The sequence below is a fragment of the Oncorhynchus masou genome, chromosome 8, assembly GCF_036934945.1.
Source record: "Oncorhynchus masou masou isolate Uvic2021 chromosome 8, UVic_Omas_1.1, whole genome shotgun sequence".
In the NCBI taxonomy this organism is placed as follows: Eukaryota; Metazoa; Chordata; class Actinopteri; order Salmoniformes; family Salmonidae; genus Oncorhynchus; species Oncorhynchus masou.
Genome location: NC_088219.1, coordinates 24,620,257 through 24,869,381, shown reverse-complemented (window position 1 = coordinate 24,869,381; position 249,125 = coordinate 24,620,257). Strand labels below are relative to the sequence as shown.

Below are 249,125 nucleotides of genomic sequence, written 5' to 3'. Positions count from 1 at the left end.
TCACACTCGCCCCCCCCCCCCAAGATCGATACCCCCGGAGCATGATTTCCACATTATGGATTGGCAGCCTCCTTATTAATAGAATAGGTGTGTATGCGTGCGAGTGTGTGTGTCTTCGCGCATGTGTTTGCGCCCTTTACTTTGCTTCATATTCTGCATTCAATTATGCCTATTATCCTGTGCACATTCAGAAATGTGAATTCCAGAAATGGGTGGGGATCATTTCAAAACGTGACAAAAATAGTTCCACGCTCAGTTTATAAACCTACATTTCAGGACTGTGTTTGTGGGCCAGATGAGCTCTTATATTACCCTGTGTGGTGACTGTGGATCTGACTGAAGAGGCTATTGGATCTTCCAATCCAAGCAGCCATTCAAATATGAATTCCCCTGGGACACTTCCAAGTTCAAAAGGGCAGACGACCCAATGGGCGGTTCAGTGGACAGCATCAAACAGCAGCTTTATGTCAAACGCATGCCGGACCTTGGAGGGAGAGAGGGGGAGAAGGGGAGAGAGGTAGACAGGAAATTAGCTTTCAAACTGCAGCATTTTCTCTCAGCCTCATGGCAAAACGAGCTGACAAGGTAAAAACTGTTCCCCGGGCGCCGAAGACGTGGATGTCGTTTAAGGCAGCCCTCCGCACCTCTCTGATTCAGAGGGGTTGTGTTCAATGAGGAAGACACATTTCAGTTTAATGTGTTCAGTTGTACAACTGACTGGGTATCCCACTTTCCCATTACTTGTGGTGCAAGACCACTCATGGTCTGTAGAGTTCTCTACTTTTTTTTTAGAATTAAACCAACAATATTCGAATCACCATGGTCACAAGCATAAACTGTCAACTCCATCTGCCTGATAGAATGTACATTTTGGTTCAAATATGTTACATTTCATTAGGTTTTAGAATCATAAAGCAACTGAGGAAAAACTAAATTGCTACTCTGTATACCACTTGAATGAAGATTGAAAAATTAACATTTTTTCATTTTTTGTCAACTCTGTAAAACATCAACTCCGTCAGATTTTTGTCTAACATCAGTGTGCTGAAAAGATCTGATAGAAAGGTTGTTTTATTGGGGATTTTTTTATTAAAAATGTTCCATATTTTACAAATGTTTGTATTTAACTTTTATTTTTAGAGGTAAAAATATGTCTGTTTTGAATATCTGTTGTCAACTCTGTTAGTGGCTTTTTAACTATTTCTTTGTCAATATTGAGAAGAAAAAAAAACATTTTAATCACTGTTCTGCAACATATGCTTAAACAATTATACTATTTTCTGTGCTACACCTAAGGAATAAAGTTTGCTTTATAAATGTTGTTTTATATTCTAAATCTAGAAAAGCATGCCAAAATGTTAACAAAATTAGCCCTGGCACATTTAATAGTGCTATAAAACAAAACAAAAAGAAGTTTGGAGATTTGTATTATATAGTTGAATAATCTAATGTTAGAATTGAACAAAAACGCACTATGCCACTGCATACACACATGTTCAAAGGGACACACATATAAAACATATACACACTCACACATGGATACATACACGCACGTTGCTATACACACACATACTGTATACACACACCTTCATAGCGTAATTTATGGCTTTCAACCTTACATGGGGAATTCACATGACTGAGTACTGGGTATCAATAAGACATTGACAATTAGCAACAACTGTTTGCAGACATTAACATTTTCAGTATAGATGAACAAATAGATACACAAATCACATTTTTGGTTGTTGATAAAATAGATACAGTAGGTACAGCACACCCCACAACTAAATACAGAACATTATTATTAAGGCTGATTGAGGATCAGACCGAGGTCACTCAGTCCCCTTTCTGCTTTTTCTTAAAATATTATAATTATTGAAATTGTACTTTTTCATTTGGTTCTATATTCAGATTGCTCACCTGCATAAGTGCATGTTAAATCTAAGATGGGCCTCCCCATGCCAGGCTACTACCCATGCTTGGATTATTTGAATGTTGGTAAAAGGCTCTCCCCTTTATTTAATATGATGGTCCCCTCCTTACTTAAATCTCCACACACACACACACGCACACACGGATGCACGCACACACGCACGGATGCACGCATGCACACACACACTCACACGTGCGCACACACACACGCACACACACACTCACACGCGCGCACACACACACACACACACACACACACACACACACACACACACACACACACACACACACACACACACACACACACACACACACACACACACCTTGACTAATAAAGACCTCCACCCACACACAAACACACAACCCTTTTACGTAATGAAATTACAAGTAGTCATATGTTCCATCATTGGCTAGATTTATAGGAACGTTTTACATAAAATTCATATCGGGGGCATTGTTGGGGATGCATGTGTGCATACGGATTTACATTATAGAAGTTATTAAAGAAATGAGCGTGGCGCAGAAAAATAGAACGGTAAAAGGGAAAAGTGTCTGTTTCCAGTCCCATAATCTTAGATCCAGGCAGTAGGAAATAACGGTAAACTCTCTCTCTCTCTCTCTCTCTCTCTCTCTCTCTCTCTCTCTCTCACACACACACACACACACACACACACACACACACACACACACACACACACACACACACACACACACACACACACACACACACACACACACACACACACACACACACACACACACACACACAAACACACACACTGGAGGATTCCTGTTGTTTTCCCTCCATAAATGAAGCCCTGATGATAAGTATCAACACCTTATGGAGATCTGAGGTTGATATCAATCTAGAAAAGATCCTAAATGGCCACGACAGTTTTTCTTTCTTTAGCCTGTGTTTTCTGCAAAGGAAAATCTGTAGTTTGTAGTTTTGTGATAAGCCTTGTAGTTTTTTAATATTCCCTTTAAACGCTAAAGTAAATGATTCCCACCTAACACTTATTATGTGACTTCCAGTACATTCAGTCAGATATAAGGTTGAGAAGATCCTGATGGGGGATTATAAGAGGAGCTGGTAAGAGGAAATAGTAATACTACACTCAATAGCTTTCTTTCCCTCTTCCTTTTCTCACTCTTTTTCTCTCTCTCTCTCTCCTCTCTCTCTCCAATCTCTCCTCTCATTCTCTCCATCCCAAGCTGAGGGTTGAACACTGGGTTGAGGAGTCACCAGGGGGCATGAGCCACAGCCTCACCAGCCAGGCCAAACCAGGTCAAGGCCAGGTCAACCATAATCTAACATGCACCGCTGGATTCCAACAAGCAAATCTCTTATTTTTAAACACTGGATTATACATTTCTTTTATTACTGCTCAACAGAACGGAAGGGTGGGGGGCTGGTCTGACTGACAGGATTAGGAGAAAAGCTCTGGGACTTAATATTGAAGAGAGGAATAATAAAAAGTATCAAGACGAGCAGAGGACAAATATGACTGATGAAAAGCTATAAATAAAATAGGTAGAACTAGGTCTACTGTGGATGGAGTGCTATCCTCAGTTTAGCTTTAATGGTGGATGTTAGCTAAAACTAAGACAAAAGACAGGATATGACCAATCAGTGATTCACACACACATATACACACACACACACACACACACACACACACACACACACACACACACACACACACACACACACACACACACACACACACACACACACACACACACACACACACACACACACACACACACACACACATATACATACACACACACAAATACACACACACACAAATACACACACACACAAATACACACACACACCCGCTAACCAGTGGCTACCATGTGTCCAGTCAACACAGGACATCTGCGTCTCGTACTATAGATAATCTTGTCACGATACTGTCCTCATAGTTATTAATACGTCTGTATATTTTCTCCATGTTCATCTCTTTATGTGTATAATACCATAACAGTGTGATGTCACAGCATGCTCAGTATTGCCCATCACAGCAAGATGAGGAGGGGGGTTCGTTCGAGGAAGGGAGGGAGGAAGGGAGGGAGGAAAAATGACCTTGCTAGAAATAACAACAGCAACCTTAATGTGCTGCATTACAAGATATGTTATAAAACACTTTTATGGGATGGTAGTAAAAGGTATGGTGTCGTCCTGCACCGGGCCCACTCAGGGCCACATTTGAAGGCCACATCCACAAAATGGGTCAGGAACCAGGGACCGACGATCGCCGGGGTGAGTGCTGCCAATGACTAATGTTTTTGTTCTCACCTTGGCCCAAGTTCTGCTGCATAAACGGGTTGGGCATTCCTCGCCTTGTGCGTATACCTGTTATGGGCCTCTCCAATGGAGGATGTGTCATTGTGTCTTGAAGTGCATTACTTTTACGGGCGTCTCTTTTCTCTTAGTGATTTTGCCATAATGAAACATTCGTTTTACAGCGTGCAGCAGGCGTTATATAGGTTTGTACAGGTTGGCCCAAAAAGGTGTTTTTCTTTTTCCATTTGGAGAGATGGTTGCGCTATCTATCTTTACACAGAGGATGCTCTCTGGAGGAGTGCAGTGTGGTATTTGGATGGTGATACTGGTACCTAAATCCACTATTGCCCCCTGTTGGGGATGGCACAGAATAACACTGTCAGTAGGGGATGATGGCAGGTAAATCATGTAGAAGAACAATATGTATGGATACATCAACTATGCTAGCTTGTTAACATCTTCTTTGTATTTGGATTGAACACAAATGGTTCTCAGTCTATAAGAGTTGAACACAAGTAGTCATTGATTTTAGAGTGCCTTCAGATGTTTTTGCCAAGTCTACAAGCTCTGCAGTCACTTGCCTTTTTCCTTAATGGCACTTATCCCTCTCCCTGCTTCTCACACTATCCTTATGTACATAGCTCTTATTTTATCTCTCACTCTCTCCCTCCCTCCTTACCTTCCTCACACTTTCCTTATCCAAATCAAATCAGATCAAATGTATTTATATAGCCATTTTTACATCAGCTGATATATCTCAATCTGCTGTACAGAAACCCAGCCTAAAACCCCAAACAGAAAGCAATGCAGGTGTAGAAGCACAGTGGCTAGGAAAAACTCCATGGAAAGGCCAAAACCTAGGAAGAAACCTAGGGAGGAACCAGGCTATGAGGGGTGGTCAGTCCTTTTCTGGCTGTGTCGGGTGGAGATTATAACAGAACATGGCCAAGATGTTCAAATGTTCATAAATGACCAGCATGGTCAAATAATAATAATCACAGTAGTTGTCGAGGGTGCAGCAAGTCAGCACCTCAGGAGTAAATGTCAGTTGGCTTTTCATAGCCGATCATTAAGAGTATCTCTACCGCTCCTGCTGTCTCTAAAGAGCTGAAAACAGCAGGTCTGGGACAGGTCGCACGTCCGGTGAACAGGTCAGGTTCCATAGCCACAGGCAGAACAGTTGAAACTGGAGCAGCAGCATGGCCAGGTGGACTGCGGACAGCAAGGAGGCATCATGCCAGGTAGTCCTGAGGCATGGTCCTAGGGCTCAGGTCCTCCGAGAGAGAGAAAGAAATAGAGAAAGATAAAATTAGAGAGAGCATACTTAAATTCACACAGGACACCGGATAAGACAGGAGACGTACTCCAAATATAACAAACTGACCCTAGCCCCCCGACACATAAACTACTGCAGCATATATACTGGAGGCTGAGACAGGAAGGGTCAGGAGACACTGTGGCCCCATCCGATGATACCCCCAGACAGGGCCAAACAGGAAGGATATAACCCTACCCACTTTGCCAAAGCACAGCCCCCACACCACTAGAGGGATATCTTCAACCACCAACTTACCATCCTGAGACAAGGCTGAGTATAGCCCACAAAAAAACTCTGTCACGGCACAACCCAAGGGGGGGTGCCAACCCAGACAGGAAGATCACGTCAGTGACTCAACCCACTCAAGTGACGCACCCCTCCTAGGGACGGCATGAAAGAGCACCAGTAAGTCAGTGACTCAGCCCCTGTAATAGGGTTGGAGGCAGATAATCCCAGTGGAGAGAGGGGAACCGGCCAGGCAGAAACAGCAAGGGTGGTTCGTTGCTCCAGAGCCTTTCCGTTCACCTTCCCACTCCTGGGCCAGACTACACTCATTCATATGACCCACTGAAGAGATGAGTCTTCAGTAAAGACTTAAAGGTTGAGACCGAGTCTGCGTCTCTCACATGGGTAGGCAGACCATTCCATAAAAATGGAGCTCTATAGGAGAAAGCCCTGCCTCCAGCTGTTTGCTTAGAAATTCTAGGGACAATTAGGAGGCATGCGTCTTGTGACCGTAGCGTACGTGTAGGTATGTACGGCAGGACCAAATCAGAAAGATAGGTAGGAGCAAGCCCATGGAATGCTTTGTAGGTTTGCAGTAAAACCTTGAAATCAGCCCTTGCCTTGACAGGAAGCCAGTGTAGGGAGGCTAGCACTGGAGTAATATGATACATTTTTTTGGTTCTAGTCAGGATTCTAGCAGCCATATTTAGCACTAACTGAAGTTTATTTAGTGCTTTATCCGGTAGCCGGAAAGTAAAGCATTGCAGTAGTCTAACCTAGAAGTAACAAAAGCATGGATTAATTTTTCTGCATCATTTTTGGACAGAAAGTTTCTGATTTTTGCAATGTTGCGTAGATGGAAAAAAGCTGTCCTTGAAACAGTCTTGATATGTTCGTCAAAAGAGAGATTAGGGTCCAGAGTAACGCCGAGGTCCTTCACAGTTTTATTTGAGACGACTGTACAACCATCAAGATTAATTGTCAGATTCAACAGAAGATCTCTTTGTTTCTTGGGACCTAAAACAAGCATCTCTGTTTTGTCCGAGTCTAAAAGTAGAAAGTTTGCAGCCATCCTCTATTCACTTCCTCTATTCACTTCATCCTTTCTTCCAGCTGTCCTCTCTTCCTTAGTGAACCTTCTCTCCTTCCCTTTCTTCCTGTGTCCCTCTCTCCTTTCTCTCCTCTCCCTGTCCCATCTTAACATGCATTCCCTCCATAACTCCTTTTTTCTCCCTCTCAGTATCTCTCCATTCACACTCCCTTCAGTGTGTGGACCCTGACAGTCCTCCCTCTTATCCCAGCCCGTGGACGACTTATCGATCACACCATAAATTACGCTTGCATCTCTTCTCCTTCCCACCCCTACGATCAGAGACTAGGCGAATGACAGAGAAAGTGAAAGAAATAGAGAGAAAAAGAGAGAGAGAGAGCGAGAGAGGGAGAGTTTTCAAATGTCTCTGGAAAATTGTTAATTAAATACAAATCAATCTTTGGCCGTTTATCAGAGTGAGCATCCACCTCACTTTTAAAAAGGGTGTCAGGGAGGGGGTGGGAGGGAATTAATGAGGCAGATTCGAGGGAGGATTGTCATTTAATTTGCCAATCAAACTGTATCATCTGTATAATCCTTAGCCGGGTATTAGGTCCCTGTGAGTGACATGTCTCAAGTTGACTTCTGAGTACTCATATTGTACCTATAAAGAAGATATGCACAAGATAAGAAAAGCAATACACACAGCATATCAGTAGAGAACTTAATCTCAGCCACATAATCCCATCTATGAACATGTGTTCTGTAGAATCTTCTCCTCCCAAATACAAGAGCAGGGGAGAAGTATTGAGGGATCTCAGATAACCAGTACCAGGGTAATCCCTAACTCTACAACAGCATAGATTTCGGTGGCAGATGATTTCAAGATGGTGTTGGGACTCTCGTAGGTCACCTGGTTTTCTTTAGCTAGAAGCGGAGATTGGCCATTGTGAAGAGAGATAGGCCCTACAGGCACTGTCTGCCAGACTGTTGTGATTTTTATTTTACATTTTTTGAATGTTACCCCCTTTTTTCTCCCCAATTTCGTAAGTAGCTACTATCTTGTCTCATCGCTACAACTCCCGTACGGGCTCGGGAGAGACGAATGTCGAAAGTCATGCGTCCTCCGAAACACAACCCAACCAAGCCTCACTGCTTTTTTACACAGCGCGCATCCAACCCGGAAGCCAGCCGCACCAATGTGTCGGAGGAAACACCATGCACCTGGCGACCTTGGTTAGGGCGCACTGCGCCAGGCCCGCCACAGGGGTTGCTGGTGCGCGATGAGACAAGGATATCCCTACCGGCCAAGCCCTCCTTAACCCGGACGACGCATCGCCCCATGGACCTCCCGGTCGCGGCCGGTTGCGACAGAGCCTGGCCGCGAACCCAGAGTCTCTGGTGGCACAGCTAGCGCTGCAGTGCAGTGCCCTTAACCACTGTGCCACCTGGGAGGCCCCGACTGTTGTGATTTTGATAGATTTCTGATGTACAATATGTGAAAAGAGTGGCTCACAACATGTCACATTGTCACTTCCTGACCATAGAGAGCCTTTAATTTCTATGGTGGAGTAGGTTAGGGTGTGACTGGGGGGTCAGTCTAGTTTATCTTTTCTATGTGGGGTTCTAGGTTGTTTTTTCTATGTTGGGGTTTTGGTATGATTCCCAATTAGAGGCAGCTGGCTATCGTTGTCTCTAATTATACTTAAGTAGCATTTTTTCCACCTGTGGTATTGTTTATGTTTGGAGTTAGTGTACATAGCACCTCAGTAGTCACGGTTTGTTCATTTATTGTTTATTGTTTTGTTTTGTTAAGTTTCACTAATAATAAAGTATGTGGTACTCATATCGCACTGCGTCTTGGTCCGACCATTATTACGAACATCGTGACACACATGACATGCACAAGTACGGTGAAATTCCTTTCTTGCGAACTAAAAACCCTACAATGCAATAATCAATAACAATGTAATAGTAGATAAAAACACACGTAAAATAAGAATATGTAGAACACAATAAGTAAGTAAGTAAGCATACTATATACAGGGGTGTGTGTGTGTGTGTGTGTGTGTGTGTGTGTGTGTGTGTGTGTGTGAGTGTGAACGTGGGTGGTAGGGTCTGTGTCATGGTTCAGGAAGTATTTGAGCAACGATAAGCAGACCCCCTCCCAGCTATTGCTTTACCACCTGTTGAAAGTGTCTCCTTTCCTATTGAATAACACCTATCCATTTCCATAACATCTACAGTACAGTAGCCTCCATTACCTTTGTCTCATAACATGACCGACTACATAATAATGACGCTATCAAGCAGGCTAGTTTTCTATATCATGTAACATAAAGGCTATGCTTTAACAGGTGCTGTCCAGTGCTGAAATCAGGCAATACTGCATGACTTTCCCCAAATGTGTGTATTCCATGACAAAATGTTTTGATGTGATGTGAGATATTATAACCTTGACCTGTGTTAGTCCACTTTGTGTATAAAACACTTAATGAATTACTTCACATACAAAAAATAGATATTCATATTGCCACGCGCAGTGCTGCAATTTATAGCAATGAGCACCATAAACAATACAACATGGCCAAAATATATAAAAACAGCATCTGAATGTGTGCAGGTGTGTGTGTGCATGTGCGTGCGTGTTTCCGTGTGAGTGCATGCTTCCATATGTGTGTGCCCAAGATGGTTTTTATCTTTATTAATTACATAATCCAGATTTATGATCATAATTGCTGCCTCAGTTCAGATCAGCAAATCATCCCTTTAATTATTTCAGTGGTGGCCTACCAAATAGACTGGCCAAAACTCTATAAATCCACTGAGACTGGGAATAACAAGGGATTTGACCCCAACTGTAAATCTGGGAGAGGCTGTAAAAGTTGCTGAAAGGACAGATACTGAACTGATAAGACTTTAACCAATGTTTAAATGTTTGATTTTGGGGTAGGTTATTCTGTTGTGATTATGGTATCATGGCAAGGTGGAAGAGGTAATATTGAATAGGAACAGGTAGTTAGTTTCTGTGAAGTTAACTTATTAATGAGCTGTATGTAAAAACTATACTAGTAAGATGCCTAGCATGGCCGTTTTATACATGATAGGTTAATGTGTACTATGTACCAATACTATTTATGTGCAATACAAACACTATACATTCTGAAGTCAACCAATAGTATCCTTAAAATTTAAACAATGAAACCTAACCACTTTGAGCCACATTTACTTCTATGCCGGAAGCTAAGCTAGCTTTCAGACTGAAATCTGCTACATCTGTCTTAACCCTCCATATTAACACTAAACTACAACAGACGAAAAACACACAGACCTAGAACACATCGACCTACTTCCCATCCACATCTTTAAGGACACCCTTTATTTTATGTCACCCTTCATTTTAAATCCCTCCTGTGCCTTTTTGACCTTGACCCTATAGGTTTCCGTAGTGTAAACTTAATTGTAAACCTCAGTATATAATGGTAAGGTCTCTACATGCTCTAAGACACTGAGCTTAAAAGGCTGTGGCCAACATCTGTCTGGAGTCAGGAGGAAGTTTGATGTCAGGAAGAGTGGTCTTATAGGAGAAACATGGTGGCATCCTGTTCCTGCTTGGCATGGTCCTTGACTGGGCCGCCCAGTGGGTGAACTGGGATTACAGTTACAGCACATCCGGAAGCCGGCGCAATGATCTGGCACTGTCGGAACACGAGAGGGAAAAGCACAGGCCGGGAATGGATTGCTGTGTTGGATTCACTGTAGACAGGGAAAGCAAAAGAGGGAAGGAGGGAAGTAGGAAAGGAGAGGGGGAAGAGAAAGTAGTCAGAGAAGGAGGGAAGGGGGGTATTAGAGATGAGTGTTAAGGCAGCATTTTTCACAGCAGACAAAAACATTTGCCTGGATATCAATTTGGAGCCGGCGAAGCAGTCTTCCCCCTCTGCCCTGTCATCCATCATCTTTTTGCGAGCTCACCCCTCCACTACCCCCCCACCCTCCCCCTTACTCCTCATCCCCCTTCACCCGCATCATGTTCCACCTTTCCCCACCTACTCCCCGCACCCCTCCCTCCACAATACATCCAGATAGCACAAAGCTGAAAGAGAAAGAGCGGAGAGGACAACATGGGCTGGTGTGTGGGAAGAACCACAAACGGGTGAGTGAGCGTGTGGGTGGGAGGGGGTTAAGGAGTAGGGCAGAGTGGTTTCCACAGCAGTCGTGGCCCCAGTCTCATGGCATTAAGCTTGGCGGGGGAGGCCCCACCCCTTGAGGCCCCCTTATTGGCACCTTCCCCTGCACCCCATCACTCATCTCAGGCCCATCATCCATCACCCATCGCGATCAATAGGAGGCCGCGCATTCATCAGCCTTGGGTGCTGATGGGAAGAGGTAGGGGGAGGAGAGGGGGGAGTGAAGGGGGTGAGGAGGGGTGGGGGGATCACGTGGATTGGGCGGTGGTTTGGAGTCTGAGAGAATTACCAACGGGGGGAGTAAAAAGAGAAAAGGGAGAAAGGAAGAGTGATGTTCAGGAGAAAGGGCAGAACAAGAAGAGGCAAAAAAGCACAGAAAGATGCATCAGCAGCCAAAAGAGGTTCTTCTCTCTTCCCACTGGGGATGGCTGGAAAAACGTCTGTCAAAAAATGAACTCTACGTTAACCTGAAAACTAAACAAAATATGAGTTACAACATAGATACTTGCAGCACACCCAGCATCTGACACATGAATATTGAGGAGTTTGAGCCCAGAAATAGAGGTGCTGCTGCGTCCCTATAGCTCCAGGTCAGGGGGAGAGTTGCCTCCTTGCCTAGCCACAGTTCAGTTGGAGAGTTAAAACCCTGCCTTGCCCCAGCACAGTTGGAGCATTAATACCCTGCATCAGTAAAGATGGAGCGTCAATACCCTGTCTAGCCCCAGTTGAAGTTGGAGTGTTAATACCCTGCCAAGCCACAGTTCAGACGAAGCATTAATAACCTGCCTAGTCCCAGTTCAGTTGAAGTGTTAACACCCTACCTCAGTTCAGTTGGAGCGTCAATACCCTGCCTAGTCCCATTTCAGTTGGAGCATTAATACCCTGCCTAGACCCAGTTCAGGTGGAGCATTAATACCCTGCCTAGCCCCAGTTCAGTTGGAACATTAATACCCTGCCTAGACCCAGTTCAGGTGGAGCATTAATACCCTGCCTTGTCCCAGTTCAGTCGGAAATGTAAATAACCTGCCTAGCCCCAGTTCATTTGGAGCGTTAATTCCCTGCATAGCCCAAGTTCAGTTGGAGCATTTATACGCTGCCTAGTTCCAGTTCAGTTGGGGTGTTAACATCGTGCCTCAGTTCAGTTGGAGCGTCAATACCCTGCCTAGCCCCAGTTCAGTTGCATCGTTAACACCCTACCTCAGATCAGTTGGAGCATCAATGCAATGCCTAGTTCCAGTACAGATGGAGCATTAATACCCTGCCTAGTTCCAGTTCAGTTGGAGCATTAATACCCTGCCTAGTCCCAGTTCAGTCGTCAATGTTAATACCCCTCCTAGCCCCAGTTCAGTTGGAGCTTTAACACCCTAGCTCAGTTCAGTTGGAGCATCAATACCCTGCCTAGCCCCAGTTCAGTTGGACCGTTAATACCCTGCCAAGCCCCAGTTCAGTTGGAGCATTAACACCCTGCCTAGTCCCAGTTCAGTCAGTAATGTTTATACCCTGCCTAGCCATAGTTTAATTGGAGCATTCAGACTCTGCCTAGCCCCAGATCATTTGGTGTTAACACCCTACATCAGTTCAGTTTGAGCATCAATACCCTGCATTGCCCAAGTTCAGTTGGAGCATTAATACCCGGCCTAGTCCCAGTTCAGTTGGAGCATTAATACCCTGCATAGACCCAGCTCAGTTGGAGCGCTAACACCCTGTCTCTGTTCAGTTGGAGCATTAATATCCTGCCTAGTCCCAGTTCAGTCGTCAATGTTAATACCCCTCCTAGCCCCAGTTCAGTTGGAGCTTTAACACCCCAGCTCAGTTCAGTTGGAGCATCAATACACTGCCTAGCCCCAGTTCAGTTGGAACTTTAACACCCCAGCTCAGTTCAGTTGGAGCATCAATACCCTGCCTAGCCCCAGATCAGATGGAGAGTTAACACCCTACCTCAGTTCAGTTGGAGCATTAATACCTTGCCTTGTCTCAGTTCACTCGGTAATATAAATGCCCTGCCTAGCCCCAGTTCAGTTGGAGCTTTAACACCCTAGCTCAGTTCAGTTGGAGCTTTAACACCCTAGCTCAGTTCAGTTGGAGCATCAATACCCTGCCTAGCCCCAGATCAGATGGAGAGTTAACACCCTTCCTTAGGTTAGTTGGTGCATTAATACCCTGCCTAGTCCCAGTTCAGTTGGTACATTAATACCCTGCTTAGCCCCAGTTCAGTTGGAGCGTTATTACCCTGCCTAGTCCCAGTTCAGTTGGAACGTTGATTCCATGCTTAGTCCCAGGTCAGTTGTAAAGTTAATAACCTGTCTAGCCCCAGTTCAGTTGGAGCGTTAACACCCTGCCTAGCCCCAATTCATTTGGAGCGTTAATACTCTGCCAAGCCCCAGGACAGTTGGAGTGTTATTAGCATGCCTAGCCCAAGTTCAGATGGAGCGATAATACTCTGAAAAGCCCATGTTCAGGTGGAGCATTAGTACCCTACATCAGTTCAGTTGAAGCGTAAATACCGTGCAGAGTCCAATATCAGTTGGAGCATTAACACCCTGTCTGGTCCCAGTTCATTTGGATTGTTAATACCCTGCCTCTGGTCAGTTGGAGCATTAATACCGTGCCTAGCCTCAGTTCAGTTGGAGCATTGACACCTTAACTCAGTTCAGTTGGAGCATTAATACCCTTCCTAGACCCAGTTCATTTGGAGTGTTAATACCCTGCCTCAGGTCAGTTGAAGCATTAACACCCTGCCTAGCCAATGTCAGTTGGAGCATTAACACCCTACCTCAGTTCAGTTGGAGCATTAAAACCCTGCCTAGTCCCAGCTCAGTCGGTAATGTTAATACCCTGCCTTGCCCCAGTTCAGTTAGAGCATTAATACCCTGCAAAGCCCAAGTTCAGTTGGAACATTAATACCCTGCCTAGTTCCAGTTCAGTAGGAGTGTTAATACCCTAGCCCCAGTTCCGATATAGAGTTAATACCATACCTAGCCACAGTTCAGTTGGAGAGTAAATACCCTGCCTAGCCCCAGTTCAGATGGAGAATTAATACCTTGCCTAGTCCCAGTTCAGTTGGAGCGTTAATACCCTACCTCAGTTCAGTTGGAGCGTCAATACCCTGCCTAGCCCCAGTTCAGTTGGAGCGTTAATACCCTACCTCAGTTCAGATGGAGAATTAATACCTTGCCTAGTCCCAGTTCAGTTGGAGCGTTAACACCCTACCCCAGTTCAGATGGAGAATTAATACCCTTCATAGTCCCAGTTCAGTTGGTGCATTAATACCCTGCTTAGCCCCAGTTTAGTTGGAGTGTTAATAACCTGCCTAGCCCCAGTTCAGTTAGAGCGTTAATACACTGCCTAGCCACAGTTCAGTTGGAGTGTTAATACCCTGTATAGCCCCAGTTCAGTTGGAGAGTTAGTACCCTGCATCAGTTCAGCTGGAGCATTAATACCGTGCCTAGCCCCAGTTCAGTTGGAACGTTCATACCCTGTCTAGTCACAATTCAGTTGGAGCGTTAATACCCTGACTAACCCTAGGTCAGTTAGAGCATTAATACCCTGCATCAGTTCAGTTGGAGTGTGAATACCCTGCATAGCCCAAGTTCAGTTGGAGTGTTTATACCCTGACTAGCCCAAGTTCAGTTGAGGCGTTAATACCCTGCCTATCCCCAGTTCAGTTAGGGTGTTAATAACCTGCCAAGCCCCAGTTTTAGTTTGAGCGTTTATTTCCATGTCTAGCCCCATTTCATTTGGAGTGTTATACCCTGCCTATCCCCAGGTCAGGTGATGTTAATACCCTGCCTAGCCTCAGTTCAGTTGGAGTGTTAATACCCTGCCTAGCCTCAGTTCAGTTTGAGCATTAATACCCTGCTTAGTCCCATTTCAGTTGGAGCATTAATACCCTGCCTAGCCTCAGTTCAGTTGGAGTGTTATACCCTGCCTATCCCCAGGTCAGGTGATGTTAATACCCTGCCTAGCCTCAGTTCAGTTGGAGTGTTATACCCTGCCTAGCCTCAGTTCAGTTGGAGTGTTAATATCCCCAGGTCTGCCTATAGCCAGTTCAGTTGGAGTGTTAATACCCTGCCTAGCCTCAGTTCAGTTTGAGCATTAATACCCTGCTTAGTCCCATTTCAGTTGGAGCATTAATACCCAGTTCAGTTCAGTTGAGTTATACCCTGCCTATCCCCAGGTCAGGTGATGTTAATACCCTGCCTAGCCTCAGTTCAGTTGGAGTGTTAATACCCTGCCTAGCCTCAGTTCAGTTGGAGTGTTATACCCTGCCTAGCCTCAGTTCAGTTGGAGTGTTATACCCTGCCTAGCCTCAGTTCAGTTGGAGTGTTATACCCTGCCTAGCCTCAGTTCAGTTGGAGTGTTATACCCTGCCTAGCCTCAGTTCAGTTGGAGTGTTATACCCTGCCTATCCCCAGGTCAGGTGATGTTAATACCCTGCCTAGCCTCAGTTCAGTTGGAGTGTTATACCCTGCCTATCCCCAGGTCAGGTGATGTTAATACCCTGCTTAGTCCCATTTCAGTTGGAGTGTTATACCCTGCCTATCCCCAGGTCAGGTGATGTTAATACCCTGCCTAGCCTCAGTTCAGTTGGAGTGTTATACCCTGCCTATCCCCAGGTCAGGTGATGTTAATACCCTGCCTAGCCTCAGTTCAGTTGGAGTGTTAATACCCTGCCTAGCCCCATTTCATTTGGAGTGTTATACCCTGCCTAGCCCCAGTTCAGTTGGAGTGTTAATACCCTGCCTAGCCCCATTTCATTTGGAGTGTTATACCCTGCCTATCCCCAGGTCAGGTGATGTTAATACCCTGCCTAGCCCAGTTCAGTTGGAGTGTTAATACCCTGCCTAGCCCCAGTTTAGTTGGAGTGTTTATACCCTGCCTAGCCCCAGTTCATTTGGAGTGTTAATACCCTTCCTTGCCCCCGATCAGTGGGAGTTCAGGAGGTGACACTGATTAAGCATTCTCAGTGATAAGTGGGACTTTCGTGCACAGCATCACAAGGAGGAATTAGAAAGGAGGGGTGGGGGTAGAGGGAGGAGATGTAAAAGAGGAGAAAGAGAGAAAAGGAGAGGGAACAAATAAGAAATTAGCGAGAGTGTGAGCTAGCACTTGGCCTTCATACACATGCTCACACATTCTCACTGCAGTGTCAGTGTCAGTCATTCCCTAGTTGTCAGTTTCCGGCAAGGCTCTGCACTTTGTAGTGACAGCTCATAAGTTGTACCCACACACACGCTGGCTAAGGCCTTTCCACCGGCTGAAGTTGGGCTGGAATGGATCCCCACTTTGAGATGATGGATAACCGTCCTGCACAGAAAGGTTAGGTACAGGGGGATAAGTTACTGAGCAGCGTTTACCATGAATGGCGTCTCCGCTAACTCAGGAGCATAGCTTTAGCATTTATTTAGCGCTGTATCAGAGGACTTCAGAGCTGTGGATTGAATCCAACCCTAAATGTGATGGCTTGACAGCTTGTAACACACTTATACTTCCAGCGCCGACAGAGATGGCCGCCTCGATTCGTGTTCCTAGGAAACTATGCAGTATTTTGTTTTTTTACGTGTTATTTCTTACATTGGTACCCCAGGTAATCTTAGGTTTCATTACATACAGTCGGGGGAACTACTGAATATAAGAGCAATGTCAACTCACCATCATTACGACCAGGAATACGACTTTCCTGAAGCGGATCCTGTGTTTTGCCCAACACCCAGGACAATGGATCGGATCCCAGCCGGCGAACCTAAACAACGTCGCCGTAAAAGGGGCAAACGAAGCGGTCTTCTGGTCAAGCTCCGGAGATGGGCACATCACGCACCACTCCCTAGCATACTACTCTCCAATGTCCAGTCTCTTGACAACAAGGTTGATGAAATCCGAGCAAGGGTAGCATTCCAGAGAGACATCAGAGACTGTAACATTCTTTGCTTATCGGAAACATTGCTAACTCTCAAGATGCTATCGGAGTCTATGCAGCCAGCTGGTTTCCTCAGGCATCGCGCCGACAGAAACAAGCATCTTTCTGGTAAGAAGAAAGGCCAGGGGCCTTTCTGATTAACGAGACGTGGTGTGATCATAACAACATACAGGAACTCAAGTCCTTCTGTTCACCTGACTTAGAATTCCTCACAATCAAATGTCGACCGCATTATCTACCAAGACAATTCTCTTCGATTATAATCACAGCCGTATATATTCCCCCCCAAGCAGACACATTGATGGCCCTGAAACAAACTTTATTTGACTCTATGTAAACTGGAAACCACAAATCCTGAGGCTGCATTCATTGAAGCTGGGGATTTTAACAAGGCTAATCTGAAAACAAGACTCCCTAAATTCTATCAGCATATCGATTGCGCAACCAGGGCTGGTAAAACCCTGGATCATTGTTATTCCAACTTCCTCGACGCATATAAGGTCCTCCCCCACCCTCCTTTCGGAAAAGCTGACCACGACTCCATTTTGTTGCTTCCAGCCTACAGACAGAAACTAAAACAAGAAGCTCCCGCACTCAGGTCTGTTCAACGCTGGTCCGACCAATCTGATTCCACAGTTCAAGACTGCTTCTATCACGTGGATTGAGATATGTTCCGCATTGCGTCCAACAACAACATTGACGAATATGCTGATTCGGTGAGCGAGTTTATTAGAAAGTGCATCGGCGATGTCGTACCCACAGCAACTATTAAAAAATATCCAAACCAGAAACCATGGATTGATGGCAGCATCAGCGAACCTGAAAGCGCAAACCATTGCTTTTAACCAGGGCAAGGTGACTGGAAACATGACCGAATAGCTATTCCCTCCGCAATGCAATCAAACAAGCTAAGCGTCAGTATAGAGACAAAGTAGAGTTGCAATTCAACGGCTCAGACACAAGAGGTATGTGGCAGGGTCTACAGTCAATCACGGATTACAAAAAGAAAACCAGCCCAGTCGCAGACCAGGATGTCTTGCTCCCAGACAGACTAAATAACTTCTTTGCTCATTTTGAGGACAATACAGTGCCACTGACACGGGCCGCTACCAAAACCCGAGGACTCTCCTTCACTGCAGCCGATGTGAGTAAAACATTTAAACCCTCGCAGGCCCAGACGGCATCCCCAGCCACATCCTCAGAGCATGCGCAGACCAGCTGGCTGGATGTGTTTACGGACATATTCAATCAATCCTTATCCCATTCTGCTGTTCCCATATGCTTCAAGAGGGCCACCATTGTTCCTGTTCCCAAGAAAGCTAAGGTAACTGAGATAAATGACTACCGCCCCGTAGCACTCACTTCTGTCATCATGAAGTGCTTTGAGAGACTAGTCAAGGACTATATCACCTCCACCCTACCTGACACCCTCGACCCACTCCAATTTGCTTACCGCCCCAATAGGTCCACAGACGACGCAATTGTAATCACACTGCACACTGCCCTAACCCATCTGGACACGAGGAATACATCTATGTGAGAATGCTGTTCATCGACTACAGCTCAGCATTTAACACCATAGTACCCTCCAAACTCATCATCAAGACCCTGGGTCTCGACCCCGCCCTGTGCAACTGAAGAAATTTGGCTTGTCACCAAAAGCACTCACAAACTTCTACAGATGCACAATCGAGAGCATCGTGTCGGGCTGTATCACCGCCTGGTACAGCAACTGCTCCGCCCACAACCATAAGGCTCTCCAGAGGGTAGTGAGGTCTGCACAATGCATCACCGGGGGAAAACTACCTGCCCTCCAGGACACCCACGCCACCCGATGTCACAGGAAGGCCATAAAGATCATCAAGGACAACACCACCCGAGTCACTGCCTGTTCACCCCGCTTTCATCCAGAAGGCGAGGTCAGTACAGGTGCATCAAAGCAGGGACCGAGAGACTGAAAAACAGCTTCTATCTCAAGGCCATCAGACTGTTAAACAGCCACCACTAACATTGAGTGGCTGCTGCCAACATACTGACTCAACCCCAGCTCACTTTAATAATGAAAATTGGTGGAAATTGATGTAAAAAATGTATCACTAGCCACTTTAAACAATGCCACTTAATATAATGTTTACATACCTGACATTATATGTACATGTATATACTGTACCCTATATTATCTACTGCATCTTGCCATCTTTATGTAATACATGTATCACTAGCCACTTTAAACTATGCCACTTTTATGTTTACATACTCTACATTACTCATCTCATATGTATATACTGTACTCGATACCATCTACTGCATCTTGCCTATGCCGTTCTGTACCATCACTCATTCATATATCTTTATGTACATATTATTTATCCCTTTACACTTGTGTGTGTATAAGGTAGTAGTTGTGGAATTGTTAGGTTAGATTACTCGTTGGTTATTACTGCATTGTCGGAACTATAAGCACAAGCATTTCGCTACAATCTCATTAACATCTGCTAAACATGTGTATGTGACAAATAACATTTGATTTGATTTGATTTGAAGATGCCGAGTACAACCTTGAATTGTCCTGGAAAGCCCTCAACATTGTTTAATGGAAATAATGTACCTCGTGATAAGGTACAAACCACAATACACCATCTACCTGAGGCATTGAGACAACGTATCTACTTCCATTGTCAAACAAAAAACACCACCATTCCCTCCTACACAAATGCACACACACACACACACGTAAAAGACCACCACCACACTATTGGCGCAACAAGCATCCCATGACGATCTACCGAAACCAGACACTCCTCCCATAGCCAGGTGGAAGAGTACATTTAACCTAGCCACAACCCTCTCTGTCTCTGTCTTCTGTGACCACACCCATGGACCAGCCAGTCCCCAGGTCTCTCCCTTGCACCTCCTCAGGTGTCTCTCTCCTGTTTCAAACAACCCCAGGTCCCCATCTGCCAGCCGGCCGGTCACTCTGGTCGTCTGGATTATTCAGGAGTGTCTAAACGCTCTTTGTAGTAGCATGACTGGACAAACTACCAGCAGGCCTACTAAGCCACCAGGGCTCTGCTGCAAGCCCACAGCCTGAGCCACACCGTGAAGATGCAGTTTTAGCTTTACTGTGCTTTGGATAAACCAAAGAAATGCTTATTTGGACCGTGTTCAGCTATGCATTAGAGACTAGAGGTCTTCTGGGATCCACCTGTACCTGAATACCCGAGACCCAATCCAGCACCTGAGCGGTTGCGGATCCAGAATTATTTCATGGGTTTGGGTCGGATCTGATATAATTGTCACAGGTCTCGGGTATGTGTAATTTAAACTGACTTGTCTGGAAGGGCCCATACAGATCCAATCATGACTGCTGCAGTAGAGAGAGAGAGACATCTTTTTGCTTATGCTGCTGCTCTTGCTTTTCACGAGAGTTGAACACGGCGAGTGTAGCTTGTTGTTGGCCAATCATGAGTCATCAAAGCGGCAATAGGCTACAGTCATAGAGCCTCGCTCCTTGTGTGGCAAAAGTGAGGAGATCTCTAATCAATGGAAGATGGAATTAAAGTTAAAGGAGAAGGCTAGGTTACATTGACCAAGAGCCAACAGGTACTGTAGGCTGCTCCTTAGTATTCTGCATGGAGTTGTTGTTATTTGTAACTGTAGGATTAGAAAGCACATTCACTGCAGCGTCAGTTAGCCTAGCTAGCTAACGTTAGCTAGCTTTAACTATATAGTTTCTCTTGGTTTGATGCAGTCAAGACAGTTACTACATAATCATATTTGATGATAAATAACCTATCTATGGCAACTATTAGTCTGCTGTAAAGCGAATAGGTTTGGTTGATTGGTGTCTCTATATTCTCGCTCCCTCCTCCCTGTGTCACTCGCTCACAGCATGGTCCCTCTCCGCCTGCTAGAGCGGCACCTCTCTCCCTCCTCTCATGCTTTATTAGCTCCGGTTAATATCGTTGCTTAAAACATTTATTTTCTGCTGCTTCGCTCACTTGGATGGGACCTAGTCTAGATGCGACCAGGTCTATACGGAACGGGTCTAATGTTCCTCGGATCCGTTCAGAACGGGTCTCTAAATTTGAACAAGTTATTGGGTTCGTGTGGGAAAGCCCCAGGTCCATTTCAGAACGTGTCAGTTGGACCCGTGAAGACCTTTAGTAAAGACACTTTAAAAAGCAGAGCACACACCATCATGGAGTTTCACTGTACATGTCAGGGTATAACTCCCTCTTGTTTATCTTGCTCATTTTCTCTTTTGGTTACCCGACCTTTAGCACCTCACAGCCTATGTGCTGTGCTTTTATAAATATTGTATCCTGGGCCTGTCCGTCTTCCTCTGTGTATGTAAATGAGTGGTCGGTAAAGAGCACCACGTCCCTGCCTGTTTAAAGGGAACAGGAGGACATAATGGAGGGGTGTGATTAATATTGGAGGAGCTGAAGTAACCGCAAACCTCCCAACCTGGGGTCACCATGTGTGAAGCTTGAAAACAGACCGGCAGTCATATCTTTAACCTGATTATGGTTGTATTTTTGTACTCTTATTTGTTTTCTTAGATCGTGCTATACTGTATGTATTAGAAATCTTATCTTCAATTAATGTGAGAATAGGCTATGTACTGTATTGGCATAATCAGATTACAAGAGAGGTGGTTTACCTGTGATAAGCTATACCCTACTGTACGTTAACACAAAACATGTATAGCTTCAGCCTACAACTTCCAATTTCTTGAGGTCATGCCCCACACAAATTCCTGAAGAATATATAAATGTCTCCAATAAGCCAGTGATGAGACACACTCACAGGTGGTTCACCTGCAGAATGACCTATCCACACAGACTGTCCCTGTGGTGGGATTTTCCCTGCCCTTAACTCAGACAGAACCAATCCTCACATTTATGAGCCATATCTAGCTGCAGACTGGAATGACAGACAGGCAGGGACATATAGAGAAACAGAGAGAAAACTGGAGGGGAAAACGTCTCCTTCCCACCTCGCCGCCTGACCTTTCAATAAGAGGCCAGTTGTTAAGCGAATTTCGGGAATCCTATAAACACAAATTACCGTTTGTAATCTCCTGCCACAGAGCAGAGGAATATGACCACAGAGAGTGATCAATCAGATACTTAGAGCCCTGCACTGACATCTGGAAAGAGGGAGGGGGGAGGATGAGAGGAGGAGGTGGGAGCGTTGGCAAAGCCTCAGTCTAATGCATGAAAAGGAGTGAGGTAGAGGGAGGAAGGAAAATGGAGGGAAGGAGTTATACTGTAGGGAGAGGTAAAAGTGTTATAAGGAGTGAAGGAGAGAGAGAGAGGTGAGTAAAGCATACAATTAAAACAGAATGAGAGAATGAAGGAGGAAGAGAGAAATACCACAGTCCCCATTCCCCTCATCGTCCCCTCATCCATCCTCTCATCCCTCCATTCAGGGTGATGCAACCACAGAGTTAGGTCACCGGTTAGGCAATTTCCCCATCCTTAACCAACTGACTACTTACGTCATGTCCCTCGGTCAGTGTGGAGTATTGAGGTATTTCTTTCCAGCGGCTGTGGGAGAACCGGTTTGGTCGGGTTAAAAGAATAATCGTATCCGAGCCGCCATACTGTTATATTTACTGTAACATTAATACGCCCTGAGGAATATAGATTCCTAAGCATGGCAATGTATTACGTCGTTTGGTTCGGAAACTTCTTTTATCTCAATCTGTATTTAGCCAGGTCATGTTTTGGTTCATGTCACATGTGGGTTTGATTAGTTTATTATTCATGGATGAACTTTTGAGCTGGGTTAGAGCTAGGGCTTTAAACAACATTCATTGGGTTTATTCAATAAGAATATTCGATTTTAGGAGCTACCGGGATTATACATTCTTACCTGCCACTCAACAATTTCTTTCAAAGTCTTATTTTTAAAAGCAATCAACTAGCATCAAAAATGTACATTGTTCACGTATCAAAACACTCCCCCATTTCTAACTACAGTCAAGTACCTATGACCTAAATCTGCATGCATTTAAAACGTTCACTTCAGCTGGTCAAGAGGCTTGTGGGGCTCAGTAGCCCAGGCGTAAATCACAATATGTGACCTGATAGATTTTCTGTGTTAATGTTGCCAGGTCTTGGCATGGCAAATAACTCGGGCTATTAGAGCTAAAGGACCGGCCTTCCTTGCACTACTCCAATGGGGCTGATCATCCCATCGACAATGTGATTTACCCCTTGATTGACCCCTGTTGACCCCTTTGGCCAATCAGAGTAATGGCAGCGGTGGTCTGAGGGTCCTCAGTGACCCAACCTCACCACACACAAACACACACACAGACATACACACACCCTTCACACCGTGTAATCTCACACCCTGGGTGTCGAACCTGTCTCAACTTTAACTGGCCGTATTGATGCTTTTCTTCATTGAGGCAGTCTCGTTAAGTGCTGACCTCTCTCCTTTTCTGCAGGGCAGTTCAAATCAACAGCCCCTGCCCTCGATCACATAATAATGCAGCCAAAGAGACTAGCTAAACAAGAGGTCTTCATGGCTCCAAAAAGTTGGACCCGTTCTGAAATGGACCTGGAACTTTCCCACCCTGACCCGATATGCATAAATAAATAAAATAAAATAAAAATATATAGAAACCCGTTTTGAATTGACCCGAGGACAACTAGACCCACTCCATATTTTTTACAATGATGGAAAGACCTGGTCGGATCCGATCTGAGTAGGGGAAGCTGCAGTCCATTTTAAGCTACTTTATTGACCAGAGCTTATAAAACGCAAGAGGGAGAGAGGTGCCGTTCTAGCAGGTGCCATACGGTGAGCAAGTGACACAGGGAGGAGGGAGCAAAAGACTAGAGACAGCTACCAACCAAGCCGACCCGCGCTATACAAGACTAATAGTGAAGTCCGTGACTTGAAAGGCCTCCACCCCACACATCGTCTCTTCCAGTAGGATGTGGAGGGAGTTGGCGAGTGATGAAATAAGGCTGGTAGGGTGTACTGTAAATCCCATTGATTTGGTTTAGGGGAGGTTGTTGAGAAGCTGTGAGGCTGCAGGCCTGGGAGGAGGATTAGCTACTGTAAGCTCCACACACACACTCGCTCTTCTCTTCCTGAGCCCTCCGGCCTGGCAGGCGACGTGTCAGAGGGACTTAAGCTGGCCAGTGGGGGACAGCTGCACAAGTTTGTGTGCGTGTGTGTTCCAACATGTATGTGTATGTGAGTATGTGTGTGTGGATCATCAGCCCCACCACAGCTGCTTTTTCTGGTACTCTCTCTCTCTCTCTCACACACACACACACACACACACACACACACACACACACACACACACACACACACACACACACACACACACACAACACTCAACACTCCCACACAAATGTTTCTCCCCTCGTCGCCCCCATCCCTCTTCCCTGACATTCACCTAATGGTCTCAAAGTTGGCTTTTTTCATCATTACACGCACCAAAACAAACACCGTCTCTCTCTCTCTACACCAACTCTCCTTCCTCCTCAGCATTCCCTGTCTCCCTTGGCTTCTAAATCATCCTGCGATATTAATAGCTCTATGTATCCTATGTTACCTAGGAAATATGAACGCTTCACTAGCGCCTGCTGTGTGGTCTCATTGGGAGCCAGCAGTTTCTCTAATTATTAAATTGTGGATATTTATTTAACCTTTATTTAACTAGGCAAGTCAGTTAAGAACAAATTCTTATTTACAATGACGGCCTACTCCAGCCAAACCCGAACAACGCTGGGCCAATTGTGCGCCACCAGATGGGACTCCCAAACACTGCCAGTTGTGATACAGCCTGGAATCTAACCAGGGTCTGTCGTGATGCCTCTAGCAATGACATACAGTGCCTTAGACCGCTGCTACCCCTCAGGAGGTCCTCCTTCAAATTGTGTATTTTGTATGTAAGTTGTATAGTGTTCCAATGAGTGGAGGCTAGTGTTTATGTGCAGGTTGTTTTTGTGGAACGGAAGTAAGCGAACAAAAAGTCTGGACGTGTTTTAAATTGATTCTATATTTATTATCTTTTGAACTATTATTGTGAGGGACAATATTGTTTTATGGTCTCTATTAACTACTAATGATGTTGAATGAAGGTTACGATACCAGGTGAAATTAAGGTAAAAATAAAACAATTCTAAACGATGAGATTGTGAAGATACACCTCAATAACAATCCATAGGCATGTAACAGAGATCTTTCTCTAAACCAAGACTCACCAGGGTTCCATCATAATATAGAAATATGACTTGATTATTTAAATATTTAACATGCAAGGCAGTCATTTACTATTATCACTCTCATACCACTTTTGTTACTATTTTCAAAACAACAAAAAAATTAAACCTGCTTAAATACAACACATTGCACTCTCTATTTAATATTCAGAGATAAAATCTATTGATTATTGCATTACAATAACTCATATCATTAACATAGTGAATGTATTGACATGTCAAGCTCAAAGGGGTCAAATGTCAAAGAGCTCCTGCTGCCCCCCCCCCCCCCAAACACACACACACACACGTAAACACAAAATAGTACACAAGAATACACACACACACACAAAAACACACACTTTGACCATGTGAACTATTAAGCAGGTTGCTGCAGTGAATACTGAAATAGATCCTGGCTGTAATTCATGACCATAGACATCCCCCTACAGTATAATTATAGTTTCATACAATCACTAACATCCTTTTGTCCAATCTGTAGTCACATTTTCAAAACTCTAAACACAATTAGCACAACATCCATCTGTTGTGGACCATACCATTAACACAATTCATGTTGTTTCCACAGAATATGCACTCAATTAAAACGTTTCTAAAATACTTACATTTTCTTTAAATGCAAGCTTACACAATACCAAAATATGGATCTTCCTTGTCTTACTTACAAATGCTTGCACGCAGCATGCCAGAAATGAAGACCTAATGTTCAAAACCTTAAATATAGTATAAAGCTTCTACTTCTGCAACAACAGCAGCTCAAAAGCTATATTGAAACAGCTGATAAGCGTTTTTGAATGAACAGATCATTGACACATTGAGAAATAGCTGATTTACTGTAAGTTGTGTAAAATAGACCAACCACAGCTGATTCCAATCTCAATCGATAACATAGCCAGGTGTTGAAGTTATTTCAATTACATGGACATTGTAATGAATACGATGGGAAACAGAGTGCTGGTTTCAACCGCAGGGCAGGTGTTAATTAGCAAAGGACCACAGGAGGCGGCAGGTAGCTGGGTCCAGGGGCAGGCAGAAGGTCATACACAGGGACTCCAAAAAGGTAAGAATACAGGCAGGGAAAAAGATAATAACGTAGTCCAGGAGATCAAGCAAGAGGTTGACGACAGGAAATCTGATAGGCAAAAGTACAGGCAGGGAAGAGGCTAAAAGGCGTCGTTAGTGAGGATGGCCAAAAACTACGATACACGGGAGGACTAATATGGAAATAAACAGTGCTCCGACTAGAACTGTGTATCAAAACAAACAATACCTCACAATGATGGGGTGCAAAGAACTAAGTAGTGTGTGTAAATGACATACAGGTGTGTGATCAGAATTAAGTAGTGTGTGTAAATGACATACAGGTGTGTGATCAGAATTCAGGTGATTGGGATCTGGAGAATGAGCTGCATTTTGGGAATCTATGTGTTTGAGAGTGTGAGCTGGAAAGTGGGCTGGAAAGGGAGCTGCGTTCAGGGGATCTATATGTTTGAGAGTGTGAGTTGGAAGCAGACGTTACAGACATACACAGTAAAAAGGGGACTCTTTGGATTGATTTTGTTCAATGTGGCTACAGAACAACAAAGGAGGAGCAGAGAGAGAAAAAATAATGTCTGGACAAGGGAGAGGAGTAGTTGGACCAGGTAGAGGAGTAGTTGGACCAGGGAGAAGAGTAGCTGGACCAGGGAGGGGAGTAGCTGGACCAGGGAGAGGAGTAGCTGGACCAGGGAGAGGAGTAGCTGGACCAGGCAGAGGAGTAGCTGGACCAGGCAGAGGAGTAGCTGGACCAGGCAGAGGAGTAGCTGGACCAGGACAAGGGAGAAGGAGAGGTAGGGAGAGAGGAGTATGAATGCGTGGTGGTGTTCAAAGGAAAGTAAGAGCTGTTGTCGCTGATGAAATAAGAGCCACCATCATAGACCCTGTGATAAACCAGGGTCTATCACTGAGAGAGGCTGGTGAAAGGGGCGGCAGGGAAGCCTAGTGGTTAGAACGTTGGACTAGTAACCGGAAGGTTGTAAGCTCAAATCCCTGAGCTGACAAGGTACAAATCTGTCGTTCTGCCCCTGAACAGGCAGTTAACCCACTGTTCCTAGGCCGTCATTGAAAATAAGAATTTGTTCTTAACTGACTTGCCTAGTTAAATAAAGGTAAAAAAAAAATGTAAGAGTCCAGCCTATCTCAGACGGTCAACTGTGGCTTCCATTATCTGGGAATTTTCAACAAATCAACAGTTCAGTAATGCATTGCACAAGGGCTTCTTCTATCATTACTGTTGCTATGTCCCACAGTAACTGTAGGCCACCAGTCCCTATGCAAATACATATGTTGTATTTTTGTTCCTCTAAAGGACGCAACGTCATCCTCCCTCTGAGGGAAGAGGAAAGCTCCTCAGTGAAGACCAAGAGCATGTCGTTGTAGGATTGGTCATTGCTGACAAAGCAATAAAACTGAGATAAACTCAGACCAGAACCTGGTATTTCACAATTTGGAAAGCATCAGCCTGACCACCATTGGCTCGGACTCTGACCAAAGACAGAGTTTGAATGAAACAGTTGTACACAGTTCCTTTTCAAAGGAACAGTGAGCAGGTCAAGGAACTCCGGCACCAATACGACAAGGTATGGTCTATCCAATCTGTCTTGTTCTATAGTGAGTTTAACACTATGCTACTTTACATGTAAACATGGGTTACAGTACATACAGTAGGACATCCTGAAAAGCATTTACACATACTGTGTTTGATTTCTTTCAGAGAGTCATGGAGTTGGGGGCTAATCAGACCCCCCCATGAAATAATTTATGTAGATGAGGCAGGGTTTAACCTGGCAAAAACATGTCGGCAGGGAAGAAACGTCATCGGGAAAAGGGCCACTGTTGACGTGCCGGGCCAGAGAGGAGCAAATATCACAATGTGTGCTGCAATCTGGAGTGCTGGTTTGGTTCTGCAGAAATGCCAGATTGGTCCCTACAACACTGAGCGCCTTTTGTTTTTAGATGACCTCCACCAACAACTGGTGCCATAAGCAGAAAGGGAACAGGAGGAAGGAAACATTTGTGATTGCATGGGACAATGTAACATTCCACCATTCTTGTGCAATCCCAAACTGGTTTGCAGCCCATCCCAAAATCTCTTTTTTTTCTGCCTGGAGGTGGAAAGTGTATGTTCATCGGCCACTTGACCAAATGTCCTTCCTGGATGCAATGGATGCTGGCTGCAGAGACATCTCAGCTGAAGACTGCCAGGGGTGGATAAGGCAGGCCAAGCGTTTCTATCCAAGATGCAGAGACATCTCAGCTGAAGACTGCCAGGGGTGGATAAGGCAGAGACAAGATGCAGAGACATCAGCTGAAGACTGCCAGGGGTGGATAAGGCAGGCCAAGCGTTTCTATCCAAGATGCAGAGACATCTCAGCTTAAGACTGCCAGGGGTGGATAAGGCAGGCCAAGCGTTTCTATCCAAGATGCAGAGACATCTCAGCTGAAGACTGCCAGGGGTGGATGAGGCAGGCCAAGCGTTTCTATCCAAGATGCAGAGACATCTCAGCTGAAGACTGCCAGGGGTGGATGAGGCAGGCCAAGCGTTTCTATCCAAGATGCAGAGACATCTCAGCTGAAGACTGCCAGGGGTGGATGAGGGGGTGGATGAGACATCTCAGCTGAAGACTGCCAGGGGTGGATGAGGCAGGCAAGCGTTTCTATCCAAGATGCAGAGACATCTCAGCTGAAGACTGCCAGGGGTGGATGAGGCAGGCCAAGCGTTTCTATCCAAGATGCAGAGACATCTCAGCTGAAGACTGCCAGGGGTGGATAAGGCAGGCCAAGCGTTTCTATCCAAGATGCAGAGACATCTCAGCTGAAGACTGCCAGGGGTGGATAAGGCAGGCCAAGCGTTTCTATCCAAGATGCATAGCGAGAGACAACAATCGATGTGATGTGGACGAGAACATGTGGCCAAATGCTGAAGATTGTTTAGATTAGAACAGGACTGGGCATTTTTGTGTTTTATTTTTTACACATTTGGAACCAAAGGCCATGTATGTTGGATTTGTTGTTGATTTCATTTACATTTACATTTAAGTCATTTGGCAGACGCTCTTATCATGTTGCTAATAAAGATTTTACTGCAGCAATTCTGTCACTTACTATTTTTTCTACTGTGCATTCTATAAAGTAAAGACGACACATTCACTTTTAGATAGTATGTTGCCAAAAATCCACACATTTGACACTCAACCCAAAAAATGTAGTGGTTTACAGTAAAAGGAAACTGAATTATAAAAAACAATGGATTTCATATTGTCTATTGTCTGCAGGTAGAACTGAAACATGAAAAGTAATGCAGTTATTGCAATGCCATCAACTGTTAGCATTTTGAAAGTTGTTGTGCTATGATTGACTATATGATACAATAATTGTACATACAGTATTTGCCCCTAAGCACATATTACTTTTTTGGTGCTATAACAATGCGAGTGCATTGTGTGTGTGTGTGTGTGTGAGAGTGAGTGAGTGAGTGAATGTGTGAGTGCCGTAGCAGGCAATTTCTAAATGTCTTAAAAAAAAATCACTAGACAAGTAACTAGAAACATAGCTACTGTTAGGGACGAACGACTGCTTGCTAGTAAGAGGCAGATGTCAGCAGCAGAACAAACTCAAATCAACTGAAAATTAGTTTGTTTTGGCAGCATAGATAACTAGCTAGCCAGTTAGCATAGTTATATAATTCGCTCTGATCAGCTGATAGCCACTCTTTTCCTGATGTCAATTGTCTCTCGTGGCCTCTAGGCCTAGGAGTCACTGGCACTAGCTTGTTGCAATGTGTGATGATGCGAAAATAAATAGGCCTTTTTTATTTTGAGCACCTTGCCTCCCAAAGGTCTGTGTACTGCCCAGTGACCATGTGCTTTTTAAGAATAATATCAAGATATTCCTGATTGTGTCCCCAAGAAATCCAATATGTCATGGTTAGGCAGTACCACTCACAGAAAAGCAATTCAAATCCCTGCAAAAAGGATCAGTGTGTTTTTAACCTCTTCCCAGCTTCTAATTCCATGGAATACCATCAGCCACGATTGTGGGAAAGTAGAGGGAAAGAGAAGAGACATTCAATCTTTCAAAGGGATTTTTTTTTTTAACCCAAACTGAAATTGTCCCTCAGATGCAGACACACGCTTATGCAAGCTTACACACACACACGCACACGCACGCACGCACACACACACACACACACACACACACACACACACACACACACACACACACACACACACACACACACACACACACTCTTTGCATCTTCACACTATAGCAAACTAATGAAACAAAACTCAAAACAATAAAATCAAAACTGTGAAAACCAAAATACTTTAAAAACAAAATCCACTGAAGTCCGTACCCTGGTATGTAAGGAGCCGGCCATTACACCCAAACACAGAACAGACGTCTGGCATCTGGCGACAGCCCTCATGCATCTTTACAGGGAGATGCATTGAACTAGCTCATAACGCCACACCCCCAAGCACACTTTTAATTAAACTTCCTCTCTTCTTATTTGCTCCTCCTAATTGATTTAATGTGTCTTTCCTCAACTATTGGCTGTGACCTCTACTTAGTTAATTAATTAATTGATTTACCTCAAGTATATTTGGGCTTCTAAGAGTATTTTTTTTACATCTTCACCCTTTAATCTTATGCCGTGTGGTCACTCTGGGGCTGGACGGCGATGTATTGTGAAATGCTGCTGGGATTTTGCTGTAGATTTAGACCAACAGCATTCGACGTACAAGGTCATATTCTCAGGCCTTCACACAACTGCATTACTTCGCATCAGGCATTTTTCTTAATGAAATTAAACATAAAATATTGAGATGGTGAAGAAATAAAAAAGTCATCAACATAAATATAAAAGTACTGCCATTTATTTGCGGTTCGGGGTTGACGTCAGAGTTTATTCAGTGTTGAGAACAACTTTAATCCCACAGAAGAACTACACACAGTATTTGTGGCCATAGAAGTTTGGAAGGATGTACTTGTTCCAAATGCCCTCGAGATTTAAGGGAACAACATACGAGGTGCTAATATTGCCGTAATTAATGATTAGGACCAGTATACCTCCTTTACGAGGGGCTCGAATACAGAAATCACAGACACTGGTTTATGGAAGTCGTTTTTCTTAATAACTGTGTGGGCACTGGACTAGATGCATTCATTAAGGAGACGTAGGAGGAGAGGACATCAACTTTTGGCACCATTTTAGTGCTGTTTGCTTTAAGGAGGTAGAAACTGTAATGGCTGCTGAATCTGCCCATTTGTCAAAGGATATGTTGTTAATGTATGAGCTGGACATTCTTCAAATTTGCCCACTTCTTTGAAAAATAGGCAGTTTGCTGCCATGACCATGGAAGAGCTCTTTACCATTGACCCAAGTGTGTGTGTGGGTGCATTAGTTTGTTTGTGAGTGAGTGAGTGAGTGAGTGAGTGAGTGAGTGAGTGAGTGAGTGAGTGAGTGAGTGAGTGAGTGAGTGAGTGAGTGAGTGAGTGAGTGAGTGAGTGAGTGAGTGAGTGAGTGAGTGAGTGAGTGAGTGAGTGAGTGAGTGAGTGAGCATACATTTGTGCATCTTAAGTGTAAGTTGGTATAAGGAAAATGTTTCCTAATAAAACTTTTTATATTATATTATTCTAAGAACAGACCAGAAAGAAACATGTGAAATATGTTAGACAAAGAAGCTGTGAGTTATAATGTACATTGTTATCACAATAAGAGAGGTAAGCTTACCATACTCCTTCATGTGCATCATTGTCTCCTTACTGCGTTTGAGAATGCAGCATGCAGAGATGGACAAACAGCTCCATCTAGTGGTGAAAGTGCAGACTGACATGATGTTATTTATGTATCTTTTTCAAGCTTGTGCTCCTATATGAGGAAAATAGCAGAATATCAACAAACCACCATTGGGTACAATACACAACCTACGATGTACAGTTCTTTGCAAAAGTATTCAGACCCCTTGGATTTCTTCACATTTTATTGTGTTACAAAGTGGGATTCAAATGGATTTAACTGTCATTTTTTGTGAACAATCTGTACAAAATACTCTGAAATGTCAAAATGAAAGATTTTTATTTATTTAAGAAAAAAAAATAATAATAAAATATAGTCATTGCATAAGTATTCAGCCTCTTTGTTCAGGCAATCCTAAATTATTTCAGGAATACAATTTGGCTTAACAAATCACATGATAAGTTACATGGACTCACTCTGTCGAACTAACCCTTCCTCTGTGCCTCATACATACAACATCTGTAAGGTCCCACAGTCAAGTATTGGATTTCAAGCACAGATTCAACTACAAAGACCAGGGAGCTTTACGAAAGGATCATAAAGAAGAGCAGTGATTGGCAGATGGGTAACAATAACAAATCGTACATTGAATGTCTCTTTAAGCATGGCCAAGTTAATAATTATGCTGTGGTTTATGTATTAAACCACCCAGACACATCAAAGATACAGTCGTCCTTCTGAAATGAGCTGCAGGACAGGAATGAAACTGCTCATGGATGTGGCCATGAGGACATTGGTGATTTTAAAAAGCTACAGAGTTCAATAGCTGTGATGGGAGAAAACTGAGGATGGATCAATAACATTGTAGTGACTCCACAATAATGACCTAAATGACAGAGTGAAAAGAAAAATACAAATATACAAAATACAAATATTCCAAAACATACATAGGTACGCGACAAGGCACTACATTTATACTGGAAAAAAAACACAGCAAAGGGATACACTTTTTGGCCTGAATGCATAGCCTTATGTTTGGGCTAAATCCAACAAATCACATCACTGAGTTACTGCCTCCTTATTTTCAAGCATGGTGGTGGCTGCATCATGGTATGGGTATGCTTGACATAGGCAAACACTGGGGAGTTTTTCAGGAGTAAAAGAAATGGGATGGAGATATCCTAGAGAAAACCCTGCTTCAGTCTGCTTGACACCAGAGACTGGGAGAGGGATTTTTTCAATAGGACAATAACCTACAGCACAAGGCCACATCTACACTGGAGTTGCTTACCGAGAAAACAGTGAATGTTCCTGAGTGGCCAAGTTACAGTTTTGACTTAAATCTGCTAAAAAAATCTATGGCAAGACTTACATTGCTGTCTAGCCATGATCGCCAACATCTTGATAGAGCTTAAAGAATTTTGAAAAGAATAATGGGCAAATATTGCACAATCCAGGTGTGCAAAGCTCTTATAGACTAACACATGAAGACTCACATATGTAACCAGAGTGTGAATTACACCATGACATTTGGGTGTCTCTATTGAGTGCACAATTATTTATGGGCCTAATAATAAAGATGTCATTTAAACAGTAATAATGAATGACCTTTTACTCTGGCATGAACAAAACCAGTCATAATATTTTCCTCTGATTGTCATGTTCGTAAACTCCAAAATAATTTCAGCATCCAAACTACATGTCTAATCGTGCCATTTGATGAATGGAAATAGACATCTGTCACAAAACATCAAAAAGTGTTCCTAATGACATTCAGCTATGGTCATTGATTAGGCCTATATTAATTGATGCTCCTAGCTGACAAATTGACCTTTTTTTGTAGCCTGAAATGTCGGGACACGTGAAATGGGGGCCGGGGCTGAAACTATCCCAGGAAAAAGGGATACACACATGGTCAACTTACTTAAATGGGCTACAATGTGTGTTACCATGAACTTCAAATAGGACGTCTGGTAGCCAGTGATGAAGTGGTAAAAATAGGTGGGTAATCTCTGATTGCCAAAAATATGAATTAAAAAAAGGAACGCTCCATATACTTCAAAAGCATTTTTGGGAGAAAGTTGGTCCACACTAGGTCTACACCACTGCCGGTAGCCTACCCTCTCAGCCGAGGCAAGTTTACACACATGAACACAGGCAGAACAGGGAGCCTACATTCAATATAATACATGAGTTGAATCAAAACATATTTCAAATCAAATCAAATCAAATTTCATTTGTCACATACACATGGTTAGCAGATGTTAATGCGAGTGTAGCGAAATGTTTGTGCTTCTAGTTCCGACAATGCAGTAATAACCAACAAGTAATCTAACTAACAATTCCTAAACTACTGTCTTATACACAGTGTAAGGGGATGAAGAATATGTACATAAGGATATATGAATGAGTGATGGTACAGAGCAGCATAGGCAAGATACAGTAGATGGTATCGAGTACAGTATATACATATGAGATGAGTATGTAAACCAAGTGGCATAGTTAAAGTGGTTAGTGATACATGTATTACATAAGGATGCAGTCGATGATATAGAGTACAGTATATACGTATGCATATGAGATGAATAATGTAGGGTAAGTAACATTATATAAGGTAGCATTGTTTAAAGTGGCTAGTGATATATTTACATCATTTCCCATCAATTCTCATTATTAAAGTGGCTGGAGTTGAGTCAGTGTCAGTGTGTTGGCAGCAGCCACTCAATGTTAGTGGTGGCTGTTTAACAGTCTGATGGCCTTGAGATAGAAGCTGTTTTTCAGTCTCTCGGTCCCAGCTTTGATGCACCTGTACTGACCTCGCCTTCTGGATGATAGCGGGGTGAACAGGCAGTGGCTCGGGTGGTTGATGTCCTTGATGATCTTTATGGCCTTCCTGTAACATCGGGTGGTGTAGGTGTCCTGGAGGGCAGGTAGTTTGCCCCCGGTGATGCGTTGTGCAGACCTCACTACCCTCTGGAGAGCCTTACGGTTGAGGGCGGAGCAGTTGCCGTACCAGGCGGTGATACAGGCCGCAAGGATGCTCTCGATTGTGCATCTGTAGAAGTTTGTGAGTTCTTTTGGTGACAAGCCAAATTTCTTCAGCCTCCTGAGGTTGAAGAGGCGCTGCTGCGCCTTCTTCACGATGCTGTCTGTGTGAGTGGACCAATTCAGTTTGTCTGTGATGTGTATGCCGAGGAACTTAAAACTTGCTACTCTCTCCACTACTGTTCCATCGATGTGGATAGGGGGGTGTTCCCTCTGCTGTTTCCTGAAGTCCACAATCATCTCCTTAGTTTTGTTGAGTGTGAGGTTATTTTCCTGACACCACACTCCGAGGGCCCTCACTTCCTCCCTATAGGCCGTATCGTCGTTGTTGGTAATCAAGCCTACCACTGTTGTGTCGTCCGCAAACTTGATGATTGAGTTGGAGGCGTGCATGGCCACGCAGTCGTGGGTGAACAGGGAGTACAGGAGAGGGCTCAGAACGCACCCTTGTGGGGCCCCAGTGTTGAGGATCAGCGGGGAGGAGATGTTGTTACCTACCCTCACCACCTGGGGGCGGCCCGTCAGGAAGTCCAGTACACAGTTGCACAGGGTGGGGTCGAGACCCAGGGTCTCGAGCTTGATGACGAGCTTGGAGGGTACTATGGTGTTGAATGCCGAGCTGTAGTCGATGAACAGCATTCTCACATAGGTATTCCTCTTGTCCAGATGGGTTAGGGCAGTGTGCAGTGTGGTTGAGATTGCATCGTCTGTGGACCTATTTGAGCGGTAAGCAAATTGGAGTGGGTCTAGGGTGTCAGGTAGGGTGGAGGTGATATGGTCCTTGACTAGTCTCTCAAAGCACTTCATGATGACGGAAGTGAGTGCTACGGGGTGGTAGTCGTTTAGCTCAGTTACCTTAGCTTTCTTGGGAACAGGAACAATGGTGGCCCTCTTGAAGCATGTGGAAACAGCAGACTGGTATAGGGATTGATTGAATATGTCCGTAAACACACCAGCCAGCTGGTCTGCGCATGCTCTGAGGGCGCGGCTGGGGATGCCGTCTGGGCCTGCAGCCTTGTGAGGGTTAACACGTTTAAATGTTTTACTCACCTCGGCTGCAGTGAAGGAGAGACCGCATTTTTCCGTTGCAGGCAGTGTCAGTGGCACTGTATTGTCCTCAAAGCGGGCAAAAAAGTTATTTAGTCTGCCTGGGAGCAAGACATCCTGGTCTGTGACTGGGCTGGATTTCTTCCTGTAGTCCGTGATTGACTGTAGACCGTGCCACATGCCTCTTGTGTCTGAGCCGTTGAATTGGGATTCTACTTTGTCTCTGTACTGATGCTTAGTTTGTTTGATGGCCTTACGGAGGGAATAGCTGCATTGTTTGTATTCAGTCATGTTACCAGACACCTTGCCCTGATTGAAAGCAGTGGTTCGCGCTTTCAGTTTCACGCGAATGCTGCCATCAATCCACGGTTTCTGGTTAGGGAATGTTTTAATCGTTGCTATGGGAACGACATCTTCAACGCACGTTCTAATGAACTCGCACACCGAATCAGCATATTCGTCAATGTTGTTATCTGACGCAATACGAAACATGTCCCAGTCCACGTGATGGAAGCAGTCTTGGAGTGTGGAGTCAGCTTGGTCGGACCAGCGTTGGACAGACCTCAGCGCTGGAGCTTCTTTTTTTAGCTTTTGTCTGTAGGCAGGTATCAGCAAAATGGAGTCGTGGTCAGCTTTTCCGAAAGGGGGGCGGGGCAGGGCCTTATATGCATCGCGGAAGTTAGAGTAACAGTGATCCAAGGTTTTTCCGCCCCTGGTTGCGCAATCGATATGCTGATAAAATTTAGGGAGTCTTGTTTTCAGATTAGCCTTGTTAAAATCCCCAGCAACAAAGAATGCAGCCTCCGGATAAATGGTTTCCAGTTTGCAAAGAGTTAAATAAAGTTTGTTCAGAGCCATCGATGTGTCTGCTTGGGGGGGGATATATACGGCTGTGATTATAATCGAAGAGAATTCTCTTGGTAGATAATGCGGTCTACATTTGATTGTGAGGAATTCTAAATCAGGTGAACAGAAGGATTTGAGTTCCTGTATGTTTCTTTCATCGCACCATGCCTCGTTAGCCATAAGGCATACACCCCCACCCCTCTTCTTACCAGAAAGGTGTTTGTTTCTGTCGGCGTGATGCGTGGAGAAACCCGTTGGCTGCACCGCTTCGGATAGCGTCTCTCCAGTGAGCCATGTTTCCGTGAAGCACAGAAAGTTACAGTCTCTGATGTCCCTCTGGAATGCTACCCTTGCTCGGATTTCATCAACCTTGTTGTCAAGAGACTGGACATTGGCAAGAAGAATGCTAGGAAGTGGGGCACGATGTGCCCGTCTCCGTAGTCTGACCAGAAGACCGCCACGTTTCCCTCTTTTTCGGAGTCGTTTTTTTGGGTCGCTGCATGCGATCCATTCCGTTGTCCTGTTTGTAAGGCAGAACACAGGATCCGCGTCGCGATAAACATATTCTTGGTCGTACTGATGGTGAGTTGACGCTGATCTTATATACAGTAGTTCTTCTCGACTGTATGTAATGAAACCTAAGATGACCTGGGGTACTAATGTAAGAAATAACACGTAAAAAAAACAAAAAACTGCATAGTTTCATAGGAACGCGAAGCGAGGCGGCCATCTCTGTCGGCGCCGTTCATGAGTTGTCCAAAACGTATGCATTAATGTCTTCACATATCATGTGACATAAAACAATACCTTTCTTTCCTTACATTAATTAAATTTATGACAGTGTTATTTGTCATTGTTAAGCATTAAACATGTTTTATTTTATTTTTTATTTCACCTTTATTTAACCAGGTAGGCTAGTTCTCATTTACAACTGCGACCTGGCCAAGATAAAGGAAAGCAGTTCGACACATACAACAACACAGAGTTACACATGGAATAAACAAACAGTCAATAATACAGTAGAAAAAGTCTATATACAGTATGTGCAAATGACGTAGGATAAGGGAGGTAAGGCAATAAATAGGCCATGGTGGCGAAGTAATTACAATATAGCAATTAAACACTGGAATGGTAGATGTGCAGAATATATGTATATATGAATGTGCAAGTAGAGCAAATGGGGTGCAAAGGAGCAAGATAAATAAATAAATACTGTATGGGGATGAGGTAGTTGGATGGGATATTTACAGATGAGCTATGTACAGGTGCAGTGATCTGTGAGCTGCTCTGACAGCTGGTGCTTAAAGCTAGTGAGGGAGATATGAGTCTCCAGCTTCAGTGATTTTTGCAGTTTGTTCCAGTCATTGGCAGCAGAGAACTGGAAGGAAAGGCGGCCAAAGGAAGAATTGGCTTTGGGGGTGACCAGTGAGATATACCTGCTGGAGCGAATGCTACGGGTGGGTGCTGCTATGGTGACCAGTGAGCTGAGATTAGGCGGGGCTTTACCTAGCAGAGACTTGTAGATGACCTGGAGCAAGTGGGTTTGGCGACGAGTATGAAGCGATGGCCAGGGTTCACAATGGTTCACATTTTTTTTAAACTTTCAATTGTTAAATCGTTTAACTGTGCATTTGACAATGGGTCAATTACTTGAATCATCAATCCACCCAAAATGGACATATTAAAATTAATTAAACAGCTATGGTTAAAATTGTGAGATAGTCATTTGTGCTTGCCAAATTGTAAGCCTGACAACATCAACATCACAAAACCAATGTGTGTGCTTCAGTGGGGCAGAAGTTGGGGCAGAAGTTGTTGTTGTAATTCTGGATGGCCAGATTGCTAGCAAGAATGACAAGAAAATGCTATATGGGGAATAGTAAATGGCTCAATGTAACAATGTATTTGAGAGTCAACAAGTGCTCAGTGTGCAAATTGTGTTATGTTTTCCATAAACAGTGGAGACAAAATATAGCTGACATATTGTCAACAATCTAAGGCAAACCCTTCTGTTATGGCCCATAGTTGCGCACTCGTCGGTTTTGTTGCTAAACAACCAATCTGTCTATTAAGTTTGGTTGAATAATGGTTTATAAATGCAAGTAAAATGGTCAAAAGACAAACTCTTATTCCATTGTGTAACCTTGCAAGGGTTTCACCAAAGATTTCACAACTAACTCCAGATAGACCATAGCCTGTCGGTTCCAATGGGATCAAATGAATCATAGTGGGCAGAACAAGGAAAGAGGTGGGTAGAGCCAAGTGTGAGCTATTGAGATCCTATTGGCTCCTCCTACCTGTAACGGCTTTCTTCTACCTCCTTCTCTGACGAAGAGGTGGAATAAGGATCGGACCAAAATGCAACGTGGTTCGTTCGATACATCTTTAATTATGACGAAACACGAACAATACAAAACAACAAACGTCGAAAACCGAAACAGCTCTGACTGGTGCAACAAACACAGAGACAGGAACAATCACCCACAAACACACAGTGAAACACAGGCTACCTAAATATGGTTCCCAATCAGAGACAACGATAATCACCTGACTCTGATTGAGAACCGCCTCAGGCAGCCATGGACTAATCTATACACCCCACACAACCCCAAGACGAAACACACTACAAATAAACCCATGTCACACCCTGGCCTGACTCAATAAATGAAGATAACATAATAAATATAGACCAGGGCGTGACACTACCATTTATTTGCATTTTTCGGTTAAGAGAAGCCTACTCTGAACTCAATTCATCCTTTCACTCCTTCTAAACAATGACATTTTTGAAACTTTGGCAAAATTGTCTGTCTTTGTTACAGATTTTAGTTTTGGAAACTCTATGGAGTTGGCCAGAATACTGGCCAAAATCCATCTCGCTCCATGTTCTCCCATGACAGGCCACTTGGCTTCCTCACATCAGCATATTTGGTAGTGAATGGAAATGCAGACCGGATGCTTCTAATTTATATAGCCGGTGAAACATGTGGGTCATTGTTCTAGCTGTGGTTTCACTGTTGAGGAACATTCTCACTTTTGGAAAGGATGCATTGGTGCAATTATTTATCCCAGGAATTATAGTGTCATGTCAATATCTACCCATTTTCGCAACACGCTCAAATAACATGACCTTGAATGTGCCTACACGTGTTGACACTGACTTATGTAATAGTGCGAAAAGAACGTGGTCAAGAAGATGATCAATGTGCAAAATCCAGACACAAAAGATGCCACGAAAGAAACAAAGTGTTGTAGGTCAAAAGCATCAGCACCGGAGAGAGAAAGTATGTCTTCCATGCAATTTGTTTTGTTTTTTTGGACACATGAAGTCAGCTGGATGATTTAGCAAAGGTCGTTAGCTAGCAATGTTAGCTATAGTGGAGGCTGCTGAGGGGAAGACGGCTCATAATAATGTCTGGAACGGAGTGAATGGAATTGCATCAAACACATGGAAACCATGGTTAGCTAACTGTAGCTTTTGTTCGATAAAGTCCATAATTTATATCCAAATACCTCATTTTTGTTTGTGCATTTAACCCAGTAATCCAAATTCATGAGGCACAATCACTATGTCCAGACAAAAAGTCAAAACGTTCCGTTACAGTCTTTAGAAACATGTCAAACGATGTATAGAATCAATTTTTAGGATGTTTTTAACATAAATCTTCAATAATGTTCCAACCGGAGAATTCCTTTGTCTTCAGAAATGCATTGGAACGCAGGTCGATCTCACGTGAGTGCGCGTGATCAGCTCATTGCACTCTGGCAGGCCTCTGGTTGAATCATCTCTCATTCGCCCCAACCTCACAGTAGAAGCCTCAAACAAGGTTCTAAAGACTGTTGACATATAGTGGAAGCATTACATATAGTGGAAGCCTTAGGAAGTGCAATATGACCCCATAAACACTGTATATTCGATAGGCAATGACTTGAAAATCTACAAACCTCAGATTTTCCATTTCCTGGTTGGATTTTTTCTCAGGTTTTTGTGTTTTCTATCCAAATCTACTAATTATATGCATATTCTGGCTTTTAGGCCTGAGTAGCAGGCAGTTTACTCTGGGCACCTTTTTATCCAAGCTACTCAATACTGTCCCCCAGTCCCAAAGAAGTTAAATACTCAAGGTCCTTGACCTCCTGAGAATTACATTTACATTTAAGTCATTTGGCAGACGCTCTTATCCAGAGCGACTTACAAATTGGTGAATTCACCTTATGACATCCAGTGGAATCACACCACCAATCAGAAAGACATGCTTATACCCTGGCGATCTCAACAAGACTTTGTGATTCTGTCTTTTGTAATTTATGTCACTGTTGTCTGTATGTGTCTGGGACCAACACGTAAGCCTGAAGGATAGCAGCTTTAACATGGTCATAATCTGAACTCTGGTCAAGAGATAAAGCGGCGTACACATTCTGAGATTTTCCCACAAGAACACTTTGGAGGAGCAGTGACCAAATGTCCCGTGGCCATTTTAGGGATGTGGCAATCCCCTCAAACAGAGTAAAATAGTCATCCATCTCCTTTTTGTTGAAAGGCGGTACAAGCCGGCTGTTTCAAGCTTTTTTAATAGAGTAGCATGTGTACATTCTTCTTGTTCTTGTTCTCGTCTGGCTGCACGTTCTCTTTCCCTTTCCTTGTGCTCAAGCTCTAATTTCTGTTGTTCACTTTTTGCCTTTAGTTCTACCTCTCGCAATTGCACATCTGAAAAAACAAACATACACTGTGTATACCAAACATTAGGAACACCTCCTAATATTGAGTTGCACTATCTTTTCCCTTCAGAACAGCCTCAATTTGTTGGGGCATGGACGACAAGGTGTCGAAAGCGCTCCACAGGGATGCTGGCTCATGTTGACTCCAATGCTTCCCACAGTTGTGTCAAGTTGGCTGGATGTCCTTTGGGTGGTGGACCATTCTTGATACACAGGAAACTTTTGAGCATGAAAAACCCATCACCGTTGCAGTTCTTGACACAAAACGGTGCGCTTGACATCTACTACCATACTCTGTTCAGAGGCACTTAAATATTTTGTCTTTGCCCATTCAACCTCCGTTGGCACACATACACAATACGTGTCTCAATTGTCTCAAGGCTTAAAAAATATTATTTAACCGGTCTCCTCCCCTTCATCTACACTGATTGAAGAGGAATAAACAAGTCACATCAATAACGGATCATATCTTTCACCTGGATAGTTGGTGTCACCTTTGATTGTAAACGGTCATGGTCAAAATATACAGATTCAATGGTTCTGTCCAGTTGTCCAGTCATGGGGCCAAGTGCTGCAAAGAAAGACCTATTTAAGCTGCAGCTGGCCCAGAACAGAGTGGCACATTTTGCTCTTCCTTGTAATCAGGGGGCTTGTCACTTCTGCTCCCGCTCCCCCCCTCTGGTGCTCATGGTCGCCAGGCTGCTCATCATTACGCACACCTGTCACCATCGTTAAGCGCACCAGCGCTTCATCGGACTCACCTGGACTCCATCACGTCATTGATTGCCTCCCTTATATCTGTCACTTCCTCAGTTTCATCCCTGTGTCTGCATTGATATTGTTTTGTTTCTCTTGTCCAGATGCTGTTCTTGTTTAGTTTCATGTCTATTTATTATTAAATCCGCACCCTGCACTTGCTTCCCGTCTCCCAGCATCTGTGGTTAAGGAACCATTACAGAATGCAGACACCACAATTGGAAGGATCAGGAATAAAAAAAAAAATTGGGGTGACGTCGGGTCCGGGTGCCACTGCCGAAGCAACCGGGGATGCCTCAGCTGGCTCGTTAGGCTCCCATGCCTCAGCTGGCTCGAGAAGCTCACAAGCCATGGCTGGCTCCTTGGGCTCCCGTTTCATGTCTATTTATTATTAAATCCTCACCCTGTACTTGCTTCCCGTCTCCCAAACGTCTGTGGTTATGGAACCGTTACAGGGCTAATATAAATACTATGCATGCCAGTCTCTCATTGCTAAGAGTTGAGAAGAAACTGACTGCATCACTTCTTATTTTTATAAAAAACATGAATGGATTCCAAATTCCAAGATGTTTGCATAGTCAACTTACACACAGCTCTGACATATACACTTACCCCACCAAACATGCCTCGAGGGGTCTTTTCACAGTCTACAAATCCAGAACAAATTCAAGAAAGCTTACAGTATTACAGTATATAGAGCCATTATTGCATGAAACTCTCTTATATTGCTCAAATTAACAGTAAACCTGGTTTTAAAAAAACAGATAAAGCAACACCTCACGGCACAAAGCCTCTCTCCTATTTGACCTAGATATTTTGTGTGTATGTATTGATATTCAGGCGATGTGTGCCATTTTTAAATGTCTGTAGTTCTGTTCTTAAGCTGCACTTGTCTATTAATGTTCTTTATTATGTCATGTTTTATGTTTTGTGTGGACCGCAGGAAGAGTAGCTGCTGCATTTGCAATAGCTAATAGGGATCCTAATAAAATACCAAAAATACCAGTCTATGTCATGGAAAGAGCAGGTGATCTTAATGTTTTGTGTTCTCAGTGTATGTCTTTGTTCAATTAAATTATAAATCTAACAGATATTTAACTCGCTAAATCCTGTGTAACACCTAGTAATTACATTGTCCTTGTGAAGATATTATTAGTTATTATTATTATTATTATTATAAATAAATTTGATTTGATTCTGCCTCATTATTATTCGACCATGCTGGTCATTTATGAACATTTGAACATCTTGGCCATGTTCTGTTATAATCTCTATCCGGCACAGCCAGAAGAGGACTGGCCACCCCACATAGCCTGGTTCCTTTAGGTTTCTTCCTAGGTTTTGGCCTTTCTAGGGAGTTTTTCCTAACCACCGTGCTTCTACACCTGCATTGCTTGCGGTTTGGGGTTTTAGGCTGGGTTTCTGTACAGCACTTTGAGATATCAGCTGATGTACGAAGGGCTATATAAATAAATTTGATTTGATTTGATTTGATTAGTACTCTGTGGTGTACTAGTGTATATATTTTCACTTGGATGGTGCTTCCAAAAGCTTTAAAATGAAGGTCAGAATGTCTAACGTACTATATAAGTACACACTAATTACGAGAAAGTACCCCACCCCCCCAGATACATTTTACAAGTACACCTCAAGATACACTTCATTTTAACTAGCTAAATCTAGTGTAACACCTAGTACTTGCATTGTACCTATACAGAATTATCCAGTGTTTATCCTCTCACTTGGATGGCGCTTCCAGAAGCCTTAAAACGAGGCCCAGGTTGTCAGGAGGGGTAATGTCCTATATAAGTCCACATTAATTACAGGTAAGTATCCCTCAAGATACACTTCATTTTAAGTAGCTAAATCCTGTGTAACATCTAGTAATTACATTAAACTTGTGCAGATATTAGATGTACTCTGTGGTGTACTTGTGGGTTTGTCCTCTCGCAAGGAGGTTCAGGTTGGGTGACACTGGTATGGTAGACCCCAGTCATTGAGATTGACCTATATTGTACCCATATAGATCCAACTCTTTTAAGTAATTATAGGCCAATCTCAAAGCTGTCACTGCTGGTGAAAATACTTGAAACCCTTGTGAGTGAACAACTAAAATAATTTTTATGTAGTAACTATATTTTATAAATGCACCAATTGGGCTTCAGGAGGAAGCATAGCACAACTACAGCAGCCATGAAGGTTTTAAATGATATCACTGAAGCCCTTGACAAAAAACAGCACTGTGTCTCACTTTTTATTGATCTCTCTAAGTCTTTTGATACAGTTGATCATGCTATACTGTGGCAGAGATTGTCAAGTGTAGGTCTTTTGAAGCATGCCGTTGCATGGTTTGCTAACTATCTGTCTGATAGTCACTCAATTTGATGGGCTCATGTCTGTTAAATTGTCTGTCTGTAATGATGTGCCCCAGGGCTCTGTACTTGGTCCCTTCTAATTCACTATTTATATAAATAATTTAGACAAAAATGAGCAAAATGCGCAACTTCACTATTATGCTGATGATACTGTTATTTATAGTTGTGTCTCGTGTCTCACAAAAGCTTTCCAGAACTTGCAAACTGCTTTTTTCACTGTTCAACATACCTTCTGTCAATTGAAGTGTATCCTCAATTCTGACAAAACTAAACTAATGGTATTTTCTTAAGCATGAAATAGATCTCGGAACCTATTACTACCTGTCAGGGCAATGAGATTGAGACTGTAACCTCATGTAAATATCTTGGAATTTTAATTGATGAGGGCCTCTCTCTTAAATTGCATATTCAACCACTTTTGAAGATGAAGATTGAAAATTGAAGCTGAAGTTGGTATTTTATTTTAGGAGTAAGGCCTGTTTTTCTTTTGAAGCCAGAAGGATGCTAGTATCAGCTACATTTATGCCTTTAATATACTATATTTTATATATGAATGCTTCTACTCAGTGTTTGAGATCAATTGACACCCTTTACCTAGGCGCATTGAGATTTATTTTATTTTAAACAGCAAAACCCTTATGCACCACTCCACTTTATATACCAGGGTTGGCTGGCCTTCTCTAGTCACTCGAAGGTTCGGTCACTGGTATACTTTTATTTACAAAGTCATTTTGGGTTTACTACCATTTTATTTGGGCATTTTTATTGTTCAGAAATGTGGTGGGTACTCTCTTTTTATTTTTATTTCATTTAACCTTTATTTAACTAGGCAAGTCAGTTAAGAACAGATTCTTATTTTCTTTGTTTGCATGACTTTATCCGGCTAATGGTTGAATTTGGTAAAGGGGCTTTTATGTACTCTGCGCCATCGGCTTGGAACGCCTTACAAAATACTTTAAAACTGGAAGAACTTGTCCCGATTGGTGTTTTTAAATCACTGATGAAGGATTTTGAGGCTGATTCCCTGACTTGTCAATATTTTTAATTTGTTGTTTTATGATTTTGTTTTAGTCTTGTGAATTGTATGGTTTTTACTAGATTGCTTGTAGTTTTTCATGTTGTCTGTCTGTAATTGTGTAATGACTTGGTGTTGCCTATCTTGGCCAGGACACTCTTGAAAAAGAGATTTCAAATCTCAATGAGCCCTTCCTGGTTAAATAAATAAAATAATCTGTCCACAAGAGATTACAACTTTCTGAAAAGTTATTACTGAATCAACGTCTGCTGAGAAGAAACTAAACACTAAATGTATTAATTTAGTATAAACTTGCCCATTTATAACAATCATGGTAACAAGCATTTGTTGTTACACCTCTGTAATTACAGAACGCAATTACCACCAGATACATGAGTTATTACAATTAATTACAATATTTTTACAGTGTATTTACCCTTAAAACAAAGTGTTACCGGGGGGGGTTAAATTAGCATAACATTTCACTGTTGTTGCATTTAGGGCAACTAACGTCTCTTTCAGGGTCGTTGAGCAGGCATATTTGAGCTGTTCTTGCCATAATATGAACTTGGTATTTTACCAAATAGGGCTATCTTCTGTATACCACCCTTACCTTGCGTCAAACGCATTAAGAAGGAAAGAAATTCCACAAATTAACTTTTAACATGGCACACTGCCATATTTATCTGTTAATTGAAACACATTCCAGGTGAAACTGGTTGAGAGAATGCCAAGAGTGTGCAAAGCTGTCATCAAGGTAAAGGGCGGCTACTTTGAAGAATCTAAAATCTAAAATATATTTTGATTTGTTTAACACTTTTTTGGTTACTACATGATTCCATATGTGTTATTTCATAGTGTTGATGTCTTCACTATTATTCTACAATGTCAAAAATAGTAAAATTAAGAAAAACCCTTTAATGAGCAGCTGTGTCCAAACTTTGGACTGGTACTGTATGTAAAATGTAATCATGTGACAGAATGGTGTTCACACCCACGAAATAGGAGCAAACTAGTGGCAGGCTACGGCTAAACATAAGGTTCATCTTTTTGTGTTTGGCTGAAACTATGAGTTAGCTACAGTGCATTCAGGATGTATTCAGACCCCTTGATTCTTTCCAAATGTTGTTACGTTACAACCTTATTCTAAAATGGATTAAATTGTTTTTTTCCCCTCATCAATCTACACACAATACCCTATAATGACAAAGCAAAAACAGGTTTAGAAATGTATGCCGAAATATCACATTAACATAATTATTCCGACTCAGTACTTTGTTGAAGCACTTTTGGTAACGATTACAGCCTTGAGTCTTCTTGGGTATGATGCTACAAGCTTGGCACACCTGTATTTGGAGAGTTTCTTCCGTTCTTCTCTGCAGATCCTCTCAAGCTATGTCAGGTTGGGTGGGGAGCGTTACTACACAGCTGTTTTCATGTCTCTCCAGAGATGCTCGATCGGGTTCAAGTTTGGGCCCTGGCTGGGCCACTCAAGAACATTCAGAGACTTGTCCTAAAGCCACTCCTGAGTTTTCTGGGATGTGTGCTTATGGTTGTTGACTTGTTGGAAGGTAAACCTTCGCCCCAGTCTGCAGTAGCAAAGAGAACAGTCTATGACTTAGATGATTGGAGTCTGACCATTTTTTGGGCCTTCCTCTGACATGCCTAGTATATAGGTCGTGGATGGCAGGAAGGTTGGCCCCAGTGATGTACTGGGCCGTACTTACTACCCTCTGTAGCGCCTTACGATCGGATGCCGAGCAGTTGACATACCAGGCGGTGATGCAACAGGTCATGATGCTCTCGATGGTGCAGCTGTAGAACTTTTTGAGGATCTGGGGACCCATGCCAAATCTTTTCAGTCTCCTGAGGGGGAAAAGGTGTTGTCATGCCCTCTTCACGACTGTCTTGGTGTGTTTGGACCATTATAGTTTGTCGATGATGTTGACACCAAGGACTTTGAAACTCTCGACCCGCTCCACTACAGCTCCGTAATTGTGAATGGGGGCGTGATCGGCCCTCCTTTGCCTGTAGTCCACAACATTTAACCTTGATATTGTTCCCACATTCACCACAATCATGTTCCCCTCCACACTTGGCACATCTTTTCTTTCCTTTGCATAGAGCCGCTATATGTCCCATTCTTTGGCATTTAAAACACCTTAATGGAGGTGGGACAAACTCTCTAACAGTGAAAGCCAGGAAGCCCATCTGTACTTTCTTAGGTACAACCTTCTCAAACATGAATAATAATGACAGGCTTTCACTTCTCTGCCCCTCTTTCTTACTGAACAGCCTTTTGGCTTCTACCATTTTATTTAATATAATCTATGCATATGAATAGTGAAACTCCAGAAATGACCCCCCTCAGCTTAGCCGAAGTTCCAGACATGACTGTGATTTTCTTCCCATTGAGAGAATTCATTTTCAGAATCTTCCCTTGCTGAACATGGTCAGCACAGAATGTTAACGGTCTCCTATTACCAATGAACCGGGCTAACGTGACTTCCCCTATCTCTTTCTTAACGGCATTGTTTAATCGAATAGGGTCTAGATGAGACACATCATTGCTTTTGTTTTTCACTACCTTCACCCTCTTCACGTTCTCAACACTAGAACTGCTACTGCTGTCAGCAGCGCTTATAGCAGTGCCATTCTTTATCTATTCTTTATTTTAACTTTATCTTTTCACCACAGACCATCCAGGTCCATGACTTTCATCATACCACCCATACCATCAGAACTATCATCCATGTCAACCACAGTCTAGCGCTGCTGTTGCTAAAACCGCCTACAACAATATAGAACAATGGATTCTAGTGTTTCCTTGTTTGAAGTCGAACCTCGTGCGTCCAAGCTTATGAAGATTCTGTTGCAAAAACCTAGCACTCCTCTAGTGAGAATCGTCCAACCCTTCCTACCCGTTCCACCTCCTCTGACATGCACTGTCAACAGTGGGAACTTATATAGACAGGTGTGTGCCTTTCCAATCAAGTTGTTGAAACATCTCTAGGATGATCAATGGAAAAGGGATGCACCTGAGCTCAATTGCGCGTCTCATAGCAAAGGGTTTGAATAGTTATGAAAATAAGGTATTTCTGGTAGGGTTTGAATAGTTATGTAAATAAGGTATTTCTGTTTTTTATTTGTAATACATTTGCAAATAATTCAAAAAACTGTTTTTGCTAACTCATTATGGGTTATTGTGTGTAGAGTGATGAGGAATTTTAAAAATTTAATCCTTTAGAATAAGGCTGTAACGTAACAAAATGTGTAAAAAGTCAAGGGGTCTGAATACTTTCCGAATGCACTAGATGTGTCTAGTTATAAGTTGTGTTCCCCTGCTCAGACGTTGATGACACATGCCAGCTCTTACAACGCCTGAACAGGTATTTTACGTATCAGCTAACCACATTATATTGTAGCGAATTCGGAGGGTTCCCCCACCAGGACTCAAATCCGGACCCAGTGACACCTTAACCATTAGGTCAAGAGGTCCCCTTCTTCGGGTGTCTCCACCCTTCTCTATACCAGGTACACGTGCCTCTCCGATGTCCTACTCGGTTAATGCTCACTGCTCACCATGTGGAGAGGTAGCCTTTTTAGATGTACTGTAGGCCTACGCAGGGTTATTGTTGTCATTATTTAAACCAGCAGTTTACTTTTATTAAATGTAGTTATATTTTTGTACTAAAGTTCCTGTAATACTTTTCCCTTTTGCTCTTTGGATCCCTACAAGAAAATAACAAAATCTTAACTTGGTTCCTGGTGCAGAAAAAACTTGGTTCCCTCCTTTTACTCCAACAACACCCTTTAATCCCCAGTACCATCACTGCAAGACTTAGGCTCTAGGTCTCTTTCTTACAATCTTTCATAGCACTTTGCTGCATTTGTAGAGTTTGACAGGGCTTTGTTACTAATAGGCTGCATGACGTTATCACAACGTTGCAAATAAGTTGTGACATTACCATGTGACAATGCTGTGACAACCTAATTTGGTTAGTAGAGCTCTCCCTACAAAGCAGTTCAGTTGGTGGGCAACTGGGCATGTAGAGAAATAAAGCATTCTGTAATGGATGGAATAGATGCCCTCCCATTTTAATCATAATCCCCAGAGCTCTCTGCAAAAGTCATTATCTCTGTGTTCGCAAATCTGATATCAATCCTCAGCCACCACTCAAATTATTACACTGTTTATTTAATTAGTAAAAGCAATCACAATCTGGAAGTAAGGTAATTGGGATAATTTATTAAGCCCTGGCGACAGCTTTATGCATGTTTGATTAAGTATTATAAGGTTTGTTTTTCAGATTTTGCATAATATACCTTTAAATCCTGTGCAAAGTAATCTGGCGCACCATTAACGACTGTAATAAACTCTTTTTAAAAACGACTCTGTTTATGATTTATTTGCATGTGCCTTGTCTCTCCCCCGCCCGTCTGGCCGGCTGACAAATAGCCGGGCAGTAATCATTTGGCCACCTCGTAAATCTGCCTAATGAAGGTTGCTTGATCTGCTGGAAAGTTAGAGAAGGGTTAGAGACAGTTTACAGGGGTGACATGCGAACTGTCCAGGGGATGGCACGGCACCACAGCCAAAAGTGCATGACCTAGTGACGTCAGAAAGTGAAACGCTTCCCAAGTTTGGCTCAGTGCTTTGTAATACATTATAGTATTTGAGGATATTATGGCTATGTAAAGTTTATGGCTAGCCTACTGCTCGTACCACTGCCGCGTAACTAATTATGACTAAAGGAACTATGTTTCTTGAACGTATGAGTTAAAGCCCCAGTGCAGTCAAAAATGTGATTTTCCTGTGTTTTACACAGTTAAAGTCGGACGTTTACATACACTTAGGTTGGAGTCATTAAAACTCGTTTTTCAAACACTCACATTTCTTGACAACAAACCATAGTTTTGGCAAGTCGGTTAGGACATCTACTTTGTGCATGACACAAGTAATTTTAACAACAATTGTTTACAGACAGATTATTTCACTTATAATTCACTGTATCACAATTCCAGTGGGACAGAAGTTTACATACACTAAGATGACTGCGCCTATAAACAGCTTTTACAATTCCAGAAAATTATGTCATGGCTTTAGAAGCTTCTGATAGGCTAATTTACATCATTTGAGTCAATTGGAGGTGTACCTGTGGATGTATTTCAAGGCCTACCTTCAAACTCAGTGCCTCTTTGCTTGACATCATGTGAAAAACAAAAGAAATCAGCCAAGACTTCAGAAAAAAATGTAGACCTCCACAAGTCTGGTTCATCCTTGGGAGCAATTTCCAAACGCCTGAAGGTACCACATTCATCTCTACAAACAATAGTACGCAAGTATAAACACCAGGGGACCCCGCAGCCGTCATACAGCTCAGGAAAGAGATGCATTCTGTCTCCTAGAGATTAACGTACTTTGGTGCGAAAGTGCAAATCAATCCCAGAACAACAGCAAAGGACCTTGTAAAGATGATGGAGGAAACAGGTACAAAAGTATCTATATCCACATAAAACGAGTCCCATATCGACATAACCTGAAAGGCCGCTCAGCAAGGAAGAAGTCACTGCTCCAAAACCGTCATGAAAAAGCCAGACTACGGTTTGCAATTGCACATGGGGACAAAGATCATACTTTTTGGAGAAATGTCCTCTGGTCTGATGAAACAAAAATAGAACTGTTTGGCCATAATGACCATTTTTATGTTTGGAGGAAAAACGGGGAGGCTTGCAATCCGAAGAACACCATCCCAACCGTGAAGCACGGGGGTAGCAGCATCATGTTATAGGGGGGCTTTGCTGCAGGAGGGACTGGTGCACATAAAATATATGGCATCATGAGGGAGGAACATTTTGTGGATATATTGAAGCAACATCTCAAGACATCAGTCAGGAAGTTAAAGCTTGGTAGCAAATAGGTCTTCCAAATGGACAATGACCCCAAGCATACTTCATACAAAGTTGTGGCAAAATGGCTTAAGGACCACAAAGTCAAGGTTTTGGAGTGGCCATCACAAAGCCCTGACCTCAATCCCAAAGAAAATATATGGGCAGAACTGAAAAAGTGTGTGCGAGCAAGGAGGCCTATAAACCTGACTCAGTTACACCAGCTCTGTCAGGAGGAATGTGCCAAAATTCACCCAACTTATTGTGGGAAGCTTGTTTGACCCAAGTTTAACAATTTAAAGGCAATGCTACCAAATACTAATTGAGTGTATGTAAACTTCTAACCCACTGGGAATGTGATGAAAGAAATAAAAGCTGAAATAAATCATTCTGTCTACTATTATTCGGACATTTCACATTCTTAAAGTAAAGTGGTGATCCTAACTGACCTAAGACAGGGACTTTTTACTAGGATTAAATGTCAGGAATTGTGAACAACTGACTTTAAATGTATTTGGCTAAGGTGTATGTAAACTTCCGACTTCAACTGTATATATTTCCACACTATGAGATTGGACTAATACTGTGACATTTTGAAAATTATGAGTGTAAGAGCTGTTTGAAATTTCAGCCTGTTGTGGTGGGAGGGAGTTTTGACCTGCCTCTTTACATAACCAGGTGGTGCATTAGTTAATAGACCAAAAAGAAAGAGCATTCCAAACCTCAAATCAAATCAAATTGTATTGGTCACGTAGACATGGTTAGCAGATGTTAATGCTTGTGTAGAGAAATGCTTGTGCTTCTAGTTCCGACAGTGCAAAAATATCTAACAAGTAATCTAACAATTCCCCAACAACTACCTAATACACACAAATCTAAAGGGATGGAATAAGAATATGTACATATAGATATATCGATGAGCGATGGCTGAGCATCATAGGCAAGATGCAATAGTTGGTATAAGATGCAGTATATACATATGTGATGAATATTGTAAGATATGTAAACATTATTAAAGTGGCATTGTTTAAAGTGACTAGTGAGTCTCTACTTAAGTCAGCAGCCTCTCTGAGTTAGTGATTGCTGTTTAGCAGTCTGATGGCCTTGAGATAGAAGCTGTTTTTCAGTCTCTCGGTCCCAGCCTTGATGCACCTGTACTGACCTCGCCTTCTGGATTGTAGCGGGGTGAACAGGCCGTGGCTCGGGTGGTTGTTGTCCTTGATGATCTTTTTGGCCTTCCTGTGACATCGGGTGCTGTAGGTGTCCTGGATGGCAGGTAGTTTGCCCCCGGTGATGTGTTGTGTAGACCACACCACCCTCTGGAGAACCTTGCGGTTGAGGGCGGCGCAGTTGCCGTACCAGGAGGTGATACAGCCTGACAGAATACTCTCAATTTTGCATTTTTAATAGTTTGTCAGGGTTTTAGGTGACAAGCCAAATTTCTTCAGCCTCCTGAGGTTGAAGAGGCGCTGTTGCGCCTTCTTCACCACACTGTCTGTGTGGGTGGACCATTTCAGTTTGTCTGTGATGTGTACGCCGAGGAACTTAACACTTTCCAACTGATCCACACTGTCCCTTCGATGTGGATAGGGGGGGTGCTCCCTCTGCTGTTTCCTGAAGTCCACAATCATCTCCCTTGTTTTGTTGGCGTTGAGTGAGAGGTTGTTTTCCTCACCTCCTCCCCGTAGTTTCTTCATTGTTGGTAATCAAGCCCGCTACTGTTCTGTCTTCTGCAAACTTGATGATTGAGTTGGAGGCGTGCATGGCCATGCAGTCATGGGTGAACAGGGAATACAGGAGGGGGCTGAGAATGCACCCTTGTGGTGTTGAGGGTCAGCAAAGTGGAGATGTTGTTTCATCCTTCACCACCTGGGGGCGGCCCATCAGAAAGTCCAGGACTCAATTGCACAAGGCGGGGTTGAGACCCAGGGCCTCAAGCTTAATGATGAGCTTGGAGGGTGCTATGGTGTTGAATGCTGAGCAGGTATCAATGAACAGCATTCTTACCTAGGGATTCCTCTTGTCCAGATGGGATAGGGCAGTGTGCAGTGTGATGGCGATTGCATCGTCTGTTGACCTGTTGGGGCGGTAAGCAAACTGAAGTGGGACTAGGGTGGCAGGTAAGGTAGTGGTGATATGATCCTTGACTGGTCTCTCAAAGCACTTCATGATCACAGAAGTGAGTGCTACGGGCCAGAGTCATTCAGTTCAGTTATCTCTCTGCCAATAACAGATTGTTTTCAGTTTCCCCCTCCGATCTCAGAACACTCGCAGACAATTCTAGCAAAATTCTTGGTTTAGAAAATGCTTTTGCAATTTATCTTTGATTGGAAAACAATCACGGTAAGGTACTTAATTGTTACCCTGAAATTATTTGATATTGAGATTTAAAAAAGGTTGCATTGGACCTTCAAACTTTAAAGTATACTATATCAAACATATTTAGATGTACATTTGAATTCATTTACAGGTTTCAAACACACTCACTAGGTCAACATGCTTTAGGAATGACTGTTGTGGTCAGGCTATGGCTAAATCTTAGGTTAGGCCTTTTGTGTTAGGGTGAAACTATCAGTAAGCTGTCTCCCAATATTACAATGGCAGATTGGGGGTGATCTCTGTTCTCTGAGGCTTTAACATGATGTGGCCATGTATTCTCTCTCCGAACTCTCTCCAATCATTTTTAAATTCCTAAACCATATTGCAGTTTGGCTTGACTGACATTGACACTGAAGAGTTTTTCTCTGTCATCACACATTCACAGAAATAATTAACCTCTATGCAACATGGATTTGGGGAGGTAGCCTGGCAAGCCATTTTTCTCACAATAACAATCTCTATCACACCCAAGGCAAAAAAAAAGAGAACTAACCACGGTTTTAAACTGGACAAAAAAAACAATTGAACCCTTCTCCTTTAAATTTCAGATGTTGTCGTGAGAAGAATGACTGAAACATTTTACGACAGGATGTATTCACCAGTTGTCAGAGCAACACTACCGCCCCTGTTGAGTTACAGTGTAGCAAGCATAGCCATCTATGTCAATACAATGATGTATCAGAGGGCTGTAATTACTGTTTGTTGTTTTTGAAAGGTCTTCATGTGACGAGTTATAACATGATAACTTGCAGCAGTCGTTTCACAGCATACTACGACGAGTTTGAGGAACTCATGTATGAGCATCGAATCGAATGCTGATAATTCATTGCGCAAGACATCTTTCAATAACTCGAAATCATTTTTCTAAACGAACGGTATGTACAATTTCAGCTTGATAAATAAGATACATATTGTAATGTCAAGTGACGTTTCCAAGCAGTCAAGTCTATAGGCCCAGGCTACATCCATAATAGAGATTTTAAAATATTTGAGAATGAGCCATTTCAATAGACATAAGCAGCATAAACCATGATTTACTGCTTTTACTATCAAGGCTGTCCTAATGTCATACTGCTATCATAGTGTGTGAGGGAGAGGGATTGCTTCTTTCAATGTCTATATTTGGTTTGGTGTGTGTAACACAAAAATGTAACATACATGTGTTGTGCCCTCTTTACAGAGCCTTGTTGCCTTTTGGATGCCTGTAGCGACAGACTCCAAACAGACCTAATCAGAGGCCCACATTCCATGCCTGGGGTTCTGTTTTAAGCTCTAAGCCAGTCAATGATGCTAACCCCCACCACCCCCGAAGCAGAGGACAAGGCCTATTGCTGCGACTCCCCACAGAAGCTTGTGGCTCAATTCTCCCACTCATGCCTGTGATCCCCATCCCACGGCGTGTGCGTAGCTTCCATGGTCCCCACACCACCTGCATGCACTCAGCCTGTGGGTCTGCACACACCACCCAGCTTGTGCGCACCAAGTACAACAACTTTGACCTTTACCTGCGCTCACGCTGCATGTACGGCTTCCTGCGCTTCCTGCTCTACTTCGGCTGCAGCCTTCTGACCTCCCTCCTCTGGGTGGCGCTGTCGGCTCTATTCTGCCTGCAGTACATGAGCGCCCGTGTCTTCCTGCGGCTGCAGTACAAGCTGTCTGTCATCCTACTGTTGCTAGGACACCGGCGCCTTGACTTTGGGGTGCTCAACAACCTGTTTATCTACAGTATGCAGGTCACAATGTTCCTGGTGGGAGGCCTGGGCTGGTGCTTCATGGTGTTTGTGGACATGTAGCTTCTGGTGACAACAGTGACCATGGATTTTTTATTGTTTAAAAAAATGTAACCTTTATTTAACCAGGTAGGCCAGTTGAGACCTGGCCAAGATAAAGCAAAGCAGTGCGGCACAAACAACAACACAGAGTTACACATGGAATAAACCAACATACAGTCAATAACACAGTAGATGGGGAAAAGTCTATATACAGTGTGTGCACTGTTATATACCAATGTCAGACCTCTACCCAATGCACAGCAGCCATTTTGTACCAAAACATTACCACACAGCAGCAGTTGCGATGAAGGTGTAAGGATGACCAGGAATAGAAGGTGGACAGAATATATGGTTACACTCTGGTGCTATTTGCCTGAAAAAAAGCTGATGCATACTTACTCTAAGACTTCTGTAATAACAAGCCTTACTTTAGTTTGGACCATGAGGGGTGGGATGCCTCTCCAGACCCTAGAAAGGAAAACATGCTGTCTTCTGTTTGACTGGAGAAAACAAATCACGCAAAATGTTGAATTCTAAGCATAAAGGATACGTTCGTATTGGTGTTGGATTCAAATCCCTTGGTGACCAACATTCTTTTTGTAACGTTATTATTTTACACATCGTCTTTTCATTTTTAAAAAAGCAACAGTATCGTGCTGTAAAGTATATGAATAAGTGAGTATGTGTTAGTGTTTGCAGATTGTGTCTTATTGATGCCACTAATATCTGCCATGGGCATGGCCTGCTGCTTGAGCTGTGTCATCGAGTCTGTAACAGTGCGAGTTAGTTACAGTGGGTGGCTTTGGGTGAAGTGGTCATTTAGTCCCTCACATGGTCCCAGAATCCCTCTCGCAGAGAGAACACTCTGTTCGGCCTCCCTCAGAAAACAATAGCCAATCACAGCCAGACACCTCCGTCTCTGCCAACCAAAACAATGGCTGTGGCTGTGTCCCAATGGCCTCCTTTACTCAGCTTCTTCCCTACACCAGGACTGATCTGATACATATAGGAAAGGCTGTAATGATAGGATGAAAACCTATTCAGAATGTTTATCATTGTGGTCATGTGTAAAGCCTGTAGTTTTCACTGACCATGTGCCAATAACTTTCTCATTGTTCATTTTAACTACTGAAATCCTGATAAATTTCTCCTAAATTCTCCTCCTTTCCTTGTCCCCTTTTCCACAAGCCTAGGTCCTGGCCAGGAAAAGGTCTGGCCCTAGTTATAGTCACAGCCTCTGTTTCAGTACTTAAACAGTAAACAGTGTGCAAGCCAAGTTTCCACCATGCTACTTTCTATTCAGTCTGTTTCAGATCAGTGCTCAATACTAAGGGAAGAAAACCATTTAAAATATTTGGGACTCGGCCCCAGTCGTTGGATGGAGTTCAGAGATAGAGGACTCATCTTAATATCTGTGCCATTATAGTGTCTGTGATAGCCAGTGAGGCTACAACCCATAAGAATCCCTACCCAGTTGACTACTTTGACCAATTTAAAATGGCGACATGGCTGAGGACTGGCATTGGGCCAAAGTGGGTATGCAGCACAACCCTGTATTGTTCTAGGATCAACTCATCAAATGCCTCATACTCTGGGACACTAATATTTGTTAGCCTAGTTCGAATGTCCTGTTAAAACTGAATAGAAGGAAGAATTGCGTTTTTGACATACAGTTCCTAAAGGAAGTGTTCATACCTCTTGACTTATTCCGCATTTGGTTGTGTTACTGCCTGAATTCAAAATGGATTCCAATTTAAAAAATGATTTCACCCGTCAACACACCCATAATGACAAAGTGCAAACATGTTTTTAGAAATGTTCGCTAATTTATGGAAAATGAAATACAGAAATATCTAGTTTACATAAGTATTCACACCCCTAACTCAATACCTTGTAGAATAACCTTTGGCAGCAATTACAGCTATGAGTCTTTCTGGGAAAGTCTCTAAGTGAGTCTCTACTCTAAGATTTCCATACCTGGATTGTGCAACATTTGTGCATTATTCTTTTCAAAATTATTCATACTCTGTCAAATTGTTTGTTGAGCATTGCTAGACAACCATTTTCATGTCATGGATTTTCTAGTAGATTTAAGTCAAAACTACCTCGGACACTCAGGAACATTCACTCTTGGTATGCAACTGCCTTGGTATGCAACTGCAGTGTAGATTTGGCCTTGTGTTTAAGTTATTGTTCTGCTAAAAGGTTCATTAATATCCCAGTGTCTGGTGGAAAGCAGACTGAACTAGATTTTCCTCTAGGATTTTGCCTGTGCTTAGCTCCATTCTGTTTATTTTTTATCCTGAAAAACTCCTGTCCTTAACTATTACAAGCATACCCATAACATGATGCAGCCACCACTATGCTTGAAAATATGGAGAGTGGTACTCAGTAATGTGTTGTATTGGATTTGCCCCAAACATAACACTTTGTATTCAGGACAAAATGTTAATTGCTTTTCCACATTTTTTTGCAGTATTACTTTAGTGCCTTGTTGCAACCAGGATACATGATTTGGAATATTTGTATTATTTACAGGGTTCCTTCTTTTCACTCAGTCATTTAGGTTAGTATTGTAGAGTAACTACAATGCTGTTGCTCCATCCTCAGGGATCTCCTATCACAACCATTAAACTCTAACTATTTTTAAGTCACCATTGGCCACATGGTGAATTCCCTGAGCAGTTTCCTTCCTCTCTGGCAACTGAGTTAGAAAGGACACCTGTAGCTTTGTAGTGACTGTGTGTGTTGATACACCATCCAAGTGTAATAACTTCACCATGCTCAAAGGGATATTCAACGTCTACTTTTTTTAAATTTGTACCCATTTACCAATAGGTGCCCTTCTTTGTGAGGCATTGGAAAACCTTCCTGGACTTTGTGGTTGAATCTTTGTTTACAATTCACTGCTTGACTGAGGGACCTTGCAGGTAATTGTAATAATAATGTTAAACTGTATTATTGTACACAGACCATGCAAATTATTTTGTCCTGAACTTACACTGAATATACCATACCACTGAATATACCTTGCCCCAAGAACAGCCTCAATTCGTAAGGGCATGGACTCTACAAGGTGTCAAGCATTCCCATAGTTGTGTCAAGTTGGCTGATGGTCCTTTGGGTGGTGGGCCAATCTTGATACACAAAGGAAGCTGTTGAGAGTGAAAAACCCAGCAGCGTTGCAGTTCTTGACACAAACCAGTGTGCGTGGCACTTACTACCATACCCCGTTCAGAGGCACTTTAAATATTTTGTCTTGCCCATTCACTCTCTGAATGGCACACATACAGTACACAATCCATGTCTCAATTGTCTCAAGGCTTAAAAATTATTTAACCTGTCTCCTCCCCTTCATCTACACTGATTGAAGTGGATTTAACACATGACATCAATAAGGGATCATAGTTTTCACCTGGATTCTCCTGGTCAATCTGTCATGAAAAGAGCAGGTATTCTTAATGTTTTGTACACTCAGTGTATTTAGACTTGCCATAACAAAGGGGTTGAATACTTGAGTCAATAAGACATTTCAGCTTTTCATTTTTAATTCATAATTTGTAAAAAAAAAAAAAAAATCTGGCATTATGGAGTATTTTGTGTAGATCAGTGACAAAATTCAGAATTTAATACATTTTTGATTCAGGCTGTAACTCAACAAAATGTAGAAAAAGTCATGGGTGTGAATTCTTTCTGAAGCCACTGTAGCTGTACAATGCAATAGATATCCATGTATAGTAGGCCTATGGCAAGTAGGGTTGGGGTTAATTCCAAATCAATTCAGTTGAGGAATGTAAAGAATTCACATTTTATGAAATGAGAGTTGCAAGTTATTTTCACCAACATTTCAAGTCTATTCCCTGAGTTGATGGATGCCAGGTGAGTTGACCCTCCATTGAACCTGATCGTCACTAGTTACCACACCCACAAAGGCATAATTTTGTCTTGACCCTGCCTATATTTCTACAATTTATCTTCTAAAAAAACTGATTTGAAACCTAACCTTAACCCCGCTGATAACCTTTTGTCTAACCTTAAATTAAGCCCAAAAGGCAATGTTTTGTTTAAATGAATTTTTACAATATAGCCAATTTTGACTTTGTGGCGGTGGTAACTAGTGACAACCATTGGCCCTCATTAACAACATCTCAATATATCCCGAAGCTGTTCAGAATGCTTATGTGGAAAAGTATGTGTGAAATGGACATGGTATGTTATTGTTTCCTCCGTTGCTGCTGTTATACAGGGCATTGTACTGTACATTTTCATATTACCAAAGCTGCTTGGGAAGAGCATATGAATAAATGTATATATAAAATGTTAAAAATGTGTCTGCTCCTGGTGTTTTTATTTGTGTCATTCTTTACCATGCCAATGTATTCCCTGTTATATAATGAATACGGGGGCAAAGCTTGATGTGCTTTGGGTGTTTGCAATGTTTGTGGACTGATAGGTTATGGTTTCATAGAATTACAGAGACAAATTTTCATACTGTGTTGTATTTAGATTTTTCTCATACAATTGTGTAGTATATGGAAATACATTAGGATACATTATAAAATGTCTACAGTATTAATGATGGGGACCTTATGGTTATTAACCATTACCAATGACTATACATGTGTTTATTGACAGTGGGCATATTCTACATTGCACCCTCTGTCGAGATACACACACTGAAAGATATGTTTAATGATGTGTGGGAATATTTGGTCAGACATGGTTAAGGTCAGTTGCTTTTGGAGTCATGCAACTGCACAGTTGAGATTTAAGGGCATGGTCTACAAACAGTAAATATAATAGCATATTTTATGGAAATAGAGTCATGGATAGACGTATCAGTGAATGTAAATACATTTTGTTGTCTGGCAGTGGGTGGTATATGGATTCACTACAGTAAAACGGATACAGCAGTAAGGGGACAGTTGATTTGAGGTCATAATATGTAGCCCGCAGTTGGTCCCCAAAATTATGAGCTGCACACATGCGCAGCTTGCAACTAATAGGCCACGTGAGGTAACCATGCATGTAAATGCACTCCAGAGCTCACGCTCCATATGTTGCGTGCTTGAGTTTTAGCTAGATTTCGGTACAGTTGAACAATTAACTTTGTCGTGAATTCTGTCATTAGAATCGAGTGCATGTAAAGGTGTCATAAAGGTGTCATTTAGAGGTGCATAACGTAGAGCGATCAATGTTTTTTTTTTTGTATTTACAGTAAAGTGCATAACATCTGAAACACCGTACAGTAGCATCTCTAAACGCCGAGTCTGTGTCTTTAATGAAAGTGTATCGACTGTGGAATGATGTCAGTCTGCGGCTATGCGCACAGTTCATATAGCGTCCATGTGAGCGTCATTCACTTCCTGCACAAGGATACATTGGGGAGAGAGAGAGAGCAGCGAGAGAGAGAGAGAGAGCGCTGGGGGCGAGCAGGCAAGATAGGAGAGCGAGCAAGCAAACGAGGTGAACTCGGGGCCTGCCTATGCTACAGACGGAACCTGGAAACTTTACATCGCAAGAAATAAAGCTGTGCCCGCTACTGACAGCAACCTTTTATGGAGGAGCGACCATATCGGGTAAACATTTGTCATAATCGTGGTTTGATATGTAGGCTATAGTGTTTGTTTGTATAACGCATATGGTTTTGCCATGTTTTATTTCCTCGTATGTAGGCTAGATTTAATCTGCCCATCTTTCATATCCATCGCTTGATATATTAATTCACGAATGACATAGCGATATTGACATAAACTACAACAACGATTTAACTTTTTATAGTATTGTAGAATAGCCTAGAAATTTCGTAGATTTTGTGATTTTGTTAGAACCGTGACATTGATTTAATGCAACTGGATTCCTGAAAAAATATAACCCGCCAGTATTTTAGACTAAAGGAATTTGCGCAGATGTTTAGAAATGCTACTTTAACAATGAACTTTATGAAATGTAGGCCTAACATTTTGGGACCACTTTTTATCAGTCAACGAAATACAGTGTTTCTAACGGGATATGTGGAGCATATATCGGTCATTGCGTCGCTGTCAAGTCCACAACAAAAACGCCCCCCACTTCTTTGTAGGCTGTAGGCATTATAACACACATGTAGCCGACCAAACCACACCCCAAACATACAGAATGTTATATACAATGTAGCCTTTTCATAGCTGTTGATCTTAAAGTTATGGGATCCAAATGAGAGTGGTTACACTGTGAATTTAGGTCAACTCGACTCACCTCCATCAGACCAGAATATTTTGTGGCATAATATAGGCTTCAACCTTATATATCATAGTATTTTTATGTCCTCGGTGCTACCATAATTTGTGAATCATGGTGTACAGAAAATCATTCTAAGTCTGAAGCCTCAGGAGTAGACTATAAAGTAGGCTATGCAGCATGGAGAATAGCTTATAAACTTGGTATAATTTAACTATGATGTCCTCTTGTAATTCTGTGTAATATTTAAACAGGTCTGTAGTTGTTTAAATGTACCCTACATTCCTTAGCCTATGGAGTATACATTATACATTATTTTGTTTGTGAAGAGGTAATAGGCCATTATTGATTCAATGGAATCTCAATAGGCTACATCCTTGCTGTTTGTTGGCAAAAAAATGACAGTGACACACGAGATCAGTGCTTCTCCATGACCTGGGGTCTGACTGGCATGTTACTCACTTTCTGCTTCCCTTGAAGCCTCTGACATGTGATCAATGCCTACTGTACTGTTTGCGCCTTGCATGTGACTTGTGTCAATTTATTCATTTCCTGCACTCTTGCTCTCTCACTCTCTCTTCTCTCCTCTCTCTCTCTCACACACACACACACACACACACACACACACACACACACACACACACACACACACACACACACACACACACACACACACACACACACACACACACACACACACACACTTTCTCTCTAACTCTCTCTCTCTCCCACACACACACTTTATGTTGTTTAGTTATTGTTTGGAGATGATTTACAGCTGTTAGACCAGTACATTGCAAGATGTTCCCTCTATTTTCATCTATATGCGGTGGAATGGTGTCGGGTTGGAGGTTGGCCTCATTTGCCCCGTGTGTGTGTGTGTGTGTGTGTGTGGTGTGTGTGTAGCTTTAACTAACATGGCTGGCATCCAACACTCCAAGTCTACAGGTTTGCCTTTCACACACAGCTCTCAACACTGTGAAATCCATCTGAGCTGTCATACCAAACAAGCGAAAGATATACAGACAGAGTGACTCCCATCTCTCCGCTTATTGATTCAAACAAAATCTATAGGCACATTGTGTGTGTAGGCGTGTACTTGGCTGCCTGCCTTCCTATATACACTACATGACCAAAAGTATGTGGACTCTTGCTCGTCGAACGTCTCATTCCAAAATCATGGGCGTTAATATGGAGTCGGCCCCCCCTTTGCTGCTATAACAGCCTCCAATCTTCTGGGAAGGCTTTCCACTAGATGTTGGAACATTGCTGTGGAGACTTGCTTCCATTCAGCCACAAGAGCATTCGTGTGGTCAGGCACTGATGTTGGGTGATTAGGCCTGCCTCACAGTCGGCGTTCCAATTCATCCCAAAGGTGGTCAAAGGGGTTTGAGTTCAGGGCTCTGTGCAGGCCAGTCAAGTTCTTTCACACCAACCTCGACAAACCATTTCTGTATGGATGGTGCATGGGGTCGTTGTCATGCTGAAATAGGAAAGGGATTTCCCCAAACTGTTGCCACAAATCGTCTAGAATGTCATTTTATGCTGTAGCATAAATATTTCCTTTCACTGGAACTAAGGGGCCGAGCCCGAACCATGAAAACAGCCCCAGACTATTATTCCTCCTCCACCAAACTTTACAGTTGGCACTGTGCATTGGGGCTGGTTAGCATTCTCCTGGCATCCCCCAAACCCAGATTTGTCCATCAGACTGCCAGATGGTAACGCGTGATTCATCACTCCAGAGAAAGCGTTTCCATTGCTCCAGAGTCCAATGGCAGCAAGCTTTACACCACTCCAGCCGACGTTTGGCAATGGAAACCCATTTCATGAAGCTCCAGACAAACAGTGCTTTTGCTGACATTGATTCCAGAGGCAGTTTGTAACTTGGTAGTGAGTGTTGCAACCAAAGACAGACGATTTTTACACGCTATGTGCTTCAGCACTCGGCGGTCCCATTCTGTGAGCTTGTGTGGCCTACCACTTTGTGGCTGAGCCGTTGTTGCTCCTAGATGTTTCCACTTCACAATAACAGCACTTACAGTTGACCGGGGCAGCTTTAGCAGTGCATATATTTGACGAACTAACTTGTTGGAAATGTGCCATCCTATGACGGTACCACGTTGAAAGTCACAAAGCTCTTCAGTAAGGCCATTTTACTGCCAATGTTTGTATATGGAGATTGCATGGCTCTGTGCTCGATTTTATGCACCTGTCAGCAATGGGTGTAGCTGAAATAGCCGAATCCCCTAATTTGAAGGGGTGTCCGCATACTTTTGTATACATAGTGTGCTTCACACAATGACACCTTTTTTTCTTAGTAGTTGCTTTATTGCTGGGAAGTCAGTGAGGGCATCGAGGTGTACTGCCAAGTTCTTATCTTCAATGTTTAACACAACATACAGTACATGGAAGGAGTGTGCTCTTTGTTAACTTTTTTTTTCTTAACCAAGGCCTTCACTGCCACACGTCTTTGAGTTGGATGGCTGCCAAGCGCTGTGATGGCGCTCAACAGCTGTATTTGTGTGTGCCGTGTCCTCAGATGCCCTTCCTCCATAGGGCCCGCACTACAAAACATTCCACAGGGGGGCCAAGGGGGGAAGTGAGAAGAGAGACACACACACACACACATTTTGATAGACACGTACATGGGAAGAGAGAGAGGTTGTAGGGTTCACTCAACTGCATCATCAGATGCTTGACTGAACAGCATGGACTCATTATCATAAGGGGCGATCGACAGTAAAGGAAATGTTTAGGTTTATTTGTTACCTTCCTTAATGTTTATTCTCCAGCATTGTAGGATCCACCCACTCTGTTGCTCGACCAGTAGAACTATTTTCTCATATTTTTGTACTACCATAACTTGAGTCTGGTTTTGTAATATGAATATTCAACCTTATAGTAATGTCTAGAGAATATGTTTTATTTAACTTCCAGTATGTGGGAGTAAATGTTATTTATTTGACAACCAATATTTGAGATGAGATTTTCCCATTCTTTGTTTACAGTGCTCACTGAAAAATGCCTAGTGTTGATTTCTGTCTCTTTGGCTCCTTGGTTTAGCTAGTGCACTTGGTGAGAGGGAGGGAGTAACCATACTACAAAGGCTCTGTGTAAAAAAGGTCTAAACAGCATTCATCTGGCCTCTGTCTGTGAGGCCCTCTAGAGATGATGATGGAACAATGGGATGACAATGTGCATGGTACGTGATACAGAGCAGGCATACATTATTTTCTCATGCGTCATCTGTATGTACAGTATGTACAGTTGCTCTGGGCCAGTGGTGTTGTCGCAGATCCCATCACAAGGTCAACTGAGTCCACTACACAGATCCTGTCATTTAGATGTGGAGTGGGTTCCGTCATACATTATTGCATTGCCTTATTCTCTTTGACGTGTTTAGTTATGGGTATGGTTTCAAACCTTTTTCTCTTAGTTTTTCCTTCTTTTTTCCCATATAATATAGTGTTTAAAGATTCTTGTGTGAAATGGACTGAAATTTGAATCTGTATGGTGAGACAGATCTGTATTTCCATTTGCTTCTATCCTTCAAGCCTTTTAAGCATATGCAATCAATAAACAATAAACAGGCCTACCTATGGAGCCTAACTAGTGATGTCGACGTATGTTGACTTTATTTGAACTACTGTTGACATTTTGGGTGGCAGATTAAATCAAACTGTAGGTAGTGTAGCATGGCATGGTACTTGGTTGGTCAACAGTGTTTCCTTAACTGTTAACCCACTGTACATTCTAAATGAAGACAGACACACACCAATACAAACACACACCAATACAAACACACACAAATACAGAGAGACAGACAGAGAGAGACAGACAGAGAGAGACAGACAGAGAGAGACAGAGAGACAGAGAGAGACAGAGAGAGAGAGAGAGAGAGAGAGAGAGTTTCATGAAATCTAACTGATTTGGGTGCTTTGGCTCATTCTGTGATTTTCAGGAAGTCTTCCAAGAACTGAGACAATGGACAGTAAACATGCTCTCCAGAACAATTTAACATAAGAGCTCATGTGCTCCTTGTTACTTAGGGCCTACTGCCTCAAGAACATTGGAGAAAAAGAGAAAAGTCATAAAGCTTCATATGCTTTTTCAGTGTACGTTGTGGAGAGGATTGACAAAGAGCTCTTGCATAACTAAAGGCCCTTTACTCTCCCCTTACTTGCTCCTCTCCCTCTCTCGCTCGCTCTTGTGCACTCTCTCTTTCTCTCTGTATGAGATTTCTGGTAAGTGACATGGGTTGGCCTTTGGCATAACGCCTGGCAAGATCACATGGCATGGATGTCACGGCAGTTTTGTGTATGTGTGTGTGTGTGTGTGTGTGTGTGTGTGTGTGTGTGTGTGTGTGTGTGTGTGTGTGTGTGTGTGTGTGTGTGTGTGTGTGTGTGTGTGTGTGTGTGTGTGTCTGAGAGAGAGAGTGCGAAAGAGATTTTGTGTGCATTTTACTGTTCTAAGTGTTTCCCTATGAATGAGAGCACATAGCCATTGCAGCAAATTAATAGAAGTACTAAGGGGTGGGATGATTCTGGAATTTTAATGACATTTTGATAGCCTTACACTTGCAGTTTCCTCTGTTCCCACTGTATACAAAAATTCAAAAGTAGATTTGTCTTGGTTTGGCTGAAAAGAAGTCAATCTATTGCAACCTCCTGAAGGTTTGCTTGTAAATCACTTAAAATCACTAAAAACCATCAGTAAATAGTTTGTAGACCATTAATAGATGTTGTGTAAATCATTAAATCATTTGTTAATGTATCATTAGCATTTGTCTATACATACAAAACACTAAATGTTAATAATTTATTATGGGGACTTGTAATCATAGAATACATGAATTTACATTGATTTTTGAAAAAATATAGTAATGAGTATAAAAGGTATAGCAGTCCTTCAAAAGGGAGTGTTTTCTACAGTATCTATAAGATTATGCTATACAGAAGCTCTAGGTCAGTGGTATTACTAATGTGTATCCGTCCATGGACCTTGAGGTAAAATGTAAGTTAATTTGCTAAGGGGAAAACAATACCATTGGAGTTATCTCTCCAGTGAACACTAAATGGTTCTTGAGAGTGTGTGGGCTCAAAACAGTATTTTAATTTCCCTTATCTTTTTGAGGGTCCGGCTTTCTCTGATTACAGGCTTTATCTGATTACTTATTTAGCTCAATTATAGGCTAATATATCTCAATTACCTACAGTACATGTTATTCCCTCAGTCCCCGAGGCTTTTAAGTGACTTGACAATTTGGAATACTTACAGATGTAGGATCTTAATTTGAGCCAGTTTGCTACAGCAGGAAAATAATCTTGCAGCAACAGGACATGTGAATTATTATGTGGACTATAATTAATGGACATTTTTTGTAGGTGTTGATACATTTTTCTTTAGATCAAAGAAACAACAAACTTGTTTAAACCTCCAATACACTTCAACTTTGTATTACCTGATGCAAGTAAGATCCTACATCTGTATATATACACACCACACATAGATGCATGCACACACAGGCACACTCAACTTGACAGCCAAATATATAAAAAAGTAGTGTGGCTCGAGTTCAGTGTAACTTCTGCACAGTATCTTACCATGGTTTCACTTTAAACAAAATACAACTTATAAATGCTTTATATAGTATACATAACATCTCTATTTTACCTTGTCAGTTTACTGAGGGCATGTGTTATTGGCTTAGTTTAGCATAAACACATTAGGCCTCACCTGACGGTTACACCTGCCTTGCTCCAGGCCAGAACACGAGGTATCTGCCAAGTATGGCGGTTGTATATGCAGATTAAACTGTTTATAGGGCAACTAATGTTATGTGTAATCTATATCATCATCACAGAGTACACTTCCACTGCTATGCTGATGGTACCCAGCTCCACCTCTCCACCAAACCCAAACTCAACAGCAACAAGCGGAGGTCATGCTCATCGGTTCCAAATCCACTGTCTTCAATTGGCACAAACTCAGCATCACCATAGACGGTTTCCAGGTCCCTTTGTCAACAAAGTCAAATGCCTCAATGTCACCCATGACTGTGACCTGTCATTTGAACCCCACATAAAAACCATCACCTGGACACATCCACAATATCTCCAGGCTCCGCCCCTCACTGTCACACTCTATCACTGAAACCCTCATCCATGCTTTTGGCCCCTCCCGACTGGACTACTGCAACACTCCTTACTGGTATTCCCACCAAACTCACCAACAAACTTCAACTGGTCCAGAATGCTGCTGCACGAATCCTCACCTGCACCAGATCAATTGAACACATCACACAAATCCTCATCAAACTACATTGGATCACTGTCCAATTCTGTATTAACTTTAAGACACTCCTCACCTACATATCCCTCCAACACCCAGGCACTGCAATAGGCTTGGGCTGAATACCATATATACAGTTGAAGTCAGAAGTTTACATATGCTTAGGTTGGAGTCATTAAAACTAGTTTTTCAACCACTCCACACATTTCTTGTTAACAAACTATAGGTTTGGCAAGTCGGGTAGGACATCTACTTTGTGCATGACACAGGTAATTTTTCCAACAATTGTTCACAGACAGATTATTTCACTTATAGTTCACTGTATCACAATTCTAGTGGGTCAGAGGTTTACATACACTAAGTTGAATGTGCCTTTAAACAGCTTTGAAAATTCCTGAAAATGTCATGGCTTTAGAAGCTTCTGATAGTGTAATTGACATCATTTCAGTCAATTGGAGGTGTACCTGTGGATGTATTTCAAGAACTACCTTCAAACTCAGTGCCTCTGCTTGACATCATGGGAAAATCAAAAGAAATCAGCCAAGACCTCAGGAAAACAATTGTAGACCTCTACAAGTCTGGTTCATCCTTGGGAGCAATTTCCAAATGCCTGAAGTTACCACGTTCATCTGTACAAACAATAGTATGCAAGTATAAACACCATTGAGCCACGCAGCCGTCATACCGCTCAGGAAGGAGATGTGTTCTGTCTCCGAGAGATGAACGTACTTTGGTGGGAAAAATGCACTCAATCCCAGAACAACAGCAAAGGACCTTGTGAAGATGCTGGAGGAAACAGTTGCAAAAGTATCTATATCCACAGTAAAACAAGTCCTATATCGACCTGAAAGGCCGGTTAGCTGTAACGGCGTTCTTCGTTTGTCGAAAGAAAGTCGGACCGAAATGCAGCGTGTTGGTTACTCATGTTCTTTAATGGAACAAATGACGATACACAAAATAACTTATAAATACAAAAAACAACAAAACGGAACGTGAAACCTATTACAGCCTATCTGGTGAACACTACACAGAGACAGGAACAATCACCCACGAAATACAAAGTGAAACCCTGGCTACCTAAATACGGTTCCCAATCAGAGACAACGAGAATCACCTGACTCTGATTGAGAACCGCCTCAGGCAGCCAAACCTATGCAACACACACCCCTAATCAGCCACAATCCCAATAACTAAAAAGCCCCACTAAGAAATACAACAAACAATAAACCCATGTCACACCCTGGCCTGACCAACTAATTAACTAAAACACAAAATACTAAGACCAAGGCGTGACATTAGCAAGGAAGAAGCCATTGCTCCAAAACCGCCATAAAAAAGCCAGACTACGGTTAGCAACTGCACAAGGGGGCAAAGATCGTACTTTTTTGAGAAATGTTCTCTGGTCTGATGAAACAAAAATAGACTGTTTGGCCATAATGACCATCGTTATGTTTGGAGGAAAAAGGAGGATGCTGGCAAGCCAAAGAACACCATCCCAACCGTGAAGCACAGGGTTGGCAGCATCATGTTGTGGGGGTGCTTTGCTGCAGGAGGGACTGGTGCACTTCACAAAATAGATGGCATCATGAGGACGGAAAATTATATGGATATATTGAAGCAACATCTCAAGACATCAGTCAGGAAGTTAAAGCTTGGTAGCAAATGGGTCTTTCAAATGGACAATGACCACAAGCATACTTCCAATGTTGTGGCAATATGGCTTAAGGACAACATAGTCAAGGCATTAGAGTGGCCATCACAAAGCCCTGACCTCAATCCCATAGAAAATTTGTGGGCAGACCTGAAGAAGTGTGCGAGCAAGGAGGCCTACAAACATGACTCAGTTACACCAGCTCTTTCAGGAAGAATGGGCCAAAATTCACCCAACTTATTGTGGGAAGCTTGTGGAAGGCTACCCAAAACATTTGACCCAAGTTAAACTATTTAAAGGCAATGCTACCAAATACTAATTGAGTGTATGCAAACTTCTCACCCACTGGGAATGTGATGAAAGAACTAAAATCTGAAGTAAATCATTCTCTCTACTATTATTCTGACATTTCACATTCTTAAATTACAGTGGTGATCCTAACTGACCTAAGACAGGTAATTTTCACTAGGATTAAATGTCAGAAATTGTGAACAACTGAGTTTAAATGTATTTGGCTAAGGTGTATGTAAACTTCCGACTTCAACTGTACCATATACCGGGGAATTTTGAAATACAGACGGTATCATTTTCAATACCGTCCCCCCCAAAATTTATATACAGTATACACATTGACTTATGTAGTAACCAAAAAAAAGTGTTAAACAAATCAAAATATATTTTATATTTGAGATACTTCAAAGTAGCCACCCTTTGCCTTGATGACAGATTTGCACAATGTTGGCATTCTTTCAACCAGCTTCACCTGGAATGCTTTTCCAACAGTCTTGAAGGAGTTCCCACATATGCTTAGCACTTGTTGGCTGCTTTTCCTTCACTCTGTGGTCCAACTCATCCCAAATCATCTCAATTGGGTTGAGGTCGGGTGATTGTGGAGGCCAGGTCATCTGATGTAGCAGTCCATCACTCTCCTTCTTGGTCAAATTGCCCCTACACAGCTTGGTAGGTGAGTTCGATCATTGTCCTTTTGAAAACAAATGATAGTCCCACTACGCGTAAACCAGATGGGATGGCATATCGCTGCTCTGCATCTCACAAAGACACAGCGGTTGGAACAAAAAATCTCAAATTTGAACTCATCAGACCAAAGGACAGATTTCCATCGGTCTAATGTCCATGGCTCGTGTTTCTTGGCCAGAGCAAGTCTCTTCTTATTATTGGTGTCTTTTTGTAGTGGTTTCTTTGCAGCAATTCGACCATGAAGGCCTGATTCACTCAGTCTCCTCTGATCAGTTGATGTTAAGATGTGTCTGTTACTTGAACTCTGTGAAGCATTTATTTGTGCTGTAATTTCTGAGGTGGGAAACTCTAATGAACTTATCCTCTGCAGCAGACGTAATTCTGGGTCTTCCTTTCCTGTGGCTGTCCTCATGAGAGCCAGTTTCATCATAGCGCCTGATGGTTTTTGCGACCACAGTTGACCACAGTTTCAAAGTTCTTGACATTTTCTGGATTGGTTGTCCTTCATGTCTTAAAGTAATGAATGACTGTCATTTCTCTTTGCGTTTTTGAGCTGTACTTGCCATAATATGGACTTGGTCTTTTACCAAATAGGGCTACCTTCTGTATTCTACCCCTACCTTGTCACAACACAACTGATTGGCTCGAACGTATTATGATGGAAAGAAATTCCAAAAAATGACTTTTAACAAGGCACACCTGTTAATTGAAATGCATTCCAGGTGACTACCTCATGAAGCTGGTTGAGAGAATGCCAAGAGTGTGCAAAGCTGTCATCATGGCAAAGGATGGCTACTTTGAAGAATCTCAAATATAAAATATATTTAGATTTGTTTTAACTCTTTTTTGGTTACTACATGATTCCATATGTTTTATTTAATAGTTTTGATGTCTTCACTATTATTCTACAATGTCGAAAATATAAAAAATGGTTCTGTATAGAAGAAAGTATGTGGACACCCCTTCAAATTAGGGGATTTGGCTATTTCAGCCACACCCGTTGCTGACAGGTGTATAAAATTCGAGCACACAACCATGCAATTTCCATAGAAAAACATTGGCTGTAGAATGGCCTTATTGAAAACCTCAGTGACTTTCAACATGGTACCACCTTCCCAACAATAGTATGCCACCTTCCCAACAAGTCAGTTCGTAAGATTTCTGCCCTGCTAGAGCTTCCCCGATCAACTCTAAGGGCTCTTATTGTGAAGTGGAAACGTTTAGGAACAACAACGGCTCAGCCGCAAAGTGGTAGGCCACACAAGCTCACTGAACAGGACCGCCGAGTGCTGAAGCGCGTAGAGCCCAAAAATCGTATCTCCACAGTTGCAACACTCACTATCGAGTTCCGAACTGCCTCTGGAAGCAAGAACTGTTCGTCGGCAGCTTCATGAAATGGGTAGCCGCACACGAGCAGCCGCACACAAGCCTAAGATCACATTGCGCCAGCTGGACCTCTCTGCCATTAGACTCTGGAGCAGTGGAAACATGTTCTCTGCAGTGATTAAGAGCGAGAGAGGTGCTCATGAATCATGCTTCACCATCTGGCAGTCTGACGGATTAATCTGGGAGAATGCTACCTGCCCTAATGCATAGGGTCTGAAAAGTTTGGTGGAGGAGGAATAATGGTCTGGGGCTGTTTTTCATGGTTCGGTCTAGGCCCCTTAGTTCCAGTGGAGGGAAATCTTAAAGCTACAGCATACAATAGCATTTTAGACAATTCTGTGCTTAGTACTTTGTGGCAACAGTTTGGAGAAGGCCCTTTACTGTTTCAGTTTTATAATGCCCCCATGCACAAAGTGAGGTCCATACAGAAATGGTTTGTCAAGATCCATCTGGAAGAACTTGTCTGGCCTGCACAGTGCCCTGACCTCAACCCAATTGAACACCTTTGGGATGAATTGGAACGCCATCTGTGAGCCAGGTGTAATCGAACCAAATATCAGTGCCTGATCTCAATAATGCTCTTGTGGCTGAATGAAGCCACAAGTCCCTGCAGTCATTTTCCAAGATCTAGTGAAATGCCTTCCCAGAAGAGTGGAGGCTGTTAAAGCAGCAAAAGGGGACCAACTCCATATTAATGCCCATGACTTTGCAATGAGATGTTCGACAAGTAGGTCTCCGAATGCTTTTAGTCATGTAGTGTATATGTGACCGACTGCCTCGATTCGATCTTATGTAGCAAAATTTGAAATTGTGTTTTTTAAATATGAAAAATGTAGATATTTTATCCAATGTAATGATATACAATTTTCAGAGCTAGAAAACGGTATATCATACACTGCAATCGAGGAACAATGGGAAGGTAATTCTGCTTTGAAAGTTGATAAACTTGTAACCCCACTTTTGGGAAAATGGCCCTGGGATGTTATGGTACACCTACTGAAGAAGGTGTACCACTTCTTTGTCTATGCACACTCAGCATTGTTCACATCCTCTTAAGCCTTAGTCCCACCCATCTCTTTAATCATGTGCTAAACAGAGTGAGTAGTTTAGTAAACAACCTAAGATTTAAAGATTAAAAGTAGTAACCTACAATAAGGAAAAACTCTAGGTAGAATTACACTTTATCTAGTGCCTGGCCTATATCCTAATTTGACCTTGGTGCAGGTCATGCTGTTCTTCACATTACCTTCTCTGGTAAACACACCCTAATATCAAATAAAATCTATGTTTATGTTTTCACATGCACAGGAAACAGAAGGTGTAAACAGTACAGTGAAATGGTAACTTGCATACTAGCAATATCAAAAACAGAAAGTGTCCAGATAAAAATATTTTAGAAATATTTTATAATTATTAGATGACTCTTACCCGACACACTTGTCTAAATTGATGGGTCATGTGAAGGAAATGCTATGACCACCCCAAAACACATCTAGCTAAGTGGATGGGTCGCTATTGTCTAGACATGTACTCATGTTCATGAAATACAATAGATGGCCTTACTCACCCCCAGACACACCTGGCTAACATGATGGGTCATGTAATCATTTGGCGAGTCTTTTGTTTAGACATGTAGCTAGCTAGCTAAACAATGAACCGGCATAATCCCAACTCATACTACTACCAATACAAACATTGTCTTAGCTATGGTGAGTAAGTGAGTAGTACACATCGTTGCACAAGATCTTCAGTTTCTTGGCAATTTCTCGCATGGAATAGCCTTCATTTCTCAGAACAAGAATAGACTGACGAGTTTCAAAATAAGTTATTTGTTTCTTACCATTTTGAGCCTGTAATCAAACCCACAAATGCTGATGCTGCAGATACTCAAGTAGTCCATTTTATTGCTTATTTAATCAAAACAACAGTTTTCAGCTGTGCTAACATAATTGTAAAAGGGGTTTCTAATGATCAATTACCCTTTTAAAATGATAAACTTGGATTAGCTAACACAACATGCCATTGGAACACAGGAGTGATGGTTGCTGATAAATGAACCTCTGTATGCATATGTAGATATTCCACAAAAAAATCTGCCATTTCCAGCATCAATAGTAATTTACAACATTAACAATGTCTACACTATATTTCTGATCAATTTGATGTTATTTCAAAAATAAGGACATTTCTAAGTCACCCCAAACTTTTGAACCGTAGTGTATGTCTTGGTAATCTGCATGCGTCGCTAATTCACCAAAGTAGCCGAAAGTCTGCCTCTTCCTCTCTGGTTTTATTTAAATTACACAACTTTCCCCAGGGCTTTATAGCCTATCGTCTAGTTAGGCAATAACACATAAAATATTGTTTTGTGATAACTTTACTGCTATTTACATTTTGGACTATTTATACATGTTATTGTGTTACAGCCTGAATTCAAAATGTATTCAATTGAGTTGTTTACAACTGGCCTACACACAATGCCCCATAATGTCGAAGTGGAATTGTGTTTTTTGAAATGATTGGATTTCACCATTGAGGTCAATGGTGACCTTAAAACAGTTACGGAGTTTATTTTTGATTTATTTTTCCTTTATTTAACTAGGCAAGTCAGTTAAGAACAAATTTGTATTTTCAATGATGGCCTAGGAACAGTGGGTTAACTGCCTTGTTCAGGGGAAGAACCACAGTTTTGTTTTACCTTGTCAGCTCAGGAATTCCATCTTGCAACCTTTCGGTTACTAGTCCAACGCTCGAACCACTAGGCTACCCGGTTTAATGGCTGTGATAGGAGAAAACTGAAGATGGATCAACAACATTGTAGATACGCCACTGTCACGTTCTGACCTTTATTTCCTTTGTTTTGTGTTTATTTAGTATGGTCAGGGCGTGAGTTGGGCTGGGCAGTCTATGTTTGTTTTTCTATGATTTGGGGATTTGTATGTTTTGGCCTAGTATGGTTCTCAATCAGAGGCAGGTGTCATTAGTTGTCTCTGATTGAGAATCATACTTAGGTAGCCTGGGTTTCACTGTTTGTTTGTGGGTGATTGTCTATGTTAGTTGCTTGTGTCAGCACAGGTCTCATTTATAGCTTCACGGTCGTTATTTGTTTATTGTTTTTGTATAGTTTGTATTCAGTGTTCAGTGCTTTCTTTTATTAAATATTCATCATGAACACATACCACGCCGCATTTTGGTCCTCCGATCCTTCTCGCCTCTCCTCTTTAGATGAAGAGGAGGACGACCGTGACAGCCACACTACTAACCTAATTGACAGAGTACAAAGAAGGAAGCTTGTACAGAATACAAATATTCCAAAACATGCATACCATTTGCAAAAAGGTACTAAAGTACTACTGCAAATAAATGTGGCAAAGCAATACATTTCTTTCCTCAATAGAAAGTGCCATGTTTGGGGCAAATCCAATACAACACATTACTGAGTACCACTCTCCATATTTTTAAGCATAGTGGTGGCTGCATCATGTTATGGGTATTCTGTAATCATTAAAAGACTGGAGTTTTTCAGGAATTTAAGAAATGGAATGGAGGCAAAATAGGCAAAATCCTAGAGGAAAACCTGGTTCAGTATGCTTTCCACCAGACACTCAGAGATTAATTCACTTTCATCAGGCCAATAACCTTAAACACAAGGCCAAATCTACACTGGAGTTGCTTACCAAGAAGACAGTGAATGTTCCTGAGTGGTCGAGTTAAAGTTTTGGCAAGACCTGAAACTGGTTGTCGAGAATTAACAACAACCAATTTGACAGAGCTTGAAAAATTATTTTAAGAATATTGGGAAAATGTTGCACAATCCAGCTGTGGAAAGCTCTTAATAAGATATTTCTGTATTTCATTTTCAATACATTTACAAACATTTTAAGAATCATTTTTTCAATTTGTCATTATGAGGTATTGTGTGTAGATGGGTGAGAAAAAAATATTGAATTCAGGCTGTAACACATAAAAATGTGGAGTAAATCAAGGGGTATAAATACTTTCTGAAGGCACTGTTGTTCTTCAGTTTGGGAGTTCCTTGTGTGCCTTCCCAGTATCCCTTCGTGGCCTGTCCTGTTTTGTCTGGTCTTTTGATTTTAATTGCACTATTGATTCATGCACTTGATTTATGATTTGATGTACTGTCACTAGATTTTATGCAGGCATACTTTTATTGTAAGATGTCCTTGAGTTCCCTGAAAGGCATCTGCTAAATAAAATGTATTATTATAATCAACAATTGTAAATGAATTTGCATGTGTTATAAAGCACATTTTGGGAGGAATGTATATATTGAGTTATATCACATTAGGCAACACACCTTTGATGATTTGTGAAACATCTATGTTGTGCTCATAAAGCCTTTATAAGTAGTTGTTTCTTCAAAGGGTGATTCTAACTATCATGATATTATAATACATGACATTGTGACAAACAGGCTTCTATGCAGAGCGAAATCCAACCTAAATCGAACCTCTGTGTGTAAAGTCAGATTTCAGCAGGAGTTAGCACCATTACCCCTCTCTCCCTCTGCAGTCCTGCCCTGTATGTGCGCTGTTTGTTCAGTCTGTGCCAGAGAGTTTAGCTGACTTCCAGTGCTGGCCAATGGAAAAGGCCTGCCATCTGAGGCAGCTACAGTCTCTGCTACACAGCTCCCCTAGTCCACTGCAAAAACACATGAGCAATTAGCATAGCATTATCAGATGCTCATGCCTGTCATGGTAATTTTATGTTTAAGGGGGCTTTTGTCGTTTGTCAAATCCTGAAATTTCCTTCCCTAATTAAAACATTTTCCGACAAGATAGGACTGCCAAAGGGGGCGGAGTTGCAATCTACTGCAGAGATAGCCTGCAGAGTTCTGTCATGCTATCCAGGTCTGTGCCCAAACAATTCGAGCTTCTACTTTAAAAATCCACATTTCCAGAAACAAGTCACTCACCGTTGCCACTTGTTATAGACCCCCTTCAGCCCCCAGCTGTGCCCTGGACACCATATGTGAATTGATCGCCCCCCATCTATCTTCAGAGTTCGTACTGTTAGGTGACCTAAACTTGGGCATGCTTAACACCCCGGCCGTCCTACAATCCCAGGTGGTGAGGGTAGGTAACAACATCTCCACCCCGCTGATCCTCAACACTGGGACCCCACAAGGGTGCGTACAGAGCCCTCTCCTGTACTCCCTGTTCACCCACGACCGTGTGGCCATGCACGCCTCCAACTCAATCATCAAGTTTGCGGACGACACTACAGTGGTAGGCTTGATTACCAACAGCGATGAGACGGCCTACAGGGAGGAGATGAGGGTGCTTGGAGTGTGGTGTCAGGAAAATAACCTCACACTCAACGTCAACAAAACAAATGAGATGATTGTGGACTTCAGGAAACAGCAGGAGGGAGCACCCCCCTATCCACATCGACGGGACAGTAGTGGAGAGGGTAGTAAGTTTTAAGTTCCTCGGCGTACACATCACGGATAAACTGAATTGGTCCACTCACACAGACAGCGTTGTGAAGAAGGCGCAGCAGCGCCTCTTCAACTTCAGGAGGCTGAAGAAATTTGTCTTGTCACCAAAAGCACTCACAAACTTCTACAGATGCACAATCGAGAGCATCCTGTCGGGCTGTATCACCGCCTGGTACGCCAACTGCTCCGCCCACACCCTTAAGGCTCTCCAGAGGGGGAAATGCATCACCGGGGGAAAACTACCTGCCCTCCAAGACACCTACACCACCTGATGTCACAGGAAGGCCACAAAGATCATCAAGGACAACAACCACCCGAGCCACTGCCTGTTCACCCCGCTACCATCCAGAAGGCGATGTCAGTACAGGTGCATCAAAGCAGGGACCGAGAGACTGAAAAACAGCTTCTATCTCAAGGCCATCAGACTGTTAAACAGCCATCACTAACATTGAGTGGCTGCTGCCAACATACTGACTCAACTCCAGCCACGTTAATAATGGAAATTGATGTACATTTTTTTTTATCACTAGCCACTTTAAGCAATGACACTTAATATAATGTTTACATACCCTACATTACTCATCTCATATGTATATGTATATACTGTACTCTATATCATCTACTGCATCTTTATGGAGTACATGTATCACTAGCCACTTTAAACTATGTCACTTTGTTTACATACCCTACATTACTCATTACTTACTGCATTGTCGGAACTAGAAGCACAAGCATTTCGCTACACTCGCATTAACATCGGCTAACCATGTGTATGTGACAAATAAACATTTGATTTGATTTGAATCTCAACTAGATGCCCTCAATCTCACACAAATTATCAAGGAACCTACCAGCTACAACCCTAAATCTGTAACCATGGGCACCCTCTTAGATATCATCCTGACCAACTTGCCCTTTAAATACACCTCTGCTGTCTTCAACCAGGATCTCAGCGATCACTGCCTCATTGCCTGCGTACTGACCTCATCCTGTCAGTAGAGGATGCCTGGTTTCTCTTCAAAAGTGCTTTCCTCTCGATCTTAAATAAGCATGCCCCATTAAAAAAAAATCGAACTAAGAACAGATACAGCCCTTGGTTCACCCCAGACTTGACTGCACTTGACCAGCACAAAAACATCCTGTGGCATTCTGCATTAGCATCGAATAGCCCCTGCGATATGCAACTTTTCAGGGAAGTCAGGAACCAATATACTCAGTCAGTTAGGAAAGCAAAGGCTAGCTTCTTCAAACAGAAATTTGCTTCCTGTAGCACTAATTCCCAAAAGTTTTGGGACACTGTAAAGTCCATGGAGAATAAGAGCACATCCTCCCAGCTGCCCACTGCACTGAGGATAGGAAATACTGTCATCACCGATAGATCTACGATACTCGATCATTTCAATAAGCATTTTTCCATGACTGGCCATGCTTTCCACCTGGCTACCCCTACCCCTACCCCTGCCAACATCTCAGCACCCCCTGCCGAATCTTACTCCCCCCACTTCTCCTTCACACAAATGCAGACAGCTGATGTTCTGAAAGACCTGCAAAATCTGGACCTGTACAAATCAGCTGGGCTAGACAATCTGGAACCTCTATTTCTAAAATTATTTGCCAAAATTGTTGCAACCCCTATTACTAGCCTATTCAATCTCTCTTTCGTATCGTCTGAGATCCCCAAAGATTGGAAAGCTGCCGCGGTCATCCCCCTCTTCAAATGGGGAGACACTCTAGACCAAAACCGTTATAGCCCTATATCCATCCTGCCCTGCCCTAATAAAATATTAGAAAGCCAAGTTAATAAAAAGATCACCGACCATTTCGAATCCCACCGTACCTTCTCCACTATGCAATCTGGTTTCCGAGCTGGTCATGGGTGCACCTCAGCCACGCTCAAGGTTCTAAATGATATCATAACCGCCATCGATAAAAGACAGTACTGTGCAGCCGTCTTCATTGACCTGACCAAGGCTTTTGACTCTGTAGAAATCGGCAGACTCAATAACCTTGGCTTCTCAAATGACTGCCTTACCTGGTTCACCAGCTACTTCTCAGATCGAGTTCAGTGTGTCAAATCGGAGGGCCTGTTGTCCAGACCTCTGGCAGTCTCTATGGGGGTGCCACAGGGTTCAATTCTCGGGCCGACTCTCTTCTTTGTATATATCATTGATATCGCTCTTGCTGCTGGTGATTCTCTGATCCTACTCCACGCATACGACACCATTCTGTATACATCTGGCCCTTCTTTGGACACTGTGCTAACAAACCTCCAAACGAGCTTCAACGCCATACAACACTCCTTCCGTGGCCTCCAACTGCTTTTAAATGTTAGTAAAACTAAGTGCATGCTCTTCAACTGATTGCTGCCTGCACCCTCCCACCCTACTAGCATCACTACTCTGGACGGTTCGGATCAAGAATATATGGACAACTACAAATACCTAGGTGTCTGGTTAGACTGGAAACTCTCCTTCCAGACTCACATTAAGCATCTCCAATCCAAAATTAAATCTAGCATCGGCTACCCTATTTTGCAACAAAGCATCCTTCATCATGCCGATAAACATACCCTTGTAAAACTGACTATGCTACCGATCCTTGACTTTGGCGATGTCATTTACAAAATAGCCCCCAACACTCTACTCAGCAAACTGGATGTAGTCTATCACAGTGCCATCCGTTGTATCACCAAAGCCCCATATACTACCCACCACTGCGACCTGTATGCTCTCGTTGGCTGGTCCTCACTACATACCCATCCCCAAACCCACCGGCTCTAGGTCATCAATAAGTCTTTGCTTGGTAAAGCCCCGCCTTATCTCAGCTCACTGGTCACCATAGCAAGACCCACACTTAGCATGCGTTCCAGCATTTCACTGGTCATCCCCAAAGCCAACACTTGTACACAGCCAATCTGTAAATAGCACACCCAACTACCTCATCTACCTCATCCCCATATTATTCTATTATTATTATTATTACCTCCCTTATCCTACCCCATTTGCACACACTGTATATAGACTTTTTCTATTGTATTATTGACTGTACGTTTGTTAATCCCATGTGTAACTCTGTGCTGTTGTTTTTGTCGCACTGCTTTGCTTTAACTTGGTCAGGCCGCAGTTGTAAATGAGTACTTGTTCTCAACTAGCCTACCCGGTTGAATAAAGGTGAAATCAAATAAATGGTGTCTTGACTGTTAACTGTGTGTAGTCAGTAGGGTAGGAAATGTGCTATAGATATATCAATGAAAGACGTGGTAACACTTTACATTAAGTCAAAGAAGTAGTATAATTCTTACTACATCATTGTACTAACATGGATTTAATGAAGTTATCACTGTCACTTTAAATAAAGCCTCTTTAATAATGTATACATATCCTACATTTGTCACGTTCTGACCTTAGTTCTGTTATTATATCTTTGTTTTGGTATGGTCAGGGCGTGAGTTGGGTGGGTTGTCTATGTTCGTTTTTCTCTTTGGGATTTCTGTGATCGGCCTAGTATGGTTCTCAATCAGAGGCAGCTGTCAATCGTTGTCCCTGATTGAGAATCATACGGTAGGTAGCCTGGTTTCACTTTTGAGTGGTGGGTGTTTATTTTCTGTCTTTGTGTGTGTCGCCAGACAGGACTGTTTTGGTTTTCATTCGTTCACTTTATTGTTTTGTATTTTAGTGTTCATTTTTATCTATTAAAGTTTACATCATGAACACTTACCACGCTGCGCATTGGTCCTCCGATCCTTCTCGCTACTCCTCCTCAGAAGAGGAGGACGACATCCGTTTCAACATTACTCTTCTCATATGTAAACTCAGCAAAAAAAGAAACTGCCTCTCACTGCCAACTGCGTTTATTTTCAGCAAACTTGACATGTGTAAATATTTGTATGAACATAACAAGATTCAACAACTGATTCATAAACTGAACAAGTTCCACAGACATGTGACTAACATAAATGGAATAATGTGTCCCTGAACAAAGGGGGGGGTTCAAAATCAAAAGTAACAGTCAGTATCTGGTGTAGCCACCAGCTGCATTAAGTACTGCAGTGTATCTCCTCCTCATGGACTGCACCAGACTTGCCAGTTTTTGCAGTGAGATGTTACCCCACTCTTCTACCAAGACACCTGCAAGTTCCCAGACATTTCTGGGGGGAATGGCCCTAGCCCTCCGATCCAGACATGTTCACTGGGGTTGAGATCCGAGCTCTTCGCTGGCCATGGCAGAACACTGACATTCCTGTCTTGCAGGAAATCACACACAGAACGAGCAGTATGGCTGGTGGCATTGTCATGCTGGAGGGCCATGTCAGGATGAGCCTGCAGGAAGGGTACCACATGAGGGAGGAGGATGTCTTTCCTGTAATGCACAGCTTTGAGATTGCCTGCAATGATAACAAGCTCAGTCCGATGTTTCTGTGACACACCGCCCCAGGACATGACGGACCCTCCACCTCCAAATCGATTCCGCTCCAGAGTACAGGCCTCAGTGTAACGCTCATTCCTTCAACGATAAACGCGAATCCGACCATCACCCCTGGTGAGACAAAACTGCGACTTGTCAGTAAAGAGCACTTTTTGCCAGTCCTGTCTGGTCCAGGGACGGTGGGTTTGTGCCCATAGGCGACGTTGTTGCTGGTGATGTCTGGTGTGGACCTGCCTTTACAACAGGCCTACAAGCCCTCAGTTCAGCCTCTTTCAGCCTATTGCGGACAGTCTGAGCACTGATGGAGGGATTGTGTGTTCCTGGTGTAACTCGGGCAGTTGTTGTTGCCATCCTGCACATGTCATGCAGGTGTGATGTTCGGATGTACAATCCTGTGCAGGTGTTGTTACACGTGGTCTGCCACTGCGAGGACAATCAGTTGTCCATCCTGTCTCCCTGTAGCACTGTCTTAGGCGTCTCACAGTACGGACATTGCAATTTGTATCCCTGTCCACATCTACAGTCCTCATGCCTCCTTGCAGCATGCCTAAGGCATGTTCACGCAGATGAGCAGGGACCCTGGGCATCTTTCTTTTGGCGTTTTTCAGAGTCAGTAGAAAGGCCTGTTTAGTCCTGTTTTCATAACTGTGACCTCAATTGCCTTCCGTCTGTAAGCTGTTAGTGTCTTAACGACTGTTCCACAGGTGCATGTTCATTAATTGTTTTATAGGTTATTGAACAAGCATGGGAAACAGTGTTTAAACCCTTTACAATGAAGATCTGTGAAGTTATTTAGATTTTTACGAATTATCTTTGAAAGACAGTGTCTTGAAAAAGTGACGTTACTTTTTTTGCTGAGTTTATATACTGTATTCTGTACCATCTACTGCATCTTGCCTATGCCGCACGGCCATCCATAGATTTATATGTACATATTATTTTTCCATCCCTTTACACATGTGTGTGTATAAGGTAGTCATCGTGAATTTGTTAGATTACTTACTAATTTGATTTGATTTGACATACTACATAGTATTTTAGTGATTACAGCAATACACATTTAAAGAGATTTAAAAAGGGCTGCCACAATCAATTCACTTATTATGAATCCTATCATGCATGGAGACTAATCTCTCATGGATGGACAGGTCTCCATGTAATCTCGGTTAACATGTAATCTCGGTTAAAAATGTTGTATAATTTGGTCAGATGCTCAATGTTTACGTAAACATCAAGTATCTGACCAAAGGATGAGAGATTTTAGTTCTGGGTTAACCGAGATTACGTGGAGACCCACGACTCTCCCTCTTTTAAGTAAACTCACTGAAGGTCAATCACATGTAAATATAATATATAAAGTCTTTGTCTATGCTGTTTATTACTAGGTCTATAGGAAAAGACACCTCCTTTGAGAGGACTGCTCAGGGGCTTCCAGTAATTATTTAAGTTGACATGTTATTTGAGTTCACGTGTATGTGGAGTGTGGGGGGTGTAACTGCTATAATACCTAGCCAATTCTGGTAAACCACTAACGTGAGATTCTGTCTGTCTGTGTGTGTGTGTGTGTGTGTGTGTGTGTGTGTGTGTGTGTGTGTGTGTGTGTGTGTGTGTGTGTGTGTGTGTGTGTGTGTGTGTGTGCGTGCGTGCATTCTTGCCTGAGTGTCTAGCTGTGTGTTTATGGAAAGCGCCATAACTGCGTGTCTAGCTGTGTGTTTGTGTAAAGCGCCATAACTGAGTGTCTAGCTGTGTGTTTGTGGAAAGCGCCATACCTGCGTGTCTAGCTGTGTGTTTGTGGAAAGCGCCATAACTGAGTGTCGAGCTGTGTGTTTGTGGAAAGCGCCATACCTGCGTGTCTAGCTGTGTGTTTGTGGAAAGCGCCATACCTGCGTGTCTAGCTGTGTGTTTGTGGAAAGCGCCATAACTGCGTGTCTAGCTGTGTGTTTATGGAAAGCGCCATACCTGTGTGTCTAGCTGTGTGTTTGTGGAAAGCTGTGTGTTTATGGAAAGAGCCATAACGTGTCTAGCGTGTCTAGCTGTGTGTTTGTGGAAAGCGCCATACCTGAGTGTCATAGCTGCTGTGTTTGTGGAAAGTGCCATACCTGCGTGTCTAGCCTACCTGCGTGTCTAGCTGTGTGTGTCATACCTGCGTGTCTGTGTGTTTGTGGAAAGTGCGCTAGCATAATACCTGAGTGTCTAGCTGTGTGTGTGTTTGTGGAAAGTGCCATACCTGCGTGTCTAGCTGTGTGTTTGTGGAAAGCGCCATAACTGCGTGTCTAGCTGTGTGTTTATGGAAAGCGCCATACCTGTGTGTCTAGCTGTGTGTTTATGGAAAGAGCCATAACTGCGTGTCTAGCTGTGTGTTTGTGGAAAGTGCCATACCTGCGTGTCTAGCTGTGTGTTTGTGGAAAGTGCCATACCTGAGTGTCTAGCTGTGTGTTTATGGAAAGTGCCATACCTGAGTGTCTAGCTGTGTGTTTGTGGAAAGCGCCATACCTGAGTGTCTAGCTGTGTGTTTATGGAAAGAGCCATACCTGCGTGTCTAGCTGTGTGTTTATGGAAAGCGCCATACCTGAGTGTCTAGCTGTGTGTTTGTGGAAAGTGCCATACCTGCGTGTCTAGCTGTGTGTTTGTGGAAAGTGCCATACCTGCGTGTCTAGCTGTGTCTGTGGAAAGCAAGTGGAAACAATAAAATTACACTGAACCAAAATTTAAACGCAACATGCAACAATTTCATTGACTTTACTGAGTTACACTTCACATCAGGATATCAGTCTGTAACGGCTTTCTTCTGTTGAAGGAGGAGCGGACCAAAATGCAGCGTGGTGGTTACTCATGTTTATTGAATGAAAGTAGACTAGACGTGAAATAACTGAACATGAACAAAAACAGACGGAAACGTGAAAAAACTATACAGCCTGTCTGGTGAAACGAAACACAGAGACAGGAACAATCACCCACGAAACACTCAAAGAATATGGCTGCCTAAATATGGTTCCCAATCAGAGACAACGATAATCACCTGACTCTGATTGAGAACCGCCTCAGGCAGCCATAGACTAACGCTAGACCTCCCACAAAACCCCAAGACAAAAACACACCACAATAACCCATGTCACACCCTGGCCTGACAGAATAAATGAAGAATAAACATAATATATTTCGACCAGGGCGTGACAGAACCCCCCCACCCCCTAAGGTGCGGACTGTAAATGTAAATGTAATGTAATGACTCCCGGACGCACATCAAAACAATAGGGAGGGTCCGGGTGGGTGTCTGTCGATGGTGGCGGCTCCGGCTCCGGCGCGGGACGTGGAACCCACTCTATAAATGTCTTAGTCCCCCCTCCTCACTTCCTAGGCACATTCGCCGCCGACCATGGCCTAGTAGTCCTCACCCAGAACCCCACTGGACTGAGGGGCAGCTCGGGACTGAGGGGCAGCTCGGGACAGAGGGGCAGCTCGGGACAGAGGGGCAGCTCGGGACAGAGGGACAGCTCGGGACAGAGGGACAGCTCGGGACAGAGGAAGCTCGGTACTGAGAGGAAGCTCGGTACTGAGAGGAAGCTCGGTACTGAGAGGAAGCCCGGCACTGAGAGGAAGCCCAGCACTGAGAGGAAGCCCAGCACTGAGAGGAAGCCCAGCACTGAGAGGAAGCTCAGCCAGGTAGTTGGATCCGGCAGATCCTGGCTGGTTGACGGTTCTGGCAGATCCTGGCTGACTGGCACATCTGGAAGAGTCTGGTTGACTGGCAGATCTGGAAGAGTCTGGCTGACTGACAGATTTGGAAGAGTCTGGCTGACTGACAGATTTGGAAGAGTCTGGCTGACTGGCAGATCTGGATGAGTCTGGCTGACTGGCGGATCTGGAAGAGTCTGGCTGACTGGCAGATCTGGAAGAGTCTGGCTGACTGGCAGATCTGGAAGAGTCTGGCTGACTGGCAGATCTGGAAGAGTCTGGCTGACTGATGGATCTGGCTGCTCCATGCTGACTGGCAGCTCTGGCTGCTCCATGTAGACTGACAGCTCTGGCGGCTACTTGCAGACTGGCAGCTCTGGCTGCTCCATGCAGACTGACAGCTCCATGCAGACTGGCAGCTCCTTGCAGACTGACAGCTCCTTGCAGACTGACAGCTCCTTGCAGACTGACAGCTCCTTGCAGACTGGCAGCTCCTTGCAGACTGGCAGCTCCATGCAGACTGGCAGCTCCGGCTGCTCCATGCAGACTGACAGCTCTGGCTGTTCCATGAAGACTGACAGCTCTGGCTGCTCCATGCAGACTGACAGCTCTGGCTGCTCCATGCAGACTGACAGCTCTGGCTGCTCCATACAGACTGACAGCTTGGGCTGCGCTAAACAGGCGAGAGACTCCAACAGAGCTGTAGAGGAGAAAGGCTCCGACAGCGCTGAACAGGCGGGAGGCTCCGGCAGCGCAGGAGAGGAGGAAGGCTCTGGCTGCGCTAAACAGGCGGGAGACTCCGGCAGCGCAAGAGAGGAGGAAGGCTCGGGCTGCGCTGAACAGGCGGGAGACTCCGGCAGGGCTGGAGAGGCGAGCGGCTCCGACAGCGCAGGAGAGGAGGAAGGCTCCGGTAGCGCTGGAGAGGCGAGGCGCACTGTAGGCCTGATGCGTGGTGCTGGCACTGGTGGTACTGGGCCGAGGACACGCACAGGAAGCCTGGTGCGGGGAGCTGCCACCGGAGGACTAGTGTGTGGAGGTGGCACTGGATAGACCGGACCGTGCAGGCGCACTGGAGCTCTTGAGCACCGAGCCTGCCCAACTTTACCTGGCTCAATGCCCACTCTAGCCCGGCTAATACGAGGAGCTGGTATGTACCGCACCGGGCTATGCACCCGCACTGGAGACACCGTGCGCTCCACAGCATAACACGGTGTTTGCCCGGTCTCTTTTGCCCCCCGGTAAGCACAGGAAGTTTGCGCAGGTCTCCTACCTGGCGTAGCCATACTCCCTGCTTCGCCATTTCCATTCTTCTATAACCTTCTTCGCACTGCTCCAGTGAATCCCAGGCGGGCTCCGGCACTCTCCCTGGGTCGACCGCCCACCTGTCTATTTCCTCCCAAGTAGTGTAGTCCCGATATTGTTGCTCCTGCTGCCGCTGTTGCTTCTCCTCATACCAAAGCCTCTCATTTCTCGCCACCTCCAGTTCTTCTTTGGGACGGCGATATTCTCCAGGCTGATCCCAGGGTCCTTCTCCAAACAATTCGTCCTCCCATGTCCATTCCTCCTTTCGCTGCACCTGCTGCCTGTTACCACGCCGCTTGGTCCTGTTGTGGTGGGTGATTCTGTAACGGCTTTCTTCTGTTGAAGGAGGAGCGGACCAAAATGCAGCGTGATGGTTACTCATGTTTATTGAATGAAAGTAGACTAGACATGAAATAACTGAACATGAACAAAAACAACAGACGGAAACGTGAAAAAACTATACAGCCTGTCTGGTGAAACTAAACACAGAGACAGGAACAATCACCCACGAAACACTCAAAGAATATGGCTGCCTAAATATGGTTCCCAATCAGAGACAACGATAATCACCTGACTCTGATTGAGAACCGCCTCGGGTAGCCATAGACTAACGCTAGACCTCCCACAAAACCCCAAGACAAAAACACACCACAATAACCCATGTCACACCCTGGCCTGACCGAATAAATGAAGAATAAACATAATATATTTCGACCAGGGTGTGACACAGTCAATTGAAATAAATTACTTAGGCCCTAATCTATAGATTTAACGTGACTGAGCAGGGGCGCAGCCATGGGTGGGCCTGACAGGGTGTAGGCCCACCCACTGGAGAGCCAGGCCCAGTCAATCAGGATGAGTTTTTCCCCACAAAAGAGCTTTATTTCAGAAAAATACTACTCAGTTTCATCAGCTGTCTGGGTGGCTGGTCTCAGACGATCACTCAGGTAAAGAAGCTGGATGTGGAGGTCATGGTCTGGCGTGGTACACGTTGTCTACGTTTGTGAGGCCGGTTGGATGTACTGCCAAATTCTTTAAAACGACGTTAGAGGCGGCTTGTGGTAGAGAAATGAACATTACATTCTCTGACAACACCTCTGGTGGACATTCCTGTAGTCAGCATGCCAGTTGCATGCTCCCTCAAAACTTGAGACATCTGTAGCATTGTGTTATGTGACAAAACTGCACATTTTAGAGTGGCCTTTTGTCCCCAGCACAAGGTGCAACTTTGTAATGATCATGCTGTTTAATCCGCTTCTTGATATGCCACACCTGTCAGATGGATGGATTATCTTGGCAAAGAAGAAATGCTCACTTACAAGGATATAAACACATTTGTGGAAGTCTGAGAGAAATAAGAGAAATACGATTTTTGTGTGTATGGAACATTTCTGGGATATTTTATTTCTGCTCATGAAATAAGGGACCAACACTTTACATGATGTGTTTATATTTTTGTTCAGTATATTTTTAGAGGCATGGGTGGACCCACAGCAAAGTACAGCAGAAGTTTGCCAAGTCCTTATCATGGAAAATCTGTAGGTTATATAATAGAGCTTGCTGGATATGGAATTCAATACTTCCTGCAGGTTTACAGTAGTTTATCTGCAACCAATTCTCTGTGCTCCAGTTCAGAAGTATACTGAGGGTGTTGTGTATGTTTTGGTGTGCCGACAGTGACCGGTGATGCTGAATGATGTGTCCTCCTTTCACTTTGCGCATCAGCAGCCATGTTGCCCCACTCTAATGTCAGACGTGCATCACATGACGTACAGTAATTCACTCAGCTGAGAATGGAGGTTATGTATGTGCTCTGCTGACCTGACTAGCATGTTTTCTGTCTTTCACTCTCTCTCTCTCTCTCTCTCTCTCTTTTTCGCACCTCTCACTCAATCACTTTTCAATTTCGAGACTGCATTTAGCCTACTACAGTTTGAGTCTTTCTCATTCATCACTATGTGCCTCTTCCCTCTCTTTTTCTCTCTTTTTCCCTCTTTTCTCTCTCTCTCTCTCTCTCACTCACTCACTTTCCCTTCATATACCATGTATCTCTGTGTTTTGCTAATCTCATTTCTCTCTCCCTTTCTCTCTCCCCCTCTCTTCTGCTGACTCATATAGAATCAGGGCGTTCTGTCCTTAAAAACAGGTGACTCAATGGCACAGGAACACAGCAGAGTTTTTTTTTGTAGATTGAGTTATAGAGTCCTCTTACCTTGCAGAGGATGTACCCAATTCTGTCACACACACACACACACACACACACACACACACACACACACACACACACACACACACACACACACACACACACACACACACACACACACTCACACACACATACACACGCCTACACTTGTTCCTCTCTCTCTGTGTCATACTGTACACAAACAAGAGCACACTCAGGCACACGCCTACATTCTCTCTCGCTCTCTCTTTCAAACTCACACTAACTTACTATATTACACATGCATACATGCTACACTTTATCGCCACCTCTCTTACACACACACACACACACACACACACACACACACACACACACACACACACACACACACACACACACACACACACACACACACACACACACACACACACACACACACACACACACACACACACACACACACACCTCCCATTACCTCAGACCGAGTGGAAACTACATCCCTGTATGAGACAGTAACATTCTGCAGGCCCGAGTCTGTAGTGTTGACCCCACTGTCCTTAAAGGCCCAGTGCAGTCAAAATGATTTTCCTTGTGTTTTGTATCATGACGTACAACAGCTGATGAAACAAACACTGTCAAAGTGTGAAAACATTTCATCAGTGTTATTTCCTGATAGTTGCTTGTTGAAAATATAGTCACAGGACCTCCTAATCAGCAGGTTTGCTGATTAGAACAGCAAACGTTTGTGTCCCTGGCTAGATTGCTATTAGAGGATATTGACGCTAGTGTCGTGGAAATTCTACACAGGGACTCTCGAAGTCAATCTTAAATGAATCATTGTTTATTAACAGCAAGCTGGAGAGGGCACAGTCAAACTTAGATGCATAAAGTACCTGGTCTGAAGTGAGCTCCTTTGGGGCAGGCCTGTTAGATCTCTTATATACTGCTTACACAGACAAGTTACATGGGCATGATTCATAGGGTTAGTTCCTGCATGTGTCTGGCACTGTCTCCTATATTAACTTATAGAACATATTCTGGGAGTTCTGCCAGATGGTCCTAAGGAGGGGGTCATGTCGCCCCCTCTCATATCTTTACCAAGCACAGGCAGGAGCCAAGGATTATTTATGACACAAAAAAACTATTAACATTTTCAAGGCTCTCTTCACACAATAACATTTTCCATCACACTAGATTATATTGTTCCTGCAGTTTTACAATCACTAAGAATACATAAGCCTTCTTTGATAATGTATTAATATAGATCTTATAAAGATCATAATGCTAAAGGAATCTTTTGACGGTCTCCCCTTGAATGCCTTATATATTTGACCATGGAATAATTTACATACACTACGTCGCCAAAAGTATGTGGACACCTTTCAAATGAGTGAATTTGGCTATTTCAGCCACACCCATTGCTGACTGGTGTATAAAATCAAGCACACAGCCATGCAATCTCAATAGACAAACACTGGCACCGTCATAGGATGCCACCTTTCCAACAAGTCAGTTAGTCAAATGTCTGCCCTGTGGAAACGTCTAGAAGCAACAACGGCTCAGCTGCGAAGTGGTAGGCCACACAAGCTCACAGAATGCATAGTGCCAAATGTAACGTTTTTGTGTAGGAGAAATAATGGTCTGGGGCAGTTGATTTGGATTAGGCCTCTTAGTTCCAGTGAAGGGAAATCTTAACGCTACAACATAGATATTCTAGACGATTCTGTGCTTCCAACTTTGTGTCAACAGTTTGGGGAAGGGCCTTTTCCTGTTTATTCATGACAATTCCCCTGTGCACAAAGCGAGGTCCATACAGAAATGGTTTGTTGAGATCGGTGTGGAAGAACTTGACTGGCCTGCACAGAGACCTGACCTCAACCCCATCAAACACTTTTGGGATGAATTGGAACGCAGACTGCGAACCAGGCATAATCGCCCAATATCCGTGCCAGACCTCACTAATGCTCTTGTAGCTGAATGGAAGCAAGTCCCCACAGCAATGTTCCAACATCTAGTGGAAAGCCGTCCCACAAGAGTGGAGGCTGTTATACTTTTGGTCATGTAGTGTATTTGTGAGTTTATTCGAGCACCTGATTCGCACAAGGTCTATGACCCTCAAAGTCAACTTTGGACCTCGAAGCCAATTCCACTGCATTTTTTCATTGTTCCCCTCTAATCAGGGACTGATTTAAACATGGGACACCATGTGGGTGCAATTAACTATCAAGTCGATCAGAAAACCAGCAGGCCTCATAGGGTAATAGTTGAGCACCCCTGGTCTATAATATAGACTCAGTGACAATGACTGTTATCTTACTGTAGCTGTTATTAGATCACATGGGACTTATGCTGCCCTCGATACACATGCTCATGTTAGCACACACACACACACACACACACACACACACACACACACACACACACACACACACACACACACACACACACACACACACACACACACACACACACACACACACACACACACACACACACACACACACACACACACACACACACACACACACACACACACACTCACACACAATAACCTGCACAATTCTCTAATGTAATACTAAGTTCTCTACTGCAGTCTTCTTCAAGCACTCTAATGGCATTTTTTGTGTTATCTCTCTCTTCACCTAGGTCATTTTCTCTGTCTGTTTCTCTTTTTATGTCTCTGCCTCTGTCACTCTGTCCCCCTTTTTACCTACCTCTCGCTGTCTCCCCTGTCCCACCCCCTCTCTCTTTCTCTCTCTCCCTTTGTCATCCTCCATCCCCTCTCTCTCATGCTGTATTCATTGTCAGTGGGGCTGCTGTGAATGTTTGTTTGTTTAGCTCCTACGCCCACTTGGAGTCCATTAGCGCACTCACTGGCAGTCCCTCTACTGATTTTACTCCCTAGGAGTACACTGTCAGAAACCTGTGTTGAGAGACTCAAGTGGAGGGTGGTTGAGATGTGAGTGTAATGGTTGAGAGAAATAGTAGTTAGTTACTACAATAACTATAAGGCTATGCACCAGACTAGTTAGGGAATATATGGATGTTTTGTTGTATGAATATGATAAATGTGTTATGCTCTGTACGTTTACACTGTACGTTGTGCTGTATATGTAGCCATTGTGATGATAACGAGAGCTTAGAGACAGCTAAGAAAGCCTTGAACAAAAAAAACGAAACAATATCCACACCAACAACAAACAAATCACTGTATGCATATTACACAAGCCGTAGGTCACAAAACGATTCCAACGACAAAAATAAATGATCTGACATTGACTTTGCACAGACAACTTCTCCCTGGGGAGTAGTCAAGCAAAGCCTTACGTTGTATTGTAGGCAGCGATAAGCACTCAGACACCTCTCCCTTGTTCCTCCTTTCTATCTTTCTCTTTCACTCTCTCTATCTCTGTCTCTCTCTCTCACACTTCTCTCTCAATGCATACCATAATGCTCCTCTCAGACTGAGAGCTGAGGCTCTCTCCCCATTGGTAGAACTGTTGCCATGGAGCCGACCGTCTCAACAATGTCCATGGAATCTGTTGTCTGTTAAACTTTAGACATGAGAACAACTGCAGTATCTGAATATTTATAGAGAGGGATTGTTCATATTATCAGGATAAAGATAAGACTCAGATGCAGACCGAGTCGAAGTAACAATGTTTATTTCAGCAACAGGGGCAAAGGTACAGGACTGGCAGGCAGGCTCAGGGTCAGGTCAGGCAGAGGTCGGTAATCCAGAGGCGGAGCAAAAGTACAGGACGGCGGGCAGGCAGAGGGTCAGGGGCAAGCAGAATGGTCAAGTGGGCGGGTTTAGGGTCAGGTCAGGCAGAGGTCGGTAATCCAGAGGCGGAGCAAAAGTACAGGACGGCGGGCAGGCAGAGGGTCAGGGGCAAGCAGAATGGTCAAGTGGGCGGGTTTAGGGTCAGGACAGGCAAGGGTCAAAACCAGGAGGACAAGAAAAGAGAGACTGGGGAAAAGCAGGTGCTGATGCAAAAAACGCTGGTTGACTTGACAAACAAGACGAACTGGCAACAGACAAACAGAGGACACCGGTATAAATACACAGGGGATAGTGGGGAAGATGAGCTACATCTGGAGGGGGGTGGAGACAATCCCAAAGACAGGTGAAACAGATCAGGGTGTGACACATATTGAGAATGTATAGCTTCACTATTATAGCAGTGACTAGACTTTGTGCTGGAAAGCTGTTTAGTCTATGTTTGCCTCTGTTTAACATTGTATAGAATTTGAATTGACTTGTATCTATCCTCGAAGGGATATAGAATAACACACATTATAAACATTGAAAGGTGCTGCTGCACTATATGCATTAAAACATATATTGTGTTAAGCCTACATATGTAGGATCTTAATTTGAGCCAGTTTGCTACAGCAGGAAAATAATCCTGCAGCAACAAATGTTTAATTATTATGTGGATTATAATTAATGGACATTTTTGTAGGGGTTGATACATTTTTCGTGAGGGCAAATCAAGCCTGAAATTTCATAGTGGAAATAACAAACTTTAGATCATTTTTGAAACTCGAATACACTGCAAGTTTGCATTTCTTGCTGGGACGTTGCTGGCAGGAATTGTGTGGAGTTCCAGCGTAAGCCAACGTTGCTACCATCATGCCGTCCAAAGTTAAAGAAGGTTGGAGTAATGGAGAGGACAGTGTTTCCCTATCACTGGTTCGTGATCTTTTAAATCAACAAAATATGTCTACAAGCAATTGTTACAGCAACAGGACAAAACCTGCGCTACAGACGGCTATATCGGGCCACAGGGCCCACCAGGCTGGGGAGACCTACAGAAGGCCTGGTGCGTGGAGGAGGCACCGGATGGACCGGGCTGTGGGGGAGCACTCGATCTCTGGTACGCAGCCTTGGCACCACTCCTCCAGGCTGAATGACCACTTTAGCCCGGACCCTCCATAGTGCAGGCACAGGTCGAACCGGGCTGTGGGGGAGCACTGAATATCTTCTGCATACAGCTTGCACCTCTCCTTTAGGCTCAATGCCCACATTCGCACGGCAAGGGGGGAGCGCAGGCATAGGGTGAACTGCACCCTCCCAACGCCCGGAGACACAGTACAAAGAGCCGGCGCAGGATACCCTGGACCGAAACGGCGCCCCCGGAGACCAAACGCGCTGAACTGGCACAATCCACCCTGGCTGGATGCCCACTCTCGCATGGCACTTGCGGGGGGCTGGCATATAGCCCTCCGGGCTATGAGCGCGCACTGGCGACACCGTGCGCTTCATCGCATAACACGGTGTCTGACCAGTACCACGCTGCTTCCGGTAAGCACGGGGAGTTGGCTCAGGTCTCTCGCCTGACTCCGCCAATCTCCTCGTGTGCCACCCCCCAAAAATAATTTTGGGGCTGCCTCTCGTGCCTGTTGCGCTACCGTGCCAACTCCTCGTAGTGTTGCCGCTCAGCCTTAGCTGCCTCCAGTTCCTCCTGCGGACGGCAATACTCCCCAGCTGCCTCCAGTTCCTCCTGCGGACGGCGATACTCCCCAGCCTGTGCCCAGGGTCCCTTAACGTCCAGTATCTCCTCCCATGTCCATTTCTCCAGATAGTGCTGCTCTTCCTTACCATGCTGCTTGGTCCTTTGGTGGTGGGTGGTTCTGTAACGGCTTTCGTCGGAGAAGGAGAGTCATTGGACCAAAATGCAATGTAACTGACTGAACACTGTATACAAAATCACAAAAGAATAGCCGAAACAGTTCTGCAAGGTGCAACCAACACTAAACAGAAAATAACCACCCACAACTAACCGTGGGAAAACAGGCTACCTAAGTATGGTTATCAATCAGAGACAACGAAAGACAGCTGTCCCTGATTGAGAACCATAACCGGCCAAAACATAGAAATACAAAACCTAGACATACAAACAGAGTGTCCACCCACATCACACCCTGACCAAACAAAAAATAGAAACATACAAAGCAATCTATGGTCAGGGCATGACAGACTGTTAATTGAGAGAGCCAAGAACTTGAGAGGAACCAACATCTTCCTCAACGAGGACTTCTCTGAAGCTGTGCGCCAGAGGTGGAAATAACATATCCCAGCTATGAAAGCTGCCAGAGAACATGGGGACATAAATCTGGGACATAAATCTGCTACGACAAGCTCATTGTCCACCCTCCCTCCCAAAAGCCTGGGTGAGAGAGAAAGACAAACTTCCGGGTCAGTAGCTTCAGTCCAACATCACACACACATACACCAACTGAAACTCACAAGTGCCTGATTATTGGATTCTATTAGCTAAACAATGTTTGTATTTTACTTATTTTTTTCTCCATATTATGCCTATCTCTGTCCAAATACAATGCTATTTTTCAGTTAACTACTGGCTTTCAGCATGCATATAGAGAATGGCACTCAACTTGTACTGCACTGACTCAGATGACAGATGATTGGTTAAAATAACTGGATAATAAGATGATAGTTGGAACTGTATTGTTAGATTTCAATGCAGCCTTTGATGTTATTGAAGAAACTCACTTGCTATGGCTTTACATCACCTGCCATCACATGGTTGGAAAGTTATTTTTCCAATAGAACCCAGAGAGTTTTCTTCAATGGAAGCTACTGCAACATCAGATGTGTACAGTGCAGTGTACCACAGGGCAGTTACCTTGGGCTGTTACTCTTCTCTATTTTTACATGATTTGCCACTGGTCTTACACAAAGCTAGAATGACTATGTATGCAGATGATTCCACACTCTACATGTCAGCACCCAAAGCCAGTGAGCTCACTGAAATTCTAAGTAAGGAGTTATAGTCAGTATCAGAATGGGTGATTAGTAATAAACTGGTCTTAAATACTGTACATCTAAAACTAAAAGCATGCATTTGGCTCAAAACATTCTCTAAGACCTAAATCTCAACTGGCGTTGTGCATGAAGGGTTAACCATTGAGCAGGTTGAGGAAGCTAAACTCTGAGGTATCTCTACACTCTACTCAGCAAATTCAATGTAGTCTATCACAGTGCCATCCGTTTTGTCACCAAAGCGCCATATACTACCCACCACTGCGACCTGTATGCTCTCGCTGGCTGGCCCTCCGTCGCCAAACCCACTGGCTCCAAATCATCTATAAGTCTTTGCTTGGTAAAGCCCAGCCTTATCTCAGCTCACTGGTCACCATAGCAACACCCACGCGTAGCATGTGCTCCAGCAGGTATATCTCACTTGTCATCCCCAAAGCCAACACCCCCTTTGGCTGCCTTTCCTTCCAGTTCTCTGCTGCCAATGACTGGAACGAATTGCAAAAATTATTGAAGCTGGAGTCTTATATCTCCCTCTCTAACTTTAAGCATCAGCTGGCAGAGCAGCATACCGATCACTGTACTTGTACACAGCCTATCTGTAAATAGCATTCCCAACTACCTCATCCCCATACTATTATTTTTTTAATTTTCTTTTGCACCCCAGTATCTCTACTTGCACATTAACATCTGCACATCTATCACTCCAGTGTTAATGCTAATGCAGTAGATGGTATAGAGTAGAGGTCGACCGATTATGATTTTTCAACGTCGATACCGATTATCGGAGGATTTTTTTAAATTTTAATTTGTAATAACGGCAATTACAGCAATACTGAATGAACACTTATTTTAACTTAATATAATACATCAATAAAATCAAATTCGCCTCAAATAAATAATGAAACATGTTCAATTTGGTTTAAATAATGCAAAAAAAAAAGTGTTGGAGAAGTGCAATATGTGCCATGTAAGAAAGCTAACGTTTAAGTTCCTTGCTCAGAACATATGAAAGCTAGTGGTTCCTTTTAACATGAGTCTTCAATATTCCCAGGTAAGAAGTTTTTGGTTATTATAGGAATTATAGGGCTATTTCTCTCTATACGATTTGTATTTCATATACCTTTGACTATTGGATGTTCTTATAGGCACTTTAGTATTGCCAGTGTAACAGTATAGCTTCCATCCCTGTCCTCGCCGCTACCTGGGCTCGAACCAGGAAGACATCGACAACAGTCATCCTCGAAGCAGCATTACCCATGCAGAGCAAGGGGAACAACTACTCAAAGTCTCAGAGCGTGTGACGTTTGAAATGCTATTAGTGCTCACCCCGCTAAATAGCTAGCCATTTCACATTGGTTACACCAGCCTAATCTCGGGAATTGATTGGCTTGAAGTCATAAACAGCACAATGCTTGAAGCATTGCGAAGAGCTGCTGGCAAAACGCATGAAAGTGCTGTTTGAATGAATGCTTACGAGCCTGCTTGTGCCTACCATCGCTCAGACTGCTCTATCAAATCATAGACTTAATTATAACATAATAACACACATAAATACAAGCCTTAGGTCATTAATATGGTCGAATCCGGAAAGTGTCATTTCGAAAACAAAATGTTTATTCTGTCAGTGAAATACGGAACCGTTCCATTTTTTATCGAACGGATGGCATCCCTAAGTCTAAATATTGATTTTACATTGCCCAACCTTCAATGTTATGTCATAATTACGTAAAATGCTGGCAAATTAGTTCGCAATGAGCCAGGTGGCCCAAACGGTTGCATATAACCTGACTCTGCATTCAATGAACGCAAGAGAAGTGACACAATTTCACCTGGTTAATATTGCCTGCTAACCTGGATTTATTTTAGCTAAATATGCAGGTTTAAAAATATATACTTCTGTGTATTGATTTTAAGAAATGCATTGATGTTTATGGTTAGGTACACGTTGGAGCAACGACAGTCCTTTTTCGCGAATGTGCACCGCATCGATTATATGCAACGCAGGACACGCTAGATAAACTAGTAATATCATCAACCATGTGTAGTTATAACTAGTGATTATGGTTGATTGAATGATTGTTTTTTATAAGATAAGTTTAATGCAAGCTAGCAACTTACCTTGGCTTCTTACTGCATTCACATAACAGGCAGGCTCCTCGTGAGGCAGGTGGTTAGAGCGTTGGACTAGTAAACCGTAAGGTTGCAAGATTGAATCCCTGAGCTGACAAGGTAAAAATCTGTCGTTCTGCCTCTGAGCAAGGCAGTTAACCCACCGTTCCTAGGCCGTCATTGAAAATAAAAACGTGTTCTTAACTGACTTGCCTAGTTAAATAAAGGTGTTTATGAAAACTTGAAATCGCCCCTAATTAATCGTCCATTCCGATTAATCGGTTGACCTCCAGTATAGAGTACAGTATATACATATGAGATGAGTAATGTAGGGTATGTAAACATTATATGAAGTGGCATTGTTTATTATTTCACCTCTATGGCCTATTTATTGCCTTACATCCCTAACCTTACTACATCTGCACACACTGTACATAGATTTTTCTATTGTGTTATTGACTATACGTTTGTTTATCCCAACAAATCTGTGTTGTTGTTATTATTTTATTATTCGTTTTTTTTATTTCACCTTTATTTAACCAGGTAGTCTAGTTGAGAACAAGTTCTCATTTACAACTGCGCTCTGGCCAAGATAAAGCAAAGCAGTGTGTCACAAACAACAACACATAGTTACACATGGAATGAACAAACATACAGTCAATAATACAATAGAAATGTCTATATACAGAGTGTGCAAATGGGGTAGGATAAGGGAGGTAAGGCAATAATTAGGCCATAGTGGTGAAATAATTACAATAAAGCAATTAAACACTGGAGTGATAGATGTGCAGAAGATGAATGTGCAAGTAGAGATAATGGGGTGCAAAGGAGCAAAATAAATAAAATAGCTAACAGTATGGGGATGAGGTAGTTGAATGGGCTATTTACAGATGAGCTATGTACAGGTGCAGTGATCTGTGAGCTGCTCTGACAGCTGGTCCTTAAAGTTAGTGAGGGAGATATGAGTATCCAGCTTCAGTGATTTTTGCAGTTTGTTGGCATTAGAGAACTGGAAGGAAAGGCAGCCAAAGGAGGAATTGGCTTTGGGAGTGACCAGTGAAATATACCTGCTGGAGCGCCTGCTACGGGTGGGTGCTGCTATGGTGACCAGTGAGCTGAGATAAGGCGGGGCTTTACCTAGCAAAGACTTATAGATGACCTGGAGCCAATGGGTTTGGCAACGAGTATGTAGCGAGGGCCAGCCAACGAGAGCATACAGGTCGTAGTGGTGGGTAGCATATGGGGCTTTGGTGACAAAACGGATGGCACTGTGATAGACTGCATCCAATTTGCTGAGTAGAGTGTTGGAGTTTTTTTTTAAATGACATTGCCGAAGTCAAGGATTGGTTGGATAGTCAGTTTTACGAGGGTATGTTTGACAGCGTGAGTGAAGGATGCTTTGTTGTGAAATAGGAAGCAGATTCTAGAATTAATTTTGGATTGGAGATGCTTAATGTGAGTCTGGAAGGAGAGTTTACAGTCTAACCAGACACCTAGGTATTTGTAGTTGTCCACATATTCTAGGTCCGAACCGTCCAGAGTAGTGATGCTGGATGGGCGGGCAGGTGTGGTAGCGATCGGATGAAGAACATGCATTTAGTTTTACTTGCATTTAAGAGCAAGTGGAGGCTATGGAAGGAGAGTTGTATGGCATTGAAGCTCGCTTGGAGATTAGTAAACATAGTGTCCAAAGAAGGGCCAGATGTATGCAGAATGGTGTCATCTGCATAGAGGTGGAATCACCAGCAGCAAGAGCGACATCATTGACGTATACAGAGAAGAGAGTCAGCCCGAGAATTGAACCCAACAACAGGCCCTCCGAGTTGACACACTGAACCAGTGTGAACCAGGCGAGGCAGTCATTGAGAAACCAAGGCTGTTGAGCCTGCCGATAAGAATGTGGTGATTGACAGAGTCGTAGCCTTGGCCAGGTCAATGAATACAGCTGCACTGCTTTGCTTTATCTTGTCCAGGTCGCAGTTGTAAACGAGAACTTGTTCTCAACTGGCCTACCTGGTTAAATAAAGGTGAAATAAATAAAAAGGTATTGGATTGGATGGTCAAGTCATATTGACAGAGTTGTTGTGACGATGGGGTGTTTGTTATAAAAATATGCTCTGCCTTTTTTACACAAAAAAACAACTGTACTAGTTGTTCAGGCTCTGGTCTTGTCCCATGTTGATTATTGTCCGGTAATATGGTCAAGTGCAGCAAAAAAAGACCTAGCAAAGCTGCAGCTGGCTCAAAATAGAGCAGCACACCTTGCCGTTAACTGCACCTACAGCACTAACATCAACAACATGCCTGCCAGTCTTTCCTGGTTGAGGCTTGACGGGAAACTAACTGCATCTCTCCTAGTTTTTATGAGAAGTATTACTGTGATGAATATTCCAGATTGTCTGCATAATCAAATAACATTCAGCTAAGACATCCATACATAACCCGCAAGACATGTCAACAGGGGTCTCTTCCCTAAGTACAAAACAAATTCACGGTAACGCACAGTATTATACAGACCAATGATCGCATGGAACTCCCTTCTGTCTCCAATTACTCAAGCAAACAGTAAAATTACCTTTAAAAACGGATTATTACATCTCATGGAATGACGGGGACTGTGAAGGGACACAAATACACAACACACTCACACACAGACACACTCTAACCCACACATAATTTCTGCTGTTGTATTGTTTGTGTATCGTTGTGTATTACATTTGTGTGACTGTCCTTGTCTATCATTGTATCAGTACTTGTCATGTATTGCATATTCAAATACTCCAGCCTGCTACTACAAGTAATCAGCACCAGGCCCCAGAGTGCTGCCCTGATTCAAATTTCCACAACACATTCCAACAAATTTAGAAGGAGCAGTAAAAGCATTCAAATGTCATGTCCCATTCTATAAACTACACCTACACACTCATAACTCACAGTGACACATAAAGAGTGGATGTGCGCACACACACACACACACATACAAACACCATCTCACACAAGCGCATTAACTCTCTCTCTCTCTGATGAAAGTATCTTGTTATTCTTGTCATGTGGCATCGCCCTCTCTCTCTCTCTCTCTCTCTCTCTCTCTCTCTCTCTGATGTGCTGTGCGCAGTGCTGTGTCGTCCCGTCTGCCTGACTCAACATATTTCTGGCTCCCCCTCCCCCTCTCTGCCCAGGCTGGCACGTACATGCATGTCTGTAGACTCTATACCCAGCATGCTTCACTTCTCTCTGTGCTGTGGCGCACGCGGGACTCACTGCATTGCAGCCCCGTGTGCATTGATTGGCAGAAAGACAGCAGCTCAGAGGGAAAGTGGTATTAAGAGAGGGAGGGGGAAAGTGAAAGCAGGAGTGAGGGGAGGTATCCTAAGGCTTCAGCGTACAGACAGACAGACAGACAGACAGACAGACAGACAGACAGACAGACAGAGACAGGACGAGAGAAGAGGGAAGAGTGTCAATGACGGTATGCAGGTGTTAAATGGGACAGAACTCGTCTGAGTTTTAGTTTGTTATACAGACATCACCACTGCTGTGGCAGGAATATGACTGCTGATGTGTGACCACACTAACTGACTGTGTGATTTCCCTTCTCCATTTTCTTTCCCTGTGGTGATGTGAAGTGAGAAGTTTGCCCAGTTTTGGTATCTTTTCATTACATCTGGCAGGCTGGGTTTTTGTCTGAGAGGGAGTGAGTAAGAGAGAGAGAGCCAGAGAGGGAGGGAGTTAAAAATTCTGGTGTTGTTTACATAGCAGGTGTTGTTTACATAGCTACGCAGTGAGTAAATTACGAGTGAAACTCCAACTTTTTACAAACACACATTTCATGTTGCCCACACCCAATCTCTCTCTCTCTCTCTCTCTCTCTCTCTCTCTCTCTCTCTCTCTCTCTCTCTCTCTCTCTCTCTCTCTCATGTGTGTGGCATGGTTGTTTTATGTTCACAGCTTCCCTCACAGTCCTTAGCAGAGACACTCTCTGTACTGTAAGCTGCTGTCTAACCTTTCCCTGGGCTTTCCTCTGTCAAACTCAATGACGTCTGGGGTCCTTTTTCCTTCTCTAATCCATCCCAAACACCAGTCCGGGAGCCCTGCTTAGTGCCTGTGCAAAAATGTAACCAGACAACAACAGAGGAAATTGTCTACCTGAACAAACTAAGACAGTGAACTCAGTGACATCTCACTGGGAGAACTCACTCGCTCATGTTAGAAATCCCCCAACAGACAGTCACAGCATTTTAAACGAATCTAACGTAATACTTGCACAAACGCTAGCAAGTTCAATCTTTTCCGTCATTCAGAATCAGTAGTGGTAATAGTAGGAGCTGTTTTTGTGTGAGTCACATTTTCAATAAGATATTGCATTGACGATTTCAGAGCAAATAACTGTTTTCTCTCTGCTCCTCTTTTTCTCTGATTTAACTTTAATTTTATTTACTTAGTTCTTTGATTATGTTTTCTCTCTTGGCCATTGTCTACATCCAGATAGGAGCTGAAGTTGCTCCAAACGCAATTGTCTTTCTTTGCTCGTACTGTCCTTAGATGACTTTCCCTCTGTCTCAGCCCACCCCCTCCCTCCCTTTCCCAGTCTCCATCTCTGTCTCTGTCTGTAACTGTAGCCTGTGTTTTTCTCTCTCTCTCCATCTCGCTCCCTGGCTCCATCCCTCCCTCTCCCTGCGACATACGTATAGATGCTGCATTGATTGCACACAGAGAGCCTCCCACTCCCTTCATCACTGATGCGCTCTCTCCAGCTGCAGCAGCACTTGTTGAATTCAGCCCTGGGAGAGACAGAGGGAGAAAGAGAGAGAGAGAAAGAGCGTGAGGGTGAGTTAAAGGAGAGAGAGCGAGAGAGAAAATCTTTAAAAGAGAGAAACAGTGGGAGAGGGAAAAGCTCAGAGCGCTGAGTGAGACAGAGCAAGGCTTTGAGACAGATGAAGAGCATCAGAGCGCTTGTTTCTCTCTCCTCCCTTCTTCTCTTCTGGTCCTGGCGTGCGGAAGCTTCATGGTGTGTCCACTCTCCTTTCCTAAGGACTGGGTTGTACAGGTCAGAGTTGTCTGGGATGGAGGTGTGTGTGAGTTTGTGTTTGGTGCTTGCGTCCATCCAAGTGTGTGTGTGTGAGAGAGAGGAGAAGAGGGCTGTGTGTGTGTGTCTATGGAGGGGGGTAGAGAGGGGTTGACAATTTTCCGTTTGTATTCTTGGAAACCCTCCTGCAGCGTTGCTCAATAATGAAACTGGCGAGTGTGTGGTGGAGAAAAACATAGAGATAAGGTTCATGGAAAGAAGGAACGTATGCAAATATGTCTGGGGAGCATTCCTGGCTGTAACTGGGTGTTATCGTAAAGGGAGCTATCAAAGTCACACATTTTTGTGTCTCTGAAGTTAGATGTTTCTAGTTATTATACATGTGTTTCCTTGCTGGCTACAGCTTAGTTTATACAGTCAAAGTGATGGGAGCATACTTACTGAGTTGAAAAATACATGTAAATTACAGTGGGGCAAAAAAGTTTTTAGTCAGCCACCAATTGTGCATGTTCTCCCACTTAAAAAGATGAGAGAGGCCTGTAATTTTTTATCATAGGTACACTTCAACTATGACAGACAAAATGAGGGAAAAAAATCCAGAAATTCACATTGTAGGATTTTTAATGAATTTATTTGCAAATTATGGTGGAAAATAAGTATTTGGTCACCTACAAACAAGCAAGATTTCTGGCTCTCACAGACCTGTAACTTCTTCTTTAAGAGGCTCCTCTGTCCTCCACTCGTTACCTGTATTAATGGCACCTGTTTGTACTTGTTATCAGTATAAAAGACACCTGTCCACTACCTCAAACAGTCACACTCCAAACTCCACTATGGCCAAGACCAAAGACCTGTCAAAGGACACCAGAAACAAAATTGTAGACCTGCACCAGGCTGGGAAGAATGAATCTGCAATAGGTAAGCAGCTTGGTTTGAAGAAATCAACTGTGGGAGCAATTATTAGGAAATGGAAGACATACAAGATCACTGATAATCTCCCTCGATCTGGGGCTCCACACAAGATCTCACCCCGTGGGGTCAAAATGATCACAAGAACTGTGAGCAAAAATCCCAGAACCACACGGGGGGACCTAGTGAATGACCGGCAGAGAGCTGGGAAAAAAGTAACAAAGCCTACCATCAGTAATACACTACGCCGCCAGGGACTCAAATCCTGCAGTGCCAGACGTGTCCCCCTGCTTAAGCCAGTAAATGTCCGGGCCCGTCTGAAGTTTGCTCGAGAGCATTTGGATGATCCAGAAGAAGACTGGGAGAATGTCATATGGTCAGATGAAACCAAAATAGAACTTTTCGGTAAAAACTCAACTTGTCGTGTTTGGAGGACAAAGAATGCTGAGTTGCATCCAAAGAACACCATACCTACTGTGAAGCATGGGGGTGGAAACATCATGCTTTGGGGCTGTTTTTCTGCAATGTGACCAGGGTGACTGATCCGTGTAAAGGAAAGAATGAATGGGGCCATGTATTGTGAGATTTTGAGTGAAAACCTCCTTCCATCAGCAAGGGTATTGAAGATGAAACGTGGCTGGGTCTTTCAGCATGACAATGATCCCAAACACACCGCCCGGGCAACAAAGGAGTGTCTTCGTAAGAAGCATTTCAAGGTCCTGGAGTGGCCGAGCCAGTCTCCAGATCTCAACCCCATAGAAAATCTTTGGAGGGAGTTGAAAGTCCGTGTTGCCCAGCAACAGCCCCAAACCATCACTGCTCTAGAGGAGATCTGCATGGAGGAATGGGCCAAAATACCAGCAACAGTGTGTGAAAACCTTGTGAAGACAGAAAACATTTGACCTCTGTCATTGCCAACAAAGGGTATATAACAAAGTATTGAGATTAAACTTTTGTTATTGACCAAATACTTATTTTCCACCATAATTTTCAAATAAATTCATAAAAAATCCTACAATGTGATTTTCGGGTATTTTTTTTTCTTGTTTTGTCTTTCATAGTTGAAGTGTATCTATGATGAAAATTACAGGCCTCTCTCATCTTTTTAAGTGGGAGAACTTGCACAATTGGTGGCTGACTAAATACTTTTTTGCTCGACTGTATATCATTACACTGATTATATTAACTGATCCTTTGGTCATTGAGGCCTTCTACGTTGAATACTTACTTTGCATATTACCTTAATTGTTGTTTTTATACCATATTTCTGCAGTTCTCCCATGTCTCTCTCTTCACACACATTCTTCTGTCACTTGTCTCTTTCTGCTCTCTCTCCAACATCCCCCTCTCTCTTCCTCCCTTTCCCGCTGTACCCTCTGTTTCACACATCGGTTTCACTTATCTGTCTCACGTCTCTTTTTGCTCTCTGTCTTTCACATACTCTATTCTCCTCTCTTCTCAAGTTTTCCAATTTGTCTAATCCATCCCTCCTTCTCTCCTTGTACAGATGTCCCTTTCTCTGGCCTTGTCAGTGGTGACTCTCTGAAGCCTCTTCCTCCTCCTCCTCCTCCTCTTTCTCCACCACCATGTCCCAGCTGCTCCACTTGGAGATCCCCAACTTTGGCAGCACGGTGCTGGGCTCCCTCAATGAGCAGCGCCTGCTCGGTCAGTACTGCGATGTCTCCATCCTGGTTAAAGGCCAGGCCTTCAAGGCCCACCGGGCTGTACTAGCCGCCAGCAGCCTCTACTTCCGAGACCTGTTTAGCAGCTCGTCCAAGAGCCAGTTTGAGCTGCCCTCGTCGGTGACTCCCGCCTGCTTCCAGCTGATATTATCCTTCTGCTACACGGGAAAGCTGACCATGGCAGCCAGTGAGCAGCTGGTGGTGATGTACACCGCCGGGTATCTTCAGATCCAGCATATTGTGGAGCGGGGCATGGACCTGATGTTTAAGGCCAACTCGCCCCACTGTGACTCTCAGACGGCAGCCATGGAGGAGCAGCAACCAGGCTCAGAGCCCCAGAGCCCCAGTAACAACACACTGGCCGGGTCAGGGACGTCCATCCTGGGGCCGCCGGGCTGGTCCCCCTCCCTGGTGCAGCCCACGCGGAGGATCAAACTGGAGGGGTGCGATCTGTTGCCCAGCCTGAGTCACCATAAGAAAGGGTCCTCTTCATCTGAGCTGGGAGGGAGGCTCTCCAAGGGAAGCTCATTGTTCTACACGGGGGCGGGGGGAACCACCATCTTCCCGGGGATGCAGCCCTATCCAGTGGCAGGGGGAGAGAGGTCCAGTCCTGGGGCCTCCAGCCTGCCTACCACGGACAGCCCAACCTCCTACCAGAATGAGGATGAGGAGTTTGAGGAAGAGCCGTATGACGGGATCACGGAAGAGGCCTACAGTCAGATCTATGGGCGCTCAGCCAACCCATACGGAAGTAAGTATCAACTGTTGCTTAATAATGCAGTTCTCTGTTACTGTATATTAGTATAACTGCTACTCATTTGTTTAACTGCCAGCTATTTCCTTGGTGTTCACTTTGATATGCGGGATAAATGCGACGTTCTATACATCACTTTGAAAATAATGGATGACCGCCGAGTCCCTTTGCGGAGTTCATTATTCCAAGGTAATGTGCAGAACGGAGGTGTTCATCCCACATATACCACAGTTACCAAAGAAAACAATGCATAAGCACACATTTACCGGTAAAAATAACATATGATACATGTTCTACCACAGCATTGTTGAATACTCGTTTCTGATTGGCTAGAAGAGCATTCTAGAATGGACATTAAAACCAAATAACGGGACGGTTGGACAAGATATCGGGACAGTTGGAAAAGATACTGGGAAACCTTGCAATCATGATGCAATATGCACCTACACATGCAGACCATTGCTACAAAGTTACAGAAAGCTAAACCAACAACCACACAAACCCGAAATTGGATACATTGTAAAAGCAGGTCCAACAAAGAAAAACATTGCTAGCTAACTAGCAATTGATTTGTTTTTGTAGAGACATATTTTTGGGATGACCTAATGTGGTGAATGATGAACATGAAATTATATGGTAGTCATGATGCAAGTGGTGCTATGTTGTCAAATCCTCTGACATGTTTCTGGTTTGACCAGCTGTTTTCAGCAACTGATATTTTTTAATTTGGTTGTCATATTGGCAGGTTTGCTAGCAACAAACTATTTATACCGACGAGTGTCCTGAGAGAAGGCACTAATGCCAGGCAAAATTTGGGCATCATCTGCTCATTGTTATGGATGTATCCAAAATAATGTCAATAGAAAACAGCTTAAGCAAATATGCAAATTCAGCTAGTTCGCTGTTATTCTGTCTGCAGACGTCGTAACTGTTGACCGTAGATATTTGGCTAGCTAGCAAGCAAGGGATAAGAACATTGCTTGTGAGCATAGTAATGGAACATATAGAATTAACGTCAGGGTTGCATCCTTAAATATAGAACTAATCGAGAGAACGACTGGGTCGCATCTCTAGCAACCAAAAGATGAGAAAGTATGAATTTGTTATAAAAAATGAAAATATCCATGAAGATGTTTTATTTCTACCGGTAAATATTGTTTTATTTGGTAACTGGTATAAGCGGGATAAACTCTTCTGTTCTATACATTACCATGGAAAAATTAACTCCACTATGTTGTCCATTATTTCCAAGATAATGTACAGAATGTCTGCATTTATCCCTTACATAACTGCCTAGCTGCTGTCATCATTATTACCATATACAGTGGGGCAAAAAAAGTATTTAGTCAGCCACCAATTGTGCAAGTTCTCCCACTTAAAAAGATGAGAGAGGCCTGTAATTTTCATCATAGATACACTTCAACTATGACAGACAAAACGCCCAAAAAAATACCCGAAAATCACATTGTAGGATTTTTTATGAATTTATTTGCAAATTATGGTGGAAAATAAGTATTTGGTCAATAACAAAAGTTTATCTCAATACTTTGTTATATACCCTTTGTTGGCAATGACAGAGGTCAAATGTTTTCTGTAAGTCTTCACAAGGTTTTCACACACTGTTGCTGGTATTTTGGCCCATTCCTCCATGCAGATCTCCTCTAGAGCAGTGATGTTTTGGGGCTGTTGCTGGGCAACACGGACTTTCAACTCCCTCCAAAGATTTTCTGTGGGGTTGAGATCTGGAGACTGGCTAGGCCACTCCAGGACCTTGAAATGCTTCTTACGAAGCCACTCCTTCGTTGCCCGGGCAGTGTGTTTGGGATCATTGTCATGCTGAAAGACCCAGCCACGTTTCATCTTCAATACCCTTGCTGATGGAAGGAGGTTTTCACTCAAAATCTCACAATACATGGCCCCATTCATTCTTTCCATTACACGGATCAGTCACCCTGGTCACGTTGCAGAAAAACAGCCCCAAAGCATGATGTTTCCACCCCCATGCTTCACAGAAGGTATGGTGTTCTTTGGATGCAACTCAGCATTCTTTGTCCTCCAAACACGACAAGTTGAGTTTTTACCGAAAAGTTCTATTTTGGTTTCATCTGATCATATGACATTCTCCCAGTCTTCTTCTGGATCATCCAAATTCTCTCGAGCAAACCTCAGATGGGCCCGGACATTTACTGGCTTAAGCAGCGGGACACGTCTGGCACTGCAGGATTTGAGTCCTTGGCGGCGTAGTGTGTTACTGATGGTAGGCTTTGTTACTTTGGTCCCAGCTCTCATTCACTAGGTCCCCCCGTGTGGTTCTGGGATTTTTGCTCACAGTTCTTGTGATCATTTTGACCCCACGGGGTGAGATCTTGCGTGGAGTCCCAGATCGTGGGAGATGATCAGTGGTCTTGTATGTCTTCCATTTCCTAATAATTGCTCCCACAGTTGATTTCTTCAAACCAAGCTGCTTACCTATTGCAGATTCAGTCTTCCCAGCCGGGTGCAGGTCTACAATGTTGTTTCTGGTGTCCTTTGACAGGTCTTGGGTCTTGGCAATGGTGGAGTTTGGAGTGTGACTGTTTGAGGTAGTGGACAGGTGTCTTTTATACTGATAACAAGTTCAAACAGGTGCCATTTATACAGGTAACGAGTGGAGGACAGAGGAGCCTCTTAAAGAAGAAGTGACAGGTCTGTGAGAGCCAGAAATCGTGCTTGTTTGTAGGTGACCAAATACTTATTTTCCACCATAATTTGCAAATAAATTCATTAAAAATCCTACAATGTGATTTTCTGGATTTTTTCCCCCTCATTTTGTCTGTCATAGTTGAAGTGTAACTATGATAAAAAATTACAGGCCTCTCTCATCTTTTTAAGTGGGAGAACTTGCACAATTGGTGGCTGACTAAATACTTTTTTGCCCCACTGTATAGTCCTCCTGGTTTCTATTACTTCATAAGGAAAATAAGCACAATTTCCATTTGGTGTAAAGATGCCAGTTGTATTTAACTATTTCAAATGAACTCGTACAAAGCAGCCCAAAATTAATACCGACAATGAATACCAACACCTGCCAAACTGCCAATTGTTTCAAATACTTTACAAGACTGTATCAAATAAAGTGCTGCCCAGTTCTCTGACTACCTCTGGTTATGAAAATATCCTTTCATGTCAAAGCAAGGGCTCACTTGCAACATCTCACTTCATGAGCACTGATGAGGAACGTTACTTTTAAAAGTAACTTGTTATGTTACAACATTACTTGCATTAAAAGTACCCCGTTATGTTACAATTTTTTTGGTCGATAGGTTGTTGTTCGACTGAGATTTTTTTAGTTCAGCCGTCAAAAATTGTAACAAAAAATTCATGGCACACTAGACACGTGACTGATTCGCGCCTGTCTCATTGGACTAATCCATTGTGGAGGCCATGGAGATGGTACAGTCCATCACTCTTCGACAGATATCGGCAAGAGTGAGAGTATTCCTTAAGCCTACAGTAGGTGTGAAAATAATGTGTCTTGGGTATAATTTAAAATGTTGATTCAAGAAGAAGGGATTGTGGCATAGATGCACCAGGCTTGTCTCTAGAATGTGCTCTCTCCCGCCAATTTGTGCGCATTCATTGTTTTATAACTTAATTGTGTGAATTGCCCTTTGATTGTTAGTGTCTTGCAACTCACCATTACATATACCACCATATACCAGTAGTACATTTACCATTAATTCCTATAATTTCTAATCTGCCATGTTTGTTTGGTTACAGTCATTTCTGTTAATGCATTCAATATATTATTATTCCAGTCTTTTGTCATTCTCATTGTCGGAGTGGACACGTTGTTTGCAGAGCGCACAACCTATGTTACACTTGTGAGAAATAAGTTTTGGTTTATTTCATTCCATTTATGGGTTGTCAATTTATTCATTGTATTTTGTTGGGAGTGCTCCTGTCATATTGTTGAGTAAGGACACACACCTGATTACGTATACATGTAGGCCTAAACCACCTGGCCGGCGCGCAGAAGTATAAATGTGCTCATTTGGGCATGTATGATAGTATTTCTAATTGTTTTAACTCACCACCACTTTGGAGCTTCTCAAAGTATTTTTTTTATTCACCTCAAACAGCGAGTAAACAAAGTCTGTTTTTACATCAAATCAAATTTATTTATATAGTCCTTCGTACATCAGCTGATATCTCAAAGTGCTGTACAGAAACCCAGTCTAAAACCCCAAACAGCAAGCAATTCAGGTGTTGAAGCACGTTGGCTAGGTAAAACTCCTTAGAAAGGCCAAAACCTAGGAAGAAACCTAGAGAGGAACCAGGCTATGAGGGGTGGCCAGTCCTCTTCTGGCTGTGCCAGGTGGAGATTATAACAGAACATGGCCAAGATGTTAAAATGTTCATAAATGACTATCATGGTCAAATAATAGGTCTGGGACAGGTAGCACGTCCGGTGAACAGGTCAGGATTCCATAGCCGCAGGCAGAACATTTGACATCCATTAAGAATGACAATAGTTCCTCAATGTATTTGAAAAATCTATCCAGCTCTACCCCTTCCAATAACCACTGACCCTCGGTGTGAATGGGAAAAATGCCATGCTCTGATCCAGTATAAATGTCATTAAAAAAAGATTACTTCTTATCCCTTGCGCAAATACAGCTGTGTCTGTCTGAAGCTCACTGGCACAAGAAACTCTGAGAACCCAGAGTAATTTATACAATGTTGCAAGTTTGCCCAGTTGCAGGCCATACCCAGTTGATAGTTGATACAATGTTTCAAGTTTGTTGAAGACAGGCAGAGTAGAGAAATGAATGCGATTGGAGAACATGAACAATCCTCCATGTGTAGCCAGTGATTTATAGGATATTTATTTCTATCAAGATATTTTCTACCTGTTTTTGTTTGTTTGCTTTATGTAGGCTATTTTTTACCTAGTTTGCAATATATCTAAAATACGTTATTATAATTGAAATTAAACTGTTCCATGAAAATGTGCTTATGAAAATCATAACTGACACGCAGATCGGTAGAAATTGTAAGATAAATTGTAAATTGGCCCTCCGCATGAAAAAGGCAAAGGTCAGCAGGAGCGGAAGGGGGACGGTTGGGAACAGGTTTTTTCTTCTGGTTATCTAGATCTCTGGCTCCCTCTTGAGTCATTTATGTGTCTTAATTATTTCATCAAACAGTATTAAAGTATTATACAAGCTCAGTGCATATAGTTGATTTTATTAAAACACATAGGGTGTGTCTATATATGGACAAATTTAGATTAAAACAGACGACTCTCAAGGGACCAATATATTTTTTTATTGGGTCGGGGACAGCCCTAGTTACAATGTTACTTACTATGGAAAGTAACTTGTTACATTACTTTTGCGTTGCAAAAACAGAAAACCCTCTGAAGATGCCTTGCATGTGTTGGTCATTCATTCTTATGCTCAGTAAAGGGTGCACACTACCTTTGAATGCCTTGCATAGCCTACCATCCATAGCCTAATCTATAACTCTGGGCTATACCAAGTAATAATGACAGACACAATATCTCCTTTACAATACTTCAAATAAATTATTTTGTTTAATTATTTACACATAAGTACTGTAAATGCATATATAAAACCAACTGGGCACATTAAAGTGAGAGCGCAAATACAATGATAACTGGCTTTTCTTCTACCAATTCAAAGTAATGTGAATAATTCCATGAAAAAGGCTATTGTCTCTGCCATCTCGCTAGCTATCTAGCTACCATCTACTATGCCAGCTACCCGCCACAACATTCTTGTAGAAACAGGAAGAGCACGACAAATGTATAGTAGCCTATGGGGAGGGATTTTCATGTTTTATTTGTGCCAACAAAGAAAAAGGGAAATAATATTGTAAAAGTAAGTAGTTATTTGAAAAAGTAACATAGTAACTGATTACTTAAATTGTAAAACTACTGTGTTTATTACTGGGTTATTTCTTTACCACAAAAAAGTAATCAGAGTACAGTAGCATGTCACTTTATAACACATTACCCCAACACTGTTCATGAAACATGCAAAAATTAAGCAATATTTTTTTAATTTTTAATTGATAGAATCAAGAATATCCATGTTAGGTAAATTCATTCACCTTATACACACAAAAACAGCCATGTATAAAATTGGTTTTAAGGGGCAATTTTTAATGAACACATTACTGAGTGTTGCGTGTGAGCTGGAGAATGGATCAGGTTAGTACTCTTGTATCAGGTAACACTTTGATAGCCGTGCATGCCAGTCTTCCAGGCTGACCTATACATTGTTTTTACAAAATCATGAATGTGTCATAAATAATGTCACGTGGCCTCATAAAATGGGATTTCATATAATGCATCTCATAACATCAATCATGAACATTGTGCACTATTAGCATTGTGTCTTGTCATGCTCATTTGATGTTGGGCTTTAAATAGTCTTATTTATGTAGACTTATGAGAATGTTATATGAGGTTATAGTTACTGTATGAATTATACAACTAAAAGGCTTTGCATGATCAATCCGACTTCTGCAGAGGCTGTACAGCATTTACTGCAATAGCATCTGCAGTTTTCAGGGCATTTATACTTATTGCGAGCAAAGCTGTTGTTAAGGAAGTTGTTAAGGTAGTGAGTTTGTTTTTATACTGGATCTCCTGCCACCACCTACCATCAACCAATCATGTCAATGCGGTGCTATACGGAGCTATATGGAGGCGTCCACATTGTTAAAAAATGTAGGTGGCGCACGGCAATGCGGTACAGAGCTCAATTTGGCCTCTGCATGCCTCCGGCGGCTCCGCAATTGCATCATACTCTCCATCTTCGGATGGAGCATGAATTGGCTTTTATGCACACGCACGCACACATACATTGCATTCGAAAATGATTCAGATCCCTTGACTTTTTCCACATTTTGTTACGTTGCAGCCTTATTCAAAAATTGATCAAATGATTTATTTTTCTTTATCAATATACACACAATACCCCATAATGACAAAGTGAAAAAAGATTTTTAATACATTTGCAAACATTTTGAAAATGGCGATAATAAAAAACAGAAATACCTTATTTACATAAGTATTCAGACCCTTTGATATGAGACTCGAAATTGAGCTCAGGTGTATCCTGTTTCCATTGATTATCCTTGATATGTTTTTACAACTTGATTGGAGTCCACCTGTGGACATGATTTGGAAAGGCACACACCTATCCATATAAGGTCCCACAGTTGACAAAGCATGTCAGAGCAAAAACCAAGCCATGAGGTAGAAGGAATTGTCTGTAGATCTTTTTCAGCGGCAGGGACTGGGAGACAAGTTAGGATCGAGGGAAAGATGAATGGAGCAAAGTACAGAGATATCCTTGATGAAAACCTGTTCCAGAGCGCTCAGGACCTCAGACTAGGGCAACGGTCCACCTTCTAACAGGACAGCGACCATAAGCACACAGCCAAGACAACGCAGGAGTTGCTTCAGGACGTCTCTGAATGTCCTTGAGTGGCCCAGCCAGAGCCCAGACTTGAAACCGATCGAACATCTCTGGAGAACCATAAAAATAGCTGTGCAGCAACACTCCCCATCCAACCTGACAGAGCTTGAGAGGATCTGCAGAGAAGAATGGGATGGACTCCCCAAATACATGTGTGCCAAGCTTGTAGCGTCATATCCAAGAAGGCTCGAGGCTGTAATCATTGCCAAAGGTACTCATCAAAGTTCTGAGTAAAGGGTCTGAAAACCTAGGTAAATGTGATATTTATTTTTAATTTTTTAGAAACTTTTGAACTCATTTTAGGCTGTAATTTAACAAAATGTGGAAAAAGTCAAGGGTTCTGAATACTTTCCGAATGCACTGTACTTGCACACTCATGCACGCACACACACACAGACATTAAAACACCCCACTGTCCCTACTGCAGAGGTTTTTATTTTTTTGTTGCAGAGGGCATTGCTATTGGACAGGTTTGTCTAAGTCTAGAGTTTCAGATATTTATGAAATCCATTCTATCTACAATCAGTCAGAACACCCCAGGGTGACATTGTGGGATATTTGAGAGAGAGAAAGAGAGAGAGAGAGAGAGTGTGTGTGTGTGTGTGTGTGTGTGTGTGTGTGTGTGTGTGTGTGTGTGTGTGTGTGTGTGTGTGTGTGTGTGTGTGTGTGTGTGTGTGTGTGTGTGTGTGTGTGTGTGTGTGTGTGTGTGTGTGTGTGCAGGCCATCTTAGAGGTCAATGTGAAGGTTTTGTGAGGGAAATTAATCCACAGTTTGAAACCAGTAACACTCCCCCTGTGTCTCAAGATGCTGATACAGCACGTTGCGAATCTGGAACTTAGCTGTGCTAGGCCTTGAATCATTTATTAAACACCCTCACTTTTAATGGAGATCACCTTAACCTTGTGTGTAGGCTGATGTTAAATTCTATCTAGCTTTCTCCTTGAAATATGTAAGAGCACTGTAGAAGGACTAGATCGTAGCCTGTGTGTCTGCCTGTCTCTCTTTGTCTTTCTGTCTCTATGTATTTCACCCAGGGAGATTTTGCCTCCCTCTCTATAGAAAGGGTTTATTGTTATTTCCATAACACTTGTGATTTCTTCCACTACAGAGTTAACCCACTCCCTCTCCTCACCTGTCCCTCTCCAGTCCAGGACAAGCCAGAGATGGCAGCCATGCCCCTGTCCCTGGAGAACCGCTCCTGTGTGCTGATCCGTAGGGACCTGGTGGCCCTGCCCGCCAGCCTCGTCAGCCAGATTGGCTACCGCTGCCACCCCAAGCTCTACACCGAAGGAGACCCGGGGGAGAAACTGGAGCTGGTGGGAGGTAGGCAGCAGGAGGAGAGAATGAGAGGTGGATTGGTGAATACTGGTTAGATGAGACCAGTTTTTTTGAAGTAGCAAGGCTGAGGTCTCTGTTAGTCTTTGGTAAAAGGGTTGAGGTAGAAGGTAGAGATTAGATCAAATGCTGTATGAAATGTTCAAGTTGATTTGCCGTTTGTAATGAATACGATGGAAATCTTATTTATTCAAGAGGTGTCACATAAAATAAGTGATGGGAATGAAGATAAGTGATGGGGTGAAATAGCACTGTCTCGGTGAGAGTACTTTTACAGCATAAATGTTTAATGAAAGAAATGAGAGTTGGGTTAATAAAGTAGCGATAGAAATACATAGGGTAATGGAGTCGTGATGGGGAAACCTATTTCAATCAGGAAGCTCTCTCTCACACCACCCAAGGTACATCTGTGTTTATGACACGGGGCCAGCTAATGAACTGTCACCTGTGTGCTGGCATCAAACACAAAGTCCTACTGCGTCGCCTGCTCGCCACCTTCTTCGACAGGTAAGTCAAAGACAATCTAAAAGGTATTGATTAACAGTTAAATTATTGACATGTTTTAGGTGTGACTCAGATCCAGAAGCTGTTAGCTTTATCAGTATAGTTTTCATGATGAAGTGTCTGTTTCATATGTGATCGTATTCAGACTCAGAATCCATACACATATCCAACTTACATTTAGATTCCTTGTTTTCAATGCCCTTACTTGCACAAAGTTTAGTATATATGTATGAATCTATCTTCTCAAGTCAACATAAACCTACGGTTTACAGTGCGGACGTTTCATATGAAAGTGGTGTTCATGCTGCCCTCTGGTGTTGGCTCTGTGTGCCTGCAGGAACACCCTGGCTAACAGTTGTGGGACTGGCATCCGCTCTTCCACCAGTGACCCCAGTAGGAAACCTCTGGACAGCCGTGTGCTCAACGCTGTCAAACGTGAGTCTGAAGTTGGTCAAACGGTGATCTTACATGGTAAAATATCTGGTTGTTTAGAATGGAGGATAATGGTTCAGGGGGATGGCAGCCTCTGTTGAATGATGTTACTGTTTCAGAGTCAAACTATTGTAGATGGTTTATGAGACTTTGAATGAAGAAGTGTGATGTTCCAGACTAGTCTGTAGCCATTAGCCATTTTAGGTTATGAAAACACAAGCATTTATGAATTTATGGAAGTGTGAGTACATAAAAAAATAAAAGTCATACTGAAACATACTGTAATATTAGTTTTTGGGGGTTTTGATCAACTATTCATATAGACTGAGCCACAGGCAAAACAGCGGGTTATTTAAAAAAAAAAAATATCTTCCAACTCTTTCTGTCTCTTTCTCTCTGTATCTTTCTGTCTCTCGCTCTCTCTTTTTCTCTCCCTCTGTCTCTGTCTCTTGTTCTTTCTCTCTGGCTTTTTCTGTCTGTCTCTCCATCTCTCTGTCTCTGTCTCTTTCTCTCTCTCTCTCTCTCTCTCTCTCTCTCTCTCTCTCTCTCTCTCTCTCTCTCTCTCCAGTCTACTGTCAGAACTTTGCACCCAACTTCAAAGAGAGTGAGATGAACGTGATTGCCGCAGACATGTGCACCAACGCGCGGCGCGTCCGCAAACGCTGGCTGCCCAAGATCAAGTCCATGCTGCCTGATGGTATGGAGGTCTACCGGGCCGGTGTAGGGGTGGCTGCTGGTGTGGGCCTGGGCCTGGCCCTGGGAGCCGCCGGACCCGGGGTGGTGCTCCCCTTCGAAACCGATTTTAAATCTCTGACCCCCTCTAGCCTGTCCCTGGACCAGAGGCTGTACTCGGAGCAGAAGGACCCACGCAGGACTCACTCTCTGTTGGACACAGTCAGCCCAGGGTTGGGGGAGGCTGGAGGGGAGGGCGTGGACGCAGAAATTGTCGGTCCCCATGGAGGGGAGGAGGAACAGGAGGAAGAGGAGGAGGAGGAGGAGGAGGAGGCTGGGTTGGAGGGGGCCTTGATGCCGGGAGGCGAGGCCGGGGGGCGGGGTGACATGGCCCCAGGACAGGAAGGGAAGGAGTTAGGAGAGGACCTGAGAATGAACGGGCAGTGAACATCCTCTGGCGTCTATCTCTGATCCATCCACCGCCACACTTTCTTTCACTCGCTCTTTCTCTCCTCTTCCACCCCTCCTCCTCATCCGCCCTTTCCTAAGGTAACCTCTCAGTACAAAAAGCCATGCTCTCAGAACTTACAGTACAACACACACACACGGTGTATTCTTTAGCAGGGCAGGGAGTACAAGATGTGCTATGTTGAACAGACACAAGCATTGCTGGGGAACAAACCGAATTACTTAGCGAGAATAAAAAAATCTCTCATTTGAACATGGAAGAACTTTACTTTAGACCTTAGACCTTTTAGTATTCATCTTCTAGACCACATTGTAGTTAAAATTGAAAAAAGTAACACTGTTGTGTTATCCTTCCTGCATAGAACTTGCTACACAACAGTAACAGTTACTGTACATCTATGGAGTGTGGGTCAGATAAGACTGTAAAATGATAGTCCTCTTTCTAGGAAAGCAGCATGGGTTCTATAAATAACCTAAGTAACCTTGAAACAGATCACACTACACTGGGGGTGTGAGAGACTAAACATACAGTACTCTACAGGAGCAACATGGCTCCGTGTATTTAATACAATTTACCATATTCCTTCTTAAAGTGCCACACAAATTATTGGAAGATATAATACGATCTCGTCGCAACATACAGCAAATCAGTTGAACAATTTCACGTTGGGAAAAAAAATAGCATGTGATGTTGTGAGAGAGAGAGAGAAGAAACTTTTAACCTCCCTTTGTGTTGCTTAAGGGTGGTGGTTTTCCACGCAATTGAAAAGATTATCTGGAAACACAAAGAGCTTTTTGTCTATAGATCATCCTTAGACAAGATGACGTCATCTTTGATTGGCCAGTCAATGCAATGCCTGTGTCTTTTAACGGATAGACGCACTTACATACAGTACATATACACACACGCACAATCACTGTTCCCACACACCTTGTGATTTTAACCTCTAATACAGTACTGATGCATCTGAGACTCTGACAAATCAGATTAACAGTGCTCGCAAACTTAGCATACCCTTACAATAGTACACAGTAACACAGACTGAGTCATGGAAATGTCAGAGACACAAACATGCACTAACAGAAAGCTTGCATGCAAAACGAATACAGAGAATCTAAAATACATCAACAACAGAGCCACTTATGAATTTGCATACAGAAAAGAAACAACAGCTGCAGTTGCCTGAAGATATATCATTAATATGGAAGGAGGTACCTTTATATATGCGTTTCTTTTCAGAGTCATGCATTTCGCCTGTGTTTCACCCTGGTTTGTTAACTTGGGTATGGCCTGGCTTTAATCTGGGGTGGAGGGCACTAGAGACATGCTGAATTGAGCATACTACATAGTAGTGAGGACTTCAAAGTGAGTTGCCGGTGAAAAGCACGGTTTTACTAGCGTCACGGCGTGCTCGAAAGGATCAGCACTAAGACTACAGCACCCAGCCTACAGCTTTCTTGCATCCGCTATTTGTTTTTTGTAAATTATTGAATGAAACTAATATGATACATTTCTGTTGGCTTATTGCATTTGCACTTGAAGAGGTTATAGGAAGAGATTGTTGGGGAGCTTATGGAGATGCCTAGACTGTTCTTAAGAAGTAGGCTAACTGAAATTTGCCCCCATATCTCCTTGTTCGATTGGAGGATTTGAGGTTTGTGGACTTGGATGGTCGGTCATGCTGACGGCGACTGTTGCTCTACGGCAGGGGGGAGACGAGAGACAAAATGTTGCACAGCGACATTTACTAGTTTTGTTGCACTTTAGTTTTTATATATTTTGTCTGTTCTCGCTCTGTTACTTTTTGCCAAAAGTAGGGAAGAAGTCTATAAATAGCTTCTAACGATAATGGTTGGTCGATAACCCACCGGAATAAGTTGCTTGGGGTAACACATTGATAGGCCTATCAGACACCCACACTGTATGTTGTAGTTTATGAATGTGTACTTGATCATAAGACCTGGGTAAAAGCATAAGGTAAGGAGACAGTAGAATTGGAGTGGTCCCAAAAACCTAAATAATCAACTTCCGAGACAATAATTTTAATGGCCAGCCATCTGAAAAGCCTTGCTTTGAATTGTTGTCTTATAATCGCATGATGCAAAAGCACATCATGTTTGTCATATGTTATTGTTCTATATTAAGTGAAAATAAGATTGATCTGGTTTTAGAAGCGAATATCAATGTCAACCCGACGACAGCCTACACTAAGCCACGATTCAAGACGCTGGCAGTTATCATATTGGCTTGGGATCTCATAACAACGAAACAACAAGATCACATTTCCTCTGTCAAATTCAAATGTTTATTATATGTGTCATTTTTTAGACTGGGCCCGTTATGTTGTGTTGAATATCTATATGATCCTGTTGTATGGTTATTTTGGGGAGGCATTAACATGGTCCAGTTTCTTTAATAAGGAGCACAGGGTTATAATTGCACTAGGTAATGAGAAAACAAAAATGTTTACAAGAGTATTTTTTGGAGAAATGTGACCTGCATAGGAGAATAAGGCAGGGGGGGGGGTGGGTGAATGGGTGTGTGGGACTATGGGTAAATGTGAACTGTAGAACTGCTTCACCTAGGCTTGGTAGAGTACGGAAACAGTACTGTACAGTAAAATACAGTATCTTGGTACCACAAGATAACTATTTTCTAGCACCTTGTACAGTGTTGTATGTACTCATTTAAAAGTGGGCCAGAGAATGGAATAACATGACACTTCTTTGAAAACAAAGGTGGGGTATCTGACTTTCCCTCTAAAGGCCACTAGAGCTGCTGTGTGATTTCAATAAAGTAGCACTGTGAAAGTCTTCCATTGTGGAAAATCTCCAAATATACAGTCAAACTAGCAATGTTTGTACTGTAGGCCTATATACTTATTCTATCCACATCCCGACAAGAAACCAACTATCTTCCTTGTTCTCAATCTCTATTCATCTATCAGTAAACCTGCTTGTTGCAAATCACTAATACGATAGGAAAGATAGACTGTAAACCAAACCTGTAATATAGAGGTAATAACTGCAAATCGACTCCTTTGGTCAATTTGCATGTGCAACAACTACTGGCTCCAAGGGGAAGTGAAATGGCTTTCCAGTAAAATACTGTCATTAGGGAGGTGAGTTTTCCTGTTCTGAAGAAGGAGTGGGGATCAGTGCCTTAATTGAGACTGCAGGGGGAGAGAGTGTTGTGCTTAGTCACCATCTGTTTGCATTGGGACCTCAACAAATACAGAAACTAGCTTTAGAGTCCTGATGACATAATGGAGAGTTTTATGTACAGTTCTGAATGCTAAGGTAAATGATGCTGACGGTAAATAGGCTCTGTTTTCTCAGAATACATTGGCAGGTGAGGTTAGGATGAAGGTGTCTTGCTTTTTCTTGGAAAATAACCCCTACAGCTTTAAGAACTGTGTTCTTATAAGCAAATAATAATAATTACTTTGGACTAAAGCCCCGAACCATTTGCCTTCCTAAATCTCAGCAAAACATGTGTAAACTCGAGAAAAACAATACTGTGACATTTTGCATGGAACTGCTTGTATAGGTCTAGAGATTCTGACAGACTACAATAGTGACATATTATCACATATATTAGAAACCTTTGTTAGTTTCATGCTACTGGATCGTATAACAACCAGGTCTACTCCATGACTTGTCAGTTGTGGTCTATACTGCTTGAGTGGCAGGTTATTTAGTTATTGGTGTCACTTTGTTATTTCAAAACCACCTGGATAACATGTGAACTTGATCAATCTGCAAGATATATCACACACTCAAACAGTTATCACCATAAATGTCCACAAAGACTGGAAAAGCTTCAGATGACCCATGGAGTAGGCTACAGTAGTACAGACTTTCACCCATAGGAGCCCTTGTGTACATTCTCTTTGTTTATTTACCTTTTTTAATGCTTCAACTTGTTTATATCTGATCCGCTTCCTGCCTGCCTTTCTGCATCTTCTGTACCTGATTCTGTCCAAGCCCCCCAAAAACACCCTCACAAACTGTACTCTTAGCTCTCGCCCTAACGTCTTTTTGTGGGGGTGAAGTTGGAAATGAAATGATGTTGCACTAGAAAACTGAGTGAAGCTCAGAGAATGTCGTGGCTAACCCGAAAGAGAATGAGCTCTTTTTGTGGTGGCTGAAGAAATAAAGTTCTGTCCCATATGTAACATAATACAATGCTATAATTTACAATGTTTACGTTAGTGTAGCACTTTGCTATTTCTTCAAATAGAGGCCTATTGACTACCAGAAATCAGCGATAATCTGACATTGCATTTTGGTCCAGCTTGTCCAACAAAACCTATGAATTCAATAAGTAGGATAGAATATGGGATTGTGCTGAGTGGGTGTGTAAATCCACCATCTTGGCAATGCAATGTGAACAGTCTGCACACAGTAATCTAAGCTGTTAAGTGTTCCCCATAACCAACTGCTTTGCGTGGCATATGGTTACCCAATTCCTACAGTACACACTTCTACACAGCTCTAACTCAGTACCCCTGGTTGGGCTTTTAGTCCTGAAAGGAGAGGTTCTAAAATACAATAACTACAAGTCCTTTCATATGGATTTTCGATATGTTGAAATAGGGTCAGCCTCAGTAACAACAGGCTTTTTGTTAAATGTCTGTAATGCATGCTGATACCCAGACACCCATTATTCCTACCTTATTGAAGTCTATGATCTTAACACATTTTACTTCTAAATTATATCAAGCACTTTGCTATGGTCGCTTCTGACAAAGCAGACGGCCATGAATGAGTGTCCATTTTGTCTACCGATACAAAACCTATTAACTGTTAGCATAAACCCACCCAGCTTACTACAGTAATGTCTGAGGAATTGTAAGACTGACTATTGCAATGGATGTGCATGTGAACCTATGGACAGACTAAGAAAATAACTGCACTAAGTTTGTTTGTTTGTCTTTGGACATAATGCCATTAAAATAAAGAATAAATAGATTTAATTTAAAAAAAAAATGTAAGAGAGAAGGTTGGACGACAGACTTAAGTCTCTGGGAGCAACCTTCAAAGCCATGTGCTCAGAGCGCTGACAATCAGAACAGGGAGGACCCACGTGCACTATGGGAGATCTGTCGTCAATAGCTGGGCTCCTGCTAATTCCTGCCTTGTTGCTTCCAGCTTTGCTATTGGTCCATGTGAGCTACTTACTCCAGAGTGGAGGCCCGTGGCAGTTCCATCTCCAGCCCTCAGGATTACCTGGGCCACTGTTTCCCAACTCCGGTCCTTGAGTTAGCCCTAACAGCACACCGTTTTGTTTTAGTCCCGGGCAAAAACACCTGATTCAACTTCTCAAAGGTTTGATGATAAGTTGACAAGTAGAATCAGGTGTGATTGCCTAGGGCCACAACAAAAAGATGTACTGTTAGGTGTACTCGAGGACCGGAGTTGGGAAACACTGGCTTAAGGCAACTTATTGGTTCTCAGTGCACCTCTCTCAGCTACTGTAGATTTGATTGAGAACCTGATTGTTTTTAGATAGAAGTTCCACTTAAGTACTGATCCAGGACCTGCTGTGTTTTTACTCCTAAATGTCATGTTCAGGATGAGGGTAGCTTAAGCTGATCCTAGAGCAGCGCTTTGGGGTAACTTAGCCTACTTGACAAATCTATAGGACAAGTGACTTGACATTTGTCGATCTCTTAGAGATTGGGTTCCTTAGGGTTGGAACCTGGCAAAATGGTTTTAATGGAACTCTGTGACTGCTTTATATTTTAAATGACGATGATTAAAATGTGTATGCGCTTTCTAACTCAAGCATCAATAATATATACAAGACAAACACAAGATGACACTTTTGATGTTGCATAAAGAATACAAAATCTCCATCCTCGTTATGTTTTTTCCTTCCACCATCAGTTTTAGTTGAGGTTGACATTTGTGTAATTCAAGAGTAACTGATTTCTTTCAAATGCAACATTGAGAAGTCTGCTTTTTAATAAAACTCCTTACTTCACCATATCTTCTGTCTTCTTGTTTTATATTCCCTGTTTATCATTGTTCTTTTTTTAAATAGGCCACATCATCAACAGCTCTGGTGGACATTCCTGCAGTCAGCATGCCAATTGCACACTCCCTCAAAACTTGACACATCTGTGGTATTGTGTTGTGTGACAAAACTTTACATTTTAGAGACTGCACTGTTGGTTAGGGGCTCATCATTAAGAATTTCACTGTAAGGTCTACATCTGTTGTATTCGGCGCATGTGACTAATAACATTTTATTTTATTTGGCCTTTTATTGTCTCCAGCACAAGGTGAACCTGTATAATGATCATGCAGTTTAATCAGCTTCTTGATATGCCACACCTGTCAGGTGGATGGATTATCTTGGCAAAGAAAAAATGCTCACTAACAGGGATGTAAACAAATTTGTGCACAACATTTGAGAGAAATAAGCTTTTTGTGCATACAGTATGGACATATCTGGAATATTTTATTTCAGCTCATGAAACATGGGACCAACACTTTACATGTTGCATTTATATGTTTGTTCAGTATAGATTGTCTCTTTTGCTGGGTAATGGGTTTAACAGAGTGCTAGTCACTCCTTACTCCACCCACTACATTCACTGCAATGCAATACACTGAGTAAACCAAACATTAGGATCACCTTCCTAATATTGAGTTGCACCCACCCCCCCACCCCCCCTCTCCCCTTTTGGCCTCAGAAAAGCCTTAATTGGTTGGGACATGGACTTTACAAGGTGTCGAAAGCATCCACAGGGATGCTGGCCCATGTTGACCAGCAGTGTTGCAGTTCTTGATACAAGCTGGTGTGTCTGGCACCTACTACCATACCCTATTCAAAGGCACTTAAATATTTTGTCTTTCCCATTCGCCCTCTGAATGGCACACATACACAACCAAGCTCTTTAAATAAGACAATACAAAGGCTAAGTAATAATAACTTTTTCTAAGAAATGACAATTTGGAGAGGTGTGTTAGAAGGCTGTACATAATTGGGGTGATATAAACATATATCAACATGATTTTACTAGCATACTGCCTCAAAAATATTTTATTTTGTCAGGCCAAGTGATTGACATGATGCATTTTTGGTTCATGTCAAGACTGGCCTTGGGCTGGTTTATATGTGTAAAGTTGCATCCATTTCCATTACGTTAATCTAATTCGTTTAACAGATATGTTAGTCCATCATTGTTTACATTGTGTTTTTGAAGCAGTTGACTTCTCGACTAATCAACTGCTAATAATTGGTATTTGGTACCTCTATTGGGGCAAGGCAAGAGTGCATGAAAGTCTAGTATGAAATGGCATTTTATTTCACACTGGAAGCGAGCAGGGTAAGCAAAAGAAAAAGTGTTATGGTGTTTTGTCTTCCCAACTGATATTCCTCAAAATAACAGTACATTCATTTATTATTTTGGAATTAATATAACATTCAAGACTAAATGCATATGTCTATAACACAGTCCCCCTCCAAAGTTACACATATTTGGTTAGTAGAGACGTTACTGAGTATTTTCCACCCGACTTCAGATGATACGGGTTGAAAGGTTTTCTCTCTACAATCCAATATGTATTCTATGTACAATGTATTACATAGGGGGCTATGGAGGGGGTGGAGTGAAAACCATCAGCAGGTGGTGGGACACAGTCCCCCTCCAAAACTAAACATATTTTGTTCGTGTAGAGACCCTACAGAGTATTTCCCAACCCACTTTAGCTGAGGCAGGTAGAAAAGATGTCTCTGCATCCCAATATTGTATTCCCCCCAAAAAGTTAACCATATATTGTTTTATTGTTTTCATAAATTACTTATTGACTTTTCTTGTTGGCACCATAAAGGTGGCCATTGATTAAACCTCAATATCTTTTGAATGAGTTGTCCACATTGCAATGTTTTGAAATTCAGGTTTTATATTTTTAAGGAATTCCTCATTACCATACGAGTGATGTCATAATTTGTGCTGCTGGTAGAATACCCGTTCTTATAACAGCCGGGTGACTGACTGCTTCTCAGAAGGAAGGCTGGCAAGGGTGAGAGACGTGACTATTGTGGATCCTCTGGGGAGCCTCAACAACATCATGAAGCTGACGAGGCAGAGAAGAGTCTCTCGATTACCACCGGGGACCAGTATGAAAAATTGTGAAAAATGTATGCACTCACTACTGTAAGTCACTTTGGATGAGAGCGTCTGCTAAATGACTTAAATGTAAATTGTAAGCCTGACCTCTGCTCTGTCTGTGGGGAAATTCTTTGCTCAATTAACCCATCTTAAAGTACACCAGCGCACACAAGAAAAAAGACACAAGGTTGCCATAGACACCATTGAAAACACAATGAATTTTGGAATGATTTGGGGTGAAGGGGGCCACTAGGTACTTACACATCCAAAAATAATTTACAGTCCGCATCTTATTTAATGTAAGCCTACTGAAATGTATACAAACACAATGTCAGTCCGGAGTTCACGCCAGTCAAACTCAATCAAGCCCAGATAAAGTATTTGAAATGATTTCAGTCACAATGTACACAATGTTAACAATGTAATAGTGGGTATGTTTAAGCAATGTAAAATACAAATAAAAGCTTGTTCATCACAAAAACAAAATGCGTTCTTTTATTATGCCGCGTTCAAAGACAAGTTGGAACTAGGAAACTCCAACATTGCTGACTTGCTCTGTCTTTGAAAGTGGGACGTGTAAAACTACAACCAAATAGCATATCGGAAATATCCGAGTTTTCTAGTTCCGACTAATACATGAACGCGGCATAATACCTTCGTGACTAATGCTAGTGTTACTTCCGTATTGTATTTCGCTAAATTCGAGCGCGGTAAGATTTCGTTTCATGTGGAAACGAAAAGTTAACCCGTGTATATTTCTTAGAGTTAGGCTGTATCCAAAACAATTATACCTGCTGTTATTTCAACATGAGTGACGACCCGGACTCTCCTCCCGAAAGGGAAATGAAGGTAGACATATTATTGTACGTAGTGTAGCTTGCTAGGTTCAGGTTGCGGCAATAGCTTACTTGCGCAGCAAGTGGTTTGTTAGCTAGCTAGATAACCCGTCTATGTTGCATTTAGCTAACGTTAACTCGTTTTAGTGTCGGCCTGGGGATAACCTTCCAACTGAATTACTGTATGGGCTATTCCTTACTGCAAAATCGCCACAATGTTTCTGGCTAACGTTAGAAGCTTGCATGTACTTTAGTGAAAGATGGCTAGCTAAACCAGACTCCGCTAGGTAGCTAACAACATCACGAACATCAATATGTCTCCATAAAAGCAATGTAACTTTATGGATTAACATTTGATAGCTAACGTTACCTAGCTAGCTGTGTACAATAGGGTGTCTAACATTGACCTTAAGCTGTAACTTAGTAAGTAACGTTAGTTAGCTACGAACTACTGTACGTTTATTTGTTATATACATTTTTTTAATGAACAATAGCACACATACAAAAACAGAAATATACAGACAAGGGTGCATGAACCTAGCTACATAGACAGGGGTATTACATGTCTAAATACATTTTCAATTTGTCAGTTTTATTTGATGTACTTTTTTTGTTTTGACATTTACTGACCATTTCAAAATATCCTTTCAGTTCTATCTTTAAACAATGTAAAGATGGGTTTGTTCTTCACCCACTTCATCTTTATGGATAAATAATCTTGGCCTTCTAGGCAGAGTGGTAAAGAAAAAGCCATATCTCAGACTGGCAAATAAAAATAAAAGATTTAAGATGGGCAAAAGACACAAAAGAACAGACAACCTCTTCACTGTGGACGTTGAGACTGGTTTTTGCGGGTGCTATTTAATGAAGCTGCCAGTTGAGGACTTGTGATGCGTCTGTTTCTCAAACTAGACACTAATGTACTTCTCCTCTTGCTCATTTGTGCACCGGGGCCTCCCACTCTTCATTCTACTCTGGTTAGAGCCAGTTTGCGCTGTTCTGTGAAGGGAGTAGTATACAGCTTTTCACGAGATCTTCAGTTTCTTGGCAATTTCTCGCATGGAATAGCCTTCAATTCTCAGAACAAGAATAGACTGACGAGTTTCAGAAGAAAGATCTTTGTTTCTGGCCATTTTGAGCCTGTAATCGAACCCACAAATGCTGATTCTCCAGGTACTCAACTAGTCTAAAGAAGGCCAGTTTTAATGCTGCTTTAATCAGCACAACAGTTTTCAGCTGTGCAAACACAATTGCAAAAGGGTTTTCTAACGATCAATTAGCCTTTTAAAATGAGTCTTGGATTAACTAACAGAACGTACCATTGGAACACATGAGAGATGGTTGCTGATAATGGGCCTCAGTACGCCTATGTAGATATTCCACAACAAATCAGCCGTTTCCTGCTACATTTACATTTAAGTCCTTTAGCAGACGCTCTTATCCAGAGCGGCTACAATAGCCATTTACAACATTAACAATGTCTACACTGTATTTCTTGTCAATTTGATGTTATTTTAATGGGCAAAAAAATGTGCTTTTCTTTAAAAAACTAGGACATTTCTAAGTGACCCCAAACTATTGAACAGTGGTGTATGTATCTATGTAAAGTATGTATGTGTATGTTATTACATAAAAGTTTAAAATGTAAATTCCCTCTTGCTGAATTGAGGCTACAAATTCCTCAACAGTTGGAGTACTGTTATATTCTCATAAAACGAGAATCTCACCTGTAATGACAGCTCCAACAACTATTTTAAACTCTTCAGGGTGATTGGAGCATTGTGAGTTCTCATGAATTCTGGATTATTATATAGTTGTTCATCGTTCAATAATTGTTTTACCCAGATAATGCTGTCGTCAAACCAGGTCTGGAAAAATAAAAACTTGTTTTTGTATCTTATGTCTTTATTATTCCAGATTGTATATCTACACTATATATACCAAAATTATGTGGACAACCCTTCAGATAAGTGGATTCGGCTATTTCAGCCACACCTGTTGCAGACAGGTGTATAAAATTGAGCACACAGCCACACAATCTCCATAGACAAACATTGGCAGTAGAATGATCTTACTGAAGAGCTCAGTGACTTTCAACGTGGCACTGTCATAGGATGCCACCTTTCCAAGAAGTCTGTTTGTCAAATTTCTGCCGTGCGAGACCTGTCCCGGTCAACTGTAAGTGCTTTTATTGTGAAGTGGAAACGTCTCGAAGCAACAACGGCTCAACCGCGATGTGATAGGCCACACAAGCTCACAGAACAGGACCGCAGATTGCAGAATCGTGAAGTTTGTAAAAAATAGTCCGTCTTCTGGGAGGAAACCAGGCACCTCTCATCACCTGGCCAATACCATCCCTACGGTGAAGCATGGTGGTGGCAGGATCATGCTGTGAGGATGTTTTTCAGCAGCAGGGACTGGGAGACTAGTCAGGATCGAAGGAAAGATGAACTGAGCAACATGCAGAGAGATCCTTGATGAAAACCTGCTCAGGACCTCAGACTGGGGGTGAAGGTTCACCTTCCAATAGAACCCGATCAAACATCTCTGGAGAGACCTGAAAATAGCTGTGCAGTGATGCTCCCCATCCAACCTGACAGAGCTTGAGAGGATCTGCAGAGAAGAATGGGGAAAACTCCCCAAATACAGGTGTGCCAAGCTTGTAGTGTCAAACCCAAGAAAACTCAACGAAGTAATTGCTGCCAAAGGTGCTTCAAACAAAGTACTGAGTAAAGTGTCTGAATACTTATGTAAATGTAATATTTCCATTTTTTTTCCCCCCAAATGTTAACGACGATGACATAGTGGTGGAGATTTAACTAAAAAATAATGGATACCTCAAACTTATTGAACGTCAACTTCCGGAGTTGACTCCCAATTTTGAGTGTCAAAGATTCAATTCTGCGAGGAATCGACTCCTAAGATTCTGTATTTTTGGAAAGGAAGAGACTGATTAGCTTCCGTACTTACGGAAATGTGATATTTCAGTTTTTTAAAAACCTATCTTTGATTTATCATTGTGGGGTATTGTGTGTAGATTAATGAGGTATAAGGCTGTAATGTAACAACATTTGTAAAAAGTGAAGGGGTCAGAATACTTTCCGAATGCACTGTATGTCTGCCCTTCATAAAACTAGACTGGGTATCGTCAATGACTTGTTCAAGACTATTTTGAAGTCTTTCTGCAAAGATGGATGCTAGTAGCTTTCCATCATTGTTCATCAATATGATTGGTCTGCAATGTTCTATCATCATGGGATCTTTGTTTGGTGTGGTGATTACAGAATGAGGCATTGTGTCATAGAAACAGGCAGGACCTTAAATCAATTGCCTCCTTAAAGGGACATTCAATATATATTCAACAATATCCTCCTTAAAATCTTTAGAGAATTCACTAATAAAGCCATCAATCCATGGAGATTTGTTCTCTTTTCATTTGCTGATAAAAAAAAAAAATCAATAATATAAATAAATTCATCACATGACTTCATCACATGAAAATTCAAATAAATTCATCACATGAAGTCTTCGTCTATGAACTTTGCATAGTCTTTAACATAGTCGAGAAAGGCATAAATGTCACTAGTAGGACAGGCAACACTGGTGTCAAATCAAATTTGTCACATGCGCCTAATACAATAGGTTATTACATACAAGCCCTTAACCACCAATGCAGTTTTAAGAACAATAAGAGTTATATTGTCTAAATAAACTAGTTTTTAATTTTATTTTAAGTAACACAAAATAACAAGGTTATACAGGGGTACTGGTACCGAGTCAATGTGCAGGGTTGCAGGTTAGTTCATTTGCAGGGTTACAGGTTAGTCAAGGTAATATGAACATGTAGGTAGGGGTGAAGTGACTGGATAGATAAAGATTACCATAGCTATATTAAGCTTATGAATAGAGGTAAATTCAGTACATATTTCTTTTTGCTATAAGCTGTAAAACAAAAAGTATTCACCTTCCTCTAACCATCTTGATATGACAAATTCCTCTTTTTAATCTCTCTCTCTCCATACATTCGGTCCAGTTCTAGCTGTAATTTTTTTTTATTGACCCTTCATCAAGGTCCTCAATAGAGATTAAATAAAGTATTATTTTAACACTTCTCTTTTCTCAATCTTTTAAGTTAAGCAATTTCTTTACCGCTCTTCATGGCTGTTTGTCTTAATTTCATACTTCATTATTTCCCAATAGACTTAAGTAGATTGGCTTTTCTCCCATTTTCTTGTATAATATCTTGAGCATCCATCTTGAATTTATCATCTCCCAAAATTGAGTTTCCAATAACACCAGTTCGGTTTATTAACTTCATAGCCATTCATATTTACTGATAATAATATAACTTTATGGTCATTAAGAATAGATGGTTCAATGGATACCTTGACTACAGTATTATCTAATGAATTAGAAGTCAACCAGAAGTCAATTCTTTACTGTCTGGGACATATCCTTGTTACACAGTCCTTTTTATCAGGATATTTCGATATCCACGTATCAAATAACCCAAGACATAGATGATTAAACTCATGATTAACAATGCTGGATCTATTAGGAGTGGGGTATCTGTCAATCATCACATTAAAAATAGAGGTAAAATCTCGACCTAGGATCATTTTGTTTAACACTCTACTTGACACCCAGCATCGTGACATGTTATGCCACTGTCAAAACCTGTCATAATTAGGTCATACCACTGTCATGACATATTTAGACCTGTTGTGACATATCTTGCATTTTATGGCTTGTTATGACACCTACGTAAGTGTGTCTAAACCTACTACACAAGGCCACAGTATGTTTATATAACATTTTCAGAAATGGACAATCTGAAATTATTGTAATTGCGTACAAAATTGTCAGACATGCAACTTACAACAATGCTCTTTTCCTGATGACTGGGATGAATGCAGGAGCAGGACAAGACACCGTCATTTTCACTGATGATTCTCATAAGGGCATGTATGTGATAATCACAAGACCGATATGGCTATGATAGTCATAATGCTTCTTGATGGTGTCATAAAGTGTATTTTATTTTAGTCCAAGTAAAGTGACACAGGGTGGTCGTAAAGCTTCATGAGTGTCATAAAGTGTATTCTCTGAAAGTTATTTAAAATATGATGGGAAACACACTTGGCTGTAAAGAATTCATAACAACAACATTGTAAGAAACACATTTTCAAACAAGAGGAAACTTCTTGGCAGGGAAAAAACGCATTAGAATAAATGTGGTTTGACACACTTGTGTAGCTGTCATAACTAGCCATAAAATAACACAATATACACTACATGACCAAAAGTATGTGGACACCTGCTCGTCAAACATCTCATTCCAAAATCATGGGCATTAATATGGAGTTGGTCTGCCCTTTGCTTCTATAACAACCTCCTCTCTTCTGGGAAGGCTTTCCACTAGATGTTGGAACATTGCTGCGGGGACTTGCTTCCATTCAGCCAGAAGAGCACGCTTGGCATTGCGAATGATAATCTTAGGCTTGTGTGCTGCTGCCTGGGCCATGAAAATCCATTTCAGGAAGCACCAGACGAACAGTTATTGTGCTGGCGTTGCTTCCAGAGGCAGTTTGAAACTCGGTAGTGGGTGTTGCAACTGAGGACAGACTATTTACGCGCCTCAACACTCAGCGGCCTCATTCTGTGAGCTTGTGTGGCCTACCACTTTGTGGCTGAGCCGTTGTTGCTCAGCCACACTCAACGTTTCCACTTCACAATAACAGCATTTACAGTTGACGGGGCAGCTCTAGCAGGGCAGAAATTTGAGAAACTGACTTGTTGGAAAAGTGGCATCCTATGACGGTGCCACGTTGAAAGTCACGGAGCTCTAAAAGAAGGCCATTCTACTGCCAATGTTTGTCTATGGAGATTGCATGGCTGGGTGCTTGATTTTCTACACCTGTCAGCAACGGGTATGACTGAAATAGCTGAATGCGCTAATTTGAAGGTGTCCCCACATACTTTTGTTTACAATACCTTTCAAAAGTTTGGGGTCAGTAATGTCCTTGTTTTTGAAAGAAAAGCACAAAAAAAAAGTCCATTAAAATAACATCAAATTGATCAGAAATACAGTGTAGACATTGTTAATGTTGTAAATGACTATTTTAGCTGGAATTTTTTTTCTCCCAAAAATGTATTTTAATGAAATATCTACGTAGGTTGCTGATAATGGGCCTCTAAAAACCATCACTCCTGTGTTCCAATGGCACATTGTGTTAGCTAATCCAAGTTTATCATTTTAAAAGTGTAATTGATCATTTGAAAACCCTTTTGCAATTATGTTAGCACAGCTGAAAACTGTCCTGATTAAAGAAGCAATAACCTGGCCTTCTTTAGTCAACAGAGAAGAGGCGACTCCGGGATGCTGGCCTTCTCGGCAGTGTTCCTCTGTCTAGTGTCTGTTCTTTTGCCCATCTTAATCTTTTATTGGCCAGTCTGAGATATGGCTTTTTCTTTGAAACTGCCTAGAAGGCCAGCATCCCGGAGTCGCCTCTTCACTTTTAACGTTGAGACTGGTGTTTTGCGGGTACTATTTAATGAAGCTGCCAGTTGAGGACTTGTGATGCGTCAGTTTCTCAATCTAGACACTCTAATGTACTTGTCCTCTTGCTCAGTTGTGCACCGGGGCTTCCCACTCCTCTCTCTATTCTGGTTAGAGGCAGTTTGCGCTGTTTTGTGAAAGGAGTAGTACACAGCGTTGTACGAGATCTTCAGTTTCTTGGCAATTTCTCGCATGGAATAGTCATCATTTCTCAGAACAAGAATAGACTGACGAGTTTCAGAAGAAAGTCTTTGTTTATGGCCATTTTGAGCCTGTAATCGAACCCACAGATGTTGATGCTCCAGATACTCAACTAGTCTTAAGGACAGTTTTATTGCTGCTTTAATCAGTACAACAGTTTCAGCTGTGCTAACATAATTGCGAAAGGGTTTTCTAACGATCAATTAGCCTTTTAAAATGATACATTTGGATTAGCTAACACAACGTGCCATTGGATCACAGGAGTGATGGTTGCTGCTAATGGGCCTCTGTACGGCAATGTAGATATTACATAAAAAACAAGCCATTTCCAGCTACAATAGTCATTTACAACATTAACAATGTCTACGCTGTATTTCTGATCATTTTGATGTTATTTAATGGACAAAAAATGTGCTTTTCTTTCAAAAACAAGGACATTTCTAAGTGACACCAAACTTTTGAATGGTAGTTTATGTCAATAACAGGTGTAAATATATGGGTCAGGGCAGTGTTATGTCTGCTGATATGACATGGTTATAACTGTCATAATGTTATAATGGTGGGTGTCAAATAAAACATTACCTACTACTGATGACCTTTCCTTTAAATGTACCTCTTAAAACTGCTACTCTAGGCGATAACCATTTATGAATATTGTGCTCTGAATCTTGTTAATAGGAGCATTTTTTCCCAGAAGGCATTCAGTCAGCTACTAGCTATCCCAACATTGGTGGTAGTAGTACTATAATAAAGCACCACTAACTACCTTTTTGACTTATTTACAAATCTAACTCATCCTATCAACAATATATGTTTATTAACATTGTCAATTTTTCTTTACAGGTCTTAAACCAGTAGCCTACAGCACAAGACTTTCAGTGCTATCGCGGTCATTAAGTATTTTATTATTATTTTATGCAGGATTTTCAGTTCCGGCAAATGAAGAAAACCCGAGTATTTGATTCACCTGATGACCTGCCAAAGGATAGATCAAGTCTACTTGCCATCTCAAACAAATTTGGACTGACATTTGTCGGACTAGACAGAAAGATCAAGGTGTACCGCACGCGGGACATCCTAGCTGCAGACAAAGTTGATGGGAACTCCAATGAAATAAGTAAGAATGTCCTTAAATTGGTCATTCCATCTTGTACAGTTTTTGCTAAGCAAAGACTGATAATGAGGGAAGTCTTGCCTTGGCCAATTTGACTTGATTTCTACCATTTTCTCTACATCTTACTCCCTTCTCTCTGTTATCCCCTTTCTCTCTCCCTTAGTTGAGGGGATAGCAGCCTTGGCTGATGTTGCTGTGGAGTTGCCTGTGCACAACCTGGGCCTCAGCAGTGATGAGCTCACCCTGTCAGTCAGCGGCATGTCAAAGGAGTCAGGCCTGTCATTGGACTTCTACGACGTCCGTACCTTCATCAACAAGGTGATTAACTGACTCATAACCCCCACCTGCTAATGGAGCAGATGGATCGCTTTATGTTCTAGTATCTGCTGCAATATGTGTGTTCTCTTCATTTTTCATTAGAATCTGTTATGGCCTGCTTTTTTGAGAGGCAATATGTCCATCTTTGGGGGACAGTGTTAGAAAACCACTTTTTTCAGAGTGAAGTGATACGGTTTCGTCATGGTGAAAAAGAGTTCAGAGTCCAAGCTTTGATATCAGCCACAAGCACAATAAGACTAATCACCCCCACTTCTTCAATTCCGTATTTTCCCCACACACTTAATCCCCTCACTTCTATGGCTGTCCCCTTTCTCCAGGCCCGACAACAGAAGTTGCCGTTTGTGACTCTGCGACCTGGAGTCGGCCTGGGCATAATTGTGCAGGACCTCAAATGGAACCCGGTGCAGGCGTCCATGCTGGCCACCTGTCTGTCTGACGGCAGCATGATGGTGCTTGAGGTCACAGATGGCGTCAAAGTGCAGGCCCAGCTCCCCGCCACCGAAGGAATCACCTGTGGTGAGTGTGACAGTGTCATCACTTTAAAGATTACATGCTGAAATTATTTACATTTTTATGTGATTATCATTTATACAGTTTTGCTCACTATTTCTGTCATCCTCTCTCTTCATACAGTATGCTGGAGTCCCAAAGGAAAGCAAGTGGCAGCAGGAAAAATGAATGCGACAGTCAGTCAGTACACTCCAGTAAGTCTGACCCATCAACTCCCAGCATAGTGCAGTAATTGTAGACACACTCATTATTCCTGTGCCGTGTGTATGATGTAGTATACGCCCTGGTGTGACTCTGACTCTGCTCTCCTGAACAGGGGCTTCAGGAGAAGAAAGTGATCCCTTGCCCAAGCTTCTACAGCTCCGACAACCCTGTCAAAGGTAAACTGGACACAGAACCCGCTGGCCTGAAGCAATAAACCTCTTAGCCTTTTTAGACATTTTCAGTGCCTTTATTCTCCGGCCAAATAACCCGAATCTCACAGATATGTTTTCTTTGTGTTGTCCTTTCTCTGTCAGTACTTGATGTGCAGTGGCTGAGTACGTTTGTGTTTGCCGTGGTGTATGCAGCAGCCGATGGCTGTCCAGAAACACCCCCTGAACTGGTGGTGATCTCCCTCCCTGTGAGTAGAACCGCTGCTCTGTCATACAGCTGAATGATTAGAACATTTTGCAGTGTTTAATTGTTATAATATTACAAGGTTCATTTCACGCAGTGATAAATGTTTTCCTTCCTGATAGATTGTGACATTTTGACAATTAACATGTTGATCTGACAGACAAAGACCGAGAAGAGGGAGGAGAGGTACCTGAACTTCAACGACCCCGTCTACGGCACCTGCACAGAGAGACAGCTGCACTACTTCCTCAGCCACATAGAGGACTGGTGAGACGCTGCCCACTCTGTATTCTGCCCTGCCTGTGTACAGAACACTGCAAAAGCTAAAAAGCTCTTGTTTGTAGAAAGTGGCTTTTGTATGCGTACTTAGTTGGTATAAGCTCTGTTCTGTTTTGAGGAACAACCGTGAGGTTGGTTAATCACATATACTCGTTGTTTCTCCTTTTTTCAGGGATGTTGTTCTTGCCGCCTCGGCAGCCTCCATTGAAGTCAGTGTCATCGCCAAGCAAGAAGATAAGGTAATATTTGGGGACCCGCTATTGGTTTGATTCTCACCTTGGGTCTTAGAAACTGTAGCAGGTCAATGTGGATTTCTCAACTTCAGATGTCTTTGTGCACCACATAGTCAGATCCATTAGGTACCTCCCACAAGCAAACATCACCTCAGTATCTTCTGATAAATTATTATAGAGTAGCAAAGCCTGGGTGGCATGTAGCCTAGCGGCTAAGAGTGTTGGGACAAGTTGCTGGTTCGAATCCCCAAGCTGGCAAGGTGGAAAAATCTGCCGTTCTGCCCTTGAGTAAGTCCGTTAACCCCAAACAACAACTACTCCCCGGGCGCACTGACTTGGACGTCGGTTAAAATAGCCCCCGCACCTATCTGATTAAGAGGGGTTGGGTTAAATTCGCAAGACACGTTTCGGTTTAATACATTCCGTTGTGCAACTGACTAGGTATCGCCTTTCCCTTCCCAAAGGCCAACTGATGTTGATCAAGTGAGCAACTATGTCATTTAACCTCTGCCATGTGCTGTTGTGGTGTTGTTCAGTCCAACTGGGAGCTGTGGCTGCTGGAGGACGCCAGTAGGGGAGAGCTGCCCGTTTCACAGAATAACGACGACACACTGCCTTTGGGCCTGGCCATTGTCTACACCAGCCAGCAGGAGATCCACATCAGTGAGTGGTTGCTGCTCTCTCCTCTTCCAACTTTCCACATTCTTCTATGACCCCATTCCAAACTGGTCACTTGATCCTTGACCTGCATTAGGATTTGTAAATGTTTAAACTAAGCTATTTGACACACTTCCGCCAACCTGCCATATTGTTACCAGTCCAGTTCGCCCAGATCTGAGAATGTAGAATACACTGGAAGCCTCAAGCGAAATAAGATGGTGAACCATTTGGAATCAGCTGATATGCTGGTCAACCATGGCAGGATCAGTGAATGTTGCACTTCAATTAGATGCATAGTTAAACTTTTTGTAATACACTGTGCAACGTTCATCTCCTCAGTAGCAGTTGGTAGGCAACGCTGGTTGGCACAGTGGTTTTTTTGGGCAGCTGTGAGATGAAAAGTGATAAGCTACTGTCTCAGAATCTACTGTTTAAGGCAGTCAGACAGTCACATAGCACCGCTGATGTTGCTGTCTGGGCTACCCACTCAAAAGGACTCCACCAGCAAACCAAATCAGCTGTTTGTGCAGCATTTTGAAATGATTGTACTCTGATCAAATCTAAGTGAGACCTCAGCTGTATTGGAGAGAAAGAGCGAGGGAGAGATGGTGAGGCCCACGCTCATTTGAATTACTCAGACAAATGAAATTACAACAAACAGCATAGCCAGACAAGCATATCTGAGAATGTTGATGAGGTTTACCTTGAGCTTTCCAAACTTTTGTTTTCTCTATAGAGAGCAGTCTCAGGCACTACTCATTATTTGTCTCATCACACTGGCCTTAGTGATGATGCTCAGGGCTTTGTTTCTTATTAAGACCTTAAGGTCTCTTAACTCACACAGAAATATAGCCCTTCCTATGCTCTGTCCTTGTACTTATCTCAGCTTTGTGTGGGTGTGCATCTGCCTCGAGAGCTTTAGTGTGTTTGACCATGTGGGTGTGTTTGCCTTTCAATGGCTGTGGGTTTGCTGTTGTATTGAAGTCTGTGTGTTTATGCCTGTGTGTTTCTCTCTGACTACCCATAGTTGTACTGCCCTTCTCGTTGGCCCTCTAACATGTCTATCACCTCAACTGTCGTTACAGCCGATGAGAAGACTCTTCCCCCGGTGCCCACTCTGCTGCTTCTGTCTACAGACGGAGTGTTGTGCCCCTTTTCACTGCTCAACCTTAACCCTGGGGCCAAGCAGCTGGTCGCTGCCCCCACCAACCTGGCTCTGGACGGAGAGAGACTGCCCCCTGCGGGTCTGTATTTATTTTATGTCTCACTGGAGACATTTGTCTTATGATACTTGTTATACCTATACTACTAACATACTGTGGAGTACTTATAATAGTGTTGTGATATGGCCCACTAAAAGCAGCGCTCTCCTCTGCTTTGCAGGTTCTGCAGCCCCCCCGCCCCCTTACCCAACCCCTATCGCATCAACCCTGGGGTCGTTCCCTCCTCTCCGCCCCCCCTCGTCCCCCACGCAGACTCCCCCTGCCTCCCTGTTCACCACCACAGCGCCTGCCCCAGCTCCAGTCTCCTCATCTGGCTTCTCATTCTCCATGCCCCCTTTCTCCTCCACTGCTCCTCCCGCCTTGTCCCTCGGGGGCTACACGGCCTTCAGCGCGGCCCCAGCCTCGGGCACCTCCGCTAGCTTCTCCTTCGCCTCCAAGCCTCTGACTGATACCCCCGCCGCAGCCTCCTCCTTCTCCTTCAGTGCCCCCAAGCCTCCAGTGGTGGAATTTACACCAGAACCCTCCCCCACTCCGACCTCCACCCCCCAGCGCCTGGCCACCGCCTCCCCTATCACGGTTTTCCGAGGTACCCCCGAGCCAGCCACTCCCGCTGTGAAGATGAACCTCAGTGACAGGTGAGAGGAGAGTTTGATTTAACTGAATAAATTTTACTGTGTTCACATATCTCTTAGATGCGAGCTGGCTGACTTGGCTAGATATATTTATGTTTCTGTTCCTCAGGTTCCTGGCAGTGGAGACCCCTGCTCCAGCTGCAGTTACAGCCTCCCTACCCTTCTCCTTCACCCCCAAACCTGCATTCTTTGAGCCCACCAGCCAGCCCGCCCCGCTGCCCATTGTCACCAGGCCCACAGCCATGCCAGGTAAGGAGTATGATGAGCTTTACAGCATTATTCATACATATTTATATGAATGGCTTTGATAAAATAATACAATTTTAATTTGTATACCAACATTAGCATATTTGTCAAATCAAGTCAAATGTTATTTGTCACATAAACAAACAGATGTTAATGCGAGTGTAGCGAAATGCTTGTGCTTCTAGTTCCGACCATGCAGTAATATCTAACAAGTAATCTAACCTAACAATTTCACAACAACTACCTTTATACACACAAGTGTAAAGGAATGAATAAGAATATGTACATAAAAATATATGAATGAGTGATGGCTGAACGGCATAGGCAAGATGCACTAGATGGTATAGAATACAGTATATACATATGAGATGAGTAATAAAGGGTATGTAAACATTACATTTATTACATCAATTTTTCCATTATTAAAATGGCTAGAGTTGAGTCAGTATGTTGGCAGCAGCCACTCAATGTTACTGATGGCTGTTTAACAGTATGATGGCCTTGAGATAGAAGCTGTTTTTCAGTCTCTCGGTCCCCGCTTTGATGCACCTGTACTGACCTCACCTTCTGGATGATCGCGGGGGGAACAGGCAGTGGCTCAGGTGGTTGTTGTCCTGGAGGGCAGGTAGTTTTGCCCCCGGTGATGCGTTGTGCAGACCACACTACCCTCTGGAGAGCCTTACAGTTATGGGCGGAGCAGTTGCCGTACCAGGTGGCGATACAGCCCGACAGGATGCTCTCGATTGTGCATCTGTAGAAGTTTGAGTGTTTTAGGTGACAAGCCGAAATTCTTCAGCCTCCTGAGGTTGAAGAGGTGCTGTTGCGCCTTCTTCACCACGCTGTCTGTGTGGGTGGACCATTTCAGTTTGTCCGTGATGTGTACGCCGAGGAACTTAACTTTCCACCCTCTCCACTACTGTCCCGTCGATGTGGATAGGGGGATGCTCCCTCTGCTGTTTCCTGAAGTCCACGATCATCTTCTTTGTTTTGTTTACATTGAGTGTGAGGTTATTTTCCTGACACCAAACTCAGAGGGCCCTCACCTCCTCCCTGTAGGCCGTCTCGTTGTTTTTGGTAATCAAGCCTACCACTATAGTGTCGTCTGCAAACTTGATGATTGAGTTGGAGGCGTGCATGGCCACGCAGTCGTGGGTGAACAGGGAGTACAGGAGAGGGCTGAGAACGCACCCTTGTTGTTACCTACCCTCACCACCTGGGGGCGGCCCGTCAGGAAGTCCAGGACCCAGTTGCACAGGGCGGGGTCGAGCCCCAGGGTCTCGAGCTTAATGACGAGTTTGGAGGGTACTATGGTGTTAAATGCTGAGCTATAGTCGAGGAACAGCATTCTTACAGATATTCCTCTTGTCCAGATGGGTTCGGGCAGCGTGATTGCGATTGCATTGTCTGTGGACCTATTGGGGTGGTAAGCAAATTGGAGTGGGTCTAGGGTGTCAGTTAGGGTGGGGGTGATATGGTCCTTGACTCGTCTCTCAAAGCACTTCATGGTGATGGAAGTGAGTACTACGGGGCGGTAGTCACTTAGCTCAGTTACCTTAGCTTTCTTGGGAACAGGAACAATGGTGGCCCTCTTGAAGCATGTGGGAACAGCAGACTGGGATAAACACACCAGCCAGCTGGTCTGCGCATGCTCTGAGGACGTGGCTGGGGATGCCGTCTGGGCCTGCAGCCTTGCGAGGGTTTTACTCGCGTTGGCTGCAGTGAAGGAGAGCCCGCTAGTTTTGGTAGCGGTCCGTGTCAGTGGCACTGTATTGTCCTCAAAGCGAGCAAAAAAGTTGTTTCGTCTGTCTGGGAGCAAGACATCGTGGTCGGCGATGGGGCTGGTTTTCTTTTGTAGTCCGTGATTGACTGTAGACCCTGCCACATACCTCTCGTGTCTGAGCCGTTGAATAGTGACTCTACTTTGGCTCTATACTGACGCTTAGCTTGTTTGATTGCCTTGCGGAGGGAATAGCTACACTGTTTGTATTCAGTCATGTTGTAGTTTGGTTTGTGATTTCTTTATCTTTTCTGTCTCATCCCCAGTTCGCCCAGTCCAAACCAGTACACCCCCCATGGTTGCACAAAAACCTGCCCCAGCCACCCAGGCAAGTGCACCCACTCCACAGGTATTAAATCATCAGCCTTCTCGGGTATTAGGCCAATCCATTTCTTGTAGTACTGGTCATAATAGTAGAGACAAAATCTGTCTGTGTTCCCTCCTGTAGGCAGCACTGAGTGTGAAGGCCCTGGAGAGACAGCTGCAGCAGAGGAAGGACTCGGACCCAGTCATGGCTGGAATACTGGAGGAGGTAACAGATTAATCTAATGGTCTTTCTCTTAAAGCTGTAATCTGCACACTTGAAACAGCACCACTGTTCGTCCCAGCGTCTTTGTTATTGTTTTGTTTGGTTGATGAAACAGGCGAGGAGTGTCCGGCATTCTGATTTAAAAATATATATATATATATACAGTACCAGTCAAAAGTTTGGACACACCTACTCATTCAAGAGTTTTTCTTCAGTTTTAGTATTTTCTACATTGTAGAATAATAGTGAAGACATTAAAACTATGAAATAAAACCCATAACAGCTTTGCACACTCTTAGCATTCTCTCAACCAGCTTCATGAGGAATGTATTTCCAACAGTCTTGAAGGAGCTCCCACATATGCTGAGCACTTGTCGGCTGCTTTTCCTTCACTTCTCGATCTCTCATCCCAAACCATCTCAGTTGGGTTGAGGTCGGGTAAATGTCCCACTAAGCGCAAACCAGATGGGATGGTGTATTGCTGCAGAATTCTTTGGTAGCCTTGCTGGTTAAGTGTGCCTTGAATTATAAAAAATCACTGACAGTGTCACAAGCAAAGCACCATCACACCATCACCTCAATGCGGTGGGAACCATACATGCGGGGATCATCCGTTTACCTACTCTGCGTCTCATAAAGACAAGGTGGTTAGAACCAAAAATCTCCAATTTGATCTCATCAGACCATAGGGCAGATTTTCACTTGTCTAATGTCCATTGCTCGTGTTGTTTGGCCCAAGCAAGTCTCTTCTTCTTAATGGTGTCCTTTAGTAGTGGTTTCTTTGCAGCAATTTGACCATGAAAGCCTGATTCGCGCAGTCTCCTCTGAATAGTTGATGTTGAGATGTCTCTTACTTGAACTCTGAAGCATTTGTTTGGGCTGCAATCTGAGGCTGGTAACTCTAATGAACTTATACTCTGCAGCAGAGGTAACTCTGGGTCTTCCTTTCCTGTGGCGGTCCTCATGAGAGACAGTTTCATCATAGCGCCTGATGGTTTTTGCAACTGCTCTTGAAGAAACTTTGAAAGTTCTTGAAATTTTCCACATTGACTGACCTTCATGTAATAATGGGGCTGTCATTTCTCTTTGCTTATTTGATCTGTTCTTGCAATATTATGGACTTGGTCTTTTACCAAACAGGGCTATCTTCTGTCTACTACCCCTACCTTGTCACAACACAACTGATTGGCTCAAACGCATTAAGAACATATTAACTTTTAGCAAGGCGCACCTGTTAATTGAAATGCATTCCAGGTGACTCATGAAGCTGGTTGAGAGAATGCCAAGAGTGTGCAAAGCTGTCACCAAGGCAAAGGGTGGCTACTAATCTCAAATATAAAATATATTTTGATTTGTTTTAACGCTTTTTTTGGTTACTACATGACTCCATATGTGTTTAATAGTGTTGAAGTCTAAACTATTATTCGAAAATGTAAAAAATGGTTCTGTATAGAAGAAAGTATGTGGGCACCCCTTCAAATTAGTGGATTTGGCTATTTCAGCCACACCCGTTGCTGACAGATGTATAAAATCTCCATAGACAAACACTGGTAGTAGAATGGCCTTACATAGTTTTGATGTCTTCACTATTATTCTACAATGTAGAAAATAGTAACAATTTATAAAAACCCTTGAATCGGTAGGTTTGTTCAAACATGACTGGTACTGTATATTCTGGTGTTCTGTTGCCTGTGCAATGATGGTCGTTGTTTAAAGTAACTTCTTTGTTGTTATAATATTCCAAATGGGCGAAGCTGTTTCACCAAGTAAGGATTCCAGATTTAAATGACTGCTATTTAATTGCTTTCTAATTGTATTACTTAATGCTGTTTGTTGTCATAACCTCACATAATCACTGTAGTTAACCCACAAAGGAATCGAACCCACCACTTGGCTATTTCCAGCACCATGCTCCAATCATTTTCCAGTAAGTATATTGTCCTCATGGTAGCTTCATGCTGATTGTGTTCCTCTCAGATTGGCCATTTCCAGAAGGAGCTGGCTGACCTGAAGGCGCGCAGCCACAAGGCAGACTTTAGAGTGGGCACCATAGAGGAGATGAAGGAGCTGAGGAAAGAGTCTAAAGACCTCCACGTCTTCACCCTGGAGATAAAAGAAACCACTGAGGTACAAACTGAATTTGATTAGAATGTATTATTAAAATGAGAGGTAAAGCCAGTCTGAATCAGGACATTAAGCTTGGTGAAGTTGCCATTGTTAATGTATCCAGTTGTGTCCAATTCAAAATAACACACAACAAACTGGTACCACACACACTACAACCTCCTAAAGACATAGACCCTTTCTATCCCTCAGGCTCTGACCATGTGTGTGTTCTTGTTCACCCCAGTCTCTCCATGGGGACATCAGCACTCTGAAAACCACCATGCTGGAGGGCTTTGCCGGTGCAGAGGACGCCAAGGCCATGAGTGAGCTCAACAGAGACAGAGGCTACCTGCAGCTGCTGTACAAGAAACCACTGGACCCACGCAGTGAAGACCAACTCAAGGTAAGCCTGGGGGGGGAGGAGGATGATTGCTCTATACATTATGGGAGGATGAGATGGATGGTTGTGTGTGTAAAGGGAACTTCCATGATTCATCAGAGTGGATGTTTTAGAAATGGCAAAGGCAAAACACTATTGAACAAGATGACCCATGTTAAACAGTTTTTCGTACAGCAGACTTTGTTTTGTTGGGTGTTAATTTCCTCGTGGTTTTTTCCCTTAACCAGGAGATCCGCAGGCTGTACCAGTATGTGAAGTTTGCTGTGGAGGATGTGAACGACGTGTTGGACCTGGAGTGGGAGAAACATCTGGAGAAGAAGAAGAAGAAACAGAAGTGAGTGAGAAAAAGAAAATAAATCACTTTAATTTTTGACCTGTAATTAATTTCCTATGACAATTTTCTCATTATCATTCATTGTATGTTAAATGTTTCCTTTCTAACCAATTCCCTCTGTGACTCCTGTCTCTCCCAGACACATGATTGTCCCAGAAAGGGAGGCTCTGTTCACGGCCCTGGCCAACAACCTGGACATCATCAACCAGCAGAAGCAGAGACTGGACACACTGGTCAAAGACCTCCATGCCCTGCGGCTCTACAACAAGACTGCAGCCTGGAGTACTCCTGGCCCCACCCAGCCCGCTGCAGCCACCCCCACAGAACAGGGGTATGTACAAGGGTGTATACTTGAAATACAATGGCCAGATATGTAGCAGCACGAGGATGTTTTTGGTCTGTTTAGTTTTTTTATATGTCAAATGTTCATTGGGGCATGTGTGTGTTGCAAATAATGATGCACAGTGTATTAAAAATGAAGTAGGCTATCAGTCCTCATGAACTCAGTTCTCATGCTGCCAAACATACTAGAGGTCGACCGATTAATCGGAATGGCCGATTATTTCGGGACGATTTCAAGTTTTCATAACAATCGGAAACCGGTATTTTTGGACACTGATTTAAAAATATATATATATTTTACACCTTTATTTAACTAGGCAAGTCAGTTAAGAACACATTCTTATTTTCAATGACGGCCTAGTAACGGTGGGTTTAACTGCCTTGTTCAGGGACAGCACGACAAATTTTTACCTTGTCAGCTCGAGGATTCAATCTTGAAACCTTACGGTTAACTAGTCCAACGCTCTAACCACCTGCCTCTCATTGCACTCCACGAGGAGCCTGCCTGTTACGCGAATGCAGTAAGAAGCCAAGGTAAGTTGCTAGCTAGCATTAAACTTATCTTATAAAAAACAATCAATCATAATCACTAGTACTCCCCATCCGGGATCGTGAATAAAGCCTCAGGCTCATTAGCATAACGCAACGTTAACGATTTCTGAAAATCGCAAATAAAATGAAAATAATGCGCCTGCTCTCAAGCTTAGCCTTTTCTTAACAACACTGTCATCTCAGATTTTCAAAATATGCTTTTGAACCATAGCAATTCACTAATTTGTGTAAGAGTATGCAAAGCTAGCTTAGCATTTTGAGTAGCATTTAGCACGCAACATTTTCACAAAAACCAGATAACCAAATAAATAAAATCATTTACCTTTGAAGAGCTTCGGATGTTTTCAATGAGGAGACTCTGTTACATAGCAAATGTTCAGTTTTTCCTGAAAGAATCTTTGTGTAGGAGAAATCGCTCCGTTTTGTACATCACATTTGGCTACCGAAACGAACCGAAAATTCAGTCACCAACAACGTCAAACTTTTTCCGAATTAACTCCATAATATCGACCGAAACATGGCAAACGTTGTTTGGAATCAATCCTCAAGGTGTTTTTTCACATATCTCTTCATTGATATATCGTTCGTGGAAGCCTGCTTTCTTCTCTGAATTCCATGAAAAAATACTTGCAGCTGAGGTTTGCGCACCAATTTCGGCGCAGGACACCGGGCGGACACCTGGTAAATGTGGTATCTTATGGTCAATCTTCCAATGATATGCCTACAAATACGTCACAATGCTGCAGACACCTTGGGGAAACGACAGAAAGGGCAGGCTCATTCCTCTCGCATTCACAGCCATATAATGAGACAATGGAAAACGGAGCCTCAAAAATCCTGCTGATTTCCTGGATGCCGTTTCATCTTGGTTTTGCTTGTAGCTCACGTTCTAGGGCGAATATCTTTGCAGAGAATATCTTTGCAGTTCTGGAAACGTCAGAGTGTTTTCTTTCCAAAGCTATCAATTATATGCATAGACGAACATCTTTTTGTGACAAAATATCTTGTTTAAAACGGGAACGTTTTTCATCCAAAAATGAAATAGCGCCCCCAGAGTTTCAAGAGGTTAACTACACATGGTTGATGAAATTACTAGTTTATCTAGGTGTGTCCTGCGTTGCATATAATCGATGCGGTGCGCATTCGCAAAAAAAGGACTGTAGTTGCTCCAACGTGTACCTAAACATCAATGCCTTTCTTAAAATCAATACACAAGTATATATTTTTAAACCTGCATATTTAGTTAATATTGCCTGCTAACATGAATTTCTTTGTCACTTCTCTTGCAACGGAGTCAGGGTATATGCAGCAGTTTGGACCGCCTGGCTCGTTGCAAACTGTGTGAAGACTATTTCTTCCTAACAAAGACAGCCAACTTCGCCAAACGGGGGATGATTTAACAAAAGCGCATTTGCGAAAAAAGCACAGTCGTTGCACGACTGTACCTAACCATAAACATCAATGACTTTCTTAAAATCAATACACAGAACTATATATTTTTAAACCTGCATATTAAGCTAAAATAAATCCAGGTTAGCAGGCAATATTAACCAGGTGAAATTGTGTCACTTCTCTTGCGTTCATTGCATGCAGAGTCAGGGTATATGCAACAGTTTGGGCCGTCTGGCTCGTTGCGAACTAATTTGCCAGAATGTTACGTAATTATGACATAACATTGAAGGTTGTGCAATGTAACAGGAATATTTAGACTTATGCCAACACCTACTTTGGCTGCCACCCGTTAGATAAAATACGTAACTGTTCCATATTTCACTGAAAAAAATAAATGTTTTGTTTTCAAGATGATAGTTTCCGGATTCAACCATATTAATGACCTAAGGCTCGTATTTCTGTGTGTTATTATGTTATAATTAAGTCTATGATTTGAGCAGTCTGAGCGATGGTAGGCACCAGCAGGCTCGTAAGCATTCATTCAAACAGCAATTTCGTGCGTTTTGCCAGCAGCTCTTCGACTGCTTCAAGCATTGCGCTGTTTTTGACTTCAAGCCTATCAACTCCCGAGATTAGGCTGGTGTAAACGATGTGAAATGGCTAGCTAGTTAGCGGGGTGCGCGCTAATAGCGTTTCAAATGTCACTCGCTCTGAGACTTGGAGTAGTTGTTCCCCTTGCTTTGCATGGGTAATGCTGCTTCCAGGGTGGCTGTTGTCGTTGTGTTCCTGGTTCGAGCCCAGGTAGGAGTGAGGAGAGGGACGGAAGCTATACTGTTACACTGGCTATAGTAAAGTGCCTATAAGAACATCCAATAGTCAAAGGTATATGAAATACAAATGGTATAGAGAGAAATAGTCCTATAATTCCTATTATAACCACAACCTAAAACTTCTTACCTGGGAATATTGAAGACTCATGTTAAAAGGAACCACCAGCTTTCATATGTACTTATGTTCTGAGCAAGGAACTTAAACGTTAGCTTTCTTACATGGCACATATTGCACTTTTACTTTCTTCTCCAACACTTTGTATTTGCATTATTTAAACCAAATTGAACATATTTCATTATTTATTTGAGGCTAAATTGATTTTATTTATGTATTATATTAAGTTAAAATAAGTGTTCATTCAGTATTGTAATAATTACAATTACAACAAATAAATAAAACAAATCGGCCGATTAATCTGTATGGGCTTTTTTTGGTTCTCCAATAATCGGTATCGGCTTTGGAAAATCGTAATCGGTCGACCTCTAAAACACCCTCGTAAAACTGACTATCCTACCGATCTTTGGTGATGTCATTTACAAAATAGCCTCCAACACTCTACTCAGAAAATTGGATGCAGTTTATCACAGTGCCATCCGTTTTGTCCCCAAAGCCCCATATACTACCCACCACTGCGACCTGTATGCTCTCGTTGGCTGGTCCTCGCTACATATTTGTCGCCAAACCCACTGGCTCCAGGTCCTCTATAAGTCTTTGCTAGGTAAAGCCCCGCCTTATCTCAGCTCACTGGTCACAATAGCAGCACCCACCCGTAGCACACGGTCCAGCAGGTATATTTCACTGGTCATCCCCAAAGCCAACACCTACTTTGGCTGCCTTTCCTTCCAGTTCTCTGCTGCCAATGACTGGAAAGAATTGCAGAAATCACTGAAGTTGGAGACTTATATCTCCCTTACTAACTATAAGTGTTAGCTGTCAGAGCAGCTTACCGACCGCTGCAGCTGTACACAGCCCATCTGTAAATAGCCCATCCAACCAACTACATACCTCATCCCCATATTTGTTTTTGTTTTTCTGCTCTTTTGCACACCAGTATTTCTACTTGCACATTCTCATCTGCACATATATCACTCCAGTGTAAATTGATCAATTGTAATTACTTCACCACTATTGGCCTATTTATTGCCTTACCTCTTTACTTCATTTGCACACACTATACAGATGTTTCTATTGTGTTATTGACTGTACGTTTGTTTATCCCATGTGTAACTGTTGTTTTTGTCGCACTGTTTTGCTTTATCTTGGCCAGGTCGCAGTTTTAAATGAGAATTTGTTCTCAACTGGCCTACCTGGTTATATAAAGGTGAAATAAATAAAAAATACTTTTGTGTTTAATAGTTTGGACAACGAGCTGGAGAGTTTGAGAGATGCACTCCTGAAATCCAGTCTAGACACCATTCCTAAGACCTTAAAGTCTTCAGGTAAAGTACTTTCCAACCCGTGTCTCACTGTGTTAACTATTGTTCTTGAGTGATGTAAATGTATTATGATTCTTCCCACTTCTTCAGCCAAGATGTCTCCAGTGAAGCAGTCTCAATTGCGTAACTTCCTCTCCAAGAGGCAGACACCACCAGTCCGCTCCACCGCTCCAGGTACTCCCAACACACAGAACGTAGTGAGCAGTGTAGTGTAAGTAATGTGTGGAATGTACTTCTCCTGAATGGTTCCATCTTTTACCCCAGCCAACCTGTTCCGCTCGGCCTTCCTCTCTCCCAATTACTACGAGGATCTGGACGATGTGAGCTCCACCTCCTCCCTGTCTCAGGCCCTTGACCCAGACTACTCCCACTGTTTTGAGGAGGAACCGGAGCCCGAGCCTGCCCCCCTCCCCGTTCTGCCCACCTCTATGCCCCGCCACCCCACGGTGGTACGCACCCCTTCCATAGCCCCAGGGTTTGGTGCCATCCAGTCCACTCCTTTCAGCAAGGTGCACCAGGGCCTGGGCATGGGCCTGGGACTCAGCCCCATCCTAAGCACAGGTAGGAAACTCCATTGACTTTTTAGTTTACCTTTATTTAACCAGGTTGGTCAGATAACAAGAGGTTCTAAAACTTTGCTGTTGTACTATGTAGTTTGTATTGCATGTTTTATCTTCTAGTAACAACCATCAGGACAGAGAGTGGACAGCCAACCATATGACAATGTGCTGTTCAATGTGGTTTTCAGAGAGCTGGTCTGTTGTACAGTAAGTTATCAAATGTACTAACATCTTTAGCGATTTTTCTAGTTCCAACCAATAAGATCAACATGGGAGGTGCGGACAGCACGGCACTAGCCACTAAGACGGTGAAGCACGGAGCCCCTCCCACTGAGAAGGCCACACCCGTCCCCCTCCCTGCCCAACAGGCTGCTGCTAAAGCTGCTTTCCTCAGGCAAATGGCTAATCAGAAAACAGGTAGGCGGGGCTTGACATTTGTAGAGGTTGCAAATAATGGAAAGTGTAATGCCTTTGTGACTGTTTTTCTGTCACTGTAACTCCCATACAACGTTGCATTTACCTAGTAAAGAATCTATCAATGTTTCATTTTCCCGGCCCGCACAGGACATGGGACCTGTTTCCGTATTGTTCGACCATATTATGCTCTTTTAACCTCAGTAATATAACTTGCTAGTTTGTTCATTTTTCAATCTGGGAAGAAGCTTTCATTGGTGGTCTCGCTACACTGAAAACAGTTTGACAATCCGATGTATTGACCAGCAGAGCTTTAGTGACGGTAAAGCTTTTCTGCTCACCATCTGTCTTCATGCCATATTCATACTCTGACACCATGGGGAGACAAAGACCAGGATCACTGGTGAACTGACAACCCCATGGTTTTACGATGCAGAATTATGGTTGATAAAACTTTAGTCAACAAATTAAATGATCTAAACAGTACTTTTAATCAATTAGGCCTATTCATGGTAGTATACGTCTGTGTGTCAGTAACCCAACATAACGTGACATTTAGTACTGTTAGATGCACACAATTATGCTATTATTGTGGATAGTCAGATTAATATAATAGTTTGACTAAAATGTCTGCATCCTTTGCAAGAATAGCAACATGCTTTTGCATGTATTTTATCACTTTTGTATAATGATGATGATCATTTGATATTTCTCCTTTGTGGACAACCAGTGGTCAGTTCCTCTCTGGCAGAGTCTACCCTGAAGACCGTTCCCCAGGTGGTCAACGTCCAGGAGCTCAAGGACAAAGGACCGCCACTGCCTGTATCCACTGTGATCAAGTAAGTCTTCATCTTTATTACCATCCCTCTTCATCAGGGCTTTACCTGGAGCCTACTTGCAACAATGCTAGGCACCTTTTCTGATTGCAGTTTCCAAAACATAAAATATATGCACATAGATAAGACATTTATATTTAAAATATATATATATATGTAGATAAGAAATGTGACAAAGTAAATACATTTCTCGTGATTAGGAGCATGGCTGAAGGATTCCTATCTCATACCACTACAATATTACAATAATAATAATTGGATGATTCCAATCTGACTCACCATTACTGTACACAGAACCTACAGTCCACATAAATACTGTACACAGCAGCTTTCTTGTGTGTGTTTCTGTTTGTCTAAGTTAAAGTCCTGTGCACTGCAGTGTTGGGTCTGCTGACAGTGCTGTGTCCCTCACGGAGTCCCTTAGGGTCTGCCACAGTGAATTTGTTTCTCTTTTTTCAAACAACTCAAGTCACAGAAATACGTCTTCCTTAGTCTAATAAGCATAACGTGTATTTTTTTGAGTTTGAGCGATGCAGGGTCTTCCGATTGGCCAGGCTTTAAAATGAGGTCACGGTAGAGGAAGAGAGGGGTAGAGGGAGAGAATCGTTATTTTAGCTTGGTGAGGCATGTTTACAGTGACTCGCTGAGGCAGAAAGATACAGCCACATACAAATAGGGGCAATGAAAAGAACGTGGTGAGCGAGTGTGCCATATACAGTACACAAAACATACTGTGAAATATTTCCCCTGGTCCAGCACATAGACAGTCACAGCACTAGACTGGCACTGCATGGGGGGGGGGGGGGCTGTGTATGTGGGGGATGGGCATACACGTGGGCAATGGACCATGATATAAAGTATGTGTGTGCGTGTTGTGAGTTTACGTCCTGGGGGGGGGGGGGTACTAGCCTATGCCGTTTGTCTATGCGTGTGCCTGCATACGCCCATGTACAATGTGTGTGGTTTGGGATCTTTTGTGCGAGTTCCATCACAGCTGGCATATCTCAGGCCTCTAGTCCATATGCTAGGGGCCACAACAGCACAAGGCACAGCACTGCCAATGTTTCTCTCTCTCTCTCTGTCTCTGTGTGTGTGTGTGTGTGTGTGTGTGTGTGTGTGTGTGTGTGTGTGTGTGTTCGGTCTGACATTTAAAACCTCGCCCCTCGTCTCCCTTATCAGGACAAGATGACCAGCACTAAACTGATCAATTAATCTGAGAGCACAAATGCACACAGAATTGATCAATCATAAAACACGGGTGAAATAAACAACCGTAGGACAACCAGGTTGTAACGCTAATGGGGTATGTGTGAAGGGCATTGGTGTATAGACTAGACTAAAGCATGATATTGAACCCTTAAGATTAACACACACAAAAAGACATCAAGTATTTTTATGTGAATATGTCTAGAGACTAAGCATTAAAGAGATTCTCCGGTACTTTTGTATACTTTTTAGCCAGTTGTTCTGCTGTGTGTGCATCTTGCTATCTGTCACTCAAATAGCGAGGGGCTGAAGTTCATTGGCTCTAAATCGAATTGCTGGGGGCTGGCCCAGGGAAAATGGCACATAAGTTTCCAGAAAAGGTAACTTTCAAGCTGAATTTTGTGGCTAATTGAGGTAACACAGTAGTACTGCTCATAGATTATGCATATACAGTGGGGCAAGAAAGTATTTAGTCAGCCACCAATTGTGCAAGTTCTCCCACTTAAAAAGATGAGAGGCCTGTAATTTTCATCATAGGTACACTTCAACTATGACAGACAAAATGAGAAGAAAAATCCAGAAAATCACATTGTAGGATTTTTAATGAATTTATTTGCAAATTATGGTGGAAATTAAGTATTTGGTCAATAACAAAAGTTTATCTCAATACTTTATTATATACCGTTTGTTGGCAGAGGTCAAATGTTTTCTGTAAGTCTTTCACACACTGTTGCTGGTATTTTGGCCCATTCCTCCATGCAGATATCCTCTAGAGTAGTGATGTTTTGGGGCTGTTGCTGGGCAACATGGACTTTCAACTCCCTCCAAAGATTTTCTATGGGGTTGAGATCTGGAGACTGGCAAGGCCACTCCAGGACCTTGAAATGCTTCTTACGAAGCCACTCCTTCGTTGCCCGGGCGGTGTGTTTGGGATCATTGTCATGCTGAAGAACAGAGGACAGAGGACCTCTTAAAGAAGAAGTTACAGGTCTGTGAGAGCCAGAAATCTTGCTTGTTTGTAGGTGACCAAATACTTATTTTCCACCATAATTTGCAAATAAATTCATAAAAAATCCTACAATGTGATTTTTCTGGATTTTTTTTCTCATTTTGTCTGTCATAGTTGAAGTGTACCTATGATGAAAATTACAGGCCTCTCATCTTTTTAAGTGGGAGAACTTGCACAATTGGTGGCTGACTAAATACTTTTTTGCCCCACTGTATGAAGTACACATTGACACATTCAGCCCAAAGCGGGAGGTTTAAAAACAATTTTCAGTCGTCACCAAAGTTCCAGAGCATGTAACCAGCTGTTTTTAAGGTTGGATTGGCAAGATCAAGACCCTCCAAACATGCTTAGAGAAGCATTCATACAACAGTCCTATATTTCTACCAAACATAAGCCTGTCACATGCTTCCCAGTGGAAACAGTTTGCGCACAAATTATGGAAGTGTTCGGACTTTTTGCGTTCGCCAGGTTTCTTTAGGCTGTTCAGGCACACACTTTTTTTCTTTTAAAGGGAGTATTGGAGGAACAGACGTTTGTCGCCTTCTGCTAAGATCAAACCGAACCTACTATGCGGGCGCCTTTAGAGCCTAGAGTGACGGTTAGATGGCTGACATCCTGACCTTGTGACTTAAAGAGTCAGATGGAACGCTGCTAATTAAAGACTTAACGTTGCTCAATATTATGAGATGTGTATTAGAGCTTTGAGGTCACACACACATACGCACACTTCCCAAAAAGTACATACATTGGATGCACGCACAGACTCCCGTCACGCTTGCGTGAGTTTGCTCAATTTTTGACCTCTTGTGTCACTGCAATTGCTGATTTAAATGGCTGTTGATGACAGCTGTGCATGTCATTTGTCAATGCCAGAGGGACTGAGCGGTGCAAGGTTGGACAGAATGGACAGATGTTGGCAGCTGGCATACGGGTGCAGGCTAGTGATGGGGGATAAATAGTTACATATCGGGATATTATTTTTGATGATGTATCGTTTTGATATCGCAATATTATTTTTATGTTAGTTAGTTGTACCTGCACCAAAACTCCAGTATTTTTCCTTCATAGTGTTGTTCTCCATCTTTTTAAATTGGGGGAAATTTGCTTTCAGTACTTTTATTTCCATGACTGATCAAAACTCGTTTCCTCGTGCTCTCGCTTGTCCCTCTGTAGCAGACATATGGTGAGCAATATGTTTGGAACATTGAATCGCAATGAAAAATCACCGTATCGAATCACGTTACATATAGAATCGTGAGAATCGCAGTACATATCGTATCTGCACATAAGTATTGTAATATCTTGAAGCCCCTGGCAATTCCCAGCCCTAGTACAGGCCTGTGTCCCTGTTGTCATAATGACAGAGAGAGAATGTCACTCCCCAATGTCACAGCACATTCAGACTGGAGGGCGGAGGAGGACCTTCAATTTCTACTGTCAGCAGTTTGTTTTCATAATAATTGTTCTTGGGGGAAGGAGCAGTTGAAAGTGCATTTTATGCTTCTGAAGTGTAGATAACGAATAAACCCACATGTTCTATTCTTTGTAGACAGTAACTGGTATTTGGGAATGAAATAGTTTGAATAAATTGATTTATTCAGACTACTCCTTACATTTTGATTACATTTTAGACTGTCAAATGCACATTACCCATCATCCTTGTCTAGGGAGATCTTCTTTGTCTCTTACTTTGACCCTGCTCCCTATTTTTCACCACAGCATCAAGCTACATCACCCATGGCTAATAGTCACCTATAAGCAGGTTATTACTTCCCAGAAGAGCTGTACGCAGGAACAGCCATTTACTAATCCCATGTCCCCAGCCTGTCCTGTCTTTACTGCAGTAGTGGTGTTGTCCTGCCCCAGCTACGGTGTGTATCTGGGGACATAGTATAGATTATCAGAGCTGCTGCTGCCAGCCAGATGCCAAGAGCCACTGTGACCTTTCACTTGATGGCGTGCCAACGTCCGGACGGAGAATGGGATTTGGTGTATGGGGGAAAACCTAACCGCAGCAGTAATAGTGTTTTCTCTCACACAACCTCTCTCTCTCTCCTCTGTCCTCTGCTCTCTCATTCCTTTCCTGTATTTCTCTTTCTTGTTACTACATATGTCATCTCATGCCCTTTTACTTACTCTCTCACACACACACGACTGACAAAATGTATCTTACTTAAACATGCCAGTCACGGTCTTTTGAGCAGAGCACCTCCAAGCATATAGCCAGCTGTAGCTTCCTATCCTTCCTATTAAGATTTACTTAGATTAATTCATTTCATTTTATCCGTGGGTGGTCTTTTAATTTCAAGCTTCAGTGCCTGTGTGATAGAGTTACAGTGTACTATGTTCCAATTAACAGCAGGAACATTGCACTGGAGTTGGGTGGTCACTGGTGCCTGGCCTAGCCTGGCTGGCAGTGTCAAAGCCGGTTGACTTGTAAACCTGGGATGATTCATAGCCAGTGCTTGTAAATGTGTGTGTCTGTTGGTGCCAGGTTACGCTGTGTGCGTGCGTGTGTAGGGCTGGCTCAGTTACCATGTAACCGACTGTTATTGATGAAGACTGTCATGGGGCGGCAGGTAGCCTAGTGGTTAGAGCACCGAAAGGTTGCTGGATCGAATCCCTGAGCTGACAAGGTAAAAATCTGTCGTTCTGCCCCTGAACAAGGCAGTTGTTCCCCTGTAGGCTGTCATTGTACATAATAATTTGTTCATAGCTGACTTTGCTAGTTAAATAAAGGTAAAAAAAAAAAATGAATAACTATAAAAAGTATTTGAAAAAGTGTGTTTATTAATATTTCCTGGGAATGAACAGCTGACACGTGTGTCTGCTTGCCTTATAGCACCTAGGAAAGAGCAAGCGACAGCAGAGCTCTCTCTCATCTGAGTTAATGCACTGCTAAGGCCTGCCCATGCAACTTTGATGGAGAGACACTGAATTATTCAGTGGGTGTGGCTGACCCAAGGCAAGCCGCAGGGGGAGCGGTCAACACCCAGGTGCTGCTCACCAAACTGACATGTTTTTAACTATGGATGCGTTGTAGCATGGAGAAACAACTCCTAGCCGCGGCCTTTGCAGATCTGAAATAATTAGTTGGGTGTAAGCAAAATGGAGGAGTCTCCAATAAAAACCTGCCATCACCATTTCGCTTACACCTATCTAATCCTTACCGTGCTTGGAGTAATTCTGAATTATTGCATGCTTCACTGTTGGTTAAAACTACTTATCTACTCGTGTTCCAGTGCACCGTACTGCCATAGATGGAAGAAGGAGCCAAATGTCTCACAGGATGTAGAAATCTGAAACACCTGTTTAGTCTAGTGGTGTGAAGTGAGAGAAGATGGAACTAGATGAAAATTGGCTGACTTTCTGCTAATATACTCATTGATGAAACATTCAATCTCAATTCAGGTTTCTGTTCCCAAAACTAGATTTCAAGTTTTCATAACAATTGGAAATCGTTATTTTTCGATGCCGATTTGAATTCTTTTTTAAATATTTTTTTACACCTTTTTATTTAACTAGGCAAGTCAGTTAAGAACACATTCTTATTTTCAATGACGGCCTAGGAACGGTGGGTTAACTGCCTTATTCAGGGGCAGAACGATAGATTTTTACCTTGTCAGCTCGGGGATTCAATCTTGCAACCTTTACAGTTACTGGCCCAATGCTCTAACCACTAGCTAGCATTAACCTTATCTTATAAAAAAACAATCAATCATACTCACTAGTTAACTACACATGGTTGATGATATTACTGGTTTTTCTAGCGTGTCCTGCGTTGCATATAATCGATGCGGTGCGCATTTGCGAAAAAGGACTGTTGTTGCTCTAACGTACCTAACCATAAACATCAATGCTTTTCTTAAAATCAATACACAGAAGTATATATTTTTAAACCTGCATATTTAGCTAAAATAAATCCGGGTTAGCAGGCAATATTAACCAGGTGAAATTGTGTCACTTCTCTGGTGGCTGTTGTCGATGTGTTCCTGGTTCGAGCCCAGGTAGGAGCGAGGAGAGGGAAGGAAGTTGTACTGTTACACTGGTAATAGTAAAGTGGCTATAAGAACATCCAATAGTCAAAGGTATATGAAATACAAATGGTATAGAGAGAAATAGTCCCTAATTCCTATTATAACTACAACCTAAAACTTCTTACCTGGGAATATTGAAGACTCATGTTAAAAGGAACAGCTTTCATATGTACTTATGTTCTGAGCAAGGAACTTAAACGTTTCTTACATGGCACATATTACACTTTTACTTTCTTCTCCAACACTTTGTATATGCATTATTTAAACCAAATTGAACATGTTTCATTATTTATTTGAGGCTAAATTGATTTTATTGATGTATTATATTAAGTTAAAATAAATGTTCATTCAGTATTGTTGTAATTGTCATTATTACAAATAAATAAAAACAATCGGCCGATTTAATAGCTATCGGCTTTTTTTGGTCCTCCAATAATGGGTATCGGTGTTGAAAAATCAGAATCGGTCGACCTCTAGTTACCAGTATATTTCGCACTGCCTGATGAGAGAGCTTATCTCTGGAAGGGACCCTGTTGGCAATGGGATTTCACTGGCTTTTCTTGGCCTGACTTGGGCATGCTTGAGTGAGTGTGGGCTTCAAGATGACAGCATTGGCACCCCATAGTTCAAACTCATCACCATGTGATTAAACTTTGTCCGAAGATCAGCTGTCACTTTTCACTACACATCCTCCTGTCTGTAACCTCACTGGCTATACGTCTATGGCGGATGATCCAGGATCTATTAGCGTTTAGATTGCATATCTGTCAAGCCTGTTCAGTGTGTCTGTCTTGTTTAGTGCTTAGGCTATTTCCTCCACACACACACACACACACACACACACACACACACACACACACACACACACAGTCCTTTGCTTGTGTGTCTATTGATCCATGCGGGCTCCCCAGGGTGACGTGGTGCTCATACTGATGCAGCACTGAGACGGCCATGAGGAAAGCGGCTGATGAGCTGAGTGATCATTCCCAGCTCTGCCACCTGCTCTTCTCTGTCTCTGCGTCTCTCTAAATAGTTACAATGCAACTTCAGTTAACATGGAATTCTGAAGGCAATTTAGTTCTTAAAATGACAAGGCAATGCATTCTTGGAGACAGTAGATATTTTACAAAATAAATAATGTATTTCAAAATATCCAGGGTAAAGCAATGAATGTACAGGATGATGTGATGGCAAAATGATGTACTAATGTGATAAGCTACAGAATCAGAGTCAGACAGGGAATGGGGATTAGAGGGCCTAAGATCAAACAAACAGTTATTCTTTATTTCAGAATGAAACAAGGCAGGCATGGATTATAGGGGAAATATAGATAGTAATGATAAAAGTAACAGATACAGGTTACACACACATTCAAAGCAGGGAAAAGATAGGTGGAATAGCATTCGTCATGAAGCTGGTTGAGAGAATGCCATAAGTGTGCAAAGCTGTCATCAAGGAAAAGGGTGGCTACTTTGAAGAATCTCAAATATATTTTGAGTTGTTTAACACCTTATTTTTATTTTTTTACTACATGATTCCATATGTTATTTCATATTTTTTATGTCTTCACTATTATTTTTACAATGTACTAAATAGTAAAAATAAAGAAAAACCCTTGAAAGAGTAGGTGTGTCCAGACTTTTGACTGGTACTCTAGTCAAAAATGTTGAAAGAAATACCGTGTAAAATTCAAGTCAGTTGGGGAGTAGGTTTTTGAAGTCCCAATAAATACCTTGTTCATCGGGTCTATGACCTGACGTAAAGGGGTCAACACCATGTCCACCAAGTTACAATATCAGAATAATATGATTTGTCCAAGTCCATAGGTTACGCAATGCAATAGAATCCAACAATAGAATTCTCAAAGAAATAGGGACTAGAGTATGAATCATGCACAACTGCCTTGGCTCCTAATCTGGGAGGAGGGATATATTCAACTAGGCTAAACTAAGGATAGAGGCAAGCGATTTTATTCTAATAATCCTAAAACAAAACAAAGGAGACATACAGCGTGGGTCTAATCATAAGGAACAACTTTATAGACTTAATTCACAATAAGGATTTACAGATTACGCGCCTGTTTCAGGCTAACATAATAGATTATTATTGACTCAAACTCATATGGGCTCTCAGAATAAGGACTGTTGTGTTCGGACGGCGACCAGCCATATGGTTACTATTATGAACTACAAAACAGTCCAAGGACAACCCACGCGGGGACATTGCAAGAATTCTCTGGCCTATTGAAGTGCTTTGTTTTGGACTGCCTGCCAATGTCCTCTGTAGACATTGGTTCCAGACGGATATATAGTACCAGTCAAGTTCGGATACACCTACTCCATTCAAGGGTTTTTCTTTATTTTTGTTGTAGAATAATAGTGAAGACCAACTATGAAATAACACGTGGAATCATGTAGTAACCAAAAAAGATTCTTCAGTGGCCACCCTTTGCCTTGATGACAGCTTTGCACACTTTTGGCATTCTCTCAATCAGCTTCATGAGGTAGTCACCTGGAATGCATTTCAATTAACAGTTGCCTTGTTAAAAGTTAATTTGTGGAATTTCTTTCCTTAATACATTTGAGCCAGTCAATTGTGTTGTGACAAGGTAGGGGTGGTATACAGAAGATGGCACTATTTGGTAAAAGACCAAGTCCGTTTTATGCCAAGAACTGCTCAAATAAGGAAAGAGAAATGACAGTCCATCATTACTTTAAGATATGAAGGTCAGTCAATCCAGAACATTTCAAGAACTTTGAAAGTTTGTTCAAGTGCAGTCGCAAAAACCATTGCGCTATGATAACTGGCTCTCATGAGAACCGCCACAGGAAAGGAAGACCCAGAGTTACCTCTGCTGCAGAGCATTAGTTCATTAGAGTTACCAGCCTCAGAAATTGCAGCCCATACAAATGCTTCAGAGTTCAAGTAACAGACACATCTCAACATCAACTATTCAGAGGAGACTGCGTGAATCAGGCCTTCATAATCGAATTGCTGCAAAGAAACCACTACTTAAGGACACAAATAATAATAAGAAGAGACTTGCTTGGGCCAAGAAACACGAGCAATGGACATTATATCGGTGGAAATCTGTCCTTTGGTCTGATTTGAGATTTTTGGTTCCAACTGCTCTGTCTTTGTGAGACGCAGAGTAGGTCAACGGATGATCTCTGCATGTGTGGTTCCCACCGTAAAGCAAGGAGGTGTGGGGGTGCTTTGCTGGTGATAATGTCATGATTTATTTAGAATTCAAGGCACACTTAACCAGCATGGCTACCACAGTATTCTGCAGTGATACATCATCCCATCTGGTTTGTGCTTAGTGGGACGATCATTTGTTTTTCAACACACCTCCAGGCTCTAAGGGCTATTTGACCAAGGAGAGGGAGGAAGTGCAGCATCAGATGACCTGGCCTCCACAATCTCCCGACCTCAACCCAATTGAGATGGTTTGGGATGAGTTGGACTGCAGCGTGAAGGGAAAACAGCCAACAAGTGCTCAGCATATGTGGGAACTCCTTCAAGACTGTTGGAAAAGCATTCCAGGTGAAGCTGGTTGAGTGAATGCTATGAGTGTGCAAAGCTGTCAATGTAAAGGGTGTCTACTTTGAAGAATATTAAATATATTTTGATTTGTTGAAGTTTTTTGTTTGTTTTATTTCATACTTTTGATATCGTCTATTATTCTACAATGTAGAAAATAGTAAAATAAAGAAAAACCCTTGAATGAGTAACCAGCTCGATCTCACCTATCTTTTCCCTGCTTTGAATGTGTGTGTAACCTGTATCTGTTACTTTTATCATTACTATCTATATTTCTCCTAGACTCCCTGCCTGCCTTCTGAAATATAAAGAATAACTGTTTGTTTGATTTGCGGCCCTCTAATCCCCATTCCCTGTCTGATTCTGTAGCTTATCACATTAGTACATCATTTTGCCATCACAATATCCATTATTCATTCATTGCTGGTTATTTTGGTAAAATATCTACCGTCTCACATTGCCTTGTCATTTTAAGAACATAATTGCCTTCAGAATTGTAACTTAACCTTAGTTATAATTGTAACTATTTGGTGCCCTGTCAATAATGTCATAGTAATAAAGCATGCACATTCCATTTCACAACCCACCAACTTTATGTAAAACACACACACACTCTTATAACACACTCCCTGGCATATCTCCACTAGAGCGGGAGATGAGCTATGCCCCAAGTCAGGCTGATATACAGTATCTCTGATGTAGAGTCATGGCACAGTCGAGGTGAGTCCATCACACGAGCCATCAGCCCTGGTTTGTGTATGTGGCCCTCAGCCGAGATAAATAGACCCCAGCTAGATAGCGGGTCACTGCCTCCATCGCATCTGATTCACTGCCAGCATAGGCTAACAATCTGAGTGCATCTCTCCTCTCATTTCTCTCCTCTCCCAACTGTCTCTCCCCCTCTTTCATCCCTCACAGCACTCACTGCTCCAATCTCCCTTTTTTATCACTCTTTTTTTCAGCCTCTCCCATTCTCTCAATCAAACAGCTCCCTCTGTCCCCTCCCTCCCTCATCTTTGGTTCTCCCATCTCTCTCTCCCAGTTGCTCACTGTCTTTCATTTGCTCTCTGCTTTCTCCCAAAATCTTTCTCTTCCATCTACGCTAGTGCTGATCGTTTAACCAAATTGTCATTATTTTGTGGGTTGTTATTAAACAAGTAATTGCCCGATGTCGGTTCATTCACACCGTTTCTCCAGAGGGAAATCAAATCATTCACAAGAGAGTTGAAGTCTAGAACTATATGGGACACTGGGCTGAAGGAAGTTGTAGTTTTCAGTAAGCAAATATTCAACCTAGTTCAGTGCAGAAACATGGTAATTGTCTACAATGACCATAATCCATTGTGCCTGTTCTTTTCCGTCTATGATACAGATGGATACACTTTTACGCCTGCTACTTTAAGTTAGATACACACAGACCGCATAAGCCACCGCATGAGAGAGGAATGTACACAACACAACGAGAGAAAGGGATAGAGAGTTTGTGAAAGTATGTCTTATTTACTAGTTAAATGATTTAATCAGACAACTCTGCAACATATTTAGGCAGGCTAGCTAAATAGGTTGATTAAAGACTACAGTATGGGGAGAACAGATAACATTAGATGGTTGGTTGGCTGGCTGCTACTGCCTAAGCAGAGATGAGATGATGAATTTAAGGAATTTAAAGTCATAAAATTAAACTAGTAATATACACGACTGAAATATTTTGTTATTTAATAGTAATTTCCTTTTTCTCGATGTGGAACATTTTCAATGTTTTGGCAATTGAATATTCAATATTTTTGGCTTTGGCTTTGGAGTTTCCATTAAAAAGCTCTATAATTTGTCATTATTTCATAATGCATTTAATGTTCAAGAAAAATAATTGAAATCTCTAACGGTGATTTATTTTTGAATAATCGAACCAAACAGACCTCAAAAACCACTAATCGCTCAGCCCTGATTTCCACCCCTTTCCTCTCTCTCTTTCTCGCCAACTCTATCGCTCTGAGATTATGTAATTAATGCAGAAACTCTCTCACTTTCTGCTGGGCCAGGCCTCGTTCCACTGTTGTGTTGAGGTTGAATACATTTTAGGCAGGACTCCCCCTGGGGCCATTTTCCAAATTAGCCCTGCTCACAATAACGAGTCCACCCCAGTCAAACCGTCAGATAGGGGGCTTATTTTAGAGATGCACTCCCCAGCCAGTCAGTCTCTCAGTCACAACACTGGGCCTGTAATGTGTCTATCCACGTCAGTATGGTTCAGTTGGCTATGGTCTGTCTGTGGCAGTAGTTATAGGGTTGATGCTGGAGAATAATTAGTGAGGCAGTGCAGTTCACCGTGGCTTTTGTTTTCTGTGTTCTATTCACTACTGTAGATATTGTGCATGGCCCTGGCTTTTATCTGGGACGACAATAGCCTTGGATTATGTCACGTATTTTCAGATGGGGTAGTGAATTATAGACTGATACAAAGTTCTAATGTGCACACACCCCAATTAATCAACGTGGCATGAATTGTTATCATACCTCATTTGTAGATATGTGCATTTCTCCTCATGACTGACTTGCATTCACTTACTTTCAGAAAGCAAATCCTGATGAGAGAGTGTAGAGAAGAGAAATTAGTCAACATTTTAAAATTTGATGTGCTGTGTAAATCCAGGTCGTTGCTCAATTATTTTCTTTCCCCTCTCTCTCTCTCGCTCTCTCTCTTTCAGCTCGTCAGTCCCAGCCCCGGTTGGTCAGGTTGTTCAGCAGGTATTGGCGACTGTAGCCAACACCAACCAGGCCAAACGAGTGAGTATGAAGAGTACATCTAACATCCTCTCAACTGTCAAGGCGTTTCATCTGTGTGCTTTCCGCTATCAGAGACTGAATATCTCTTGTACACCCCATCTCTAAGAACTCAGCAACTCCGTGTAGTTCCTGGAGTTCCAGTGTACTTGGTTGACCGCTGGCCTGCGACGTTATAGGATAGAGTGGAAGGTCATTATGACAGGGCTGTGAAATGTCCCAGGTTTCTCCCATGTGCTGGCGGAGGAGTGATACAAGTGGCGACTGGTGGGGAACGGATTCATACAGGGGAACTCTCTCGCACATCACACCTCAGTCCGAACCAGGTTCAAGTTCATGGGATGCATGACTCATAAACCTACACACAGAAACACTCCCAGAAAACACTGCGTATACGAACACTAAAACACTGTTTTGCAAGAAACAGACTCCAAAGTCTGAGTAGTGGGATGAACTAAATTACATTTAGCTTTGACTTAAGATGAACATTGATTGTTAGGTTCTCTAAAACACCCTCTTACTTTGTGTGTAGTTATTCTTGAAGCCATGGGAATGAGAGATGTATAAACTTTCCGTCTGTTGTTTTTCTCCTCAGAATTCTACTCAAGGCATACTGAAGGTGTCTGCTGAGAGTATCCGCTCAGCTTCCCCCCAGGGTTTTGTGTTTGGTAAGTACATAAAGATAAGATGTTTTAGATGCTCATCATATCAAGACACGTTGGAAAATGCCTTCCACCTTTTCCCAGGTAATATTTTTTTCAGGGGTTTTTATATACTACAAATCTACACAATTTCTGGTTGAACCATTCATACATTACATCCATTTGATTACATTCATTATATTACATATTTTATTAGCTCTTTGTATAAGGTGTGTTAGAACTCTTTTGTCATGCTTATTTTAATGTCATCTCCTGTCCCTCTCTCCCAGGCGGACCCCCTAAACCTGACGCCCTAATTTCCCTGGCCTCCTCCAGCTCAGCCCCGTCACTAGGGGAGGAGAACAGCAAAGCCTTCTCCTCCTTTACCACAGCGTGAGTCACTGGGGGTCAGGGGTCAGAGAGGGGAACTTCATGTCAGACCTTCTTGATCAGAAAACTGGAATGTTTTTTTTAGCTCTGTCTGACTGTGTCTTCTCATACTTTATGATGCTTTCGGACAGGTCTGCCGGGGCCTTCAGTTTCTCCTCTGTGTCCCAAGGAGCTCCACCAGGTACCTCTCTCAAATATACAGCCTTATATGCCACTCATTGGTGTTATTAGACAGTGAAGTCAGTGCTATAGTTCATTGAATGCCATAGCAATGAATTACAGTAACTTCAATTAATATCCCGGGTGTTTATTTTCTTAAATTACTAAAGACAGGCGCATTAGAGACAGGCGGAAGACACATTTAAGTTGAATGCATTCAGTTGTACAACTGACTAGGTATGCCCATTTCTTTTTGAGCCAAATGTCTATTTCTTTAATGCACACAGCTTTGGCTCTCATTTGCATAGTTAATTGTTTAATTCCAGCATTCACTTACATAATTTAAATCAATTATCAAATAAAACATTAAACCTCGTAAGCAATTAATTTAGACCCGCCATTTATTTTAAACAGCGAATATTTACTTAAATGTGTGCGGTTGCCCGACTATTAAAAAGGATAGGCGGCTATTTGAGACTCGGCGTTTAATTGAAGTTTTGCTGTAGTCATGTATTAAATCTATTTGTTCAAAGTGTTTCAATGTCTGGCATAGTTTGTAAATCTGCTGTCCATGTTTCTTCCTCCCAGTGAAGGACGCTAGTAAATTCTTCTTTGGCAGCGCTGGCACCACCGGCAAGATGATGTTCAGCTCTTCTGCCGGAGAGGAACCTTTCTCCTTCATCCCAAAATCAACTTCCCCAACCCTGGGGAGCACCAGCTCCCCTCCTCCCAGCATGTCAGGGGAGCCTGTGAGGCCCACCCCCACCTTCAGAGTGGAGCCCCAGGCACCCAAGGTGGTAGGAGGAGAGACACTGGGGAGTTTCTCGGGTCTACGGGTGGGCCAGGGGGACGAAGAGAAGCCCTCCGCGGCCTCGTTTAGCTTTGGCCAGCCGGACAATGGAATGGGGCTAGGTTTAGGCACGGGCACGGCCCAGTTTAGCTTCGGGTCGACCCTCCAGCAAGGAAAGCCAGCTGAGGCTGCATTTGGTGAGGCGGATTCTACCGTGACAGACTTATCCAAGACTGCATTCAAGCCTCCCGAACTGGCAGCCCTGTCGATCACCAAGCCTGCGTTCACCACGTCAGCAGCCACCTCCTTCAGCAGCCTCCTAGCTGCACCCCTCTCTTCCCCTTCCCCCGCCTTGGAGGAAGAGCCCCCCAAAGCCCCCGCCCCCTTATCAGACCCTACTCCACCCCCAGAGCCTGTTCCCTCACAGCCCATCCCCTCTGTCAGCCCCCCTGTTGCTGAGCCTGAGGTTACTACCTCCCCAGTGTCCTCAGTCACCCCCACCCCTACCATCCCTGAAAAGGCCACAACTTCCCCTGCCTCACCCCCCTCCCCAGCTCCCCCCATTGCCTCCACCACCCCTGTCCCCCCTGCCTCTACCACCCCACCAGCTCCCAGCACTACCCCAGACCCTGCCCCCGAGGCATCACCACCCACTATCACCCCTACCCCGGAGGCCCCACCACCAGCCTACCCGGCCCCCAGCTCTGACAAACCTGGCTCCATCTTCACCCAGCCACCTGCCATCACCACAGATAGCACCACTATAGCTGTCACCAGCCTCACGACGGTCATCAACACCGCAGCCCCTGCTGCCACCACCACCACCCCTACTGACTCCAACACCGCAGCCCCGGCCACAGGCACAGTTTTCGGACAGCCTGCTCCAGTGACTGCCGGCGGCTTTAGTTCCACCGGCTTTGGTGCTCCACCTGCAGGTGCAGGGGCTGGCTTTGGAAAACCTGTATTTGGGCAGACAGTTGGCGGGTTCGGCGAACCTGTTCCTAACGCAGCCGGTGGCTTCGGTTTTGGCCAGTCTGCGTTCGGGGCCAGCCCTGGATTTGGACAGCCTGCAGCGGCCACCACTGCTGCAGCTGCTAGTACCGCTGCTAGTGGAGGTGGTCTGTTTGGAGCCCCCAGTGCCAGCAATGCCAGCAGTTTTTCCTTTGGCTCCCCCAGCGCCAGTACGGCCAGCAGTACGGGCACGGGCCTGTTTGGGCAGCCGAGCGCAACCCCGGCCTTCGGGCAGCAGAGTGCTGGGTTTGGACAAGGCTCTATGTTTGGAAGCAACACAACCACCACATCTTCTACTGGCTTCAGCTTTGGACAGCCTGCAGGTGAGTGTATCTGTGATATCACATGTTTGTGAAAATGCACTAATACGAAGTAGCTGTTAGGCCTCTGCATTCCATATCACAAAACTGGAAATAAATCGTCAATGTAATGTTATATATTTTATATGTGGCAGACAGCTCAGGACAGTGGTCTTATTGGAAGAGTGTCCCTTGGACATCACCATGACACCATTAAGTTGTTTTAAGCCTCTAGGATTTACACAGACGGCCACTCAAGCTGCCAACCTGTCTTTCTTATTGACTGGATGTACAATCTCTAGGAATCAGATGATACCTTCAATGCTTATGGATTGGATTACCAGATTCTAGTTGGTTTTGATTGATCTCCAAAATCCATATTTAGGACTACTAGGCTGGTATTATTTCAGCCATGGTATGTTGACCTATATAATTGCAGCATACAGTACCTTCGCAAAGTTTTCAGAGCACTTGACTTTTTCCACATTTGAAGTTACAGCCTTATTCTAAAATGTATTAAATATGGATTTTTCCTTATCAATCTACACACAATACCCCATAAGGACAAAGTGAAAACAAGGTTTTCTAAATTTTTGCTTGGTTATTCAATTAAAATGTAATCGCATTTACGTAAGTATTCAGACCCTTTACTCTACTTTGTTGAAGCACCTTTGACAGAGATTACAGCATCGAGTCTTCTTGGGTATGATGCTACAAGCATGGCACACCTGTTTGGGCAGTTTCCCCCATTCTTCTCTGCAGATCATCTCAAGCGCTGTCATGTTGCATGGGGAGCGTCGCTGCACAGCTATTTTCAGGTCTCTCCAGAGATGTTAGATTGGGTTCAAGTCCGGGGTCTGGCTGGGCCGCTCAAGGACATTCAGAGTCTTGTTCCGAAGCCACTCATGCATGGTCTTGGCTGTGTGATATAAGTCCCTTTTTGGCAAACTCTAAGCGGGCTGTCATGTGCCTTTTACTGAGGAGTGGCTTCCGTCTGGCCACTACCATAAAGGCCTGATTGGTGGAGTGCTGCAGAGATGGTTGTCCTTCTGGAAGGACACAGAGGAGTTTTGAGCTCTGTCAGAGTGACCATCAGGTTCTTGGTCACCTCCCTGACCAAGGCCCTTCTCCCCCGATTGCTCAGTTTGGCTGGGCGGCCAGCTCTAGGAAGAGTCTTGGTGGTTCCAATCGTCTTCCATTTAAAAATGATGGAGGCCACTGTGTTATTGGGAACCTTCAATCCTGCAGTAATGTTTTTGGTACCCTTCCCCAGATCTGTGTATCGACACAATCCTGTCCCTGAGCTCTACGGACAATTTATTCAACCTCATTGGCATGCACTGTCAACTGTGGGACCTTATATAGACAGGTGTGTGTGCCTTTCCAGATCATGTTCAATCAATAGATTTACCACAGGTGGACTCCAAGTTGTAGAAACATCTCAAGGATGATCAATGGAAACAGGATGCACCTGAGCTCAATTTCGAGTGTCATAGCAAAGGCTGAATACTTACGTAAATAAGGTATTTCTGTTTTTTATTTTTAATAAATATGCAAACATTTCTAATAACCTGTATTCGCTTTGTCATTATGCTGTATTTTTGATTGATTTGAGGAATTTTTATTGCCATTTTAGAATAAGGCTGTAATGTTACATAATATGGAAAAAGTCAAGGTGTCTGAATACTTTCCGAAGGCGCAGTATCTAGGGAACGAAGCAATGGGGCATCCTGATAAAGGCAGTTACCTCAGTTACTCATCCAGTCAGAGCTGCTGCCAAAGTGCTTAAATTAATGTAGTTGTTTTCCCTCTGTGGGACTGAGCAGCATCATTAGGATGGGTATTTATCACGCCATTAGGATAATGGAGCTTAGAGAGAAGGCCACTACTCTCTGATGGTCTTATCCAGTCCAATCCCATCCATCCATCAGGGCCTGTTAGGATCTGCTGGTATTGGCTGGCAGACCATACTCCTCCATGGTTCCTAGGCCTCTCTAAACCACTATGCTGGAGGAAGTTGGCATTGACCACTGGTATAGGGTGGTCAGTTTTGTTTCACCTGGTACCGATCTGGTTAGGGTTGAGGATGGTGGTTAGCTGATCCCTGATCTTTACTTCTAGGGGTAAGCTCTACCTTGACCCTGTAAACCCAAGTATAAGGTAAACACTCTACTTATTGCCGGGATGATACCAGTATTTCGATAGTCGTTAGTATCGTGACAAGGAAAACAAAAACAATGCAAATTTAACTTCTTTAGAAAGCAGCCCTAATTTTGGAAACAAACATTGTTTATATCCAGAATCACATTGATTTATATTCCAAAATATAGACAAAATGTACATACTGCAGGTTTTTAAAGAACCGAGAGTTACTGTTTAAAATGTTCGCGCTACTGGTATTGTCACGATTCTGTTTCATAAGTGCAAAGTAGTTAAAACACTGTCAGTTCCACTTTAATTAAGCAATTATTATGGCACTACGTAAAAAAAAATATTTGGGTGTTGAAGTGATGTTGAGCCGGGAGTTGCCCTATTCCCAGGGATTCTCTGAACTCCCACCCGTGCTAAGAGGTGCTGGGCCGCGGGAAGACCGTTGACCTGTCGGTGTGAGTCACAACAACTCAGCAGTTACTGAAGCAATGTCTCGGTTCTGACTGTCCTAGGGCTCTGTGTTCCCACCCAGATAGGCTTTCTGTTATATCATAGTGACAATTTGTCTGTCTGGCCATATGCATGTACTAATAGTGGAGATAGGCTTACACTTCAATGCAACGTTGGGTTACTTTTTCATTTTAATTACACAAAGAATTGAATGTGGAAGCAGGGTTAGTTACGCTGTCAAAGTGATGAGGTGAACAGGAAATCTGAACTAGTTATCTGTAACGGAGAAGGTTGTGATGGGGGTTAATTGAGCTCACTGGTGCGCATGGTCTGTACCACTGTCGGTGCCTTTGTCGGTCTTTACTGTATTAGATAGGCAATATGTGAGGAGAGCAGCCCTTGGCCCGTCATTTATCCACAGAGCCCCACAGCAGGTTAAACATGAATTAGGCCTACTTACCCTGCGTCAGAGCACGCCTGGTCGATGTCGCTCTTAACAGAGCTGGATTAAGATGGTATAACCAAAGACCAGACTACATTAAATCTGTCTTGAAACAGAGGAGGAACTGCCTGAACTTGTCTAATAAGAAAGCTCCATTTTACATCATAGACATGGAAGAAATCGGAGAGACTTTGGCTTTGCTCTGTAAGCCTAGGGGTGATTTCTCTTAACTCTATTAGCAGTTTGGTAGAGAGGGCAGTTAGGGGTATCCAGGGTCATGTTTGTTTCTAAATGTCTTTGTGCAGGTCTGAGGTGACAGCAGCCTGTCTTATAGCTACAATAGCCAACTAGCTAGCAACGCCAGGATAGCAACAGGTGTTACACTATAAATGGCCCTAGAATTCCTATTGAGTCTGGATATGTGTTATGCATTCCCATGTATTATTTCTGTCCCCTTCACGGCTGGCTAGTTATTTCAGGCAGTATATTGTCAGCATAGCTATGTGAACTAGCAAAAGGGCTGCTGTTACATTTGATTTTGTTGCACGTCCGTCGTCCGCAAACTGCACAGGAACATTCGTGAATGTATTCGTTAATAAAAATTAATGTTGACTGTTCCTTAGGGCTGTCCCTGGGGAGAGAGGGGGGGGGGGAATATAGACACACCATATATAGACACACCATATGTGATTTGATAAAATCAACTAAATATGTAGGCTACTGAGCTTGTCTGATGCTTTAAGCCCACTGTGATTAAATAGTTAACACACAAATGTATTGAGGGAGCCAGAGATCAAGATAGCCTAACCAAAATAAAAAAAATATGTTCCCGAATGATCTCCTCCCTCTGCTGCTAGCCTTCGCGGAGTCTGCCCACTACGCTCTAGAAGTTGCCGGTAATAGGCTACAACCAGGGGTCGGTAACCTTTTTTCCATTTCGAGTGCCAATTTATCTTACCATTTCTACCAATCTGTGTGCCAGTTATGATTTTCATATGCACATTCTTGTGGAACAGTTCAATTTATTTCATAATAAAGTCTTCGTATCTCAAAATAGTTGTCATGCGATTAATAAAAATGATTTCTAAATGAAAATTATACAAATCTAAAAGTAACTTCTATTGCCATTGCCAACTATGTAAAAATAGCCTACCTGAAGCCAACAAATAAAAACATTGCAGCCTGCAGGTAGAAAATATCCTGATTTAAAAAATAAATTACATTGGCTAATCATGGCTTGTCTGCAAGGAACTTCAAAAATTGTATCAACTATCAACTTGGTCCAGCCTGAAGCTTGCACTAACAAACTTGCGTCATTGTATAAAATATTAAGGACCCTCAGTTTCCCGGGCCAGTGAGCTTCAGACAGACACAGCTGTAGTCTATTTGCTTAAGGGATAAGTAATCAGGTATGCCCATTTTAAGACGTTTCCACCGGTTCGGAGCATGACATTTTCCCCCCACTTTTTTCGAATGGGAGAGAGCTGGAAAGATTTTTCAAATAGGCTACATTGAGGAACTATTGGCATTCTCAATGGATGTGAAAGAGTTTACTTGCTGTTTGCGGTGAAGAAAAAATTCCTTAGACGCTCCAAAGCTCAGTAGTGGTGGTGAGTTAATTCAGAAATACTATCAGATCCCTAAATGGGCACATTTATAAGCCTATGTTTGCCCCCAGGCCAGGTAGCCATGGCCTACTTCTGTGTAATCAGGTACGTGTCCTTACTCAACATTGACAGGAGCCCTCCATACGAAACACAATGAATAAATGGACAACTCGTAAATGGAATGAAATAAACCAAAACTTGTTTCTCACAAGTGTAACCTAGGTTGTGCACTCTGCAAACAACGTGTCCACTCCGACAATGAGAACTGTAAAATATTGTAATATTGAACGCCTATATTGAATGCATTAACAGAAATGACTGTAACCAAACAAACATTGTAGATGATAAATGATGGAAATTAACAGTACATGTACTGCTGGTGATACTGGTGTGCCATCCCCGCGTTCTCCACAATGGATTAGTCCACTCAGACAGGCGTCAGTCAAGACATGTGCAATACATTTTTGTTGTTACAACTGCTCAACTAAAATCGACCAACAGCCTATCAACCAAACAATCGACCAGTCACAGGGTAGCCTAGTGGTTAGAGCGTTGGACTAGTAACCGGAAGGTTGCAAGTTCAAACCCCCGAGCTGACAAGGTACAAATCTGTCGTTCTGCCCTTGAACAGGCAGTTAACCCACTGTTCCTAGGCCGTCATTGAAAATAAGAATTTGGTCTTAACTGACTTGCCTAGTTAAATAAAGGTAAAATAAAAAATAACAAATGGAGTCAGCCCTACTGTTTATTTTATAGACAATTAGCATACACAGTCAGAAGCATTTCATCTACGTCCTAAACTTGTTCACAGACAAAGTCACCACATGGACTAATTCAAGCCACAGTAAATGATAAGGTGGGTGTCAAGAATGAATGAGTCATTGCCAAGTCCCAGGTCCAGACTAAAGGCAGTCCCAGCATTCATTGTAGACGTGTCCCCCAGAGAGAATAACATTTCATGTTCCGCCTGATTTATTATAGGGGAGTTGACACTTGGCATGAGGGATTTAATGGACAGTCGTACAGCCCGCTTTCTAAAAGCCACCAATTTAAAGGGAAAACGAGCAGAGGCCCAGGCAAAATGGAAGTGGAATAAAAGGGAAATGTGGAGTTGACTGGTGGAAGATATCCACCTATCCACCAGCCAGTATGCCTTTCTTTCTCAAAAGCGCAGGCACGCCCACACAGCTTACGCTCTGCCACACACAGCATGTACACATCCATCTAGAGTTTGTCAGAGGGCTTATCACACTGCATACATATCCAGTGTACATGGTGGCATTGTGTCAGAGATAAATGTGGGGATTTGTCTTTTTCTGCTCCTGTCTTCCCCCCCCTCAGTTATCTATAACCTGCAAAGAAAATAGTTCTGTCGCCATAGTCTAATGCTGCTGGAACGAGACCATCCATAAAACGACTGCACTATCAGCGTACACACACACACACACACACACACACACACACACACACACACAGTTCTGACTTCCTACCACTGTCATCATCGCTAACCTTAAATGACTGTATGTCTAAAGGACAAATTGTGATAGTTTGCATGGTTGTATTGTACAGAGCCAGCTTAATGTATTTTATGTGCTACTTATTATTTTCTGTCCTCTTCCCTCCCAGCTTTCGGAAACTCCTCCACTACCTCAGTGTTCGGTCAACAGTCCAGTACTGGGAGTGTCTTTGGACAGGTAACATTCACATTTGACAGTGTGTACGAAATAGACGACCATCCTACCATTTTGATATGCAACACTTCAGGGAAAGACTCCCAAATGCCCCTCTTCAAATGTGCACACGCCGCACCACTCACATACACATGAGATGTATTATTGCATTTGGGTAAGAATCATGGAGAGAACTCATCTGGGAGGCTCATATGTACTTATTACTGCATAACCAACACTGATCATTGTGACCTTGTTGTGACCGTGGCTGTGCACCCCTATCCTACCCAGCAGCAGCCATCCAGCGGTGGGGGTCTGTTTGGATCTGGCTCTGCCCCGGCTGCAGCCTCCCAGCAGGCAGGGGGAGGCTTCTTCAGTGGCCTGGGGGGCAAGCCCAGTGAGGACGCCGCCAACAAGAACCCTTTCGGCACTGCCGCTGCCACCGGGGGCTTCGGACAGCCCAACCAGACAGGTGGGAGAACCAACAGGGAGCGAGAAGGGTTGTAGCAGAAAGGATGACTGATCTTAGATTTAAACTTCCTGTTCAATTTTAAGACTGATGGGTGCAGTTATCATCAGCAGGGGGGAACCCTTTGATTGACATCCCTCTTGAAAAAGGATGACAAAGTCCACTGCAATAAATTCATAGCTCCAATACTTTTGCATTAATGTTATCAAGACCGATGTTTTCATGTGGGGGGAGGTAGCAAATATAATCATATGTTTTGTGTCTAAACACGCCTCACGTAAATTGATTTTCTTCAGCATTATGCTGCGAGTCTTAATCTCATAAGCAGAGCAGTGATTTAGCCTGTTGCTGCTGGAGGCACTGACAGCGTATGTATCTGTGCTATCTATGACACAACATGAGTCAACACAACACAACCATCCTCTATAGCTCCCGGTCATATGTTACTGCTCAACAGACTGGCATAGTTTTCCATAGCAAATAGGCTTGTATCTCTTGTTTTCTTATTCCTCTAATGCACATAAACTGCATCGAATCATCCATGTTTGTTCTGTAGATGAATGCAAATATGTTAATATTTTCTCAACCTTTGAGACCTTGAGGTGGTACGTGATTCATTTGTGTTAAACAATGTTACTGAAATCATTAGTCTGCTTTTCTTCCAAGCTATATTTCACTGTGGTACTGTACATGTAGGTTTGATAAGTAGAAATATCCACTTGTGCCACCCCCATTCTGTCCTCCTATGCCCTCTTTTGTTCCGAATTGAAATGGTGCAGTATTCTGATTATGGCTATGTGAATATGTATGACCCATTTCATAGGGACTATGTGATAGTATATCGCTTGTTTGCCCACGGCTTTGATTCTTAAGTCATGCAATGGCACTCGTATTGCTTTTTATTACATTTTCCCTGAACATATTCTAACCCACATTTTCACCCATGTCTTTGCTGCATGCAGACCATTAGCTTTTAGTCAAATTCCTCAATTCCATTGTTTCTTGGACACAATCACCTTTAGGAAGAGCACTGCAAATGACTATTTTCCTTGAGTAGCTCTTAACTGACAGTAGGCGTTGTGCCATGCTGCGTAATACATCAAGTGTCCGTCCCAATGTCTTCCACACACACCTAATACCATTTAGCCACATATCCATTTCCTCCCTCCTTGTCTCTATGATGAAAAGTGACCCCCTTTATCTGGTAGTCGGGTAACTTGTCTATGTAACCACCCAGCCACAGGAGAATCCATTTTGATTTGAAAGGTGATTATTTTATTTTCTCTCACGTTGTTTGCTTTCAAGTTACTTTGTTGCAAATTGTTGAAGCGTGAAGTGCTAAATTGCATCTCAAATGAGATTTCAGTGTTGCGTGTCATTTACACACAAGTACTTTCCATGCTCAGTATTACCATTATGGTGAAAGCATTGAGCAAAAAAAGTATGAAAATGGCTCCTAGAAAAGAGTCTGGACTCTATGCTGATTTGATATAGATTTGATATATGATGTCTGGGACTTGGAAAAGATGTGTGAAATGAACATGAGCAGGAAACCTTAATTCGAAAACTAGAATTTAACGATCTGAAATTAGGCTTTTAAACATCTCTCCAGTGTCTCTCTATCAAAAAGAGAGGAAAGATTTACATGAGTATTGAAACATTGGCAGCGTTGACATGGGGGCCACATCTGCCAGTGCAGTCGGAACAGAAAGTGACCAGTGGGCTGTGAGGTTGCAGCTGATCCCAGGTCAGATGAAGAGGCCGACTTCCCAGCCATTTAAAAGTGTGACGCACTGCACTGTGAAGATCAAAAGACAGAGGGAGACCCGGGTCAACCGGAAAGTGTGTTGTTCTCATGACACCCCCAAACAATATTCCACCACATCGTTCTAGAGATGAACATCTAATGAGCTTGGAGGGAGATGGCTGGAGAGAAAGAAGTTAGGCGGCTGATTTTCCCTGCATGATTAGGATTTTGAAATGGATGCGTCTGAGTGAGGAATCATGGGCAGGAAAGAGAGCTCTGTGAAGCTGTCAATTGTTTCCCATAGCATTTCTTACGCAGGATGCTTAGCTCAGTGGCGCTCTGTCTAGAAATCTTTTGGGTTCATTTTAACTCTTATGGGAAACACATGGTTGGTTTACTTTTGTGTATAAACTCTTGTTTTCCTCTATCTATTGGAAACACTAAGGCTGTTGACTTAACTATAAGTTAACTGGAACTGAGTACCAGCCCTTCAAATGTTCTGCTGCTTGAGTTCCTGCACCTCCTTATAGAATATTAGCTCAAAACTATTGCACCTAAATATGAACAGTCCCAGCACTCAAAATGAGTACAGGCACCTATTTCAGTTTAACACTGCTATAAATCCACTGTTAACCTCTTTGTCCTACAGGAGGAACTACCCTGTTTGGGAACAGTGGGGCCAAAACCTTTGGCTTTGGCTCCCCAGCGTCAACATTCGGAGGGGGGGAGCAAACGGCCAGTGGAACCTTCAGCACGGGAGGGGGGAGCGTGGCCGCTCAGGGGTTCGGCTCCTTCTCCACCCCCACCAAACAAACAGGTAGGCTACACCCTCACCCCAAAACAAGTGAAAATTCACCCAGCTCTGTCAACTCCAGACTTTTGTGCCCATGGTGATGTACTGTATATGTTCAAAAGTGTTATCCAACAATGTTACAAATAACCCTTCTTTTGTTAGCCGCACTTCTTCTTGACACACTGCCCGCTTAACCAAAGTCAGCGTGCATGCGCCCAGTCAGCCACCAGGAGTCGCTAGAGCACAAAGGGACAAGGACATCCCGGCTGGCCAAACCTGACCCGGACGATGTTGGGCCAATTGTCCGCCGCCTCATGGGTCGCGGCCGGCTGCGACACAGTCCGGAATCGAACCCGGGTCTGTAGTTAAGACTCTAGCACTATGATGCAGTGCCTTGGGCCTCCCGAGTGGCGTAGCGGTCTCTTTACAATACCTTCTACCCTTTGTGAACGCATTCCCCATCACTATCCCCTCCAGTCTCTTTGACTGTAATAGTAACAGCCATTTACATTCTTGGCTCCGTCTCTGATGTTGTCCTGTCCGCCTCGGGGTGTTGATGCGGCGGGCGGCTCTGTGATGTGTGAGGGTCAGAGAGAAAGGCAGGTGGTTGTGGATGAACACTCCACACACGCATCACTTTCTCTTTGGCCCTGTGGCAGCAGCAGATCCACTCCCTGCAACCTCAGCTGCCGCCACTGCTTGCTCCCCAAGGAGAGACTCACTCTGTACTCCTTTATCATCGGAGTTACAGCTACAGTCACATTATCTCTCTCTCTCTGCCAGTACAGCACTTGTGGATCATGGTTAGGCTACATTCCACAATGTAGCATCTTTCCGAGCTAATGAACAGTCGTGGCGTCTACTTGGCTAAAGAAATCAGAGCATCAATCAATTTAGTCAACGCAGTTATATTTCCTCAATTTAGCAAATAATATAGCATATCTTTGCAATTAGGGTCATAGCGTTCCCCAAAAGTTAGCACCACTGCGGTTTTGTCTTGGCATTTTACTCAGCTAGCTATATAGTGGTAGCATCTACCCCTAAACTCTTCTGGTCATTTTCACAAAGCATCTAAGAATAGGAGTGCTGATCAAGGATCAGGTCATCCCTCTTATTCATTACCTGATCATAGATTAGCACTCTTACTCTGAGACGCTTTATTAAAACGGAACCTGTGTCTTTTTGGTACTGCTGTCACTTCTATAGCTACTATCACTGGCCAGGGTCCAAGGAATGTAATCCCATTACATTAACCCAATCAATTATTCACTGGGCCGTGCTTGTTGCCAGGCTGTCATTTCAGTGATCCCCTCTGTTTATGACTCTCTTTTCATCCCAAAGAGTGTGTGGTTGGAAATTGATTCCCACCAAGCCCTCATAGCCGCAATGGTGTGTGTGTGTGTGTGTGCGTGTGTGTGTGTGTGTGTGTGTGTGTGTGTGTGTGTGTGTGTGTGTGTGTGCCTGTGTGTTATCCATGTCCATTTATCCATGAGTGAGAAAGCTGTTGTCCCTGAACAGAAATGGAGGTGTTGTAGAGCAGACAATAATACAATAAAAACTTTATTAATCATGTTGGGGCTGTTTGTTTCAGGGCAACAGCAGGTGTGACATACACATCCATCAAAGTTGAGGAAGAATATAAACATTGTCTGTGTTTGCTTCTATTTTTGAAGTATTTACTTATGTATGGTTAGTATTAGACTGTGGTAAGTGTCCCCTGAGACATTCTGTCCTGCCCGCCCATCTCAACGAATTCAAGAATATTGCTCATATACGTGTCAGCTTTATTCATGTAACCGTCCCGCTCACGTATTGTTATCAAATCAAAGTCAGCCAACTTACTCTTCCTCACACCCCTCTATCTGTACCCCTTCAGGTGGATTTGGGAGTGCCCCTGTGTTCGGTAGCCCCCCTGCTTTCGGGGGCTCCCCAGCGTTTGGGGGGTCAGCAGCATTTGGCTCGGCCCCGTCCTTCAGCAGTCCCATGGGCTCCTCAGCCAGCAAGGTGTTTGGAGAGGGCACGGCAGCCGCCAACGTGGGAGGATTCGGGTAAGAGAGACACCCCTCTTAGACATTTATTGGATATGCAGAGTAAGATGTTTTGTATTGTTCTAAAATGACAGTGTAGAAGATCTCAATATTATTGATAATACTGACCATAAAGGCTGTAGAATGTCTTGCAAAGTTTTTATGCGTTTATTGCTGTATATTGGTTATTGTCTTGGTTTTCTTATGTATATTATGTATAGGGGCGGCAGGTAGCCTATGGGCGGCAGGTAGCCTATGGGCGGCAGGTAGCCTATGGGCGGCAGGTAGCCTATGGGCGGCAGGTAGCCTATGGGCGGCAGGTAGCCTATGGGCGGTTAGAGCGTTGGGCCAGTAACCGAAAGGTTGCTAGTTCGAATCCCCGAGCTGACAAGCTAAAAATCTCTCATTCTGCCCCTGAACAAGACAGTTAACCCACTGTCCCTAGGCCATCATTGTAAATATGAATTTGTTCTTAACTGACTTCCCTAGTTAAATAAAGGTTAAAGAAATAAAAAATATGATTATGGTTGACAAATTAAAGGAAAGCAATATAGGGACGAGGGGCTTTAGCCATTCCAACTGAGAGCACGCTGACACCTCCTAGCCACTGTTTTCATATTAACACATGGATTTTGTCACCAACACTCCCTGATAAGTAAATATTACCTTGCTAACCCCCAACCTCCTTTCTCAACTTGGGGCATAATACCCTAAACCCTGCTCTGCTACACTGGCACACGTTAATAAGCTTGGCATTTAATTTAGAAAAGTCCACAGTAGATGAGTATTGAAGATTTACTTACTGCATTTACATCAAGTATTTAAGTATTTCTGGTATTTGTTTATCACTATACATCAGGGGATGGAAATCAGTCAGCTATAACCACCCAGACCTCTTGCAGAGTCAACCTTTGCTCTGAATTTGACCTCAACCCTCATTGTACAATTATGGGAGAAAATGGGATTATTCCTTCATCCCCTCCCGCTCAGCCCCCTCTCCCCCTGGAGCACTCCCCCTGGAGCAGCCCCCCCTTGCATGTGCAGGACTGCTGAGGCATTGGGCACCTCTGTCAAGCTCCAAACCACAGAGGCATGCAGAGCTAGATTATTCCAGATAATCCCACTCTGAGGTCATACTGCCAGCAGATTAAGATGGGCTAGTTCCCCCCTTCTCTCTAGCCTCCCTCTCTCTCTCCCCCTGGGGTTGTTGTGTTAGGCACAGGTCTTCTAGAGAGAATTGCCAACTAAACCCCCACCCCTCAATTCTCTACCACACACTCTACACACACACACACACGCTTTACACCCTCTGCCTCGGGTCCTGTTGGCTGCTGGGAGATGGGAGCTAGCCTTGCCGTGCATGAACTCATCTCTCTGTTTTTCTTATTCTTCTCCCATTCTCTCACTCCTTTCTCTATTTAAGTTGTCAGGGTTTCATCCTATTGGGCTGTCAGATGGCAGCAGGCCAAGTGGCTAGGTGTTTTTATTCATTCCCTTCCTCCATTCAGTCACCTTATTTTTTTTATTTTAAATATGTTATTATGTCAGGACTCGTGAGGTAATTTCTTTTGCAGTCTCTCACTTGTTATCACCCCGTCGTCTTGTTTACCAGGAGAAATATTGATAAAGTTGTTTACGAATGCCGGTCCTAGTTTTGTTTTCCAAAACCCTGCAAATATTTCTTGAAAGATGGTTTCGATGATACAGTATTTCATGACTCCCTACAGCCAGTAAATGTCACCCTCCCTATCTTTTTAAAGTGGCTCCTCAATTGAGCAGTTTGCCGTACCTAGTGATGAGACGATTGACCCAAGGGCGGTAGAGGTGGGCGGGCTGAGCAGAAAAAGATTGTCTCCTGTATTAGGGTCAGAGATCAGCCTTTATTTCAGTCCAGGGGTATACCCATGCTGCCTCCAAGATTAAAACCAGCAGAGCAACTGAGCTGGCTGGACGGCCCGGACTATTCTCTACCCCTCTCTCACTATCCCTCTATATTCTCGCTCTCTTCTTTCATGTCTTTTATTTGTCTGTCTATTTTTTCTCTTCCCCTCTCTCTCTGTCTCCTCTGACTACTGCAACACACTTACATATGCACATAGTATAGTATGTCTCTCCTTTACTCGTCCTCATCCCCTCATCTCTGCTGATGTTTGATGACTCTAGTCAAATAATCCTGGTTCGGTTGTGTGACTGGCACTGGTCTTCTCTGTCTTGCTCAGGGCACCTGAAGCCTCTGTCAGAAGTAACTTCCCCTCACGCTGTTCTACTACATTTAAACTCAATAAAACATCAAACAAACTCTGCTCCCTGACTGTGTCGTAGCTTCCACACACAGATCCCAGATCAGTAGGGGAAGAGCCGTGGGAGCATTAGCGACTTATTCCATTGTCATTTAAATCAAGGCTTATTGCAATATGCTTTGATGTAATGGGCTCTGATATTATTCCAGGCAAGGCTGTTCCTCTGCATATTTTAGGTTACCTCTCCTCTCTGGGTTAGAATGGTAATGGGAACAGAGTAGAGTGACTGGGGTAGTGCGCTCGACTAGCTGTACTAAACGGTCTACAGACTGGAGGGAGAGGGAGTTAAGGAGCACAGAGCATAGTAATTCGTCCTCTGACTGAATGGTCTCAGGACTGACGTAGACATAGAGTATTATAAAGTGGTTGTAAACGGACCAGTGCCTCAATAACGTAAGAAATCAAATGTAGCAATGGTTATTCAACACATTTCCATGAAATGTTTATTAGGCTATTGTTAGACTGTAATATTGAATATTCAGTCTTTTAATGTTTTTAATCTTTAATGTGCATTTCTCTTCCTTCACAGCTTTGCTTCCACTCAACAAAGCACACTGTCATTTGGTGCTCTGGCCAACCAGAGTGCCCCATCATTTGGTAACCTGGCCCAGCAGCAGCAGGGGTCAGGGTTCGGAGCTCCTCAGCCAAGTGGCTTCTCTGGGTTCGGACAGCAGGGAGGAGGAGGTGAGTAGTAATATCTCACCCGTTCAGTTCTTTCAGATCATTGCATGGGAACGCTGCTCTAGATTATCCAGATGCACCCCAAGCCTTAATTGACCATTTCTCTTCCCTCCCTATTCTTGTGACTAAACTGTATGAAAGGAGTCCAACCCCCAGTTTAGTCATTTCTGCCCCTGCAGTCTCCTCCCCACTCCCCCAGCCACGCTAATACGGAACAAATAAACAAGGTCCTCGTTTGAAGCCTTGCCAGTGAGTCCCTTCCCTTATTCCCCTGAAGTAAAGCCACTGTTTTTTTAAAGTAACCTTTATTATTTACAATGACAGCCTAACGGGGAACAGTAGGTTAACTGCCTTGGGGCAGAACAACAGATCTTTACCTTGTCAGCTCGGGGATTCGATCCAGCAACCTTTCGGTTACTGGCCCAACGCTCTAACCACTAGGCTACCTGCCGCCCCCTCCTAAGCCCATTAGTGGCTGTTTTAAATAGCAGTCATTTAGCCTAGTGGCTAATGCTATCCCCAGCACTCTGTCTGCTGTGCAGTACAACAGGGCCACAAGATGCAGCACTAGGTTCATTCTAGGCTAGGCTATCCGTGGGGATGGTGGAATCCCACAAGTGGCTTCCTATTAACGCACATTCCTACTGCGGTCACATGCCGCCATGCAAGTTATCTTTTTTGCTTGTACAGTGCCTTTGCGAAAGTATTCGGCCCCCTTGAACTTTGCGACCTTTTGCCACATTTCAGGCTTCAAACATAAAGATATAAAACTGTATTTTTTTGTGAAGAATCAACAACAAGTGGGACACAATTATGAAGTGGAACGACATTTATTGGATATTTCAAACTTTTTTAACAAATCAAAAACTGAAAAATTGGGCGTGCAAAATGATTCAGCCCCTTTACTTTCAGTGCAGCAAACTCTCTCCAGAAGTTCAGTGAGGATCTCTGAATGATCCAATGTTGACCTAAATGACTAATGATGATAAATACAATCCACCTGTGTGTAATCAAGTCTCCGTATAAATGCACCTGCACTGTGATAGTCTCAGAGGTCCATTAAAAGCGCAGAGAGCATCATGAAGAACAAGGAACACACCAGGCAGGTCCGAGATACCTTTGTGAAGAAGTTTAAAGCCAGATTTGGATACAAAAAGATTTCCCAAGCTTTAAACATCCCAAGGGGCACTGTGCAAGTGATAATATTGAAATGGAAGGAGTATCAGACCACTGCAAATCTACCAAGACCTGGCCGTCCCTCTAAACTTTCAGCTCATACAAGGAGAAGACTGATCAGAGATGCAGCCAAGAGGCCCATGATCACTCTTGATGAACTGCAGAGATCTACAGCTGAGGTGGGAGACTCTGTCCATAGGACAACAATCAGTCGTAAATTGCACAAATCTGGCCTTTATGGAAGAGTGGCAAGAAGAAAGCAATTTCTTAAAGATATCCATAAAAAGTGGCGTTTAAAGTTTGCCACAAGCCACCTGGGAGACACACCAAACATGTGGAAGAAGGTGCTCTGGTCAGATGAAACCAAAATGGACCTTTTTGGCAACAATGCAAAACGTTATGTTTGGCGTAAAAGCAACACAGCTCATCACCATCCCCACTGTCAAACATGGTGGTGGCAGCATCATGGTTTGGGCCTGCTTTTCTTCAGCAGGGACAGGGAAGATGGTTAAAATTGATGGGAAGATGGATGGAGCCAAATACAGGACCATTCTGGAAGAAAAACTGATGGAGTCTGCAAAAGGCCTGAGACTGGGACGGAGATTTGTCTTCCAACAAGACAATGATCCAAAACATAAAGCAAAATCTACAATGGAATGGTTCAAAAATAAGCATATCCAGGTGTTAGAATGGCCAAGTCAAAGTTCAGACCTGAATGCAATCGAGGATCTGTGGAAAGAACTGAAAACTGCTGTTCACAAATGCTCTCCATCCAACCTCACTGAGCTCGAGCTGTTTTGCAAGGAGGAATGGGAAAAAATTTCAGTCTCTCGATGTGCAAAACTGATAGAGACATACCCCAAGCGACTTACAGCTGTAATCGCAGCAAAAGGTGGCGCTACAAAGTATTAACTTAAGGGGGCTGAATAATTTTGCACGCCCAATTTTTCAGTTTTTGATTTGTTAAAAAAGTTTGAAATATCCAATGAATGTCGTTCCACTTCATGATTGTGTCCCACTTGTTGTTGATTCTTCACAAAAAAATACAGTTTTATATCTTTATGTTTGAAGCCTGAAATGTGGCAAAAGGTCGCAAAGTTCAAGGGGGCCGAATACTTTCGCAAGGCACTGTATATGGCAGTTTTCTCAAGATGGGAAGAGGAGGGTGGGAAAAACTCTTTTAGCATCTTGCACTGAACGAAAATTTAAATGCAACATGTAAAATGTTGGTCCCATGTTTCATGAGCCAGAAATGTTCAAGAAGATGATTAAACAGATAATCATTACACAGGTGCAGGGGCAATAAAAGGCCACTCTAAAATGTGCAGTTTTGTCACACAACACAATGTCACAGATGTCTCACGTTTTGAGGGAGCGTGCATTTGGAATGCTGACTGCAGGAATGTCCACGAGAACTGTTTCCAGAGAATTCTCTACCATAAGCCCATTTTTTTGTGTAAGGTAGAGTACCAGTCAAAAGTTTGGTCACCTACTCATTCAAGGGTTTTTCTTTATTTTTACTATTTTCTTCATTGTAGAATAATCGTGAAGACCTCAAAACTATGAAATAATACATATGGAATCATGTAGTAACCAAAAAAGTGTTAAACAAATCTAAATATATTTTAGATTTCAGAGTCTTCAAAGTAGCCACCCTTTGCCTTGATGACTGCTTTGAACACTCTTGGTATTCTCTCAACCAGTCTTGAAGGAGTTCCCACATATGCTGAGCACTTGTTGGCTGCTTTTCCTTCACTCTGAGGTCCAACTCATCCCAAACCATCTCAATTGGATTGAAGTCAGGTGATTGTGGAGGCCAGGTCATCTGATGCGGCACTACCATCACTCTCCTTCTTAATCAAATAGCCCTTACACAGCCTGGATGTGTGTTTTGGGTCATTGTCCTGTTGAAAAACAAATGATAGTCCCACTCAGATTTAACCAGATGGGATGGTATTGCTGCAGAACACTGTGGTAGCCATGCTGGTTAAGTGTACCTTTTGAATTCTAAATCAATCACAGACCGTGTCACCAACAAAGCACCCCCATACCATCACACTTCCTCCTCCATGCTTCATGTGGGAACTACACATGCGGAGATCATCCATTCACCTACTCTGCGTCTCATAAAGACACAGCAGTTGGAACCAAAAATCTCAGTTGGACTCATCAGACCAAAGGACAGATTTCCACCGGTCTAATGTCCATTCCTCGTGTTTCTTGGCCCAATCAAGTCTCTACTTCTTATTGGTGTCCTTTAGTGGTATCTTTGCAGCAATTCAACCATGAAGGCCTGATTCACGCAGTCTCCTCTGAACAGTTGATGTTGAGAAGTGTCTGTTACTTAAACTCTGTGAAGCATTTATTTGGGCAGCAATTTCTGAGGCTGGTAACTCCAATGAACTTATCCTCTGCAGCAGAGGTAACTCCGGGTCTTTCTTTCCTGTGGCGGTCCTCATGTGAGGCAGTTTCATCATAGCGCTTGATGGTTTTGTGACCGCACTTGAAGAAACTTTCAAAGTTCTTGAAATGTTCCCGAATGGAACATTTCGTTTCTCTTTCCTTGTTTGAGCTGTTGCCATAATATGGACATGGTATTTTACCAAATAGTGCTATCTTCTGTATACCACCCCTACCTTGTCACAACGGCTTAATGGCTCAAACGCATTAAGAAGGAAAGGAATTCCACAAATTAACTTTTAACAAGGTACACCTGTTAATTGAAATGCATTCTTGGTGACTACCTCATGAAGCTGGTTGAGTGAATGCCAAGAGTGTGCAATGCTGTCATCAAGGCAAAGGGTGGCTGCTTTGAAAAATCTCAAATATATTTTGATTTGTTTTTTGGTGAGTACGTATGTGGTATTTCATAGTTTTGATGTCTTCACTATTATTCTACAATGTGGAAAATATATAAAAATATAAATCATTGAATGAGTAGGTGTGTCTAAACCTTTGACTGGTACTGTATCTGTGACCAACAGATGCGTATCTGTATTCCCAATCATGTGAAATTCATAGATTAGGGCCTATTTCAAATCCTGGTAGGTCTAGAGGAACTAGATAAGCAATCACATTATTATGGTTTGTGTTGGCACCCAAGAGGTTGACTGGCTCTGGAACAGAGGTAATAAGGTGGAAGTAGTAGTAAATCACCCAGGTTTCTCTCTGTGTTATTCAGTCAACATTTTACAGAGTCATTTTAAATAGTCTCTACTGATAATTCTATCTAAATCGAGGGTGGTAAACAAATCGGGGGTGGCAGGCAACTCAATAAAATTTAAAATGACTAAAACCAAATTGAAACTGTAGACATGATACTGAACCTACATTCATACAGTTTCTTGACTGTGTCCAGCTGGCTAATAATCACTGAAATGAAAGCTAGACTGTCAGAGCACTGAAAATACCCCCCCAAAATTGCACATTTTGACAACAAGGAAATCTAACCATTTTTCAGTGCCCCTGGGGCAAAAAGAGTTTGATCTAATTTAAGTGTGTTTTGTTTTTCTGTGTCTATTTTTTTTGTTGCAGGCTTTGGGTCTGCTGGCGGTTTTGGATCGAATCAGTAAGTATCACTCATCTTTGTGTGTGTATGGATGGGTGTCTGTTCACATTTGTTGTGTTCATGAGTGTCTTTGCTTGAGTGTATACATTTGTATGTTGAGTGTTTGAACCCTCCCTATACGCACTCGCTTGTGTCTCTGGCAGTAGCGTGTGAAGGAAAAGTGTGACCACAGCCCACTTATAAGAATCTGATGGGCAGCACGAATTCATAACAAGCTGCCCTAATATATCATCCCTCCTTCCCCCCTTTGTCTCTCCTGTACCTTATTCAACCCTCACCATTCTCATCTCTAACACCACTGATCTCCTCACCCTCGAGGCCTCACCCCAGACACTCGCCTACTCGAGCCGCTTCCCCCTCTTTGCTCTCCTTTTCCCCCTACCTCTACCTCTTCCCTTTCTCCCTCATTTCTTTATCTCCTGCCTCATCCCTCCTTTCTCTGCCCTCCCTCTCTCTCTCCCATCCTGCCTCCTCCCTCCCTCTCTCTCTCCCATCCTGCCTCCTCCCTCCCTCTCTCTCTCCCATCCTGCCTCCTCCCTCCCTCCTCTCCCTCCCCCTCTCTCTCTCCCTTCCTGCTTCTCACTCTCTCTCCCTTCCTGCTTCTCACTCTCTCTCCCTTCCTGCTTCTCACTCTCTCTCCCTTCCTGCTTCTCACTCTCTCTCCCTTCCTGCTTCTCACTCTCTCTCCCTTCCTGCTTCTCACTCTCTCTCCCTTCCTGCTTCTCACTCTCTCTCCCTTCCTGCTTCTCACTCTCTCTCCCTTCCTGCCTCTTCCCCTCCTCCCTCTTCCCCTCCTCCCTCTTCCCCTCCTGCCTCTTCCCCTCCTGCCTCCTCCCTCTCTCCTTTTGTCTCTGCACTCCTTTTCCTCCTCCCACTCTCCCATGCCTCCTCTCATTGTGCTGCTGTGTCACATGGCCCCTGTGTATCCCCCAGGGTGCATTGCAGTGGAATGCGATCTGAAGTGCTCAGGAGAGTGTGGCAACACGGCCCAGCTCAGTCATTCACACGCTGTTAGATAAGCTCCTCTTTCTCCCTCCGTTCCGCTTCACCCTCTCCCTCCTCTTCTCTCTGTTCTTGTCTTCTATTGCTTGCTTTCTCTTCCTCGTCCCTCCTTTAACACCCCCATTTCTGACCTTGCTCCCTCCCTCATCCCACCCTTCTTCCTAATTCTCCTTCTCACTCGCTCCTCTCTTCTTCCTCATCCCCTCATCATACCCATTTTATAATTGTTGATGAGAGCAAAATGCTGCCAAATGCTCTCAGATGGGTCCTCTGTGTATATTTTAGTTTCATTTGATGCAACTAGAATGTATATGCTTAAAGAAACATGTTTTATATTAATACTCTGACACAAGCAAGCATTGCGTTTTTTTTTTATATAAGTCTTGATGTCATTCTGAATACATTTTCATGAGGCAAAGTGTTTTCATGTAGACGGAATTTACAGTACATAACGGCAGCTATATGTAGTTCTTAAGTAAAATTAATTGAATTCCCCCTCTGTCCCATAGAAACTGATGCCACTCTTCATGTAGCTGCATCCTAGTATGACTTAACTACCTGGACATATCTCAAGTGCATCTCATCACTCTTCCTCCTTCTAGTCCCATTCCTACTTTCTTCTCTCCACCTCCCTCAGTTCTCCCCCTCACCCACCTATCTCAACCCTCTCTCTCCTTCTCTGTTCCACCCATCCATTTACGCCTTCATCTTCCCTTTTTAGTGTGCTATGTGTTGATATGTATCGTGTGCCCTCCAGGACTCCCTCCTCATATATGTTGTATGTCCCTGTGTATACAGTACGTACATCCCTCACAGTACTGTCAAGACAGCAGTAGTATTCCTCATAATTATCAGTCAGGGCAAGGCAGGGCCTAGGGGGAAAAGTCCAAACCATCACATAATAAGGTAGCTAACTTTCCAAGCAGAATTTGTTTTTTTTTGTTTTGTTTCTGTCTTCATTGTTTTTTTTTTCTTCAGATCATCTTCTCAAACGTTTGGAGCCGGTCCGGGTTGGAGAAGCTAGTTTTTGTTGACCCCCCCCCCCTCCCCCCCGCCCCCGGGCGAGTGCACCCCTGGTGTGTGTGACCAGCAACACTGCTCTCTGCAATCAAGCTCTGAGTAGACGACACCTAAAGGGAGAAGGGGGAGGAAGGGTGCGCAGGTTGGGGGTGGAAGGAAGGGGGGTTGAGGTGAGACAGTCCAGAATAGTTGTAAAGTAAGTAGACTGATCTTATAGACCATCGTAATAGTCTTACGTCAAGTACATCAGTGGTGACTACCATGTGGAATGTGTATTTGGATGAGTGAATTTACATTTTGTGTGTGTTTTTCAAATCAGAACAGTTGGCTGTAACGCTATAATAGATTTGTTCATCCATATGAACTTTGTTTTCCTCTATAAAATAATTCTGCAGTTCATAATTGAGCCTCGTTCTCACATATTTTGAATCTGGGAAAGTTTTAAACTTTCAATTGAAGTTTTAAGATATCTTATATTCCAAGCTTTAGTAGTTCTGATAAGAATCAAGTTCTTAATGTTTCTCAAAACATGTCTTGTCTCACTAAATGGAGTAGAAAATACCATCCTCCGCAACAATAATTAATAATTTACTGACTCCAGGCAAGACTTCGGCAGGTCCTTGACAGAAGTATCAACTCTTGATTGCGTACAATGAACTGCAATATGAGAAAATATTTTGCTTTTTATAATGCCTACTGCTGGTACCCCCATTCCTATAAATATGTATATTTTATACATGGAAAATGGGAAATAAACTTGGCAATTCTCAAATCTGTATCTAATGTAGTCTCTCTTTTTTTGACAACGCACTGAAGATGAGCACTAATTGATCGCCTTTTGTTGTTTTAATGATGACAGCCTCTGGCTATTTTCCTATTGCCTTTGTGTCTGTTTTACTTATTTTTTATTTAACTAGGCAAGTCAGTTAAGAACAAATTCTTATTTACAAGGACGGCCTACCGTGGCCACATCCTCCCCTATCCCGAACGACACTGGGCCAATTGTGCCCCACCCTATGGGACTCCCGATCATGGCCTGTTGTGATACAGCCCGGGATCAATCAAGGGTCTGTAGTGATGCCTCTAGCACTGCGATGCAGTGCCTTAGACTGCTGCGCCACTCGGGAGTCTGTCTGTCTGCTTATTAAACAGAACATTTCAAAAATGATTAGCTTGTTGTTTAACAATTAGATGTCTTTGGACTAAATACTTTACTGTCTATTGTATCCGTGGGGAAAATTTGTTGCAAATTTGTGGCAGTATCATGTAAATTGATGTATTTAATTGATGTAATTAATTAATCAACCTTGGATTAAGAGTATTTGAATCAGAGAAGAGCTGCTGAAGAGGGTTGTCTCTGGCATTAGCTGGTGAAAAATGAAGTAATTGAATGCAGCATAAGTAAGGTAAGGGAGCTCCAGGCGGGTGGATGTGGAGGAATTCACTGGCCCTTATTAAGTATTAGACATTTGGATGTAAGCCTAAGACATTGCAGGAATGAGTGTATAGTGAAAAGAGGGGTGCTAGTGTTTTGTAGTGGTATCTGGTCTTTGTGGCTGTCACCAGAATGCCATCCATGGTCACCGCAATTGAGAATGTCACCGTCGCTCTGTCCCCTTAACTCTGGCAGGCCTGGCAATGGGGGGGAATGTTGCAAGCCCGGACACTCAAGTGATTGGGGAATGTTGCAGTCACAACATGTGACCTAGAGTCCTAGCTTCCCACTGTAACAGTTGAATTTATCCTCCCCTGTTTGCTAGGATATGATTGGTCACACACACTGTGTTCAGGGCAGATAATATTAGAGATGGATAACAGTCAGTGGTATCAGAGGTAGGCAAGACTAGAGAGAGGGAGTTACATTTGTATTGGACTTATGGATGTTTTCTACCGCTTATCGTTCATACTAATGTACAGTACCAGTCAAGTTTGGAGACACCTACTCATTCCAGGGTTTTGTTTTATTTTTACAATGAACTTTTAACAAGGCACACCTGTTAATTGAAATGCATTCCAGGTGACTACCTCATGAAGCTGGTTGAGAGAATGTCAAGAGTGTGCAAAGCTATCAAGGCAAATGCTGGCTACTTTGAAGAATCTCAAATATATTTTGATTTGTTTAACACTTTTTTGGTTAATATATGTTTCCATGTGTTATTTCATAGTTTTGATATCTTCACTATTATTCTACAAATAGTAAAGATAAAGAAAAACTTTTGAATGAGTAGGTGTGTCTACACTTTTAACTATGTTTTGCTGTTATTGCCCAAGGTGAGGTGTGTGGTGTGTGAAATGTCAGTCGTAGGTATACGTATGTGGAATATCTGATCCATTTCAATATCTCACTTGGCAATTTATTATACACTTTGCTACACGTGCTTCAGCACAGTATCCACCCTCCTTCCCACAATTGACTTGTTTGAACAGATCAAGAACAGTCTACTTTGTGTTGTGGATTTGCTGCTGCTGCGCAATGCTGATACGTACTCCGTGTCCTGTGGTGCTCAACAATGACAACTCCCAGAGTGCAGCACTGCCTTCTCTCTCCTTTTCTCTCCCTCTGTCGTTGCTCTGACAGAGAGCGGGAGAGTATAGCAGTCATACAAGCACCCGTGGGGACAGCAGCTGTTTTTGAGGAATTCAGATAAAAACAACCCCTCGGTCGGTTTCTCTCTCCCTCTTTTTACAGAGGGATGATTGGCATTGTTCACACTCTCGCTGCTTCATCGGTCCAGCCTTTTCTGCTCGCTGGCTTGTCTACAAGCCGGCAGAGTGTGTAATGCAATAAGCCTACTCAGTGTTGGATGCGGAGCTGATTTCTGGGGGGTCAACCTATGTTGATGTACCCAGAGACCTACAGTTAGTCGTAAGCTTACGTACACTTAGGTTGGAGTCATTAGAACTCATTTTTCAATCACTCCACAAATTTCTTGTTAACAAACTATAGTTTTGGCAAGTCTGTTAGGACATCTACTTTGTGCATGACACAAGTAATTTTTCCAACAATTGTTTACAGACCGATTATTTCACTTATAATTCCCTGGATCACAATTCCAGTGGGTCAGAAGTTTACATACACTAAGTTGACTGTGCTTTTAAACAGCTTGGAAAATTCCAGAAAATTATGTCATGGCTTTAGAAGCTTCTGATAGGCTAATTGACATCATTTGAGTCGATTGGAGGTGTACCTGTGGATGTATTTCAAGGCCTACCTTCAAACTCAGTGCCTCTTTGCTTGACATCATTGGAAAATCAAAAGAAATCAGCCAAGACCTCAGAAAAACAATTGTAGACTTCTTCAAGTCTGGTTCATCCTTGGAAGCAATTTCCAAATGCCTGAAGGTACCACGTTCATCTGTACAAACAATAGTACATTTACATTACATTTACATTTAAGTACGCAAGTATACACACCATGGGAACACGCAGCCATCATTCCGCTCAGGAAGGAGATGTGTTCTGTCTCCTAGAGATGAACATAAGTTGGTGTGAAAAGTGTAAATCAATCCAAGAACAACAGCAAAGGACCTTGTGAAGATGCTGGAGGAAACAAGTACAAAGTATCTATATCCACAGTAAAACGAGTCCTGTATCAACATAACCTGAAAGGCCGCTCAGCAATTAAGAAGCCACTGCTCCAAAACCGCCATAAAAAGCCAGACTAAGGTTTGCAACTGCACATGGGGACAAATATCATACCTTTTGGAGAAATGTCCTCTGGTCTGATGAAACAAAAATTAGAATAGATCGTTTGGAGCAAAAAGGGGGAGGCTTGCAAGCTGAAGAACACCATCCCAACCGTGAAATACGGGGGTGGCAGCATCATGTTGTGGTGGTGATTTGCTGCAGGAGGGACTGGTGTACTTCACAAACTAGATAGCATCATGAGGAAGGAAAATTATGTGGATATATGGAAGCAACATCTCAAGACATCAGTCAGGAAGTTTAAGCTTGGTCGCAAATGGGTCTTCCAAATGGACAGTGACCCCAAGCATACTTCCAAAGTTGTGGCAAAATGGCAACAAATGGCAACAAAGTTGAGGTATTGGAGTGGCCATCACAAAGCCCTGACCTCAATCCTAAAAAAAATTTGTGGGCAGAACTGAAAAAGCGTCTGCGAGCAAGGAGGCCTCCAAACCTGACTCAGTTACACTAGCTCTGTCAGAAGGAATGGGACAAAATTCACCCAATTTGTGGAGCTATACCTGAAATGTTTGACTCAAGTAAAACAATTTAAAGGCAACGCTACCAAATACTAATTGAGTGTATTTGAACTTCTGACCCATTGGGAATGTGATGAAAGAAATATAGGCTGAAATAAATCATTCTCTCTACTCTTATTCTGACATTTCACATTCTTAAAATAAAGTGGCGATCCTAAAACAGGAATTGTCAGGAATTGTAAATGTGAGGAATTGTGAAAAACTGAGTTTAAATGTAGTTAGTTAAGGTGTATGTAAACTTCCGACTTCAACTGTATGTAGCTAGCTTTTAGAGGTATGGTACCTGTCCTGTTTTCTCGTCAGATGTATGCCACTTTTATGTTATGGGAAAGTTATTGGCTTTAAGTTGAAGGTTTGGTCGCCTGTTGTCACTGGCTAATAGAGCTTACTTGCTTTTCAACTTGTTCATCCTAGGAGAATTGGATTTGATTGTCTTCAAATCCCCAGTGACTCATTTAGCAACAGAGGCATGGGTGCCAGTGAGGGTAGCGTTTGATAACCTTGGTAAAAATATCCCTTTCTCCCTACCACACAGATTGGACAGGGAGAGAGGTAAACAGATGTTTTAAAGTCTGATTTGGAGAGTGTAGTCAGTAATCACTATGGTCTAGCTTTGTGGCTGGCAGCTTATTTTATTATGTAATGGGACGCAAGCAAGCGAGAGCACACCGGAGACTCCAAATTCAAGATCAGTGAGAGGTTTGCAAATTCGCACATCAAACAGTGATTGCGTTCTTATTGCCTGATATACAGTGGCATTAGAGGTGTAGTTAGATGAGTGTGTGTGTGTGTGTGTGCGCCATCTCCCAGCTGCCCAGTGCTATCCCAACAATACCATGTCATGCCAAGTGCATGTAGCCAATGTTCACTTCACGTGGTCAGAGGTTTAGAAATACTGCTCGCTCTCTCTGTGTGTGTGATAGATAGATAGTTGACCCTACTGTATTGCCTTGTCTGATTGGACAGTAAGGGTGCAGGAATCAGTCTGTGTGCCCTCTAGGGCTTTTACAGTAATTACATGCAGACATTTTGTATTTGATTGCCGTCTGTGTGAGGGCGCGCCAGTGAAATCAGCCATGCGACCCTGACTTTAACATCACATCAGCCAGCCAGTTATCTGATGGAGCCACAATCCACTAACTGAGAAGAGAGGAAATAACCTTCCATATCTTAGGCTGTGTGCTGTCTGTGTTTCTGTGTGGATGTATAGATTTACCTCAGCCGAGATAAGAGTGCCGCAGGCAGACATCGTAACTGAAATGAATCACAATTAGTGTCCACGCTCATCACTGATACCAGAAGAAGGCCGCTATTGTTATTTAAGAGGCTCTCGGTCTTTGCGCTGTTAGCGGAGGCTAGGTATTCATGCCCGGAGTGGAAACACTCTTTACTGTAAAAACAACCTTCTCTCTCTTTATACTCCCGTCTGATAATATAGTCCTCAATGTGTAGGTTTATATATCCATGGGTTTAGACTGCTTGCTGTGAGTTCAGCTGCTGAATGCATCCCATGTGATAACAAAATATTAGCCTTAGCCCACTAGCCCCTTAGCCCACTAATATTAGCCTTAGCCCATTAGCCCCCCTCTTATTTCATCCAATTATTTAACTCATCCCTTGGTTGGTGTCACAGTTAATGGTGCCCCCCACTTTCATTGTTTGGGAATTAGCTTATCAAGTAGGAAATGGTCTTTAAACACAAATAACCTAAAAAGAAGTTGTTTCTTTCAGATGATCCAGTGAGGTCCCCTAATCCAGGAGGAAACTAAATGGTGTGTTTTCAAGTTGAGAACAAACCTGCTACAGTTAATAATGGAGGCCTGTGCAGACATGCTGTGTCTAACACTGATGTTTCTGTGCTTTTACAGACCAAGATGGCCAGGACTACAATAAAGAATCTACGCTGTTTTAATTTTGGAGGGAGGGAGATCTGTTATTTTGGCCCACAATATGTTTATTATGTAAGCTTGGTCTACAGTATCCATAAAGAAATTATATATATATATATTATATATATTATATTTTTCAACACAGGAAAAGAGCCTAATTAAACTCAAACTTGATGTTTGTGGCAGTCATGCTTTACTGTACCTTTACAATATTGCGAGGGATTATGCTGAAAAACACTAGCCTGACACCTCACACAAAATTTTTCCGCTGTTCTGTCGTTCACTACATACTTTAGTCTAAGACTGCCATCATTGAAGTTGTTTGTGGTGACAAGGCGTTGTACAAGAAGTAATCAGCAATTGTATTGACTCTAACCAATCAGAGTATGAAAGCCAATGACGAACTTTCAAACCACCGCTTTACTCACGTGTGTTCTGGCTCTGGCCCAACCCATAGGTTTCTGGACCAATCAGACGGCCCCAAATGTGTTCCTATTCGGTGAAGGAAGTACTCAGATGCAGACACATTGTAGAGAAGAAACTAACGTCCGTGGGCATATGGTGTAGTGTTTGACCTGAACAAGGAGTGTGGGTAGCCAGGCAAGAAATACACTGGACCCTTGCAGTTTTCAGAAACAGTAGCGCATTATTGACCTTACCAGGACACCATAATAGGAGTTTATCCAAAAATAGCAGAGTTGTGATTAAATTCCCTTCACATGAACAAATATTTACAGCCTGATTTTTAAATTAGCAACAACAAAAAAATCCAGTTTTTGCTTTGTCATTATGGGGTATTGTGTGTAGGTAGATTGATGAGAAAAAAATAACAAAGTAATCAATTTTAGAATAAGAATGTAACCTACCAAAATGTGGAACAAGTCTAGGGGTCTGAATACTTTCTGAAGGCACAATATACATATTGATATTAAAATCAATAGTGGTGGTTGAGAAATTAGTCTCATAAAATTCCAGCGCAATGAATATTTAATATTTCATGTCAAACCTTGCTTGTTGAAGATATTCACACCTCACGGTCTGAAATGTTGCATAAGAACCACAACAATATGAATACATCTCATTTGAGTTTAATTCCTTCTCAAAGCTTCCCTTCCTGTTCCAGCAAATCTATAGCAGAATTATTAACTGTATCACTATAGAGGCAGATCTTTAACTGCTTCTGGTGATCATTCATTCTTTACCATTAGAAAAATAGGGTCCAATTTATTCACAAGTCTTGCCTGTCGATCAGCTGCCTTGTTTTAGCATGGGAATAGTAGGGAACATGTTCGTGACCAGGCAACACCGGTTGTTGTGGATATTGTAAGGTGTTACACATGAAATGGGCATGTGGAATTTGAAGTGCACGCCGATTAGACCCACACTTGGAGTGCAGTAAAAATGTCTTGTTGGTGTGCACTGTATCATGGCCTGGAGAAATGTAATCTATGTTCAATGTGCAGAACGTTTTATTAATATGCTGGTACTATTGCAAGGCACATGCAACTGGATGCGAACGTGCACTCTACACAACTCATTCTGACCATGGAAAGTATATTGTTTCAATGGGGCACTCCTCGTTCTGTCACACACAGATGCCAGTCGGCAGTGGTGCCCCCCCCCACCACCTTTCTTAATCCTGTCATTCTTTACCTTGGTCCCCATTGCATGTAATCCCTGTTGGATGATAAACTGTGGGGGATTGGAAGATCTGGGTGAAATGAGAGGAAGCGGCCACATGTTTTATTAATGGCAGTGTGTGGGTGCAGGACTGACAGTGTCAGCTTAATACTCTGACAGGAGAAGATCCCTTGCACAAGCCTATTTTCCTCAGTAATCTGTAAGGAAGCGTTGGTGAATTTGAAAGCAGTGTTGAAGCAACTGATCTCAGATGCAACCTCTCATAAATAAATTGCATTGGTTATGTATATTATGCTTCAAAATGACTGTGTTTTGTATTGGTTGTAACAGTAAGTCTTGCAAATTATGCTGAGTGAATTGAATTCTGCATGGATCCGATTTCAAAAGGCGTTGTGATTTATTTGACACAGTATTGTAGTATCATTAGTCAAGCTGGCCTTTTACCACATCTACTTTTTCTCTGTTACCCATGCCGTTTCCCCCAGCTGCACTCTGTCAACTCTAATCTGCCCACGAAGCCTCGATCAATCTGTTACATAATGTAGACATGAAGGTCACATCCAGGTTTTCTACACAGATCTATCTTTTTCCAAGGAACTGTTTTTGCACCCATTACACAGCATGTCATTCATTTTACCACCATTGCAACAAAGCTTAAATAATTAAAGTTGTTAACAGGTATAAAACACCTGATTCTCTCACTGGCAGCTGTTGACATAGACTGTTAGCTGTTGCTAAGGTGTTAGACTGACCAGGTGAATCCAGTTGAAAGCTATTATCCCAGTGGTGGAAAAAGTACGCAAGTGTAAAAGGAAAGATACTTTACATATTCTCATTCACGCCTTTAGATTGGTGTGTATTAGGTAGTTGTTGGGGGTTGTTATATTACTTGTTAGATATTACTGCACGGTCGGAACTTGGCGCACAAGCATTTCGCTACACTCGCATTAACATCTGCTAACCATGTGTATGTGACAAATACAATTTGATTTGATCATACAAACTGACTCAAGTGAAAGTCACCCAGTAAAATACTGCTGGAGTACTTGTCTAAATGTGTTTGGTTGTAAATATAAGTATCAAAAGTAAATGTAATTGCTAAAATATACTTCAGTATCAAAAGTAAAAGTATAAATCCTTTCAAATTTCTTATTATGGAACACTGGTCACTTGTATAATGTACATACTGTTACATACAGTACTTACCTATTTCATATGTGTATATACTGTATTCTAGATAAGACCATCCTATTCAACTATTGCTGTACATATGCTATTCTATCCTTTTGTATTATTCATACAGTGCCTTGCGAAAGTATTCGGCCCCCTTGAACTTTGCGACCTTTTGCCACATTTCAGGCTTCAAACATAAAGATATAAAACTATTTTTTTGTGAAGAATCAACAACAAGTGGGACACAATCATGAAGTGGAACGACATTTATTGGATATTTCAAACTTTTTTAACAAATCAAAAAATGAAAAATTGGGGGTGCAAAATTTCTAAACATTTCTAAATCTGTTTTTGCTTTGTCATTATGGGGTATTGTGTGTAGATTGATGAGGGGGGAAAAAACGATTTAATCAATTTTAGAATCAGGCTGTAACGTAACAAAATGTGGGGGGGAAATCAAGGGGTCTGAATGCACTGTATGTTGGTGTTTCATTTATTTTGGCAGTTACATGTTTTAAAATTCAATATTGGTCCACAAAATATCAAAGGGATGCAAAAGGAACCTATTTCGTGGAAGGACCCTCCAATTGAAAAAACTACCCCCGGTTTAACTAGACACTAATGACTACATCAATTAATGTATACATACAATCAGGTCAATAAATATTGGTACCCTTGATAATGATAAGCAAAAAAAGACTGTTTAAAAATAAATAATACAAATTCTGAGCTATATTGTATGCTAAAAATGTATACAATTTATATTATTTTATACTAACACAATTACTCAGATAAATAGTTTTTGTTTAACAAGTAATACAAAAATAAGATAGGGGTCAAAATTATTGGCACCCCTGTTTTCAATATTCTAACACCCTCCCTTTGTGAGGACATTGACACCGAGACGTTTTCTAAAATGTTTTTTGAGATTGGAGAACATGTTTGGATGCACAGCACTTGAGAAACACTGGATCTGTGTACACCACTGTGAGACTTTGATTCTAGTTGCCAGTGTGTTATGTTACAAACCTGTGTTTTGTTTGTTTGTGTTTGTACCTCAGGGTGTATTTCTGTAGGTTAGCACTATGATTCTTAGACATACACTATGAGTTTGAACATGCATTCTTTGTCCCTATGGGAATCTGCGCTGCATACACACACAGTATATCTCTCTGTTGTCATTTCCCCTGTGTGTCTGTCTAGTTAGCCACATCTATTCCTTTCTGTCTGTCATGTGACGCGCATCCCCACTCCACTCCCAGTGGAATGGCCACAGCCAGCATCCAACATTTGATTGGTGCCTCCCAGAGCGGACCGTTCCATCCCAGCGCTCCTCTCTCTCTCCATGGGGGACACAGGGTGCACTTTTGATTGACACACGTATGAGTCCATGTTCCGTGCCACTAGTCATGCCCCACACCACGCTGGCAGCACTGTGACAGTTAGGCAGAGAGCCCAGTAGTTGCAAGTCCAAGGGGAGAGGGACTTACAGACAATGCATAGGTGGGGAGATCGCAGCTATTTGTCTTGCTTAATGTCTGGCTGCCTTTACTTCCACTTTACCGTGATAATTTAGCATTTTAGAGTCAATAGCGCCTCCAAATTGTCTACCGACTTGTTTATATACGTAGACATTCTTATTGTCTACTGGGGGAACAAATGGTTGTACGATCAGAGCAGTGAATATTTTCATTCATACAGTAGGAGAAAGGAATGGCTATTCCCAGAAAGGGAGAGACCCGGAGTTGGGCGGAAAAAAAGATCTGTGAGATGGAAAGAAGGGATGAAAAGGAAGAGAGAGAACAGGGTAGAGCGATGGAGTGACTGTCTCCCTCCCTTAAAGGTTGTTTACAGCTGGGCCAGTGGGGGAGTTGATATTCTGCTCACCGCAGCAGACGGTACAGCACACTCCACCCCTGCTTCAAAAGCACCAGCCAGTCAGTCGCATGGACTTGGCTTCAATCAAAAAAGATCCATCATTACTGTTTCAGTTATTTACTTTATCACCCAGAGAGGAAATGATTGAATCCACACAACCATGGGCTGTCAATCATTCACTACTAATGGCTAAAAGAAGGTAGTTGATAAAGAGAGAAAGGAGCTGCCATTGAATGAAATGACTGATTATCCTGCCCTGATTGAATCCATTGAGGTTCACACACCATACTATATAGTACATGCCTTTATATCACTTGTGCTGTGTAGTTATATTAAAGCAGTGGAGAAATATGCACATGTCAATTAAACATGTATAACATAAGCTATTCTATACAAATTAATTCATAATTTATAAACACACGACTTTAGCAAAACTATAGAGCCCCCAATCTTCAGAAGACATACTTTTGGAATGTCTGAGAACTAGCTGACGGTGTGGTGGCTGTGATTCTATTTGCCTGCCCTTTCATACAGTTTGTCAAGATATCTCAGAGGAGCAGCCTTGGGATCCAATCTAAATGTCACCTCTCCCTCTAATACCATAAGCCCCAAGGCTGGTCTGCTTGATGTGATATTTCAATCAGTCTGGACTGCTGGTTGCTCCTTGATGGAGGCTTGGCAGACATACTCTCTAACACATGTGCACACACATGAGGAAGGTTCAGATCAATCAAGTAAGCTTTTCCATGTTGGTTTCTGATCTCATTCTGGTCATTTTAACAGAGGCATTGGTCTTGAAGTCTAGTCACAAAATCATCACTATCAACCCAAGATGGGTGATGTCTTTTAAGATTTCTCTCCCTCCAACTGACACATAGATGTATAAAATGTAAAGATATTTCCTCTAGGCATAATAAGGATTCAAATGTATCCAGGACAACTCTAAAGACTACTCTATAGTGCCACAAATACACATCTGTTTTATTCTTCTGGATGTAGCAGCAGTTCTTGTCCCCCCACTTAAAGAAAGTGCTGTAGAGGTGGTGTAATGGAGGTTTCGGGTCATAGCACAGGCTTGTCGCTGTCATGGCTTTGGATGTTGATGATGATGTCAGAGGTTATCATCACCACTGTGTTCCCATCTCTGTGCTTACACATCTCTCTTCCCAGATTATACTGCTCTCTATCAATCTCTCTCTCTATATTTATCTTTGTATCTATCCCTCAGGTTTATCCTTGTCTCTCTCTCCTCTGTCGCTTTCTCTCTCTCACTCTGTGTCTGTCTCTCTGTACAGTAGTGGTGTTTTTAAGAGGTATTTCACAGCCCATGCACATCAGTTCATTGATTTATTGCTCCCCTGTGGCAGAGGCACTCACCAGGCCCAATGCCCGAGCAGCATCATTAATAACCTGCCAATCCCCTCTTTCCCTTTTCTCTCTCTCTTGCTCTCTCACACTCTCTCCTTGACCATCTCTCCCTTGCTCATCCTCCCCTATTCTATCACTCCCCCCCCCTCTTGTTTGTACAAGGCTTACATCATCAGAACTGAGGAGATCAAAATAAGTAATGTTCAGCAATGTGTGTCCTATGTACAGCAAGGTGTCCAACCCCTGGCCATAAGGGGCCCTGATGCATACACGGTTCTTTCCCTTGACACTATAAGTAAATTAATCATTGAGGTGTCTACACACCTGGGGGGTATGCGACGAAGCAAGCTAGATCATCTCAAGTTTTCTAAAGATTCAGGTAGCTTCCCATTCCAGCTAAGGCTTTATCCGTACAATGGCGGTGGATATTGCTCTCCTCCTGCAGCTAACTAACAGGCTTGCAACTGCATGTGCATGTCGCACGTGGCTATCCAAACGCCAAACTCTTCATTGAGACAATGCTACAACATCAATCGATGGGCAATTCAGTGCCATGTTTTTATTTGTGCCGAAATCAAAATGAAAGACAAATTATGTTGCAAATTCAGCAGGCTGTGGTGTGAAATAGGCTTTTAGAAGTGCCATCTTTAGTTTATTACTTTGGTGTGTTTGGGTGTGGTTATCAATGCACAAGCACCTTTTTTCTACTCCTATCGATTTAAAATAATTGTATTAAGTCATACAAAAGTTTTACTGTGCATGAAGTTTCAAATGCATTTGCCATTACTGAATGTGTAATGTAATAGGTATTTTAACATTATATTTTAGCACACACATACATTTAATAATAAAATATTTAATCAGTTGTCGTCCTCAAATGAAGTGGATGATGATGCAGTCTTTGCGAGAGGGAGGTAATCTGATTTCATTGGTCCTCAACTCGGAGCTCAGACACTTCATCAGAATAAATAGAGTTAGTCCTGAGTTATCCTGCCCCGGGGCAGGTTAGATCTGAATGATTCGTTGCCATAGCAATTTGCCTGGCTAAAAGGTGAGCCACTTTCGTGGTACCGGTTATTCCAAGTTGATCTCTGAGTTGACCAACGTTACCTTACTAACTCCTCAAACTACATTCGTGGTGTTGGGCTCTGATTTTACTCTGAATCGGCAGTTTAGAGGAGGAGACAAAATAAACAGCACACACGTGATATGTGGTCCTTGTATCCTTGCATAGACACCCACTTAGTCAGGGTGGCGCAACATTAAATCAAAATACAAATAACATTTTATTTGTCACATGCGAATACTGTGAAATGCTTAAGAATTTGTTCTTAAATGACTTGCCTAGTTAAATAAAGGTTAAATAAATAAAACATAATAATTCACGACTGTCTTTGTGTGTTTGGACCATGATAGTTTGTTGGTGATGTGGAAACTCTCGGCCCACTCCACTACAGCCCCGTCGATGTTAATGGGGACCTGTTTGGCCCGCCTTTTCCTGTAGTTCACGATCAGCTCCTTTGTCTTCTCTTGTCAGCGTGGCAGATATAATGTTGCCTTACCACCTGGGGGGCGGCCCGTCAGGAAGTTCAGGATCCAGTTACAGAGGGAGGTGTTTAATCCCAAGGTCCTTAGTTTAGTAATGAGCTTTGTGGGCACTATGGTGTTGAACGCTGAACTGTTGTCAATTAACAGCATTCTCACATAGGTGTTCCTTTTGTCCAGGTGGTAAAGGAGTGCGATTGAGATTGCGTCATCTGTTGGGGTGGTATGCAAATTGGAGTGGGTCTAGTGTTTCCGGGATGATGGTGTTGATGTGAGCGATGACCAGCCTTTCAAAGCTCTTCATGGCTACCGACGTGAGTGTTACAGGGCGGTAATCATTTAGGCAGGTTACCTTCACTTTCTTGGGCACAGGGACTATGGTGGTCTGTTTGAAACATGTAGGTATTACAGACTCAGTCAGGGAGAGGTTTAAAATGTAATTGAAGACATTTGCCAGTTGGTCCGCACATGCTTTGTGTACATGTCCTTGTAATTCGTCTGGCTCAAAATTGTGCCCCATTACTAAAATAATTCAATTATGTAATTTGTTATACTATACCACAGCCTTACTCATAGCACTGGAGTACAATGTTTAAAATATTGCAGAGAGAAATGTCATGTATAGAGCTGATACAATCATTTCTGTTGTACGCAATACATTTCTATCTTAAGGCTCTGTCATGGTGGTAATGTCTTCAAGGAGGGGGACACTAATCCGGACGCTTATAAGAAATTCCGCTACACCCTCAGACGAACCATCAAACAGGCCAAGCGTCAATACGGGTGTAAGATTGAATCCTACTACACCGGTCCTGATGCTATTACGGTCTACAAAGGGAAACCCATCCACAAGCTGCCTAGTGATGCAAGCCTACCACCTCTAAATGCCTTTTTATGCTCGCTTTGAGGCAAGCAACACTGAAGCATGCATGAGTGCACCAGCTGTTCCGGACGACTGTGTGATCACGCTCTCCGTAACCGATGTGAGCAAGAACATTAAACAGGTCAACATTCACAAAGCCGCGGGGCCAGACGAGGTCCCGAGTTGGAATTCCGAGTTGGATGACCATTCAAAACGATTTTTCCCAGTTGTCTTGAACACACTGAAGTCGGAAGTCAGAGATTTCCCAGTTCCCAGTTGTTTTGAACGCGGCATCAGATTGTAACTTTGGTACTTCAGAGTTGCCAGCACCTTTCCAGGGTTTTATTTTTATTTAGCGTATAAACTTCACTTGTGTTTGCCCCCCATTTAATGATAAATCCCCCATCATAGTAATATTTCCTGCATCATATCCCCCCATGATACATTTGTCCCCCCCCCTCCCAAAAAAAAACAACTAAAATGGTTTTGGGTGATGATCTGTGAGGTGATAGCATTTTATTTGCTTTGTGATTGGTCAAAACTGAAAACAACTTGTCAAGTCACGTGCTCCTGTTCTTGTATACACTGTAACAAGTACATTGTCAATTTGTAATATGCTGAAAAGTGGCTAAACTATTTAGACTGTGTTATGGAATGAGTTTGGCTGTGGATGTGTTCCGTGTGATGCTTGGTGATGAAGTTCACTTTTATCTTTTACAATAAAAGGTCAAATTGAGTAATAAAGTTGAAGACCTTTATTTTCCATCAGTACAAAAAATAATATTTAGATGATGTTTAGAAATCAATGCTATTTAGCCGCGTTTGTTGCGTCATACGTTATGTTGCTACTGTTCCAATCACATATTTGAGATCGTTCGCTGCAGGGACCACTCAACAATGATCACAAATACATGATCATATGCGTCAAAGGGTTAACAAGTATAACACTAGATTGGGGTGAATAGCCTAATTAGTCAAATACATACAGTGGTAATTGCCCATTAAAGCTCTGACATTCTGATCAAAGCCGGGAAATTCATCTTAGCAGGGCCAGAGCAGAGGGGAAGGACGAATGCCTCTGGTCTTCAATAGAGAGTATTAATTAAACTCCCTAACTCTAAACCAAGTCTGCCTTAGTGAAAAAAAAATCACAAGAAAATGACTGTATTTACTGATGTTAATAGATGGTATATTATGTATTCCAAAGTTGACTAATGGATATTTGACTATTGGTTATGGTTAAGAAATAGTTTATAAGCAGACTTTCAAATAAGTGTCACCAACTCTTTTCCTTCATAATGTATGACATGGTATCAGAGTTGATTAAAGCTAGGGTGTTGTGGGTGAAGCATCTTGGCAAGGTGCTTTTGTAGATCGAATCATCATGTTACAAGGTGCATATTCTCCCATCACAACACTTTAGGAGACAGATGCCAGAGAACAAATAACATTTGCAATTTTTTTTAATTCATGAAAAATACCACTCTTTTAATTTTCAGTATTTTTTTTTTATCATTGTGCATATTCACAGTTTTAAATATTTGCCAGTACTGTTCCATTTTCAAGTATCGAGTATCAGTGTCAATGACAAAGCACAACAAGAAAATACTGTATTTTTGTTTCAGTGCTGTGAAATATATTAGAGCATTTTTCAGAAGACAAACCAACAAACCCAAAGAAATTAGAAATACATAGCCTATTGTGTATAATCTGCTACAGTTAGCCATGGGGCTACTCTACTGAAAACCTAGTCAGAGGTGAAGGGTTTACATGGGGTAAGCCAATAGCAAAGGATAGGAAATAATGATGGGCAATCCTGAGAGTGAGCTTGGGCCTGTTATTGGTTGAACTAAAGCTACATCTTTTCTGCTGGTCTCTGAAGAGTTGCTGGACTGTTTACATGACTCTTTCACATAAAGATCCATAGAAAAGGTGGTAGCCTTCAACTAGGAGTTGTGGGTTTAGGAAAGGAAGGTTCTACCCAGTGGCACAACCCCAGAAGGAGAAACATGAAGTCAATGAATTTCACTCATTCAATGATGGCATTGTAATCTCATAAGAATGTTTACAGAACTCAGTTAGTGTGTTTCCAAGAAGCACTTGTACATGAGGAGATGGCCTCATCAGTAGCACATAACAACACGGTCAGAATCAGAAACACATTGAGGCAATCGTCTCCTCTGTGACCTCCCTCTCGTGTGTGTGTTTTGCTGGGGGCCAATAAGCACTGTTCACACTCAGTCCCAGTGTGATGTTGTGACGATCCGATAGGATGCAAGGAGAGACCGTCCCCGGGGGCCTCTGTCCCTGCTGTCTTATGACAACTGTGTGTGTGCCCCAAACCTTCTAACACTGACCTTTGCCCTCTAGCCTTAAGAGCCCATCATATATCACTCCAGCCACCCTTGGCACAGCCGAACACAGTGTATCTGAAGGGGGCTCAGTATTTCACAGCAGATATAATAATGGCATCACTTCCACCCACCAGTCCCCTCCTCCCTCAACCCAGATGATTGAGTCCAGAGCAGGGGCTATCTCACAAAGCTGACGCAGGGCAACGAGGGCCATCTGATTAGGCTATTATACGGGTCCAAAATGTAATTATAACAAGGGAGAGCTGCAGTATACATACTGTATCATAGCTATCATACTGAAGATCTCATTTGGCGAGGCTATCAGTCTATCTAGTTTCCTAACCCTGTCTCTGTTCAGCTGCTACACACTTGGCTGCTCTGTCTTTTCTCATCAGGCAAAGATGTCAAATTAAGGTTGATATTTGGTTGAGACGTCAACAGATTTGAGTAATTTTAAATAAACCAAACCACGGGGTAGGCTAAAATAACGAAGGAAACAATGGTGACTCAACACATTTTTGGCCAGTTGTTGGTGGCATTTGATGGTAATATTATTCTACCAAGAAAGCTTTGCCTCCAAAAAATATCAAACCACAATGGCATAGCATCTATACTAAAACAATACCATCAGTGGCAAAAGTGGAGATGCTGTTTTCTCAACCACTTCAAAATGGCAGCTTGACCCCGGTGTTACAAAACACAAACATCGGTCCCTGTTCCTTTTTTCTTAGCTCGTTGTTGTCGTTGATGACGTTATAAGGAGATAAAAAAAGCCTGATGGCAAATTCTGCCCACACAGTCATCCCTCTACCACACCCCCTCCTTCCCTCCTCCATGAGAGAGATTTCAGCCCGGGGTAAAGCTGCCGTTCCCACAGATAAATGAATGACTAGACATTGTCCCATTTATGGAGGTATTTAACTAGCCGGGGCTGTGCGTTATCCCAGCGAGAGGAGGGAAAAAAGCACCGCATTTCTACACCGGTGGCTACCCCTCAAGTGGGTCTTCTATATGCCAGGCTGAGCCTCGCTTTTCTACTACTGCCTGCCCTTCCTCCACACAAGGAAGAGAGAGGAGAGGGTGAAGAGAGGAGGGATGGAGGAAATAGAGAGGTGGATCGAGGGGAGCAGAGAGAGGAAAAAGTGGGGACAGGGTAAATGGGGATGAACATCAGAAGTGGAGAGAGGGTGAGGGGAGCAGGGAGGACAAGGAGAGAGAATAGAGAGGGAGGGAAGTGGGATACATCCAGTTAACCTCTGCAGAGCCACCCCACACACAGGGACCCTAAAGCCAAGATTATTTATCTCCAATAGCATTGCATGGAGGACTGCTTTCTTATTGCCCCGGGATTTGAAACACAGTCATTTCCCCTGGCTACTGCTTGCTGTGATTGCTTATTAATACCAATATTGATTAGGTGCTAGCATACCCCTCTCTTCTGACAGCTGTAGAGAGGAGGAGAAAGGCAGAGGGATGGATGGGGCGAGGGAGGTGTGTGTGACAAACACTTTACAGTGGCAGGGGCCCTGAGATGGAGTGAGTGGTGATAAATCAAATAAAAGATAACATGATGAAAGACAGTATTCTCTCTGTAAAGGGAGGTTGTTGACAACCCTTGCTGTCTATCTGAATGTCTGCTGAATGGGTCTCAATGGGTTTGAATGTTGTCAGAAAACCTTTTACACTGCCAAACATAACATGAGCGTTTGCATTGATGAGATGAGCATACTGGCATTGTGAAAGGGTTTGTTTGAATTAATTTTCTCTGTATGTTCTGTGGGAGTAAAGAGTTCTAGCAGTATTAGGACCCAATTTGGTTCCCTGTAACCCCGTAAATAATGCTAATTTAACCATTCTCCTATTTGTTTAAAATACTATTTGTCCCGCTACAGTGGTAAATATTTCTACAAAAATGACAATTGCTGAATGTCATTACACTTTTTGGTGTTTTGTAACAGATGCCTCTTTCCATATATCAAATGGGTGCACGTGTTTGGGATGCTGGAATTATGTTGGTGTGGACGAACATGTGCAGGTAGCCTACTTTTTGAAGAGATTTGTTTGACAATCAGATGAAACCACCGTGACTGGTTGTGTACATACCACATGAAAAGGTCATATATTTCAACTATTTAAATGCTGTGTGTTTACTATTAGACCCATAAAAATATGTCACGGTATAATTTGCACTCTGTTGTCACTGTTCCATTCCTAAACCCACACACAACAGCACCAACAATCTGGATGGAAGAAGAGACAAGACATGTCAAGGAATATTGCATTGCACATGATTTAAAGGCTCAAAGTTAAAAGCGATGTAAACTTAAGGCAGCATGGATTGAATGTCTTGCATGTTTAAAAAAAAGAAAGTGCTAAAACTACACGTCTCCCCGATGTGGTTCCTATTCACTATCCCTCATGTAGAGCACAGAAGAGTGGTAATTCACTAAAAGTGCACTCTTTCCAAGACCATAAATAAAAACACAACTTTGTGCATGTACCATGTACATAAACACGAACATGAATACTATGTTATTTGTTCCACCCACACACACTCCCCAACCCTCCCCAAATTACAATCCCCAAAATGCAACAAAAAAATGCAACGTTTCTGTGGGTATTTTTTTGCAATGACTTCATCTAGCACAGTGAAACCCGACCCCAATTGAAGGTAGAATGGTTGCAGTTTGTTCATTCCTGTTTTTAAAGTCTGCTCCAGCTCCCACTTATAGGCAACGAGTGTCCTCTTTCTCCAAGTTGCTCTTGTCCTTGTTTCACTTTCTCTCCCTCTCTCGCTCAATTTTTACAAAAAGCGAGAGAAGAGATCGGAAACGTAGAGGCAAATAGAGGCAAGGAGCTTGAGGGAAGGTTAAAAGGAGAAGAAAAGGAAAGTAGATAAAAAGAGAAGAAAGGAAAAGTGAGGTGTAGGTAGAGGAGTGGGAGAAGAGAAAGAGCGTTTAACCTCCAGAGGTCAGTCAGTATTTGGGCGGGATGACCACGACGGCTTCCCCGGTCTTTGGCCGCCACATGAGCACCTGAGCGTCGTTGGCATTGGGCTTGACCATGGCGTTGGGGGGGATGGGTTCATTCTTGCCCAGGATGTGGGGCTGCTCCTGGGCCACGGGCTCACGCAGCATAGCCCTCTGGCCCAGGAGCTTGTCAGGGTCCACCTCGATGTGGAGCTGCATCCTCCAGCGGATGGTCTGCAGCACCAGGGTCTCGGCCGTGGCCTGATTGATGGCCACCAGCCAGGTGGTGAAGCTCTGGTCGCGGCGGATGCTGCTGAGCTGCGGCATGTTGCTGTCGCTCACAGGAACTCCCCACGTCACGCTGGGGTAGAAGTTGTCGTTCATGCTGACCGTGAACTTGGTGTCCTTCTTGGTGGGGCCCACAATGGTGCACGTTTCCGTGGTGTTGCCATACCAAGGGTAGTTGACGCCATCCGAGTCGCTGATGGCCTGGATCTTGCCATCCCGCAGGTCAGGGAGTTCCCAGCTCGACCTGGAAGTGGAAAAGCAGGTAGTTATATTTAACCCGGAAGGTTAAAAAACAGGGTGAGGTTTAAAGTTCACGGCAAAATCAAAGATGGTGCCAAACACTGACATTCATATGGGATTGAAGTATCCTTGTGTGTATATATAGCTAAATCTACACAACAGATGGTGTGAACTGTCAACGGAACTCAATTTTAGAGCACTTTTTTAATGTGAATTTTGGAAAAAGTATTCCTTTAACCTGGAAGTGGAAACAAGAAGGGGAGACTTGTTTTACACGTGGGAATCTCTCTGCATTTGGTTACTGCTTTCCTGACAAAACTTGTTTGAGAGATGTGTCAATCGTAATAGGCTCTTACCCACTGTTAAATAATGGCTGGAGGATAAAGATGGAGGAGACTATCTCACTGAGAGGCTCAAACAGCCTGGCTGAGTGGGTTTGTTATTGAGAATCAGGGCAGCACAATCACAGCACATCCCAGGTTCCCATTGTTAACAGCCTCCCCGCCTGTCTAACCCACTCCTGTGTAGTAAGTCACTGTAGATGCATGTCAATGATCTCAAATGGCTTCCTTTTCTCATTTATCACTGACCAATGATCTGTCAACACAGGATAGGTGAAAGCGATATGTCCTAAGCCTATCGGGATTGCTTTGCTTCGTCCACCCTTAATTTAGATCTGAGTGAATTAAGTGAGGGTGAATTTTGTAGTATTGAGATGTAGCAGGTGAAATTGTGGGACAGAGGCACCTCATAAACAATCCTGACCGCCGCCTCGGCAGGAAGAAAATTACCTTTCTCCCAGAAGTGGAGGATCAGCAGAACTGTAGATAGCAGTGTGATCACTAGTCACATGACAGGTCTGCATGGACATTGGTTCAGTTTCTGTATAAGCACTTTGTGACAACTGCTGATGTAAAAACGGCTTTATAAATCAATTTGATTTATTTATTTATTCAAAGAGGTTCTAGATTGTGATCTTTAGGCAAGCCCGTGTGTGTGTGTGTGTGTGTGTGTGTGTGTGTGTGTGTGTGTGTGTGTGTGTGTGTGTGTGTGTGTGTGTGTGTGTGTGTGTGTGTGTGTGTGTGTGTGTTATCCATGTCCATTCTTGTCGCTACAAATCACTATCCTCTCTATCGATCTGGCTCCAAAACAACTTGAACAATCTTTACATCTATAAATATATCTCTGACAGGAGCCAAATTGTAACATCAATTCCACTGTGAAGGGCCAACTACTACAGACAATGGCCAACAAAGCACCCCCCGTATTTTTATCTTGATAACACATGGTTTCATGAGAACAGAACATGCCCCAGAGCAAGAACATTTGGCTTTTTCTTTCTCCCTCTATTGGAGGCCTAACGATACTACAGGATCTACCTACACTTTATAGACTGTATTTTATTATAGTACTATTCTATTTTCAGTACTGTATTCAAAACCATGGGAGGTGCTCTATTGAAATAGATAGGAAGAACCCAACAGATGTGTATTTGTGCCATCTGGAGGGGATAGCTGCTCTGAGAGAGAGCGAAGGACCTGTTAATACCAGTTTCATCTCTCTCTCGCTCACTACCCTCTCTATTCTCTTTTCATATTATGTTTCATTTGCAGAGCTGAGGGACGTCTCTCTAATCTCCACACAGCATAATTTTATTTGTTTTATTTTGTTTTTTCCATTCAGTGTGAGAGATTAACACACACACGCACGCACACACACATCTCAGAGCAGCTATCACCTCATATGGCATAAATACTGCACACATCCTCTATTCTGGGCAGATCAATAACCAAAGTAAATGTGCCTCTCCTATTTCATCTAAGCAACACATTTCTGCTGGTTTGGGGTTCAAAAGAAAAATGCCCCAGTACTCTGATTTGTAAGAGGCCACAACAAAACCTATTCCCTCTCAGGACACTGAAAATATTTGGCATGGGTCCTCAGATCCTCAAAAGGTTCCTCAGCTGCAAAATCAAGAGCTTCCTGACTGGTTGCATCACTACCTTGTATGGCGACTGCTCGGCCTCCAACCGCAAGGCACTACAGAGGGTAGTGCAAACGGCCCAGTACATCACTGGGGCCAAGCTTCCTGCCATCCAGGACCTCTACACCAGGCGGAGTCAGAGGAAGGCCCTGAACATTTTCAAAGACTCCAGCCACCCTGGTCCTAGACTGTTCTCTCTGCTACCACATGGCAAGTGGTACCGGAGCACCTCCAAGAGGCTTCTAAACAGCTTCTACCCCCAAGCTAAGACTTAAGACACAACATCTAATCAAACGGCTACCCAGACTATTTGCATTTCCCCCCCACCTTTACCCCACTGCTACTCTCTGCTGTCATCTATGCATAGTCACTTTAATAACTCTACCGACATAACCACCTAAAATTTGTTCACCATCTACAGTTGAAGTCGGAAGTTTACATACACCTTAGCCAAATACATCTAAACTCAGTTTTTCACAATTCCTGACATCACCGCTTTATTTTAAAGAATGTGCCATGTCAGAATAATAGTAGAGAGAGTTATTTATTTAAGCTTTTATTTCTTTCATCACATTCCCAGTGGGTCAGAAGTTTACATACACTCAATTAGTATTTGGTAGCATTGCCTTTAAATTGTTTAAACTGGGTCAAACGTTTCAGGTAGCCTTCCACAATAGGTTGGGTGAATTGTGGCCCATTCCTCCTGACAGAGCTGGTGTAACTGAGGCAGGTTTGTCGGCTTCCTTGCTTGCACATGCTTTTTCAGTTCTGCCCACACATTTTCTATAGGATTGAGGTCAGAGCTTTGTGATGGCCACTCCAATACCTTGACTTTGTTGTCCTTAAGGCATTTTGCCACAACTTTGGAAGTATGCTTGAGGTCATTGTCCATTTGGAAGACCCATTTGCGACCAAGCTTTAACTTTCTGACTGATGTCTTGAGATGTTGCTTCAATATATCCACATAATTTTCCTCCCTCATGATGCAATCTATTTTGTGAAGTGCACCAGTCCCTCCTGCAGCAAAGCACCCCACAACATGAAGCTGCCACCCCCGTGCTTCACGGTTGGGATAGTGTTCTTCGGCTTACAAGCCTCCCCCTTTTTCCTCCAAAGATAACGATGGTCATTATGGCCAAACAGTTCTATTTTTGTTTCATCAGACCAGAGGATATTTCTCCAAAAAGTATGGTCCCCATGTGCAGTTGCAAACTGTAGTCTGGCTTTTTTATTGCGGTTTTGGAGCAGTGGCTTCTTCCTTGCTGAGCGGCCTTTCAGGTTAGGTCGATATAGGACTTGTTTTACTGTGGATATAGATACTTTTGTACCTGTTTCCTCCAGCATCTTCACAAGGTCCTTTTTTGACACCACGGTATGTTCATCTGTAGGAGACAGAATGGGTCTCCTTCCTGAGCGGTATGACGGCTGCGTGGTCCCATGGTGTTTATACTTGCGTACTATTGTTTGTACAGATGAACGTGGTACCTTCAGGCATTTGGAAATTGTTCCGAAGGATGAACCAGACTTGTGGAGGTTTACAATTGTTTCTGAGGTCTTGGCTGATTTCTTTTGATTTTCCCATGATGTCAAGCAAAGAGGCACTGAGTTTGAAGGTAGGCCTTGAAAAACATCCACAGGTACACCTCCAAATGACTTAAATGATGTCAATTAGCCTATCAGAAGCTTCTAAGGCCATGACATCATTTTCTGGAATTTTCCAAGCTGTTTAAAGGCACAGTCAACTTAGTTTATGTAAACTTCTGACCAACTGGAATTGTGATACAGTGAATTATAAGTGAAATAATCTGTCTGTAAACAATTGTTGGAAAAATTACTTGTGTCATGCACAAAGTAGATGTCTTAACCAACTTCTCAAAACTATAGTTTGATATTAAAAAGACATTTGTGGAGTGGTTGAAAAACGAGTTTTAATGACTCCAACCTAAGTGTATGTAAACTTCTGACTGCAACTGTACATACTACCTCAACTAACCAGTGCCCCTGCACATTGACTCTGTATCAGTACCTCCCTGTATATAGTCTCGCTATTGTTATTTTACTGCTGCTCTTTAATTACTTGTTACTTTTATCTCTTATTCTTATCCGTATTTTTTTTAACTGCATTGTTGTTTAGAGGCTCGTAAGTAAGCATTTCACTGTAAGGTCTACCTACACCTGTTGTATTCGGCGCATGTAACTAATAAAATTTGATTTGACATAGCCAGACTAGGGCAATGGGAGGAGGTTATGTTGGGGATTGTAATATTGGGACAGTGTGTGTAATCTTTGACATGCAGACCCGAAACATCCCATGCTGCAACGGGAGTAGATAAACCCTCTGCATTCTGGATATACAGTGCCTTCAGAAAGTATTGACTTCCGATGGTGCAGCGGTCTAAGGCACTGCAACTCTGTGCAAGAGGCGTCACTGCAGTCCCTGGTTTGAATCCAGGCTGCATCACATCCGGCTGTGATTGGGAGGTCCCATAGGGCGGCATACAATTGGCCCAGCGTCGTCCGGATTTGGCCGGGTTAGGCCGTCATTATCAATAAGAATTTGTTCTTAACTGTCTTGCCTGGTTAAATAAATAAAATAAAAATTCACACCCCTTGTTCGGGCAGTGCTCGGCGGTCGTCGTCGTCGGTCCCTTTTTCCTTTTCTGTTTGTTTGGTCTTATTAGTTGCACCTGTTCCTTATTGTGTTTCTTGATTTTGTCTATTTAAGCCTGTTAGGCCCGCCGAGGTTTGTGCGGGATTGTTATTCTGTGAGTTTGTGGATGTTCGATTGTATTTTATTTTTCCGGACATTTTGGGTCCTGTGTATGCGCCAGTTGATGCGCCTTGTGTTTTTGGCGTGACCGTTTCTTCCTGGTAATAAAATGTACATTTATTCGAACCCTCTGCGCCTGACTCCAAACCCACTGTTCTTAAAGGACTCTGACACCCCTTGACTTTTTCCACATTCTGTTGTGTTACAGCCTAAATATAAAATGGATTAAACTGAGATGTTGTGTGTAACTGGCCTACACACAATACCCCATAATGTCATAGTGGATTTATGTTTTTAAAAATGTTTACAAATTAACAAATAATTAACACCTGAAATGTATTGAGTCATTAAGTATTCAACCCCTTTGTTATGGCAAGCCTAAATAAGTTCAGCAGTAAAAATTTGCTTAACAAGTCACATAAGTTGCATGGCCTCACACTGTGTGCAATAATAGTGTTTAGCATGATTTTTGAATGACTACCTCATCTCTGTTACCCACTCATACACTTGTCTGTAAGGTCCCTCAGTCGCGCAGTGAATTTCAAACATTGATTCGACAGCTGTAATCGCTGCCAAAGGTATGTACTTACTCAGGGGTGTGAATACTTATGTAAATTAGATATTTCTGTATTTAATTTTCCAAACATTTGCAAAAATGTCCAAAAACATATTTTCACTTTGTCATTATGGGGTATTGTGTGTAGAAGAGCGAGGAATAAAAATAAGAATCAATTTTGAATTCAGCCTGTAACACAACAAAATGTGAAATAAGTCAATAGGTATGAATACTTTCTGAAGGCACTATACGTCAACTTATGGTCCCCTGCCACAGGATGTGGGACAAACTGAATTTGTGTAAGTCACAGACATCTGTCAATAGACAGGGGGAAGTCAATTTGAGCTAACTGCCTGAGCTCACTTTAACTCATTTCGTAATATTTGGAAAATAATGTGATTTCTCATACCATACAGCTTCTGTTGACTCCAGTAGCCTACCTAACAATGAAACCCAGCTTGAATGGATCAATTTAACAGAGTGTTTATGAAAGCCTTGGCTTTAGAGAAAATTGTGGACTCAGTCCTTGCCCACCACCGCTCTATAGAATCCAACAGTGCTAAAGCGTACTGCATCTTCAAGGACACTATCACCTCTCTATGCACCAGAGACAGTGAATTGATACACTCTATATGCAAACAGCCGATTCTGGGTTTGGCGGATGCCAGGAAAATAGTACCTGCCCGAATGCATAGTGCCAACAGTAGAGTTTGATGGAGGAGGAATAATGGTCTGGGGCTGTTGATTCGGACTAGGTCCCTTAGTTCCAGTGAAGGGAAATCTTAACTCTACAGCATACAATGATATTCTAGACGATTCTTTCCAATTTTGTGGCAACAGTTTGTAGAAGGCCATTTCCTGTTTCAGCATGATAATGCCCCTGTGCACAAAGCGAGGTCCATACAGAAATGGTTTGCCGAGATCAGTGTGGAAGAGCTTGACAGGCCTGCAAAGAGCCCTGACCTCTACCTCATCAAACACCTTTGGTATGAATTGGGACTGCGAACCAGGCCTAATTGCCCAACATCAGTGCTCGACCCCACAACTGCTCTTGTGGTTAAATGGAAGCAAGCAATGTTCCAACACCAACTCAATATTAAAAAAGCTGTTCTTAATGTTTTGTACACTCGTGTATGTATTACATATCTACAAAAAGGCTAAAGTTACCTATTAATATTTGAGGTTTTGAATGATATAGGGACATAAGGTTTATCCCCATGGACATGGGATATAAAAGTGGATTTTTGTAAGTCTTGATGCTTTGGTTTTTTTCAATCTAATAATTGATTTGATTGCGCAAAAGCATGGATTTGCAATATGAATAAAAATGTGCCTTGGCTTTTCTGCCTTTCCTAATTTTCACTAACTTTTCTCGAACTTTTCTTCGGAAATCATCATGACGCAAGTGTGTTCCAGCATCAAGGTACAGTAGACTGTTGACGTTCTGAAGTTAGCCCTCCAATCTCCAAAAATATCTTGGAGGTGTCAAAGCCCCAGCGCCATTGAGAGGTGAATATGAAAAATGAAGTAGATTACGGATGGCAGGTATGGTCTGGAATTTTAATTCGGGGTTATTTATATTAGGTCTTAGTCTACTCAAATGTGATGGCCTCTGCACCTGATCAAACTGTAGCCCTAAGTAGCCTAGTCCCATCACCTGCACCGTTGGTGAGCTTGAAGTAGACCTAGACCTACATTTCACATGATTGTTTACGTTCCATTGTAATGTGAGTTGAGTTTAGGTTGATACTCACATCCCTTTGGTTCCATATTTGTTGTAGAACTCCATGTGGTTGCATGCTTGAATCCAGCCAACAGTCCACGTCTCTTTAACGGCCACCTGCGGCACTATTACTCGAGCAGAGGCTCGGAAGTGCGGTGTTCGATAGCGCAGAACCACGTTGGATGACTCGTCGATGCTGGTTGGATTGGAGTCGATGGAGGAGTTCACCTCGAGAACGATGATACTTTCACGGAAACACTTGGGCTTACACCTGATACTCTGGATACAGCCCATTGCATTACATAGCAACACAATCCACAACAACGTCCTGAGATCTGGAGGAGAAAGACGCATGGAAACAGCAACTAATTCACAATTGCATCCATATTTTCAATAGTTAAAAAATACAAAAAAACGAAAAAGGGTGGCACTGGCAAATGGCCACTCCACTGTTCTCCGTTGAGAATGACTAGACTATCACTTTGCTGACATGTTCATAAAAGCCATGCATTTTGCAACCAGTTCTGTATTCCAACACTATGAGGAAAAATTTGGTGTTTTACTCAATAATAGTATGCTTTCTGCTTTTCGTTAGCAATCCGCTCACATCACCAAAAAAGGGCCGATGCAACTTTCTTTTCCGCGTCTTGAAGCTTCCTCCATCAATAGAAGTGCCTATTCAGATGTCTGTGCTGTATGATCTGTTTCACCCCCACATGAAGCTTGATCGCCCGCGATCACTGGTAACTTGCGACCATCGGAGATGTACACCAGAAAAGATTCCCATTTAGGCCTACTTTGTGATCTAATAAAGCAGACGAAATAGCTAATTGTGACGCATAATTTACAAAAACTGCTAACGTAACATTTCGACGTCATATTGGCGGAGCTCAGCTCCTCTCATCTGTGAGCCTATTCATTTCCACTTTCATTAGCCTCCTGAGTGTGCGTAAAATCAACTTTCCCTCGGATACTCATTCTGTTTTCCATAAGCCACCAGTTCGGTCACTGGTGAAAGGTTTTTAGTCCCCAAAAAATGTTTTTGTGTGGATAAGAGGTCTGCAGCCAGCAACGGCTTGCATTGAGCAACGTCTTAATTATGTAACAATAAACGATTAACACTTAATGCCACAGTAATAAGCCCCCTTTCACTGACCCCAGTGTTACGACAATTATAACAATGTCACATCAAAAATACGTGACGACTAAATGAGGTGCACACCTCATGAGGTGCATGTACATATTAAATAACCCATCTAGAATAAGTTGCTGAAGGTCTTCATTTACAACAGACACACAGCCCGCGTGCAATCCTATAATAACTCTATGCACAGGGATTATATGAGGGATAAGATTAAATATTGCTGTCCGTACCCGAAGTCGACGAACATTTTAGACATGGTATGCAAAAGGCAATAGGGCAAGTGAAACGGTTAGCTTAAAATTCAACAATTGGACGTAGTATCATTGCAAAACGCCCGTTGGAGCATAAACCCAATATATTCTATTTAAAAAAAATAGAGGTTCACCACACTTTTGAACAATGCAAGGCAAGACCGTCTTTTTGACTTGTCCCCTCAAGACAGTTTATTGGACTGCCCTATATGCGTGCGCACGTGGTTTGAGTGGTAATTCCGTTATCTTCCCAGTTGGTTCCTTTCTCTGTTATTGTTACGATCAATTGCAAGGTCCAGTAGTGGTAACATTTCAATGTACAGTTATTTCATCGTCGGTTATTATAATGAACACCGCGCAACATTCAAAGGCAACCAGGTCAACTTTCCCTTCTCCGTTTGGATCCCTATCTTCTTGTAGATCAACTAATAAAAACCTATTTTAATTCTAATCATGGAATGTCCAATAACCCAACCAGGCTCCCTCCTCGATCCCTGTCCTTTGGGTATAATTTAGTCCCAATTCCAGAACAGACTGTCATTTCTCTGCGCTTGTCCCATTGCGGCCACAGCAGGTTCACCCTCCCGCATTGGTCTATTTCAGCGGCTTGAGCTGCAGCTCCTTTTAAGTAGTCTCCCTTTCAGACGACACTTCCCCTCGCCATTGCAAGCATTCTGGGAAATGTAGTGATGGGCTTTTTTGCTATATTTATTAAATGACATATAATTCAGGCTATAATAGGCCTACTTCTATCAGTCAAAGTGAAGTGAATAGCCCTAATGTAAATTGAATATTTTTGAGCGATGTTATAGGCTATAGGCTATAGCTCACATCAATTTGGATGAATGACCAATTATAAAATATAAATTGGTGAATATTCAATAACAAAATAAATAATTGAAATGTAGGCCTACTTTGAATGCTCCTGAGAAAACCCCTTTTATTTTCTATAGGATAAAGTAAGTTTTCATAATTGAATGTTTGTTGTTTTCCTTTCTTCTATTTTGGTTCGTGCTGAGAGCGTCTCTGTCGCTGTCCATTTAAAGACCTTAGAGAACTCCCACCTGGAAGAGCGCGTCCGTAGAAGAGCGCGGTGGAAGTGGGATTGTGCGTAGGCTACGTCATGTCCACGGAAAACGACTGACGATCGAAAAAAAGAGCTCTCATCTTTTGTAAATACTAAATGACTCGCCGAGCTGACTATGGATGCTTGTTTCTTGATAGACTGTAGCCCCGATACTATTAAAGTCAATCTGTCTAACTAAGAATTGCTTGACGCGTTCTCCAAATTCAAATCGTGTTCCAAACGAGAGGGATCTGAACGATAGCCCATTCTTATACATTGGCCTGGTAAGACGATAACAAAAATGTGTCTTTGTCGTTGAGCATAACAGACAAAGTAAAACCAGTGTATTTAGTTTCTACCGTTCAGGATCAAAACAAAACATTATGCCATTCCATGTTAGTTGCTGATGGTCGTATATTTTAGTTTATGACATGTTAAAAGCTGATAATGTTTCACTGTAGATTGTATCTCGTTTGATTGGTCCAGGCAGATGCCAGTCAAGCCTCTTTGTGCCTGCATGGATCCGGTTGTAGGCTTAACACAGCAGCATGGGCAGCGCGCATTCCAACCGGCCTAAATATATCTGGTAGGGACACAGTGGGGGAAAGAGAGGGCGACAGGGCTTAGCTTTGGATATTTAGGCTTCGTGGTTAAAACGAGAAATTGACCTTCTGAAACGTAGTACAGTAACTTTTTTCACCAAGGATTCGAAGTGGGACCAACCCAAAATGCCCGCAATTCCGAGTTCTAGGTCCAGGACGCGGGATCGGAACAACGTCCTGAGCAGACCCGAGTTCATGTCCCTGAACCAGCCCCTTTGGAGCGGCAACTCGGAGAGCCAGGGAAACTCAAGGCGACCTGGTCAACCCAAACACCAAGCAAACCTGCCGTGCGACCCGCAGGAACCTACTGACAATGCCAACAAGGATCGGAAAGAGCCCACGAAACTGCCAGAGGAGGACTGTATCCAGCTGAACCCTTCCTTCAAGGGGATAGCGATGAGCTCCCTCCTCGCCATTGACATTTGTCTGTCCAAGCGCCTGGGGGTCTGCGCCTATACGTCGTCGTCTTGGGGCACGGTTCGTCCCATGGTCACCCTACTTGCGTTCACGGGGCACGGCATCACGTGGATCATTGGCACTATCGTGTGTTTGACAAGGAGTAATACGCTGGCGGGACAAGAGGTCCTGGTCAATCTATTACTTGGTAAATGCATGCCTCACTCTACCCAAAACACATAGCGTAATAATTAAGTTATTTAATTGTACGTGTTTGATTCAGGTCTTATGTTGTTATTATGCTATAGTGTGTCTATCAATGCATGCATTTTTAATAGGTATAGGCTAGGCAGTCTACTGATATGATCACATCTCTACTTCCTTATCCCAGGGCCTGTATTAGGCCTATATAACCCATGTCAATAGGCTAATATTTATGCCATGAAATGTTAACTTGTTAATGCTTCTCACTAAAATATGTCATTGTCCACCAGAATTTAAAGCATCCCATGGTAGAGGATCAGAAGCAGGTAATTAGGAAATCACTTCATGGTCCCTCTCTCCTTCACCCAGCACAGAAGCAGGCCTGGAGAACAGGTGCTAAGCTCCACATATCACAAGTTTACTTTGGACTAAAGAACTATAAGTAGACATTTTACCAAGCCAGGGGCCCACATCAAAAGACTCAGTGAAGTCATTATCATCAGTGTCAAGCATAGCACTTCTTATCCCCACTATGGCAGATGGTACAACATCTACATTAGAATAATTTTCCAAAGTACCTTATTTAAGTAAATATACTTGATTATCCTTACTTCGTTAATAGGTGTTTTCCCTACATTAGATATAGTAATGCGAATGTAACAGATTTCTCTAACTAGCGGTAAAGGAATCAACCTACAGTTGAAGTCGGAAGTTTACACACAGTAAACTTAGGTTGGAGTCATTAAAACTCATTTTTCAATCACTCCACAAATGTCTTGTTAACAAACTATAGTTTTGGCAAGTCAGTTAGGACATCTACTTTGTGCATGTCACAAGTCATTTCTCCAACAATTGTTTACAGACAGATTATTTCACTTATAATTCCCTGTATCACAATTCCAGTTAGTCAGAAGTTTACATACACTAAGTTGACTGTGCCTCTCAACAGCTTGGAGAATTCCAGAAAATGATGGATTGGTGTTGGTGTGTCAATGGGACAGTTGTAAATCCTACTTAAAAAGATGAGAGAGGCATGTAATTTTCATCATATGTACACTTCAACTATGACAGACAAAATTAGGGAAAAAAATTCAGAAAATCACATTGTAGGATTTTTTATTAATTTATTTGCAAATTATGGTGGAAAATAAGTATTTGGTCACCTACAAACAAGCAAGATTTCTGGCTCTCACAGATCTGTAACTTCTTCTTTAAGAGGCTCCTCTGTCCTCCACTCATTACCTATATTAATAGCACCTGTTTGAACTTGTTATCAGTATAAAAGACACCTGTCCACAACCTCAAACAGTCACACTCCAAACTCCACTATGGCCAAGACCAAAGAGCTGTCAAAGGACACCAGAAACAAAATTGTAGACCTGCACCAGGCTGTGAAGACTGAATCTGTAATAGGTAAGCAGCTTGGTTTTTTATTTATTTTTATTTATTTCACCTTTATTTAACCAGGTAGGCAAGTTGAGAGCAAGTTCTCATTTACAATTGCGACCTGGCCAGGATAAAGCAAAGCAGTTCGACACATACAACGACACAGAGTTACACATGGAGTAAAACAAACATACAGTCAAAAATACAGTATAAACAAGTCTATATACGATGTGAGCAAATGAGGTCAGATAAGGGAGGTAAAGGCAAAAAAAGGCCATGGTGGCAAAGTAAATACAATATAGCAAGTAAAACACTGGAATGGTAGATTTGCAATGGAAGAATGTGCAAAGTAGAAATAAAAATAATGGGGTGCAAAGGAGCAAAATAAATAAATTAATTAAATACAGTAGGGAAAGAGGTAGTTGTTTGGGCTAAAATATAGGTGGGCTATGTACAGGTGCAGTAATCTGTGAGCTGCTCTGACAGTTGGTGCTGAAAGCTAGTGAGGGAGATAAGTGTTTCCAGTTTCAGAGATTTTTGTAGTTCGTTCCAGTCATTGGCAGCAGAGAACTGGAAGGAGAGGTGGCCAAAGAAAGAATTGGTTTTGGGGGTGACCAGAGAGATATACCTGCTGGAGCGTGTGCTACAGGTGGGAGATGCTATGGTGACCAGCGAGCTGAGATAAGGGGGGACTTTACCTAGCAGGGTCTTGTAGATGACATGGAGCCAGTGGATTTGGCGACGAGTATGAAGTGAGGGCCAGCCAACGAGAGCGTACAAGTTGCAATGGTGGGTAGTATATGGGGCTTTGGTGACAAAACGGATTGCACTGTGATAGACTGCATCCAATTTGTTGAGTAGGGTATTGGAGGCTATTTTGTAAATGACATCGCCAAAGTCGAGGATTGGTAGGATGGTCAGTTTTACAAGGGTATGTTTGGCAGCATGAGTGAAGGATGCTTTGTTGCGAAATAGGAAGCCAATTCTAGATTTAACTTTGGATTGGAGATATTTGATATGGGTCTGGAAGGAGAGTTTACAGTCTAACCAGACACCTAAGTATTTGTAGTTGTCCACGTATTCTAAGTCAGAGCCGTCCAGAGTAGTGATGTTGGACAGGCGGACAGGTGCGGGTAGCGATCGGTTGAAGAGCATGCATTTAGTTTTACTTGTATTTAAGAGCGATTGGAGGCCACGGAAGAAGAGTTGTATGGCATTGAAGCTTGCCTGGAGGGTTGTTAACACAGTGTCCAAAGAAGGGCCAGAAGTATACAGAATGGTGTCGTCTGCGTAGAGGTGGATCAGAGACTCACCAGCAGCAAGAGCGACCTCATTGATGTATACAGAGAAGAGAGTCGGTCCAAGAATTGAACCCTGTGGCACCCCCATAGAGACTCCCAGAGGTCCGGAAAGCAGACCCTCCGATTTGACACACTGAACTCTATCAGAGAAGTAGTTGGTGAACCAGGCGAGGCAATCATTTGAGAAACCATGGCTGTCGAGTCTGCCGATGAGGATGTGGTGATTGACAGAGTCGAAAGGCTTTGCCAGATCAATGAACACGGCTGCACAGTAATGTTTCTTATCGATGGCAGTTAAGATATCATTTAGGACCTTGAGCGTGGCTGAGGTGCACCCATGACCAGCTCTGAAACCAGATTGCATAGCAGAGAAGGTATGGTGAGATTCGAAATGGTCGGTAATCTGTTTGTTGACTTGGCTTTCGAAGACCTTAGAAAGGCATGGTAGGATAGATATAGGTCTGTAGCAGTTTGGGTCAAGAGTGTCCCCCCCTTTGAAGAGGGGGATGACCGCAGCTGCTTTCCAATCTTTGGGAATCTCAGACGACACGAAAGAGAGGTTGAACAGGCTAGTAAGAGGGGTGGCAACAATTTCGGCAGATAATTTTAGAAAGAAAGGGTCCAGATTGTCTAGCCCAGCTGATTTGTAGGGGTCCAGATTTTGCAGCTCTTTCAGAACATCAGCTGAACGGATTTGGGAGAAGGAGAAATGGGGAAGGCTTGGGCGAGTTGCTGTGGGGGGTGCAGTGCTGTTGACCGGGGTAGGAGTAGCCAGGTGGAAAGCATGGCCAGCCGTAGAAAAATGCTTATTGAAATTCTCAATTATGGTGGATTTATCAGTGGTGACAGTGTTTCCTATCTTCAGTGCAGTGGGCAGCTGGGAGGAGGTGTTCTTATTCTCCATGGACTTTACAGTGTCCCAGAACTTTTTTGAGTTAGTGTTGCAGGAAGCAAATTTCTGCTTGAAAAAGCTAGCCTTGGCTTTTCTAACTACCTGTGTATAATGGTTTCTAGCTTCCCTGAACAGCTGCATATCACGGGGGCTGTTCGATGCTAATGCAGAACGCCATAGGATGTTTTTGTGTTGGTTAAGGGCAGTCAGGTCAGGGGAGAACCAAGGGCTATATCTGTTCCTGGTTCTAAATTTCTTGAATGGGGCATGTTTATTTAAGATTGTTAGGAAGGCATTTAAAAAAATAACCAGGCATCCTCTACTGACGGGATGAGATCAATATCCTTCCAGGATACCCCGGCCAGGTCGATTAGAAAGGCCTGCTCGCTGAAGTGTTTCAGGGAGAGTTTTACAGTGATGAGTGGAGGTCGTTTGACCGCTGACCCATTACGGATGCAGGCAATGAGGCAGTGATCGCTGAGATCTTGGTTGAAGACAGCAGAGGTGTATTTAGAGGGCAAGTTGGTTAGGATGATATCTATGAGGGTTCCCGTGTTTAAGGCTTTGGGGAGGTACCTGGTAGGTTCATTGATAATTTGTGTGAGATTGAGGGCTTCAAGTTTAGATTGTAGGATGGCTGGGGTGTTAAGCATGTTCCAGTTTAGGTCGCCTAGAAGCACGAGCTCTGAAGATATATGAGGGGCAATCAGTTCACATATGGTGTCCAGAGCACAGCTGGGGGCAGAGGGTGGTCTATAGCAGGCTGCAATGGTGAGAGACTTGTTTTTAGAGAGGTGGATTTTTAAAAGTAGAAGTTCAAATTGTTTGAGTATAGACCTGGATAGTAGGACAGAACTCTGCAGGCTATCTTTGCAGTAGATTGCAACACCGCCCCCTTTGGCAGTTCTATCTTGTCTGAAAATGTTGTAGTTTGGAATAAAAATTTCAGAATTTTTGGTAGTCTTCCTAAGCCAGGATTCAGACACAGCTAGAACATCCGGGTTGGCAGTGTGTGATAAAGCAGTGAATAGAACAAACTTAGGGAGGAGGCTTCTAATGTTAACATGCATGAAACCAAGGCTATTACAGTTACAGAAGTCGTCAAAAGAGAGCGCCTGGAGAATAGGAGTGGAGCTAGGCACTGTAGGGCCTGGATTCACCTCTACATCGCCAGAGGAACAGAGGAGGAGGAGTAGAATAAGGGTGCGGCTAAAAGCAATAAGAATTGGTCGTCTAGAACGTCTGGAACAGAGAGTAAAAGGAGTTTTCTGGGGGCGATAAAATAGCATCAAGGTATAATGTACAGACAAAGGTATGGTAGGATGTGAATACAGTGGAGGTAAACCTAGGTATTGAGTGATGAAGAGAGAGATATTGTCTCTAGAAACATCATTGAAACCAGGAGATGTCATTGCATGTGTGGGTGGTGGAACTAATAGGTTGGATAAGGTATCGTGAGCAGGACTAGAGGCTCTACAGTGAAATGAGCCAATAAACACTAACCAGAACAGCAATGGACAAGGCATATTGACATTAAGGAGAGGCATGCTTAGTCGAGTGATCAAAAGGGTCAGGAGAGTGGAGAGGTTGGTTGGGGGTCACGGCGATTTAGACAGCTAGCCAGGCCATCGGTAGCAATCTAGCATAGGACGGACGTCTGTTATTAGCCTCCTCTTGTGTTCCGTCAGTAGATTAGTGGGGTTCCGTGTGGTAGAGGGGATTAATCCAAATCACACAACAACAACAAAAATAAAAACAATAGATATAGTTAGAGGACCAAGAAGAAATAAAGACAAAATAATACAAATAAATAAATAAATTGTCCGATTGTCTATTCAGATAGCAGCCGATAAGACAGCTAATGGTTAGCAGGCAGCATATGGGCGTTCAGGTAACGTCGCGACGGAGGAGCCAGCCGGATAACTCCTTCGGGTTGATAACGTCGGCAGTCCAGTTGTGAAGGCCCGGTGGGGCTCCGCGTAGGCAGTAAAACGTGTCCGGATAGGTGACTGCAGCCCAGGATTGATTGATGGAACTCTTCAGCTGGCTAGCTCCGGAATAATTGATGTTTGCTCCGGAATCGACGAAAGCTTTAACTAGCTTCTGATTAGCTTCTGGATTAGCTTCTGGCTAGCTCCTGGCTAGCTCCTGGCTGGCTTCTGGCTAGTTTCTGGCTAGCTTCTTGGAGGATTACAGATTTGAGGTAAATAATACTTTTTTATAAATATAAATTGGTGAGGTGGGTTGCAGGAGAGTATATATATATATATATATATATATATATATATACGGGACACAACAAGACGAAGACAAAAGATGTCTGAACTGCTATGCCATCTTGGAATGGTTTGAAGAAATCCACTGTGGGAGCAATTATTAGGAAATGGAAGACATACAAGACCACTGATAATCTCCCTCGATCTGGGGCTCCACGCAAGATCTCACCCCGTGGGGTCAAAATGATCACAAGAACGGTGAGCAAAAATCCCAGAACCACACGGGGGGACCTAGTGAATGACCGGCAGAGAGCTGGGACCAAAGTAAAAAAGCCTACCAGGACGACTGATCCGTGTAAAGGAAAGAATGAATGGGGCCATGTATCGTGAGATTTTGAGTGAAAACCTCAGCAAGGGCATTGAAGATGAAACGTGGCTGGGTCTTTCAGCATGACAATGATCCCAAACACACCGCCCGGGCAAACGAAGGAGTGGCTTCGGAAGAAGCATTTCAAGGTCCTGGAGTGGCCTAGCCAGTCTCCAGATCTCAACCCATAGAAAATCTTTGGAGGGAGATGAAAGTCCGTGTTGCCCAGCAACAGCCCCAAAACATCACTGCTGTAGAGGAGATCTGCATGGAGGAATGGGCCAAAATACAAGTAACAGTGTGTGAAAACCTTGTGAAGACTTACAGAAACATTTGACCTCTGTCATTGCCAACAAAGGTTATATAACAAAGTATTGAGACAAACTTTTGTTATTGACCAAATACTTATTTTCCACCCTATTTTGCAAATAAATTCATTTAAAAATCCTACAATGTGATTTTCTGGATTTCTTTTCTCATTTTGATGAAAATTACAGGCCTCTCTCTCATCTTTTTAAGTGGGAGAACTTGCACAATTGGTGGCTGACTAAATACTTTTTTGCTCCACTGTATAGGTGTCTTATATTGGCAGAAAGCTTAAATTCTTGTTAATTTAATTTAACTGACAGTAGCAATTTCTCTGAAAAAATGCCATGCTATTGTTTGAGGAGCGCTCCTAACAACAAAACACATTTTTCATCATGATAGGTTTGATAAATTCACCTCTGAAGGTGAAATGTGTTCTTACATTCATAAATCTTGCTCTGATTTATCATCTAAAGGGTCCCAGAGATAACAGGTAGTGTCGTTTTGTTCAATAAAATCCTTTTTCATATCTTAAAATGGTCCATATAGCATTCACGATCGATTTTGTATTTCCATTCGTTCAATTTGCAAAGAAAGGAATCTGTGAAAATCTCACCCTAAACATTGTTTCAACAACTCAAATCACATTTGTATGTATTCATCAGAGATTCTAGAAGGTAACAAGACTATGTCATTAGGGGTGTAGTATATCCTATAGGACACCATATTTGGTCAGAGAGCGACTCCTTCATGGCACGCTGATGACGCAGGCGGCCATCACTTGACCGACTGTATCTTGACCAATCAGGGTCAATCAGGGTCAAACAAAGCGAGCTAGATAGCCAATGATCTGGCTTTACGGGAGTATCCGGAAACCATATATATGTCGTAAAATGTAGCTACTAACCTTGTATGACAGCATGCCTTTCAATTTAGGACAAATTTTATACGGATTTTCAGAGTTATGAAGTTATGAAAATGGGTTGTTTTGCAAATGTTGAACTTATAATATGGCTACTAATACATGGAAAGCTAAATCAAAGACCAAGTATACAGATCTGACGATATTCTTGCAGAAAACTTTAATATGAATGCGAATGTCTCCTTCACGATTTGCCCAAATGTGCCTGGCGACTTTACACTAAAAGTCTTGTAGTTCACTCATACTTCAAGTTATCCATCTGAAACGTTGCACAAACACTGCTGTCATCTTGTGGACGCTATCAGAATTGCAATGAAAGTGATAGCTAGAACTTTCTCTCGCATTTCAAAGGTGGAAGAAAAAGACTTGTTGTTTTTTTTCTTTGTATTTCAAGTCCTACCTTCAAGCTCAGTGCCTCTTTGCTTGACACCATGGAAAAATCCAAAGAAATCATCCAAGACCTCAGAAAAAATTGTAGACCTCCACAAGTCTGGTTCATCCTTGGGAGCAATGTCCAAATGCCTGAAGGTACCATGTTCATCTGTACAAACAATAGTACGCAGGTATAAACACCATGGGACCACGCAGTCTTCATACAAAGTTGTGACAAAATGGCTAAAGGACAACATAGGCAAGGTATTGGAGTGGCCATCACAAAGCCCTGACCTCAATCCTATAGAAAATTTGTGGACAGAACTGAAAAAGCGTGTGCGAGCAAACCTGACTCGGTTCCACCAGCTCTGTCAGGAGGAATGGGCCAAAATTCACCCAACTTTTTGTGGGAAGCTTGTGGAAGGTTACCCGAAACATTTGACCCAAGTTCAACAATTTAAAGGCAATGCTACCAAATACTAATTGAGTGTATGTAAACTTCTGACCCACTTGGAATGTGATGAAGAAATTAAAGCTGAAATAAATCATTCTCTCTACTATTATACTGACATGTCACATTCTTTAAAGTAAAGTGGTGATTCTAACTGACCAGGACAGGGAATTTTTACTAGGATTAAATGTCAGGAATTGTGAAAAATTGAGTTTAACGTATTTGGCGAAGGTGTATGTAAACTTCTGACTTCAACTGTAGATGGTAAACTAATTTTAGGAGGTTATTTTGACACATGTCTGTGAAGTAAACCAGCAAGCTATACCCCAGACTGATTGTGTCAATTCATGCATTTCTCAGAACAAATTGGGGCCACTGTGCAGATATTTTCTTTTTTGGGGGGGCGTGTGAGATAGAGAGACTTCAAAAGTACTATACTCACATTGTTCCCATTCAGCTATGTGCCACTGAAGCTAAGCAGTGTTGGTCCTGGTCGATCCCTGGATGGGAGACCAGATGCTGCTGGAAGTGGTGTTGGAGGTCCAGTAGGAGGCACTCTTTTCTCTGGTCTAAAATAATATCCCAATGCCCCAGTGCAGTGATTGGGGACAATGCCCTGTGTATGGTGCTGTCTTTTCCGGATGGGATGTTAAACGGGTATTCCTCACTCTCTGTGGGCTTCCAGTATGGGCTGGTTCATACCAGTGAATTCACCATGTCCCTTTTGACACCTGAAATCTTGCGGGATTTTATCTTTACTCCTGTGCTGGATGCCTGGTTGCTTTGGGCTGATGTGTGTGAGAGGGTTGTGTGTGTTATACCAGTAGAGTGATTACTCAGAAAAACACTGCAAATCTGTGGATTGAATCTATATTGTGTTCAGTTTATAATCTGTTTAATTTGTTCAAGTTTGGGCTATTGTGTTTGTAGCAATGTTCAGGTAATTGTTCAGGTCATTAATAGTGATCCTTGATAGGATAGGGATCCACCGTGTTTAAACAAGCATCCTGTTTAAGGCAGCTGTGAATGCAGTATCATTCACAATAGCATCTCTATCTCGCTTCATTTTGCCTTCAGGTTGAGATCCGGTGACTGTGCTGGCCACTCCATTATAGACGGAATACCAGCTGACTGCTTCTTCCCTAAATAGCTATTGCATAGTTTGGAACTGTGCTTTGGGTCATTGTTCTTCAAGATCCCTTTTACACTGTTCAACTCTCCCACTTTACCACCACCAAAGCACCCCCAGGCCATCACATTACCCCACCATGCTTGACAGATGGCATCAAGCACTCCTCCAGCATCTTCATTTTTTTCCTTGTCTCACGAATGTTCTTCTTTGTGATCCGAACACCTCAAACTTAGATTTGTCTGTCCATAACACTTTTTTCCAATCTTCCTCTGTCCAGTGGCTGTGTTATTTTTCCCACCTTATTGCCCAGTCTGAGATGGCTTTTTCTTTGCAACTCTGCCTAGAAGGCCAGCATCCCGTGAAGTTGCCTCTTCACTTTTGACGTTGAGACTGGTGTTTTGAGGGTACTATTTAATGAAGCTGCCAGTTGAGGACTTGTAAGGCATCTGTTTCTCAAACTAGGCACTCTAATGTACTTGTCCTCTTGCTCAGGTGTGCACCGGGGTCTCCCACTCCTCTTTTCTATTCTGGTTAGAGCCAGTTTGCACTGTTCTGTGAAGGGAGTAGTACACAGTGTTGTATGAGGTCTTCAGTTTCTTGGCAATTTATCACATGGAATAGCCTTCATTTCTCAGAACAAGAATAGACTTACAAGTTTGAGATGAAAGTTCTTTGTTTCTTGCCGTTTTGAGCTTGTAATCAAACTCCAATGCTGATGCTTCAGATACTCAACTAGTCTAAAGAAGGCCAGTTGTATTGCTTCTTTAATCAGTACAACATATTTCAGCTGTGCTAACATAATTGCAAAGGGGTTTTCTAATGATCAATTAGCCTTTGAAAATGATAAACCTGGATTAGCTAACACAACGTGCCATTGGAACACAGGAGTGATGGTTGCTGATAATGGGTCTCTGTGCGCCTATGTTGATATTCCATTAAAAATCAGCCATTTCCAGCTACAATAGTCATTTACAACATTAACAATGTCTACACTGTATTTCTGATCAATTTTATGTTATTTTAATGGACAAAACACTTGCTTTTCTTTCAAAAACAAGGGCATTTCTAAGTGACCCCAAACTTTTGAACGGTAGTGTGCATATTTTTAGCTTGGAAGTGCATCATAGATAACATTGACTCTAGGCTGGTGAAATCCGTGGCTTGGCTCTCCTCCTCCCTCACCTTCAGTAGTGCTGAGGTAGTAGTGCCACTATATCAGAAGGCAGAGCACCATTGACTTTCATTGGCAGCTCAGCACTGTGTCCCCACTGTCCCAGAATGACCCAAAGGTACCTCATACTCACTTCCATGCTGTCCATTCCCCTCTCTCTGCCTTCTTTCAATTTCCTCTAACTTTCCTTTTTCATCCTTAACTCCTTCCTTTCTATCTTTCCTTCCTTAATTTCCAACATCTCTCCCTCTCTCATTCCATGCTTCCAACCTCCTTCATTCCACCACCTCCCAAATCTTAATGGTCTGTGAACACTGTGAATTCTAATTTGCTAAGTCTAGTTCACAATAGAACTAGGGTGTTGTGTGTGGGTGTACAGGAAGGAGACGGTGTCATCAATGTCTGAATCCTGAGTCCTGACAGGTTCCACAGGGTGGGGTGGAAGCCGGGTAATCAAAATGAAAGGTGGGGATATTTTGGGCCGCACAGAGGTTTGGATGCTACTAAAAGGAGACACTTTAGGATGGGATCAAGTACTCTAGGTTAGTCATATCCAAATAATTAAGAATGATCTATCACACCCAATCATAAGTAAGTCTATTATACTGTACATCTATATTATTCAAGTCTTTTCCATTCTTATTACAAAGGTTTCAGGTGGAAAACGTTTCTATCTCAGTATTTCACTTGTAAAACCTCTCAGCGACAGTCGCCTCAGATCAAATCACTACACAGATAGCCAAGTGCACATACAGTAAGCCAAAGCTGAACTATAAGCTAGGTGCTCTCAGTTTTGTGCTAGCTTCCAGACCTATTTAGAGAGTAACTGGGTTGCTAGCCTGATAATGTGGCCGATTGGGATGCCGTAGCACAGAGGCTTATACATTCTGATCACACACAGGGAAGAGAGAGGGGATGTAGCGATGCGCACCTGTTCCACAAACTCTTGGCTCTTCTTAACCTTTTACTAAAGTGGGCTAAATCAGGGTCACACAGAGTGTTTCTTGGTAGTCTGAAACAAATCTACTTTGAAACAAACATACACTTCACACACATGGTTATGGCCTTTCAAAAAAGAAGACACCTGTACATGTCAGATATAGAGTTGGAATGCATTCAATTTTGAGTTTATATACACTACCGGTCAAACCTTTTAGAAAAACTATTCATTCAAGGATTTTTCTTTATTTAGAACATTTTCTACATTGTAGAATAATAGTGAAGACATCAAAACTATTAAATAGCACATATGGACAAACAAATCAAAATATATTTTATATTTGAGATTCTTCAAATATCCACCCTTTGCCTTGATGACAGCTTTGCACACTCTTGGCATTCTCTCAACCAGCATCACTTGGAGTGCTTTTCCAACAGTCTTGAAGGAGTTCCCACATATGCTGAGCACTTGTTGGCTACTTTTCCTTCACTCTACGGTCCGACTCATCCCAAACCATCTCAATTTGGTTGAGGTCGGAGGATTGTGGAGGCCAGGTCATCTGATGCAGCACTCCATCTCTCTCCATCTCTCAAATAGCCCGTGTGTGTGTTTGGTCATTGTCCTGTTGAAAAACAAATGATAGTCCCACTAAGCACAAAACAGATGGGATGGCGTATTACTGCAGAATGCTGTGGTAGCCATGCTGGTTAAGTGTGAATTCTAAATAAATCACAGACAGTGTCACCAGCAAAGCACCCCCACACTATAACACCTCCTCCTTCGCGCTTTACGGTGAGAAATACATATGCGGAGATCATTCGTTCACCCACACCGCTTCTCACAAAGACACAGCGGTTGGAACCAAAAAACTCAAATTTGGACTCCAGACCAAAGAACAAATTTCCACCAGTCTAATGTCCATTGCTTGTGTTTCTTGGCCCAAGCAATTATCTTCTTATTATTGGTGTCCTTTAGCAGTGGTTTCTTTGCAGCAATTCTACCATGAAGGCCTGATTCACGCAGCCTCTTCTGAACAGTTGATGTTGAGATGTGTCTGTTACTTGAACTTTGTGAAGCATTTATTTGGGCTGCTATTTCTGAGGCTGGTAACTCTAATGAACTTATCCTCTGCAGCAGAAGTAACTCTTGGGCTTCCTTTCCTGAGGCTGTCCTCATGAGAGCCAGTTTCATCAAAACACTTGATGGTTTTTGCGACCGCACTTGAAAAACTTTCAAAGTTCTTGAAATGTTCCATATTGACTGATCTTCATGTCTTAAAGTTATGATGTACTGTCGTTTCTTTTTGCTTATTTGAACGGTTCTTGCCTTAGCCATATTTGGTAAAAGACCAAGTCTATATTATCTTCTGTATACGCCCCTAACTTGTCACAACACAGCCGATTGGCTCAAACCGATTGGCTCAAAAAATGAATTTCACCAATAATTTTTAAGAAGCCATACCTGTTAATTGAAATGCATTCCAATTGACTACCCCATGAAGCTGGTAGAGAGTGCCAAGAGTGTGCAAAGCCGTCATCAAGGCAAAGGGTGGCTATTTGAAGAATCTCAAATATAAAATATATATTTATTTAACACTTTTTTGGTTACTACATTATTCCATATATGTTATTTCATAGTTTTGATGTCTTCACTAGAAAATAGTAAAAATAAAGAAAAACTCTTGAATGAGTACTTTTGACCGGTAGTGTACATCACAGAAGACTGAAATATAACAAAACTGTTTGACATAGAAACACCAGATTTTCTGCAGATAAAAAAAATAAAATAATGTTTATTAATTATGAAATAATGAAAAATATTAATAACATTCCACCATGAGGTCACAAGGTCATTTGACTGCAGGAAAGGGCTCCCAACCACTGTGTCATTGCTGGGGTACCGCCTGGCCTGCCTCATTGCTTCATTACTGATGCTTTGCCCTATAACAGATATAGAGAAAATTACATGAATTATAAGCTAATTGGTCTCCATGGGTTTTTGACTGGAGATATTGTGTGTTGTGGTTTACTGACCTTAATTGATTTAGTTTGGCTGTTTCATGCAACATCTTCTCTCCTCAGCCCTCCTGCTTGACGTCATGACAGTGGCCGGAGTCCAGAAGCTGATCAAACGCAAAGGACCCTGGGAGATGAGTCCGGGATTCCTGGACTACTGTGTCATGGATGTGTACTCCTTCCCAGCGGCCCACGCCAGCCGCGCCGCCATGGTGTCCAAGTTCTTGCTTTCCCACCTGGTCCTGGCCGTCCCTCTTCGCATCCTGCTGGTGCTCTGGGCCTTCCTGGTGGGCATGTCCCGGGTGCTGTTGGGGAGACACCACCTGACCGACATGGCGTGCGGCTTCGCCCTGGGCCTTCTGCACTTCAGCCTGGTGGAGACAGTGTGGCTGTCGTCCAGCACCTGTCAAACCCTCATCTCTATAGGGACCCTCAGCTGGAGCTCCTTCTACTGAACACAGGGCCAGGAGTTCTTCCTGATGTGATCTGAGTTTTCCCTGATCAAGGCCTACTGTCAAAGGCTGCAGTAGACCTACGTATAGGCTTTATCTTGATTTCCTTTCAATTATGTTGTTTGTATTTTTCTGCTGGAAACTATCATTTGTTTAAACTACATATTTTTGAGAAACAGGTGGACTGGACTCCAAATGTGAATAGATTTTTGCTGTCTTTGAATTGTGCTGTATGTTAAACAAAAACATGATTGTTGTCCTGAAGATCAGGGATTTTGCTACAAGGTTAAATATTTACCCTATCCAAATAAGTTTCAAAAGATAGTTTTGATTAGTTTAAGGCAAGCGGTTTCATCATAGATCTGTATGTTGTATATTCCACATTGTTTGCCTTCTCTGCTGCAATCTAAGCATTAACCAAGCAGATAGACACAGTTAGTTTATGGTGCTGATTTCATGCCTCGCTGAGTAACTGAAAAACGTCTGTGTGAAGTCAACTCCAGTACATCAGGTTGGGGTTACCATTGATACTGTGACATATGTGTGTGTGTATATGGGTGATTGTGTGTGTGCATATGTGTTACGCTCGTCATTGGAAGGAGTAGACCAAGGTGCAGCGTGGTCGGTGTACATCTTTCTTTTATTGATGACACTGAAAAAACAACAACTACTAAACGAAATGCACAATTCTGTAGGGCTGGAAAGCAACAGTACAAAAACAAGATCCCACAAACTAAGGTGGAAAAAAGGCTGCCTAAGTATGATCTCCAATCAGAGACAACGATAGACAGCTGCCTCTGATTGGAAACCATACAACAAAGAAATAGACAACATAGATTGCCCACCCTAGTCACACCCTGACCTAACCAAATAGAGAATTAAAATATCTCTGAGGTCAGGGCATGACAATATGTCTGTGTGTGTTTGTATTCCTCCATGCAAGATTTCTTATGTGTGCACCTTTGTGAGTCAAACGTAATGTCTTTTGGAGGGTAAAAGTCGCTGAGTAAACCTTTGCTGGGTAAAGTCCGGAATGTTCACTGGCATGTACAAAAAATGAATTATACCCCATATCAAAGGCTTTTTACCTACTGTATGCCTTCATGTATTTCATTTATTGGTCTTCTGCTATGTCTTTTGGTTTGTTTTTTTGTTGTTGTGATATTATGGACTTGGCAACCAAACTATTTAAGCTGTAGCCTTTTTGCTTTCGGATTGAGTGTGTATGTGTGTGTGTGTGTGTGTGTGTGTATGTATGTATGTAATATTGCATTAGTGCAAGTCAGCATGTTTTGTTTTGTACAAGTATGACAAGAAAGTCATCTTTTCATGCAGTGTTTGAATTTATCCAGTCTAATTTGCTAAATTAAGAAGATGGCTGGATAGTCTTTATAAGATGTGGAAAAGTGGTATGTCTTTCCTGCGTTGTTTATGCATGCCCATAAATATACCATTTGCCATGACTTATGGTGTGTGTGTGTGTGGTGTGAGCGTGCGTGCGTGTGACATTACTTTTTTTATTGTGGTGGATGCTTTTAAGAACATGTCCATGTGCTAAACCCAAGTAATGGCTGTATTTGGACTCATTGACCACAAAATTGATTGGTAGCCACCACCTGAAAACCGTTGATTTACATAACTCCACTCCATCAATATGCCTCACTGTCCGCAGTTACTCATCAGTAATGAAGCTGAAACAACAGCTTCCTTATTTATTCAGGGCAAACCTATTGAAATACATGTATCACAGTTGACCACACACACACACACAAAGTTGCATGTGTCTCCCCTTTTACGGGGAAGAAGGACGGGAACAAAGGAGGGATAATCTGTCTCAGCAGATGGGAAAATGGCATTTACAGTGCCTTCAGAAAGTATTCACACCGCTTGATTTTTTCCACATTTTGTTTTGTTACAGCCTGCATAAAATTGATAACATTCTGATTTCACTGGCATACACACAATACCCCATAATGTCAAAGTGGAATCATGTTTTCCATTTTATTTTATTTTTTATACAAAATTAAAAGTTGAAATGTCATGAGTCAGTAAGTATTCAACCCCTTTGTTATGGCACACTAAATAAGTACAAATGTGCTTAACAAGACACATAATAAATTGCATGGACTCACTTTGTGTGCAATAAGAGTGTTCATCTCTCTAAGCCACACAGACAATGATATGTAAGGTCCCTCAGTCAAGAAGTGAATTGTAAACACCGATTCGACCACAAAGGCCAAGGATGTTTTCTAATACCTCTCAAAGAAGGGCAACTATTGGTAGATGGGTCAAAAATAAAAAGCAAACATTAAATATCCCTTTTGGCACGGTGATGGTATTCATTACACTTTGGATGGTGTATCAATACACCCAGTCACTACAAAGATACATGGGTCCTTCTTAACTCAGTTGCCGGAGAGGAAGGAAATTGCTTACGGATTTCAGCATGAGGACAATGGTGACTTGAAAACAGTTACAGAGTTTAATGGCTGTGATAGGAAAAGACTGAGGATGGATCAACAACACTGTTTTTACTTCACAATACTAACCTTAATGACAGAGTGAAAAATATTCCAAAACATGCATCCTGTTTGCAATAAGGCACTAAAGTAAAACTGCTAAAAATGTTGCAAAGAATTGAACGTTGTACCCTAAATACAAAGTGTTATGTTTGGGGTAAATCCAACACAACACATTACTGAATTCCACTCTTCATATTTTCAAGCATGGTGGTGGCTGCATCATATTATGGGTATGCTTGGCATCGGCAAGGACTATGTAGTTTTTTAGGATAAAAATAAATGCAAAAGCATAGGCAAAATCCTAGAGGGAAACCTGGTTCAATCTGCTTTCCAACAGACACTGGGAGACAAATTCACCTTTCATTAGGACAATAACCTAAAACACAAGGCCAAATATACACTGGAGTTGCATACCAAGACGACATTGAATGTTCCTAAGTGGCCAAGTTACAGTCAGGACTTAAATCCTAAATCGGCTTAAAAATCTAAGGCAAGACTTGAAAATGACTGTCTCGCAATGATCAACAACCAGCTAGATCTTGAATAATTTGTTTCAGAATAATGTGCAAATATTTTATAATCCAGATGTGCAAAGCTCTTAGAGACTTACCCAGACAGACTCACAGTTGTAATAGCTGCCAAAGAAAAAAATCTGCTGAATTGATTTTTAATTGACTGTAGGGGGGTATGAATATTTTCTGAAGGTGCTGTACGTATCATAATTCCTCCATCCTCTGCTTTTGTCTTGTCCAAAGGTCACATATTATTACACCTATTTACATTCAATATTATTCATACATGCATCCATGATGGAATGCAAACAGCATTGCACTGCATAGCTTGTATTTGCCTGCCTGTGTGACAGATAGGTCTCCCAGGGGTTTCCCAGACAGAGTTTAATTTAAGAGGCTAATTCTACTTAAATTAAGTAAGGACTAACCAGTTAAGTACTTGGTGCTGACCAGAGGATTCTTAAAAGAACAGAGATGGGACACTAATACATAAGCATTGTGTGGAATTGGAACAAGTCACCTAAACCAAACAATGGACGGAGCTAAAAGAAAACGTTCAAAGAATTTCAGTGACTTTGAAAAAACCCTCTTGATGCAAATTGTGTCAAACCAACCAATTATCTAGAACAGCATGACTCATCAACAGAAAACAAAAAAAGAATGCCCGGACTACCATTTGTAATGAATTAAAAGTAAACAAAAGGTCACTTTGAAATGGCACTTTTCTTGTCTATCACAACACAGTGGGGCCTAAATGTGTTTGTGTGACAAAACTGTAACACAAACGATATCATACATAAATCTCGGATATCATTTCTATATTGTCTAGTCTTTCTAAGGTCCTGTGGAAAAACAAAAATCAACTTAAAGAAGACAAACGCTGTTGCTCGTAGGGAGCCTTTCAAGACTGGTGCAGACCCCCAGTAAGACCAGAGACAGATGAGCTTGTGGACGTGTTGACCGGGATCATTGATAGCCACCAACCCCTAGAAGGTATCCCCGATGATGACCAATTTGGACAGTTCAGATGGGGGACTGTTCCAATCCTCATTTGGTAGGACACTTTCATTCAACATGTGCCATCCCCAGACTGCAGGCTATATGTAATGTTTCCAGTCATCTCTTGACTCATGACTCACATAATAAAAACTATGTAATGAACACAACTCTTAAAGAAATAGTGGTCTCTAATGCTGCACTGTAATCATTTTCTAGAGGCAGATGATCACCATCGCTTAAAGCAGATAAGACAGGAAGTTACCACATCAGTCACCGGGTTTATTTATTTATTATTATTTATTACAAAAAAACACAAGGAAGGGGTAACATTCAAATATTAGAACATGAAGGACAAACAATACAGCATCAAGACACTATCAAACATGTATCAGTCTTTCCGCAACAGAGCCATCCTTATGTGTGAGGGTGCGGGTGCACGATAGTGATATAAAATATATGTCATAGTTTCCTTTTTCATGATCACAATCTTGTGAAGCCTAACCCTCCAAAGATCCCCCCCCCCCCCCCCCCCCCCCCCCCACAGTTCCTCAATAGCTGTCCCTCAACCATTCGAGACCCTTCCCACAGTCCCCCCCTCCGGGAATATATATATTTTTTAAATACCATTAATTCCATCCCCCACCCCCAAGAACCCCCCAATGCACCAACAACCAAGAGAATGAACTAAAGATGGGAAAAAGCAGAAGGCAGAAGGAAACAGCAAACAACAATGACATTTTTTTTCTCACAAAATAATACATTTAAAACAAAGGACATCAAGGACTACTAAAATCATAACAGCAAGGCCTACTTTATATGTTTGTGTGCATGTCTGGCACTATTACATGTATGTGTGTGATCTTGTATGCGTTTATTTGAATGAGAGTGGGTGTATATGCGTGTGTACAAACACCTGTACGGCATCAGCCTCAGGCAAACCGGCATTAGTTGTAAAAACACTGCCACTTAGTTCATTCAAATGTACTTTTATTATGTTTTATTTTGACTTTTTTTCCCTTTATCTTTTGACCATCATTCTCTCTCTCACACAGCAACTCCACTCCCACTTGTCTCCAATTCCACATACCAACCCTCAGCTTCCCTCAGCCCATCCCATCTATCTCTGCTGGCCACCCACTTTGTGTTTCGACGCAACACATATCTTTCAACTATGCTATGATGTTTAACGTACAATTTGAATCTCTAACTTATTTTGTATCTCTGTAGTATCATTTTTATTGCTATCTACCTGTACTATTAGTTCATGGATTTCCCTTGTTAGTCTTAGAAACTGCTTTTTTATGATTGATGAATATTGAATTGAATGACCCCTGAAGGTACATTTAAAGGTATCCCAAACAATAAGGGGATTTTCTGAATCAATATTATACTTGGAAAATTCTGTTATAAATTATTTTGTCTTAGTAAAAAATAAGTTGTCCTCCAGTAAACTTTGATTAAATTTCCAATATCTCCATCCACGTGGAAAATATATAAGAGTTATGTGAATGCCAACTAGATGATGATCCGATCTCATTCTGTCTCCTATTAAAACTTGTTTGACCTTTGATGCAAGAGAGAAAGAGACAAGAAAGTAGTCAAGATGACTAGCTTGATTAAGTCTCTTCCATGTATGTCTCACTAGGTCGGGGTTTTTTAGTCTCCAAATATTCACTATTTCTAATGTGTCCATAGTATTTTTGATTTCCTTAAGGGCACAGTGATGATAGTTTGTAGAGTGATTACCTTAATGGTTCATTGAGGTACTTAACACTGTGTTATAGTCTCCTACCATACTGATTAGATAATTTGTTGCCTGTAAGTTAATAAATTGAAATAAATAAATTGACCATATAGATTAATGAGCCAAATCTCTTTTTCATCCAATTTCATATTCAAAAGGATCCACCTTCCTTGCGAATCATTCCTGACTATTTGCACCTTCAGATCGAAATGTTTGTTAATTAATATCATAACACCCTTTGAGTTCCTTTGTCCATGACAGAAAATGATTTCACCACCCCATTCCTTTTTCCACGTAACTTCATTTAAGGATGTAGAGTGAGTTTCCTGTAAACAGTTATATGTTATATTCCTTTTCTTTTAGCTATGTAAAGACTGATCTTCTTTTTTTATAATCTACCAAAACGTTACAATTAGAACTAGCTATACTTATTTCACCCCTTACCATAACTAGATATTATTAACTATTCTTAACTATTCTCAGGCTAAATTTATCATAATTAGTGCTTGTAAAGTTACTGTCATCAGAGGTATTATGAAGGTCAAAACTAGAGCTTCAAATGTCTGATATTTAGAATTCAAGAAATAGGTTCTCGCAATATTTTTTTAATTCCCTTGCCTGTTTGCCTGTGAGCCAATGCCACAGCGTTTATTAATAAGTGTATCGAAGACATTCCCAAAGTGACCGTAAGTACATATCCCAACCAGAAACCATGGATTACAGGCAATATTCTCAATGAGCTAAAGGCTAGAGCTGCCGCTTCCAAGGAGCGGAACACTAATCTGGACACTTTAAAAGAAATCGCGCTATGACCTCCGATAAACCGTAATAAAAATGTCAATACAGGCCTAAGATCGAATTCTACTACAGCGGCTCTGATGCTCGTCGGATATGGCAGGGCTTGCAAATTATCAAAGGAAACCCCGCCGCAAACTGCCCTGCATGAGAGCACCAGCTGTTCTGGAAGACTGTGTGATCTCGCTCTCCGTAGCCGATGTCAGTAAAACCTTTAAACAGGTTAACATTCACAAGTCAGCAAGGCCAGAAGGATTACCAGAACGCGTACTCAGAGCATGCGCTGACCAGCTGGCATGTGTCTTCACCAACATTTTCAACGTCTACCTGACCCAGTCTGTAATACCTACTTGTTTCAAGCAGACCACCATAGTCCCTGTGCCCAAGAACACCAAGGTAACCTGTCTAAATGACTATCGCCCCTTAGCACACACACATGTAGCCATGAAACGCTTTGAAAGGCTGATCATGTCTCACATCAACACCATCAACCCAGACACCCTAGACCCACTCCGATTTACATACTGCCCAATAGATCCACAGATGACACCATCTTTATTGAACTCAACACTGCCCTCTCCCACCTGGACAAGAGAAATACCTACATGAGAATGCTGTTCATTGACTATAGTTCAGTGTTCAACACCATAGTGACATACATGCTCATCCTCATCAGGCCCTGGGACTGAACACCTCCCTCTGCAACTGGGTCCTTGATTTCCTGACGGTCCGCCCCCAGGTAGTGAGGGTAGGCAACAACACATCCACCACACTGACCCTCCACCACACTGTATGCTTAGTCCCTTCCTATACTCCCTGTTCACCCACGACGGTGTGGCTGCGCACAAATCCAACACCATCATTAAGTTAGCTGACAACACAACAGTGGTTGGCCTGATCACCGACGATGATGAGACAGCCTATAGAGAGTAGCTCAGTGACCTGGCAGTGTGGTGCCAGGACAACAACCTATCCTTCAACATCAGCAAGACATAGGAGCTGACCGTGGACTAAAGAAAACAGAGGGCCATATTGACGGGGCTTTAGTGGAGTGGGTTGAGAGCATCAAGTTCCTTGGTGTCCACATCAATAAGGCATTATCATGGCCCACGCACACCAACACAGTCGTGAAGAAGGCTAGACAGATCTTTAAAAAGTTATACAGCTGCGCCATTGAGAGCATCTTGACTGGCTGCATCACCACTTAGCATGGCAACATCTTGGCATCCAACCGCAAGGAGCTACAGAGGGTAATGCGGGCAGCCTAGTACATCACTGGGGCCAAGCTCCCTGCCATCGAGGACCTCTATACAAGGTGGTGTCAGAGGAAGGCCCTAAAAATGGTAAACAACTCCATCCACCTCAGTCATAGACTGTTCCTTCTGCTACCGCATTGCATACGGTACCGATGCACCAAGTCTGGAACCAACAGGACCCTGAACAGCTTCCACCCCCCAAGCCATAACACTGCTAAATAGTTAGTTAAATGGTTAACCAAAAGCTACCTGGACTATCTGCATTGACCCTTTTTACACTAATTAATCACATGTATTTATAAAGCCCTTTTTACATCAGCAGATGTCCCAAAGTGCTATACAGAAACCCAGCCTAAAACCTCAAATAGCAAGTAATACAGATGTAGAAGTACAGTGGCTAGGAAAAACTCTCTATAAAGGCGGGAACCTAGGATGAAACCTAGAGAGGAACCAGGCTCTGAGGGGTGGCCAGTCCTTTCCTGGCTGTGCCGGGTGGAGATTTTAAGGGTACATGGCCATTTAAGGCCAGATTGTTCTTCAAGATGTTCAAACATTCATAGATGACCAGCAGGGTCAAATAATAATCACAGTGATTGTAGACTAGAGGGTGCAACAGGTCAGTAACTCTTTTGACTCATCATGCTGCTGCTACTGTTTATTATCGGTTGCTTAGTCACTTTATCTCTACCTACGGTGCCTTCAGAAAGTAATCATACCCCTTGACTTATTCCACACATTTTACAGCCTGAATTTAAAATGAATTAAACTTTTGTTTTCACCCATCTACACACAATATCCCATAATGACAACGTGAAAACATGTTTTTAGAAATGTTTACAAACTAATTGAAAATGAAATACAGAAATATCTAATTCACATAAGTATTCTAAGAGCTTTGCACACCTGGATTGTACAATATTTACCCATTATTATTTTTTACAATTTTCAAACTGTCAAATTGGTTGTAGATTTGGCTTTGTGTTTTAGCTTATTGTCCGAAGGTTGAAGGTTTAATTAATCTCCAGTATCTGGTGGAAAGTAGACTGAACCAGCTTTTCCTCTAGAATTTTGCCTGTGCTTAGCTCCATTCCATTTCTTTTTTATCCTGAAAAACTCCCCAGTCCTTAACGATATCAAACATACCCATAACATAATGCAGCCACCAGTATGCTTGAAAATATGGAGAGTGGTTCTCAATAATGTGTTGTATTTGATTTGCCCCTTTGTATTTTATATTACAGTATTACAACACTGTTTTTGCAGTATTACTTTAGTGCCTTGTTGTAAACTGGATACATGTTTTGTCGGAAGTTTACATACACTTAGGTTGGAGTCATTAAAATAAATGTTTCATCCACTCCACAAGTTTCTTGTTAACAAACTATAGTTTTGGCAAGTCGGTTAGGACATCTACTTTGTGCATGACACAAGTAATTTTTACAACAATTGTTTACAGACAGATTATTTCACTTATAATTCACTGTATCACAATTCCAGTGGGTCAGAAGTTTACATACACTAAGATGACTGTGCCTTCAAACAGCATGGAAAATTCCAGAAAATGATGTCATGGCTTTAGAAGCGTCTGATAGGCTAATTGACATAATTTGAGTCAATTGGATGGTGTACCTGTGGATGTATTTCAAGGCATACCTGCAAACTCAGTGCCTCTTTGCATGACATCATGGGAAAATCAAAAGAAATAAGCCAAGACTTCAGGAAAAAAAATTGTAGACCTCCACAAGTCTGGTTCATCCTTGGGAGCAATTTCCAAATGCCTGAAGGTACCACGTTCATCTGTGCAAACAGTAGTACGCATTCATAAACACCATGGGACCACGCAGCCATCATACCGCTCAGGAAATAGATATGTCTCCTAGAGATGAACGTAGTTTGGTTAGAAAAGAGCAAATCTATCCCAGAAACACAGTCATGGATCTTGTGAAGATGCTGGAGGAAACAGGCACAAAAAGATCTATATCCACTGTAAAACGAGTCCTATATCGACATAACCTGAAAGGCCGCTCAGCAAGGAAGAAGCCACTGCTCCAAAACCGCAATAGAAAAGCCAGACTCGGATTTGCAACTGCACATGGAGACAAAGATTGTACTTTTTGGAGAAATATCCTCTGATCTGATGAAACAAAAATAGAACTGTTTGGCCATAATGACCATCGTTATGTTTGGAGGAAAAGGGGAAGGCTTGCAAACTGAAGAACACCATCCCAACCGTGAAGCACAGGGGTTATGTTGTGGCGGTGCTTTGCTGCAGGACAGACTGGTGCACTTCACAAAAAAAGACGCATCATGAGGAAGGAAAATTATGTGGATATGTTGAAGCACCATCTCAAGACATCAGTCAGGAAGTTAAAGTTTGGTCGCAAATGGGTCTTCCAAATGGACAATGACCCCAAGCATACTTCCAAAGTTGTGGCAAAATGGCTTATGGACAACAAAGTCAAGGTATTGGAGTGGCCATCACAAAGCCCTGACTTCAATCCCATGCCACTTATTATATGACCTGTTAAGCAAATCTTTACTCCTGAACTTATTTAAGCTTGCCATAACAAAGGGGTTGAATACTTATTGACTCAAGACATTTCAGCTTTTAATGCTGTGTTAATATGTAAACATTTTGACATTATGTGGTATTGTGTGTAGACCAATGACAAAACATCTCAATTTAATTTAGTTTCAATTCAGGCTGGAAGACAACAAAATGTCAATGGTTGTGAAGGCACTGTATATGTACATACAGCATCTACCTCAATGACCTCGTACCCCTGCACATCAACTTGGTACTGGTACCCTGTGTAAATAGCTAGTTATCGTTACTCGTTGTGTATTTATTCCTTGTGTTATTATTTTTATATTATTTCAATCTTTTTTTCTCTTGCATTGTTGGGAAGGGCCCGTAAGTAAGCATTTCACTGTTAGCCTACACCTGTTTATTTGGTTTGCAATGAAATGCCTAACTTGCAAGCACTCCCCAACAGTTAAATATTCAATATCAAAATAGTATAACTAATACAAATTTTTTGCAATTGTTTGGGCCTTTCTCAGACACCGCCTGGCATGTATGACCTGGATGGCTGGGAGCTCACCCCCAGTGATATGCTGATCCGTTCACACCACCCTCTTTAGGGACTCCGGTCAGACGGTTATACAACGAGTCAGGATGCTCTCGATGGTGCAGCTGTAAAAGTTCCTTAGGATCTGAGGGGCCATACCATTGTTTCAGCCTCCTGAGAGAGAAGAGGTGCTGCCGTGCGTTCTTCATGACTGTGCTGGCGTGAGAGGACCATGAGAAGTCCTCAGTGATGTGGATACCAAGAAACTTTAAGCTCTTGACCCTCTCCACTGCGGCCCTGTCGATGTGGATGGGGTTGTGCACCCACCCCTGATTCCTGTAGTCCACAATCATCTCTTTGGTTTTGCTGACATTGAGGGATAGGTTGTTGTCCTGGCACCACACTGCAAGGTCTCTGACCTCCTCCCTGATGTTCAGGCCTACCACCGTCATGTCATCAGGAAACTTGATGATGGCACTGGAGTCATGGGTGGCCACATGTCATCTGATTTATGAACCATAAAATAGATTGACTCCAGATTTTGTATATAGACTTAATTAATTAGTCTCTAATGAATTTGAGAATGATTCATTGCTGCGTTCGAAGCCGGCCGCGTTACACCACTAGATGTCACCATATCACATCAGGGTTTTAAGAACTGAACCGATGGACCTGACGGGGCCATGAAATTTTGCATGTCAAATGTATGTATGTCCTTAGAATCTGTGGGAATATAAAGTCACTGCAACCTTAGATGGCTGCACCAGAACAGTTGGTGGCACTATAGATGTAATTCGCACCAGTGGTACCATAGGATACTAAAGCAATGACCTCTGATAAACCATTAAACAATAAAAACGTCAATACAGGCCTAAGATTGAATCCTACTACACCGGCTCTGATGCTCATCGGATGTGGCACGGCTTGCAAACTATTATGGACTACAAAGGGAGCACCTATCTGAGAATGCTGTTCATTGACTACAGCTCAGCGTTCAACACCATATTGCCCACAAAGCTCATCACTAAGCTAAGGAAACTGGGACTAAACACCTCCCTCCGCAACTGGACCCTGGACTTCCTGACGGGCCACCCCCACGTGGTAAGGGTAGGCAACAACATATCTGGGGCCCCTCAGGGGTGCGTGCTTAGTCTCCTCCTGTACTCCTTGTTCACCCACGCCTGCGTGACCAAGCACGACTCCAACACCATCATTAATTTTGCTGACGACACAACAGTGGTAGGCCTGATCACCGACAACGATGAGACAGACTATAGTGAGGAGGTCAAAGACCTGGCAGTGTAGCGCCAGGACAACAACCTCTCCGTCAACGTGAGCAAGGCAAACGAGCTCATCTTGGACTACAGGAAAAGGAGGGCCGATCCCTCTCCCATTCACATCGACGGGGCTGTAGTTGAGTGGGTTGAGAGTTAAGTTCCTTGGTGTCCACATCACCAACAAACTACCATGGTCCACATTTTTAGCAACAAGAAAAATAAATATATATAGTTATATTTTTTTTTAATTGGGAGGGGCTTGACGGTTTTGCACATTATTTTGGTATTAATACGTGTCACATATCAATTTGCAAAACATGTAAAAAATATATAATTGAGTTAATAAAGCCACATATACATATGGTCTCTTTTTTGTTTTCTTGAGTAAGGTAGCTCCAAAATGCAGGTGTTTCAGCCTAGCTTAGTGCTTTCTGCGGCGGGGTGAGCCAGCATAAAATAGGAGCATTGCGCCGTGATTGTGTTCTGTCACTCATGGGGACACCACGTCATTGCCAGGTTAAAGTCCATAGTAAGGGTAGACATTCAAAATCTCAGCCCTTTGGGTCCTGCCATAGAGTTATATTACGAGTGCCCTTCCAAGAAGGCTCAAGGTCCTTGGCCACAGATAAAATTACGTCAAATCACGTTATATGTATGGTAGCTTTGATTGGACTGATGTCAACATCTTACTTTCAAAGTCTTAGCTAGCTGTCACGGGATACTAGGAGTGGTGGGTTGGAATCAGGCGCAGAGAGCAGGGTTCAGTATATCGTGATTTATTCTCCTCCAAAAAACGGTCGCGCCAATATACAGGGCGCATAGACCAGCCCAAACACAGGACCAAACAGTCCGGAGAATACACACATGGAAACCACAATCCAACAGAGTAACAAAAACAATCCCGCACAAAACAAGGGCGGGACAACCTACTACATATAGGGAAGCTAATTAAACTAAAATACACACAGGTGAAACTAATAAGACAACCAACAGACAAACGAAAAAAGGATCGGTAGCGGCTAGTTGCACGGTGACGACGACCGCCGAGCACCGCCCGAACAGGCAGGGGAGCCAATTTCGGCGGAAGTCGTGGCACTAGCAGTCATCATCATGAATCAAGCCGACAATCTACTGGCAAATTATTTTTAATCCGTGTCATATGAAGAGAAATAATGAAGAGAAATTATAGATAAAACGTATCGGTGCTCATTGGCCATTGGGCATAAAGAATACACAACAAGTTAGAAATCGCAAATTCAACAATGAGTCGTTTGGAAGGAATCAGTGGCGAACTGCAAGCATTGCAAAGCAACCACTAACGTTAGCCTGCTATTCAATGGAGTGGCTGCGCGCTTTCTTTCCAGAGTTCCCACCAGAATTCCAGAGAATGCCAGACTTTGATGATAAAGTTTGATGACAAAATTTGCCCACAAAGGACCACCTTCACAAGGTGAATCCAAAAAAATGTTTTGTATGCTGCTGCATAAATGATGCAATATGCAAGGGAGTTATGTATACTGTAGCTAAGAAAGTAATAATAAGTGGATGTTGTGTAGTAACCTATTATTAGCCCATATAATTAGGGTGCCCCACCCTAATAATTTGGTTTGTTTTCACCAACACGGTATTGTTAAACACATCGTTTCGTGGCCGATGTTTGCTTGTTTGCCAACTTCTTTTGTACAACTTTGATAGTGGTAGCGCTTGGCTTTCATGTGTAAATTCAGCATACACAAGATTCTATAATAGAATTGTGTTATTTGACATGTCAAATTAAAAGATTATTTAGCACGTCAAATAGTGGTATATGACGTGTATCTTTTTTGACACGCAAAGACCCAAAAGGCGTTCAATGTGCCTCACACCAATAATTTGGTCTATTTTCATCTCTTAATTTCGCCTACTGTTCTAACTTGGTGGTGCAAATGTAGCCTATAAGCTGTTTTAGAGACATGTAATAATCAAATATTGAGAGCCTTCATTGACTGTTTATATGCTCCCTATATTTATCCTATGGTTCTGACTTGGTGTACAGGGAGTACACTGTATGAACGGCCCATGTTCTGAATTCTGTACATTTCAAAGGTGCTGAACAAATAGTTCTATTGACTATGTTCGTCACTCGCTCATTAATGTCTTAATCGAAATTACGGATTGCCTCTTATCCGCTTGTCATCCCCTTATGCCATAGTTTGTACTATGGCATCTCAATTGTCAGTAGAAACCACATTTGTTCAAGCAAGTCAGCCATACAGTGCCTTGTGGAAATATTCACCCCCTTTGGCATTTTTCCTATTTTGTTGCCTTACAACCTGGAATTAAAATGTATTTTTTTAGGGGGTTTGTATCATTTGATTTACACAACATGCCTACCACTTTGAAGATGCAAAATGTTTTTTTTTCATTGTAAAACAAACAAGAAATAATACAACAACAAAAAACAGAAAACTTGAGCTTGAATAACTCTCCAAAGTCAATACATTGTAGAGCCACCTTTTGCAGTAATTACAACTGCAAGTCTCTTAGGGTATGTCTCTATAACCTTGGCACATCTAGCCACTGGGATTTGTACCCATTCTTCAAGGCAAAACTGCTCCAGCTCCTTCAAGTTGGATGTGTTCCGCTGGTGTACAGCAATCTTTAAGTCATACCACAGATTCTCAATTGGATTGAGGTCTGGGCTTTGACTTGGCCATTCCAAGACATTTAAATGTTTCCCCTTAAACCACTTGAGTGTTGCTTTAGCAGTATGCTTAGGGCCATTGTCATGCTGGAAGGTGAATCTCCATCGCAGTCTCAAATCTCTGGAAGACTGAAACAGGTTTCCCTCAAGAATTTCCCTGTATTTAGCAGCATCCATCAATCCTTTAATTCTGACCAGTTTCCTAGTCCCTGCCGATGAAAAACATCCCCACAGCCTGATGCTGGATGGTGTTCTTGGGGTGATGAGAGGTGTTGGGTTTGTGCCAGACATAGCGTTTTCCTTGAAAAAAAAAAAGCTCAATTTTAGTCTCATCTGACCAGAGTACCTTCTTCCATATGTTGGGGAGTCTCCCACATGCCTTTTGGCGAACACCAAACGTGTTTGCTTATTTTTTTCTTTTAGCAATGGCTTTGTTTCTGGCAACTTTTCTGTAAAGCCCAGGTCTGTGGAGTGTACGGCTTAAAGTGGTCCTATGGACAGATACTCCAATCTCCGCTGTGGAGCTTTGCAGCTCCTTCAGGGTTATCTTTGGTCTCTTTGTTGCCTCTCTGATTAATACCCTCCTTGCCTGCTCCGTGAGTTTTGGTTGGCAGCCCTCTCTTGGCAGATTTGTTGTGGTGCCATATTCTTTCCATATTTTTATAATGGCTTAAATGTTGCTCCGTGGGATGTTCAAAGTTTCTGATATTTTTTTTATAACCCAACCCTGAACTGTACTTATCCACAACTTTGCTCCTTGGTCTTCATAGTGCTGCTTGCTTGATGGTGCCCCTTGCTTAGTGGTGTTGCAGACTCTGTGGCCTTTCATAACAGGTGTATATATACTGTAATGTGACAGATGATGTGACACTTAGATTGCACACAGGTGGACTTTATTTTACTAATTATTCGACTTCTGAAGGTAATTGGTTGCACCAGATCTTATTTAGGGGGCTTAATAGCTAAGGGGTGAATACATATGTACCCACCCCTTTTCAGTTTTTTATTTTTTGTGATTTTTTGAAACAAGTAATTTTTTAAATTTCACTTCAACAAATTGAACTATTTTGTGTATGTCTATTACATGAAATCCCAATAAAAAAATCAATTTAAATTACAGGTTGTAATGCAACAAAATAGGAAAAACGCCAAGGGGGTGAATACTTTTTCTAGGGCACCATATCAGCTATGTTTTTTTAAAAGGCAATAAATGAGGCTGAATGATCTGTTTCACTGCCAGACAAGGCTCCGCTGAAAGCCAAGTGTAGCAGTGGTAAAGTGTTGGGAGTCTGCTGTTGGGACAGCTTCATTTGTCACTGTTATAGTGCAATTCATGTATTGTTTAGTGTTGTGTTGTGTCGTGGCTTTGCTGGCATGCACATCCCAAGTTTCTTTTTTGCCCCACCAAGATTTACATGCTAAAATCGCCACTGCCTACAGAACTAAACTAAACTTAACTTGCGTCATCCTTGTGGTATTGAGAGATAAACATGGTAATGCGTTCACTGATTGCAGATAATTGCTAGATGATAGAGCGCTTGCTTTGTTATCCAACTGATTTTGGATCCTTTCTGACATCCTGTGAACCCCATTCATTGCTGCCCACGGCTATATTTCGTTATCTTTTTCTCTCACATTGCTCATGTT

At 42.6% G+C, this 249,125-nt stretch overlaps 5 protein-coding genes across 13 annotated transcripts; 4 read left to right on the top strand and 1 right to left on the bottom strand.

Annotated features, from left to right (window-relative positions):
• Window positions 1-54,629: 54,629 nt before the first annotated feature.
• LOC135544445 (transmembrane protein 250-like) lies at window positions 54,630-60,111 on the top strand. The gene is made up of 2 exons (XM_064972053.1): window positions 54,630-54,887; window positions 55,193-60,111. The coding sequence occupies exon 2, from the start codon at window positions 55,386-55,388 to the stop codon at window positions 55,803-55,805; it is 420 nt and encodes a 139-aa protein (XP_064828125.1). The 5' UTR covers window positions 54,630-54,887; window positions 55,193-55,385; the 3' UTR covers window positions 55,806-60,111.
• A 1,031-nt stretch (window positions 60,112-61,142) lies between these two features.
• Window positions 61,143-123,510, top strand: LOC135544443 (nucleus accumbens-associated protein 2-like). 3 transcript variants are annotated; one of them, XM_064972051.1, is made up of 7 exons: window positions 61,143-61,363; window positions 102,933-103,068; window positions 105,684-106,609; window positions 115,252-115,428; window positions 115,842-115,947; window positions 116,282-116,379; window positions 116,945-123,510. In XM_064972051.1, exons 3-7 carry the CDS (start codon window positions 105,763-105,765, stop codon window positions 117,493-117,495), a joined length of 1,779 nt encoding a protein of 592 aa, XP_064828123.1. In that variant the 5' UTR covers window positions 61,143-61,363; window positions 102,933-103,068; window positions 105,684-105,762; the 3' UTR covers window positions 117,496-123,510. The 3 variants fall into 3 exon arrangements, with proteins under 3 accessions (XP_064828123.1, XP_064828122.1, XP_064828124.1); XM_064972050.1 differs by lacking the exon at window positions 102,933-103,068; XM_064972052.1 differs by lacking the exons at window positions 61,143-61,363; window positions 102,933-103,068 and adding an exon at window positions 103,089-103,288.
• Window positions 123,511-126,286: 2,776 nt separating this feature from the next.
• LOC135544440 (nuclear pore complex protein Nup214-like) lies at window positions 126,287-196,308 on the top strand. 6 transcript variants are annotated; one of them, XR_010456336.1, is made up of 37 exons: window positions 126,287-126,491; window positions 134,160-134,355; window positions 134,516-134,670; window positions 135,009-135,207; window positions 135,325-135,395; window positions 135,518-135,581; window positions 135,720-135,823; window positions 135,980-136,086; window positions 136,271-136,337; window positions 136,868-136,994; window positions 138,077-138,235; window positions 138,375-138,849; window positions 138,956-139,095; window positions 141,136-141,218; window positions 141,318-141,401; window positions 143,376-143,525; window positions 143,749-143,907; window positions 144,132-144,238; window positions 144,378-144,569; window positions 148,712-148,794; window positions 148,882-148,965; window positions 149,056-149,352; window positions 149,601-149,768; window positions 150,496-150,604; window positions 163,102-163,180; window positions 163,773-163,845; window positions 164,109-164,211; window positions 164,340-164,389; window positions 164,956-166,491; window positions 172,744-172,811; window positions 173,079-173,259; window positions 175,653-175,820; window positions 177,673-177,844; window positions 180,653-180,807; window positions 185,515-185,548; window positions 193,662-193,754; window positions 194,140-196,308. XR_010456336.1 is itself a non-coding variant. In XM_064972045.1 (37 exons), the coding sequence occupies exons 1-36, from the start codon at window positions 126,450-126,452 to the stop codon at window positions 193,526-193,528; spliced, it is 6,045 nt and encodes a 2,014-aa protein (XP_064828117.1). In that variant the 5' UTR covers window positions 126,287-126,449; the 3' UTR covers window positions 193,529-193,565; window positions 193,662-193,712. The 6 variants fall into 6 exon arrangements, 5 of the variants coding, with proteins under 5 accessions (XP_064828117.1, XP_064828116.1, XP_064828115.1 ...); XM_064972045.1 differs by lacking the exon at window positions 194,140-196,308 and adding an exon at window positions 193,525-193,565 and having other exon boundaries at window positions 193,662-193,712; XM_064972044.1 differs by lacking the exon at window positions 194,140-196,308 and having other exon boundaries at window positions 193,662-193,856.
• Window positions 196,309-202,881: 6,573 nt separating this feature from the next.
• Window positions 202,882-217,018, bottom strand: LOC135544442 (protein FAM78A-like). Its single transcript, XM_064972049.1, has 2 exons — window positions 215,065-217,018; window positions 202,882-208,004 (listed from the first exon to the last, which is right to left on the bottom strand). Exons 1-2 carry the CDS (start codon window positions 215,385-215,387, stop codon window positions 207,479-207,481), a joined length of 849 nt encoding a protein of 282 aa, XP_064828121.1. The 5' UTR covers window positions 215,388-217,018; the 3' UTR covers window positions 202,882-207,478.
• Window positions 217,019-217,527: 509 nt separating this feature from the next.
• LOC135544441 (inactive phospholipid phosphatase 7-like) lies at window positions 217,528-234,082 on the top strand. 2 transcript variants are annotated; one of them, XM_064972047.1, is made up of 3 exons: window positions 217,528-218,700; window positions 218,987-219,022; window positions 232,234-234,082. In XM_064972047.1, the coding sequence occupies exons 1-3, from the start codon at window positions 218,223-218,225 to the stop codon at window positions 232,620-232,622; spliced, it is 903 nt and encodes a 300-aa protein (XP_064828119.1). In that variant the 5' UTR covers window positions 217,528-218,222; the 3' UTR covers window positions 232,623-234,082. The 2 variants fall into 2 exon arrangements, with proteins under 2 accessions (XP_064828119.1, XP_064828120.1); XM_064972048.1 differs by lacking the exon at window positions 218,987-219,022.
• Window positions 234,083-249,125: the final 15,043 nt, after the last annotated feature.

What these genes read in the sequence shown, in the direction of transcription:
- LOC135544443 (XM_064972050.1), top strand. Translation starts at nt 105,763, where the DNA reads ATGTCCCAGCTGCTCCACTTGGAGATCCCCAACTTTGGCAGCACGGTG. An exon ending in CTCGCCACCTTCTTCGACAG is followed by an intron (nt 115,948 to 116,281) that starts GTAAGTCAAAGA and finishes GTGTGCCTGCAG; the next exon opens with GAACACCCTGGCTAACAGTT. An exon ending in TGTGCTCAACGCTGTCAAAC is followed by an intron (nt 116,380 to 116,944) that starts GTGAGTCTGAAG and finishes CTCTCTCTCCAG; the next exon opens with TCTACTGTCAGAACTTTGCA.
- LOC135544441 (XM_064972047.1), top strand. Translation starts at nt 218,223, where the DNA reads ATGCCCGCAATTCCGAGTTCTAGGTCCAGGACGCGGGATCGGAACAAC. An exon ending in CCTGGTCAATCTATTACTTG is followed by an intron (nt 218,701 to 218,986) that starts GTAAATGCATGC and finishes ATTGTCCACCAG; the next exon opens with AATTTAAAGCATCCCATGGT. An exon ending in TGGTAGAGGATCAGAAGCAG is followed by an intron (nt 219,023 to 232,233) that starts GTAATTAGGAAA and finishes TTCTCTCCTCAG; the next exon opens with CCCTCCTGCTTGACGTCATG.
- LOC135544440 (XM_064972040.1), top strand. Translation starts at nt 126,450, where the DNA reads ATGAGTGACGACCCGGACTCTCCTCCCGAAAGGGAAATGAAG. An exon ending in GCCACCCCCACAGAACAGGG is followed by an intron (nt 144,570 to 148,711) that starts GTATGTACAAGG and finishes TGTGTTTAATAG; the next exon opens with TTTGGACAACGAGCTGGAGA. An exon ending in CTGGGAGTGTCTTTGGACAG is followed by an intron (nt 172,812 to 173,078) that starts GTAACATTCACA and finishes TATCCTACCCAG; the next exon opens with CAGCAGCCATCCAGCGGTGG.
- LOC135544442 (XM_064972049.1), bottom strand. Translation starts at nt 215,387, where the DNA reads ATGCGTCTTTCTCCTCCAGATCTCAGGACGTTGTTGTGGATTGTGTTG. An exon ending in AAATATGGAACCAAAGGGAT is followed by an intron (nt 208,005 to 215,064) that starts GTGAGTATCAAC and finishes TTCCACTTCCAG; the next exon opens with GTCGAGCTGGGAACTCCCTG.
- LOC135544445 (XM_064972053.1), top strand. Translation starts at nt 55,386, where the DNA reads ATGCCTGTGATCCCCATCCCACGGCGTGTGCGTAGCTTCCATGGTCCC.